General features: G+C 50.6%; 3 protein-coding genes across 5 annotated transcripts; 1 reads left to right on the top strand and 2 right to left on the bottom strand.

Annotated features, from left to right (window-relative positions):
• Positions 1-5096: 5096 nt before the first annotated feature.
• Positions 5097-110622, bottom strand: STK10 (serine/threonine kinase 10). Its single transcript, XM_079145438.1, has 19 exons — positions 110170-110622; positions 93586-93750; positions 72384-72432; positions 66573-66722; positions 48654-48726; positions 47757-47951; positions 47177-47258; positions 40668-40802; positions 38046-38579; positions 36025-36155; positions 32500-32623; positions 31982-32161; positions 21457-21549; positions 18885-19014; positions 17672-17796; positions 16114-16302; positions 15612-15737; positions 12721-12834; positions 5097-5517 (listed from the first exon to the last, which is right to left on the bottom strand). The coding sequence occupies exons 1-19, from the start codon at positions 110323-110325 to the stop codon at positions 5377-5379; spliced, it is 2892 nt and encodes a 963-aa protein (XP_079001564.1). The 5' UTR covers positions 110326-110622; the 3' UTR covers positions 5097-5376.
• A 4062-nt stretch (positions 110623-114684) lies between these two features.
• On the top strand, positions 114685-121863 carry EFCAB9 (EF-hand calcium binding domain 9). The gene is made up of 4 exons (XM_079145440.1): positions 114685-116777; positions 119080-119228; positions 119826-120002; positions 120485-121863. Exons 1-4 carry the CDS (start codon positions 116642-116644, stop codon positions 120668-120670), a joined length of 648 nt encoding a protein of 215 aa, XP_079001566.1. The 5' UTR covers positions 114685-116641; the 3' UTR covers positions 120671-121863.
• Positions 121864-124671: 2808 nt separating this feature from the next.
• Positions 124672-190508, bottom strand: UBTD2 (ubiquitin domain containing 2). 3 transcript variants are annotated; one of them, XM_079145422.1, is made up of 3 exons: positions 190305-190508; positions 146730-146966; positions 124672-126544 (listed from the first exon to the last, which is right to left on the bottom strand). In XM_079145422.1, the coding sequence occupies exons 1-3, from the start codon at positions 190372-190374 to the stop codon at positions 126147-126149; spliced, it is 705 nt and encodes a 234-aa protein (XP_079001548.1). In that variant the 5' UTR covers positions 190375-190508; the 3' UTR covers positions 124672-126146. The 3 variants fall into 3 exon arrangements, with proteins under 3 accessions (XP_079001548.1, XP_079001547.1, XP_079001549.1); XM_079145421.1 differs by lacking the exon at positions 190305-190508 and adding an exon at positions 189576-189918; XM_079145423.1 differs by lacking the exon at positions 190305-190508 and adding an exon at positions 178830-180162.
• Positions 190509-206063: the final 15555 nt, after the last annotated feature.

The following is a 206063-nucleotide window of genomic DNA, read 5'->3' as shown; positions in this document are numbered from 1 at the left end:
CACAGCTTGTTCTGCCCAACCACTGCAGGGGGCAGAAATGGGGAATCCAGAAGGCACATCTAGGGAGTACACGCCAGCTGCGGTTTGTCGGTCGGTGGGTTGGTTTGTGCTGGCAGCGTGGGGTCGACCCCAGGCCTCACGGCCCCTACTGAGCCCAGACCCCAGCCCAGCTGTCCTCCTTCCCCACAAGCTTTGAACTGCATTGGGAAAAGTTTTAAGTCACATGCGAAAGTAAAACTTGGTAACTAGACTTGACCAAATAATTTTGGAAAGGCTGTGAGACTCTGGAGAGCTGTTTATCAGCAAGGCAGGTGCAAGAGACTTTACCTGGCACAGCCGTAGGGAGTCGTGTGAAAGAATATGTTTCCTGACAAGAAAAACCTGAGACGAGCCAAAATACCTCACGGCGCAGTACCGGTTACGTAGCTCAGACGTTCATAGACTGGTGGCTTGTTCAGCCACTTAAAACCATGCTTACCGACGCAGTTAAATGTTCAGAACACAGGGCTGGGGCGTGGCCCAGGGTGCCAAGGTCCTGGGTTCCATGTCCAGCACTGAACAAAAATCATAACATAATGTAAGTGACAAAGTCAGGATATGACGCTGTGTGACCCTCCTCTTACCTGGGTCACTATAAAGATCAGAATCCATCTAATAACTATCCTAATCATCCTCCTCCATCCAGTCTGTGCCCCTCCAGCTAGTTTGCATGGCAGCTAGTCACTGTCCACAATGCAAAGCTGGAGTCCACCTTGTCTTCAGAGTACACTCTTCATCATGTACATCTCTCTTTCTGGCCAAGCCTTTCTCCAGCTTGATTTTTCTCAATTACTCGTCTCACACTCTTATTTTCAAATCCATACTCAGCCCAGACATAGCCTTAGCTCCAGATGTGTGTGGACCAGTGATGTTCCTCCTTGGATGTCTTCAGAGGGTTGCCTTACAGTATTTCGAACTTGACGTATGGAAACCAAACATTTTATTTTTAAGTTCTCACTTTAAAAGTGAACTTCCTAATCCCAGCAGCTCAGGAGGTAGGAGGATTGCAAGTTCAAAGGCAGCCTCAGCAAAAGCAAGGCGCTAAGCAACTCAGTGAGACCCTGAATAAAAATACAGAATAGGGCTGGGGAGGTGGCTCAGTGGTTGAGTGCCCCTGGGTTCAATCCCTGGTACCCCCGCCAAAAAAAAAAAAAATTGACTCTCCAATTCCCCCCTCACAACATCGAATTTTGCCCTTTGCCAATCTTTTCTAACACAGCAAATGATACCTCTACCCACCGAGTCAGCAAAGCCAGAAATTCCAGAATCATTCTTCTGAGTGCCAGCTCATTCTTGACCTCCCCTTGCAGTTGGCTCTTCCTGGTCTCCCCAGTTCCTCACAACCTCACGATACACCAGTCTCTCAGCTTCCCTCTCTGACTGGCCTGTCCTCTGAGTGTACCCCACTGACGTTCCCAACAGAGATCAGATGGGGTCAGCTCGTTCCCTATGTCCCGAGCAGTAAGAAACCTTGTCGCAGCGCTGGGTCAGCAGTTTCCCAGCCTGCTCCCTCTCCGTCTGAATTGGTGAGGCGTTCTGCAAACTCTCAAAGCCTCGTCAACCAGTCAAGGCACCCAGGCAAGTTAATTCCTAATCATAAATTTCCAGGGGTCGTCAGTGCGAGGACTGGTCTTCCACCCCTGGAAGTGGACACTGTTTAACTAGACATTCGTACTGATCAGACCTAGCACACACCCGTGGTGCCAGAGCCAAGACTGAGTCCCTCTAGCACCACACATTTCAACCATTTACCCTAAACTATGTCCCAATCTGTGAATACGTGTTGCTGGGCACACCCTAGCTTGTCCTCCAAGACTCAGTGCCACCTCCTCTGGGAAGTCCTCCCTGGTTCTCCCAGGCAACATCAGCCTGCACCGATGCTCAGCATTTCCAGATTTATTTCTCCACTGGGCAAACTTGTTGAAGATGGTGTCAGTGTCCTTCATTTCAGCATCTCCAGGACTTGGTGGAACCCTCTTAAGAGGGCTCAGTTAACATGCGTGATGACTCATTTCCCAAGTTCCGCCCATCCCCTAATGCATTGTTCTCCAGCCTGTCTCCTGAATTCTTGGAACCTGGGTCACCTTTCCTGCCCTTCCTGGCAGGCATGCTGGTGGCTCACTTGTTTGCATCTCCCCACACAGTAATCAATGCTGTGTCCACAGTGCTGGCAGGAGATCACAGGCCACGTGACATGGTGACCGGCTTGTCCCTGCTGGTCAGAAGCCTTCCAGGCGACAGCCAGCTCAGGGCTGGGGGGAGCAGGGCCCTTTGTTGTTTCATGTGTCACGAATTCCTCTGGTGTTCCATGAGGAACATGAGCCCCTTCTCGGAGTGGTATCTTCAGTGCACAATATAAAGCACACTGATTGCAAATGAAACGGATCAAAATAAACAGGTCATCAAAATGTTGGAAAAATACACGCACACATCTACACTGTTCATATAAATGACACTTGTGATGTACAGGTATATATCTATTAAATGACAAGATCTAATGATATAGGTCTAATGACTGCAACAATTTAAAAGTGATGCTCAGAAACCATCTCTTGAGATGCCCGTAGCCACTGCAATGTGGCAGGGAGGACCTGTGACTTCTGTTGGTGACGCAGCTGCAGGGACTCCCAACACCCCTGGGGTTTGTGGCTCACATCCCAGTGGAAGGGGACGCTTACTCTCAGCCTGAGGAAAAATAACACATCTTTTGCCATCCAAGTACAAAGACACCCTAAATTCAGCCATGGATCCCAGGTGAAGAACCCCTCAATGGTGGTTGAGAGGCATGGCAGACAAATCTCTTCAGAGATGACCATGGTGGCAATGGTCAGCTGTCTGTGTGACCCCTGAGTGGCTTCCCGGCAGCTGGGGGATGGGGTGTAGTGGACACAGCACTGGTAGAAGGTCTAAGTTGGAACCGCACAGGTGTCCCCAGTGTTGTAGATCTGACCTGACCCTTCCCTTGCCCAGGGGTGGTTTCCTCCTCCCCTGGAGGGTGGGAATGGGGATTTTACTCACAGCTCATTGGGACGACTCGATCTGCCAACACAGAAAGTCCCGGAGGTTGACGAAGGCTTGTTGGAAGGCAGTGGTATTGACGTCTACAGAGAACAGGCTGCACACCTTCTGTCTCCACCATGCAAAACCCCAAAGGCCGACCTGCTATCTGGCATGGGTGGCCCCCGTGTGCTTGGAGGATAAACCCTTTCTTGCTGAGCAAAGGCAGGCAAGCGTGCCCTGCTTTGCCCCGTTCCCTCCACTCCAAAAGAACAACCCCAAACACAAATGACCTTATTTGTTATTTTATTAGAAGCATATTTACATTCTCAGAGTTACCTTTGCAGAGAACATTTTATAAATGTTTTATATAAACTTTGGAAACTACATAAAAATAGCTTCTATCCTTCATAAAGAGAAAATATAAGTTAGTCATATTTACTCTGCTAAAAATGGAGATACATTTCCATCTGTCCCTTGCACAGAAAAAGTTAGCACAGGGCATGAGGAATACTGTGTGGGCCTTCTCAGCCATGGCTTTGCACACGGCCCATCTGTGAGGCTGGGAGGCCAGGTCAGCCGTCATTCAAAAAGGCACATGAACGCTCTAGGGCTTGGGCAGCAGTGAGCCGGCCGGCAGCGACTGCCGGAAGGACCAGGACAACATGAATGACGAGGCAGAAAGGAGATGGCAGAAGACATCTGCTGGATCACTAACTGGCATTTCACCTAGCCCTCATTCTCAAGTCGGAGGGAATATTGTAAACAGTGCACCAAACACCCCTGGCTGACCACCGTCTGTGGCCTCTACCAGGACCTGGCTCTCGGCTCTGTGGTCACCCTGCTGCCAGCTCACCTTTCCCCAGCACCCAAACCCCCAGGAGAACAGAGAGAGACAACTGATTCACCTGTCTCCTGTGTGAGACTTGAAAACCAACGCATCCGGGTCAAATACGGACTCAGCCAGCGGATGCTCGCTCACCTGGGAGAAGCCCTGCCTTCCTGGGCGCCGGGAGCTACTGATGGCGCAGTTAAGATCTGGGAACCTGTCCTCTTGTCCTGTTCCATGGCTGCCCCTTCCTTCCCAAGCATCCAGTCACCACTAGTGCTGAGACAACTTCCGGGGGCCGCTTAAGGAACAAAGCCTGGAACCCTCGCCTGAGCAGTAACAGAGGAGAAAGTCCTCTCAGGGTGTCCAGGAAAACAGTACCCAGACTCCACAAGCCATCTGGGTCCCCAACGTCGTGCGGCTCGGGTGTTGGTGGCACCCCGGTGTCTTCCTGAAGAGGCCGGCCTTGGCGCACCTGGCTGGCTGCAGCAGCTAGACAAGGCGGATAGGGTCTGCCTCCTGGAGAAGAGGCACGCTGGCTGGGGCGGTCGCTGTACCCGGCTACGCACGCTGTGCCACGGCTGGGCAGCATCTGGAGGCAGGTCGAGTGACCTGGGGGCCGGGACCCCTGGAGGTTCAGGCCCTTGGCTCTGCTGTGTTCCCGGGGGAGGCATCCTGCCCCCCGCCCCCGGCCTTTTCTCCTAGGAGCAGTCTAAGTGGCTGCCAGGCTTGGCTGAAACACATGGTGGCACTGGACACGGGCCCCGGTGGAGGAAAGAGCCTCTCCTGCAGACGGGGCTGCCGAGTCCTGTGCAGGAGGAGCCTGCGGGACCCCAGGAGGGGCAGGCGGACGGTGCAGCCTGTACCTTCTTGGGCCTCTGGTGCCAGCACATTCCCTACCAACTCTTGGTGGCATGGGCCCAGGCAGCAGGCCCGTTCCACCCACGTGGGCACAAGAGGTCAGGGGCCAGCCGTGGGGCGCTCCGGGAGGGCCGCGAGGTGGCCTGAAATGCCTGAGATCAGTGCCCCCGCCTTCCCCATCCCGCCCCCCACATACACAGAGCTGGGGGGCCAGGGAAGGGGGACACCCGTGCAGCTGGCCACCGGCCTGGCCCTGCTGGGAAAGGAAAAGGGTGTCAGGGTTCCTGTCACTGCAAGGAGTCACTGAAAGCCACCAGGAAGGGCAAGAGGGCTGAGCTCGCTGGCAGAGCTTTGTGCCCACAAAGCAAACAGGAGGGGCCTGGAGGCCACGGCACGCCCACTCCTCCCGGCCACGGCCGATCACTTACAGCTTGGGAAGCAGACCTCCATGAGGACACCAGCAGGCCAGGTGACACACAGCTCCCGGCCCTCCCGGGGCAGGTGGGAGGCCAGGAGCCGGGGCAGACCTGACAGGCACAGGGGGCAAGGGCACGGCTGGCATGGAGCTGGCACAGGAGCAGGAGGGAGGGGGTCCTGAGTTACGCGTCACAGAGGACGGGAGCCCTGCAGGCCGCCGCAGCCCGGGCTCCTTAGGCAGTATCCGCAGCGCCGCAGGCGGGGAGCCTGGAGGCCTGGCGGGGGCTGGCGGGGCTTGCGCCCTCCGCCTCCTCGCCCAGCTTGAAGAACATCTCCTGCTCCCGCCTCTTCTGGTTCAGATCCTCTTCCAGAGCCTGGGGGACAGAAGGGAGGTGGCGGTCAGAGGCACTGGGCTGCAGCGCCCCTGTGGCATGGCCTTCTCTGAAAGCCCCTCCAGGCCCTCAGTGCCTGGTAACTAGGTCGGGCTCCTTCCCCCTCCAGAAGGTTCGTGCCACTCCTCCCTCTGCCCCCAGGCTGTGGGATATGGTTTGGGAAGGGACAGGGGGACCAGATGCACATCTCCTGGCAGAACAGTCAGATGAATCTCAAAAACCTCAAGTTAGAAGATGGAGAGCTGCAGAGCAAGGTGGGCAGAGAGGGCGGCGTCAGGGGGACAGTGTCCGAAGCAGCGCACCCTTCCACAGACGTCCACGGGGCGCTTTCTCACGACACTTTGAGGGTCGGAGTCTAAAGACCTGTGTTAGGAGCCGGGGTCTCTGTGTGGCCGAACCCTCAGCTCTCCCTGGCACCTTGCCTGGACACACTGGACCCGACCGGAAAGACTTGTTAGGGCTTTCTGGTAATCTGCATTCAAGTCACACAGGAAGAGGAGGACAGTGGGAGGAGCACCATGCTGTCGGAGCTCCCAGTTCCTCAGAGGAAACTGGAAGCCCAGATTTTTATGTAAAACCTTCACAAAGGTCGGCCACCTCCAAATAATAAGGTAAGTTACTGCTGCCCAAACGTCACATGTCCCAGGCTGCAGGTATCAGCTGGCGACCTGTGCTCCAGGAATGCTCAGTGAACGGTGACGGATAGTACTCTGGAGCGCAGGGTGGGTCAGTAACTCGCGAGATCCTACAGCCAGGACAGGTCAAGCATCCCTGCTCCAAAAACCCCCAATCCAAAGTCACTCGAGAATTTGCAACTTTTTGGCAGAAATAAAGTTTGCCTTGCTCTGAAAATTCCTTAGTGCCAGATTGGATACCGCAAATGGAAAATTCCACACCTGACCTCACATGATAGATGGGTTACGGTCAAAAGTCTCGTATAAAACTACCCTTCCAGAGTGCGGTAGGGCGCTTGCCTACCATGCAGGAGGTCCTGGGTTCCGTTCTGAGCACTACGAAAAACAAGAACAAAAACAAAAATACCCCCAGATTACTTCTGGGCTCTGTGTGTTAGGTACTCATCAAACATAAATGAACTCTGCGTATCTCGTGTTCAGTCTGGCGTCCTGTCCCCGGCACCTCGTATTATGCACACGTAATATTCCAAAACCTGAAAAAGTCTAAGATACCAAACACTTCTGGCCCTGAGCATCAGACACAGGATCCCCGACGTGTAATGGGGAAGCCAGAATGTCACCCACATTGGCCCGGCTGCAAGGCCTGTGCTCTTGAGCGCTAGTCTGCTCTACCTCCTCTGCACAAGCTCCTGGGCCACGTGGGCCATCTCCTTCCTGTCGTGAGTCACGTGGCAAAGACAGCAGGCTTTGCAGGCCACACGGTCTCTACCACAACTGCCCAACTGCCATTGTGGTGCCAAGACAGGCATGGACAGGGCATAAGTGACTGGCACACCTGTGCTCCAGTAAAACTTCACTTATACAGTTGGTGGGCCCGATGTGGCCCGCAGGCAGCAGCGTGTGAGCACCTGCCTCAGGGAAGCAATACTATCTACATTTTACAACTGAAAAGGCAAGGCCAGGTGTGCGGGCACAAGGCTGTAGCCCCAGCAGCTTGGGAGGCTGAGGCAGGAGGATGCAAGTCAGAGGCCAGCCTCAGCAACTTAGCAAGGCCCTCAGCAACTCGGTGAGACTCCGTCTGGTGTGGAAGTGGCTCAGTGGTTGAGTGGTATGAAAGAAAAGAAAAGGCAAAGTTTTGGGGTGGGGAGGGGAGGCTTGACTTGTCCAAGGCCTCATTCTGAGTTAATAATGATCCAAGCAACATATATTGACCCACACAGGTGTTCTGTACTTAACCGAAGAACGAAATCTGAATTTTTCTAAAAATACTGCACAGTATACAAGCACTTCCTCTGACTCTTACAAGGGAAGGAGATATGGCTGCTGGTTGTGAGGGAGTGTACAAGACCACGTATTCCAGAATGTACCGCGTCACCCTGGGCCGATCCAGCAGCAGTCAAGGGAGCTAACAAGGAGTTCTGCAGAGGCGGCCTCCACAGGCAAAATCCAACGCCACACCCTGACGCACACTTGTGAGGCCCCCCAGAGCCAGGCCCCCCGCAGGATTCCTGGTCTGAGGCAGCCGCTAGGGACGTGCTGTCCATTCTCACTCTCTCAGGACGCGCTGAGAGTGCAGTTGCCCCAGCAAAGTGCGCAGGCGAACGCGGACGTCCCGAGGCCAGGGTCCGCCCTGGTTAGCAGGAACATGACCTAAATGTCCAGCCTCAGACGCCCCAGCAAGCCCGGGCCTACCAGCAGGAAGGCCCATCAGCGGGAAGGGAAGACTTAATTCAAGGACAGGCAAGGCCATTGCACAGCTGAGGTGGACAGCTGCCTCCTGTCAGGCCACAGGTCCAGCAGCGGTAGCGACACGCGACACCTGACGCACCCAGGACATGCCAGCATGGGCTCAGGTGACCCGGCAGCTCCCCCCAGAGTTTAGGAAGGAGGGGGTCCTCTGCCCTACGGTGGGCGGGCGATTTCTTCCTGTGTAAGACTGTACAGAACTGGCATTGCCACTTGGGAGGTCCCTGGTGGCTCATCTTACGTGACAACTTGGCCAGGTCGCGGTCCCAACGGGTGGCCAAACACCAGCCCAGAGGCGCTGGGGAGGCCCATCTCAGTGAGTGACTTAAATATTAGACTTCCAGGAGAGCAGGTTATCTCCCATAACGCGAAGGCTGCATCAGGCCAGCCCAGGCCTGCGGGAAGGCACGGGCTCCCCCGCGGAGCCCAGGGCCCGCCCTTCAGGTCCCAGACTCGCCAGCACCTGCCGTCATGGGAGCCGGTTCTTAAAGCACCATGGCTTGATGCAGGTCCTGACGCACTGACCAGCCAGGACTTCTAGAAAGCACGGCAGAGGAAGAGAAGCAGGAACTTCCACCCCGACAGCACTCTTCCTCAGCCACCATCGTTTCTCACCGTCTCCTCCCTGGCCTTCCCGTGCCTCCAGCTCCTGTGGCCTGGCACCACCGCTGCCACTCGGCTGGGCCTCCCGACCTCCCCGAGGTTCCTCAAACACCCCAGGGCCTTTGCTCCTGCTCCCTCCTGGCTCGAAGTGCTTCCCCCAGGTGTCTCAGAGCCTCTTCCCTCAGAGCTCTGCTCAGGCAAAGGATGGAGATGTCGGTCTCCATCCTCTCTGCGAGGCCTTCCTGCCACAACGTCTGAGGCCACCCATCCTGGCGCCTCCTGCTTCTTCCCCTCTGCAGGCTCGGCTCCCCGAGGCCAGGGCTGCTGTTTCGTTCCCCACAGGATCTCCAGTGCTGGAAACAGTGCGGGGCCCTTAGGTCGGCCCAGGAAGAGTTTGCTGCATGAACACAAGCAGAGGAAGAATGACCAAGCTATGACCGCAGACCGTGGGCAGGGGCATGGCCGGGGGAGTCACCGCACAGTCTCAGCAGGGGCTGCCGGCAAAGGCCTGTGGGTACAGAATTCCTGGCAAAAGGGCAGGGTCTGGCGGCCCAGCAGAGGAGGGAGGCATGCACGGTGCTGGGAGCTATTCGGGTTCTGAAATTTGCTCCGAGTAGGGATGAGACTCAGGCGGTGATGCAAGGGCAGCGGTTCTCAAAGTGTGGTCCACGGACCGCTGGGGAGCCCCTTCACGGGTGGGGACTGTGAGTCAGGTCAGAACTCCCAACGGGAAGGCGTAATTTGCCCTTTTCATGGTTTTCACTTTTGTCCAAATGGGGCAAAAGCAGCAATGGGTAAAACCTCCGGAGCCTGAGGAGGAGGCGACACAACGGGAGCCACCACCAGGCACTCGGGGCCAGCACGGGCGAGGCCCGGCTCCTCCCAACACTGGGGAAAAGAAAAGGCCAACATCACGGAAATCGTGCTGAGGAAGCAACGGGAAATGCCCACCTTCGAGGACGTATTCTTCAGTGTCCCTGTGACAAAAGGGGAAGTAACAGAACAGGTCCCCAGAGGGGACCCGGTAAAGCCGTGTGGGCTGAGGTGGCCCATCTACTCTGCCGTGGACATGATCTTCATCTTAAAAATGACTAACTGTGGATATGTAGCATGCACTTCCTTGAAAAGGAACAGAGTAATCACTTCCAGGAAAAGAACTGTGATCGATCTGAGCAATCGAGCAAAATCCAGAACTCTGGAAACCCGCATCCGCCATCCTGACCTTGGCAGCAACTCAGCACTTAAAGATTATTCCGATGAGGTCAGCCGTGATATTGACGGATGTGACTTTTTTCTGTACCGGGGATTGAACCAGGAGCGCTTAACCACTGAGCCACATCCCCAGCCCTTTTCTGTATTTTATAGTTAATACGGAGCCTCACTCAGTTGCTTAGGGCCTCTCTAAGTTGCTGAGACTAGCTTTGAACTTGCGATGCTCCTGCCTCAGCCTCCTGAGCCACCGGGATTACAGGCGTGTGCCACTGTGTCCAGCTTGGACGTGACTGTTTTACATTGGCCAATGAAGCGTGTCAACACTGAAAGGTCTGCACAACTCTGTCCGCCAATATGTTCAAAATGACCAATGGGTGACGTTGTCAGGCGGCCAGGGCACAGTTCTGGCCACAGTGCAAGACAGACCAGTGGGTTTTAATATAAGAGAGGGTGGAAAGACCCCTGACGGCAGGTTCCACGCCCTGACCACTCTTCAGAGCCCCCTCGGGCTGGCGCTAGTCAGTGGCACAGCACAGGCAAGAGTCAGGCTCCTGGCTGCGTGCCCAGCAACACGCACGCATGCGCACGCACACACACATGCACGTGCACACACATGCAAGAAAGAAAAGACTGGTGTTCTGGTGTTTTATCAAAGACTATACATAATTATCTGAAAAGCTATTGAAACAATCCTCCCTTTCCAAACACGAATCTGCGTGAAGCCAGATTTTCTTCATGAACATTGACCACGATAACGTATCTCCACGTGCTGCGTGCCAGGAAGAGCTGGCCATCTGCTTTCAACCAGAGAGCAAACAGACTTGTTGGATGCACAACAAAGCCAACCTCTCTAATCTAGATGGGAAAATGTGATCATTTTCACCAATACGTATTATTTATGTAAATATGTAGCATTTTATTGTTATTTGTGAGTCATAAATTTTTAAATTCTCAGCTAAAATAGTAAATATCCATAAATATAAGCCCAAAGCTCTCTGGAGTTCTGAACTACTTTAATTTTTTCACTTTTGGTACTGGTGATGGGTACTCAACCACTGAGCCACATCCCCAGCCCTTTATATATTTTATTTTGAGACAGGGTCTTACTAAATTGCTTAGGGCCCTGCTAAGTTGCAGAGGCTGGCTTGGAGCTTGCGATCCTCCTGCCTCAGCCTCCTAAGAAGCTGGGATCCCAGGCGAGTGCCACTGTGCCTGGATAACGTGTGAAGCGTCAACAAGTCCCGGGACCAGAAGGCTCGAGAGCAACTGTTCCCACGGTTGGGTGCCAGAGGGCCACAGAGGCAGGAGGTGGGGTGGCCAGGGCGGCATCGGGGGGCAGTTTGGGTAAACCAGGTGGGAAGCAATGAGGCTCAAGAGCAAGGGACACACAGGGGAGGGCAGAGGGATGGAGCTAAGTGGCTGAAGCGAGGGCGGGGCGGGGAGGAGAGAATGTCACTCAGGCCGGTTGCCGAGCATCCAGGAAGACAGAGGTGGCCTTTACAGGCCTGGAAGGCAGGAGGAAAACGGGTTCCTGGGAGAAGTGATAGTCATGTTTGGGACCTGCCTCCCTGGGGCCAGTGGGAGTCTTGAGTGGGGTTGCTCAGGAGACGGGGTCAACGTGCTGTACAGGCCACCCAGGCAGAAGGCGGAGCATGGGGACCAGGCGCGGAGGGTGCGGATGGAGCGAAGGGAATGAACAAACTCAGGCAGGGAGAAGGTGCAGACCCAGCCGGGGGGAGAACAGAGCCTTGGGGTCAGGTACAGGGGCTGGCTAGCGAGGCATAGAGGGTCCCCCAGCAGAGAGGACAGCAGAGCCGCCTGGGGGGACAGGGCAGGACAGCAAGGGCATGATGGACGGAGTTGGCTGCCACCAGGAGGTCAAGCCAAATAAGTCACGCCCTGGGACGGAGCCAGCAGGATTCAGTTATGGACCTTGCCAGGAGCAGCGGCCGTGGGCTGGGAAACAAGCGGAGGTAAAGAGACTGGGACATGGCTGGCTGCTCAGGGCGGCCGCAGTGCGGGAGGATGGCTTGAGGGACGCCGCCTAGCACGTGGGGCCCGGGACTCTATCCCCAGACACAAAGTCAACAAATGAAAGTGCACAGCCACAGGAGGCCGGGTCTTCTGGATGTCGAGCAGGAGGCAGGATTCCGCGAGCGACTCCTGGGACCCCAGAGCCCGCCATTCTGCCCCTCTGAGTGTGGGAACCTAGGAGACCTCGCCGCTCCTTGCGAGGACAGGGACACCCCACGAGCCTAGGCCCATCATATGGCCCCCATTTTCTTCTAATTTTGTTTTGCTTTGTTTTGGGGCACTAAGGATAGCACCCAGGACCTCGCAGGTGCCAGGTCAGTGCTGGGTCACTGAGCCTGGCAATGGAGGGCCGTGAACAAGGAGTGCGAGCGTCCGGAGAGCAGAGCAGGCCCGGGCATTGGCCAGCAGGCCCACAGGAACCTCAGGCCTGGGGTCTGTCAAGCTGGAGCGATGCCTGCCCAGGGCCAGCGGGTAAGAGCCCACCCAGGGGACCCCTGGGCTACAGCCTTCCCAGGCCCTGAGCAGACGCCACGAGGGTGCCAGCCTTCTGGCCCACGTCCCCATGCAGCAATATGGGCCGTTAGCGACACGGCCGAGGGGGTGGCCCTTGGCCTTAGCAGTGGGGACTGAGTGCACAGCATGACGGTGCAGGCAGGAGCTCTACTGCGAGCTCACCTGCAGCCAGGCCTTGGCTCCCTGTTCCGCACACCCCAGAACTGATCCAGAGTGGCCCGGCTGGTGCGGGTTCCCACCTGGCAGAGGCCCACAGGCTGGGCTCTGCACACACGGCAGGGGTCCTTCAGCCTGTGGGACAGAGCTAAGCGGAGGCGTCTGTCCCCCACTCTGGGGACGCCATACAGCAAGTCTACCAAGAGGAGATGGAAGCTGCCCTTGGCAGATGCCTGTGGCCAGCTGGGCGCAGAGCCCACCTGCACCCTCTGGCCAGGCCTGTTACCTTTTTGCGTGGCCTCAGCTTGTCCCGCCACTCCTTCAGGTGCTGGTTGTGGCTCTCATCCAGGGCCTTCAGCTTCTGGGCTTCATGCTCCACCAAGAGGTGACACTTCTCATTCTGGAACAATCGCCAGGCAGAACAGGTGTGAGCGTCAGAAGGAAGAGGCAGGGAACTGAGGCACACAGTGCTGCAGGCTGGTGGACCCCAGCGCCACTTGCTTATTACTTCTTTTCATTTTTCATCTTGAGGCAGGGTCTTGCTAAGTTGCCCAGCTGGCCTTGAACTTGAGATTCTGCTGCCTCAACATCCTGGGTAGCTGCGATTACAGGCATGTACCCCTGAGCCTGGCCTTATCCAGGATTTGAAGTATCTGCCCGAAAAGTGCCCCACAGCGCCCACTTCCTTCCTGTCCTTGATTATAAACCTCACTTATATGCAACTCAGTAAGAGGAAATGCACACACACCAAGAGGCACCTGGAGGAACATTCCAGAACATTAATGGTAATAGCTCTCATGAGCTGTGCTCTGGAATGTGCGGCAACATTGAAGATTTGTTCTGTGAGCTTTTTCATCCCCTGAGTTTTAAAAAACGGACACTTATTTTAATAAAACAACAAAACTATTAGCCCTAAACATGGTGTATCCCCTAATCCAACCCCATGGAAGCCCAGTAGGAACGTTTGGATACACCTCCTGTCGGGCTCTGTCCCCTGTGTGTGGCTCACCCTGCATGTACGATTCTGAGGCCCCACCCCCTCCATGCTCCACACTGTGATACAAACACCTCTGCAAAGTATTGTGCATGGTATTTTTAATGCCTGGAACGTCTCACAATATGTGTTTATCAAATTTTCTTAAAATTCCCATATTTTGAGCCACTTGGGTGGCGTCTGAATTTCAGTGTTATGAAGAACGCCCTGTTGAACATCTGTGCTACAGACTGAGCTGTGTTCCCCTCAAATTCATGTTGAAGCCCCAGCTCTGAGGTAGTGGGATCTAGAAAGGAGGCCTCTGAGAGGCCACGAGGGTGAGATGGGGTCAGGAAGTGGCCCTAGTGACAGGTGTGCCTCACAGGAAGGGAGACCAGGGAGCTTGCCAGTCAGGTGCTTATGCGCCTCTCCCCTGCCCTCTTCTTCACCCTCCCTCTGTGGCATCTGAGGACACAGTGAGAAAGTCACCTACAGGCCAAGAAGGCCCTCACCAACACCTGACCATGTAGGTACCCCCAGCTTATACTTTCAGTCTTCAGAACTATGAGAAAAACTCCATTTCTTTCTTTCCTTCCTTCCTTTCTTTATAAAAAAGTGTGTGTGTGTGTGTGTGTGTGTGTGTGTGTGTGTGTGTGTGTGTGCGCATGGGACCAGCGCCTTGCTCATGGCAGGTCAACGCTCTACCCTGACCCACACCTCCAGCCCCGATTTCCAGGGTTTAAACCACGATCAGTGGTGCTTTCTTTTTCTTAAGAGCCAGGGCCTCGCCACGTTGCCAGGCTCGGTTGCCAGTGCAGAGGCGGTCACAGGACGAACCACCACCGACGTGCAGTGCAGACCCTGACTGGCCTAGCCCCTGAGGTCCCGAGATGGCGCCTCCTCCTAGCTCAGCTCCCAAGGGCTGGGCGCGCAGGCGCACGCCCCCTCGCCTGGCCATGCAGACAGCGGGCCAGGCGAGTGCTGGCCACTCAGCCCCAGCCCAGCCCTCGCTATGGTACATTTTTCGGCAGACTAAAACAATCTCTGCGTGTAAAAATATACTTACAGAAATTACATAATCATCTTAATTACATCATGAATTGTGATGTAGATATGATTTATGGAAGATTCCTGCATTTCCTCAGGAGAGAGTTCTGGCAAGGGACGAGGGCCGCAGACCTGGCTGAGGCTCTTCCAAACTCCCCTATGCTCCATTTTCTATTTTAATTTTTTTACACTGAGGATTGAACCCCAGAAGCTCTTTAACATGGAGCCCATTTTACTTTTTATTTGGAGATGGGTTCTGAGCTGCTCAGGCCTGGCTGTGCTGCCGAGCCTGGCACGTGCCGCGCCTCAGGCTCCCTCACTCTTTCTGAGCTGAGTTTTCTGCTTTTCAGTTTTTCCAAGGAATCTCTCTCATCAGCAAAAGTGGCGAGTCCCTGTTCGTTCTCTGCAGAATCAGTCTTGCTACGAGGCGCTCATCAAGCAGGGAGAACCCTGTGCCGATCCCACAACCAACTGGGTGGAGAAGCGGAACCCTCGGGGCTCTTCGGGTGGGCTTCAGGCTAACGGTCTGCGGGAGCGTAGGAGCTGGGTGGTTAGAAATAGTCCCAGCAGCCCCCTGGCCCACGGCGCTCAGCACTTTACAGGGTTCCTTCAGTTAGCTCCTAGCGCACCCCATGAGGCAGGGAGGGTAACGGGGTGCAGGAACGTGACTGGCTTCACTAAACCTCACGGATGGCAGTGGCAGAGCCCCTGCTGAGCAGGCTCCAGTGCCTGTGATGCTTCCTCTCCAGAAACTGCCAGATCAGCCCAACAGCCTGAGCCACGTCCTGAGGTCCACGGCTCTCAGGTGCGGCAATGCCTCACTGCACCACAAGGGGGCTAAGAACCGGCTGGTGGCACCAGGAACCGCCAGGGTTCTGGGAACTGGATGTCAGCTCAAGCCATCAGCAGGTTCTGATCAGGAACCTCTTCCTGGCTTGCAGAGGACCCTGAGGCGTGGGGCGAACCGGGGCCAGGAGACCTGAGGAGGCCAGGGACTGCCACAGGAAAAGAAGTCAGTGGATGCGTCCTTCCCGGCAGACACAGGGATGACCGAGAAACGAGCGGCCCGCTCACGGCCAGGCCCTAGCCAGGCCCCCGGCTCCATCTGCTTCACGAAGCCAGAGCCTGGCCATGCGGCAGGGGAAGGGCCGGCCCACCTGCAGCTGCTGCAGCTCGCTCATGTTGCCCTCGCACTGTGCCAGCATGTCCCGCATCTGGTTCTCGTGCTTGTACAGCTGCTGCAGCCGCTCCGACTTCTGCCTCTTCTCCTCCTGCTGCGAGAACTGTGGGGGCAGGGGGGGGGCAGCCTCAGGGCCACAGCACCTCGCTGTGCCCTGACCGAGTGGAGACCCAGCCTCCGCCCTCGGGGGCCCCCAGCTGGTGGGACCTGACACTGCCGCATGACCCACTCCAGGGCAGTGCGCGCGGCACAGGACTGGCGGCTCCTGCTGACAAGAGGAAGGCTCGTGGAAGAAGCCGGAGGCAGGTGGTGGCAGCCCACAGCTGCCTCTGTCCAGCAGGCTGATTCACCAGGGGATGAAGGAAGCTTCCAGGCCATGGCTGTGCCCCATGTGCCCTCCCAAGGCCTGGTGCACACTTATACAATGCCCCAGATGCTTCAGGACCAGGCCCTGCCCGGCCTGGGCGGCTGCAGCCCACCTGCTTGATCTTGTCGCGCTGCTCGGCGGCACTGCCCTGGCCGTTGATGTGCAGGCTCTTCTTGTACATGGCCATGCGTGTCTTGCCCTCACTGCGCTGGATCTTGGGCAGCCGAGCCTTCTCCTGCTGCTGCCGCGCCTTCAGCTGCTCCAGCATGCGCTGGTTGTAGCGCTGCATCTGCTCCCGCTCCTGAGGGGACGCCCGGGGGTGAGGTCAGCCACCAGGCCCACCTGGGAAGCCCAGACCACCTGGCCAGGATGCTCGGCACAGCAGGTCTGGGCCGGCTCACCTCTGTTAATGGCATTTCCGGCGCCGACCCTGCCTGACTTCCAGTTCTTTCACTTTGTGGTGGTGGGAAACTACCTGCATTCGGCAGAAGCTGCACTTTGCATTTTGATCTTTTCTGGCCTGGTGACATGCAGCCTGTCACGCTCAGGATGCTGTGCCACGTCACTTAGCCATAGCTGCCTGGCAGCCATAAGGTCTGAAGGAGAAACGACCCTACCATGTGCTACTGTCAGTAAGCTGGGAGGTCAGGAGGTCAGGTGTGTGAAACGCACGTCCCGCTTGTTTCCGGCTTGCGATGGGCGTGTGGGAAGTAACCGGGGCAGGGGCGGAGCGTCTGCGTTGCTGAGAGCCCTGGATTCCTGCCGTCCAGGTGCCCTCCCAGCTAAGTGACGATGTGCCAGCATCGCTTCATGTTTCAGAGCAAGGCGCAACCCAGAGGGGACAGCGCACCATTACTGATGACACTACACGGACATCATTCATTCACTGAGCAGTACTGGGGCCGGACCCAGGGGTTTCTGCCACGGGGCAACATTCCCAGCCCTTTCATTTCTTATCTGAAGGCAGAGTCTTGCTAAGTTGCCCAGGCTGGCCTTGAAACTCGATCCTCCTGCCTTAGCCTTTGGAGTCGCTGGGATTACAGGCATGTGCCACCACACCACGACTAAATTCATATTTTAAAAGCCTGAATGATAATTTTGAATTTTCTCCTTCCCCTAAAAACCCATTTGCATTTCAAAACTCTGTGTGGGCATTGCCTCCTTCAGGAGGCCTCCGTGGCAGCACGCTGACTTCCCTCTGCCCTCAGGTAAGGAACCGGAATTACCGGCAACTGCGTGCACCCAGACCTTGGTTTATCTGACACTGTCCCGACAATGGGGACTGAACCAAGAAGACAGCACAGACGCAGAAAGCGCTCCGGCCACATAGAGCAGGGGCCCTTGCCAGGGCTGGGGGGCTCAGGGAAGGCTTCCCAGCAGAGGTGGCACTTAAGGCCCTAAAAGTCTCCTGAGGAAATGCGTGGGAGAGAGGAAAAGAGAAAGCGAGGAGAGAGGACGGAAAGGGAAGAGAGGAAGGAGAAGAGAGGGAGCGGCGGGGGCGGCGCCACAGCGGCTGGGGTCAGCGGGAGCTGCAGGGGCCATCTGCACCCCGCGTGGTTTCCTGGTCCTCCAGCCAGGATGGACGGCCCTGGAGGCCTCCCGGGCTCGCACGGCCACACGGCTCCTCGAGGCACAGGAGGCCATCGCAGCCCGGCCTGCGGGAGCCTCACCTTCTCGTGCTTGCGCAGCAGCTGGTGCCGCTGGAGGAAGTACTGATCTTTGAGCTGCTGCTTCACGAGCTGGTGCTTCTCCTGCAGCTGGTGCTCCTCCATCTCCCACAGCGCCGCCTCCCGGTCTGCAGGGGACATGCCGCCCACCCGGTGAGGTGCCAGAGGCCACACGCATTCTCCCCTCCCGCCCCCGCGAGGTCAGCAGACAGTGACCCATCTGGGCCGGGTCCTACGGGAGGCAGCTCCCAGCAGCAGGGCAGAGCAGGAAGGCCAAGGCTGGAAGGCGGCTTCCTCAGTGAGGGTGCGTCTCGCCTGTGCCTTCTCCTGAGTCTCCCTCTGAGCCCTTCCACTGCCATCACAGAAGCAGGGGCGCAGCGCAGAGCACACTCAAACGCGTCCTCAAGGTCACGTCCTCCCTCCACCTAAGGTGGTGTCCCTGGGCAGAGGTGGAAGCTGAGGCCTGGAGAGGCGTCCTTCTGAGTCAGGAGTCAGAGAGGCGAGTGGGCAGGCTGGAACCAGCTGCAGCTGGGATTTGGGATGGAAGAGAGCAGCTCTCGAGGCCTCAGTTTCCACCTCTGCCAAATGGGCTCAACTGTGCATGGAGCGAGGAACGGCCTCGGAGGACGTTTTTAAGTGCAAGCTGCTCTGCGTCTCTGCTTCTGTCAGGGCTCAGGTGGAGACGCCCTGAAGGAGGCACAGGGTCAGAAATGCACCATCACGAGGAAGCAGCCCTCCGGACCGGAGTCCACTCGTCCCTGGCCTCGAGAAGTATGAAAACTTAGTTTCTGCTGCTTATCAGCCTCCGATCCATGGTATTTTGTTAGTGCTGCCCCAAAACACTAGGCCATCAACCTGAGAATGGTAACTCTCCAACCTCTGGTTTCCTCATCTGCAAAAACTGGGGCCATGGCAGGGCCTGGCTCCCAGGGGTACACGGCCTGCAGAGCGTCACTCGACCTGTGACAGCTGGGAGGGGGCTCGGTACCGGCCATGCCACCCGCTTCTGCAGCTCACTGGGGTGCAGCTGTCCTCGTGCTGTGTCCGTCCCCTCCTCTGCCCGCTTCCCTGACTTCCAGAATAGTGTCAAGGAGTCTGAGTGGGAATGGTCCCCTGGCCTCACTCCCGACGTCGGGGGAGGCTGCCTGGCGCCACCGTGAAGGAGACCTATCTTTCGGGATGGACAGACCTGGTGCTGCCCCAGTGCCCTGCCCACCTCGGAGGAGCTCCTGCTTCCGGTTGAGGCACTCCCGCTCCCTGTCGCAGATCTCCCGCCGGTTCTCCGCGGTGAGCCTCTTCATGGCCAGCTCCAGGTCCTCCTTCTGCTTGGCTACGAAGTCCCGGTCCTGTGGGGAGGAGGCGCACAGCCCTTCACCTGGACCAGCTCGGGCCACTCAGTGCCCCCGGTTCAGGGGGAAGAGCGGCAGGACCCGGGAGCACGTTCGGGAAACACGGGAAGGAGTCGAGGAGACTCAGAGGCAGCCACCCACCGCGAGGCGTGGGCTTGCTTTTAGATCTTGGATCAAATCGTTAAAGAAAGAAAGAAAGAAATGGGATCCGGGAAGCCACTGGTAAGGGGAGGCTGAGCGGCCTGGAGAGGGACGTCATTCAGAAGTCGAGGCTGATCGTGTGCACCAGGGATTGGACCCCAGGTCTGACGACCTGTCACCGAGCTACATGCCCATAAGGCACGTGCATGCTGTGGGGGCTGTTTCTGTGACGCCCGAGATGTCTACAGGTCGATACGACATGATGCCTTGGATCTGAGTCAGAATGACCCGGTAGGGTCAGGAAGTGAATGAGCGGACGTGAGTGGACGGTTACTGAGCTCGGGTGATGGGCACGTGGGGCTCGCTGACCATGATAACCATGCCCGTCTGCTTTTGTAACTGTTGTTTCTACCTGACATCACAACCGCACATGTGTGGGGGCAGTGTGTAATCAACCGCACACAGCGCGCGGTGATCGGTGCAGGCTAGTTAGCCTTTCCCTCCTTAAACACGCACCGTTTCTTTGGACTGGGATCCTCTGTGCTTTTTATTTTCCATAATAACAAGTAAGAAAATAAAATTTGGGCTGGGATTGTGGCTCAGTGGTAGAGCCCTTGCCTAGCATGTGTGGGGCACTGGGTTCGATTCTCAGCACCACATACAAACACAAATAAAGTAAAGGTCCATTGACAACTAAAAAAATATTTAAAAAAAAAAAGAAAAGAAAAGAAAATTTAAGTTTGAAAATGTTTAGCTCAGGAGGGTGAGACAGGAAGATGGCAAGTTCAAAGCCAGCTTGGGAAACACAGTGAGATCCTGTTTCAAAAAAAAAAAAAAAAAAAAAACAGAAAGGGCTGTGGAAGTGGCTCAGTGGCAGAGTGGCATGCACAGGCCCCAGGTTCCATCCAGTACTGGAAAACAAATTTAGGAACCAGACGAGAAGGAACTAGAAATCCCTACTAACCCTCAACAGGCTAGCAAGAGTCCATGAAGCGCCTATTCCAGTGCATCCACACCTACTGCTGTGATTGTTCACAGAAGTCATTTAGGAATTAAAGAGACACGCAAGTTCACAGTAGCGGGAGTCACAAGGGCCAAGCAGTCACTGGTGAGAAAATGAAGAAGCACAATGCGCGATCAATTCACCATGGCTACCGCTCAGCCTTAAAAAGGAAGGCCGTCACATGCACGAGCCTCGTGGACAACGAGTCCACTTATGGGAAGTATCAAGGACAATCAAAATCGTGGAGACGGGGCCTGGTGCAGCTCAGTGGGCCAGCGCGTGCTGAGCTGAGCAGGCATGAGGCCGGGCGACCACTCCCCATCACCATGCTCACGCGGACCAGCACAGGGACAGGAAGGTGCAGGGAGGTTCCAGGCAGCGGGGCGGGGACAATGGAGAGTTTGCTGGGACAGGCTTTTCAGTTCCACTTCCCTTAATAGTGAAGATGGTAAATTGTGTTATATCATTTTACCAAAATTTCAAAAGTCACTAAAAAGACCTCTCCATGTTACCATGTACTCTTCTATTAAATGTTTTTTTCGGGGGCGTCCTGGGTTTGAACCCAGGGGTGCTTAACCACTGAGCCATACCCCCAGCCCTTTTTTGTATTTTATTTAGAGTCAGGGTCTCACTGGGCTGTTTAGGGCCTTGCTAAATTGCTGAGGCTGGCTTTGAATTTGTGATCCTCCTGCCTCAGCCTCCCAAGCTGCTGGGATTACAGGCGTGCGCCATGGCAGGCTGCCAGGCGGGAGGGCAGAGCGAAGTGGGCAGGGCCGGGCAGCTCTTGCAGGCAAGGGGAGCCACTGAAGATCTGTCGGGGCGGTGACGTGACCAGCCTGGGAATCTGTGCTCACACCAGCTGGTGTGAGGAAGGAACTACAGGAGAGTGGCAGGAGGTGGTGTCTGTGCGTGTGTGCACACGCGTGTGTGCGTGCACACGTGTGCTGTGCTCAGGAGGCATGGAGGCCGCAGCGCAAGGAGGACTCAGGTCCTGCCTGCCCACCGGAGGGAGGGGCCCTCAGGACAGCAGGGCCAGCTCCAGGAGACGAGGGGCTGGACTCCCAAGGGCCCCAAGCCACCAGGGGGAGATCCTGTGCCCATCAAGGCGCAGTGACACGCCAGCATGGGGCCTAGGACCAGGCGCAGGGGCTGAGGGCTGGGCCAAGGCTCCAGGGTGGGGAGCGGGGAGGGCGGGCTGGCCAGTGCTCAGAAGGAGGCGCCCTGAGGGGTGAGGCCTGGCCGTGGACAGGGGTCTCACGCGGGGACCCTGAGGACTGGCGGGGCCGAGCACTCACGAGAAGCTGCTTCTTCTGCGTGTGTTCCTCCATCTTCTGCTTCATGCTCTCCTTCCGCTGCTGCCGGGGCAGCTTCTCCACCTCGCTCTTGGCCTGCAGGCGGCAGAGTAGCCGGGTCAGGGCGGTCCCTGCGCTGGCTGCAGTGCCAGGCGCTGAGGCTGGGGCCCAGGGTCAGGGAGGCCACAGGCCAGGTGGCTCGCAGGCGCGACCCCCGCTCATCCTGCCACACCCGGCCCTCAGGGGGCACCGGCTGGCCTGGCCTGGCTGCTGCTGGCCCAGCTCCCGCCCGCCCGGAGAGGACAGGCGCTGTTTCTGGCGGCCTGGTCTCCATCCCCGCCTCTTCTGGTAATGCACCCTGTTTCCTCTGGGCAGTTTTTCTCAGGCTTTTTGAAAAACTACTGTCCCCTCAGAAGACCTTTAGATATGTTTCCCTAATTGCGCTGAACATATGAAATAATCTTAAAAGATATGCCATTAGCATCAGAGATGTCTGTCATCAACATCCATATCGAGACCACGAGAAGGCCCTGCGTCTGTGGGTGCTCTCACCCAGCCAGGGACGCAGGCTCCGGGTTCCCCCTGAGCCAAGGCTGGCACCGTGGGCCCACCTGGCCCTAGGCCAGCACAGGGTCCCGGCTGGTGGAACTGCATTTCTGTGCCCCTGGCCTCAGGCCTGGCCCAGAGGTGAGCACGTGGCCCTGCAGGGTCAGGATGCCTCAGGACATTTGCTGGGACAGCGGGAAGAAGTTGCCCTCTACCCTGGGTGCTAAGTGGTGGACGGTGGGCCACCCAGGGTGTCCTGGAGGCCTGCTGGGATGACCGCAGTGCAGGGAGAAAAGGCCTTTCCTCTCAGGTCCCAGACCTGCCTGGTGACCTAATGGGGAGGTGGCTGACCTCATGCTTCCAGCCTCAGGCACTGACCTAGGCCTGCAGAGAAGGTGGCTGAATCCCAAAGAAAAGAATGCAGAACAGGAAGTCCTTAAGGCTTTGTATGGGCCCACACAAGTCTGGTTCAGCCCTGAGCTGGGCACTAGTGAGACAGAAGCAGAGTAGGACAGCAAAGGCTTTGGAAAACTAAAGCAAGATCAGGACCACCACCCACAGCGAGGAGCCTGCAGGTCCATGCCTAACGGGGTGGGCTGCAGCTAAGAGAAGAGACGTTGCGTGTTGTGAGATTTCTATCATTTAATTGAAGCACTGCACTGTAAACACTAAGCAGGTGCTCAAAGAGTTCAAGAAGCACATTAAGACACTCTAGAACAACCACTAAACATATGTGCCCAGATGTGCCCATAAGCCAAATAATTAAAATAGGACACCAAATATTAAAATACACCTGTAATCCCAGCAACTCGGGAGGCTGAGGCAGGAGGATTACAAGATTAAAGCCAGCCTCAGGGAGATCCAAGATGGCAGACTAGATGGAGGCTGCATTCCTTGTCACTCCGTAACTCCGGTATCAAGCAGAGAATATCTGTTTCTTGATTGCTCACTGTCAGGCACCTACCATCCGCCATTTGCCTGCCTCTCGCCTGTCCATCGCCTGCCTTACATCTATCCATCACCCAATGCACGAGGTTCACCTCCCGATTGTCCGACAACAGTCAACAAACTGATCGCCGACCGCCAGTGAAGCGCCAGCTGCCTGCTGCTGCCTGGAAGTTCACTGTCACAGTACCTGCAGGTTTGATTACATGTGGCTGCCGCCATTTTGAGACAACAGCCAGGCCCCCTAGGACCCCTGGCAGGACTGACTGAGCCCCATCTCCAGGATCCCTCAGCCAGACCAATCACTCCCTGCCTCTGGGGCCCTCATATCAACTGACTGCCCCCTGCCGCCAGGACCCCCAGACCAACTGACTGCGCCCTATCACCAGCACCCCAGACCGACTGATTGCACCCGGCCTCCTGGATCCCACAACCACACCAAACACACCCGACCTCCAGGACCCCTGCCTGACCAACCGCACTCCGCCTGAGCTGCAGCTCCCCATTTGCCAACACATTTCGAAGCCAGAGTGGCCATCTTGGATAATCCTGGAAGCCGGAGCTCCGATCTTTAGGTGGGGCAAATCCCATCCTGAGATGCCTGCTGGAGGCTTGAAGCTCATTGTCAGGTACCTCTCATGCATCAGGCTACTGAACGCTGGGAGGTTTCATTACTATGTGACTGTTATACTATAGATTTTCTTTTTTCTCCTTATTGAAAAAATTTAAGTTTTATTTCTTTATTTTTCTTGCTCTCGTTTCCTTTTGTTTACCTGTTCCCTCAGAGTCTCTTTCTCCCTTTTTTTGCATGCTAACATCCAATTTCGTATGATTACACTCTCACCCTATTATCTAGAACCTCTGTATATTCTTTTCTTATCCCATTAACAGCCACATTCTACATCCCTCTGCATCCTCCTTGTCCTCCATTTGAAACTGCAGACCTTATTGCAAATTTGTTTGTTTTACTGAAGATATTTGAACTCATTCTGTTTATTATGACAATTTTGCTATTGTCCTCATAGGGGCTATTTGGTCTAGGATTGCATACTGTCTGAATTGGGCACTGCTAATATTGATCTCCCCTTAAAGAAAGGGTTTTGGAAACATATAGGGCCACTATAAGCCTATAGGGGGAAATCTGTAATACCCCAGATCTGCAGCGCTAGAGGGGAAGATACACAAACAACATGAAAAAACAAAGGAAGAAAATGATCTAAACAAATCTAGATTCTATATTAATAGAATCCAGTGACAGTATGTTAGAAGAAATGTCAGAAAAGGACTTCAGATTATACAGGATTAAGATGATTCATGAAGCAACGGATGAGATAAGAGAGCAAATGCAGGCAATGAATGATGAATGATAATACCAATAAACCAAAAGAGCAACTGCAGGAAGCAAAAGATCATTTCAACAAAGAGATAGATTCTCAAAAAAAAAAAACAAAAGGAAATCCTTGAAAACAAGGAAACAATAAACCAAATAAAAAACTCAATGGAAAGCATCACCAAAAGACTAGACCACTTGGAAGACAGAACCTCTGACAATGAAGACAAAATATTTAATCTTGAAACTAAAGTTGCCCAAACAGAGAAGATGGTAAGAAATCATGAACAGAATCTCCAAGAACTATGGGACATCATGAAAAGACCAATTTAAGAATTATTAGGATTGAGGAATGCACAGAGATACAAACCAAAGGAATGAACAACCTATTCAATGAAATAATATCAGAAAATTTCCCAAACCTGAAGAATGAACTGGAAAATCAAATACAAGAGGCTTACAGAACACCAAATGCACAAAATCACAATAGGTCCACAACAAGGCACATTATAATGAAAATGCCTAACATTCAAAATAAAGATAGGATTTTGAAGGCCTCAAGAGAAAAGCATCAGATTACATATAGGGGGAGACCAATACGGATAGCAGCCGACTTCTCAACCCAGACTCTAAAAGCCAGAAGGGCCTGGAACAACGTGTTTCAAGCTCTGAAAGAACATGGTTGCCAACCAAGAATCCTATACCCAGCAAAACTAACCTTCAGATTTGAAGATGAAATAAAATCCTTCCATGATAAACAAAAGTTAAAAGAATTTACAAATAGAAAGCCTGCACTACAGAATGTTCTCAACAAAATATTCCATGAGGAGGAAATGAAAAACAACAATGTAGGTCAGCAAAGGGAGGAACTACCTTAGAGGAAAACCACTCAAAGGAGAAACCAAGCCAACTTACAAACCAAAAATAAGCCAAATGACTGGGAATACAAATCATATCTCAATAATAACCCTGAACGTTAATGGCCTAAACTCATCAATCAAAAGACATAGACTGGAAGAATGGATTAAAAAGAAAGACCCAACAATATGCTGCCTGCAAGAGACTCAACTCACAGAAAAAGACATCCACAGACTAAAGGTGAAAGGATGGGAAAAAACCGACCATGCACATGGACTCAGTAAAAAAGAGGGGGTTTCCATCCTTTTATCAGATAAAGTAGACTTCAAGCCAAAGTTAGTCAGAAGGGATAAAGAAGGACATTTCTTACTGCTTAAGGGAACCATAAATCAGGAAGACATAACGATAGTAAATATTTATGCCCCAAACAATGGTGCATCCCTGTACATCAAACAAATCCTTCTCAATTTCAGGAATCAAATAGACCACAACACAATAATTCTAGGTGACTTTAATGCACCGCTGTCACCACTAGATAGATCTTCCAAACAAAATCCAACCAAAGAAACCATAGAACTCAATAACACATCAATAACCTAGACTTAATAGACATATATAGAATATTCCATCCATCAAGGAGCGGATATACTTTCTTCTGAGCAGCACATGGAACCTTCTCGAAATAGACCATATGTTATGCCACAAAGCAGCCCTTAGGAAATGCAAAAAAATAGAGATACTGCCTTGTGTTCTATCAGATCATAATGGACTGAGGATAGAAATCAATGACAAAATAAAAAACAGAAATTACTCCAACACTTGGAGACTAAATAATATGCTATTTAATGAAACATGGATAACAAAAAACATCAGGGAGGAGATAAAAATATTCTTAGAGGTCAATGAGAATGATGATACAACATATCAAAATCTCTGGGACACTATGAAAGCAGTACTAAGAGGAAAATTCATTGCATGGAGCACATTCCAGAAAAGAATGAAAAGTCAACAACTAAATGACCTAACATTACAGCTCAAAGCCCTAGAAAAAGAAGAACAGAATTACAGCAAAAGTAGTAGAAAACAGGAAATAATTAAAATCAGAGCTGAAATCAATGAAATTGAAACAAAAGAAACAATTCAAAAAATTGACAAAACAAAAAGTTGGTGCTTTGAAAAAGTAAACAAAATAGACAAACCGTTAGCCACACTAACAAAGAGAAGGAGAGAGAAGACTCAAATTACTAAAATTCGTGATGAAAAAGGAAATATCACGACAGACACCACGAGATACAAAATATAATGAGAAGCTACTTTGAAAATCTGTATTCCAACAAAATAGAAACTACCAAAGACATTGACAAACTTCTAGAGACATATGTTCCTCCCAAACTGAACCAGGAGGACATATACAATTTAAACAGATCAATATCAAGCAATGAAATAGAAGAAGCCATTAAAAATCTACCATCCAAGAAAAACCCAGGACCAGATGGATTCTCAGCCAAATTCCACAAGACCTTCAAAGAAGAACTCATTCCAATACTTCTCAAAGTATTCCAGGAAATAGAAAAGGAGGGTACCCTACCAAACTCATTCTATGAAGCTAATATCACCCTCATACCCAAACCAGGAAAAGACACATCAAGGAAAGAAAATTTTAGACCAATATCCTTGATGAATATAGATGCAAAGATCCTTAACAAAATATTGGCAAACCGTATCCAAAAACATATTAAGAAAATTGTGCACCACGATCAAGTGGGGTTCATCCCTGGAATGCAAGGATGGTTCAACATCCATAAATCAATAAACATAATCCATCATGTCAACAGACTTAAGGATAAGAATCATATGGTTATATCAACTGACGCAGAAAAAGCGTTCGACAAAATACAACACCCCTTCATGCTCAAAACACTAGAAAAAATAGGGATAGTAGGAACATACCCGAACATTGTAAAGGCTATTTATGCTAAGCCCATGGCCAACATCATTCTTTTTTTTTTTTTTTTTCAGTGCTGGGGATCGACCCCAGGGCCTTATGCTTGCAAGGCAAGCACTCTACCAACTGAGCTATCTCCCAGCCCCAACATCATTCTTAATGGAGAAAAACTGAAACCATTCCCTTTAAAAATGGTAACAAGACAGGGATGTCCTCTTTCACCACTTCTATTCAACATTGTCCTTGTATCTCTAGCCAGAGCAAGTAGGCAGACCAAAGAAATTAAAGGGATACGAATAGGAAAAGAGGAACTTAAACTGTCACTATTTGCGATGACATGATTCTATATTTAGAGGATCCAAAAACCTCCTCCAGTAAACTTCTAGACCTCATCAATGAATTCAGCAAAATAGCAGGCTATAAAATCAACACGCATATATCTAAAGCATTTTTATATGCAAGCGACGAAACAGCTGAAAGGGAAATGAGAAAAACAACTCCATTTGCAATAGCCTCAAAAAAAAAAAAAATACTTGGGAATCAATCTAACCAAAGAGGTAAAAGATCTCTACAATGAAAACCACAAAACATTGAAGAAAGAAATTGAGGAAGATCTTAGAAGATGGAAATATCTCCCATGTTCTTGGATAGGCAGAATTAATATGGTCAAAATGGCCATACTACCAAAAGTGCTATACAGATTCAATGCAATTCCAATTAAAATCCCAATGATGTACCTTACAGAAATAGAGCAAGCAATCATGAAATTCATCTGGAAGAATAAGATACCCAGAATAGCTAAAGCAATCCTTAGCAGGAAGAATGAAACAGGGGGTATCGCAACACCAGAACTTCAACTAAATTACAAAGCAATAGTAACAAAAACAGCATGGTATTGGCACCAAAATAGGAAGATCAATGGTACAGAATAGAGAACACGGACACAAACCTAAATAAATACAATTTTCTCATACTAGACAAAGGGGTCAAAAATATGCAATGGAGAAATGACAGCCTGTTCAACAAATGGTGCTGGGAAAACTGGAAATCCATATGCAACACAATGAAACTAAACCCCTATCACTCACCCTGCACAAAACTCAACTCACAATGGATCAATGTCCTTGGAATCAGACCAGAGACCCTGCATTTTATAGAAGAAAAAGTAGGTCCAAATCTTCAACTTGTTGGCTTAGGATCAGACTTCCTTAACAGGACTCCCACAGCACAAGAAATAAAAGCAAGAATCAATAACTGGGATAGATTCAAACTAAAAAGCTTTTTCTCAGCAAAGGAAACTATCAGCAATGCGAAGAGAGAACCTACAGAGTAGGAGAAAATCTTTGCCACTCATACTTCAGATAGAGCACTAATTTCCAGAATATATAAAGAACTCAAAAAACTCTACATGAAGAATACAAATAACCCAGTCAACAAAAGGGCTAAGGATATGAACAGATGCTTCACAGAAGAAGATCTACAAGCAATCAACAAACATATGAAAAAATGTTCACCATCTTTAGTAATAAGAGAAATGCAAATCAAAACTACACTAAGATTCCACCTCACCCCAATTAGAATGGCGATTATCAAGAACACAATCGACAATAGGTGTTGGAGAGGATGTGAGGAAACAGGTACACTCATACATTGCTGGTGGGGATGCAAATTAGTGCAGCCACTCTGGAAAGCAGTGTGGACATTCCTTAGAAAACTTGGAATGGAGCCACCATTTGACCCAGCTATCCCACTCCTCAGCCTATACCCAAAGGACTTAAAATCAGCATACTACAGAGATACAGCCACATCAATGTTCATAGCTGCTCAATTCACAATAGCCAGACTGTGGAACCAACCTAGATGCCCTTCAATTGATGAATGGATAAAGAAACTGTGGTATGTATGTATACAAAGGAATATTACTCAGCCATAAAGAATAATAAAATCATGGCATTTGCAGGCAAATGGATGAAATTGGAGAATATCATGCTAAGTGAGATAAGCCAATCTAAAAAATCCAAAAGACGAATGATCTCACTGATAAGCGGATGATGACACGTAATGGGGGGTGGGAGGGGGGCAAGAATGGAGGAAGGAGGGACTGTGTAGAGGGAAAAGAGGGGTGGGAGGGGTTGGGGGGAGGAAAAAATAACAGAATGAATCAAACATCATTACCCTATGTGAATGTATGATTACACAAATGGTATGCCTTTACTTCATGTACAAACAGAAACAACATATCCCATTTGTTTACAATAAAAATAAATTTAAAAAAAACAAAAGGCAGCCTCAGCCATTTAGCAAGGACTTAAATAACTCAGCAAGACCCTTTCTCAAAATAAAAAATAGGGCTGGGGAGATGGCTCAGTTGGTAGAGTGCTTGCCTTGCAAGCACAAGGCCCTGGGTTTGATCCCCAGCACCACAAAAAAAATAAATAAAATAAAAAATAAAAAAGTCTGGGGATGTAGCTCAGTGGTTAAGTGCTCCTGAGTTCAATCCCTGGTACCACCAAAAAAAAAAAAAAAAAAAGCTTTCCAAAATGTTAGCAAATAGAACCTAATAATATGTTAAAAAGGAAAATAAACAAAGAGGCTTATCCCAAGAATGCAAAGATAGTTCAATATTTGAAAATCAAACAATTCAATTTATAATACCAACATACTAAAAAACAAACATCATACGATCATGTCAACTGATAGATGAAAACTATTCAATAAAAGACAACAATATCCCTTGATGATAAAACCTATTAGCAAAGTTGGAACTTCCTTAACTAGTCAGAGAACATCGACAGAAACGACGGCCAGCCTTGTTCCTAAGGATGAAATGCTGAAAGGTCTCCCCTTACGACCGGCTGGAACAAGGCCGGGTGTCTACTGTACTCTCTGTTCCACACCCTACAGCAAGTCCAGGCCAGCCAGAAAGCAAGAAGAGCACACAGATTGAAAAGGAAGAAATGGGACTGTTTCTGCTTACAGACTGTCTATGGAGAAAATCCCAAGGAGTCTAGGAAAATTTTTTAAAAAGACAGTAGAAGAAGTGAGTCTGGCGAGGTTGCTATTTACATAGCATTTACATTGCATTGGGCGTTATAAATAATCTAGAGATGATCTAGAGTGTATGGGAGGATGTCTGTCGATTCTATGCAAATATGTCATTTTACATGAAGGCCTTCAACATCCTTGAAGCCTGGTACCCAAGGGGGGTCCTGAGCCAGTCCCCAGAGGACGCTGAGCAATGCCTGCATGTCGATGAAGTAACCGAGCCCTGCGCTCGGCTCCACCACGAATTCAAGAGAGCAGCGCCACTGGGCGAGTGAAGCTCAGGCAAAGCAGGTGGCCGGCCGAGGGAGGGACAGAAGACGCACTCACTACACGAGCCACGTCCTCCTGGGAAAGCCAGAAAAGCAAAGTCAGGGCTTCTCTTTCCATGAAAATGTTTTTGAAGAAAAACACCCCTACCTCCAAAAAAAACATTTAAAAACCCGAGTCTGGGGCTGGGGATGCAGCTGGTGGGACGCGCGCCCCCAGCATGCCCAGCGTGGCAAAACCAAACGAACCCACAGGCCAAGCGGAAGCCCCAGGACCAGATCCCCGCGGGCCTGAGTTCAGTGTCAGACTTAAAGCCCAGCTGGGATCCTGTCCTGGAGAAACTCCACCCTGCTCCCGGCTCACGAGCAGGCGCTGGGGCCAGGAGGGGTGGGGCGGGGCCCCACTGCTGCCATCTAGCAGGTGGGTTAACAAGGCACTTGCCTTGGCATAAAACTAAGAAGACAAAAAAACCTCAGTCATCAAGATAAACACCATTAAAACAAATCAAAACTCATGCAAAAAATCATGAATAAAATACCAACATTTTAAACACAGGATCCAGCTCTGCGTGGAAGGCCCAGTCCCTGCGCCTCAACCTGACCCCAGCCCTAACTCCAGCCCTGCCAATCGCTGGCTGTATGGTCATAGCCGATGCTCTGCTCATGAATTCTTCGCATTCATTTTTACCTTAAAATATTGCGTGAGAGCCTTTGTTCTCTTGACTGCTGTTTTTGGGGTGGGGCTGGTGCTGGGGACTGAACCAGGACCTCCAGTGTGCTTAGGCAGCTGAGCCCCCAGCTCCAGTCTTGGGCTGTCTGAGGCCCAATGTCACGTCCAGGAGAGCCCTGCTTGTCTCAGCCAGCCCTGGCCTGCTCTGCGCTTGGCTCCTGCAGGCAGTGGCCTGGGGCCCTGGGAGGCACGGCCTGTGGGTCCCCCAGTGCAGGCTGGGAGCTGCGCTCCAGGGCACCGCGGTGCACTCTGGGAGGCTGCTGGTCCTCTGCTCTCCGCTGAGGACTGAGACTGTATTCCTGTGTGTGTGGTGTGGGGGTCCCACCTGCTTGGCCCCCTTTCCCCAGAGTCTACTGGGGCCCAGATGCGCTCCTGCAGGGCAGGCTGGGAGAGGTGCCTCCCTGCCCTGCCTCAGGACCATGGTCTCCCTGCCGCCTCCCCTCCCGCTTCCGCCTGGAAGAGAAAGAGGAGGAAGGGAGAGTGGTGGGTGCAGGACCCTGAGGGCCCACCTCACCCTCTCGTCCAGTAACAGCTCCAGTCCGAGCTGCCACCTCTTCTGTCCTCGTCCTTCTCAGTCAGGGCTCAGCTAGGGGGACACAGAAGCAGCTGCCCAGGCCACACTGTGCAGGCCTGGCTGTGAGAGGAGGCAACTGGGAGCAGAGCAGAGCCCGGAAGAGCTGAGATGTGCTCCCGAGGGCAGAGCTGGAGCTCAGGCTTGGACACGCTGGCACGCGGGCCTCGCAGGCACGCAAGCTCCCTGCAGCCCCGCTGTGAGGGGAGGCTGAGCAGGGTCGCGATCACTCAGTCGCTCACACAGAGGGGTCCCGACGCTCCTCAGTGGCCTACCCCACCCGCACAGTCACCTCCTTCTTCATCATCTTGAGTTGCTCTTGGAACCTGGCGTAGTCTCGATCCTGCTCCAAGCGGATCCGCTTGGCCTCCTCCCGGCGGCGCAGGGCATGGTCTTGCTCCATCTTCTCCACCTGCTGCTTTTGCTGACGTTCCAGGTTCTCCAGCTCCGTGTCGAAGAACTTCTTCTTGGCCTGGAAGGAGCAAGAATTCAGAGAAACTCAGCAAAGCCACTTTGTACCTGGGAGGGAGACAGGGAGGTGTACTCAGACCTGGGTTTGCATTCTAGATCTACCACCTCTTTGCTGTGTGACCTAGGGCAAGCTGCTTAACCTCTCTGGGTCTCCATTCCCTTATCTCCAACAGAGAGACCTGACCATTGACTTTGCACTGTTGTGGCCTGATGAGGTCGGAAAACCTCAAGAACAGGGCAGCGGTTGTGAATCGCTCCCCACTGCCTCACCAACCCGCCCTGCGCTTCCACCTGAAGGAAACTGGGAGGCGACGCCTTCAGGCCTGACCCCCGGCTCACATTGCTCTCCTGTTCGAAGCGGCGGAGGAGCTGCTCCAGCTGCAGCTCGTGCTTGCTGCTGAGCTGGCTCTGGTTCCGGTGCTCCTCCTTCTGCAGCAGCCGCAGCTCTCGGAGTTCCTGGCGCCTGGCGGAGTGAGGGGGGCGCGGGTTTGGCGTGAGGGGGGCGCCTCACAGCTGGGGACGCCCAGGGCTGAATCGTGGACCAGAGTCCAGCACCGGGCACGAGGAGACTCAGGTCCACCTGTCACGACTGGCGGACAAGTGAGGAGTGACCTCAGTGCGCGCAGAGGGCTGGGGCGGCGCACAAGAGTGACCACCCGAGCTCAGGAGCGTGGCAGGGGCGCGGAGCCGGGCAGACAGGGACGGAAACGGGAGAAACGTGTGGACACGCCACGCAGACACACGTGTCACCGTGTGGACACGCCACGCAGACCTGGGAGAAACAGCCGTGGCATGGACTAGAGGGGCCAGGGACCGGGACGCCGACCCTTCACAGGCTGCTGGCACCCTGAGGGTGATCTGGCAATGCGCCCTGGCGTGGCGGTTCCACTTGGTGGATACAGGCGTTGTAACAGGCCACTCGCGACGCCGTCCCTCTGTATCCGTGACCCCAGGACCCTGCCCCGTGCTGCAATGCACGTGCCAGGCCTCTCGTGGGAGACGGTGCGGTATCTCACACTGTCAGGATGTGTGCTCGCGCCCATGGCCACCGCCTCCTTGGGACCTAACACCCGAGACGATGTGCACGCTGGCGAGCCGGTGCACAGCACTGTTGGGGGATAATGACAAGAAAAAAGAAGTCCACGTGTGTTCAGGAAGGATGCAGCTGTACCCCCTAATTTCGTGGTGGATCCACAGATGCGGAAGCCGCGGGTTCAGAGGGCCAGCTGTTCACCGAGTCAGAAGCGAGTGTCCCTGGCCTAGGTGTTTGAGACAGAGTCACGGTACGTCCACATGACGGCAACCCAGACGACCACCCAACAGGTTCTAGAAACACTTGACTCGGTGGGAAAACGTCTACGAAGGGCACAACCCTCCGCGCAGACCAGCGGTGATCTCCAGGAGCAAGAGCGAGCGGGCCTGTGCCCTGGGAGGGCCACGCCACAGAAGGCTGACCTGGGTGGCGGGACACCTGGCGGAAAGTGCAGGAGGCTTTCCGGTCCTTTTTTTTTTTTGAGCCATGACAGTATTTTACCAATTACGATAAATCGTGACCTGAGCCACACAGCCCACCTTGTAAGTGTGTAGGCGGAGAAGGGATGGAGGGCCAGCCCAGGGCGTGGGCCAGGCACACGCGACAGTACCGTTTACGTAATCAGAAAGGGAAAAGCTCGGCTCCCGACTGCGACTTGTGGGTTCCCGGGTGGTCCCTCGGGGTTGGGTCGGCTAGGCCGTGTCCCCTGCAGTCATTCACAGTCTGCACGTGGCGAGTCCACTGTGCAGCCACGCTTGTCCTGCAGGCCTTGCCCGCGGCTCTGAGGGGCCGCTCACACCCGCTGCCTGGGACAAGGCCGAGCACCGTCTCCGGGCCGGGGTGCCCTCTGGGGCAGTCACAGCATCCCTGCTGGCCTCAGCCCCCCTGTCTGTAAGCAGATTGTCCCCAGCTGGCAGGTTCCCTGAGGGCTGAGCGAGACGATGCCCATTTTGGGCCCACCTGGCCCGCGGCAGAGGCCCAGGGAGTGGCAGCTGCTGCAGTGACGGCGAGGACACCAGCAAGAGCCACCGGGCTCTGGGCAGAGTGAGACGCAGCCCAGCCTCGGGCGGGGCTTGTGCATGAGCACCTGCTTTTCTGGAAACGGAGAAGGTAGGAGGTGATCGTCCGGAGTGTTAAAGACATGGATGTCCTGACTCAAGAGAAAGAGGTCCAAACACGGGGGCACGAGGTGGGCAGCTGGTTCTCGGGACGCCTCCCGCGCCCCTGAGTTCTCAGGGGGCGTGCTGGAGGAGAGGCAGGCAGGGGGCCTGGGAAAAAGCGGTCAGCACAGGAGGTTCCAGGAGAAGGACCTGACCACAAGCCTCAGCCTGGGAGGGTGACAGACATTAGGCTGCCCGGTTCAGAAGCCCGCGAGGGCCTGACTTTCTGAGATGCTCAGGTCCAGGTGCGCAGTGGTGGGGCATGTGTCAGCAGGGGGCGGTGGGAGCCTCCCACATTCCTGCAGCCTGGCCGGGGCCACAGGCCGCTAGGGCCTCCTGACCACAGATGGCAATCGAGAACAGCCTGCTGTCCGTGAGCTGAGCGCCTCCCGCCCACCTCCTCACGGCGTTCCTTCCGCACCTGAGCAGCACACAGCCGCTCCACTCGGGAGGGTGGCAGCCAGGCGGAGGGCAAGGCTTCTCCACGGGGTGAGCCGGTTGGGAACTTCAAGCCAGGAACCCGCACTGCCCAGAGGGGCAGTGACAGGAACCCAGCCCTGAGAGTCCAGGGTCCTCTACCAAGAGCCCCCGGCCGCCAACCCACACAGATAAGGACGTGTGTGTGTGTGTGTATGTGTGAGCACGTGCACGCCAGGCGAGGCCGCGATGAACAGCATCAGCCCAGCCCCAAGACGGGAGAAGTGCCCAGAGCAGCCAGAACGGCCGGCCCGGCACACGCCGGAGAGCTCGGGCTCCGGAAGACATCTAACGCATCTGATGCGCCAGGAATCCTCTCAAACCAAGAGTGACTTCACCCCGCAAAGGCCCAAGCCCGAGTGGATGGATGGATGGATGACAGATGGCTGGCTGGAGAACAAGTGCCCTCACAGGTGGGTGGATGGATGTAAGCGTGGGTAGGGGTGGGCGGGCATATGGGTGGATGATGGAAGGATAAATGGGTTGTTGGGTGACTGGGTCATTGAACGTGTACGATGGGTGGATGGGTGGATAGTTGGATGGAATGGATGGATAGATGGGTGGGCAGACAGATGGGTAGATGGATAGGTGAACAGGTAGATGGATGATGGATGTTGGGTTGAAAAAATGTATGGAAGGTAAATGAATGAATGAATGGATGGATGGATGGACGGATGGGTGGATGAATGGGTGGGTGGTTGGGTAGATGGATGGACGGATGGGTGGTTGGGTGGATGGATGGATGGATGGGTGGATGAACGGGTGGGTGGTGGATAGGTCACTGCATGCATGAATGTGTGAACAGATGAACGGGAAGGATGAATGGGCAGATGGAAGGATGGATGGATGGGTGGCCAGATGGGCAGATAAATGGATGGATAGATGGATGGTTGGGTGGGTGTGTAGATGGTAGATGGGTCAATGGATGGGGAAGTACAGGGTCTCAAGCAAAACCAGTTTCCTTTTGTTGCTTCGTTTTCCCACCCCACACCACAGACAGACAGACAGCCCTCTCACCCAAGGGCCAGGCCCCCCCTTCACTGCAATGGATGGGCAGGTGGACGGGCAGATGAGTGGGTGTGGGTGGGTGGACGACAGCGGGATCCGCGGCCCCGTTCCCGCTGTCGGTGACCTTGTGGGTGGGTGGACAATGGGGATCCGCAGCCCGTTCCTGCTGTGCCCCCCCCAACTTGCCTGAGGAATCTCATCTCCTCGTCCTTCTTCTCGTCGTCGCCGATGATCTTGGAGGTGGTGATGCTCACCTCGACTCCGTCCACCACGAATTTGCGCGTCCGCTTCAGGGTTCTGTTGTGCAGCCTTGAGTCCTGGCCGGGGAACAAGGTGATGCTGTTTCAGAAGGGTCTGTGGCTCACAGGGTGAGGCCACAGCCTCCGCCCCACAGCCTGCGCCCCACAGCCTGTGCCCCAGGAGGATGCGGCCACCTGCTGCCCCTCGGGTCTGGCGCGTCTCAACCTGGTCGCCTGCCTGTCCAAGCACAGCCTTCAGAGACCTGAGGTCCTTTCCTCGTGCCAGCACACACAAAACGCAGGACACGGATCAGGGAGAGCTGACCCTCGCGACCCACCCTGCCCTGAGTCCTGCCCTGACTAAGGTGAGCTCCTCCAGTCCAAGGACAGGAAGACAGCAGTTGCCTCCCAGGATGGTCACAAAGATTCAACGAGACCAGGCAGGGGCACCGGGGCAGTGCCCGCTCACGGCAGCCATTCAGTGTGTGGCATTCTTTTCTGAGTTACGATCACAGACTATCTCCCTGTCCACAATGCCAAGATCACAGGAGACCAGAAGCCAGAGGTGGCTTTCCAAATGGATTTGGCAGCAAAACCTGGCCGGGCCTGAACTCTGGTGGCAGCCCGGCCTGTCAGGAGTGGCTGTGGGACCCTTCCTGGCCTGCACCTCTTGTTGTGACTCGCTCTGCGTCTCACCCTCGAGTGCTGGCAGTGCCCTCTGAGGTGTCTCAGTGGTGCAGTGAACGGCATCCTTGGAAGTGCTCAGTTCAACCCAGACGACAGCGTGGGGGTTGTGCCAGCCTCCTCCTGGCCTTCCCTGCCTCCGGCCTCTCACCGCTTGGCTGGCCTCCGAGGCCCTCCCGGTATAGCCTCACCCAGTCTTTGCAACACAGTGGAAGGCCTTCTGTCCTGGATGGGCAGCACCCTAGAATCATTGCCCCTGACTTTCATTTCTCAACAGTGCTAGCTCCCAGGCTGCAGGACTCCATCCAAGATGGGTGAGAGTAGCCAGGGACAAGGACAGAGGCAGGAGGGAGAGTGGGGGAAGAAGGCAGCCAGCCACACCCTCACGCGACACTGCTCCTGCCCCAGGGGCCCCGTCCCTGCAGTAAGAGGCTCCTGGTCACACCAAGGGGCAGCAGGTGGACTCTTATTAGCTCCCTGATTCACCGTAGCCAACCGAGACTATGCCCAACCCCTGGAGAAGAAGCGGGGAGACCCTGCTGGAGCTGGGTCAGTGGATTAAAGGAAGATTCAGCACTTCCAGGAAGGGGCAGCTAAGTCAAAGCTGCTGTCCATACTTGGGTGAGGACAATTTGTCACCGCCTGCTGTATACTCTGAGGAACTAGCAGGGAGGAGCCGGAAGGCTCCGAATGTGAAGCAGCCGTGAGCAGGGGGCGGTGCTGCCCAGGCCCTGCACGCCGGACACACCCCACACGGTCAAGGCTGCGCCGTCAGCCAGGGGAAGAGGCCACGGTGCGCCTGTTTCTCTCCGTTTCTTTGGTCTGATTCTGGCCCCACCACCAGCCAGGCCCTGCAGCCTTGGAAGAGAGCCGGAGCCCCTGCCCGTTGCTGTCGCTGCCACCGCTGGCAGACCCAGCTGACCCCCAAACAAGAGAATTCCACCTCCGAACACGCGGTCCCTAACCCCACCTTTAACCAAACGGTAAAATCCAAACCCAAACCAGCTGCTTAACATCACCGAGTCCCACGCTGGGCCAGACACTGGGACTGAACCCTGAGAGGGACTAAAATCTTAGAGAATGACCCTCGCCACCCATTTCAGGTGGAAGGCGGGAGGCCGTGGTGGCACCAGGCCCTGGGCTGGATCCTTAGCACCCCGAAAAATAAGCACACACACACGGTAAGTGGAGGCAGCCCCCATATGCCCTCAGGAGCCAAAGCCAGCAGTGGCCCTGGCGCAGCACCCCTGCTCCAAGCCCACGGCACGAGTGACTGGCCATTACCTTAAGGGACAGCGAGCCCGTCTCTCTGTTCAGGGAGAGGTCGGTGGACAGGGAGGTGCTGTAGTCCCCGCTCTCGGAGGTGGACAGGCTGCTGCTATCTGAGGCCCTCTTGGAGGGGCCTGGCGCTGCCTGGGCAGGGGGCTCTAGGCTGCCATTGACCAGCGTCTCCCCCAGCGTCTCCAGGGCACTGCTGTTGGGCCGGCTCTGGCCAGCCTTTTGGGATCTGTTGGCTGCAGGACTCAGGTCCCCAGCCTGGTCCGTGACTTGCTTCTCCTCGGCCACCTGGATTCTGGCATCCATGGACACTGGTCGGGACTTTCGGAGGGGAACAGGCACCGCTAGGCCATTCTCATTCGCAGGGGCCACCTCTGGGGGGCTGGGGGCTCCGTCCACAGAGGGCTGGCTGCAGGGCCCGTTGGCACTGTCCCGAGGCTGGCTGGTTGGCAGCGGGGCAGGTGGTTCCTGAACAGGCTTGTCAGCCCCCAGGCTCAGCCGACTGGCCTCTGAAGACTCCGGAGTGTGGTTCCCCAGGGCCTGGAAGAAAAGAGTCAGGACCGTGCTGCCCGTGTTGGACACGAGTCGGTGGGCGGAAAGGCCAGGCGCCTGCAGGCGGAGAGGCGGGGCAGGAGAGGGGCAGGGACTGCTCTAAGCTGGCTCGCCCTCCCCAGCGCCTCGCCAGTAATCAGAGTCCTACAGTCAGGAGACTCCTGTCCCTCAGCTCAGCTTAATTTAATAGCCTTTGTTCTTCCCAGAGGAGCAACTACCGTGGCCAGCAGGAGTGAGGGCCCAGCAGCTATTCTGCTCCAGAGCTGGGACACCATGAGAAAATGCACATGCACCCCACTCGTGACCTGACCTCTCAACTTCCGGAGACACGCTGGAAACCCCGATTCTTACACGACGTCTCTTAATGTCTAGATGGCAACTGATTCGGTTTTTTAAAATGGCATAAAGTCCAAAGCCTGTCCAGGGGATGGATATGGCCTTCCAGTCATTTGGCTTTTAGAGTTTTTGTGGGTCAGAAAGTACTGGAAATGTTGCTAGAGTGAACAGAACGTTCGTATCTGTGTATTTGTAAAATAAATGTCCAACTTCGGCACGGTGGTGATCACGCCTGTGATCTCAGCAACTCTGGAGGCTGAGGCAGGGGGAGCCCAAGTTCAAGACCAGCCTCAGCAACTTAGTGAGGCTGAAGCAACTTAGTGAGACCCTGTCTCAAAACTAAAATAACACAAAGGGTTGGGGATGTGGCTCAGTGGTTAAGCGCCCCTATGTTCAATCCCTAGTACCAAAAATAAGCACCCATGGTGCTGGAGGGTACTCATGGAGGGCGCTCGCCCATCACGGGAAAGACCTAGGGTCAGTGCCCGGTAGGCAGGCGTGGATGAACAAACAATAAAATGCCCGGCTGGGTGATAGTGAATACCCACGCGGCCACTCTTCAGCTAGGAGGGGACCCTGCCACGCCCTCTTCCTGCTCTTGCACCCTGACACCGTGTCCTGAGCGTGACAGCCAAGAGCTACAGGCGAGCTCTCGTGTTTGTGACCTGGCACTCTTGGTCCCTGCGGCCTCTGGGTTTTGACCTTGGACGGGCAGCTAGGGGAGCAACGACAACCCGCTTCCAATTCAGATCTTCAGCTCGTGCCCCTCACACCCAGCCCAGCCCTGCCCAAAGCCCCGGCTCCTGCTGTCCTCGGGGTGAAGCGCAGCCTCCCGCACACGGAGAACGAAGCCAGACACAACTGCCCTCTGCCCCTCAGCCTCGCTGCCCGCGCCTCCTGCTGGGGCCTGGCCACTGGCTTCTACCCCTGTGCCCGCCGGCCTTGCCCTGTGGGCTCAGCCAGGATCCCCGCAGCCCAGGACTGTTTTCCATCTGTAAAGTGGCCGGTACCCTGGTTCCTGTCAGTCAGGGCTGCGTGACCGGCTATGGTCACCCTGTCCACTCCACTTGCTGTCCCGGGTGAGGCTTCTCTTCTGCTGGAGGGTTCCCACCAGCCTCAGGCCCCTCCCGGGACTGGAGTGACCCCGAGAAAGCCACCACCTCTGTGCCCGGCTCCGTCTGCCAGCGAGCAAGTCCAGCCCCTGCTGTGGGGCCACCTGGACACAGTGGTCCCCCTAGAATGGCCTCTGTGTCAGCCCCACCTGGGGTCACAGAGTGCAGTGCAGGACAGGATCGGGCTGGCTCAAGGTATTTTTTTTAATCAATTTAATCTACTTTAATTTCTATTTAAACTCGACAAGTGCCGAAGTTATAAACGGCTTACAAATGTGCTAAAACCCGGTCCCCTTGACACTCAGGACAGCCATGAAGGGTCCAGGACAGCCACAGCCCCTGTCCCATGCCGTCCCCTCCATCCCAAGTGTGCTTAAGCACGTGAGTGGGGAAAGGCTGGGAAGCAATGAATCCGTTGCCAGCTTTTAAAAACGGAAAGGCTTCGTGTGACAACCTAGATTCCTGGTCTCTCCCCAGGACGTCCGGGAGCTGGCCAGTACCCTGCTGCTTCTGCGGGCTGCTGAGAAGCAGGACGGGCTGTCCCAGCCCCCCTCCTGCAGGAGCCTGCCTGCTGGGACCCATCGCCCTGTCCCTCCGCCCCTCCTGCCCCCCAGGCTTCTGTACTCACAGGGGCGGCGTCCACGGTGTCCTCCTCGTCCCCCTCGTCCCTGCCATCTTCGATCTCCTCCATCACCTCGGCCTTGGCCTCTGCCACCAGCTCCCGCAGAGCCTTGTTACTGGTGACACTGCTGACGAAGGGGTGCTGGGGGGACAAGGCACACCTGGATCAGAACCTTGGGGCTGGGGGAGGGCGGCTGGGAAGGGAGCCCAGGGCAGCTCTGAAGGCCCTGGGGGGAGGGGCGAGCCCCACGGTGCCACCCCAGCTGCCTGGCCCTGAGCAAGGACCTGCATCTCTGGGGGGGACAATGATGCTTGGGTCACAGGGAGGTCTCGAAGACGAAGAGACAGGATGCATGTCACGGAGCCCAGGCCAAAGCAGCTCAAGCAACGTTGGCGGGAGCTTTAATGTTGAGGCGGGGCTTCACTAAGTTGCCTGGCTGGCCTCAAGCTTGGATCCTCCTGCCTCAGCCTCCCGAGCTGCTGGGATGACAGGTGCGTGCCGCCCCCGGCCTGAAGGGTGTGGCACACGGCTTCACAAATATCCCACACGCGTATTTTACTGAGGCATAACTTACAGGAACGCACGCGAACTGCCCACTCAATGGCTCTTCACGGGCATGTCACCACCCCCAGGTAGAGATGCACAATTCCATCATTCCAGAAAGTTCCCCGGCCTCCCCCTGCAGGCAAGCAAGCCCACAACCAACCCTCTCTCCAGAGACCAGTCTGGCCTCCCTTCAACGTCACACACACAGAACTGCCCAGCACGTGACTGCTTCAACGGGCTGGCTGGCTTCCCAGGCCCAACGTCAAGCTGGGACTCTGGCACCTGTCACCTGTTTTGGCGACCGTTCCTTGTGCTGTTTGTGTAGAGGGTGCCTATCTTGAGGAGTGGGGGTGGAAGCCAGAGCCCAGCGGCTCCCGGCCCTCCTGCACAGTGCGCACGGACACATGGGTCTGCTCCTCGTCCAGTTGCTGCGGGACCCGTGGGCTGCTTCCCGCTTCGGGCGACTGAGTCAGGCTGCTATGGACTGTCCTGCCAGTGCCACCCTCAGGGGGTGTGCGTGTTTGGTTTTAAATAAGGAACACACACTCTCAGGGGGAGTGCTGAGTCCCCTCCTGGGCGCCCCCCCAGGGCACCATCTTGAAAGCGTGTGCACAACGCAGGGCGAGGTCGGGACCTTGAGGCTGCGAGGTCTCCGGGAGAGGCCCGCTTCAGGTCCCACCCCAGGTCCCACCTGGCACCAGAGCGCAGCAGGCTGGGAGTCGCCCCACCCGCTCTGCCAGGGTGTCTGGGAAGGGCGGAGGGCGGGGCAGGCGCATCCCTGAGCTGGAAGCTGCCGCCTGGAACGTTCGGGAAGACTCTGGAGAAACGCAGGGTTCTTACAGTCAGCAAGGCTGTGGGCGGAGGAACGGTCACCAGGAGTGCTGGGACAGTTACCGACTGGGGAGTGACCTCCTCACACCTTACACACTTGGGGCCACAGATCGTTCTTATCTTTCTGCTCTGAGCAGATGACAGGCTGGGCCCTCGGCGGGTGCGTGCCAGGCCCTGCGGTCCATCCCAAGCACCACAGAAGTAACTAAATACGTACATAAACGAATGGGTTCACCTGGGGACGGCCACGGGGCAAGGCCCCATTCACCCGGTGCCCCTGACAGTCGTGGGCTTCTTTTAAAGCTCCACGGCTCACACACACGTTCCTAAGCTGGCGACTGGTGCACCAAGCAGTCGGTTTGAGGGTGTGATCGGTTCCTGGCCCTCTCTCGCCATTCACGCTGATTCTCCCAAGGCTCGGGATGTGGCCAAGTGCCAAGCGCCAAAAGAGGCCGAAGTCCTGCCTGAGGGGACACAGAGGCAGGTAACCAGATGACAAGCAGGCCAGGAAGTCTTGGGGGGGGCCTGGAGGGGCCACATAAAGCTGAGACCTGAGGGCCCAGGTCGGGCCAGGGAAAGGTCCCTGGCAGGAATTCCAGGCGGAGAGAGGACCCTGCCACAGGGCTGGGTCTGGGGCATGGAGGAAAGGCCAGGCCAGGCCTTCTGAGAGGGAGCCAGAGGACAGGAGGACGAGCCGAGGAAGGAAGGGGAGCGGGAGCAGCTGCGACCTCTCTCAGAAGCCACTGTCACCTATTGAGGATGTCACTGGCTGCTGCGAAGCCTGTGGCCTCGAAGGCCTGAAGGGGGTGTTAACAAGGGTTTGCTGATCGTGGGTGGCTGGGCAGCTATGGGTGCTGACCACAGACCCAGAGCCCAGGACAAACCCAGCATTCACCATCGTCACCACCGTCCCCATGGTCACCACCGTCACCATTGCCACCAGCAGTGCCATCCGCAAAGAAGCCACCCGAGCCACCCCCGCACAGCCTCTCCCTGGGCCCGGAGCCCCACGCTGCATGACCTCCCAATGTGACCCGAGCAGGACACCACGGGCGCTTCCCTGCGGCAGAGGCGGATGCGGTGGGAGTGGGGCAGACGCAGGCCTCTAGAAAGGCCGGGCTTTCCCGGGGTGCTGCCCACGCTGACCAAGGCAGGAGACTTGCTCTCCTGAGGCAGAACTGTCTGCCTTGCGCAGCCCACGGTCCTTAGGAGGCGGAGGGAAGCAGCGTGGGCGAGGGCTGGACACCGGGCCAGCAGGGCTGGCGGAGGGCAGGCCCTCCCACACTCATCAGGCCTGCAGACGCGCTTTGCAAAGGTGCCCAGGTGGCTGGGCCACACGGCCTCAGCGCTGCTGCCTCCAAGAGCGTGCCCAGAGGAGACGCCTCCCAACCGCGGCCAGCCAAGGCCATCACAGAGACAAAGCCCTGGCCACCCTGCAAGGGAGGGCAGGAACCTTTCCCATGGCCACGTGCTGGTCCAAGTAGGCCAGTCCCCACGCGCAGGTCCCAGCGGAGGCTGGAGCGGAAGGTCCCCTGTGCACCCTAAGGAAGAGGTGCCACCTTCACAGGAGTCTGGAGGTGCCCAGACGGTGGCACCACACGGCTGACCGGCTGGACCTGCCCTCTGGCCGGAAGCTCTCCCGCCATCCACAGACGTCCTTCCAAGAGCTGAGCCTTTCCCCTCTGCTGAGAAACCACCAGCGGGGCTCTCGCTCTCCAGACTGGCCTTAGGAAGCGCCAACAGCGCTCCTGGGTGTTCGGGCCACAGGCTGCTCCCGCCACGCGCTCCGTGTCCCTCTCCACAGCCTGCTTCCCCGCTTCCTCTTTCAGGCCTCCTTTCTCTCTTCCAGCCCCTGGGAAAGGCAGCTTAACAAAGTGGTCAAGAGCACAGACTTTGGAGCCAAGCCACCAGGATCAGATTCCTAGCTCTGGCCAGGCGCCTGTGATCCCAGCAGCTTGGGAGGCTGAGGCAGGAGGCTCTCCAGTTCAAAGCCAGCCCAGCAACTTAGTAAGGCCCTAAGCAACTCAGCCTTTTAAATAAAATATAAAAAAAGGGCTGGGGATGTGGCTCAGTGGTTAAGCACCCTGGGTTCAATTCCTGGTACCAAAAAATAAAGAAAGAATCCTAGCCCTGTTACTTACAAACTGTGTGACCTTGTGCAGGCTGCTTAACCTCTCTGTGCCTCAGTTTTATCATGGATGGAGATGGTGGATGGATGGAGATCTGAACAGCAGCTACTTCACAGGGCTGTTAGGAGCACTGTGTTGGTTAACATCTGCTAAGCACTTAGAATAGTACCTGTTGTGGATAAAGGGTTCTAGAAGAGCTTGCTAAACAAACATGATCAAACTTATTTAGCAAACACTTGTTGAGGGCTCTCCACTGCCAGGCACTGTTCTTGGGTCACATGAGCAAACCGAAGACCGCTTCCCATAGGGAGCTGACCCAAACAGTAAACGAGAAAGTTATATACTATGACTGTGGTGTGTGACAGAAGAAGCAGGGCAGAGAAGGGGGACTAGGAACGGGGGTGTGGTGGGTCTGCATTTAGGGAGGAGTCACTGGGAAGCTGACTTTGGAGCAACGACTTGACAAACAGGTAGGGTCTCAGGGGAGAGCCTTCCAGAGGGGACAAATGGCCAGTGCAAAGGCCCTGAGGCAGGAGCGTGCCTGGTGCATGTGAAGAATGGAAAGATGGCCAGCACGGGTGCAGCAGAGTCAGGGGACCTGGTAGGGAGAGGAGGGCAGGGGAGAGGTGGGTGGGCAGACCATACGGGACACCAGGTCACAGAGGCTGTATCTTAGTGAGATGAGGCGTCAGGGAGCTTCGTACAGGGAAGGGAATGAGCCTTTCTGTTTGTCAGGCAAGACTGACAGGTGGCAGAGACACCAGTGAGAAAGCCACAGTCCAGGTGAAGGACAGGGTGGCCCAGATGTGCTTGCGGGCGGTGGGATGTGGAGGGTGGTGAAGGCGGCAGGGGGCTCCTGACCAGGCGTGGAGCAGGAGGGCACAGGCTAGCAGAGGGTAAGGGCTGGAGGACGGAGCAGTCCCGGGGGACAGAAGGGCAAGACGCTCCTGGACAGGAAAGCTGGATGGGGAACCAGCCGCTGGACAGAGTCTTGGAGGCAGAGCGGTCTGGACGGGTGGCAGCTGGGTGGGACCGTCACCAAGGTGGGAGATGGACAAGGACCCTGGTGCATGACCACATTTACCAGCAGGGACGTCAGGGCAAGTGAGGAGACAGGAGGGAGACCTGGACGCCCAGAGCGGGACGGGACAGCTGATGACCCAACCGAGCAGCTGCAGAACGGGTGGGTGAGCAGCCCCACCCTGGGGGTCCGTCTCAGGAGCCAGCGCCCGCTGCTCTGCCCACTCTGCGGGCAAGCGCCATGCCGTCCCAGACCAGGAAGCGGCCGGACTCAGCCCAGCCGCTGCCGCTGGGGGACAGCTGTGTGAGGGGCCAGGAGCACCTGTCATCCCAGGCACCCAGCAGGCCGGGGCAGGAGGACCCAAGTTCAAGGCCAGCCTGGGCAAGCTGGTGAGACCCTGGTTCAGAATGAAAAATACAAAGGGGCTGGGGAGGTGGCTCAGGGAGAGCACTCTCCTGGCAAAGGTCCCGGGTTCCATCTCCAGGAGGGAGGGAGGAAGGGGAGAGAGGGAGGGAGGAGAGAGGAAGGGAGAAGGGAGGGAGGGATGAAAGGAAATTGGGGTACACGAATGAACCCACGCCTGGCATGGGTCACTCAGCCCAGAGTGGGGCTCAGGGCAGGCTGGGGGCAGGTGCACCCCTGCCAGCAGGCAGACGCGAGGTGCCCCTGGAGGATGCAGGAGTCACTCAGGTCAGGGGGCTGCAGGCAGGTCACTGCCTCATCCTTGGGGTACGGAAGCGGCGACCCTCTAACTGGACAACAGGAATGCGCGGAGGAGGGCGGTGGCGCGTCTTGAGGGCGCTCCTCCCTGCGGCCCCTCCACTAACTTCCCGACGGCATTTTTTTCCAACTACAGAACGGAAATTCCTGGTGCAGGCTGAGGCTCTGGGGAGGTTACGTGGGACCAGGACAGCTGGTCTCTTCCCTGCGGAATGTCCCAGAGGACGGATGCACCGGGGCAAGAGGCTGCCGCTTGCAGGAAGCAATTGGCCCTCGGTGGCTTGGGGACTTTGCATCTGACAGTCACAGTAGCCCCTGGAACTGCAGATGTCTGCCTTCAAGTGAATTATAGAAATTCGAAAGGAGTGGTCGTGACCTTCTGGCGGACAGACCTGCCTCTGGGCTCCTCTTCATTTAGTAAGAAGCCCAACTCCTCAGTGAAGCCAAGCGCCCGGTAGCGCCTGCACACTTCACCCTCAAGGCCGCCCTGTAAGGGAGGCGCTCAGTTACTCCCCAGGGCACAGAGAGGTTAAGCCACTTGCCCGGGTTCCACAGCCAGTCAGGGGTGGAGTGGGGATCTGAATTCAGGGCTTTCCAAACCCAGTTTAAGTAGCACAACCCAGAGGGATGCAAGGTGGACCTGAATGTCAACCCGGAGGCCGGCATCCAGTGGCAGCTGGGAAAGTTGGGATTCAGAGGAGGCCTTTACTGTGGGTGGGATGTCCTACCCCTACGTCGCATAGCCGGATTGGAACCACGGGGCAGTGAGGGGCAGCCCCTGCGGCCCCCAGGCCCGCACCCTCTCTCCTCCATCAGCAGTGCTGGCCTGAGACTGACCGGCAGATCAGAGGAGGGCTTCGAGAACTCTGCTGCGAACAGCCAGGCCGCTCACAGTTCATTCCCAAAGGTCAGGAGACGGTCCACTTCCCCAGCCTCCGTGCACCATCCGCGGGACGCACGCCAAGCCCACGGTCATCCAGCCTGGCTGCCCAGTTCGGCACACAGAACTGAAGGTCCCTTAGAGTCGGCTGCTGACCCCACTACTGCTCACAGGTAAAGCCCGAGTCCTGGCCCACGTGACCCTGCGTGCAGGCCCCACCCCGCCCTTGGGAAGCCCCGCCCAGGAGGCTGGCCGTCTGGGGTGGGTGGCGTGAGTGCGCTGGGGAGCCAGGGTCCAGGTCACGACAACGAACAACTGCCTCTACCCTCGGGGTTCTTCCAAAGGACGAGCAGGGGAGGGGAGCAGCCCCGCGGAAGGCTGCGCTCACCTCCAGCAGCTGCGCGGCGCTGGGCCGGGTCTCGGGGTTCTTATCCAGAGCAGTCTTCAGGAAGTCTCGGAACTCCACGGACCTGCGAGGGCAGGTGGGCGTGAGCTCGGGTCCGGTCACCGCCCCATCCTCCCGGGGAGCTGTGTGCCTCCCAAACAGGCGCCTTCCAGGACAAGGAGGGCCTTCATGGGCTAAACCAGCGGAGGTGACAGCATCCGTGACACTTATCATGGGCATCCCTGTTCCGATGGGAACGTGGGAATCGGAGGGGTTCAGGGGTCTCCTGGAACCACCCAGGGAACACGGCCTTGCTGGATCTGAACCAGCCCGTGGCTGCTGGGTCTTCGCAGGACTCCCAGACCTGGACGGTACTGGCACATTGGGGTCACCAGGTCTGCCTTGACAGGTCTGCGTTCGCATCCAAAGTGCAGGGGAAAGGCAGGAGCTCAGGAAGGCCCAGCCTCCCAGGCCCCGGCCTCTTCCGAATTTGGGGCCCCACAGTGCCAGGACAGTCTGGACGCCCGCCTCCCCAGCAGCGCTGGCCGCGGGCCTCTGCAAACACCGAGGTCCCCGTTCTTACCACTTGGAGGGGGTGAGCAGCGTGGGAGGGTCGGACTTGGCGATCTTGAGCAGCACGCGCATGGGGTTGAGCTCGTGGTGAGGGGGCTCGATCTGCGCCATCTCGATCAGGGTGATGCCCAGGGACCAGATGTCCGCCTTGTAGTCGTAGGGGGTGTCTTTCATGGTCTCGCAGAGCACCACCTCGGGGGCCATCCTGAACCAACCAAGGACAAGAGGGCTGAGAACCGCTTCCGCAGGCGCTCCCGGCAGTCGCAGGCTCAAGGACCACCGCCAGCCCGGGTCAGAGATGGCAGCGCTCCTGAGCCACTGTGGGCGTTACTTGACGTCCCTCTGTCCTGAGCGCGCTCTTCGCCTGCACAGCGCGCCCGCCACGCCTGCCGCAGTTCCCCAAGCCGCCACAAGATGGCAGCAGCTACCCAGAACACAGAGGCCGGGAGGGTGGGGCGCAGGGGAGGGCGGGGCGGAGCGCAGCGGAGGGCGGGGCGGAGCGCAGCAGAAGCACCGGGTGGAGCCCAGGAGGAAGGAGAGGGAAAGGGTGGAGGGCAGAGGCCAGCAGGAGGGCGAGGGCCAGCCTCCAGAGTGACGGAGCGAGTTCTGTTCCGTTCTTTAGGGAATGGCTTTGGAAAAGAGGGAAGCGGTCCTCAGGGGCCAGGGAAGCCCAGGTCTGCAGTGCGGGCTGAGCCCCTCTCGGGTTCCGTTCAGTACGGGCTTCTGCAGCGTCAGTGTGCCCTTCCTGTGACAGGCCAGCGCCTAAGCCACTCCAGGGCCACACTCACCACTAGGAGGTGGAGGCTGGGCTCCCGGCCCTCCGGCTGACTTTAGGTCTCTGTCCCCAAAACCACCCAGAGTCCCCCGTGGGGAGCTGCAGGCGTCCTCCAGGGGCCCAGCGACTCACCAGTAGGGCGTGCCTATGAAGGAATCTCGCTTCTGCAGGGTTTTCAGATTCTTGGCGGACACCCCAAAGTCAGCTGCAAGACGAAAATCTCAGATAAAATATTTGAGGGACCTTCCTCCACCCTTGACTCTGGGGTAGAAGTCTGCGACTTGGGCGAGGTTATGCATCTCAAACTGGCCAGCAATGGTCATTTCTTTATATAGCAAATCAGAGATCATTAAAAAAAAAATAAATGATCTATGCTGCTGTAAAAATGTACTGAGAGGGGCCCTTTTGACCTGCTAATGGGAATGGAGACTGGCGGAGACCTGCAGGAAAGCAGCTGGCAATAAATAACAAGACTCTTTAAAATACCCATACTGTCATACTGTTTTTTTTTTTTTTTTGGGCGGGGGGGACAGTACCACGTATTGAACTCAGGGGCACTCGATCACTGAGTCACATTCCCAGTCCTATTTTGTATTTTATTAGTGTCTAAATTACCCATACTCTTTTTTTTAAAATTTATTTTATGGTTATTGATGGACCTTTATTTTATTCATTTATTCATATGTGGTACTGAGGATGGAACCCAGTTCCTCACACATGCTAGGCAAGCACTCTACCACTGAGCCTCAACCCCAGCCCCAAAATACCCATACTCTTGATCAGAAATTCCAAATGTAGTCAAATCTACTCTGATGGAATAATCCCAATACGAAAAATTACAGTGTTCATCAAAATGCCGTTACAGTGAGAGCAAAACCTAAAACAAACAGAATCCTTAAACTCTGTGTGTGTGTGTGTGTGTGTGTGTGTTGCATATGACGCAAATGCACCACTGAGCGCCCACCCCCACCCCCAGTTTTAATTTTAAAAGTTTTCTGTAAACCTGCCATGGCAGGGTGCCCCTGGGGTCCCAGCTTCTTGGAGGGCTGAGGCCGGCCAGCCTGAGCAACATAGTGAAAACCCATCTCAAACAAATAAAACCCAAAACATATATATATATATATATATATATATATTATATACCCTACCTTTTCCAAAGGCAGACACCTCCCCAAAGCGTTCAGGATGGCATGTCTTTCACACAAACACAGAGCAAAACAGTGGGAAATTAGGAGAGGTGAGAAAGAAGATGGGTAAATAAGAAAAGTGATATAATCCAATAGGATGGAATATTCTGTAGCCACTAAAGTTAGTTTTGAAGTGTTTTTAATGTAGTTATTTGTGTGTGTGTGTGTGTGTGTGTATGCATATGTGCCCGGGGATTGAACCAGGGCGCTTCACCACTGAGCCACATCCCCAGCTCAAATTTTTTTATTTTGAGACAGGGTCTTGCTAAGTTGTTTAAGGTCTTGCTAAACTGCTGAGGCTGGCCTCAAACTTGCAATCCTCCTGCCTTAGCCTCCCAAGTTGCTGGGATTATAGGCGTGCACCACCATGCCCAGCGAATATAAATTTTCTGAGATATTTTACCAATTTATATTTATATTATAAAGTTAAGTTGGGAAAAGAGAAATGCCATCATATGGTCAGAACTGTGCCATGGAAAAAGGGCAGAAATACACATGAATGGACCTGGAGGAAATGCACCAGACTGCTAAACCGGTTGCATGTCAGCGGAGAGACTAAGCGAGGCTCATTCCACGCTGAGCTCCATAACTCCACGTGACGGAAAGTCTGACTTTCAGGATGAACAAAACCTCAACGGGCAGCACGTGCCCTGGTGCACACCTGTGGGCCTGGCACTTGGAGGCTGCAGATGGCTGGGCCCAGGAGTTCCAGGCCACCCGGGCAGCACCAGAGACCCCGGCTCAAAAGTCAATAAACACGCTTTGGCTTCCTTCACGGTGGGGAGCAGACTCCAGGGCAAGAGAAAACGCCCTCCGGGCTCCTGCCCTGGGGAAAGTTCCATCCCGACTGAACAGCAGGGACAGGGGAGTCACACTGGAAGACCATGCGGCCCGCCGCCGTGTGCCCGGAGACAGGCCTGGGAGCCCACGCCTGGCTCTGGAGGCGTGCTGGCTCCCAGTGCAGCCGCAACTACTGCATCCAGAGCTTCCAGGGTGCCCAGCCCGGGGCCTGACCGTGAGGGACGGTGCCAGCTTTGCCCTCTCCCCAAGGTCCATGCCAGGCCCTGGGAGGCAGGAGGGTACAGTGGGGACCTGTGGCAAGCCAGGCCCTTGCCACCAGGCGCTCAAGGGTCAGCAGGGACAGAGAGAAGGAACGGATCGCACACGGTGGACAGTGAGGGGAGGGGGCAATGGACCTGCAGGGTCACCTCGGCACAGGAGGGGGGAGGAGGGAGGAGGGAGGTCGCCGGCCTCAGCAGGTTAAGTCGACACCTGTCGCGTGCCAGACCCTCTCCTGGGTGCAGAGGTTGGCAGGTGGAGGCTGAACGGAGACCGCTGTGGGGAGAGGGCAGGAGGGTGGTCTCAGCCCTGGTCAGTGCTCTCGGTCGGCAGTTGCTCAGTCAGGGGCCAGTCTGGCTAGACAGAGGACATGGGGCACTGTCACCTCCTGGGATGGGACCTGCAGCTACTGGTGAGGTGAAGGCCAGGCCAGGACCCCAGGTGAGAAGCCAGCTGGGCTGCTGGCCAGTGGGAGCCCCCTAGGCCTCCTGGGCAAGAACAGGTGGCCCTGCCCTCCTGTGGGCCAGCCCAGCCTGTGCGAACCCCGCTCCCCTGCAAAGGATCGGGGCCGGCCCCTCGTCCCAGCCCAGGAAACCCCTTGGGAAGGCGGACTGCCTCAGACCCAGGGTGAGGCTCCCAGAAGCTGCCACCCCGCCCACAGGCCCTGCTGATCCCTCCCGAGGAGAGAGAGGAAAACCAGAAACCGCGGACTTTCACAATGACGGCTGGTCCCCAGCTCCCTGGGTGGCTGCCATTTCCCCTTCCGCCCAGGCAGGAGGGCGGGGTGACCCCAGCCCTGAGCCCCCGGGGCTCAGCAGTGCTGTCCTCTGGGCCAAGCAGAGGAGTTTTTAACCCTCTCTGCTGACAAAACGCCTCCCTCTCCTCCTGTGTGAGAACAAACCAGGGAAAGGCCGTGGGGCCAGGGACCGCCCTGTTTAGACTGCACTCCCACGGGAAGGCCCCGGTTTCTGCTCTGCTCAGGGCTGCCGGGGCTGCACATCTGGAGCAGCCTCACACCAGGCTCTGCTGGGTCGCCTTTGCTCCCCGAGGCCCCATCCACGTTTCCATTACCTGCCAACAGCTGCCATCTGAAAATGCTACATGGAAGATTCTAGAAATAAGCAAGTCAGAAGTTCTAAATAACTTTCATTACAGCATAGCATTGTAATTGCGCTATTTCATTGTTAGTGTTTTTAACTCTTACTGAGCCTAATTTATAAACAAAACTTCATCATAAGTGTGTATATATAGGTCGCTATTATCTGCAGTTTCGTGCATGCACTGGGGATACTGGACCGTGTCCCCCATGGATAAGGAGGAAACACTGTATGTTAAAACAACAACTTGGATTTTTTAAGATGTTCAAGATGGTCATGGTGGTTCATGCCTGTGATCCCAGCTACTCAGGAGGCTGAGGCAGGAGGATCATAAATTTGAGGCCAGCCTCAGCAACTTAGCCAGACCCTGTCTTGAAATAAAATAAAAAGGACTGGGGATATAGGTCAGTGGTAGAGCACCCCGGATTCAATCCCCAGTGCCCCAAATACATAAACGGACACATACACATGTACACAGACACACAGACGTATGTGTGCACACGTGTCTCCATGCTGGGTAGCAATCCTATTTCTGGAAACAGGTCTCCGAAAGAGATTTATAACACAGATGGTGCTTACAAAGCATTATCGGAGGAACAACAAATTGGAAACAACTGCAACTGCCGCTGGGGCTGCCAGCAAGCACTGAGATCAACGAACGGTGTTGCCCCAGCCTTGAACTAACGCACAGCCCAAGGAAGGAGGGGGCCGCGTGTGGAGGCGCCAAGGAGGAAGTCCGCCTGTGCCACCCCGTCTCAAACATGCTTATCATGTCACAGAGGACAGGAGGTAGGCCAGCACGCATGTCCTGGACCCAGGGCGCGAGGTTCCAGAACAATCCATGCCTCTTGCGAGTGCACGCCACACACACGCCCTAAAGGGCCTGGAGGCCCGCGTCAGACTCCAGGAGGCCGCCTCCCGGAGCGGGTCTGGGTGGGGGCCCGGCACGGGCCGGGGGCTGTGTCTGTCACTTGACACTTTTATTCTTTTGGTGTTTTTGACGGAGTAGGTCGCTTTTATGATTTTAAAAACAGAAATGCATTTAGTAACTTCTTTTGGTTCTGTGGGCTCTTATTTTCTCTCTTAAGTAAAACCCAGGATGTGGTGAAAGTGGACGTGGCACCCCTCGTGGGGAGCAGGAACGGTGCCACCAACGGGGACGGCCCCAGGAGTGACGGGACCTGCCCGGCGGTCCCCACAGGTCTGCGTCCAAGCCGCCGCCTCAGGCGTGGTGACGGAAGGAGAGGCCGAGAGCAGCACGCCCGGCTCTGCCTCAACCCTCAGAAGGACAGGCGCCCGGGCAGCCAGCGCCAGGCCGCGCAGGTGCGTGCTCCGCGCACGAGGCACAGGGCAGGAGCAGCGAACGCACCAGCGTAAGAGGGGACGTGCGGACGCCGTCAGCTGTCAAATGCAGACGAGGACGTTACGTTAAATGAAAGGAGCCAGGCACAGGAGACAGACCCGCAGACACATGCAGGGCGGGAGCCCGGAGGCCGGAACCAGAGGCTGGCAAGGCGGCAGGTGGGCGGCTGGACGGAGGACGGCCACGGGCAGGTGCGGCCCTCCCGGCAGCAGGTGACTGCGGCTGGCGGGGTCACTGGCATTTTTGAAACAGCTAGTAGAGGGGACCCAGAATGTTCCTCACAGAACCTGTCATCGCCTGCGGCAAGGGACACGCCAGTCACCCCATCCGAAAAGTCATCCGATGGGGTGACTTTTTCAAAAGTGCATGGGCTACACCGTGGCATTTCCAGGTGTCTCCACGTGGCCCATGGTCCCTACGCTTACCACGTGCCCGTTAAAAATAAAAAATACATTTAAAAAAGGCAGAAGAGGGCCTGCAAGACTCAGGGGACCCTGGCCCAGCAGTCCGGCGGGCAACCCCAACACACAGAAATATAAAAGTGAAGAGAAAAACGTCAACCAGAAAACCAGACAGGCTGCGATCGACTTTTTCAAGAGTGCGTGTGAGTCTTACAGACACGGGGAGCCATGGAGAGTCCGCAGCCCCCGGCCCGGCCTCCTGCTCACCACCTGCACACCACTTAGCACGTTCTGGCTGGCCTGTCTGTTTGCAGATCGCTTCTGTTTGCCCCTTCAGGGCACGGAGAATCACTGTCCCCACCTGACAGATGGGCAGCTCCAGTTCTGCAAGATCAAGTAACTTTCAGGACCCCTGCCGGCTCTTCTGCCTCCCGGGTCCCCCTCTCTGCGCACCCAGGAGACTCAGGCAGGTTGATCAGGAGCGACTTCAATGGTCCTCTTTGTGGGTCTTATTATTCCAAACTGTCTGCGGACATCTGTCCATCCACTCGTGTCCGTGTGTGTGATTATTTTTTCTGATTACCAAAACAATACTGCTTGTTAAAAAAATCAAACGTGTACATAGTGAGAAGTCTCCGTAATCTCCATGGAGATAGAACACCTGCAGGTTTGCCATATATAGCTCCAGATTCTTTATTGGTTCTAGGACCACATCCCCTACCAAAATCTGAGGATGCTCAAGTGCCTTGTCTAAATGTGTATCGTTTACACACAACCTAAGCACGGCCCATGTTCTTCAGGTCTTCTCAGGCGACTTGTAATGCTGGTGTGACGTATGTGCTATATAAAGCTATGCCGCACCTTTAGGGACTGATTACCACAAACAAGTCTACACGTGTCCCGTACACCTGTGGCCGTGGCACGGGATTGGACCCAGGGCCCGCACACGTGCCAGGCGAGTGCTCTACCACTGGGTCACACCAGCTCCAATGTGAGGGCTTGCTGGGGTTGCGGGTCAAACCCGAAGCCTCAGCACGTAGAGCACACGTTCCCCCATGGAGCTACACGCCTGACCCTCAAGTAGTTTGGACTCAAGATCAGCTGCATGTGAATTCAGAGTGCAGACTACTTGCTACTTAAAAAATATATAATCAACATTAAACGTACGACCTTCCCGGTTGCTCATTGCCCTTCACAGAGGGCCTTATGCACATCCGCTCTTTGAGATGGGGTCTTGCTACGCCGCCCAGTGGGTTCAAATGGCCCTCCCTCTGGGCACCCCCAGCGGCTGACTACAGGTGGGCACCACCATGCCAGCTCCGTATTACGTTTCCAAGAGACAGCACGTTTTCTACAATTTAAGTTTCAATAGCCAAAAAAGACTCTGCTGAATGACACCAGCATGACTTTAATGAATCCTATACCGGGGCAGAGACACCGACCATTTCTGATTTCTTGGTGTCACAAATATTATTGGGATGAATACCTTTGTGCCTATCTTTATAAATGTGTAAACATCATGTTACCATGAGAATAAATAACCAAAGACGCAGGGTAAAACGCATCACACGTCGCCCCCCACCTGCTGGAGCCGTGGAGTCAGAATGTATGAAATGCATAACATTCTCTCTCCTCTGTCCCCTGACCACAGGGGATCAAGAGCCCAAGGTATCAGGAGCGTCATCCCCAACCAGGCCAATGAAAGCGGAACCCCTGGGGCTGGGGAAGTGGCTCTGGTCCAGTGCTGGCCTCGCACGCTCCAAGCTCTCGGTGTCCAGCAACAGGCTGCGGCCCCCTCCCCGCACACCGCCCCACTGGGCTGATCCACGGCGCAGTCTGGGCAGGGCTCACCTCCAGGTCCGAGAGACCTTCCAGGTGGACACCAAGCAGGGCGGTGCAGGTGCCCCAGGGGGTGGAACGGCCGCGCCCGGGTTTGCTGACAACTGGGTGGCTGGTGTAAATTAGGGCAGTCACGAGCCCCTCCATCGTCACAGTGAACCAGACCACTCCTGCCACCTCGTGAGTGGCAGCCAGGGAAGCTGTACCCGCATGGTAAGGACTGTCCTATCCGTACGCCACCAGCGCCCCGCGGGCAAACACCAGCTGGGCCCCTCATGGTACAGGAGAACGAGCAAGCCCAGGAGGGCTGGGAGCTGCTGGCGTGGGGACGGGGGAGCGAGGCTTCCCGCCCTGGCCCTGGGGTCCCGGGAGCCTCTCTCCTCCAGGTCACAGCAGCCGCTATGCACTGAGCTCGTTAGGAGAGACTTCTGCTAATTATAGGATGATCTGCCCTCCCAGGGTGGATGGAAACAGGAGCAGGAGGGGGAGTGAGAGATCCCAGTGTGATCGCAAACACGTGGCTTTGTCTCTCTAAGCCTCAGTTTCCCTATCTGTAAAACGGGGATCGCACAGTTCCGCTGTAAGACGGGAAGAACTGCTCTAACAGGATAAGGCTTCTGTTTTTATTCTTCGGCTCTTTACCCTAGACACCTGGGGCACTTGACACAGGTCTCCCACCTGCGCCCTCATCTTCAGCTTCCTACCCACCGCCTTCCTGAACTCTCTTCTCCCCACGTCTCACCCACCTGTCTGCCTCACTCCCTGCCCTTCTTTTGGAGCCTGTGTGATTCTCGTGTGATTCTCACTGCTGCACCAGTCTATGGGGACAACGATTTCTTTCCCGGTCAGTCCAAATCCTCTCTTCCTCTGAAAAACCATCTTCCCCACCCCACACTGATCCAGGGGTGCAGGGAGGGGGCACATCCATGCCCACTCTCCAGGCCAGAGAGACTGACTGTAAGCTGAGCTGTCAGAGAACTCCTCTTTACTGATTGGTCCAGGGATCACCACCTTAGCCCAGCTGGCCCCGTCAGAGCAACCCTCCTTACTGAACCTCAACGACTGGTCCAGGGACCAATCAGCTGAGCCAAGATGAACCAATCAGAGCCTTCCCTGGGATTACTGCCACTGAGATCTCCAATGCTGAGTCTTCAGTCATCCTTCAAGTGAGGATGCTGGGAAATATAAAACTAGGTCTTGGCAGAAGTTTCCAGGGGATCAGAGTTGAGGGGGTTTCAGGATGGCGCAGTAGAGGAGATTGCTTTCCTGGCTGCTCTGTGGCGTGAAACCAAGAAAGCAGACAGGCAGCTTCTGAGCAAAATAGAAGTGGGGGAAGGGGGTCTTTACTGGAATTTAACGCTGGATATTTAAAGCAATCAGGGACCCAGGAGGTTGGATATTATAAAATAAGGAAGAAATCCCCAGCACCACAGCCACTGCGGTGCCTGGAGGCACTGCCGGAGTGGTCCCCATGAGCACACCGCGAGCACGGTGGAGGAAAATGGGAATCGGAGGAACCCGCGTTTTTAGGAGGACTGAGGAGTGTTTGGGTACAGAGTGCAAAGGTCAGAGACACTGCCCAACAACTGACAGTCCTGCTGCATGACAGCCTTGACAGGAAAAAGCCACATCTCTCCTGGTGGCACTAGGTGGACAGAGGAAGGAACCATTTTGCAGCTGCTCCGTGGGGGCTGGCAACTGAGGGAGCCAAGTTCTGGCAAACCCAAGTCTGGCCCAAAATGCAGGCCTGGCAAACCCACAATGCATGACACAGACTGTGCTTAAGTGACCAGGAAAAAATCAGATGGGGAGAGGGGTTTACAAGGGACAAGTGGTCAAGGAAACCCCCCAGCTCTGACCCTCCACCTCCAATCCAGCTGGGACAGATGTGTCTGGCCAGGAATTCGCAAGTGGGGGGGTAAGAGAATTGAGTTTGGAGACTGAACCCAAGAGGAGGAAACGGGTGGTCTGCAGGTGACACAGTGGACAAAGAATCGGCTCCAGTGGAACCGAGGGGAGATCTGGGTAATCTTCCAGCATGGATGGGCAACTGCTGACCCTGGAGGTGAGCTGACTTGAAACAGGAAAGGGTCTGGAGCCCACCAAGTCTAAAGCCGGCCTCCAGGAATTCCATCCATGACTAAGGGGTTATCTCTGCCCTGGAGGAACCCTGCCTGAGGGCAGAGCAAGCATTACACTCCAGAAGACCCCACCTGACTGCTGAGATGGAAGCGGAGAATCTTAACTACAACGGAAACAATTCTTTAACTTTTCCTTGAGATGTTTTTCTTTCCTTTTTAATTGTGACCTTTATGGTTCATGAACATTTATATATGTATTTATTTTTTCACATATCTAGCATTTTTGAAACCAGTTATTTTTCATGGATCAGTTTTTGAGGTCTAGGATGTTTGATTAGCATATTTCAGTTTTGTTTTGGATTCTTTTATTTTTTAATTTTAAAAATTTTACTTAAATTTTTTCCCTCACTTATCTGTTTTCCTTCTCTTTCTCTCTTCTGCTAACAATCTCCTCTGTTCTCTCTTTCACTCTTTAAGTTTTTACACTTATCCTCTCTCCTCCCTCATAATCATTATGTCTTTCATCACTTCTGTTCTTTCCCTATCCACCATTTGAAATTATAAACTCTTTTGCAAACTTGCTGTTTTTATTGTAGGCAATAACTGATTATATCATATCATTTCTGTTGTGATAACACTGTAAACGTCATAGTAGGAGCTATTTGGTTTAATGCTGTATATTGTTTGCATTGGTTGTGTTGTTATTTGTCTCCCCCTAAACAGAGAAGTACTGGAAACCTTTAGGGACACAATAAATCTACAGTGTAGAAACTCCACTGCCTCAGATCCATACTGTTAGATGGATAACAAACAACATGAAAAAGCAAGGGAACAAATCACCCCAAACAAACCAAGATGCTTCAATAACAGAATCCATCGACACGACAGAAGAAATGCCGGAGTTTAGAGTATATATAGTTAAACTGATATGTAAGGTAAAGGACAATGTAAGGAGTGACATCAGAGAGAAAATATAGGAAGTGAAATATCACTTCAGTAAAGAGAAAGAGATTCTGAAAAAAAATCCAAGAAGAAATCCTCAAAATGAAGGAATCAATAAACCAAATTAAAAATTCAATGGAGGGCTGGGTTGTAGCTCAGTAATGGAGCACTTGCCTTGCACATGTGAAACCTGGGTTTGATCCTCAGCACCACATAAAAAAATTTTTAAAAAAGAATAAAACAATGGTATTGTATCCATGTACAAGTAAATTAAAAAAAATTCAGTGGGAAGTATCAACAACAGACTAGACCACTTAGAAGCCAGAGTTTCAGGCAATGAAGACAAAATATATAATCTTGAAAATAAAGTTGACCATGGAGAAAAGATGTAAAGGGACCAAGAACAGAACTTCTAAGAAATACTGGATAACTTGAAAAGACCAAATTTAAGACTTACTAGGAGAGATGAAGGTTCAGAGATACAAACTAAAGGAATGTACAATCTTTTTTGCAGGGGAAGGTACCAGGGACTGAACTTAGGGACACTCAACCACTGAGCTACATTCCCAGCCCCATTCTGTATTTTATTTAGAGACAGCATCTCACTAAATTGCTTAGTGCCTTGAGGTTTCTGAGGCTGGCTTTGAATTCCAAATCCTCCTGCCTCAGCCTCCTAAGCCATCAGGCTTACAGGTATGCACCACCATGCCCAGTGGAATGCACAATCTTTTCAATGAAATAATATCAGAAAATTCCCCAAACCTAAAGAATAAAATGAAAAATAAAATTCAGGAGGCTTACAGGACCGCAAATATATGAAATTAAAACAGATCCACACCAAGTCACATTATTATGAAAATGCCTAGCACACAGAATGAGAACAGAATTTTAAAGGTTGCCAGAGAAAAATGACAGGTTACATTTAGAGGGAAACCAATCTGGGTCTCAGCTGATTTCTCAACCCAGACCCTCAGAGCTAGGTGGTCTTGGAATAATATACACCAAACTCTGAAAGAAACCAAGAATACTGTACCCAGAAAAATTAAGCTTCAGAATTAATGATGAAATAAAAACCTTCCATGATAAACAAAAGTTAAAAGAATACACAACTAGAAAGCCTGCACTACAAAACATACTCAATAAAATATTTCATGAAGAAATGAAAAATAAAAGTGAAAACCAACAAAGGGAGGAATTAAACTAGCAGAATAGTCAATCAAAGGAGAAAAAAATTCAAACTATAAATCAGAAATAAATCAAAATGACAGGGAATAAAAATCATTTCTCAATAATAACATTAAATGTAAATGGCCTAAATTCATCAATCAAAAGACGCAGACTTACAGATTGGATTTAAAAACAAGACTCAACAATATGCTGTCTCCAAGAGACTCAACTCATTGGCAAAGATATCCACAGACTGAAGGTGAAAGAATGGGAAAAAAACATATCCCTCATATGGATCTTGTAAACAAGTAGGGATTTCTATCCTCATATCAGATAAAGTTGACGTCAAGCCAAAGTTAATCACAAGGGAAAAAGAAGGACATTTCATACTGCTTAAGGGAATCATACATCAACAAGACAACAATTGTAAATATTTATACTCAAAACAATGGAGCATCTATGTACACCAAAGACACCCTTCTCAATTTCAAGAATCAAAAAGACCACAGCACAATAATACTGGGTCATTTTAACACATGTCTCTCACTACTGGATAGATCCTCCAAACAAAAGTTAAATAAAGAAGCTATAGAGGGCTGGGGGTGTGGCTCAAGAGGTACAGCACTTGCCTAGCATGTGCAAAGCAACTACAACTTTAAAAAAAAAAATTTTTAAAGAAACTATAGAACAAAAAAATATAATTAATAATTTAGACTTGACAGACATATACAAAATATTTCATCCATCTATGACTGAATACACTTTCTTCTCACAAGCACTCAGATCCTTCTCTAAAATTGACCATATCTTAGGTCACAAAGCAACTCTTAGCAAATACAAAAAAAGCAGAGATAATACCTTGCATTCTATTAGATCATAATGGTATAAAATTAGAAATCAATGAGAAAATAAAAAATAGAAACTACTCTAACACCTGGAGATTAAATAATATGCTGTTGAATGACCAATGGATAGCAGAAGAAATCAGGGATGAAATAAAAAAATACTTAGAGGTAAACAGGAATAGCCATACAACATATCAAATCTCCTGGACACTAGGAGAGTGCAGTGCTAAGAGGGAAGTTCCTTGCAGTGAGTTCATTCATTAAAAGGACAGAAAGCTACCAAATAACTAATCTAATATTATATCCTAAAGCCCTAGAAAAAGAACAAACCAATACCAAAAGCAGAAGACAGGAAATAATTAAAATCAGAGCTGAAAACAATGAAATCAAAACAACAATAACAACAAAAAAATTAAAACACCTTTTTCTTAAAAAAATTTTTTAGTTGTTGATGGACTCTTATTTTATTTATCTATTTATATGTGGTGCTGAGCATCGAACCCAGTGCCTCGCACAAGCTAGGCGAGTGTTCTACCACTGAGCCACAGCCTCAATCCTATAACTGAAACATCTTTTAATTTTATCTTTCAATTCTTTAAAAAGACCATGTCCAAGTGTGTTCAATTAATTTGCACACACTTATGGATTTTTGAACTTCCCTTCCACTTTTGATTTCTAATTTTATTCTATCATGTTTACAAAATAATTTTAATATGTTCATATCTAGTAACCATGTTTCATTCTCTACAAGTTGGCCTATCCAGTATAATATTCCCTTTGCTATTCAGATCATTGTGTACGTAAGTCTAATTGGTTTAAAATATTTTTCAGAGTCTTCTGTTTTGAGATTACCATTTTGTATTACTTTATTTTTCTTTATGGGAAGTGGGGACTGGTGTCTCTTAGTATTAAAGTGTTGCTTTCTATTTCTTTATTCAATTCTCTCCATCTTATCTTTTTATATTTTGGAAGCATGCTGTGAGTTGCAAGTGTATCTACTCTGTGGCATCCTAGGAATGTTCCCTTTTATCTTCTTAATTTTTTTATTTGTTCTAATTAGTTACACACAACAGCAGAATGCATTTATGCATTTTGATAAATCATACATAAATGGAGTGTAATCTTTATGTAATACTCTACTTTTCCTCTTTTCAAACTTTTTAAAAATATTTTTCTCAGATACCTTTTGTTTTTAAAATGTTTTGCATACTATAATTTTCCATCCTAGCTTTCTTTTGCTGACTTTTTAAATTTTTTATTTTATTTGCTCTAATTAGTTGTACATGACAGTAGAATGCATTTATACATTTTGAGATCATACATAAATGGAGTGTGATTTCTCATTTTTCTGATTGTACATGTTGCAGGATCACATCGGTCATGTAGTCACACATGTACAGGAGGTAATAATTATTGTCTGTTCACTCTACTGTCATTCCTAACTCTATACCCCTTCTCCTCCCTTCACTCCCTCTGCCTAATATAAAGTAACTATTCTTCCCTCCCCACCCCTTACTGTGAATTAACATCCACATATCAGAGATAAACACTTGGCCTTTGGTTTTTTGCTGACTTTTGTATGTAACATTCTTATATCTTTTTGCTTTCAGTCTACCTGTGTCCTTAGATGTAGAGTTGCCTGCAGATTACACTGTTTTTTTTTTTTTTTTTTAGATTTACTTCTGTTACTCAAGATTTTTGTTTTGATTGGTGTTTTGTAATTTATAATTTATAATCATATAAATTCCTAAAAGAAGCTTCCAGGAGAGGGGTTGGTCTGAGAATTTAACCAATGTGCACAGAAAGGTAGAGTCCAGAGGGACAGTCTTGACAGAGTCTGGTTTCTAGGTTCTAACTGTCCACGAAGCCCAGCCGTATCTGGGTTCCATTCTCCTGCCAACATGGAACCCCAAGTCTTCAGCCATAGGAGACGGTTTTTACCATTTGCCACCAAAAGAGTACATAAGAGGCGATGGCTAAGCTCCTCAGCTCCAGGGTCGATGCCTTGGTGTGAACCCTGGCTGTTCCTCACCCTGGCTGTGTGACATTGACGAGGTTAGCTTACCTCCCTAGGTTCCAAATGTCACTCTAAATGTCATCCGTGGCCTCTGAGGATGAATGAGTCCGTACATGCGGAACCGGGCATGGTGGTGGTGGCGTCTAGTCCCCTTAGCAAGGGCCTCCCTTCTCATGTTACTCACGTGGTCACTCATAAGCAAATGAAAATGTTAATCTGCCTCGACTCATTCAAGAGAGAAAGTCCACGTTCACATGACTTTAATCACAGCATGCCGTTTTGGGTTTTTGTTTTTCTTTTTGGCACTAGGGATTGAACCCAGGGGTGTGTAACCACTGAGCCACGTCCCCAGCCCTTTTTATTTTTAAATTTTGAGGCAGGGTCTCACTACGTTGCTTAGGGTCTTGCTATGTGGCTAAGGCTGGCTTTGAACTTGCGATCCTGCCTCAGCCTCGTGAGTCAGTGGGATTATAGGCGTGAGCCCCTGCACCCGGCCGAGGGCATACTGCTATGACTCCTATGTTAGTATTTTTGTTGATCTCTTACTATACCTGGTTTATAAATCCCAGGTATGTACGTATGGGGCACGTAGGGTTTGGGCTGTCCGGGTCCAGGTATCCAGGGGGTCTGGGCACATACCCCTCCCGGCTCTCCTGTACAAGGAGAGAACCAGGGCCGGGCCCACTGCAGCAGGACAGGGATGCCGGCCTAGGGGGACGGCGGGGAGAGGCAGGTGACCGGCTCTGGCTCTGGCTGGCCCCGGGGAGTTAGGACCCTGAGGGACACAGACCGGACAACCACAGCGCATGCTGGACGAGCCTCTTCACCAGGGAGCGCCTACTGCGTTCCAGGCTGGAGCTGGGCACTAGGACTTTGAGCTGGTCGAGAGCTCGGCCTGCAACCTGAAAGGGCCCCTGCAACCGCCTCCCATGCGCAGACGCAGCGCGTGGGCAGAGGACACGGTTCTGAGATGGACACGCTGTCCGAGAGCAGCGGTTCTGGGATGTCCCTCAGCCCAGGAGGGAAGCCTCATTCGCTGGGTCTCTCGGATGTGCTGGCCCACCAAGTCGTCACAGCGCGTCCACAGCAGTGACCACTACAGCACTCAGAGCTGGAGGAAACCGAGGCCCAGTAAGGCGAGGTGGCCTCCCAAGGCCTCCCAACGCCAAGCGGCAGTTCCAGGAAGACAGAGCTCGGTCGTCCCAGTCCACGCCCCACGCTCTCTGGGTGTCGGGGCCACTGGCCTCCCCTGCCTCTCCCTGCATGAAGGGTCCCCTCTGGCCAACCCAGCAGGGCTCCCACCAGCCAGGAGCCCGAGCTTGCGCTTCGCCTGGCCACTACCACATGACCTGAGAGGAAGTCTGGAATCCAAGCAGAGGTAACTATTCACCCCAAGGAAGGAGCGAAGTGCCCAGTAGGAGAGAGGTGAGCCTGGGAGCCAGCCGCCAGTGATGGACTCTGCAGCTGTACCCACTGTCACACCCTGTGAGGGGGCTCTGCTGCTGTGCCCAGTGTACACACGGAAGAACTGAGACCAGAGAGGCTGAGCGTGTTTCAGCAGAACCTGAGAGGGGCTTGTCTGAGCCTGGCTCCCTGCTCCACGGCTCAGCCACTCTGCAGAGAGGCACAGCACCTGCTGGGGACAGAGCTGCTGACCGTGGCTCACACATATCTAGTTCATAGGGAAGATGGGGGTAGTGGTGGAGGCCCCAGAGGCCAGCAGGCCACACCTGGCCTCCCAGGCCTGCCCTGCTGCCACAGCAGGCTGCATGCTAGCAGGAAGTCCTGGTCAGCAGGACCCAGAGCACGCCCAGGGCCCAGCACAACTGCAAACACCTGGACTCTCCCTGGACTCTCCTTCCTCCTTCGCTGCTTCCTGGCTGTCCCAGCCGTCAGCCAGCTGGTTCTGACTCGCACACTTGGGTTCCCTGGTCTGAGCGGGATTCGGGAGTCTGCTCAGGCGTCAGTGCCTCCAGATTCGGGGTGTCTGGGGCAGTGCGCAGGGCAGTGGCACAGGAAGTAGGACCCCATGGGGGTCTCGGCTGGCGCCTGTGGGCCCGCACCCCCTCCATGGGCTTCCCTGCGCTCGCCGGCCGCCACCCCTGGGCCGGAGCCTGGTGTTCCATGCTCTGCTCCTTCGCTGGGCGAGCTGCAGGCACCTCCTGAATTCGCCAGGGCCCGTGGCGCGACCCGGCCCACTGCCCTCCATCCAGCCCCTCCCCGGCCACTCCACCCACCCTGGCAGCAGGAGGTCCTCTGGCAGCTGGGTGGTGCCAAGGCCCAGACCCTGCCACGTCTCCTGTACAAGGAGCCAGGGCACCGCTTGGCTGGACACAAGCACCCGCAGGGGGCGCACTGACAGGCCATGTGAGCCTGGGCCAGGCCTGCCACCTGGCGTGTGCTTCGTGAGCCCGGAAGGGCAGCGACTGTCCTGTGAAGCTCTTGCAGATCCCCCGGGGCTCCACCTGCACCCTCTCTGCTCCCCTGGCCACCCGCTCAGCCTTGTCTGCCGGCCAACACGCGGCCATCTTCACCCGCCAGCTCCTCTGAGCCCCGACCCACCAGGCAGCGGGCCCCTCTCCCTATACTCTGTCCCCACCCTGTCCTGGCCAGCTCCATCTCGGGGCCAGGTCCCTGCCCCCTGACGTCACAGCCACCGCAGGGGGCATCTCTGATGGACTGCGTGTGCCCACCCTCCTTGCTGCCCCCGGGGCTCCTTAAAGACACGGAGCAACCACTGGAGGAGAACAGGGTGGCTTCTGAGGTGGAGGAGGGCTGAGCGGGTGCAGGGCAGGTGAGCTGTGACCTCAGAGACATGGAGAAAGTGACAGGAAAGGACAGACCAGCTCTGGGCTGTCCCGTCCCCCAGGGCCCACCATTCCGCCCCCAGATGCCTGCCAGCATCTGGGATGGCGACCAGGGCCAGCACGGGGTGGACATCTCTGGATAAGGCTGGAGACTCTCTAGCACTTTCTTTCTTTTCTTTTTTTGGCACCAGGGATTGAACTTGGGCACTTGACCCCTGAGCCACCTCCCCAACCCCGTCTGTGTTTTATTTAGAGACAGGGTCTCACTGAGTTGCTGAGCACCTCGCTGCTGCTGAGGCTGGCTTGGAGCTCGGGGTCCTCCTGCCTCAGCCTCCCCAGCTGCTGGGATCACAGGTGTGGCCGCCGCACCCAGCAAGCATCTTCTTTTAAACCCTCATGTGCTGTGTGGATGTTGCAAAATAAGCAAAAGTCTTCATCAAATGATAAAATTTGTAGCATTACAGACATGTTATTTGGCAAGGCAGAGTCAGGATCAGCAGAGTTCAAAGTACATGTCTCCGGGCTGGACGGCGACAGGTGGCAGTTGTGGATTATACCCATGGGAGGTGGGAAAGGCTCTGGAGGAACGCAGCCCGCACTCCCCAGCCATCGACCAGGTGGCCATTGCGCTGCAGGGGTCATGAGCGCTCCAGAGCCGCCTCAAAGGGCCCAGGAGGGTGGGCCGGATCCACGCAAGCCCCACACCCTTCTGTGTACAAGGCTGGCGCCTCGGGACTCTGGCATCCCTGGGGGTCCCAGAGCCAGTCCCCTGTGGCTATGAGAGCCCGTGCACATGGCTGCCACCCTGCCATCCCCCAGCTTGGACGGGACCCAGGGCCACCTCCCACCCTCTCCCACGCCAGTTCAGTCTGGAAGGGCGAAGGACAGCCCAGAGCGTCCCTCCTTGGCACGGCCGGCATGTCGGGTGGGACACGGCTCTGCTGCGGCTTCTCCTGTGCGCCCAAGACTGCTTGGTAGCAGCCCTGGCCCCCATCCACCTGATGCACCCCCTCGAATTAATCTCCAGACACTGCCCAGGGTGACCAGGGCAAGGGCACCCTGCTGAGAGCCACTAGGTTAGAAGGAGCAGACGGGGTCGGGACCCATCCTGTGGTCCAGGGCTGCAGAGGGAGGGCCTGTCCATATCCTGGAGGCCATGAGGCCCCACCCTCACCAAGCCCACGTTCCCGCCCCGGCCCCGCCCCCGCCCCGGCCCCGCCCCTCGGCCCCGCCCCCGCCGCCTTACCCAGCCGGATGTCTCCCTCGAGGGTCACAAGCACGTTGCCCGCCTTCAGGTCGCGGTGGATGATCCTCTTGCTGTGCAGGAAGCTGAGGGCTTCCAGCATCTGGCGGCAGACCACCTGGATCTGAGGCTCGGTGAGGCCTCGCTCCAGCTCTGGGGACAGAGGAGACGGTCACTCAGCAAGTCTCGCCACGGCAACTGAAGGCCAGGCACACCAGGCACAAGGCCGCCAGTGCACCGAGCCCTGGCTGTGGCCTGGCTGTCGGCATGACTCCCAGTGGCCACTTTGTCCCCGACAATGAGCCCATGGGCAGGCAGGACTGTCGTGCCGCGTCACAGGGAGGACACAGGACTCGGTCACTGGCTCAAGGTCAGGGGCGCGAGGAGACTCAGAGCTGAGATGCAAACGGAGCGTCCGGCTCCAGAGCTCGGGTCCCACAAGCAACCCGACTGAGAGCAGCAGACCCCAGCCTTTCCTGACGTCGCAAGACCAGTAATGATAACAAGAGAGCGCGTCTGGGGCCGGGGCTCGGGGGGCCGAGGAGGCCGAGGCAGGGCGCTGGCGGCCAGCAGGGTCTGCTGCTGCGTCTGGACGTGGCGGGCACCGCGGGAGAGGGCACGTGCGCTCGCCCCCAGGGCCCTCCGGGGCCCCACCTCACGACCTCGTCACTCCCAAGCCACCTCCAGGTGCCAAGAATCTGGGGTTCGTGGGGACACGCCTACGCCACAGCACCAAGCCAGCACCTATTCTGGGTCAGGCTCTGCTCTTGGGACGGGGTTGCAGAGAGGGACACGGGAACAGCCAGCAGTGCCTGGAGCAGAGCAGGTATGGGGACGTGGGGTCGTCCCACGTCCCCATAGGGAATCGGGAGGCTAGAGGAGAGGCGGCCACACTGCGTCCTGAGGGAAGAGTAGCATTTGAGAACAGAGGAGCGGCGGGCATTGCAGGTCAAGGGACAGCAGAAGTGAGGCCTGGAGGCCACAGGCCCTGGTGTGAAAAACTTCACTGGCTGTCGGTGGCATCAGGAGGTGAGGACAGTGAAGGGCTGCAGAGGCCAGTGGGTTCTCACCAAGGGCCTTCTGCATGCAGTCAGACACACACACACACACACACACACACACACACACACTACATGCAACTCGGCTTGGAGACGGCAGGAACCCTTATTTCTCTGAGGTTCGAAGGACAAATGGGCCCACAGGTGGGGAGTAAGAAGAGCACTCCTAGAAAGAAGAGCGGCCTGTGCAAAGGCCCTGGGGCAGCTGGAGGGGAGGGTGGACAGGAAGCAGGTGGCGGCCAGAGTCTGATCTGGCAGGAGCTTGTGGCCTGTGCCTTGGAGGCTGCGTGAAATCTGAAATACAGGAGGCAACCAATGCGAGGCTCTGAGCGGGGCGGACAGGCAACCTGACTTCTGCATGTCTGTAAATTCTCTCCAGCGGCTGAGGGTGGTAGTAGGCGCCTATAACCCCAGCAACTCGGGAGGCTGAGGCAGGAGGATGGCAAGTTCAAGGCCAGCCTGGGCAACTTAGCAAGACCCTCAGCAGCTTAAGACTCTATCTCGAAATAAGAAATAAAAAAGGCTCAGGGGCAGAGAGCCTGCCGAGCGTGTGGGCGGGCGGGTTCAATCCCTGGTAGCTCAGGCACAAAAGGGAAAAGAGGGATTCCCTCCAGAGCAGCGGAGAACCGCGGCTCAGCCAGGGTCCTCGCCGAAGCCAGCAGGCCAAGGTGGAGGCCAGGAGGGATGCCGGGCTCCACGGACAGAGGGAGGGGACAGAGGAGGGGCTAAGTGAGGCAGTGGTGGGGAGAAAGCTCGAGGACGTCCCCACGACCATGGTGACGACTGGCCGCAGACCCCCGTGCTCAGGCCAGTGGCAGGATCCACAGCTGGTCATCTGCTCTGAAGCCGCCCTGGCCAACACTGCCCTGCTGGTCCCTCCTGGTGGCCAGGAATCCATAGAGCTCAGCTCTCCCTGCCAGGTCCCTCAGGAGTGGTCAGAGTAGACACACAGCCAGCTGCCCTGCTCCGGGGGACCACGAGCAGAGGGGGGTCCCTGGCAGGGTCCCCTCTGCGCCCACAAACTGCCCCCTTGTCTTTAAGCTCTGTGACCAGCCAGGGCCAGACCCAGAGCCACACGGGCCAGAGCACACGGCCCAGCCACGCCAGGCGCTGCCTCTCGCCAGCCGCGTGGCCTCTGGGTTCTGGTAAGTCACCCGGCCCTCCCAGCCGGTCTCCCGGCCCATAGCACAGGAGGGCAGTGAGCACCAGGGCACCAGGGACAGCTACCAGGTCCTTGGAGCAGGAAGAAGGTCTGCTGGTTCTGGCGAGTCTGAGGTGCAATGCCTGCAGTGGGCTCCTTACTACCACGTACACCCCCAGCCCTTTTTCCTTTTGTAGTTTGAGATAGGGTCTCACCAAGTTTCTGAGGTACTCGCTAAGTTGTTGAGGCTGGCCTCAAACTTGGGATCCTCCTGCCTCAGCCTCCTGAGTTGCTGGGATGACTGGCTTTGCCACCATTTTTTGAGCCCTTAAAACACAACAGGTACGAGGCTAAGAGTCTAGTGCCTCATTCCATCCAGTCTTCAAGGTAACCAGGGGGCTGGGTGGGGTAGCTTATTCGGTATTACCTGCATATGGTGCATTCGATTTTAGGTGGGTGCACAGCCCTGTGGATCTTGACAAACTCTACATCACACAACCCCATCACGATCCTGATGCGGAACACTTCCCGCACCCCCGGATCTCCCGCTGAATCAACTTCTCCTGCTCCCCGGGCCCTCGGCAGGCCTGGCTCTGTTTGTTGGCCCTCTTCCTGGGCCTTGGTCTAGAACATCATAAAGCTGGACTCAAACACTACAAGGACTTTTGAGTCCAATAAATCTGTAAGAATAGCTTTTAATTGCACAGCCGCGTGACTACCTTCTGCTTACTAAAGGACGAGGTCACAGCACGCAGGCAGTCCAGGTGTCCCTGACTGCACATCCCACCCTGGCCCTTCCCCTCGCCAGGGCTGACAGCCCAACGTGCTCGGCTGGCCCGGTGTGGCCAGCCACGTCCTTTCCAATCTGAACAGTCTCCCATCTCACAAAGAGCCACCCAGTGCCCCCAGCTAGACGCACAGCCTGATGGGCCCTCAGCCCCTGGCCCTGAGCCCAGCCTGCAGCTCTCAGCGCCCAGGCCAGAGGGACCCTGGGCAGGAAGCCCCAGGCGGGTGCTGGTGGCACAAGGCCCTTCACAGCAGAGCCCAGGACGTGGGAGCCCCTCTTCCCACACCTCGTCTCTAGGAATGTTGGGGTGATTCACCTCCAGTGGCTGCCGCCGCCAAGGAGAACCGCCATGCCTGAGCCACCAGGGCTGAGGCAAAGCCAGGGCCAGCCTGCCCGGGGCCCAGCTCAGCGCCTCCGCCATGGCCAGCCCGATGGCTGTACCACACAGGGGACGGGTGGGCAGAGCTGGCTCCCGCTCCCAACTCTCCCCAGGACCAGGACAAAGCGGTCCACCTAAAACCCCTCCCCACCTCCCTCCAGCTGTCAGTCTCATGCCAATGAGATGCAAATGGAGGTGTCACACGGGGCTTCAGTAAATCTCTTTCCAGAGAGTCAGGGGGCAGGTGGCCGGGGGAGACTGCACCCTCTTTCCTCCATCCTGCTGCTTAGGATTCGGACATGATGGCTGGATCTCCCACGACCATCTTGTCACCACGAGCAGAAACCAGCAGGGGAAGTGGGCTGAGTTGGAGGCAGAAGCCGTGTCCTATGTCTACCTAGAAACTCCTAGAAACTCCTAGAAAACTCCTAGAGCAAGCTGTGCCTGAAGCTGGCATTGAGATTCCCAGTTATGTGTACAAATGAACACTTCCTCCCACACCCCACCATTTTCTCCTCTGGACCAGTTTGGATAATTTTGGCTCCTTTTGACCTAGCAAGTCTCAGCTCACACTATCATGTTATTCTGTTGGACTCCCCCCTGAGCCCAGCGCTCCTTGCAGGCTGCGTCTGCTGAGAGGGTATGCCCAGTGGCCGCTCGGCACTGTCCTGTCCTTGTGCCCTCATCTGCCTGCCCAGGGGCTCTGGGCTGGGCAGAGCCTGGTGCCAGTGTGCGGCATGAGGCCCCGGGTCCTGGGTGTCCTCGGAGGGAGCGAGGGACCCTGGTCTCTCTCCACCACAGGGGATGGTCCTGATCTGTCTGCTCCCTCCATGGTGCCCGGCCCCGCCACAAGCCTGACCGTGGACCAGCGTGAGTAGTGGCCACGGGGAACCTGTCCTTCATAAATCGACGGCCTCAGGTACGTGCTGCAGTGACGGACAGTGGCTGAGCGGCCACTGGGTCCAGCACCCAGGCCTGGATCCAGCGCATGCCACCTCCGGATGAGGAAGGACATCCTGCAGTAAGTGCGAGAGGCTCACAAGAGCCGCCCGGCAGGAAAAGTGGCCAAGGCGGGAGGACCTCCCCTCTCCCGAGTCACCTGGGATCCCGGGCCGGCCATGTGCCCTCCGGGCACCGAGCCCCGAGCCCCGGCCACTGCAGGCTCCCTGCCTGGAGGCGGGGAGAGCAGGGGATGCGGGGGTGGGCAGCGGTTGGGAGCGAGGGCCCCCAGGCCCGGTGACCTCACAGCTCTGCTGTGTGACATGGCCAGCTCCTCAACCTCTTGCTGCCGCCGGTCTCGTCCCTCCGATCCCACACCAGGACCTCAGAGGACAACACTGGAGAAAGCCACGCACCACCACGGCACAGTGACCGCTCTCGGGTGGGTGGTCTGAGTGTCCCCGGAGGTAACGCAGGGCAGGCTCAGCCCACAGGTCACGTTCGGGGGTGGGACCTCATGGGGCGGCAGGAGGGGCTCCACCTTCAGAGGGTGCGTTCTTGCGAGAGCGAGTCGTGAGAAGAGCGAGGCCGTCCCCGGGCTTTCTGGCTTCCTGTGCCACACACAATCCCCCACTGTGACCCCAGCCTCCAGAGGGCCCCCACCAGAGCCCAAAACTGTGAGCTCAAGAAACCTCTTTTCTTTATAAAGGACCCGGCCTCGGGCAGTTTTGTTATGCACTGCACACAGGCGATGGTTATGACCAATATTGCTATGGCTGCTGATATCACTCAAGCTGCCAGGGACCTCAAGACCTGGCAAGCATTTACAAATGGGTGGGCACTGCCAGTCGAGCGTGTCCCCCGAGTCTGTCACTGGGAATGTGATCCGAGGCAACAGTGCTGGGGGGGCCTCTGGACGGTGCTGCTCTCACTGTCGTGGGGTGGGTGGGTCATCACAGGGGTGGGCTCCTAATGAGGGTTCAGGGCCCTTCTCTCTTGCTCTCTCACACACGCTTCTTGGCCTTCCACCTGCCACCACAGTGATACCCAAAGAGGCCCTTGCCAGATGCTGCGTCAAGCTCTTGGTCTTCCAGCCTCTAGAGCCCTGAGGAAACAGACCTCTGTTCTTTGTAAGTTATCCAGTCTCGGGCATTCTGTTACAGCAGCAGAACGTGGGCTCAGACGGTGGACCTCCTACTCTCAAGGAACCCCTGTTGGGAGCCTCATTGTCACTCCCGAGAGTGCTGTGTGGGGGGAGAAGGAGGCGTCACACCCGCCTGGCAGCCGAGAGAGCCGGGGAGGGTGCGTGACCGGTGTGGACACGGGGTTTGTGCAGGGGAAGGGCTAGTCTTCCAATGAAGCCCATGATGTTCTCCAAGAAGCCCCAGCTTGTCAAGGGGACGAAGCAGAGAAGCGCATCAGTCTGAGTGACAACCACACAGGAGCCCCAGCAGGACTCGGGTGGACCCTCCTGTCCCTGCAGGCACTGCCCCGGCCCAGGGCCACTTACCTAGCATGATGGCGTCCACGGCTCCCCCAGGGCAGAACTCGATCATGATCTGCGGAAAGCACAGGGCAGGACAACGGTGAGCAGGCGTCTCGCCTCCCAGGGGGCCCAGCCCCGCAGAGCTGAGGCGCACAGCCTCCCCCACCCACCTGCCCCCCACCCTCCCAGGGGGCTCCACTTTCAGAAAAAGAAAACCAAAGCTGCCATGGAAACCCAAAGCTTCAGACGGCTCTTCCAGCCAGACCTGTGCCCCCCGCCCCGCCCCGCTGGAACCCTCCCATCACACCTCTCCTATGTTCCCAGGCAAGGACTCGAGGACGCCTGCCCTGGCCCTCACCTGGCAGCCTGGTCCCCCCGAGCCCAGCAGCTGACCCTCGTCCCTCTCCACCTGTGCAGCCCCAGCCCGCGCCGACCCGGGAAGTCAGAGACAGGCCTCGCGGCTCAGCTCGGATGGAGAAACCAGGGTCTGGAAAGGGACAGGCCTGACTGAGGCCAGGGACTGTAGTGCCAGGCCCCGGAGAGAGCAGTCTCCCAGACCAGGCTGCGCATTCATTCCCCCTATCACACGCCACTGTGCTGGGCAGGGCCCTGGAGGACAGTGGGGCTCCCAGCCTAGAGCAGGGGACAGGGAGGGACAATCCCAGGGACACAGGCCCCTCCCCCCATCCATGCTCAGTCTCCTAAGGTGCTCCAATTCCCGAGGGCAGAGATGCTTCCTCTTCCTTCCACGGGGCACAGCATCACGGACTCCAAGACGCCCCACAGTCACCTCCTGCCCCAGCCCCCAGTCCTGCCGCTCAGCTCAGCCGAGGCAGAGCCTGCCCGGCGGTCGGGAGGCCCACCCTCTAAACCGGAAAGCAACCCTCAGCCGTGACCCGGCTGGACCCAGGCCAGCCCTGCAGCCGGGGAGGGAGGAGTGGCCAGGACTCCCCTCTGGGGGCCTCCAAGAGGAGCAGGGAGTGGCCGGGACTCCAGGGGCCTCCATGGAGGAGCAGGAGTGGCCACAGGACTCTGGGGGGCTGGGCTCTAGCATGTGGCTGGCCTTCCAGAGGCTGCCCGACAGTAAGTACCTGGGCATGGGGAGACCTAGGCCTGGCGGGCTGGGGGCTTGGGCTAGGGACCTGTCCCTCCAGCCCGTCCCCTCAGCCGCAGGAGGCTGAGGCTGCTGCTTTCAAGGGCGGCCGCTGGCTATGCTGGGAGGTCCAGCAGGGGCTTGAGGCAGGGCCAGGGGACGAGGTGCCGGGTTTCAGGAGTAGCAGGCCAGCCCCCGCCTGCCAGCATACCAGGTCTGTGGACTGCTGTGTGCTGGGGCCGAGAGCTGCAGGTGCCCACCAGGGAGGACGCAGTGGCCTCTCAGGGCTGCGAGCCCACTGGTCCTGCCTGGCCTTCCACGACAGGGCTGATCTCAGCTTCCCCGTGACCTCTCTCAACCTGACAGTGACCTGCCACCCTTAACAGAAGCCACCAGATGCAGCGTTGCCAACCCACACATGCGAGCAGAGGCGCCTGGTCCCGGGGTCGCCCACTCCCTTCCCCAGCCAGGCTTCCGAGCCGGGGGTCAGGGAGGAGAAGGGACCTGGGCCCAGCCGGAACCTCTCCCAGCACAGCAGGTCATGCTGCTTGGAGTGATTTCTCAGCCCACGAAACACAGCAGCCGAGAGAGGCAGCCGCAGAAAAGAGCACCACGCAGCACCATGCGGGGACACTAAGTGGCCAGGCACTGCCGGGCAGGACGGATGGGGCCTCACCCTCAGGGGAGCAGAGGCTCCTCTGGGCTTGCTGGGCGCTGGCCACCTGGGGCTGGGACTCCCCTCTGCCCTGGGATCCATCCTGTGCTCAGAGGGGTCCTTTGCCTTCCCGCTGGTTTCCGATTGGCCTTTTGAATCTCCGTGAGCGCTGGCCTCTCTCCTCTTGCCCAGACAGGAACAACGGTCCGCGTGCCGGTCCCCCGACTGCACCCGCTGGAGCTCGTCCCAGACCCAGCTCAGGAGCCTGGGCAGGATCGGGCAAGGTGGCGCCCACACGTCCACAGACCCAGTCCTGGTGTGTGGTGGCACACAGCAGGGACAGACACGCCGTCCTTCTCTGACACAGTCACCAATAGGAATCGGAAGAGACAGGCTCAGCTCCCAGAGCGTCACTGAACGGACAGGGTGACCTCGGATAAGTCAATCCCCCTGAGACTCAGTTTCCTCAACTGCAAAACGCGCTGATCTCTGCCTCCAGGTAAGCGAGAGTCCCACCAGGAAAGCACAGCATGGAGGCCGCGCCTGCAACGCACCCCCGCTGGGTCTCTAGCAAACAAACTCACAGGCACGCTCACACGGAGACCCTGTCTCTCAGGCCAACACGCCTCTCAGAACTATAACCTGTCAACACACCGTCGGCGGCGAGGACAGTCAGTATGAGAAGGGGCCAAACCCAGGCAGTCCTGCATCTTTCAGTGACACTGTCCCTTGCACAACAGCCTTACCCATGGTCCCCAGGCCCCAGCCTTTCCAGGAAAGCTGGCGCTTTCTGAGAACCTGCTTCCCTTTTCTTATTTTTGCCTAGGCTGCTGGGAAGCTCAGGCAAAGTACGCTTCCTCAGCTCTGGTTTGATTCTCAGGCCTTGCAGCACGTGGGTCTTCGACCTTCAACAGTCAGTAGCTAGTGCTATGCCCTCATCAGGGTTTCCACAGAAACACACGGGATTTAATGGGCAGGACAATAATCTCAATATAATAAATGAAGTAGTTGGCCCTCCTTGTCTATGGATTCTGCTGCCATGAATCAACCAATTTCTGATTAAAAAGGAAAAAAAATCTCAGGGAAAAAATGCACCTGTACTAAACACGTAAAGAGCTCTTTCTCGTCCTCAATCCCTGGCGATGCAGCGTAACAACTGCTCACCCAGCGCTGACCTGGTATTAGGTGTTCCAGGTAAGCTAGAGAGGATTTAAGGCACCCGGGAGAGGGGCATAGGTTCTATGCAAATTCGGGGTCGTTTTATATAACGATCTTGAGCATCTGTGGGTCTGGGTATCCGTGGGATCCTGCACCAGTCCCCCCACATGGAGAGGGACTACAACAGTGATAGTAATACCTGCAAATACAATAAGACTCTCAATGCCTCAGGAAGGGACTAAATATGCGTGCTTAGAAAAGAGAACCAAGCATTTGCACTCACAGGAAGACTGCAGGTCTGCACTTTTATATATTTTACACACTTCATTCAATCCATGTGTCTGATTGTGGGGCACAGGGTTTCCTCAGGGCCTGGAGAATGGAGGTTTGTGATCAGTTTAATGCATCAACAAGCATCAACTGCCTGTCCCCCAGGACCCCCACACTGCTAGGCAAAGCACGGCCCACAAAGCAGTATTTATCAATCAGTAAGCACTGTCTGAGCTCCTAGTCTGTGACACACCTGGGTGCTGAGGACCCAGGAGGAACCAGACAGGCCCCTGTCCAAGGCACCAGCAGAGGAGGATGCGGATGGGGTGGTACAGGCACACAGTGACTGCTACCAGTGCCTGCACAAACTGTGAGCAGCCAGCAGCTACCATGGACAGCTTTCTGGAGGAGGAGGCATCCAGGCTGGGTTTTTAAAGGGCAAGGACCTGGAAGGCAGAGCACAGCACAAGGAGAGGAAGGGTAACATGGAAAAACAGACAGTGGGAAGGGTGGAGCATTGCACGGGATTCAAGAATACTCCACAAAATACCAGCAAATCACACGCAGCACTACTAAGTGGGATTTACACCAGGAATCCAAGGATGGCTTAACATTCAAATACCTATCCATGTTCTATACCACATCAACAGTATGAAGGAAAAACAAAACAAAACAAAACATGATCATCCCAGAGCAGAAAAAGCATTTGGCAAAAGCTAACATCATCCTTCATGGTGAAAGACTGAAACATTTCCTCAAGATCAGGAGCAAGAAAAGGAACGTCCTCTCATTGAGAAAAAGACTCAGTGGTAGAGGACTTGCCCAGCACACACAAGACCCTGGGTTCAGCCCCCCACACTGTAAAGACAAAGCACACAGTGAAAGACTGAAAGCTTTTTCTCTAAAATTGGGAGCAAGGTAACAGTAGTCAATCTCACTAGACTAGAACTAGAAGTCCTAGCCAAAGCAAGTAGGCAAGAAAAAGAAATAAAAGGCAACCAAATTAGAAAGAAGCAAAATCATCTGTTTATAGAGAACATGATCTTATACGTAGAAAACCCTAATCTATAAATTCAGTACAATCCCTATCAAATCCTAATGGTATCTTTTATAGAAGTAGAAAAATCCATCCTAAAATTTATATGAAATCTCAAGGGGCCTTCTATGGCCAAATCAATCTTGGAAAACAAGGACAAAGCTGGAAGTGTCACACTTTCTGATTTCAAAATATACCACAAAACTATAGTAATCAACACAGTACGGAAATAAAGACACAGTATGGTGTAAAGACAGATATGTAGACCAACAGAAGAGAATAGCGAGCCCAGAAATCAACCCTCACGTAGTGGTCAGGTGATTTGGGGCAAGAATGCCAAGACCCTTCCAAGGGAAAGGAACGATCTTTTCAACAAACGGGGTTGGGAAAACTGGTGGTCCACAAGAAAAAGAAGCTGGACGACCTTATACCACACACAAATTTCAAAGCAAAGTGGATTCAAAAGTAAGCCCTAAAACTGTCAGACTCAGAGGAAACAGGGACAAGCATCATGACTAGTCTCAGCAATGATTTCATGGACATGACGCCAAAGCACAAGCCACAGAAGCCAAATCAATAAGTGGGATGACATCAAACCCAGAAGCTTCTGTGGAGCAACGTAAACAACAGAGCAAAAAGACAACCTCAGGAATGCGGGCATCTGATTGCGTGCCAGTCTCCAAAATATGTAAGGATCTCCTACAACTCAACAGCAAAATGATAATGGTCATCTCTGTGTTAGTGAGCTTGTCGTCACTGTGACCAAGACACCTCACAGGAACAACTTAGATGGGAAAAGTTTATTTCAAGCTCAGAGTTTTCAGCAGCTCAGTCCCTGGGGGCTGACTCCATGGCTCTGGGCCTGAGGTGAGGCTGACCATCATGGCAGAAGGCGAGGCAGAGAAGGAGAGAAGGTGGGAGGCCAAGGACAAACCACAGAACCCCCAAGGCACGTCCCCCAGGACCTGCTTCCTCCAGCCATGCCCACCTGCCTACAGTGACTCCCCAGCAATCCATTCAAATTATTAACCCATCAAATAGATTAAAATCCACCGATGAGGTCACGGCTCCCAGGATCTGACATTTCACCCCTGAATTAACGTAAGAGGCCCTTTGGGACTCCGCCTATCCAAACCAACACAGTATCTCCATTTTTTAAAAATGGACTAAGAACTTGAGTAGACATTTTCCAAAGAAGACATGCAAATGGCCAACAGGTATATGGGAAGATGCTCAATATCAGCAGCCATCAGGGAAATGCAAGTCAAAACCGCCATGAGACATCACCACCCGCCAGTCGGGATGCCTGTTACTAACAAGACCTAAGACATCAAGCGTTGGTGAGGGAGTGTCCCCAGGGACCCCTTGCACACTGCTGCTAGGAAATGGCACAGCAGCTGTAGAAAGCTGTGAGGGTCCTTAAGTGGAAACTGGAACACAGGGCCCAGCAATCCCACATCTGATTATTTATCCAAGAGAACGGACGTCGGGACCCCAAAGAGAGATCTGCACTCCTGGGTCCACTGAGCACTATTCATAAAGCCAAGCTGTGGGAAGAGCCTACATGTCCCCTGAGAGACAAGTGGACAAAGAAAATGTGGCATCTACATACAGTGAAAAGTCATCCAGCCTTAAGAAGAAGAAAAGTCTGGGCTGGGCTGTGGCTCAGTGGTAGAGCGTTTGCCTAGCATGTCTGAGGCACTGGGTTCCATCCTCGGCACCACGTATAAATAAAATAAAGGTATTGTGTCCATCTACAACTAGATAATATAGATATTAAAAAGAAGAAGAAAATTTTGCAACATGAGACGACATATTGAGGACACTATGTTCAGTGAAATAAGTCAGACACACAAGGACAATTTCTGCAGACTGCCTTTGTGTGAGGTATCTAAAATGTCCAGTTCAAACTGGACCCTCAAAGAGGGTCACCGAGACTGCCAGGGGCTGGGGGAGGGGAGGGGGTGACTCTTCAATGGACGTGACATTTCCGTTGAGCAGGAAGAAGGAGCTGGACATCTGTCGTACAGCATCACACCGGCAGCCAGCAAAAACGTATTGGTGCACTTAAAAATGTGTTAGGAGGGTGGAGTCACGTGAAGTAGCCTCACCACAATAAAGTAAGTACTTCAGAAAGAGGGAAAGGGGTCTGACGAGCTGGGACAGGGCAGCTGGCCAGGGCGAGGGAAGCCCTTGCTGCCAGGTCCTCACACACCTGGCCTCCTCCTCAATGCCAGGAGGACGTTTCCCTGGTGACCGTGGCTCCAACACTCCGGAGGCACCCGGGGGGGGGGGGGGTACTCGACAGCAGTCTGCAGCGCTGGCCTCCTCCTCTGGCCAGAGGCCAAAGGAAACAGGACACTCTGTGGACCAGGCCGCATTCACTCCACTGAGCTGCTGTCAGGCAGCAGAGGGTCGGGGCCACACCGCCTCTGGGGCCAGCTTCCAATGAACAGGTGACTTCATGAGGGACAAAGTCACAGCCTCTGGGAACAAGCAGCAAAAGGCAGTCCCCGTCTGCATGGCTGGCATCGGGTGGCCGGTGCACCATGTGCCAGCACCACGCCCGCAGCAGCTCAGAGGCCAGGCCTTCCCGCCAGCCACCCCTCCGCTGCCCTGGGGCAGCGAGTCCAGGATCAGCCCGCCACTGCTCAGGACTGGCCACACCGAACGCAAAACCCCTTCTCCACCCAATCGTGCCCTCAGACCCAACGCTGCCGCCCAGGGGCCGCGCCCAGCTGCTTCCACCCTCCCAGGTGACGCACAGAGAAGTTAGGGTGCAGGGGTTCACTCCCAGTCTCACTCCAGGCCTTCGGGGTCCCTGGAGGTGGGGTGGTGACCGGGCGAGCTGACCTGGGCCAGCCGGGTCTCCACTCATGACACCTCTCAGGCTCCGCCCCCAGCATGGGTCCACCGGGCCCACACTTGCTAGGCCAGCCTCCATGCTGAGCCTCGCCCCAGCACCCACGGCCTCGGCAGGCGCAACTTGGACTGGGCCTGTGCAGAGCGCTGGGAAGCTCTGACCCAAGGGGATCATCTTGGCAGTAGAATCCATTTCCTGTTATTCTTTTTTTTTTTTTGGCACTAGGGGTTGAGCCAAGGGACGTTCACCACTGAGCTACATCCCCAGGCCTTTTTATTTTTCACTTTCGAGACAGGGTCCCATTAAGTTGTAAGGGCCTCACTAAATTGCTGAGGCCGGCTTCGAACTTGTGATCCTCCTGTTTCAGCCTCCCAAATCCCCCCCCATCACTGGGGTTACCGGTGTGCGCCATCACACCCGGCTCCACTCCCTTGTGAAGAGCTCCCCCAGAATCGCTGTCCAGCATGCCACTCTGCTATCTCACTGGCCAAAACTATCCTCAGGCCGCCCTTAGTTGCCAGAGAAGCTAGGAAATCTTTTTTTGTTGTTTCTTTTTTAAATTAGGCACACTGTCACTCCAAATAACGTTTATGCTGTACACGTTACATAACTGATATTCTCTAGCATTACTTAGGAAGGAAGAAGGGGAATGGATAGCGCAGTCTGAGAGCACCACGCAATCCGTCAGCAAGTTCTATTGTTCCGCCTCCAAGACGCACCGCGCAGCCCGCTGCCCTCCATCTGCAGGTCCAGGACGCAGCCCTCCCGCCACGAGACTGCAGGCAGACTCCCTCTGACCCTGGCGGCCATGCCCACTCCATTCAATCCTGAGCAGATATCTTGTGAATACCCACATCATGCTGGGACGCGGTAGTGCCCCAGTCACGGGGTTGCGTTGTGTGCAGGGACCAGCCGGCGCCAACGAAGCCCACTGCACTGTGCGGTCACAACGCACCCACAGAAGTATGGGAAAATGGCAAACTTCAAAAAAAACAGAATCAGGCCACGGAACTCCTCCGATGAAGCTCGTAACTTCCCATTGCCCGGTGCGCGCGGCTCAGGTGCCTCCCCAGCCGCCGGCCGCCCCGTCCCTCTGGGGCTCCGGATCCTTCTGTGTGCCTGTTTCCTGAGCATCTACTACGTCCTGTGCCCGGTACTCTTGGGGCAAAGGGGCGGCAGTGGGCACACCAGACAGAAACGCCTTGGCTCCCACCATCCACCCTGGCGGAGGGAGACAGCAGGCCAGACACGGAGGCCGCTCGGCTGGGTCCTTGGTGGCAGATGCTGGGCAGGTCCAAGGCTCTCCCGCCCCGGGGCCTCGGTCTCCCTGCGCTCTGAGGTGGGTATTCTAGAAACACCTGTTCCGGGGGGGTTACGGCCAGGGTGGGAGAGGACGAGCGTGTGCCAGGAGCTCAGCGCTGCCCGCGCACTGGGCACGAGCGTGACCAGACCCATCAGCAGGGGCTGGAGGTCCACTCCCACCTCACGCCCAGCACGACAGAGGCTCGGAAAGATGAAGGTCCACGACCGTCAGCAGCAGGGCCAGGACCTGAACAGGGGCCACGTCGGTGCCCTGGGCTCTGTTTATCTCCCTGGCGGTGGAGATGCAGTGAGTGTCCACCCGCCCCACCTCCAGCCTCAGGGAGGAAGCCACACAAAGCTTGAGTCACAGGCGGGGGTGGCGGGAGAAAGGGCCCCTCTGTCTCTGCCCCAGCCCCCGTGGGCCCCGGAGGCAGCGCCACATACCAAGCGAGCTTGCTCACCCAGAGATAAGGAAGCCAGGACGTCCCAGCCCAGATAAGGGCAGGCCTGGACCACACGCGGGTCAGGCATTGACTTTTACAGCCGGCCCTGCCACAGCCCTGGCCACCGAGAGACAATGGGCAGGGCAGGCCTCTCCTGAAGCCACCCCCTGCATTAGCTATACAGCAGGTGCTTAATAAATAAATGTGGACCCAATTCCTGGAACTAAAATTAAATCAGGCACAGCCAGGAGGCCTGATCATGGTCCCAGCTCTGCCACTACCCCTCCCTGGGGCTCTCCTCAGTGTGGGCCTCCTGGCCTCCACGGCCTCCCGCCTGGAGAATGAAGCCTCAGCATCCGCCAGGTGACGTGGTGACGTGCCAAGCTGACATCTCAGTGTTCGAGTGACGGAAGCCACTTTATGATGCAATGTTTGCGGAAGCCCCGTCTTACTTTCCACGTACAGAGCTGGGACTTAGAGGCGTCGTCCGACGGGTGCCGGGACCCCACGGGATGTTCGAGTCCCCAACACAAGTGCACAGGGCCCGCACGTCACCAGGGCACCCTCCCGCACCCCGCGTCCACTGGAGCACTGTGACGCTCTGGGCCTACGAGCTAAGGTCCCCACACAGACTGTGGTGCAGGGGCTGCGCACGCTCGGCACAGGCGCGAGGTGGGACCCGCAGCCAGAGGGCCGCCGCGTGACCGGAGTTGGTCGACGGGCTGAGTGGACACTTCAGAGGCTCAGGAGCCCAGGAATCAGGTGACTCAGAGGACGGTCACCAACACCAGGCAGCAAACAGGGCAGAGCACAGCATCCCTGCCCCACTGCCACACGTGACAGCAGACGATGGCTGCCATTACTGAGCACTTGATGTATACCTGGGACTGCACCAAGCCTTCTTCAAACTTCACTCACAACCAGGAATGCACTGAGGTCCGTCTGTCTGTCTAGTGTGGACAGCCGCTTCTCCCCCGGGGCCTGTCGCTTCTGAGGGAAACACGGTAGGCGCTGCCGTCAGCCCCCTGTCCTCCCTGCCCGGGACACCCTGTCCCCTGGGCCCTGACCCCCATCAGTGCAGGAGACAGATACCTCCAGTTGCTCGACAGAGGCCTGCAGAAGGAAGGCCAAGAGGCGGCCTCCAAAAAGCTCAAGTCAACACAAAACCGCGGCCGCTGGCCTGTCAGCTGCCCGTCCCTGTAGGTAGGTCCAGAACCTCCCACCTCCAGCCTAACAATGCGGCCATTGAGCAGGGCGCCCACACCCACGGGCCTGGTGCCACCCCGCCCCGCCCACCACATTCACAGGGAGCCTGGGGGGGATCTGGCTTCCTGAGGGATGACCTTGGGGCTCCTGGCAGGCAGGGGCATTCCGGACACATGGCAGGAGCCTCGGGCTGCCCGCACATTCCTTGTCTCCTAGCAGTCCCTGGGGTGGGGACGACTTAGCCACCACACCCGTTTCAGCAGGACGCTCCGCTCAGGGGATGCCCTCATCCCAAAGCATCTCTGGAAGGAAGCCAGGCCGCTCAGGGTCAAGGGTGCCCAACTCCTCAGGGACCATCCAGCCCAGCAGCCAGGAGCACCAGCTTCGGGGTCAAAGTCCCCAAGCTCAAGTCTGACTACCCTGCAGGCAATGCCAAGATCGGGGTGGATTCAGACTCTGGTCAGACGGCGCTCCGGTCTGGGAGGACGAGGCGGTCAGTGTCTGCAGAGGTGCTCTGGGGCCAGCTGACCGGCGGCTCTGCCAGGGATGTGCCCCGTCCCTTGGGCAGGGATGTGGTCCTCCAGGAGGGTGCCAGGAGGTCAGGGAAACGGACGGGAGGGGAAGGGCTGCCGCGGGAGCCACTTCCAATCAAAATCTGGGACGGTCTGGCAGCACGAGAGCAGATCCCGAGGGACAGGTGGGATTGCGGCCAAGGGAGGGGCGGCAACGCGGGGCAGCAGGCACTGCAGGTGGAAGCCAAGCCGGTCAGCGCCGGGAGCCAGGAAGACGGCAGGGCGGGCCTGAGCCCAGCCAGGGAGATCCGATGGCAGCCCAGCCTTCCCTGGCCCTTCATCGAGGGACACAAGTTTGAGCAGCCAAAGCACCCGAGCGAGCTGTCGGCGCTTCCAACCTAGGAGGCCGACACACCTGGGCTCCGGCTCGGGCCTGGTGCCAACCAGCAGGATGGCTGGGGGCAAGCAGCCTGAGACCCGGTCTGCTCATCTGTAAAGTGGGGGAAACTACCGGAAGGCAGAGGGACTGCAGATTGCCCGGGCGAGTCCACAGCCTCCAGGGAGGCTGGGTGCCCCACGGCTTCCATCTGAATGAGCGAGCGGCTGAATGGGCAGGGGCTGCCCCGCCTGCGAGGGAGCGGGAGGGCATCCAGCCGCGTGAGGTCACCACTGTGGAATGAGAGGTCAGCCAGGGCGGCCACGAGGAAGGCAGAGGCCAGCCGAGCTCTCAGCACTGGGATCCGCTGCCCGCTGGCCTCAGGGCCCAGGCAGGGGCCTGGGAGGGCAGACCAGAGGCATGTGCCTATCCCCTGGTGTAGATGCCATGCGGGCAGGTGGCCCAGGTGGCTGGCACTGCAGACCCTCCAGCCCAGCCAGACCTGTGGGTTCTCCTGCTGACTCGGAGATGGCGAGGCCAGGCTGCTGTTCCGGGACACCTCTGCTGGGACCTAGCCTGCTCCTGAGCCCCTGGGGAGCCCAGTGCCCAGGGACTGCGCACCTTGCACTGGGGCCCCCTACAGGGTTCACACAGCTCATGGACACCATGCCCCTGCCAGGAACCACCCAAGTTCAAATACCCTTCCTGCACCTGGGGTCCCCGTCTGTAAGCTGGGACGGCCATAAGGTCACAATACACCTGCCTCAAGGGACAGGAGCCATGCACACCTCACAGAGCCTGCAAAGTGTAGCATGTGTGTCTGTCCCAACCGCAGGGCCCCACACCCCGACTGGAGGGAGGGCAGCTTGGCCAGGTCAGGGGGCCCCGGAAGGCCAGGCCCCAGAGCCCAGTCAAAGGGGTCCTGACCCACCACACCAAGAAGGGCTGCCCTGGGCCACGTGGGTGACCAAGCAAAGTCCCCAGATTTAGAATTGCCCATAAAGGGGTCGAACAAAACCAGCAGAGGGGGGAAAGCCCCCGAGGGCCTCCCCAGAGCTCCCGGGTCACAGAGGACACAGGACGCAGTCCTTGCCCGCCCGGCGGGGAGATCCCTTTCCCTCTCCCTCTCCCACTCTCTCCCTCTCCCTCTCCCCCTCTCTCTCCCTCCCTCCCTCCCTCTCTCCCTCTCTCCCTCTCTCCCCCCGCCTCTCTCTCTCTCTCTTTCTCGGTACTGGGGATTGAATCCAGGGGCACTCTAGCACTGAGCCACATCCCCAGTCCTTTTTATTTTTTAGTTTGAAAAACAATCTCACCAACTTGCTTAGGCTGGCCTCAAAATCGCCATCCTCCTGCCTCAGCCTCCCAGGTTGCTGGGATTGCAGACGTGCGACACGGCACCCAGATCCCCTTCTCTTTTTTAATGACTACGGGCTCACAGCTTCCCCTGACGTGAGGATCTCCGTTTGCCATCGGGCCACAGCCAGAAGGGGTTGTGGCTCACCGCCCTCTGGCATGGAGGACACCTTCCACCTGACCCTGAGAGGCTGCGAGATGGGGTCCTCACCCAGGGACCTGCCCCAGGGGAACCGGGCATCATCTAGGGACACGTGGGGTTGGAAGGGGGTACTGGCACCTACGGGCAGAGGCCAGGATGCTGCCAAACCCCCTAGATGCAAGAACTGCCTGCAACCAAGCCCCGTCCCGCCCAGGTCTCCACGGGGCCAAGACCTCAGTATGGACGAGAGTCCAGGGTGGGGCTGCTGTTTCCCGGTTGCCCACGAGGACTCCTGCAGCCATTTCAGCCAAAGAGGCTCCCGCGGCTGGGAAGGCTGGGGAAGGCTGGGAAGGCCGGTGCAGATGGCAGAGGTGAGCGCTGACAAGGGGCGAGCCCGCGGCCTCCTGGTGGGAGAGTGGGTCCAAGATGCAGGCTCTCTGGCCCCACCGTCACCCTGCCAACCCCGAGCCCACCACCTCTTCCCAAGAGGAGCCTAGTGCTCACCCCGTTGGCCCATGGGGCCTGGCCTGGCCCAGTGTCCCTGCGAGAGAGCATCTCTGGCTCGGCCCTAGGTGACTGAGCGTGGGCACCTCCCAGCACCCAGGGGTGGAGGCGGCCCTCCTGGTCTGGGCCCCTCATGCCCACCAGGGCTCCCGTGCTGAGGGAAAGCCCGGGGGGCAGTGGCCAGGCCCAAGGCTTGGCTGGCCAAGGCGTCGGGCTTGGATGCCGCAGAACTAGCTTCTTTTCTTTTCTATTTATGGCAAATGGGTCCTGCTTTCCGTGTAGGGTGGCGATACGGGGGTATCTTTTTAAATAAATGCATTTAATTTAAAGAAAGTGAGTCACACTAAAGAACACGTGAGCTATTGGGGTGTGGGTGGGATGAAGGGGTGAGGGGGAGGCCCTGCCACGGGCTCTGCTGGACGCACTGAGATGCCCAGCTTTGCCAGAGGACAGCGGGTTCCGCCCAGGAGGACTCGGCTGCGGGGCCTTGGAGGACGAGGGCAAGTCCTGGCTGCAGGGGTCAGCGGAGGCTCTGGAGCAGATCCGCTTGCTGCAGAGGACACCCGAGGGCAGAGCAATCTTTGACCTTGGCTTGTGCTGGGTCTCCCGGGCAGGCCAAGGGCAGCCGAGCCCACCGACGGCCCTCCCTCACTCTACCCATGACTTCACCTGCCCTGTCGTTCCCTTCCTTAGTGTGTGAGGGAGACATGAGCACAAGGAAGCCCCGAAGCCTCAGGAAAGATCATCAGGTCCAAGGCCGAGAAGCCAGGAGGCAGGGGGCTGCAGGAAACTGAGGGAGAAGAGGAAATGGAAAGAAAGATTCAGAGGGAGGGGGGAGAGGAGTGATGGCATTGACCAGGCAGCCACTCTGTGCCTGTACCCAGCCTTCAGGTCTCGCTTAAGTCTCCCGATGATGCTACAGGCTAGATTTTGTTGCATTATTCATATCATTTTAGAAATAAAGAAATAGAGACCCACAGATTATCTCACTTGGCATCAGAATCCAGAATTGAACCCAGCTCCTCCACCACCAGGCAAGGAAAAGGAGGAGAGAATCAGAGACTTGTCAGACTGACGGCCAAGGGGGAGGACAGCATGCCCTGCTTAAGACCCCCAGAGGTTTCCAGTACCCACAAGGATAACATGAGCACAGCTCCCACCTCACCCCGCCCTGGCCTGGCCACGGCCTCTTTACCGAGGTCAGTGCTGGTCTAGATCACTTGGGATTTCTCTCTTTTTTCCCCCCCATCCTCTTGCACCATTTGATATTTAAAAGCAGAAGTGAAGAAGCCGCTAGAAGGATTTTGCTAAGATTACACATTCTGGAACAAAATGAGCTAATTTTGTCCAACTGCATGTGGGGTGGCTTGGTGAAGGAACCTCCCCCATCGGGGAAAGTCTGTCCTGGCTGCCAGGGTGCACGTGTGCCCGGGGACACTCAGCCAATGGCCAGGTCCTCATCTCCACGTCCCTGAGCAGACTCGAGGCCCATGCCTGGTTCTGCCAGAGACTCAGAGGGAAAGCTGGCTCCCAGGAGGACATGCAAGGCCCAGGGCTGGAGACCACCACAGAGAAGTCAGCACTGAGGACCGGCCGCCCTCTGGCCGTGAACCTCAGAAGCACGGCCTTCTCCCTCACACGGGGGTGCACTGTCCCTCTGCCTACCGCCTCCCTCCTCCATTCCTCTGGTGGACTCCGTGCCTCCTGCAACATCCAATGCACGCGTCCTTCCTCCGAAGCCCCTCCTGACCAGATGAAGTTCCGCACCACGCCCTTGGGCTTCTGGCCTCAGCTGCTCTTCCCACTTCCTGATCGGCCTCGACGCTTCAATCCTGGCCCCTCGAGTCTGGCCTCTCCCTAAACCTGAGTATCTGTCCTAGAGCAGGGGTGCTCAGACCCAACCAAACCTCAGACTCTCCGCGGAGGCCCCTCAACACGGACTGCAGGTCCCGCCCCAGCGCTTCCGATCCGGTAGGTCCAGGTGGGCCTGACCATCGGCTCGTCTGTCCAGGTCCCAGCAACGTCACGGCGGCTGTCCTGAGGGCGGCACTTTGAGAACCAGTGCCTTAAAAGGTCAAGGGCAAACTGCCCCTGGCGCTTGGGCCTTCCACCCGTGGCCTCCAGAGCCTCTGCCCCGGCCGAGAGGAGCACCCACCCCTCTTCCCGTCCCTGGTTCTAGAGCCGCTTCCCTGACCTCGCGGTGTCTGGACCCAAACCCACGAGACGCGCGCCACACCTTGCAGGGGCTGTCGGGCAGCAAGCGTGAGGACCGCCCAGGCGGGGGTCTGGATGAGCGCGCTCCTGCCGGAGGGACATCAGGGACGCAGATGCTGGGTGTCCCCTGCAGGACCCTGTGCGGCAGCCCATCCGGCAAGGACCCTTCCTCTCTGCCGTTTCCTCAGCCACTTTCTAGCCGAGCAGCCCGGGAGGCAGCCACCTGCCTCTTGATTCCTCACTCTCTCCTGTCACGTGGGAAAGGAGCAGCCACCTGGACAAGTGCCGTGACGGGGGACAGAGGAAGCCAAACTGTCACGGTGAGCCACAGGACCTGCTGTTCCCCAGAGCAGAGCGCTCTGGGGGCTGCACTATGGTTTGAGAGTGTCTCCCAGGGGCTCACTGGATGGAGGCCCAGCCCAGAAGAGTGAGGTCAAGAGGAGGTGGGGACTGGTGAGAGGTCCTCGGGTCCCTGGGGTACGGCTCTCAGAAGGGGCTAACATAGCTCTCCTGACCCCAGTTTCTCTCTGGCTTCCTGTCTTGCAACATGACCTCTCCCTCTGACGCAAGTCCCAGCATACTGTCACCTGCCATGATATCCTCAACTGAAGAGATCCAGTGCTGACACCATGACCTTGAACTAAATAAACCTCTTTTCTTCATAAAGTACCGAGCCTTGGGCATTTCATTATAGTAATGGACAACAGACTAATACAAACTACAACTGTTACTGAAAGCTCAGTCCTTGTCCCTGGTGCCAATTCAATATTGTGGACATGGTTTTGAGAAAAAGGAAAAAGAAGTTTTATAGCTTTGCTAGCAAAGGGGACTCCTGTCCCAGGGGCTGTGATTCTGCCCATCAAGGGGCTTTTAAAGAGGTGATTCAAAGGCTGTATTCCATGTTTTCTCTGTTGGGGTGTAATTCACTTGTTAACTTGGGAGAGAGTTATTTCTGAGATTCTCTGAGCCATCCCAAAGTCTAAAATCCTTTGTTCCTATGGTGGGTGTGGCTCAAAGGCAGATAACTGCCTGGGATGGGGAGGAAAGGTGACCCTGTTTCCCTGCGATTAGGGAGGGGGAGAGACTAGGGAGGAGCAGGGAGAGAGGAAGAGAAGGAAACGTGTCCATCTAAAAATCAGTCTCGGAGGCAGAGCAGCAAGGGTTATGTCCAGAGCGTAAAGTGGACACTCTGCATTTCCCACTGCCAATTTCTACATTCCATCTCTATGGAAAATGCACGACATCTCCAAACTGCTTCCTGCTGAAAGGGGGCAAAGCTGGGGGAAGTGACCCAAAGTCCTTGTTCTCTATCAGGCAGGGCATGGACAGTTAAGGGCACTCAGCATTGGAGCAGTCCAGAGGTCCACAGTGGCAGATGGCAGGTGACTGGACCAGGTATGCGTAGGACAGGGAGCATGCTAAGCTAACAATGAAGACAGCAAAGCATTACTTTTTTGTAAACAATTAGCACAAAAGCAATTAGTATTTCAGTCAGTCTCTGAAAACCATGAGGACAGTAACTCAAAATCGTATCTGAAAAACTGATTTATCAATGCAGGAGGTCAGGAAGATCTGAAGGTCTACGAGATCAGCTCAAATTACCTCAGGACCAACTTGTGACTCTAGCATCCTCTGTGATCATTATTATTAGTCACTCCTGCACGAGAGCCCTTCCTTCAAGCCTCCAGTTTTGCTCACTTTTGGTAGGGTTGACTCACGTGCACGTCTTAAGTTACATAGAGAAGAACCATCGCTTTTCCTTTCAAATGTCCATGTTGGACTGTGCTCAGGCTACACTCTCCTGCCAGGTGTCTAAGACCAAGTTGTTCAAAACTGACCCTTTTCCCAGCTCCTCTGAAGAGTCAGCTGAGATTCCTCAGAGGTCACTCTTGGGGACGTGTGCAAAGCCTCCTGGCTCCTTTAGCTTCCTCTACCAGTGGTGCCACCTGCCAGGATGGGTCAGGGTCCTGCTGACCATATGTGGCTTCTCTTGGAAGCATCAAGGACATTTCCAGCTCCAATGACCCTCCTCTTTGCAGAATGTGCACTGGTTGGCTTTCTCTCCTCTAGGGTCCCCTCCATCTCCCTGATCAGCAGACTGGGTGACTTGCCAGAGCTGCAGGGCCCAGAGAGGGGTCCCCTCATTCTCTGCATCCTGGCTGACCTTAGAGGGCAAAAGTCAAAATGTTGGCTGCTTTTTCCTTGACCCTTTTACTTTTTGGACTTTGGTCTCCAAACTATTGGTTTTAAATATCCAGCAAGCCAGTCCCACCAGTCTTGAAGTAATGGGTTTTAACTTCCTCATCTATAATTTTACACAGTTATCCCTTTCATTCAGTTGGGGTCAGTATTAGTGCTGTAAGTCAGCCTTAGGTCCTGTCTGTCCTGCAGGGGATGGCTTATTATCTCAAATTAACTTTTAGAAGCAGTACCTCTGCAAAGCACTAACTGGCAGCAGTTACAAAGTGTACAAGGAAAATACAAAGTGACATTAACAGAGCAAAAAACATATTCAGTCTGTGTAACAGCTAGGAACCAAGAAAAATGATTTTTGTAATCTTAAACATTTACTTAGTTACATATTATATCCCCTGTTTATTTAGAGATCACAGTAATCTTTATGACAAAAATCCATCTTCTGAACACAACTTTAAATGAGCTGAAGTCTGGCTTGCAACCATTCTAACATAGTAAGGTGGGAGACAGCGCATTATCTCAGGTAAGGGGGGCTCTCCACAACCAACACAACACAAAAACTACACCGGCAACATGAATCAAGGCTAAGAGAGCTTTAACTTTCTTTTTGTGGAAAGAGTGGCAAAATGCTTCCATGTTTTACAGTGTTACCTTTAAACAGATGGGGCTCTCCTGTTACCTTCCAAAAATACATTTAGATTTCCATCCCCGTGTAAAGAGGAACACAAAATTTAATATGTAACTTATTGACAACGAGTAACCTTTATCCAGTTATAAAATATTAAATGACATAAATAAATACCGACCACATTTGTATACATCGGAAGGGGATTACTGCAGCAGACAGTTTTAGCTTGAACACCGACTTGGTAAAGTGCTCTCCTAAACTTTACACACAACTAAGTTTATCTTAAAATTTTAGAATCCAGAGTGTACGGTAATGTTCTCACAGCCCTGCGTGGGTCAGCAGTGCTAGCAAATCAAAGGGTAGCATTCACTCTCACACAGTTAGGGAACCGTGTTACTGAAACCTAGATAAATTATCATTTCATAAACTTTTATATAACCCTGCCACAAGGCTCAGACAGATGTAGTTCTCAAACGTGTAAACATATCTAGTCACATATATTTAGGGTGTCAACTATATGGTTATAATCTAAAATATGGGTTGTTTATTTAACCAGTTAGGAAATAATCATTTAAAAGACTTTAAAACAGGTAAAAAACCTAATTCCTTTAAGACTTATTTCCCTAAGTAATAAAACCTAACAGATAAAAGAAAATCCATCTTAACAGATAACAGTAGCTCAATGCTTCAGACTTTGCTTCATATCAGTACCTTAAAATTTAAATAACTTTGCCTGAGCTCATTACAGTCAGTTTAATCACACACAGACTTTTTGAGCTCTACCTTCCACAGACCTTCCACAACTGGCGTTGATACTCTATCACTTGCTTACATCATGAGTTTTGTCCTCTCATCTTGGACTTTAGCACAAGAATATTACTTTACCAGACAAAATAATTTCTCACCCAGAAACATTTCTTTTCTGGGGGTTGGGGGGTATTAGAGATTGAACTCCGGGCACTGAACCACTGAGCCACATCCCAGCCCTATTTTGTATTTTATTTCGAGACAGGGTCTCCCTGAGTTGCTCAGCACCATTGCTGAAGCTGGCTTTGAACTTGAGATCCTCCTGCCCCAGCCTCTGGGATGACAGGCACGCGCCACCGTGCCTGGCTCAGAAACATTTCTTTCGCCTTATGATTTTCCATACTAAAATATATTTCCATACCTATAACTTTCTTACATCTGTTTTCCAGCTTCAGACTCTTTAATTCGTATTCTGAAACAGTCCTTATGAACGTCATCTGTGCATTTAATTCACACAACAAATTGCACCCCAGGAGCGGAATCAGACAGTCCAGCTCACGGCAGCTGCGCCTCAACCCTTTCTCTCCCGGGGCACCGAGGGGTGGAGCAGGGTTGGCCTGACGTCTCCCTGGTCATTATCACAATGCCAGCGGCTCGGAGGGAGCTCCCCGTCAGCTGTGCCCGAGGCTCCCCGGGCTTCTTACGCCAGGCACTCGGGGTCGGGGGAGCCCTCTCCTGCCCTGTCCCCAGGCTCCCCTGAAGGTGCCTTTGCGGAGGCCGCCTACAAGACCTGGCGGCCTCGGTTTCTGTTGTTCGTTTTCCTTTGCGGGTGCAGCTGCTGACCTGCAGCCTCCCCAGGGTGCTACAGCAGGAGTGGCTTTGCCCCAGTGACGGACAAACGGCCCAACAGGGCGTCCTGTCAGGCGCGGACCAGGCTGGGAAGCAGCTGGGAGGACTTCAGTCCTTAAAGCCTTCCTCTGGGGTCCCGCTCTCCTTGGCACCAGAGGCAGGCCTCTGTGCATCCTCAACTTGGTTTCTGTCGGCTCTGGCCCCTTATGCAGCTGCATCGGTCCTTACAGCCTCTTCCCTGCACTTTACCCCCGACAGACCGACTTCAAGGCAAGACTGAATAATCCAGAAACCATTCCCAGGCCAGATTGTGTCACAGCAAACCGTCCTTCTCTCAGTCAGGCTTATCCTGACAGGTGGCCCGTTCAGCAAGACCTCCTCCCAAGGGCTACTGGTAAGATCAAGGTAGCACCGCCATGTCTTAAGGGGCCAGTAACGGATACAAACAAACAAAAACACAGAGATAGACAAGAGAGAGCCAGGCGGGAACCTTAAAAACGGACAGACCTGCAGGCACACGTGTCTTACACTGATTTTGCCTCTGACAACCAAGTCTAACTGCAAGATCGCGTCATCATTCAGAAAGCTATTCAAAAGCCTTTGTCTCCAATGGAACAGATTCCTCCACTTGGCACCAGAGACTCTGTTCCTAAAACCCAGGCGTTTGGGGCAATAATGAGCCAGTATTCAGCTCCCCATTAAGTGGGAAAAATCATAGAACATCACTCTTCAGGTTCAAACCAATTCCTAAAACTGAAGTAAAGCGCAGTAAAACCCTCTCTACACATAAACCACATCGTGACAGCCTGCACCGGCTAGGACACCCCTTCGTGATGGGCCACCAGCAACAGGTGCTGCTGCGTGCGGCCCAGGCCTGGGCTCCGGCACCGGCAGGACCTGAGGTGCCCAGCCCTGCGGCCCCGGCTCCCTTCTGTGGGTTCTCACACCCGCATCTGGAATTTCTGCCTGAGACTTTCCTGCACGTCGTTTTGTTCTGACGCCGTACTGAACCTGGGGGACACAAAGCCGATGCTTTCCACGTGAATCCTGGCGACACCTGTTTTGGAGAGGCAGACATCCAGGGACGTTGGGGTCTTGTTAACTGAGAGACGCCACGTTCGGGCGGCTCCGGGAGGTGTTCTGCAGGTAGGGTCCCATCACGCAGCGGGGCTCGGGATCGCCCTGCCAGCCGAGGGTGAGGCTGAGCTTGGAAGATGGGGCCAGAGGCTGCCCTGCACCGTGCTCAGCACAGGACGCGGTGCTGCAGTGGGGCTCTGGGCCTCCTTCAGCGCCACGGAGCTACGGCTGTGCTGGAACCGGAGGCGACACTGTCCCTGGGCCAGGCTCCCCGACCGATCTAGAATGGACGGCCGAGAACCCCTGACCCCAGGTGCTCAGGGTGCAGGTGTTTCGGATTTGGGATTTGGGGCTGTTTGCACAGGCTTCACCCGGGGAGCGTTCCTCATCCAAAAACCCCAAACCCAACGCACCCTGGAGCCCGAGCCATGAGGGCAGCACTGGAAGCTCGGAGCACGTCGGGCGCCAGGCCTCCAGGGAGGCCCACTGTGCCGTGCAGCCCCGCCGTGCGCAGGGAGTTCAGGGCCCGACAGGTCCAGGGTTAAGTGGCCTGTAAGCAGCGCTCCGGGCTCCAGGCCGCGCCGGCCGCTGGGTCACCTTACCCACAGCTTCCCGTCGTAGTAGTAGGCGCCCAGGAGCTTCACAATGTAGGGGTGGTCACACGTGGCCAGGATCTCGATCTCCACGATGTAGTCCTCCAGCTCCTCCTCGCTCTTGGTCTCGATGACCTTGGCCGCGGCCAAGGCACCCGTCTCCTTATTCTTGGCCTGCAAAGCGGAGACACAGAAGGTCAGGAAGGCATGCTGGGCAGGAAACAGACCCTGGAAGGCAGCCAGAGGGCCCCGCAGAGTGTGAAAACAGGCCGGATGTGCAGAGCGGGACCAGGCGCGGGACCAGGCGCTGTGGCTCCAACACACAGTGCTGACGGTGGCCCGTGCGGCACGTTGGGTCAGCACGGGAACAGGGCTAACAACAAACGCACAACACCCTTTCTCGGGGAGAATGATCCAAGAACGGGACAGCGCTACCAACAGCAATGCCAAAGATGGTTGAGCTGTTCGGCAAGACACCCACCCTGCTCATCGACCAAAGTGATACTTTTTATACCAAAAGTAGCACACTGTGCCCTGACACATGCTCAGGGGCCTCTGAATATGTGGAAAACTCTGGAAAGACACTGCCTGGCAGCAGGCTGGAGGGGCACAGAGAAGAGGGCTTCACACGGCCAGGCCCTCATCATCTCGCCTGCAGGCGGGAAGATGCAGGTGGAACGTGCCTGACACCCGAGACCCTTCCGTCCGAGGCCCCCAGGCCAGAGAGACTACAGCACCCACTCTATCATCCGGCCCAGCGGGGTCAGGGGCCAGGCCTGGTCCTGCCTTGGTGGCTCCTTCCCCGTCCCCGGCTCCTCCTCACACACATCCTGTGCCCAGCTTTCGATGTCTTGGTGTTCTTCTGTCCCCTCTCGAGGGCTGGCAAAGACCCTTTCACTTCTGCACAGCATCTGAGTCAGGAGGCACGAGGCCCACAGCCCTCCCTCACCTGCAGGAGGAGCCAGGGCTCCGCTCCTTCATGCAGAGCAGAGGAAGGGCCGGGCGAGGGCCGGAGCCCCAGGCAGGCCAGCATGCTGAGCAGGGCACAGGCCCCTCCGTCATCCACCTTTACGCCCCGAGTTTCCTGAAAAGGGACGTTTTCCCCTAAAGGTGGAGGAGGTGAGGGCTACTTCCCAGGAGTGGACCGAACCTGCTTTGCCCGCCGTCCTGAAAGGCAGCGCTGGCCAGGGCCGGGCCTCCTGGGGGGCGCCAGTGTCAACGCAGGACACCAACCACCCGCACCTTGCTGGGATTTCAGAGGCCAGAGGCTGCCAGGGAGGCATCAGGGGAAACGGCGACCAGAACGTGACTTGGACAAAATTAAATATTTTACAAGCCTGGGTGGAGCAACAGCTCGTCGCCCGAGGCCGCAGGAGACACAGGCAGCCAGCGGAGCACGGCGCGTGCCACCCACCCTGGGATGAGCCCCACTTGTCCTCTGTTAGCTCGGTGGTCCGTCTCAGGTGGCAGCGAGGTGGTCTGCACACACGCCTGCCGCTCAGGAGCCCGGGTCCAGGCACTTCTGCAAGGCCTGCCCTGCCGGGCCAGCATGCCCACAGCCCACCAGCCACTAAGGCAGGCGTGAGCCCACACGTCCATTTCCCAGGCTGGCCGACTGAGGCTCGGAAAGGCCTTGGACCCACCAGGAGCGTGGGCTTCGGTGCAGCCTGACTCCGCCTCGTGTCCTCTTCGCTGTGTGGCCAGGAAGTAGCTCTGCCCACTCCCTCCCTTACTCGGCCCCTCTGCAGACCAGGACGGCCGCTCTATTGGAGCATAAGAATCTTCGCCCAGGGGAACCTGCGCGTGGACGCATTGCCCTCCCTCGGCACGGCCAGCCTGCCCTGGTCTCTCCTCCCGGGGCCCGGATCCTGTTCCCAGTTGCTAAGCTGCAGGGCACCCAGGTCCATCCCCACAGCTAGAGGGAGGCGGGCGACTCACCCTGGCCAATGGAACCCTGCACCCCTCTGGCCACAGCGAGTGGCTCCGCAGGGGCCTGTCCCCAAGCAGCCTGAAAGCAACCGCAGAACAACGGCTGAAGAGCTGAGATCCAGAAGCCAACCCGAGCCTGCTGGCCCCAAAGGGAACATGACGTGAAACCAAGTCGGAGGCCCTGAAGCCAGAGAGGGCACTGGAGGACACCGCTGGATCCCCACGATTACGTTCCACATCTGTCCATCACGAGCATAATGGTAAACATGTAGTGGACTCATGGCCAGGTGCGGTGGCGCGTGCCTGTGGTCCCAGCTGCTCCGGAGGCTGAGGCAGGAGGATCACGAGTTCAAAGCCAGCCTCAGCAACAGCAAGGTGCTAAGCAATTCAGTGAGACCCTGTCTCTAAATAAAATACAAATAGGGCTGGGGAGCGAATGCCCCTGAGTTCAATCCCCAGTACCCACCCCTCAAATCAATGCTCAGAGAGGTGAAATCATTTGCCCAAAGTCACACAGCAAGTGAATAACAGGGTAGAAGTTAAATTGGTTTCAAAGTCCTGGTGCCTGACTTCTTTGCCAGAGGTGCCTGTGAACTCGGCAGCGGTCCAGCCCGGGTCTCAGTTCCCCTCTGGGCAGTCAGAGTGGGAACTGAGGCACGCTCTCTCCGTGCTGTGGGATGACCGTGGGGACAGGCTGGTCCTGGGAGCGCAGGGTGCCCTAAGGAGGCAGGAAAGAGGCACAAAGAACAAGCGGCTGTCTGTGGCCTCTGACGTCCATCTCTCCCCCAGCCGGGGTCCAGCCAAGGGTGAGGGGTCCTCTGCCGGCCCCCGCCGCCAGCCAGCAGTGACTAACGCCTCGGCCCACAGCCTTGGGGAGACACAGCGGCCACTGTGTCTTCTGGCCCAGACACCTCATGGGCACAATCCTGCCCCTTGTGCCCGGCTGCCCGGCCTAGAGGAGGTGGGGCAGCCCTGTGCCACCAGAGGGCCCAGCAGCCCACTCAGGGCTGGGGGATTCCTGAGAGCCAGTCACACAGTGGCCGGCAGGGGACAGGCCTGGAGCCTCCCTCTCCCTCCCAGCGGCCTCCACGTTCCTCCTGCCTCCTCCCAGGAAGTAACCCATAGCGTGGAACTCGGGGTCACAGCGAACCTGAGGCCCGCCCCCAACTCCCACGCCCGCTCTGCAGATGGGGAAGCTCGTCCCCAGGAGACGGCAGAGGCCTGCACGGCATGCCTGGGAGCCGCCAGGGACCCCTGCAGATGAGCCCGGGGCCGGGGCAGCAGGACCTGGCCAGCACCCGTTCCCCTCTGGGCTTTGGGAACCGCCTCTCTCACACCCGATCCCAGGGACTCATGAGGGATGGACCCCACCTGGAACCAGCAAGCGGAGTGTCCTCACGGCCCTGGTTCAGGGGGATGTGGGACCCAAGGCAGGCCGACAGTGTCGGACCTGAGTGGGGTTTTTTTTTTGTGTTTTAGTTTTGCATTTTTTGCTGAAGTTTTCAGGAAAATAGCTTTTTCTTTACACTAAAGAAAAAGTTGCTAAAGCGATGGGGTAGAAGGCTGGAGAGGCCTGTAACTCATCCTGTGACGCCTTTAGACAGCCTGCCTGAGAATGAGGCCAAGACCGAGAAGCAAGGTCCAGGAGGGAGGTGGGCAGAGTGCTGATGAGTCTGTGGAGCGCCTAGAGCTAGCTGTTCCTGAAGGCGGCTACCCTTAGATTTCTCAAATATGTGAAAAACAATAAACTCCCTTTGGGACTTCTGTCACTTGCCACCAAAGAGGAAATGAGCTTCCCATCTCTGAGGGTGTTCCAGAAGAGTGCAGACATCGATGGAAGAGTTTCACCATGAAATATACATTAAACACAAGCCACCTTCACTCACAAACCCACGTGACCAACAAAGCCACATTCACTGAGACCTCACAGGGGAGTCAGCTGATAATCCCGGACCTGGGGAATTAGGAGGAACACATGGTGGCGGTGACAAACTCAGGGGTGGTGTGGGGAAGGGCGCCCTCGTAGCCGGCAAGGCCATAGACCACGCCAGTCTTTTACGGGTAACAAATGGCTGGGCGTGGTGGTGCATGCCTGCAATCCCAGCCACTCTGGAGGCTGAGGCAGGAGGATCACAAGTTTGAGGCCAGTATCAGCAACTTAGCAGGACCCTGTCTCAAAATTTAAAACAACAGGGGGGCGCTGGGGACGTGGCTCTGTGGTTAAGCGTCCCTGGGTTCAGTCCCCAGTACCGAGGGGAGGAAGAAAAGAAATGTGTGCTTCCTTTTCTAGAAAGAAGAAAAAGGGAGGGGGGAGTGGGGGCAGAGCCGGCCGGCCCGCGAGGCTCCGAGCAACCTGGGGCGCCGGGGAAGGCTCCCAGCTGACCTGCCAAAGGACCAGCCCGGGCAGCGGGTCAGAGCCGAGGACGGGGCCGGCCAGGCAAAGGTCTCCGCTCCTGGCCGCTGCACTGGACGGCAGTGGGGCTCTGTGCCACACAGGGTTCCGGCCGCTGGAACCGAATGGGGCCTGGTGTGTGGACAGAGTGCAGCTGTGGGGACCTGCCTGGGGACGCGGCCTCCGCGCTGAGGGCCACTGCCCATCTCCCAGTCAGGGTTCCGTGCAGGGCAGCGGCGACACGAGGTCAGGGGGCACTGCCGCCCGCTCTGTGCCGGTCCTCCCCTGGCCTCTTCCTCTCTGCCTCCCCAGCTGCCCGTGGCTGACAAGATGAAGCCCTGCCCACTGTTGGGCACCCCGCTGCCCCGCTGGGGCCTCCGCTCCCGGCACCCTCCTCGCCGACCCCCACCTGGGTGTCCCCTCTGAGCGCTCACCGTCCAGCTGGGGCCTGGCCGGCCCTCAGCAAGGCCACCCTGCCCCGCCGTGCACAGCAGTGTCCACCTGGCCGTGACCCCTCGTCTAGCCTGTGCTCAGGGATCCCAGCCTGAGACCAGCAGGGACGGACAGGGGCGTGGAGAGATGGAGGAGAGGGCAGGAGGCGAGGACGGGACGGACAGGCGGGCCAGATGGGCAGACACAGGGTGGACAGGCGCAGGACACTGAGCAGGCGGCTAGGGGGACAGGAGGGCCGGCGAGGGTGAACCTCGGCGGGAAGGCAGAACAGGAGGCTAGGTGGACAGACGGACAGCGCACGGACAGCGCGTGTGCGGAGGCGGCGAGTGGGTATGGGATTCAGATGACCACAGGCGGGAGGCGGCGGGGCTGGTGGGCCTCGCCCCAGAGCAGCCGCCTGGCCTCCAGCTGGGACGGCCACTCCCGCCCTCCAATGCCATCTCTGGGAGGGGACTCCCACGGGTGCCCGTCCGTCCACCCAGCGCCCATCCCCACAGACCCAGAGGTCACCTTCCCAGAAAGGGTGTGAGGGTGGAAAGGCCGGGACCTCGCCTGGAGGCCCACGCGTGACGCCACGGCCGGGTGCTCGGAGCCTGGACGCTGGGCCTCGCTTCCCAACGGAGCCGGGACCACCTGGGGACGCAAGGAAGTGCGTCGGCTTCAAAGCCTAAGACCTCATTTATCCTCCAACACCCGTGTCCCTCTGGTGGCAGCGCACACTCGGGGAATTTTAAAGCTGTGGGTGGACGACGGTGGACAGGGGACGGATGGACAGTGGGTGGGGGGATGAGCCGGGTCCTGCAGGCGAAGGAGAGGACCGTGATGACCTGGACTTCTGGGCCTCTACTGTCCCCAGCCTTGGAAGATGGCTCCACAGAGCAGCTGCCACCCTGCCGGCCGGGACGCACACCGTTAACCGTCCTGCCGAGCAGAGAGCCACTTCCCAGTCCATAACTGCCAAGTTTCAGCCCGACGACAAACAAGACGGCCAAGTCTCAGAACCAGAGACACTTCAGGATGGCCAAGCACAAAGGCAGAGGGCGGCAGCACTTCCAGGGACTGGCAGGCAACCCCGGGGGACAGGGCCGCAGGCCGTCCTGGCACAGACGGGCAGCACTTGGCCCCAACGTCCATCTGAGCCAGCAAATAAAAGCCAGAACCCCAGGCAGGAGAGTCCCCAGGCCCGAGTGGCCACCCGTCCAACTTGGCCAGGCCCGTGGGAGCCGGCGGCCTCCGCCTTCCAGAAGCGGCGAGGACGCCACCCCAGACAGCGCTGGTGGATGGTGGAGGCGGCGGGAGGGCGGCCAGGGCCCTGCCTCCGGGCCTGCAGGGGTGGCCCTGGCGACGGGACCATCCTGAGCCCTGGGGCTGGGCCAGGAGCAAGGGCGGGAGGGCGGCAGGTCCTCATGGCCGCCTCTGGCTTGTCCCTGGCACACCCGGGGTCCTCTGCCCACCCGCCATCTGGGCAGGCTGGATCTCAGGGGTCAGGTGGCCCGTGTTTCCAGGCAACGGCGCTTTCATGCCGTTTTACTTTCTCTAAAGTAACACCCGGTCACGAAAGAGACCTTAAAAACAGGACGGTGCCCGAGAAGAGCAGAGGCACCCAGCACCGGGCATTCCGCAGATCCGCCTCCTCCGCGGGCGCCGGGACAGTCCGGCAGTGCCAGCCCTGCGCCAGCGTCATCGCGAGCAGCCGGAGACGGCGCCACCGGAAGGTCAGGACCCCCGTCCACCTGGCCAACCCTGGCTCGGCCACACTCCTCCGGTCACACAGGGCTGCACCCCAAGTTCCAAGAGGTGACCCCCAGGTGCTCCAAAGGGCCAGGCGGGCCTGCGTCCCTGCGTCCTGGCCAACAGGACCTCCAGCCAGACACAGAGTGGAGCTGGGTAGCCCCGCCACAGCCTGGCTCCTGGGCTCACAGGGTGACCTTTGCTCCCGCTTGGGAGAGGGACCATCATCCCTGCTTTGCAGAAAAGGAAACCAAGGCTCAGAGCGTGACGTCCCTTGCCCCCGGCCATCAGCCGGGGACCCGTGGGACCCTCAGGACTCTCTGCAGAGACCCGGCAATGCGGAGGCCAGCTCTGCTGAGTGATGGAGCGAGACACCCAGCCTGGAGCCAGGGTTTTGGTCTCAGAGCTGCAGAGAGCAAGGGCCTCAAGGAAGGGGCTTCAGAAAGAGCCCAGAGCCCATGAGACACGTGCAGGCGCAACAGGAGGCACCTGGGGACAGAGGCTGCTCTCCGTGGCCTCTGCTTTGGAGGCTGGGGCTACACCTGGCCCCCACACCGGCCAGCCTGGTTTTCCAGGAAGGAGGATCAAGGCAGAGAGGCACCGGCCTCTGGTCTCCCTCCAGCCTGCTCTTCTGGTGCCCCGGCTCCCGCACCACCTGACCACGGGAGGACAGAGCACACACCAGCCCTGACCCGCCCTGCGAGGCTGGAGGCCTTCCTCGCCCTCCACGGAGCCCACCTGTCTACTTCCTCCACAGAGCGGCCATCAGCTGGCGCTGGGGCCCTAGGAAGCCCCGGGCTGCACCTCCCGGGCAAGGGAGACCGTGGGGGCCTTGGGGAGCCCACCTCTGTCCAGCCAGGAACCCCAACAACCGGCTGAAGCCCACCAGCACCGTCCTGACAGCAGTGGTCATTTCTGCCCCTCCTGAGTGCCCGCAGGGCCCGAGGGCCGCCTCCCGCTCACACTCCACGCAGACTACCAGCTTTACACTTCACAGCTCAGGGTGCTGAGGCCCAGAGGAGGGAAGTGACGTGCCCAAGGTCACACAGCAGTAAGCAGAGCTGGAGGAAGCCCAGGACGAAGGCCAGGGCACATTCACAACCGCCCGCGGGCCTGACCAGAGGAGGGAGGCAGTCCAGTGGGTGTCCACCCTCCACCCAGTCCCCCACCCCGCAGGGAGCAACCCAGCACCTACACCAGCAGGCCTCACTCCAGGTGCCGGGGACACAGGAGCTGGGGACATTCATAATCCCCCCACTGGGAATTCTGAAGTATAAATTAATTGCATACTTTAACTAATTGCTTCGACCACACTCACCCTGCTGTAGAACAGCAGAAGCCACCCCTCTGCAAGGGCGCCCTGTGCCCCATAACCTCTCTCCCCACTCCCTCACCCCGCCTTCGGGGACTTGGTGTCTACCACAGAGGACAGAAAATAATCAAGGAGATTCACAAAAGGATCCCAGTTGGGGACAGGTGCTCGAAGGAAACCACAGCATAGCCAGAGTGGGGCCATCAGGATGAGCAGCCAGGTCACAGGAGAGAGTGGAGCAGTGCAAAGGCCCTGAGGCAGGAGGGCTGTGATTCTTCCTGTTCCTCCTCCCCAGCCAGGCTGGCGGGGAGACTCTAATATCCAGTGCAAGCACCCACTCCCTCCCCTCCCCACTGCCCCAGCCTCAGAGCCTAATTCTGGCTTCGGAACAGCCTGTTGCTAAGTGAAAAACGAGTGGCTGCAGAGGAAGGAAGGAGGAAAACAGCAGAGGGAGCAGAAAGAGGAAGAGAAAGCCCCAGGCGGAAGGTGAGTGGCCCGCTTTCCGCACACGCCCCCTGCAGCACAGGCTGCGGTCCCAGCAGCCCTGGTGCCCCAGGAGCAGCCTGCGTCCCCCACGCCCGCCCCGCCCCCACCACTTCCTCCGTTCACCCCGCCCGCACCCTCGCCACTTCCTCTGTATGCGAGGCCACCAACGCCACCCTGCTGGGCACCCAGGAAGAAGGGTGAAGCTGCTGGGCACCAAGGCCCACAGCCGTGGGACACACCACACAGAGGGACCTGGGCTTCTCTCCTGGCCTCTGACCTGGTTCAAGGCTCAGGCTTACGGAAAAGCTGTGTGGCCCTGAGCAAGTCACCGACCTCTCTGGGCCTCTCTGCTGCTCTGGGTGTGAACTGAGGACGCAAGCCCTGCCCCCTGTGGGACAGGAGGAGGTCCAGGGTGAACCCAAGAGACCTAGGAGTCTATCCCTGGCAGACGGCCACGTGGGAGCTCGGCCATGGGTCCAAGGCTACGGCGTCCCGGGCTCTCCCGCGCCCTGGGCACGGGGCCCACAGGCTGTCACTGCGTCCCGCCCCCATGACCCAGGGCAGTCACACCACCCAGTGCGGTAGGAGGCCCGAGGCGGAGGGCAGGAGGCCCGAGGTGGAGGGCAGGAGGCCCGAGGCGGAGGGCAGGAGGTCCTCGGACCCCACAGCCCGGCCCTGCCGGCCTCCTCCTCCTCCTCCTCCTCCTGCCGCACTCACTCATTCTCAGGCTGGTGGCCTCGGTCCTCCGGGTGTGGCCAGGGTGGCCACGCCTCACTCATGGGCCGCCTGGGCAGGTGTGCAGAGATGGGCACGTCCTGTCCCCCCGGCCACAGCGTCCCCAGTCACAGGGCCCTCTCAGCACCTCACAGGCTGGGGCCCAGGCTCTTAGGCAGAGGGGACCTCACTGAGCTCGAAGCTGCTGGGCACCCGGCTCAGCCTGGCACTCGGCCTCCCACATGGCGCCTGCCAGGCCTGCATGCTGCCCCTCAACGTCCCCGCGGACATGCCAACCCGAGTGACAGCATCGGGAGGACGAGGTCATGAGGTGCCGCACTTCAGGAGGTGAGGTGGCCCCGGGGGGCTGGCTCCTCCCTCCTCGCTGAGGACACAGCGGGTGGCCACGGCTGAGGATGCCGCCCTGAAGAGCCAAGACCCAAGGCCCTGAGGCTCCCATCCAGGGGAATCAGGTCTCCTGCTCAGAGGTCACGTTGAACCTGCAGCCCGAGGGGACGGGTAGCCCCGCCCCTCTGAGCCTGCGCCCCGGCCACACCCACCTCCGACCCACTGACCCTGGGGCCTGGGGGGCCAGGGAGGGGCCGAGCGGCACCCACGGGAGCCCTCCTGAGCACCTGAAAGGGGCGGGCAGCAGAGACCTGGAGAAAAAGCAGGGCCACGTGCTTCAGGCCGCCGCCCACAGACGCTGGGACATGGGGTCCCTCTTCCTATTTCTGCTCTGGTGTGAATGAGGCTAATGGAAGTCGCCCGGGGACCTGCGCGACCTGCACTTCCACCCCTCAGCGCTGGCCCAGCGCTGGCCTGGATTCCGGAGGGTGGTCCTGCAGGAGGGACCGGCTGCTCTGAGACTTCAGAGCACACGGACATTGGGGTTTTTTTTTTGGGGGGGGGGGGGACCAGGGATTGAACTCAGGGGCGCTCGACCACTGAGCCACCTCCCCAGTCCTATTTTGTGTTTTATTTAGAGACAGGGTCTCACTGAGTTGCTTAGGGCCTCGCTAGAGTTGCTGAGGCTGGCTTTGAACTCGTGATCCTCCTGCCTCAGCCTCCTGAGCTGCCGGGGTTACAAGCATGCGCCACCGCGCCTAGTGAAAATTCTTAAAGAATTGTACCTGCACTAAACACGTCCACATTTTTCTGGCCATTATTCCCTAAACAATGTGCATAACCACCATTTACATAGCAGGCTACATTGTCCTAGGTATAGTAAGTAATCGAGATACAACTTAAAGACAAGATGTGCGCAGATCAGAGGCAAATGCTTGCCACTTTGGATAAGCTTCTGGGATTCTGGTGTCCAAGGGGCATCTGTTACCAATACCCTGTGGACAGTGAGGGACGACCTTGCTGAACGAGATCAAGGCCCGTTCATCTGCATGAGGCAGCGATTCTCAACGAGTGGGCAGAAGCCAGGACACTGAGCATAGCCAACGCACGGGCAGCTCCCCCAGTGCAGAATCTCCAGCCCCAACGTCAGTGGTGCCAAGTGGGGGTGGGGAGCCGTGGAGCCGGTTGAGCTGCCAACGCTGAGGACTCTCTGCCTTGCCCTGCTGAGCAGCAGGACCTTTGCTGTGGACACCAAGAGCAACAAACAAGTGTCTTCACATCCTGAGCACTTCCTGGGTGGGGACAGGTGCTACGTGGGGCCCTCCTGGGCTCCTCTCTGCCCTGTGGCCACCTCCATCTCAGAGACAGAGTTAAGCGAAGGCTCTGAGGAGGATCCCGGAGGGGACCCAGACACTGAGCCCCAAATCTCTGCCCTTAACCGCCAGCTTGCGCTGCTGCTTGCTACAGCAGCAGGGCTTCGTCGGAGGGACCACCCGGGCTGCTCTGGGGGCCACGGGGCACAGCCCTGGGACGTCCCCCAGGTCAAGAGATGGAGTCAGGGACGGGGGCTAGCGGTCTAGCTCCCCCACGTCCTGGCCCCCTGTGGACAGGCCAGAAACCTGCCCCAGGCGGCAGGAGTCCCACCAGCCCACCGGACAGGCATCCCCGCCAGGAGGCCCAGGCCACCTTGGTCTTAGGACTGAGTCAGGAACCCACTCACAATAGCACGGTCTTGGGTTTAAAAATACTAGGCCCAGCGGAAGCAAGGTTACTGCCCGGGGCAGAACTCTTTCCGGAGAAGGCGTGGAGGGGAGGAGTCCTCCGCAGCCCTGCAGCCCTGAGGAAGTGGAAGCCTAGGCTTTCCAGCCGCCCTTCAGGGGAGGGCGGGAAGGCCCCAGGCTCCCTGAACTCCCTTAACCCCCACTTCATCTAATCCAGGCAGGGCTGGATGTCACTTCCCTCCCAAGCCAGCAGAGAGGGCACCTGAGGCCTGAGCAGCAGCAGCAAGGCCTCCCGGATTGGCCCTCCCCAAGAGCAAGGGGCAAAGGGGACTTCTATTACCTTGTCACATTTTATGTTTTTAAATCGCCCTCAGACAGGCATGCCCTTTGACCTAGTAATTCCCTTCTGGGAGTCTAGCAGAAAAATAATTTAAAGTACAGGAAGGACTTTGCAAACAAAGCCAGCCATCAGTTTAGAGTCAGCTCTGCTAATTTTGAAAACAGCAACTGGGGAGTGACTTCACCCAGTGTTAGTGGAGTCTGCTCACGCGCCGTCTTCTGTCCACCCAAAATTCCAGGTGAACGCAAAGGTCATGCAAAGGCACATGGGGGAGACATCGCGCTCACTCCGAGGCGCAACCCCATACCGCCACTGCTTCCGAGCCTCAGTCCCTCCTGCACCACGTCCCCAAGCCTGTGGCAGCTGCGGTGCTTATGGCTGTACTGATGTACTTCCCATCTGCTGCTGTTTGGGGTCTGGTCTTTCTCCTTCTGTGATGCACTGACTGGGGTTTTGGGGAGGCGAGCCCCTGAACGCAGAAGGCCTCTGGGTTCGACTGCATGGTTTACATAGCTCTGCGCGTTCCAGAAAGGAGCGTATGACTTAGTAACAAAAGTGCCCAGGGCAGCGCCCTGCACAGACCGAGCACTTAACCCACTCTAACTCACTGATGGATAAAAATGAGTAGATGAGTGACACTCTCCTGCACTCCGAGCTCCTCGGGAGGCTGAGCCAAGAGGACCACCTGGGCCCAGGTTCAAGGCCAGTGGCAGCAGGCTCAGAGGCCCTGGGTTCCACCCCAGCACTGAAAAATAAGTCAGCAGCAGCTGATGGAACCTGGGGTGATTTTTTTTTTTTCTTTTCACTTTTGCTTTTTTTTTGTATCCTCCCAAATTTGTAAAATAACCTTTTAGGCATTTAAAGGCAACAAAAGACCAAAGCCAAAGTGATTTTCAGGAAGCAGAAACATCTCGTGGCCCACTGGCTGACCCTTCAAGCTGCGGCTGCAGCCACCCGGCGCCTGGTCTAACCTCGCCTCTGCGGCTGCCCAGGGCAGCAGGCCCCGCTCCCGCGTGACGCGCTTCCTCCGGCCCACCCCACCTTCAGAAGGAAGAGGCTCTTCGTAGTAAGAATCTGGAAGCCCCACGGTCTTGAGCTTTACCAGGTGCTCTGCTGATGAACCAGAAGTGGGTTTTTGGAAACCAGCTGCCATCGCATAGGAATCGGGTGGGATGACCTTGCCCTTGAGCCATTTCGGATCGGTCCTCCCTTTCTCTGGATAGAGGCTTCTCAGGGAGAAGGAAAGGGCTCCTCGCCTTGGAGGCTGCTCGCGGTCTGGTCCCAGAGTCCTCCCCCGGCAGGGGGTGGGGAACTTGTGGGCTTGACAAGTCCCACAGGCCTTCACCCCCTGGGCTACAGAGAGTCACCTGCTGGGTCTAAGACAGGCTGAACCTCTTCCCCAGGTCATAGCCAACTGCTTTGCCTGGTGTCACGTCAAAATGGAATTCCTGGTCCCAGCCATAAAACCAAAACACGATTTCTGGCTTGTGTGCCACAGCAACTGGGCCAGCGAACCATGAAGTAGGCAAGAGTCGTGGCCCCCAATTAGAGGGTCACTGGCAAAATCGATGCTGACTTCAGTGCCAGCTGTCAGCGCTGCGTGAACCACACACCTCTGCAGTGCGGGCAGCCTGGCGCGGGATCTCTGGTCCAGATGGGTCCTCCTTGGTGGGTAAATAAGCGAAAAGTGTACGCTGAGCCTAGGGCCTCAGGTCTTGGTCCCCGCCCCTCTCTGGGCCCCTGAGTCCCCACCACCGGTGAGATGAGGCTGAGTTAGAGCAGAGAATCACACGCTACACAGTTAGGGAATACAGACAGGGATGGCAGGAACACGGGGTCAATAGTTCTATACGAGGGGCCCACTGTGCTGACCCCACGTGCTTTCCTTTCCAAGAAGCACTTTACCCGCAGCCCTGCCTGGCCTCAGTGGACAGGGTTCGTCACATTCCTCAGCAAGCTACCTGGTAACTGCAGGAGAACTGCAGGCCCAAGATAATGTCCATGGGAGGAAGCCAGGAGACTGCAGTGACCAGATCCTGAAACCCAGGGAGATGAGGACAGTTCCTCCTAACCATGAAATCTTAAGAATGCATGGTGCAGAATCCAAGGAGAGGGGCTGGGTCGTGGCTCAGCGTAGAGCTTGCCTCGCACGTGTGGGGCACGGGGTGACATCCTCAGCACCACGTACAAATAGGTAAAAAAGGCACTGCGTCCATCTAAAACTAAAAAAAATATTAATAATAATAAAAAAAGAATCCAATTAGAACTGGCCAGCATGGGCCCAGGTGAGCTGGAGTTGCCCTGAGAGTGGGGACTTGAAAGTCTGATGTCACCCTGCTGTCAGTCAAAAGTCCAGAGGTGGACCTGGGTGGGACTCTCTGGAAACTTCTCTGGATCCCCAATAAAACGGGAGTGCAGGCGAGGCAGGCTGTCCCTCTCCTCTCTGAGCGGACCCTCGCTCTCCCTTAAGAGAGTCCCTTCCCTTTCCTATCCCTTCAATAAACTCAATCCTGTTACTCTGAGTGACACGTCTGAGACCTCTCGGACTGGATCACAAGAATCAGGGTTTGAGGGGGTCTCTGGTGGCCTCCGTCTCCCAGAAGCCCCAGCTCAGACAAACAAAGCCCTGCTGATCATACCACTGCGCATCACGGGCAGAGAGGGACACGTCCAAGAAGCCGCGTGGGCAGGAGCTTTTGTCACTGCAAGAGCATCAAGCAGTGCGCGCACAAATCCAGGCGGCACAGCCCACCACACGCCTCGCCACTGCTCCTCGGGCCACGGCGGGCAGCCCAACCCAAGGCCAAGTCGTGCTGAAATCAGGCAATGCCAGATGGGGCTCAGAGGTGCAGGGCTTGCTGCATGCATAGGCCCTGGTCTGATTCCCAGAACCACACACACAAAAAAGAGAGAGAGAGAGACTCTCAAGAGACACAGCATTCTGCTGCCACACTATTTTACAATGAACTTTGTTTATGAGCAGGAATGCATCTAAAATGACGATAAACAGTGTCACGTAGTAAAGGCAGAGGCCACCACCAGCACAGTCCCTTATTATCATGTCCCATGCGCGGTGCATCACAGCCTGCGCCCTACCTTTATGCAGGTGGCGGCGCGGGTTTGCGTCACCAGCACCACCACAAACACGCCAGGAATTAGGCCCTATGACTTCACCCGCCGAAGGAATTTCTCAGCCCCACCTGTGTGTATGCGGTCCCACATTAGCCAAGACCTTGCTATGTGGCTCGTGACCACGCGGAACAGGCCAGGTGTATCTCCACCTGGCTTCCCGGGTCTGAATCGTGAGAAGATGGTGGGTTCAGGGGTGGGGAGGGGGCTTTGGAACAGCCAGCTCGCAGCTTTGGGAACTGCAGTCACTGAGTTACAGAGAACCAGGAGGAGGCAAAATAACTTGTTGATCAGACAGGCTCCTTGGTATAAAGCTGCTGCATGGTGCAGAGGGCTCACCAAGGGTCCAGCAGCCCTCGCGGTGGCCAGTGCACATCGGCGGGAGCAGGCTGAGTCTAGGGCCAGCAAAGACACTGGCATGGCCTCAGGGAGACCGCAGGGCTGAGGAGGACCTTCTCCTGGTGCCACCAGGGGGATACAGCGGAAGAGTAAAGCGTGCCCAGGAAAGGGAGTGCTGGCCGGCAACAAAGGGCAGCTGATGAGGACAATCCAAAAGTCACCCTGTCACACTGAGGCCTGCCTCTCCAACCCAGGACCTTTGCTCCAGTGGGGGTTTCCCAGCCCTGTAACAGGAAGTGCAGGCTCAGAGGGGAGATGGTAACAAAGGAAGCACCCACATGGCCTGTCAACCTCAAAACCGCCACCACCCTAGGTCTCCAGAGCAGCGCCTCCCCACACTGATTGCTCAGGGGTCACTGGGAATCCCGTCAAGAAGCAGACTCCAACTCGAGAGTCTGCATTTCTGACAAGCTCCCAGGTGATGCGAATGCAGGTCTTCAAGGACCACACTTGGGTAATGGGCTCCAGGCCAGCTTCACGTCACAGAGAGCAAGCCCTGACCTGGGCTCCTGGAGAGACCCTCTCCATGGTTCAGCTTCCTGAAAGGGCAATCCGAGGGTTGCAGTAGCCTCCAAGCTACTCAAGTCCCACGGAGTGTGATGGCTGGCTGAGAAGGAGGGGCCCTCCTGGAGGTGCACAGCGGCCCAACGAGTGGGAGTCTCCGGAGTTTTCCCAGGGGATGCTGGGCTGGGTGGTGAGCATCTGTAGTCCCAGATGCTTGGGAGGGTGAGGCAGGAGGATGGGAGCAGCAGACCAGCAGTTGCAGACCAGCCTGGCTCAGGGGGGAGGGGTCCACATTCTCCCCAGGTGAAAGGAGACTGGGGAAAGGTGGAGTCAAGCAGGGGTGTCTGGGTCCCCCAACAACCGGAGCACTCAGCACTGGCTCACAATGCAGAACCCAGACAAGGTCTGGTTGCCAACTCGTCTAGATTTAATCAACTTTGCCCCACCCACCCCTCCACAAAAGAGCCCTGCCCGGTCTTCCTCCAGGGGAGAGGTAACTGCCGCCTGGGAGCCTCCCCAACTGTGACTCAGATGCAAAAATAAAATGCGTTCCCCGCAGCTCAGCATGCACAGGACCCGGACCGCCCCCTCTGCCCTGCACCAGCCCATCTTTCCAAGTCCCATCTCCCGTCCTAGGGGCCATAGTTTGCCCTCCCTGTCTCTGGCCCATCTTTAGGTGTGTCCCCAACTCCCAACGCTCCCAGGCGCAACCGAGTTTGTCCCCAGCGCCCCGGCATTCTGCGTGGCCTGGCGTTACAAGTATGCCTCGCATCGTAGTGTTACGGACAGTGCCTAGAGGGGTCCCCTCGGATGCTGAGGTCCCATAAGCGTCCCTTTGTCTCCCCCAGCGGCGCCCAGCACAGTGCCGGACACACAACGCACAGGAAGTGCTCAGAAACTGAGCTGGGGCGGGGGCGCCAACAGTGCCCAGAGGGGGCGCCCGGCGCGCAAGCACTCGGCAGTCAGGATGAGGTTCCCTCACAAACGCCGGGGTCACCGGGCCGGGGTCGGGGTCCCGAAGCGGAGGGCCGTCAGTCCTCTGCGCGCTGCGGGGCCGTGGCGGGGCTGGCGGGGCCGGCGCCCTGCCTTCCGGAGCCGCGCCACGCGCCGGGCCACCCACCTCCGGCGCCCTCACCTTGTAAACCTTGCCGAAGGCGCCGTCGCCCAGCTCGCCCACGATCTCCCACACCTCGTTGGGGTCCAAGTCCCGGCGGACGTGCTCATATTCGCGGGACTTTCTCTTCTCGAAGGTAGACAGGCGCAGGATGCGGCGGAAATTGGCGAAAGCCATGGCTGGGGCGCGCGGGCCGGGGCGAGGTGGCGCGGGCTCGGCTCGGGCTGTGGCTCGGGCGCCGCGAGGAGGAGGGGTTGCAGGACGCCGCGGCGCTGGGGTTCTCCCAGACCCGCCCTTCCCCGCAGCCTGCCGGTCAAGTGCGCCCTGGGCAGCGTCGCGGCGGGAGCACCCGGAACCGCGCAGGCGGCCGCGTCCCCGCCCCGCTCTGTCCCGTCCCCTGGCCGCCTCCCGAGAGCCCGCCCCGCTGCGCCGCGCCCCACGCGCAGCCGGGACCGCGAGCCGCCGGACGCTTCGGGCACCCGGACCCCCGCCCGCCCTCCCTCCCGGCTCCACCTGCCGCTCCCCGGCAGCGCCCCGGGACCCCCTAATTGGCTGCGGGCGCTCCCCGGCTCCGCCCGTCGCCGCAGGGCACTCTGGAAACTGTAGTCCCCTCGCACCGCCCGCGGCGAGCCACCCGCTGGGCTGTGGAGAGCTTGGGGGACCACTAGACGGGTCGGTCCCGGATCCGAGGGGACAGCTGCACCTCGTAGCTCCCAAAATTTTTCTGGGAGCACGAGGGACGGGGAGCGAGTTGTCATTTTTCGAGCGTCCACTGAACGTTGTCATGTCAAGAAGGTGGACCACATCAGTTCAGTGCTACCTGCCCGGCAGGGTAGTTCAGCTACCCTGTCCGGAGGTCCCCACCTTGCGGAGGGGACGCCCGCGGGCGAGGAAGCTTACCGGGGCACACACCGTGGCTGCCAGTCTGCTGCGGGTTCCTCGGCGCCATGCTGCCTCCTAGCGCGCAAATGCTGCGCCCCTGCAGCCGAAGTCCTGTCGGCCGAGGCCGGGGGTTCCCCACTCCTTCCAGCTTCCCGGGGTTCCCCCCAACTCCCGCGCCCCACAAACGCGCCAGGTGCGAGGGCTGGTAGCTCCATTGGGACTTATCACCTCCCGTTTCATGGCGATTGGCTAATGGAGTGCATCGGAAGCAAAAAATGCCTCACGAAGCCAGACTTCTTAGACCCCGTCCTTGATCCTGGCGGGTGGGCTCGCTGCACTGCTGCTAGCTGCTTGTGTCCTGCAGACAGTCGTCTAATTCAAAGGCTCTTACCTGAACTGACCACGTGGGTTCCGGGCGAAGGGTGCTGTGGAGCGCGGTTTATCTGGCAACCCTCCCTTGTGAACAAGTCCAAGTCCCTGCCAATGTCACCTCAGCGGCCCCCACTCCCGGAAAAGTCGTTGTAGAGGTGTTTTCGCCCCTTCTTCATACTTGGAAAATACCCCTTGGGCAACGTAGGAGCAGCAAATGTAGCTTCCTATTTGTAAAGTTAGCCAAAGACGCGGCGGTGCCCTGGACGCTCCGTGCAAAGGTGCTTGGCTCAATGTTGCCCAGCAGTTCAAGACCTTCTCCCCACCACATCGTGCTTAGGACTTTCAAGAGCCTTATCACTAAAAGGAGGAAATGCCACCCGAGACTTTTCCCATGGAGTAGCTCATGAACAAGCCCAAAGGCCAGGCTTTAGTTTCAGACCATAGGAGCACCGGCAGTGAGCCACGCCCCCACTGGGAGATGGGGCCAGGAGAGGCTGGGGTCAGTGTAGGATCAGCCCTGTAGCTCCGGGAAAAATGTGGGGCGTGGGGGTAAAAATGGAAGAGTCCTTCAGAGCTCGGTGAAGAAAGACACCCAAAAGACCACATTCTGTGACTGCATTAATATGAAATGACTAGAGAAGGCCAAGTTCATGCAGACAGAGAGGAGATTGACGGCTGCCTGGAGCTGGGTGTGAAACAGAGTAACTTGTAAGTGGAAAAGAGGGATCTTGTTGGGGTGATCAAATGTTCTAAAACTGGATTATGGTGGCAATTTCACAACTCAGTAAATCTGCCCCAAAACTTCCATTTTTGTAAATGACTGGATTTATGGTATGCAAATTATACCTCAAAATACAAGAAAAAGAGGTTCAACAGAATCAAAAATACTAATAAGTAAGCTGGAGGTCTTCGCTTTGCTAATCTGCCTGGCATTGGAGGACCTTGCCCTGAGCCAGGATCAGGGAAAGAAATAGCTGCACATTTTTTGCACTCTTTTCCTGTTCTGTGCAATAACTGAAGCTGGGAGCTATTTATTGATATTGATTTTCATCTGCATATCTCTAATTACTGAGTTGGAGCATGTCTTCAGAGTGTTTTATTGGAGCATCATAATCATACCTAGTATTTGGGTTCATTTTGACAAAATCGTACATGCAAGGAATTTGATTTCAACCGCTATTTTCACACGTCTTCGCAGTTTTGTTAGATGTTTAGATTTCAGCCTCTTTGGCTTTCTTGTTCACAGCATATTAGATTTCCTGTCTTCCTTTTTGATTCCAGGAGTTGTTTTTAGATGTCATCTTTTCGGGTTCAGATGTTGCAAACGTCTCCTCCCAGCCTTTCGCCCATCTCTTAACTTTAGCCCTGGTGTCTCCTGGGGAACAAAGATAAACTATATTGATGTTCTTCAATCTATTTGTCCTCATCTTTTCTTTCTGGAGCTACATCCCCAGCTTTAACTAAAAATTAACATTTTTTTAAAATTTTTTTAAAAAATCAACCCCACTGCTGCTTAATTTACCTTTAATAAAGTGCACCTATTTAAAGCATGTGGTTTGGCGGGTCTTGACAGGTCTATAGGGACTCCAGGTGTGTGTTCTCTTGTGTCTAGCTTTGCGTGTGTGTGAGAGGCCACATGCCTGGCAAGGCTCTATCGCCGACTCACACCCCAGGCCTCAGCATAATGCTTTGGAGATTCAGCATGGTGTTCAAGGTATAGGTGGTCCGTTCCTTTTCATTGCTAGGTAGTATTCCCTTTTTATGGATATGCCATGATTTGTGAATCCATTCAGCTGTTGTTTCAGTCCTTGGTTATTTTCAGTAAAGTGGCTGTGAACATTTGCATCCAAGTCTGCACAGATACAGGACAGCTGCTCTAAAATATGACACGTTGGCATCTGGAAAACAGCAGAGGCAGGAAAGTCACCCTTGTCTGGCCCTTTGTCCCCAGAAGCAGGCCTTCAATCTTCAGGTGCCCTCCCTCGATCTGAAGGATGGGGAGCTACACACACAGGCCAGGAAGAGTGGAACAGACTTTCCTTGCTGAGTCTCCCAGGGCATCGCCACGTCATGCTGCCGATGGCCTCCAGTCACCTCTCTCCGGGGCAATGCACCCTTCAAATCTAAGAACCACAGGAGCCACCCCTTTCTTTCCTTGGCTTATGAGGACTGCCACATCGCCGGAACGCGCGTCCAGTCCAGTATGCCCGCTTTCTCCTGTTGGTCTGTCCTTTGTTACTGGGTCTCACCTGGCCCGGGAGGGGTGGAGCTCTCTGCTCCTCCGCAGATGGTGTCTTCCTCGTCATGGGCGTGCCGAGGAGCTTGGCTGCCGGCCCGTGTGGTGTCGCTGGCTTCCTGAGAGTTCCCCAGCGAACTACAACCGTGCAGTAGTGTCCTCGGTCTCCGCTCTGCAGGTAAGGCGTGGGCGCCAGGCGCTCGGCGGGCCCCGTCCTTAATCCTAGTGGTTCTAGGGAGTGTGCAGCTGCTTGGGGAAACTCCTTGTGGTTTGGATATGATGTCCCCCAAAGCTCAGGTGTGGGACAGTGCAGGAGGGCTCGGAGGCGCGATGGTGGGCGAGGAGACAGAATCACGCTGGTGGGCTGGCCAGGGTGACTGGGTCAGGTGGGGGGCGCCACGGCTGAGCGCGAGCTCCAAATCAGCTTCCTTCTCCAAAACCGCTCTTGCCAGCTCTTGGGGTCACGGCGATGGCCAAGCTGCCGGAGCCTCCCCCACCCCAGGACTCTCACTCAGACTGTTCCGGGTCTGGCCTCGACGTCCGGTTCCACCACCCGTTGCCTCTGCTGCTTCCTGCTCATGGTGTACTTTTTCCTTATGGGTTTCGCTTCCTTGAAAATTTGTTTTTGGGGTTTCGCTGGGCCCTGGGGTACAGGTTTGCCCTTAGGGCGAGGGTGCAGACCCGGGTGTGCATGGCTTTCCTTGCTCCACCACCACCCAGGGGACCCGCTGCCCTCTGGGCTCCTGCCAGCAGTGGCTCGGGAGGACGCCTGCCCCTCAGCTGCTTTGAATCGGCCTAAACGACCTGTTCCTGACGACTGGGAACCCGAGCCAGGTCTTCTCAGCGCCTCTTCCAACCGAACTTCTGGCTCCTGGCCATCGTTAGCGGAAGCCACCAGCCCTCGGGGGCCAGCGAGCCCTTGAAGTGTGACTCATCTGTACTGAGACGCGGCATAAGTGCAAAACAGGCACAGGCCTTTTATTCATTCATTCATTCACTCATTCATTCATTTATTTATTTGTGGTGCTGGGTATTTGAACCCAGGGTCTTGTGTTTGCAAGGCAAGCACTCTACCAACTGAGCTATATCCCCAGCCTGACACAGGACTTTAATTTCCAAAAACTACTGATTACAAATTGAACTATTCTGGACACACTGGGTTAAATAAAATGTCATTGAAACTATTTTCACTTGTTTTCAATGTGGCAAATAGGATCTCCAGCCCCTTTTTATTTAATTTTGAGACAGAGTCTTGCTCAATTGCCCAGGCTGGACTTGAACTTGCTCTCCCCCTGCCCCAACCTCCCAGGTAGCTGGGGTTATAGGCGTGCACCACCACACTTGCTAAGAAAAACTCCAACTACACGTGACTCTTACGTGTGGCTTACATTATACATTTATTGCAGGAAGTGGACTTAGGCTTTAAAAGTATCAGCACAGAGTTGTGCATACTACTCTTACACGAATTGCCATCTTTTATATCCTTAGTTGTGTTTCTTTTCATTCTGAATTTTAAAAATCTTCTTTGCCCCTCCCTTATCACATCTGCAAGTTTCTCTCTTTTTATTGTTTTTTTCCTAAAAGAGCTTCTCTTCTAGATCTAACTACTAGTTCATCGAGAATACAGGACAGAGAGGAACATGTTAACACACTAGGGATAAATCTGGAAAAATCAGAATGTTCTCACCTACGTGACCATCTGGACTCTTCAAGAAATAAATCATGGGGCTGGGGAGGTAGCTCAGTTGGTAGAGTGCTTGCCTTGGAAGCACAAGGCCCTGGGTTTGATCCCCAACACCCAAAAAAAGAAAGAAAGAAAGAAATCATAAGAGAAAGAAGAAAGTGGGAAAGTAAAAAAAAAGAAGCAGCAGCATTATAATCAATACATAGATCTGTTTGGGTTCCTGACTTGAAATGATCATCTACTAAAACTTGGAATTGGGCTGGGATCATGGCTCATAGTAGAGCACTTGCCTTGCACGTGTGAGGCCCCGGTTTGATCCTCAGCACCACATAAAATGAATAAATAAAATAAAGGTATTGTGTTCATCTACAACTAAAACAAAGTTTTAAAAAAGGTTGGAATAAATGATCAGGACAATTGCACATCCAGTGGATATGTGATGACGTTTAGGAACAATTCGTGTTCACTTCGAGTTCTGATAATGGTCAGCAGTTATGTTAAAAGATGAAGAAGTCCCTCTTTTTGAAATATATGTCCAGATATTTAAAGATGAGCTATTCTTTCTGGGTTTTGCTTCAGAATATCCCACCGTGGGTGGCGAGGAGGAGTGGGCATAAGTGAACAAGTCTGGTCTGGCTGCAGCTGGTGCAGCGGGCACTGCAGACATGGAACCTCCTGACGTTCGGGCTCCATCATAAAGTAGTAAAAGCGGGCTGGGCTGTGGCTCAGTGGCGGAGCACATGCTCAGCCTGGGCGAGGCCCTGGGCTCCCCGTCACCCATGAAGGAAGAAAAGGAACAGGTCCTGGGGGCGAGCCAGCTCCCTCCTGGTCCTCTCCTGGACGGAACCTGCGGCTGAAGTTCCCCGGCTCACCGTCCTGGTCATGCTGATGGTTTCCTGCCTCGGCTCTGCTCCTCTGACTTGCACTCTGGATCAGTCTTCCCTTGGCTTTGGTGACTGCCCTCTGTCCGCTTAGCACTTGGTGTGGTTTCCGTCTCTCCTGTCTGGCAAGCGCCTTTAGGCCGTCACTGCAGCAGGGACCAGCGTGGCGGCGCAGCTCACCTTTCCTGGGTGGCGCATCTGCTGTGCGCCGCCAAGCAGCCCGACTCCCTCTAGGGCGGCTGTTCCAGTGACAGAGGGGTCACGGAAGCAACAAGAGCATGAGCCAGAGGTGGGAGGAAGCAGTGTCCCCTCGTCCCCTGGCCCGCGTCGCTCTGCGGCGGCCGGGGCTGCCCAGAGGCCCTGCCGGTGTTCTAGTTCCGAGGCGGAACTCTCCATTCTGTTTCAGGTTGCCGGAGCCCTCGGCTGAAGGGGACCAAGATGAAGCTGAAACAAGGGTCGTTCCTGTGGTACCTCTATCTGGACAAGATATACTGCCTGCTGTCCCTGCGGAACGTGAAGGCCCTGACCGAGTACTTCTACCTGCTGGACGTGCACCGCAAGAACACCTTGAACGGTCAGTGCCACCTGGCATCTTTCCTCTGGCCGGGTACCTGGCTGGTGGCAGATGCTCAGGGAAATGCACGGGGCCAGAAACTGCCGAGTGAACACTTGCCATCTGCCAGAGGAAGCAGAGAGAACTGGCCAAGCGAGGGCCGACGCGGGTGGCGCTTGGGGGCAGGGGGAGCAGGCGGGGACAGTCCACCCGCTGTGGACGGGGTCCCCCGCCACGCCTCGGTAGTTTGGAAGCATGCTGCCATCCTCTGCAAGTCTGCTTCCTCATCTAGAACAGCAGTGGAGTCCGGGCTGGGGCGCAGCTCAGCCAGAGCACAGCGTCCTGGGTTTGGCCTCCAGCACGCACGTGTGCACACACGCGCGCGCACACACACGTGCGTGCAGGAGCCCCCTCAGAGGGGAACACACGTGGCAGATGCTCAGCACAGTGCCTGACACGGCACAATGACTCAGTGACGCGCTCGTGATCACCGTCAGGGTCATCAGAGGCCGAGACCCCTCTCAGCAGGACTCCGTCCCATCTGTCAGTGGGAGCTTGCGCCACATGATCCGTCCGTCCCTCTGGTGTGCTTGCGAGTGGCCAGCCCTGCCCCAGAGTCCGCAGAGTGAGGCGCCTGATTAAAACACCTCGGGCTCTTTTTAGGACTGAGTGAAAACAAGTGTCCCTGGCCACAGGCGCGTCCCCCACCTAAGATCTTCAAGAGTCCATTTAATCTTAAAAAGCAAATGCCAAGGGGCTCGGGACTCAGTGGGGAGCGTGTGCCCGGCAAGCGCTAGGCTGCGGGCTCGTGGGCAGCCTGGCAGGAAACGAGCCCAAACGCGAGCAGCTCTTCTCACTGCGTGGCGCCGGGGTCACCCCTGACAGTTTCCCGTGTGTGTGTTGCTGGGTCCCCAGGGAAGCCGGCTGTAAAGGACCCCCAGCACACCCCCAGTGTCTGAGGTACGCTTGCGGGGTGGTCTGGGCCCCACAGTAACTAAGTCACACCCGAAGATGCAACACCTGAGGTTGAGCCATGATCACGTGGGCCCCAGGGGACTGGACAGTGGCCTTGTAGTTCCCCTGGGGTGCCGGTGACCAGTCCTTGGAGACCAGTGGCCAGTCAACTGGTTCAAAGCTGCATTTATGAGGTAGCTGTTAGTCCCACATGAAAGCCCTTCTCCAGGAGCAGCCCCCAAACATCACCGTGGGTGGCTCCCTGCTGCTGGGACCTGGTGGGCGTGGGAGAGGAGACCAAAGGCCACAGCAGCCCCCAGACCTTGACCCTGTGTCGTGGGTTCTCTGCTCTCAGCCTCAGTGGGACTCCGGATGACAGAGACGTTCACACACTCCTCGGAACAGGTGTTTTCTGTGATCACAGTCAAGGGGGTTACACGCCGACAGGTGCACCTGAAAATCCCTCGTGGTGACTCTCGACAGCTGCGCGCGCTGTCCGGCAAATGGCCCATTTGTCTCTTCCGTTCTGTCCTCACAGGACCGGCGGGTGGCCTGGCAGGCAGAAGCCCCCTCTTGTATACAGCACAGTGGTTTTTCTGGCAAGCGGGCAAGGCTGTAGGGTCCCATCCACCTGCGTGTGACGCCCGGCTCCGCCACTGACGGGGCCCCTCTGCCACTCAACTGCCACCAGCCGCGTCCCCTGGAAGGGTGCAGAAATGCCGACCAGTCCCGCCCAGGTTTCCTGAGTCAGAATCTGGTTTGACAAGCCCCCCACGTGGCCCGTGTGCCCATCCATGGGGTGGTGCCTCCTTCCCTGTAAGGCTGTGAGGTCACTGAGCTGTGGCATTTTAAATGCCCTACATACCAGGTGGCCAGTAGGGTTTGCTCCCTCCTCATAGCCAAACACCTTTGCTTTATGGAAGCATGAGAATCAGCAGTAGTTTTATAGAAGAGGAATTTTTTTTTTTAAGTTCCTCTCATTTTAATTTTCTCCAAAAAAAGGTTCAGATAAAACGTGAGCATCTCCGAGCATCCCAGGTCCTTAGAGAGAATTAAGCTCTCCCTCCCAGGCAGGAGCACACTGTGCCTATGTGCATGGTCATGCATCTGTGCCGGGGCAGGTCCCTGGGCTGCATGGAGCATGTGGTCCAGCCTGACCACAGTCTCCTTCTCCACTGCCCTGGGCATAGTGCTTTTCCACACAGCTCAAGAGTGAGTCTGGGCCGAGGGATTGCAGCAGGAACATGGCAAAGCCAGACCCCAATGTCACCGTTCTTCCCAGTCAACGAGCACCATGTGGGAGGCTCCTGGTCGTTGGTGTTTTGGAACTGAGCTGGAATAATCCGTCTCCCGGCCTGGCCCTTCACAGATGTGCTGTTCTTCCACTTCCTCCGCCACATCACCGACCTGAGATCGAGACAGATCAAGATGGTGTTTGACGTGCTGGACTGGAACGCCACTGGCGAGATCGGCTTTGAGCAGTTCTACATGTTGGTCTGCATTCTGCTGTCACACCAGGCAAGTTGCCAGCGAGGCTGAGCCTCACCTGGCTGCTGCCTCCACCTGGCCAGAGCTGGCCCTTGGGATTTCTCCTCCTTCCACTACGAACTAGAGGAAGGGAAAAGGGCAGGGTGTCCATTTGGGTTCCTGAACGGCACATTCGTAACCTGGGAGTCTGTGACACGCACAGGCAGCCTCTGCCCACCTGCCACCTCCCTGTACCACGGCCACTGCAGCCTGCCCTTCCTCAAGGGCTCTGGCGATCCTTTTGCCCAGAGTGCTCTGCAGGATGCATGAGGGGACGGGGCTTCCTGAGGCCCTCGTACCATGCCCAGCTCCGTGGGCTTGCACCTGTCTGCTCCTTGAGGAATGGGACCTCGTGTGGCCAGCCTCCCCCCAGCGCGTTCCCTGTGGTCTCCCGAGTGAGGCAGTGGGCTGCCATCGCTATAGGGTGGCCGGCAGGGGGTCTGCGGGGCATGTCTCCTTGAGGGCAGCCCCGAGTTCCGACTCTTGCTTTGGCCCTCTAGGGTCGGGGGTGACGGAACACGCCGGTGTCTTCCCAGTGTGGAAAGCTGCCCCATCTGCTTCCGGTCTTACATATTTCTCTCAAAACAGAACCACCTGGAGGAACAATTCATGTATCGCCATTCCCGGCCCGTGTTTGACCTGCTTGATTTGCACGGGGAGCTGAAGGTTGGGGCCGCCAACTTCTGCATGTACAGATTCCTGTTCAACATTCAAAAGCAAGAGCTCAAGGAACTCTTCCACAACTTCGACATCACGGGCGACCGCGTAAGTGCAGGTGCCCAGCGTGGCGGGGCCGGGGAGCCTGCAGGAGGCGGCCGGGGCTAGGATCCCAAACTGGCATGGCTCCTAGACCGGGGCCGGCCACGTGGACAGGAGGCGCCTGCAAGTTGCGAGAAGGCTGCTGGGCCGCGAGGTGGCAGCTGGGAAGCAGGGTGGAGTGGGGAAGGGCCTGGGGGAGGCGCTAAGAGCGAGACCCTGAGAAGCCTCGGTGGAGACGGTGAGGGTGCAGGGGAGCCCCCGCGGGGAAGCCGAGGTTGAAAAGGCGGGATCCCGGGGCTGCCCAAGCATCTGCCCTGCCCCGTAAGAGTCGGCACAGGCTCTCCCCTGGCCCTAACTATACTCAGACTGCAGTTACATCCTCATCACTGTCCTCATTTCCAAATTTCTAAATATGATAACAAGCCTGTTGTCATGCTAGAGTATCAAACCCTTCCTGAAATGACTTCTTTTTCTGCCCCCAACCGAAGTATCTTAACTACAAGGAATTTAAGCTGTACACGATCTTCTCGACCGACAAGTCTCAGAAGAAAGGCAAGGAGAAAAAGACCCTGAAATCGAAATCCACGCTTGTGAAGAAAGTGTTCCATCGGGTTGGCATGAGCCAAAGGAGTCTCTTGGAGAAAATGCGATCCAGAAGCAGAGAGCACAACTAGAACGAGGTGTTTAATAAATGTGAGCGTGCCAGCGGGCATCCTTGTCCACTCTCTATACCATGGTCCAGAGGCCTCTGCCCCGGCAGCAGCCTGGGCAGGCCAGGATGCCGCATGGAGACCAGGCCGAGCACCCTGTCACCCATCCTTCTGTTGACGTGTGTCCTCCCGTCAGCTCTGCTTACTGGGGCTCCGTGTGTCCAGAGTGGCCAACACTTCCTGGAGCCACGTGGCAGGAAGGTGAAGCCTCCCTGCTACCCGTCACCAGGAGCCCAATACTCAGACCTCTACTCGTCTCCCATTCCTCAGTTTAAGACCCCCTGGAAGCCAGACTGCCGCTGGCCAGGCGTGACGTGCCCACCACATCACAGGTCAGCTTTAAGGAGATGGAGGCTGTCTTGTTCTTTCCTTTCCTTTTGAGACAGAGTCTCAGCATGTTATGCAGGCTGGTCTCAAACCCCTGGACTCACGTGATCCTCCTGCCCCAGCCTCCCTAGTGCCGTGACTACAGGCGAGTGCCGCTGCCCCAATAGGGCCATGTTCTCAGCCTGAATTACTCTCTGATGAGTTAGGTGCTTAAGCAACTGAACCTAATTAACTAGAGTAAAATAATTATGACATGCCCTTGCAGACTTTTAATTCTTGTGTAATTAATGCTTTGAATAATTTAAAAGTATTTTTGGCATGAGACTTGTGACCCCTCCCTGCCTGCCTGTGTCATGATTTTAGTAATGACAACTGCCTATGACATGCTTGCTATGGGGTCAGCAGTGATTTACATGACTTTATCACCTTTTTCCGTTTTTTGTGGTACTAGGGATTGAACGCCCCCCACCTCCCCCAGGGTGCTCTACCACAAAGCTACATCCCTGCACTTTTAAAATTCTGAGACAGGGGCTTGCTAAATTGCCTACACTGGCCTCCAACTTGTGATCCTTCTGCCTTAGCCTCCCAGATAGCTGGGATTACAGCACCGTGCCTGGCTTCATTTAACCTTTAAACCCTGTCAGTTAGTTGTTGCTAATGAGGAAACTGAGGCCTAGAGAGATTAGAACCTTACCCAAGAACATGTGGCTCATAATGGCAGAGCCAGGGATCAAATTCAAGGTCATCTAAGCATGCCTGTGCGGACCACCAGGGATCTCAGTAACTCACTGCCTCTGTAGCAGATTGTTTCATTTAAAGCTGGCAATTCACTGGCTTCATGTTAATCATCTCTGAGGAACAAATCTTGGGAGTGAAGAAATGGATGTCATTTACTACGGAACAAGGATTCTTAGGGGTACATTAGGCAATACTGACCATAAGGCCAGGTGAAGCAGCTCCATCACAGAAAGCCAATCTGATCACACCGTGTCCTGGGCAACAGCAAGAATGCTGCTCACTGACGACTGTCCCTCGTAAGTCAGACCCCTAGCGGTAACCATGTTCGTTCTGCGAATCCTGTGTTCTCGATTAGACATGGGACTTTGGTCACATGCCTATGATCATGCTCCATGTCATTGCCAGCAAAAAGAACTGTGTCTTTCCCACAAAGGCGCCATAAAAACTGAACAGGACTAGCAAAAACAAGCCACTTCACCTGGCATCCGTTTTCCACATGGGGACAAGACTGTGTCTCCTGGAGTTGTAAACACCCCAAAGACGCACCACCTCTCAGGAGCATCCTTCCCGTCCTGACTTGTGCTGTCTGTGATCACCTCGGAGGGAGAACTGAATCCTCTGGCAAACACACACAGACACCGCCTGCCAGGAGAGGGAGCCCAGGCCGGCCCTGTTCCAGCCTCGCCCCCACGCCTCCCACGGGCTCCACCTCTCCTGTGGCCTCCGAGGCTCTGCCAGCAGACAGGCCTAGGAGCCAGGGGTGGTTCTGGGGGAAGAAATTGCACTGAGGTCTTCAGAGAGTTTCTCGGAATTCCACCTTCCAGGGGTCCTGGGCGTAAAAAGGTACCTGTGGGCTGTGTGTTTTCAGACACGGACACTAAAGCAACCAAAATACTAAATCCTGTTTCAGAAAGGGGCAGAAAGAATGGGCCACAGGTAGGAAGCCTCACACCACGACAAGCTTTCCCTTCTTACCTGGAAATGGGGTGGCTACAAAAGGTATCATGAATTGTCTCAGACTTTTAAAATTTTCCTTTTAGAAGCATCTCCATGAACTGGATGGTTAAAGAATGGTATCAGTACTAATGGGTCCAAACTGAAATTCGGTGTAAAAACGAAATGCACCAGTAAAGTGATACTCCTTTGTGACTAGGAGTACAAAGAAAAGACCTATCAATATCCACTTTAGGGTACTTTTTCACTCATTTATATTATGGGACTTAAAAGATTTTTTAGATGTGCATACAGACCTGGGAGTATAGCTCGGAGGTAGAGAGTACCTCAGTATGTGCAAGGCCCCAGGTTCAATCCCCAGCATTGCAAAGAAATAAAGTGCTTGTAGATTGTCTGAGTTAATGAATTGAGTGTAGATTAAGTTTGAGTTGATAAACTGAGTTTCCACAGTCGCACTGGAATTTCTGTCACACATTCCGGGGTGTGATCCATGGTGGGGACAGGAACAGAGTCCTGATGGACGTTGGCACAGCTATGGTTTCAGCCCAGGGCCATAGACAGGTTCCTCCCTGATCTGTATCAGAATTCAGTACTGAATTCTGAAGGGAGCTAAGTAGCAGAGTTGCCCTCCACGGCTCAGGCCCCATATCTGAGAAAGGCCAGAGCCACCGCATTGACACTTGCGAAGATGGGACCTTGCCACCTGAGCAGCCCCCGCTTCATCCCTTTAGAGGGCGGCAGGCTGAAGGGCTCTGTCACAAGGCACCCAACAGAAACCCCAGGAGCCGAGCAGGGTGCCAGCGGCTCTCCTCTTCCTCACAGCTGGAGGCGCACACAGCAGGCTGCTAGTCTGTCCCACGGGAGAGCAGGTGGGAAGCGTCTGCGCCGGAGAGTGGGCTTCCCCGTCAAAGCAGGCTGTCCCCGCCTCTCCCTTCACAACCCCAGAGACTTAGGCTCAGGGTGGGAGAAACAGGAGTGAAGGGAGTCTTTCCACCCCAGTGTGTTTGGATTTCCGTTCCACAGGTAAATTACCTATTCTGAAAACCATTTAAAAACTTGAACGTGGGCTGGGTTGCGGCCCAGTGGTAGAGCTTGCCCAGCATGTGTGAGGCACTGGGTTCCATCCTCAGCACTGCATAAAAATAAGTCACATAAAAGTACTGTGTCCATCCACAACTAACAATATTGTCAAAAAATTTGAATGAAACGAAACCTGCCACTTTGATCCAAAAATGGATAATAAATGAGCTTAGTGCTTCAGAAAAACTGAACTGAGTTGGTCTGCAGCCTGCTTCTTAGAAGAGAGAGAAGACAACCCACGAGACATCAGTGCAGAAGGGAAGCGCATCTCCAGCGACCTCCCAGGATTCGGCACGGGCAGCCTGAGTTTGGTGGTGATGATCCCATTCGCTATTGGACTGAGGAAGGAGGAAAAGCTTCACACACTCATTAGAACGAGGCAGATTCCCTTACAGAGTAACAGATAAAATCCCAGAATAAAGGCAAAGACAAAGAGAAAAATTTAACTTTTTTTTTTTTTTAAAAAAGCACAAAAACCCTACATACTAAAATTATACACGTCAAGTATTGGTCCAATCTTACATCAATCTATTGACAATTTAACAGCACCATGGTTTTCCTTACCTAGGTTAAACATGCCCAGAAAATCGTAATTCAAAGTATATGTTCCTTTAAAATAAAAGAAAATAAACTCTTAGAATCTTCAACAACCAAGACCTTTTACCAACCATAGATTATTGATGACATCACCACATTTCCTTAAGAAAAAGCAGTCCAGACACAGAGCTGCTGGTATGCAGTGTGGCTTGCCAACAACAGAAACGTCCGGGTGAGGGCAGTGCGCTGAACACCCCCTACCTCCAGCTGGGGTGCGGCTCCTCCTCTGGAACCGACGCGACCCTCTTCTCTGGGTGCCCAGGCAGTCATCAGCCAGCAAATCAGACGCAGCCATGATCTTCAAAATGATGAAGACGCTAGGGAAGCAGCTAAAGCGCTCAGAAACAGGACAAGGTGCAGTCATGGACGGACTTCGTCAGGCAGAGGAGATTTAATACCATTTTCAACAACGCACCCAGACTCATTAGCAGCTTCACTGTCATTGTGACTGGCAAGGTGCTCAGGCCCACGTGGCTGTGGAGGTGCCTGCGCCACTCCCCGGAACAGCCCCGCAGCCGCGCTCCCTTCCTCCTCGCAGCTGCCCAAGGTCGCGGCCTGCTCTCTCGGAGCCAGCTTTCCAGGGGCGGCTTCACTCAGCCACAGCACAGAAGACGCAGGCCTTCACCGCAGACGTCCCAGTCCCCAACTGGCTCTGCGGATGGTTCTTAACTCGCCTCTTTGTGAACAAGGATGAGAGAACCGTCATCCACTGTGGCTGAGTGTAAGGGTGACCCAGGGAGCGCGGCTGCGTCACTGCTGATGTGAAAGTGACACCGGCAAACCTTTCACACTTGCAGATTCTCAGTGAAATTTTCTCTGCAAGACTGAAAACAGGCGCGGTTCTCCCAGCACAGCAGAGTGGGCTTCCTCACGCCCGCCACACCGGAAGAAGAGCGCGCACTGCAGTACCTCAGATGGGAACAGCCATGGGCGCCTGCTCCCCCGGGACCGTGTGCCTGGGGCAGGGTAGGCTATGCAAAGGTGCAGACAGAGCAGGAGGAAGGGAGGTACGTACGGGAGTGACCCTCGGCCCCACACGGAAACAGCTGTCTGCGGAGGTGTTTCAACACCTGCGCGGCAACCAAGGATCAGGTGGGCATCAGAGCAGGACTGCAGGACTCACTACTGCCTAGTGTTCAGAAGGGCGCCAGCCACTGAACGTGCTGAAGGCACCGGAACGTAGTGTGTGTGTCAATGAGGAGCTCAGCGTGTGGGTGGGGACAGCGACACGGCGGCACACCTGGCCAGCCTTACTCCTGTGTGGCTACAGATGAAATGAGCTGGCAAAAGCCAGAACAGAAGGGAATCTCCAACACTGCTCCTTTCAGATTCTAGTAAACAACCCATAACTTATTGGTGGCATCTGCAAATTATATCATCTGACAGATGTTTAAAAATTCTGTCTTCAAAGGTGCTTGGTGCTGTTCTTCGAGATTACAATGTTCCACTTACAGTCCAACTCATTTAAACTCGGCCATTAAGTAGTTGTTGAGTGTTTTAAAATAAATGGTTATCTATTTCTTAACTGCCTCTCAAATTAGAAATTGTAATTACATGAGTCTCAAAGGCTGGCTCTTTGTGTTTTATTATTTTTGTTGGTCTCCATCACAGATGGAATTTTTCACTGGTAATTCCTCAGAACTAAATTCATTCATAGGGAATTCAGAGCAGTGAAAGTAAATTTCACGCCACAGAGTCGAAAATGACAATGACAATAAAAAGGGGAGGAGGGCGCCGGGCTCACTCAGTTCTCGACCGGCGTCGGGTTGTGCACAGGCTGGCTCACGATCACCTGCACGACGTAGTCCTTCGGGATCTTCAGCTCCTCCAACTTCATTTTGTCAGTGAGAGGTCTGCCCGAGAAGAACCACCGCTGACTTCCGGGCTCCACCCCCTCTGCTGCGTGCAAGCGTCTCTTCATGTGGAACACGGTGTCTGTGCTGCGCACCACCAGCTTGAGGTCTTTGCCTGTGGAGAGGCGCAGCCGGAGCTGAGCCTCGTATCCAGAATTGGGTGGTGGCTCGGGAATATCCAGAGTCTCTATGTCGCTCTTCTCCTCTATCATGTTGATGGGTGGTGCCAAGCAATACACCGGAAGCTGGTACCTGTTCCCCAGTTCATCGTAGCACTCGGTAAGCGCACCTTCAGGAGAGAAGATACGGACACGAGTTTAATGAGCGTATTCCTGTTTGTCTTAAAAAACGCTCACACTTCTCTTGCTACCATGCCACTGTGGAGAAGGGCATCAAATAATGCCAGCCACTGTCCGCTGACCCATCAGTGGCAACCAGCCCCAGGTGCACTTTGAGTGTGTCTGATTTCACATCAACCAGGACCCAGCTGCTTCTCTTTGCAGTCACCTAATACCCAGCTCACAACTGCAGGCAGGGAAATGGGTGTGCACAATTCAAGCTTACTATCGTTAGCGCTTAGAACAAACTGAAGGGAAATTTAAATTGCATTGTTATATCTTTTTAAGAAATGAATTTGTTACCTTAAATAAACAAACAAGAAAAAAAGAGAGCAAGCCCAATTCCCAGCTTTCCTGAGCAGTATCTCACTGCCTGGACCCGGCCACTGACACGCGTGCTCGGTCAGAAGCCCTTGTTTTGAGCAATGAACCAGAGGTGACAGCTGCACAGGTGTGGTGCTCATGGCTCACAGGTGGGTCTTTTCAGCACAATGACCACAGAAATGACCGAGATGTTTTATTTAACCACTCAGTTAGTCTATCACAGGGAAGCTACCAACTACAAAAGATGAACTGGACCGGTGTGACACTCACAATGCGCTACCTCAAGGGTGGGAACAAAGCACTTACGGGTTAAAAAAAAAAAAAATAGTATTAATGGCCAGGTGTGGTGGTGTGAGCCTGCAATCCCAGCAGCTCAGAAGATTGAGGCAGGGGGATCACAGGTTCAAAGCCAGCCTTGGCAACTAAGCAAGGCCCTAAGCAACTCAGCAAAACCTCGTCTCTACAAAAATTAAAAAAAAAAGGACTGGGGATGTGACTCTGGGTTGAGTGCCCTGGGTTCGATTCTGGCCCCCTCCTCCAAAATAAATAAAAGTATTAATGGCACATTTCTTTATAAAGCATAAACTGAATTATAATTACCAGGACTTCCCTGGGGAGCTTGAAAGTATAACTCGATAAACATTTTAAGTTTATATATAACATGTCCTTTCCTCAAACTGTAATATTAATGCCATTTATTAATTTTCATTCAAAGATAAAAAAACACCATAGTAAAAATATGTAAACACAGTAGTGACTACAGGGAGCCAGACACTGAGAAATGGTTATCAGTGAACAAATGAGTCCCTGTCATAGTGACAAGGTAAAGTATCCACAAAAGTGACCTCATGTGGTCACCAATCACCATGGATTGATCTGGTCTGCCTTCTAAATTACCTGAGACAGAGTGACAGTTTAGTCAGAAAGCAGACCACACATGAATCGCTCTCCTCTCTGTTCAGACACTGCTCAGCCCGAATCCCCGTAAGCACACACTGCAGCACCCAGGGGGTGCCACCAGCTATGCCACGGAAGCTGGTCACTATTCCAGAGAGCCTAGTCCTGAGGCTAGTCCAGGGTGGCTGATGGGCCGGCCACTGTGAGAACAGGGAAAATGCGCTGCAGACTCTCCTGTCAGGAAACACCTTCAGTCACCTGTCGGTCAGTACGTCAGCCCTGCAGGTACAAGCAGCACATTTCCATACCTGCCCTGTTATTTAAAACATTCTCTTGGATACCACAGCAAATCACTCTCTTTGGAATCAAGAGACCAAGAAGAAATTTCCAGCCTTTTTATTAATGAACTGTGCAACCTTGAAGAGCAACATTCTTTAACCTGAAATTCCTTCTTCTGTTTTATTAAAATATATATATTTTTAGTTGTCAATGGATCTCTTAATTTTATTTACTTACATGTGGTGCTGAGTATCGAACCTAGTGCCTCACGCATGCCAGGCAAGCGCTCTACCACTGAGCCCCAGCCCCAGCCCCAGCCCCAGAAATTCCTTTTCCAATCAGCAAATGAAGCAGGAGAAAGTTGATATCCACAGAAGTTTCTTGGCTTACACAAGCTTCACTACCCTCCTAAACCACACCTGATAAGATAAAGCAGAACTGCAAACGAAGGCAGTCAGACTGCAGGCAGGACTGAAAAGCAGCCCACACCTCTAGAGAGGCTTTCTGTAGTGCTGAAACAAACACGCCCCAACAGCCAGCTCAGCACCGCTGGATTGAACCCTCACTCCACCACCACGGGGAAGGGGCGTCTTCTTTGGGCTGGTGTTTCAGGGTTCACTCTCATGTCAAGTGAGTAAGAGGAAAACCCGAGGAAGGGTTCCCGCTAGACGCGTATCCTCAGCTCAAACGCAGGCAGTGCTCAGATCCCAACACTGCACGGGAACTGTCCAAACGCTATGTAGCTTAGAAGCACCTGTATTTAACTTTTTTTTTTTTTGGAGAAGGTAACTTGTTTTTCATTTAATTTGAAGTTTTCTGATATACTAACTTTCCCTTTTTTCTGTCTATAAATTATAATCTGTGTTCTAAATATGCTCTGGGTTTTTTCCCTCTAGTTTTAGATTAAACTAAAAATCAGAGTTCTGGTTTCCAGTGTGGCATGTAAGAAACTTTTAAGTCCAAGTTTCCATCCTAAAAAGGAAAAAGCTAAAGAAATTGAAGTACCAACTCTTCCTAGATCTCAGAGAGGGATAAGATGACAGGGCAAATCACTGTCACCAAGACTGGCCGGCCAGCGAGGAGAATACAGAAAATCACAATTTACTGAAGCAAAAACCCAGGAGCTGAGAGCTCTGGGGGACTGGACAGAGGAAGAAAACCTGCACAGTGACTGGCAAGTGACTGCAAACTGGAGGCCCAGGATGGACAAATCTGAGGGGAAAACTGCAAGGGGACCACGCGTTGGGGTGGGGGAAACACCTTGTGAATCTTACCTCCTGGAGTTCAACCAGCTCCTCACAGCAAGTATCAGAGAGAAGTCCCCTGCACTCTGGCAGGGAGAGCCTTGCCATCTTGAAACACCAGAGCACTCTGCCCTCAGAAGCTAACCAGAGCCTGACCTGCTGGGGTTATACCAGAGTGCAACTGACCTGTGGGAAAGGAAATGCCCAATGCCTGCCCCACTGACCATCCTGCCCTTCCTAAGGTGGGGACCATGATGAGAAGGTCTGAGGAAGTCCACAACATGAGGTTTGGACTCACAAAGACTGACGTCTAACCAAGCTTCCACCCCCACCTTACTCCAGGGTTATTTATAGTAGATTCTTTTGCCAAAAAACCACGTCCACCTTTCAACAAAGATCAACAAGATATACTAAAAAGCAACAAACAGTTTGAAGAGAGAGAGCAAACATCCAAATCAGGGACTCAGATATAACAGGAATGTCAGAATAATCGGACACGGGACTTTAAAACAGTTTTGATGAACATGCGATGTCTAATGCCAGCCAGGAGGGGCAATGCATCCAGAGAGATGGAGTCTAAGGAGCACCCACAGGGCTGGAGACCACCTCGATGGGCCCGCTAGTGGACTGGACTTGCACAAGAAGGATTTGCAGAGTTGAAGGAGGTACCCCAGTGGAAACTTAAAATGGCAGAGCAAAGAGAGGAACAAAGACTGGGCGGGGGGACCCCACCCACACCGAATATCCAAGAACTGGGGGACAGTTACACAAGTTATAACTCATATACAATGGGATACCAGGAGAAGAAAAAAACAGAGGAGATATTTCAAACAATTACGATGGAGAATTTCCCCAAATCATCCTCAGACACTGAAGCACAGATCCAGGAAGCTCAGAGAACATCGAACAACATAAATGTCAAAAAGCTACACTTAGAAATTTATCGTTTTCTATAGAAAACTACAGAAAATCAAAGATAAACTCCTGCAGAAGCCAGATGTGGAAAACAAACCTTACCCATAGAAAAGAAAGAAAAGCAGACAGAAAGATAGAGGGGGAAAAATTACATCTGACTTTCAGAAACCATGCATGCAAGAAATGAATGGACTGAAATTTAAAGCATTGAGAGAAAATAACTACCACCCTAGAATTCTGTATCCTGTGAAATGAACCTTCAAAAACAAAGAAAAGGTTCTCTAGGAATCCTAAACAAAAACTGAGAAAATGTTTCCAGTAGATCTGCTTTTTAAGAAACGTTAAAGGAAGTTCTTAGAATAAATGATCAAGGTCAAAAACTCAGATCCATATAAAGAAAGGAAGAACACTGGAGAAGGAACAAGTGAAGGCAAAGTAAGAACTTTTATTTTTCTTATTTATAATTGACCTAGCATAAAAATGCGTTCAAAGCAACAGTGTATACAATCATGTATGCTTATTTATGTATTTATATATAAATTTATATACCTGAAATTAATGAAATCAAGGATACCAGGGATATAAGGAATTAAGATTATTTTATTGTAAGGCACCTACACTACCTGTAGAGCAATATAGTGTTATACGAAAGTGGACTTGGCTAGCTGTAGATGTATATTTGCAAATTCTTGAACAACCACTAAAAATGTAAAAGGAGTATACCTGATATGCTAAGAAAGGAGAGATGATGGAATTACCAAATACTCAACTGAAATCAAAAAAGGGAGAAAAGAAATGGAAGACAAAAATGGGAATAAGAATAAGGACAACCAACAGTAACAGACATAGGAGATATTAACCCAACCACTGACATTAAACCCCAGTGACACAAATATACCAAATAAATAGAAAGGATCGAAGGGAAAAGCAGGAGAAAAATGTACCATGCTAACATTAGTCAAAAGCAAGTGGGAGTAGCTCTATTCATTTCAGGTGGCATAGACTTCAAAGTAAGGGAGTTCTTCAAGATATGGTAATAATCCTTAAAAAAAGAGCATCACAATATGCGAGGCAAAAACTGGTAATACTGCAAGGAAAAGAGATGAGCCTCTACTGTCACTGGAGTCTTTATGAGTCCCCTCCTCAATGAGAAACAGACATATCGACTAGGCAGAAAACCAGACAAACAACACCGCCACTAATCAATTGGGTATAATGGACACATAAACTATTTCATCCAACAGCAAAATATATATTCTTCAAGCTCACATGGAACAATCACCAATCGTTTAAGTTATAAAACATCTCTTAACAAACTTAAAGGAGCAGAAAGCAGACAAAACTGGCTCTCAGACCATAAACTAGAAATCAATATTCATGGATATTAAGCAATACGTTTCTAAATAACACACAAAGGAGAAATCTCAAGAGAAATTAATAAAATATTTTGAATTAAATGAAAGCACAACTTAGGGAAATTTATAACACGTTAGAAAAGAAAAAAAGGTCTAGCTGGACACAGTAGTACATCCCTGTAATCTCAGTGACTGGGAGACTGAGGCAGGAGGATTGCAAGTTTAAGGCTGGCCCTAAGCAACTTAGTGAGAACCTGCCTCTAAATTAAAAAAAAAAGGGGGGGGGGGGGGGGGGGGAGCGGGGTGCTGGGGGTGCTTAATGTTAGTTAAGCACTCCTGGCATCAATCCCTGGGGAAAAAAAAAAAAAAGTCTAAAACCAATCTCCTAAGCTCCCACCTTAGGAACTATAAGAGAGCAAACTGAATCTAAAGTTAAGGGGCTGGGACTGTGGCTCAGTGGCAGTGGTAGAGGACTTGCCTCATGTGTTTGAGGCACTGGGTTCAATCCTCAGCACCGCATTAAAAAAAAAAAAAATGAGTAAATAAAGATCTGTCCATCTACAACTTAGAAAAAAAAATTTTTTTAAATAAATAAATTTAAAGTTAAGCAGGAGAAAAAAGAAATAATTGAATAGAAATCAATGAAATTGAAAATCAGAAATCAATGGAGAAAAATCAACAAAACCATAAGCTGATTACATGAAAACATCAATAATTGGTAAGCCTCTCACCAGGTTAACCAAGAAATGAGAGGACACAAAATACTAATAATAGAAATGATGAGGGGGGGCTCAGTTGGTAGAGTGCTTGCCTTGCAAGCACAAGGCCCTGGGTTTGATCCCCAACACCGCAAAAAAAAAAAAAAAAGAAATGATGAGGGGACATAACTAAGATGTATGGACATTAAAAGGATAATAAAGAATACTTTGAACAACCCTATACAAATTTGATAATTTAAGTGAAATGAACCAATTCCTTGTGCTAAAATGCACAAGGACAATCTCAACAGGCTTATATTTAATTCAATCAATAATTAACAGCCTTCCAAAGCAGAAAGCACCAGTTTCAGGTGGATTCACTGGCAAATTCTACTGAACATTTAAGGAAAATATTCTCTATAATCCCTTTCAGAAGACAGAATAAGAAATATTTCCTAACTCATTCCATGAGGCCAGCATTATCTTAATACCCAAAGCAGAGAAAAACATTACAAGAAAATCACAGAATAATATCTCTTATGAATACAGATGAAAATCCTCAACAACAACCACAACCACAACAACAAACCCAGCAGATCAAATACCACACTATAAAAAGAATCATACACCAATACTGACCAGAATTCATCCCAGGTATTCAAGATGGGTTCAACATTCCAAACCCAAGTAACACAGCTCATAACAGTGGCCTGTTACAGCTTGGATCTGGCATGTCCCCTAAGCCCAGTGGAAGTGGAGTCTTGGTCCCCAACTGAAGTGCTCCTGGGAGGTGGTGACCCTTGAGGACATGAGGCCCAGCTGGTGGAAGTGGCAACTGGGGGTGCCCTGGATGGGTACAGACTCCCCAGCCCCTTCTCCTCCTACCTCCTGCAGCAGCGAGGTGAGTGCTTTGCCCTCCACACAACCACAGCCATGGGGTCAGTGACTGTGGACCGAGACCTCTGAAATCGTGAGCCAAAAGAAAACTTTCCAACCGTAAGCTGCATTTCTCAGGTGTTCTGTCACGGTCATGGAAGGCCAACACACACACCAAACAACAAAAACTACACGATCACATCGATCACACCATCACACCGACAGATGCAGCCACACCCGACAAGACCCAACACCTATGCATGACAAAAAACTCAGTAAAAGGAACAGAGGGGAATTTCCTCAACCTGATGAAGACCTTGAAAAACCCTAGTTATCACACTTAAAAGCAAGAAATTCAGAGCTTTCCCATTAAGAATGGGAGTAAGGCAAGGACACCCCCTCTCACTGCTATTTTAAACACACACTGGAGATCCTAGTTAATGCAATAAGAAAAGGAAATAAAAGATATGAGACTGAGGAGGAAGGAGTAAAATGGTGTTTGCAGATGATCTGATCATTATGTAGAGAACCTGAGACATCAGAACTGCTCCCAGCACTAGTAAGAGACCCCATCAAAGTTGCAGGATGCAAGGTCCACAAGCAAAGGTCAGCTGCTCCATTACATACCAGCAACGAACACGTGGAGTCTAGAATCAGAAACAAACCATTTACATTAGTGTAACCCAGATGAAACATTTACGTATGAATCTAACAAAATAGCTAGAAGAAAATGACAGAATTTGGATGAAACAAATCAAAGAATCAATAAGTTGAGAGCCCATGTTCATGGAGAGGAAGACAACACCATCAAAATGTCGGCTCTTCCCAACTTGGTCTAAACATTCAAAGGAACCCTACTGGAAATCCCAGCAAGCTATTGTACGAATACTGACAAATTGTCCCTAAAGTTAACATGGAGATGTAAAAGATCCCGAATAATCCATACAACATTGAAGGTGAAAAGTGAAGGTGGAAGATACACACTGCCTGACTTTAAGATTTATTATAAACCTATAGTCTTCAAGACAGGATGGTATTGATTAAAGTAGATCAATAGAACAAACAGCTCAGAAACAGACAAACAAACAGCTCACATGAATACAAGTAAACTAGGTTATTTTTTGGAGGTGTGGGTATTGGGGATTGGACTGAGGAGCATTTTACTGGGGAGTAATTCCCTAAACATTTTATTTTTAAATGTTTGCTAAGTTGCTAAGTCTGGTCTTGAACTTGTGATCCTTCTGCCTCAGCCTCCCAGATTGCTGGGATTACAGGTGTGCACCATCATGGTCTTGATAAAGAAATACAGTAGAGAAAAGACAGTATTTTCAACAAATGGTAAAGGAGCAAATAACCATCTACATGCCCCCCCCCAAAAAAATCTCTAAATACAGACTTAACACCCTTTACAAAAAAATAACCCGAATTGGATCACAGACCTAAATGTAAAATACAAAACTAAAACTCTTACAAGATAACACAGGAGAAAATTTAGAAGATGTTGGGTTTGGCAGTGATCTATTAGGACATCAAATGCACAATCCATGATAGAAATCATAAACTGGTATTCACTGAAACTAAAAATTTCTACTCTGCAAAAGACATTGTCCAAAAATAAATACATAAATAAAGTAATTGAAAAATATAAGCCATAGACTGGGAGAAATATTTGCAAAAGACCTATATGGCACAGGACCGTCATTCTGTAAAATAGAAAACTCTCAAAATGAAACAGTAAGAAAACAATTTGATTTTAAAAAATGAACTGAAAACTTTAATAGACCCTTCATAAGATATACAAATGGAAAATAAGCTTATGATAAAGATGCTCCACACCACACGTCATCAGGGAAACACAAATTTGAACAAGGAGATGCCACTACACACCTCCTAGAATGGCCAAACCCAGGACACTGACCACAGTAAATGCTGATGAGGGTGCAGAGCAGTTAAGAACTGCCCCTGATGGTGGGAATGCAGGACAGAACTGCCACTTTTTGAAAACTAAACCTACTTACTAAATGACCTGGCCATTATGAAACACACCACACACAAAAACCTCCATGGGTGTTTATAGAAGCTTTATTCGTAACTGCCAAAATTCAGAAGCAAGCAAGCTTCCTCGGCAGGTGAGTGAATAAACAGTGGCACAGTACATCCAGACAACAGAACTTCACTCAGCACTAAAAGGAAAATGAGCTACCACACCATGAAAGACACAGGGGCAACTCAGTGCCCAATATTGATTGCAGGAAGTCAGTTTGTACACTATTAAATCTAATTCCAAGTATCTGATGTTCTGGAAATGGCAAAACTATAGCGATAATAAAAAGATCGACAACTGCTAGGGGATAGGGTGGAGGGAGGAATGAACAGGTCAAAGAGAGGATTCTTAGAGCAGCAAAACGACTCCGTAGGGTGCTACTAATGGCGGACAGAAGTCATTATCAATCCAACCAAACCCATGGAGTGTGCGACGTAAGAGTGACCCCTGATGGAAACTATGGACTCTGGATTCTAATGATGTACCTCAATGCAGAGTCATCAGTTGCAACAAATACTCCATTCTGGTTGCAGAGGCTGGAGGTTATGCATGTGTAGGGTTGGAGATACAAAGGAAATCTTCAGCCCTTCTGTGTAATTTGGCTATGAATCTAAAACCACTCTAAAAAAAAAAAAGCTTTATTTAAAAAAATAACACAAATAAATAGATCATTCAAATAAGGTTTAATTTCATCTTAAGGGTAGTTTTATGGGTTACCCTCTTTCCAAATTAAGTATCTGGGATCATAAAGCACCAGTAAAAATAACATTTGTTTACATTATAGCCCACAGGTGAATATCACCTCAGAATTCCCTATCAGAGCAGGCTGATCCATTTTTGGCCAGATTCTTGAACAACACACTCCCAATCCTCCACCACTTAACAGCCCCCAACCTCTTCACCAGAGGCAAAACCGCTCTGGCTAGTAGTGATTTCCAACGCACGACCTCTTTAGGACCTAATAAGGATCAGTAGAAAGTAACCCTCATTTCCCAGAGTTGCTGCACAGACATTTATGGAACACACAGGGCAAGTCACTGGCACCTACAAAAGGTGGTGAGATGGTCAACACTGTCCCCAACCCACAGAAGCCTCTAATCAAGGCAAAAAGACACAACATACCCACCACAGGTTAAGTACTAATTGATAATTCTAAAAAAATCAAACATGGATGCTGAAATATCACAGAACGGAGAGTGGCCGGAGTCAGTAAAGTCAGCAAGGAGAAATTCTACGTTTTGGGCATGACTCAAAGACACTCAAGAAACAAGAACGACACAGAAGTAAGGAACTACAAGGTAAGTAGGGCATGGATACCAAGTGGTCAAACCTGGCTGAAGTTGAACATGGACTCGGTGATGAGAAATCACTAAATAGGAAGTAAGAGAGAAAACCTGAGAGCGCGAGGGCCCAGAGTTCAGACTCACTGCTGCAGGAACTACTGAGGGCGGGAGCCGGAGCCCGGTGGTGGAGCACTTGCCGGCGCTCGTGCCACACTGGGCTTGATCCTGAGCAACCATACAAATAAATACAAGAAAGGGATTGGGTCCATCTACAACTAAAAATATTTAAAAAAAGAAAGAAGGAACTATTGGAGGTGGGGCACAGGTGCAAGAGACACTCCCTCGACCAACACCCAGTGCCTACTATATCTGAAGATGTGCTGGGGCCTCGGATGAAGCCTACAGGTCACTTCACCACCCACGAGGGGGACTGGCTGAGTGGAGGCAGAGGGGCCTGCCACCCTGATCACCTGACTGTGCTCATGTAGAGAAACTGACCTGAGAAAAATCAGTGGTAACTCGCAGGACCCAATTATATGTTAGATTTGATGGAAAGCAAAACAGAAAAAATCACCGAGGAAATTCGAGAGAAAGAAAAATGGAAGATTTAGGGGTATAAGATTGTCTGCTTTGGTTTTATTTACTTCAGGTTCAGTTAAACACTTCAGTTGAATTACTGGTAGGTAAGTGAAGAAGAACGGGGAAGGAGTAAAAGTTCAGAGAGCAGTAATCCTCAATGCACAAGTTTAAACATAGGAGCAAACACTTAAGAGTGCTTCTTAGCTCTAACTCTGCTGAGGTAAGTTTATCACACCCATTTTATAGGAGAGAAAACTGAAAAAGAAGGAACTTTTGTCCAGGTTCCCATAGCTAGTTAAGTGACACAGTGAAATAATGAGATTTCTGAAGAGGTGAACTTAGTGTTAACATAAAGAGAAGTTCAACCTGGGCATGGTGGTGCACGCCTATAATCCCAGCGGCTTGGGAGGCTGAGGCAGAAGGATGGTGAGTTCAAAGCCAGTCTCAGCAACTTAGGGAGGCCCTAAGCAACTCAGTAAGACCTGTCTCTAAATAAAATACAAAACAGAGCTGGGGATGTGGCTCAGTGATTGAGTGGCCCTCAGTACGGGCCCCCCTACACCCCCAAAAAAAGATAAGTTCAGAGCTTGGTTTGCAGGCTAGTGATAAGGTTAATGAGAAAAAAGAAAAGAACCTAGAGGAAAATATAGACAAAGTACAAACGGGAGGAAAACCGGAAGTGGATCACAAGGCTGGAGGAACCCACAGTGCAAAATGCAGTGCAGCACCTGGCCCACACCTGCCAGCGAGGTCAGCGACGGCTCACAGGAAGTCAAAGACCAGGACCCTAACATTAGTTCAAAAGAAATGGTGGCGAGAAGTTTCAGTGGCACGGGCATGCCACGCATGGTGACAACGTGGACACGATGCTGCCATCATCTCAAGGTAGAGAGGTTTGGTGAAAGAAACCCCATGTTCTTAAAGGCAAAACAGAAGAAACTACTCTAAAAGTGGATTATGGGGGATTTTTTACCTTTCCAAAACTGCTTTTAGCCATGCCTGCATTTGCAATTAACGAAGGTTGTAATCAGCACCCTCTGGCCACTGAAGGCACAGCTCCTTCAGCGATTCTCCACTGGCCAGGTTCCAGTCAGGCTCGCCGCGTTCCTCACCTCTTGTCCTCTGTGGAATGACAGTCCCCCGACCCCCTTCGGGTGCTGGGATTTCACCCAGGCCTCATGCATGCCAGGCACATGTTCTACCACTGAGCCACACCCCGCCCTCCGACCCTGGCTCTTTTGTTTTTTCTTTCTTTTTTTTTTTTCTCATAAACCCATCACAGGACTTGAGTCCTGGCAGAGACAGATGGCCATCAGGATGACTCGCTGCCAGGGCACCATCTCCCCTGGCCAGGAAGCCCTGGAGGCTCCCCATGGTGGGCAGAACGCTGCCAAGTCTCCACCTTCCGTTCTGATTTCATACTTCATTTTTTGAAGATGTTTTTATTTATCTTTCATGCAGATGATTGGCTCAGATGCTCTATTTCCTTTGTTCAACTGTTTTCTGTGGCTGCTTTTAATTAGGCTTCAAAATATTTTGCTAGATAATAATAAAGATAAAACTAAATTAAATGCCAAATAAAAATAGCTTGAAGAAATGCAATCAAATCTAATGCTGTACTTTCTCAAGGGACCCTTCAGGCTGAAAAGAAAGATGTATTTTTAAGAGTTTTTAAGATTAAGAGGCCTTACTGCTTATTCCTCTATGCCCTCCTGTTAGAGTGTGGCCCAGTGTTAAAAGTGTTACTGCTTAATGACTGGGGGTGTGGCTCAGAGGTAGAGAACTTGCCTAGCGTGTATGGGGGGTTCAAGTCACAGCCTCTCTCTCCCTGTCTCCCTTCCTGCCTCCCTCGCCTCCCCCAACACACAATTTCTACTTGAGACATGAAAAGGTGTGCAAAAGTTAAGAATCAGTGTCTGCCCAAGGATGCGTTATCTCAGTTATGGTGACGGTTTCTTGGTATATACGTGTCCGAGTTGATTAAACTGCATATTTTAAATAAGAGCTGCTTAGCATACGCAATATACCTCAAAAAAGCTTAAAAAATTAAATACTTAGCGCACACAGGCAATGTGATGGGGACAACTGCCCTTCTCAAATGAGTCGGGTGGGGGCGGGGTGGTCCTCCAAGATCTCCTCGAAAGCCAGCGGGAAAGGACAACTTCACTCCCGACGTGCCATTTCAGACTGACCCAGGTTTGCACTTTTCTACAATAATCGAAACTCTGATGACAAAGGAAGGGAGGTTTCAGCACCTCAGTGAGGGGATGAGCTAAGGATGAGAACATTTAGAAGACAGAAAAAGAAAAGGAAGAAAGAAGTGGCAGCGGCTCAGGCTGAGCACACTTCTGCCTGCTGGGGTAAAGAGACTGGGCGGAGCGCGAGAGCTCAGGGAAGGAGCTGTGCCTTTGGAGCTGACGGTACCAACTCAGAATCTGGAGCCCAGCTGGGCTGTGCCAAGTTCCCCTCCTCAAGGATTACAGTAGCCACTGTACAAGGCTACAGTCAGGGGTAAATAAAACACATGTAAAGCTGCACAGTACATGTAATAAAGCCACAGAAAACACTCAAAAAGTGTTGGTTCTCTTCTCACACAAGTTTTAAATCTCAGAATCAGACTTTCGGGGAGAACTCGCCCACATCAGTGTCACCAACAATCGAGGCTTGAGTTCACTGCTTCATACTTCATGAACCACAATAACATCAAGGAACACCAAAATGATGCTTCAGGGCTGGGGAGGTAGCCCGGTGGCCCAGCATGCACAAGGCTCAGAGTTTGACCCCCAGCACTGCAAAACCAGGAAACTATCCTTCACCTCAACATCAGGAGCTCTCTTTCAGGACTGTAGGGATGCTGGCAAATTACAGGTCCTCTCAAGCAACAGAATCTTGGGAATTACATCAAGTTGTCTGTAGTTAGGTTTTTGGAGAAGCAAAAGACTTAACTATTTCCTAGCACCAATATGGTCAGCAAGATGATGGTACTAGGTGGCATGATGGTGTGCACCAATAATTCCAGCAACTTGGGAGGCTGAGGCAAGAGGATTTCAAGTCCAAGGCCAGGCTCAGCAACTTAGCTGAGACCCTATCTTGGAGGAACCAAGCCTAATATCTCATCTAGAATGCAGACACTTATTCAAACTGCTCAAGTCATAGTAGTCAAGCCATGATTAAACACCTGTGCCAAATTCTGCCACATTCCTATGGGGGACACTTAATCTCAGTTTCAGGGTTTCATCTCTTTTTAAGTGGGGCAGAGAGGCAGTGCAGAAGACCCTGCTCAAGGTGGTCTACTATTCGAAGCTGACCTGGCTCTATGGGAATAGTGGCTGGTGGAGCACACTCCTTGGGACCACGTCAGGAATCTTGCTTCCCTGCCCCCACCCCCAGAATGTCAGAGAAAGGAGATCTTCAGACACGAGCCTACTGACTCAGGGACAGACGCACACCTCCATTATTTTCAGACTTTATTGCTCTAATTGAAGAAACAGGATGACAGCAGCAGAGGAGTAGATACATTTAAATTTTATAACTCTAAACCATTTTTGTCTGAAGAGAGAGGAAAATGATATAACATTTATGATTAATCAGTCATCAGATCCTTTATTAAGGCCCTATTTCATTTCCAAACATTACAACAGGCTGGCAAAAATCTCCCATCTCCAGCATAAGTATGATATCCTCATTTCATTCCTTTCTCATGCTGGTGAATTAGTTTATTGATTAAGTGTGTTAAATGACAAATTCTTTTTCTCCCCTGGAACTAGGGATTGAACTCAAGAGTCCTCACACAAGCTAGGCAAGTACCCCAGGCCTTTTGGTTTTATTTTGAAGAAAAAAGTCTCAGTAAATCACCCAGGCTGGCCTTGAACTTGCGATCCTCAGACTCCCAAGTAGCTGGGGTTATAGGGATGTGCCACCATGCCCAGCTAAGTGACAGATTCTTTTAGAGATCTTTAAAGCAACCATAGTTCTTGATCTGCTTCTTAATGGGCCTCAGACATTAAGACTAAGAGAAACAGAAAGGCCTACACATAACTAGAAGTATGCCATCTGAAAAGTGTCCTACCCACGTCACCAGGGCCTGGAACACCAGGCGTGGGGGGAACACTGAGGATGGCTCGTGCAAGACCACACACAACACAGGGATGGAACAACATGCGAGGGAGGCATGTTAAGCTGCTTAAAGTACTCTCAGATCTGAGTTCCGATCTAAGTCCCCAGTCAGGCCTGGGGATACATATGCTCATGATTCTAGACACTCAGAAGGCAGGGGCAGGAGAACCACAGATTCCAGGTTAGTCCAGGCAACTTGAGATCCTGTCTCAAAATAAAAAAATTAAGTGCTGGGTATACAGCTTAGAGGTAAAGCACCCCAGGGGTCAATACACAGTACAAAAACAAACAATTACATGCCTTATGCCTTGGAAAAGTGGGACAACCTCTCTGCTTCAGTTTTTCAACCGTGTAAAATGGGGATTGTTATGGCTGATAATTTCAGACATGAGAATTAAATAATATTTATTTTAAAATGAGTTATATTTTATTAGTCTTGTTTCTCATGTGTTAAATATAAATAAATAAAAATTTTAAAATGAAATGCTTGTTAAGTCCCTTAGTTTAAAAAAAAATCCATTATACATAATTTAATCTGCTTCCATTTAATAGATGTGGAGATAAGGAAGACTAGGGAAAACAAAAACCAAAACACAAATTCTCCTTTCCCACACATATAACCACCTCTGTGAGGAGACAGGTAAAAACTCAAAACCTTCAAGAATTCCCTTTTTCTATCTCTAAGCATGAAAAAGGACAAAACAAATAGATCTTCAAAGCCAAATGGAAGAACTGCAATGTTTAGCTACAAAAAGTACAATGTTGAGCAAACAGTCTTAAATTTGTTTCCAAACAGAAAAGTGAGTTTGAGCCAGAGTGGACTGCCGCTCCCACCTACTCCACAAAGCAGAGGGGAGCTTCTACACCTGACCAACCTGAGACACAGCATGCTAGAAAAAATACCCTTACTCTGAATGTAAGATGCTAAAGAAACAATCATCTTTCTAGAAGAGTAGAAAGCATGGAATGGAGTAGGCAATTTTTTAAGTCCTTGTGTGCCTTCTATATAATAATTATAAAAACCACTAAGTGTGGGGCTGAGGTTGTGGCTCAGTGGTAGAGTGCTCGCCTAGCACATGTGAGGTACTGGGTTCGATCCTTAGCACCACATAAAAATAAGTAAAAAGTATTGTGTTCACCTACAATTGAAAAATTAAAAAGAAAAAAACCACTAAGTGTTTATAAGATACTGTATCTGAATAATCTTTTTAATATTTAAAATAGTCATTATTACCAAACTCTGAAAAATGAAAATAATAAGCACCTGTTGTTTTCTTAAACCACATTTATGCTAATTTGGGGAAATAACCTGGTTTCACAGGTAAAATACTATATCAAGAATGTTTTAAAGACTTCTAGGTAATGGAAAAATAGTGATCAATGAAAAAGGAGAAACCAACTCTTTAAGAAATGTTGGACAATCAGTAAAAATATGCTGTGTAAATTATGAAAAAAAAAAAAAAAAAAAAAAGCTCTTAGAAGACAAGGAGGCGGGAGGAAAGAAGAGCAGGGACCACCATCACCTGGGGAGCTTCTTACACAGTGCCAGGTCTATACCAGCCTCCATCAAGTCAGCTTCCAAAGTGAACGTATGTGGCTATGCAGGAAATGCCCAGCTGCTCAGCAACCCTTCCTTACTGTCATTTGACAGTAGATAAAACTAACCACTGATACTGACAGAAGAAGTTACTTTAAAAGTGTAGATGATTTTGTTCTTAGACAAGGCAGGAATATAAATGAACATGGCCCTGCGGACTAGAATCAAACATGGACATAACTACCAAGGGAACCACATTAAGGGGAGGGAAAAATAGGGGGAAAAGAGGAAGAAACATGACTCAAGAAAGTTTTTTTTCCTGCTTCCTTGAAAAATAACTCAGAAAAGAAGGTCTTAAAAAAAAAAAAAAAAAGCCATCAATACTAATATTTATGTACATGACACTGATATATTCTAAAGTGGCTAAATGAAGAAGCACAGTCCTTGCTTATTGTGAGCACACACTGAAATAAGACAACCACACAACATAACAAGACACAACAATGACAAACACTTTCATGTATTTTCAAGAACTTCTTAAGTCCTGTTGGGAAGATAAAAGTATGAATAAACTGGGACAAGAGAAAGACCATGGGGAAGACAAAAGGGATAAGGAAGAAGAAGAAAGAGGACGATGAAGAGGAGGAAGAGGAGGGTGAAGAGGAAGAAGAAGTAAAAGAAGATAAGGGGAAGGGATAGGGGGAGAGAGAGGGGAAGAGAGAGGGGGAGAGATCTGATTGAACAGAGTTTAGAAGAGTTGCCCCAGGATCTGTACAGATGGTCAATCTGCAATCTGCTCAACACTCTCGACACAGGAAACAATGAGAGAAGCAGGATGGAGGTGACCAGCTACAGGGGTACTGACCCAAGTCCTCACTGCTTTCCTGTCCAGATAATAAACCTATTAGTACTTTTGCTACTGAATCCACCCAGTTTCAATATTCCATTAGAGAAATGCTGAAGGATAGATTACCCTAAAAGCCAAAGAAAGATGTTACAAGTAGATAATGCAATTCAAAAATAGACCAAAATCTAAAATTCAAGATTTTGGTGCACAGGCTGGGTACATTATCGCACACCTTTAATCCCAGCAGCTTGGGAGGCTGAAGCAGGGGGATCATGAGTTCCAAGTCAGCCTCAGCAATTTAGCAAGGCCCTAAGCAACTCAGTGAGACCCCGTCTCTAAATAAAATACAAAAAAGGGCTGAGGATGTGGCTCCTCAGTGTTTAAGCACCCCTGGGTTCAACTCCTGGTACCAAAAAAAAAAAAAAAAAGAAAAAAAGATGTTGGTGCAGGGAATTTACTCATTAAACATCAGAGTTCAGGAAATAAGTCATTAGTGCCACTGGTTATTAAGTTATTTTTTATTTTGGTGGGGGAGCAGTATCAGTGATTGAACCCAAGGCCTTACACACACCAGGCAAGTGCTCTACCTCTAAGTCACATGCTCAGCCCTTTGTACTTTATTTTGAGGCAGGAGCTTGCTAAGTTGTCCAGGCTGGTCTTGAACTTGCAAACTTCCTGCTTCAACCCCCAAGTAGCTGGGAATACTGCCGCTACTTCGCTCCTAAGTGCTGTTTGGAAACCCAGCACTGTGGTGATTTACAGGCGTCACTGTCACACTGAAGCAACATCACCACACCACGAAGTAGACAGCTGCTTTCCAGCTATTACGCAGGAGGGAAATAAGGCATACAGAAAAGAAGTCATCTGTCCAAAGTACACAGCTGTAACTGAGTTCAAGCAGAAGTGATATCACCAGATGTGATATCAAAACCTGAGCTAGACAATAATCAAATCTGTGCAATCACTTAAAATATGAAGTATCTGGGGGACCTGAGGGGTAACAACAAGGTGCCCAAAGTAAAAGTTTAAAAGTATAATAACACAGAACAGAATCTTAGCAACACCTCCGAGTGGGTACAGGTAAAAGCATATAATGCTCGTTTATAAACTGATGATGAGTTGAAGAGTATAAAGAATGTAATTAAAAGGTCCACCGAAGAAATGTTATTTTTTTAAAGATTTTTTTTTTTAAGTTGCAGATAAACACACAATATTTTTATTTCATTTATTTTTTCGTGGTGCTGAGGACTGAACCCAGCGACTCACACATGCTCCAACACTGAGCCACAATCCCAGCCCCCCAAAGAAACATTATTGATAAGCTTAAGCGATGAATATAGGAATTCAATCAAGATAATTCATGACAATAGTATCAATACCCAGAAAGTTATCACAGAGCTTTAAAAGAGGAAAGCTCAGACATCAGCTTGAGTCTTTCATGCTTGCACAGAAAATATTCTATAAGCAAAAAGAGAGAATAGAGACTCATCCAACATTCTCAAATTTCCAAGAATACTTTTCCTGTATCTTTGGGTGGCTGGGCTGCCAGCAACATTATCTTTCTTGGCAGTTCCCATAGACAAGGCAAAACCAGGGGCTTGAGTCTCTAGATATCCGAGCCCACATCCAATATGACATGCATGGGACCTGCCTTACAGGAAACAGAGCTACTTTGCTTTCAGGAACCTTTAAACAAGGCCATGAAACACACCAAGTCAGAGATCCTCGCAGGTAACATAAGTATAAAGTCATGTATTTCAAGTTCCAAGGTTCTGGACCTCAGGCTTCTAAACGAAGACAGCCACATACACGTGACTCTTCTTCCCCCAACCTGCCGGCCTACACAAACAAGCACTCTGCCTGGAAAACACAGGATGTCAGCACCAAAAAGAGAACGACGATGAAACTGTCTGTGGCCTTTATATTACATAAGGGGAGAAGCTGAAGACAATAATCACAGAACCAAAAAAGGGAAACAGAGTCAGATGATGTCCACCACCTCTAATCCCCAATCACAGAAGAGGTAAAGATTTACAGACTCTCCAGGAAAAGAAGAACTGAAGAGTCAGACTCAAATGGCATTCTATTACAAACTCTGCAAATAAAAGGAGGGATCATTCTTATGGTAAGTATTAGGAACTAACAAGCTTTCATAACAAAGAACAGACAGTTATAAGAAAGGAAGTTTCCTGGAAGCACGATTAATTAGCAAATTAATGGAGATTTGGAAAGCTGGCAAGGACAGTAAGTTAAACACCGTTAATCTGACACAGAGTCAGAGGCCGTAAAGCAGATGATTAAATAATGAACAGCACCAGTCCTCTAAAAGTGCAGATACATGGGCACAAACACTGAAGGTGTAATAATAAACAGAAAGCGAGGCAAGCTGGTAATCTACCAAGTGGGTCTCAAGAGACAACTTAGAAAAAAGTTAACTTGAAAAACTAGAGAGAGAAAGAAAGTACTAATAAAAAATCAAAAGAACAAAGAATACAAAACTGACATCAACATCCAAGACAACTTCACACTTTTTTAATGTATTCTAATCAAGGAGACCAAACAAGAGCATGGGCTTGGGCCTGGCATGCACATACCCCTGGAAACACTTAAAGCTGTCCTTAAGAGTCACATTCCGAAGCAAAGGAGGAAAGTTTCCAATAATGACCAACGTTACAATCATAGGTAATCGGTAAGAAAATGTGAGACCCACTCCAAAGTTTAAATCTGCTCATTATGCTAAAAGCGGGGGCAAGGAGAAAGTGCAAGGACAACGGGGTCTCTGGTGAGTCTCTCCACCTTCTAAAACCTGATCCAGACTCGGCCGAGCAGAAGGAGGCAGTAAAGCAGAGGCTTTACTGAGGGATGGCGAGGGCAGGGTGGGAGAGAAGGGGTCAGGAAAATTAGGTCTCACATAAACCAGAAAACACCGATTATCAGGTGTTCTCTTTTCTGAGATAAGGAAATATTTAAACAACATAAAAATGTACAAAGTAAGTATCCAGCTGAAAGAATGGAATGCTATTCCTTGCTACATTAAAAAAAAAAAAAAAAAAGTTAGAATAATGCATAACAAGGAAAACAAAAGCTTCCCCCTACTGGGAGCGAGCTGCTTCGTCCCGTCCTTCAGGAGCACCAGGCCTACCGTGTGGTAAGGTGATGTTTGCACCATCAATGATTGCTTGTGCCAGTTCATGATCGTTGCTCTCAAAAGCATGTGCGGCAGCCTTCAAGGCATCCCAAATCTCTTTCCGGCCTTCAAAAGCTGGTGCAGTGTCCCAAAATTCATCCCTCTTGCTGCGCAGTTGTCCATCTGTCATAGGATAATCGCTTTTCCATTTTGGTTTCTCCTTTTTCAAAGGCTGGTTACGACCAAGAGCAACTGAAAGAAAAATAAAAAATTGACATCACAACCAAATCAGGGGCTGGTGGTATAGCTCAATGGCAGGGGTTGAATCTCCAACACTGCTAAAAACCCAAAACCAATCAACCACACAAACAAAATTACAAAAGATACTGTTTTTCTACAAGAAAAGTGACCTGGTCATTCCTCTTCTGAATTCTTTCACCAAAAATCATAGTTAGGAATTTGCCTACTAGCTAATTTCTGTGCTCTGAAATTCCCCTAATTCATTTTAAAAGAAAACAGCAAATGGAAACAAGAGATAGCTCCACACAAAACTTGCAGTGATAAGTTAGAAGGCTTCCTCCACTTGGTGTGCCCTTCTTGAAGGATGATAAAAAGCATTACAAGTGGAACGAATGGACCACTCTAATGAGAGGACTGGTAATGAAGCTTTCTCTGTATGCGCTAAGGCAGGGAAATATGGGAACTTTCTGTACCTTTTAATTCTGCTGTGAATTTAACCCTCCTCTAAAAAAATAAAAGCTGGACATGGTGGTGCATGCCTATAATTGCAGCTAATCTAATCAGAAGGCAGAGGCAGGAAAAATCAAACATTCCATGCCAGTCTCAGCAACTTGGAGAGACCCTGTCTCAAAATATAAAATAAAAAGGGTTGAGAATGTGGCTCACTGGTTAAGCACTCCTGGGTTTAATCCCTGATGTAAAACAACAACAACAAAACAGGTTAGTCGGTTCATTAAAAAAAAAAATAATCCTGCCTAGATAATAAGCATTTCATTGACTATAATGACGGGCTATGAAAGACTCAAGGGATGTCATAACAGGGATACAAGATATGTAGGGAAAACTGAATGGCAAGTGGCTTGTATTTCAGAACCTTTAGCTATATAAAATCAGGAAGAAGGAACTGAGAAAATCCAAAGAGGCAAAAGACTATTTTTCAGTGTCCAAAGAAATGGCCTGACCAGCAGACCCAAGAAACAACTGATCAGAGGAACACTTCGCTAGCATTCTCCTCTCTGGACTCCAAAGAAGCGACTTTCTACTAAACTCAAGGAAGAGCTAATCTAGAAGGGGGGGCAGAGGTAGCATCAACGCTTCCCTTTTTTGGGTGCAACTGTGAGTACAAAGGTGGGGTCCAACCACAGGGGCACAGGGGTCACCAGGGGAGTCTGGACAGGCGCATCCGCTCCCTTGGCGTGAGCACCACGGGGCACTTCTCACCCGGCGTGTGACCCATGCCCTGCTTTCCAGAGCCCCTACGTTTCCACAGGCTCCTCTCACCTGGGGCTCTGCAGGCTTATACACTGCCAGCAGTAAACAGCTGATAGATGGGAAAGATGTGAGGAGAGAACTGAAGCCTGGTGAAAAGGCAGTGCTGGGGAAGAGTGGGTGGGAAGTAACTGACAGGGTGGGAAGGAGAGAGAGATGTGTCAAAATTCAATGTTCTACATTTAATTGTAGGAAGAACACCAATTTTAAAGAAATTACTCTCAAAATGGTTCTAAAGCATCCATGAAAGGAAGCACTCCCCCACTGGCCCAGGCCACCCCAAGGCATACGTAACAGAACATAAAAGGACTCCGGCTCCCAAACAGTCTCTCCACCCTACCCAGGTGCTATGCCCAGACAACAGGACCAACTAACAGGGCAGAGTGTTTGGTTTGATGCCTGGATTACACCAAGCCCTCCTCATCCAATCTGGTCACTTCATCTCCAGGCAGAACACCATGTCAGGCTTCCTTTGTCACTTTGCCTCAGGGAGGCAGACCACCCCAACTGTTTCCAGCATTGACTCCCAATACCTTCTGGCCCTCTAACTTGTCTTAGTGCAATGAAAACAGGTGAGCTGTGAAGGGCTGTGGGGAGAGCCGGAACAGCACCCACAGAGCAGCAGAGCTGGAAACACTCTGTGCCTCCCTATTCAATCACAAGTGTGTGCTGAGTGACTACCACAGTGACTGTGGGGTTGTTCAAATGTGAAACCACAAGTTATATTAATGACTGTCCCCTGCATTTCCAAATAACACTGACAAGGCAGACAGAGCAGAACTCTCTCCAAGAGGTGCCAAACACATCCAATAATTATCTCTCACCCACAATCCACCAAGGTGAAATGCAAAGGTAAAATTTCTTGTCTACTACATTATCCTTTGGATGAGTTACAAACAGTTCATGGACAACACTATTAGTTGTGCAGCAGGAAGTAGGAGAGAGGGCCCAGGAAGCAGGTACTCAGCCAGCTATCTATCTGAACAAAGTTTCAGGTCCACCTGAGCAGTCTGGAGAACTACCTGCCCTCATGCATCACAGGTACCACAGGCACAACTTAGAATTTTTGTTGTTTTTGAAAGAATCTCAACGCAAAGGCAAACAACGACAACTCTACATCAAAGTACCTAAAATTCAAACAACTTAAAGAGGTCCCAAGCTGGGCACAGTTGCATGTGCCTGAAATCCATCAAGAGGCCTCATCTAGAGAAACCCAACAGAAAATGACCTCATGAGAAAGGCGGAAAACACGTCAGAAGAAGTAGAAGCACTTCCCTTCCAGATGGGAAGGAACTTTATTCCACCTCCCTGTCTGCACTGGGCTTAAGAAGTCCATGAGAAGAACAGATGGTTCACTGATGCTACTCAGGACGGTCACCACTCCAAGTGCACATGCACATCTACACGCACCCAAAGCTCCCCACTCATTCTGCAAAAGAAAGACAACAAGTCCTTACAGAATCAGCGGAGTTCATTTTACTTCTGTCAAGGGTCCGGTATCATAAACATAAGGACTACCTGCCTATAGAAGGTCGGTCATTAAAATGCTTACATCTTTGCAGTACAGGTTATTCTAGTGAAACACTAGTGGAGACTCTTCACTACATGGCTAAAAGCTCCACGTCTGTGTGAGTGAGTGGTCTGCCTGCATGGGACTTGGGGTTGACACACAACAGAGGAGTTTCACACTGTACTAAATAAGTTACTAAGATAAGTATGTTTGCTGCGTACTATACTTCTGTTAAATAATAACTGGAAAAATATGCACTGAATTTCTTCTAAAAACTGGAACAAGACAGGGATGCCCTCTTTCACCACTTCTATTCAACATACTCCTGGAAACTCTAGCCAAAGCAACTGGAATTAAAGGAATATGAATAAGAAAAGAAGAATTCAACTATCACTACTTGCCAACAACATGATTCTATATTTGGAAGATCCAAAAAACTCCACTAGAAAACTTACAGAATTCATAGAAGCAGGATACAAAAATTAGCACCCATAAATCAATTGCATTCCTATACATCAGTAATGAATCTTACTGAAAGAGAAATTAGGAAAACTATCCCATTCACAATAGCCCCCTCCCCAAAATTTTTTTTAAATATTTGGGAATCAATCTAACAAGAGAGGTGAAAGACCTCTCCATTGAAAATTATAGAATGCTAAAGAAAAAAAATGAAGACCTTAGAAGATGGAAAGATATCCCACATTCTTAGATAGGCAGAGTTAATATTGTCAAAATGGCCATACTACCAGAAGTGTTATACAGATTTAAAGCAATTCCTATTAAGGTTCCAATGACATTCTTCATAAAAATAGAAAAAGCAGTCATGAAATTCATTTGGGAAAATAAAGAGGCCCAGAATAGCCAAAGCAATCCTCAGCAAGAAAAGTGAAGCAGGAGGCATCGCAATACTAGACCTTAAATTATACTACCGAGCTAGAGAAAACAAAAACGGCATGGTATTGGCACCAAAACAGACGTGTAGATCAATGGTACAGAACAGAAGACACAGAGGCGAACCCACAAAAATACAGCTATCTCATACTAGACAAAGGTGCCATAAATATACATTGGAGAAAAGATAGTCTCTTCAACAAATGGTGCTGGGAAAACCAGAAATCCTTATGTAAGAAAAAGAAAATAGATCCCTATAACTTTCCCTACACAAGACTCAAAGTGGATCAAGGACCTAGGCATTAGACCAGAGACCCTATGTCTTCTAGAAGAAAAAGGAGGCCCAAATCTCTATCATGTCGGCTTAGGAATCGAGTTCCTCAACAAGACTCCTGAAGCTCCAGAATTAAAATCAAGAACCAATAAATGGGATGTCATCAAACTAAAAAGTTTCTTCACAGCAAAGGAAACAATCAAGAACATGAAGAGCGAGCCTGTCAAATGGGAAAAAGTCTTTGCCACCTGTACCTCAGATAGACTGCTAATCTCCAAGATACACAAATAACTCAAGAAACTTAACACTAAAAAAAATAATAATAATATTCCAATCAATAAATGGGCGAAGGAACATCACAGACACTTCACAGAATAAGAAATACCATCAGTCAACAAATACATGAAAAAATGTTCAACATCACTAGCAAGTAGAGAAATGCAAGTCAAAACTACACTGAGAGGGGCTGGGGCAAAGCCTTGCACATGCGCACATGTGGGGCACTGGATTCAACCCTCAGCACCACATAAAAAAATAAACAAAGATACTGTGTCCAGCTGCAACTAAAAAACATTTTAAAACAAAACTACATTGAGATTTCATCTACTTCCAGTCAGCATGGCAATTATCAAGAATACAGGTAACAATAGTTGTTGGCAAGGATGTGGGGAAAAGGCACACTCACACATTGCTGGTAGGACTGCAAATTGGTGCAGACACTCTGGAAAGCAGTGTGGGGATTCCTCAGAAAACCTGGAATGGACCCACCATTTGACCCAGCTATCCCACTCCTTGGGATATATCCAAAGGACTTAAAATCAGCATACAACAGTGACACAGCCACATCAATGTTATAGCAGCTCAATTCACGATAGCTAAACTATGGAAGCAGCGTGGGTGCCCTTCAACAGATGAAGGGATGAAGAAAATGTGATATAGACACACAATGGAATATTACTCAAACATTAGTAAGAATGAAATTATGGCAATTTGCAGGTAAATGGATGGAACTGGAGACCATCATGCTAAGTGAAATAAGCCAAACCCCCCAAAACAAAGGCTGAATGTTCTCTCTAATATGCAGATGCCAACTCACAACGGGCAGGTATGGGGGAGGGGGAGGGGAAAGGGAAGGTTCACCAGACTGGACAGGGCAGAGTGGAGGGAACGGAAGGGGGAAGGGAATAGAAAAGACAGTAGAATGAAATGGACATCACTTTCCTATGAACACACGACCAGCGTAACTCCCCATCATGTACAGCCTCAAGAATGGGAAGTCATACTCCATGGCATACATGTGATATGTCAAATACATCCCGCTGTCATGTTCAACTGAAAAGAATACATTTTAAAATGTGCATTTAGCAAATGTATTTAAACTATTCTCTCATTAAAAAATGAAGACTGAATAAGTTAATATTTGTAAAGCACAGAATAATAAGTGGTAGATGATAACCACAAGTGTTCGTTGAGTACCTAAACAAGGGTTTGTTGAGTAACTAAAAATAAACTGGCAGATACTGTTGAAATAAAAAAATCTTTTAACACGTTTGTAAAAATACACAAGCTAAGTATTTTTTTCTTTTCATACTTTCTGACAGAACCTGACATTCTAAGAATTTAGCACAAAGTCCCTTCCTTATTTAAAAAAGAACAATTCTATGACTGCCATTCACTTCCTGTGCATCTGAGAGCACTTTGTCAAGGAATCTGCTCACCAAATCCCATACTTTGATTTTAAAGAAAGGCAACATTCTTCCTTTATTCCTCAAATTGCTTTTAAGTTGTAGGAAATCAACTGAATTTGGTTTTCTTCCATGGTTAACACATGAGAAACAAAAGACTGATAAAGCAATCTAATTTTTTTAAAAAAGCACACGATCTTATTCCAGAAAATACCCTCTTTTCTCTACCACGCCACCTTCACTACTTCTCAGAAACCTGCCTGAAACCACCTTCTTCTCAGGGTCCTCTTGGTCACACTCCTCTACTGTCTTCCCTTGTAAACCTGTAACACTTCTTCCACTCTGACAAATAGATTTTACATGGAAGAGCCAAGTAAGGCTTGCTTTTCAGATCTAAATAGCACATAACCTTAAGTATTTTTGCTAAATAATTGAAAGCATTTCACCAAAAGCTCATGTGGACATTTACTTATTTATTTAGGGCACCAGGGATTGAACTCAGGGGCACTCTACAACTGAGTCACATCCCCGGCCCTATTTTTTATTTTACTTAGGGACAGGGTCTCACCGAGTTGCTTAGCATCTTGATTTTGCCAAGGCTGGCTTTGAACTCCTGATCCTCCTGCCTCAGCCTTCCGAGTCGCTGGGATTACAGGTGTGTGCCACCGTGCCCAGTTATCATTTTGACATTTTGATAAGAAAAAATGATCTTCAAGATAGAGTGGGATTGTAACTGTTTTCTTCCTTTTGGTTCCTCTTTGAGAAACCGTGATTTAATTTTGGGTCTCGTTCAAAGGGAGAGGAGGGCTGGCGGTGCACAGATACAGCAACAACGTGAGGTTGGGACTCGGGCCACAACAGCTGGAAGGGGAAGCACCAGAGACCAAAGTACCACAGCTGGAGGGGGAACTGGAACATATGCAGAGACCATGACGAAGGACAAATTTGTTTCAAACAATTCTGAAGACTAAAGCAGGGAGGAAGAGAACATGGGTAAAGCGCCGCCCCGAGACTGGAGCGTGAAGACCACGAACATGAGGGGAGCTTCCCACCCCTCAGAGTTAACGGGATTTACCACCCTGGAAGGAGACACTCCGTCTTCGTGCACAAACAATGTGCTCTAAGATACACACACACACATACATTCCCTTAACCAGAAGCAATTAACTGCTAAAATAAAACAGGGATGTGGGGATTAAAATGTCATCACCGAGTTTTCTCTGCCATTAGAGTTTTTAAGGGTAGAAGAGAACTTAGTCTGCAACTGACCTTATTTGTAAGAGAAAGGCAAGCAAACCCGACTTTTTCTGCTCTGTAAGAGGTAAAACCCACGAGTCTGAGAAGACACCACTGGCTAGTTGTAGAGAAGCAACACACCCACGGTGGCAGTGTCTCATGAAGCCACTTATCCAGTAACCCGAGTCCTAGCAAAGCCATTTTCAGGATTCTATCATCAAGACACGCTTCTACAAATATGAAACAGAAAAGGTTATTTCCTACACCCTCACTTTTCCTTAGAAATAGCTAAATGTACTATGGTACATTCACCCAATGAAGAACAACACAACTATAAAGTCATTTCCAGATAGACAGCAAGTAGAGCAGGACAGGCACAGCGGGACCTTTTGTTTAAGAAACTAGGATAAATAAGGACACAGGCACTTGATTATTTAAAAACACAAAACCAGACACCTATACACTGGAAAGAAAACACAGAAACTAATGAAACGTGGTAGTCTACAGGAGTTATGGAGTAGAAGGGACAGAGAGATAAAAGTAAGACTTTTGAGTATATATATATATATTTTTTTTTTTTTCAGATTTGACTTTTGAAAAATGATCTTGCATATTCAAAACACAAAAGCAAACCAAAAAAGGGCAAGGGGGAAGCAAACCCTAAAATGGAGCATAGAAATAAATCAAATAAACAAATCTACCTGTACAAGTGGATAATGTAACACAAAGTAATTATTTCAAGTTCATTTTGAACATAATACTCTGACTTTAGCACAATCAATTCTAAAGGAAAAAAACCCTACAGAATTATCTTAAACTTCACTCAGTAAGCTAAAATACTAAGAATTCACCTAGAATACAAATGATAATTCTGAAATATTTTTTTTTTTATAATAAAAGCAAATAACGAATTATGTTACTAGGAAGCAAGATTTTTTTATGAAAGAGAAAAATATATAAACTGAAGAGGGACAATTCTTGTCAATCCTGAATTGAAAACCTCAGTATGAACTCATGACATAATGCAGCTCTTTGACTGAAAGGGCTAGAAGACAACCCAGTAACAATGAGCACACCAAGTGCACAGAACTCAGTTCTAAATACCACTCCAACTGAAGGAACCAGGCAGGACTGCATGGAGAAATGCCTAGTTCCAAACACGGGCCAGAGAAATCAAAAGCGAGCCTGGGACACCTCAGCTATACGAGAGAGCAAGAAAGCACTCAAATACAATTCACGAATCCTTACTAATTATACGAAAAAAGGGGATAATGCGGCTGGAGGTGCAGCTCAGTGGCAGAACACTTGCCAAGCATGTGTGTGGCCTTGGGCTCGATCCCCAGCACCAGGAAAAGGGTGAGGGATAAAGGGAGATGAAAAGGGAAGACTCTTACCCAGGAATAAAAGCATAAAAAAGGAAGAAAACGAGATTATTTTGAGAAATTACTCTTTTACTATCCTGTAACTGATTCAGATAAGGATCATCAGATTTGCTAAAGCCATGGAAAACAGTATTCAAAATGTTGAGATCACCCAAATATTCTGAATTGCCACAAAGAAATCGCACTGTTGATATCAAGGTAATGACATTCATTACCATAACCGAGTGGCCAAACAGCGTCCTCATGATTTGCAATATGAAACATACACAACATATGAAGCATTCCTACCCAAAATGTTTAACTTGCATCTAATAAAAAGTTTCTAAACCTAACTTACCACTTACAGGCAACACAAAGAATAAAGGAACAAGTTAAATTCTTCAGACACTGTCATATCCTCTGGAGAACAAAATTATTCCCAGCTGAAAACCATGGGGCCTATATCTAAATGAGGCAAAACACAAACCTCAACTGGAATTTGGTGTAAAGAAATTACAAAAGATAGTTGGGGACCACTGGATAAACCTCAATAAACAGATGACATTAACAAAAAACTTTTTAATTTGATTAGGTTTCCTAATGGTATTAGTGATAAGAGACAGTCTTATTCATAAAGCAGAAGCATGCTGGTGTTTTAAGGAGTCCATAGCACAACCTTCAAATGGTTTAGCCAAAGAGGCAGTGTGCATGTCTACATACATAAAAACACACACACACGCACACATCCGAGGGGAAATGGTGAGCACAGCACAATGTCAGTGACTACTGAATTTACATGGGAAGAATATCAATGTTTAATGTGCTATTTTCATGTCTGAATATTCACATTAAAAATATGGAGGGAAAAAACCAAACTCCTGTAAAGCAGTTAAGACAGGAATATAATATTTAAAGTACTTCAGTTCTGAACTGTTATCACTTACCATATTATGTTTATAAGATTGAAGTTACCCATTTGTAAGAACTGGCATATGTTAAAGCCTTAATACCCACTGTATGACACATGGCAGTAAGGTGTCAGGAGGTAATCAGATGACAGGAGCACTGCCCTCGTGAATGGGATCAGTGCCCTCATGAGACAAGACACAGCCAGGAGCAGCTGCATGCACACAAGACAAAGGCCCTTGACAGGACCATATCGGCTGTCAACTTGGCAGTGAATATCCCTGTTTTCAGAACTGTGAGAAACAAATTCCTGTCGTGTAAGGAATACCCAGTATACGCTTTTCTGTTACAGCAGCCTGAGCTGACTAAAGCAGACAGAGGCACCAGGAAGTAGGGTACTATGGTATCAAATGGCTACAAACGTGGAAAGGACAGCACAATGAGTAGAAGCTGCCGGCTTCTAGTCAGCTGTCTCTATGATGAAATACTTGAGATTATCAAATTATAAGTGGAAAAGGTTTATTTTGGCTCATTTTGGAGGTTTCAGCCCATAACCAATAGGCCCAACTACTGTGGACTTGTGGCAAGGCAGCACATTACACCAGGGGTATGTGATGGAGCAAACCCACGTATATCCTGAGCCAGAACAGAGAGAACAAGAAGGTGGCTGAGCTCCCACAATTGCCCTTCGAAGGTGCACCCCAAAGACCTAAAGGTCTCCCAGGTAGCACCACCCTTTAAAGACTCAGCTACCTCCCAATAGCACCACCTTGGGATCAAGTGTGTATAACAGCTTGGTTCCTCCTGACTGATTAATATACAAGAGGAAAGAAAGACAAAATTGTTAAGCAAAAAGGAATCAGAACCTAACAATCTGGAAAATTTGGAATCTCCCCATGTTGTGTGTGGGGGGCTTTTGGAGAGACCACCATACATGCAGCAGATGGACTCTGACAAGGAGATCAGGGTAGGAGTGAACATGGATCTTACCAGCCCTCTGCAGGCGTATTCCCAGTCTGAACTAAAGGGCATGGAAAAATGTCAAAAAGAAGGTTGTCAGACTTCACAGATTTAACCAGATGAGAACATCTAACTATTCAGCTGAGAATACGCATTCTTCTTCAAGACAAGGTAAGACTGCTCTGAAGGTGAACCAGAGGTCATCATGGCTGCTTGGTTTCAAAATGGGAAGCCATCAGCTCACCCTCCAACAGGCCAGAAGAGCCTCTGTCCAGGGGCTGGGACTGCAGAGCACTTGCCCAGCACGTGCAAGGCACCACATAAAAATAAACAAAATAAAGACATGCAGTCCATCTACAACTACATTTTTTTTAAAGCGCCTCTATCCAGTTTCTCCTTATGAACAGATCTCAGGCCCAGGCCTGACCCTCCTACAGAGTCTCGTGTTCACGGAGCACAGAAGCTGACCAGGCACATTAGCATCAGAACCCGACAGATGAAGGGGAAACCCTCCATGGGCTAGTGCTTACCCAGAACAAAAGCACATAAACCAGCAACAATATTTTAAAAGAACACCAATTTCATTTAATAAACTGATTCTTATCACTCTCCTCCCAGCTCTCAGTGTGAAAACGTCCCAGCACATCTGGCACAGGCCGGAATGTCCTAAGTCCACAAGTATCCATCTCCCTCAGTGCTAACAGCCAAACTTGTGACAAAACATACAAAACGACTAACTGGGGGCTCTGGAAAAATTAAAAATGGGAGGAAGACGGGGAGGAGCCTGAACATGAAGAAGATCTCTTACTGAGGTGAGCTTCATGGGGACGGAGCTTCTCTTTCCCCTCATATTAGACCTGAGGGCAGCTCCACTACAGAAATACACAACGAAACGCACCGAAAAAACGTGAGAAAGGGCCTCATTTTTGGTCAGAGTAACAGAAAAAGGATCTCTCAAAAGCCAGAACTGAAGAAAATCCCTCTTCTGTGTTATTTTTTTAGTCTACTGGCAATAGTAAAGGTGGGGCGGTCACAAAAATCCAGTGGTTTGAAAACTTGTTCTCCAAGACAAAGCAACCAGAGAAAGGTACTGCACTATAAAGGAAGTGGGGGCTCTTTTTTATCGCTTCATTTTTATCACTTTTTATCACTTCATCATCATGTTGTCCCAAAGACAGTCCCAGTCACATGGAACTAGTGGCAGTGCTGGCATCAAGAACTCTAAGAGGAATCTGTTTTGGTCACCATAAAGCAGAAAAAATGGGCTCTTGGGAATAGAGATCACAGAGGGGAATTAAAAAGTGGGAACAGCTGAAGAAAAGAATACCCTAAAATCCTCTGTTTTAACCAACTCAACTCCCAGTTCACCTCTGACCTGCACATTCACAGGGACAGGGACTCCGACATGAAGCATCCCTCCAGCCACACAGTTACTAGAGGAGTGCTGGCCTTGAACCTAACACAGGCTTTGAACAGGGCACCGACACCACTGCAAACAACCGGAAGACAGAGCATGCGGCCTGAGCCCACCGGGCTGACAGCATGCTCAAGCAAAACAAACTGGTAATCGTCAGCAGACTGCGCAAGAGTCCAGATTCTCTCATGATGTTCAAGATGTCTAGGAAACAGTCCAAAACTACTCAACATACAGAGAACCAAAAATACATGACCAATTTTCAAGGGAAAAAATGATAAATGAACGGAAAACCTTGAGAAATCCAGACATTATTACAATCATGTTTCAGGACATTTAAAAAACACAAACTCTTAAAACAAATGAAAAGAAGTTCTTAGCAGAGAAATGGGAACTGGAATCAAGAACCAAATACAAATTTTAGAAATAAAAGATACAGTATCTAAAAGTTAAAAACTGAATGGATTATCTAAACAGCTAAACAGAGATGGCAGAGAAAAGTTACTAAACTTGAGAGTTTACCAGAAATCATCCAATCTGAAGAATTTTAAGAAATGAGCAGAGCCTCAGGGACCACATTTAAAAATCAATATAAAAATAATATTAAAAAGACCAACATTTGTAACATTAGAGTCTCAGAAAAATGAGACTGGTACCAGAAAAATATGCTAAGATATAATAGCGGAAAACTTCCTAATTCATTCATAGACTCAAGAAGCTCAATGAAACACAAAAGGGAAAAATGGGAGGAAAATCACATCTATACATAAAAATGAAGAAACAACTCTCAAAAGCAGAAAAGCAAAACATTACATATAGAAAAATAATGATTCAAATATCAAAATTTCCTTTTAGAAATGACAGAGGTCAGAAGAAGGTAAAACAACACTGTGAAGGAGATGAAATAAAAAGCAGTCAACTCAGAATTCTATGTTCAACAAAAATCTCTCTCAGGTAGGACAAGATAATGACACAAATGATGGAACCAGCTGGGCACAGTGGTACACATTTGTAATCCCAGTGATGTGGGAGGATCACAAGTTGGAGGCCAGCCTCAGAAACTAAACAAAACTCTGTTTCAAAACAAAAAGGGCTGGAGATGGGGCTTAGTAAGGTCAGGTGCCCCTATGTTCAATCCCTGGTACAAAAAAAAAAAAAAAAAAAAAAAAAGATGGAACCAAAGAGAATTTTATTGCCAGAAATCCTGCAAAAAGAACCAAAAAAACTGATACAGGAAGTTCTGAAGACTTAAGGAAAATAATACTACCTGAACTGGGAACTTCAGGAATGAAGGAGTAGCAAAAGCTAATTACAAGGCAAAATAAAGCACGAATCTTCTCCTCTTAAATTCCTTAAATTATGTGTGACTAGAAAATGCAAAAAAACAAAAACAAAAACAAAAACAAAACAAAAAAAAACCCCAAAACACTGTTTAGGCTGTAATTTGGATGTAGTTATGTCCCCAAAGGTCCAAGTGTTGGAAGTTTGCCCCAGTGTGATATGGAGTTACGGGGACTTTTCAGAGGTGGGGCCTGGCAGGAAGTGGTTAGGTCACTGGGGGGGTGCTCCTCTCAGAAGGAATTAATGCAGTTCTCATGGGATTACAGTGAGTTCCTGAGAGAGAGACTATCATAAAGGGAAAAGACTCCCCCGCTGGGAGCCGCCTGGTTTCCGGTCTTGCCTTGTGATCTCTTCCCCGTGCACATGCTCCCACCATTATGCCAACTGCTATGACCTGACACAGCCACGGGTCCATCACTGCATCTGGTATCATGCTTCTGAGACTTTCAGCCTTCAAAACTACAAACTACGTTGTTTATAAATTACCCAGCCTTGGATATTTTGTCATAGCAACAGAAAATGTACTCATTAGTAGACAATGCAGGATAGGATTTTTAATGCATATAAATGAAATGCAAATGACAACTATAACACAAAGAAGAAAAAGGGACCTACATATTTATAAGGCTTCTAACATTTTATTGAGGCAGCCTGTGAAAACTAAAGTACTACACTGTAATCACCAAAGTAAACACTAAAATACAGAAAAGTAGCAAAATATCTAACCAGCAAATTAAAAGGTGTATTAAAAACATTCAAACAATCCAAATGATGGCAGAAAATACAGAACAAGGAAAAAAAACAGAGGGAACGAGCATAAATTTTTTTTTAAATCAGGATTAAATCCAACTATCTATCTTATTATATTAAATGTAAATGGCCTAAATAAACCAGTTTAAAAAATAGACTGTGAAATGACACGTTTACAAATACTTACTTGTATCCCATTACAAGCAACTCCTGTTAATATACTGACACAGTTGAAAGTGAAAAGATGGGACAAAGTTCTGTGCAAACACAAGCAAAAAGACAACTTAAACTGGTATATGTGAAGTAGATTTCAGAACAAAGAACAGCTCTGGAGAGAAATGATGATAAAAGAAGCAACTCAACAAGATATAATAATCATCAGTATGCACCTAAAAGAAATGCTTATACATGCATGAAGGAAAAGTTGGTAGAACTAAAAAAGAAATAAAACATCCCACAATTACTCTTGGATACCTGAGTATTTCTCTATCAGTAACAGAATAAGCAAACAGAAAATCAGCAAGAATAGAAGAGACCTGAATGTTATTAACCCACTTGACCTAACTGGCACTGCTAGGACATTCCATGTAACAAGATGATACACGATGTTCTCATCAAAGAAACAGAGTGTTATACACAACACACCACATACTGAGCCTAAGAGACCCTGAAAGAATAGAAATCATACAAGTATATTCTATGATGACAACAGAATTGAATTAGAAATTGACAACAAAAAGATAACTGGCAAATCTCCAAATAACTAGAAATTAATTTCTAATCTAAATAAATCATGGGTCAAAGGGAAATTAGGAAATACTTGGAATGAAAACAAATACATACACCAAAATTTTAGGGATGCTGCTAGAAAACACTGCTTGGAATAAAATGATGCTTATATCACAAAAGTCTCAAAACAATAAAAAAGCTGGGTACAGTGGGACATGCCTGAAAGACCAGCAACCTGAGGCTGGGGTAGAAGGATCGCAAGTTTGAGGTCAGCCTCCATAACTTAGCAAGACCCTCCCCCCCCCACACACACACAAAAACAAAAAGAGCTGAGGAAACACCTCAGGGGAGAGTGACCCTGGGGTCAATCCCCCATACAAGGGAAAAAAAGAAACAAGAACCAAAACCAGAATAATAGAGCTTAGCTCGTGGAACCAGCTCAGAGGTAGAGTGCTTGCCTCAAATGCACAGACTCTGGGTTCAGTCCACAGCACCACCAAGTACAAGAGTCAACAACAAACTCAACTCAAAGTGAGCTTTAAAATGAAAACAATAACAAGCAGAATCAAAAAGTGTGTGTGCGGGAGAACAGAAAAACAACAGAGAAAAATCCTAAAACCAAAAGGCAATTCTTTGAAAATGTTTTTTAAATATGGATAAGCTTCTAGCTAAACTGAACAGTAAGAAAAGGCAAATTACCAATACCAGGAATACTAGGAATGAAAGAGGTATATCACTACAGACCTGCAGAAATTAAATGATATTAAGAAAGTATTCATTAGAAAAGGACAGCCTGACTATTTACTAAAGATGTATTTATATTTATAAACTTCCTAACAAAGAAAACTCCAGGTGAGAATGGCTTAACTGCTAAATTCTCTACTGATAGTATTAAACATAATGATAGTTATGTATTATAGGTAAATATTTATAGACGTGAATAATTACACCTGTATTGATGTACATTTATCTCTATATAAGAAATTATACTAATTCCTCACAATCACTTTCAGAAAACAAAAGAAAAAGCAAAGTGCCAACTCTAATTTAGGAGGCCAGTATTGCACTGACAACACAATAAGACAAATATATTACAAGAAAACTACAGCAGGGCATGGTGGCGCATGCCTGTTATCCCAGCAGCTTGGGAGGTTAAGGCAGGAGGATTGTGAGTTCAAAGCCAGGCTCACCAACTTAGTGATATCTCTAAGTAAAATATAAAAAAGGGGGCTGGGAATCTAGCTCAATGGTAGAGCACCAGCCTAGCATGTGTGAGGCACTGGGTTCAATCCTCAGCACTGCATACAAATAAATAAAGGTATTATGTTCATTTACAACTAAAAAAAATAAAAAAAAAAAATATATATATACATATAAAAGGGCTTGGGATGTGGCTCAGTGGTTAAACACCCCTGGGTTCAATCCTCAGTACCAAAAAAAAAAAAAAAAAACTACAGACCATATGTCTCATAAACAGAGATACAAAGATGAAATAAAGACCTTGTCAGTCATACCAAAACAGAAAGAACTCATCACCTGCAGACCTGCGCCACAGGAATCACTAAGCCCTTCAGGCATAAGGAAAACAACAGATGGACATCTGAAGCGACACAAAGGAATGCAGAGTATAAGGAATGGTTAACAACATGTGTAAATAAAAAAGCCATTTAAAATTATTATCTAAATTTCCTGAAAGCATAACTGAGTGACATCATCAGGAAAAACAAAGGACTTCCTGAAACCCTCTCCTTCATAAATGCGATCAGAACGCTGGCAAAAGCTGTCGAAATAACCTTCTTCGGTGCTCTTGGGAATTAATAAAAGGCCTGCAGTGCACAGAGCGCTTGTGGTTCTTATTCAAGAGAAACAGCTGAGTCCTGGTAAACAGAGTGAGAGCTGTGGTGCTTTAACATGTCCTGGACTCGGCTCCTCTCACCTGCTCCAGGGGCACCTGCGAACAGCAGTCAGCGATCACAGGAGGGGACAGGACAGGGCTGGAGCTCCTTCCTTCAAAGCCCCATTTTCAGAGAACTGCCATCATCTAGCCTATTTGGAAGTTCTACCGAAGAGTGCCTCTCATAGAGCTTATCTTTGTTTGACACTTTTACTGAGACCTCTCCCAGTGTAAACAGACTTTTCCCTGGGGACAGTGTCAAAAATAATCAGCACTTGTTTAACACTGTACCTGTGTGAAGCAGTACAATATTTAAGTCAAAGAAGCAGTTGGTCAAAGATGGGAATATGATGCCCAGAAAAATCTAACACACTCCTGGGCCGCTAAAAGCCAGACATACGGAAAGGATACCCTCCTTTCCACCCTCCACGTGGATAGCCACACGTGGACATCCTCGTGTGGCTATCCACGACTACGCAGGCGTTCAGGAAAGACTGAGAAGGTTATGAGTGCTCATTCTGACTAACGATGATGCTAAGAAAGCAAGAACTGAAGGCCAATGTAGAGTTGTAACTGCCTGAATTTTTGAAAGAGTGTCCCAATACCGAGAGCCACTGAGCAAATGGGAGATTTACTGGTTTCCAGGCTTCTAAGGAAATCTCTGTCCAATCATCGGCTGAACACCAGGCTAACCACGCACAGGTTTCAGTGGCCACACCCCAGAGTTGGCAGAATCAGCTCAGGGAAATAAGTAAACAGAAAACAGCAGCAGCAGCAGCAAACCCTAAGGGAACAGGGAGAATCTGGTTTTCAGAGCTGACAATAAACTATCTTACATACCCAGTTTTCAACCAAAAGCTGACACAAACAAAGAAAGGAGGTAGTATGGCTCACATATAGAGGAAAAAAGAATAAAAACCATCATTGAGGATGCCCAGACACTGGGCTTACCATACGGCTGTGTGTGTGTGTGTGTGTGTGTGTGTGTGTGTGTGTGTGTGTGTGTGTATTTTCCCCCGCCGCCCTTTGTGGTGCTGGGGACTGAACCCAGGGCCTTGTGCTTGCAGGGCAAGCACTGTACCAACTGAGCTATATCCCCAGCCCTTTAAATATATTTAAAGAACTAAAGGAAACCATGTGTAAAGAAGTAAAAGAATGAGACCCAAAAGTCTTAATAAAGGAACAGAAACTACTTTCTTAATTATAGAGTTGAAAAGTACAACAAATGAAATGAGAAGTGCACTAAGAGGCTCAACAGCAGATAAGGACAGGTAGAACAGCGAGCGGCCTGAAGACGGGTACTGGGGTCTAAGTAGGGTCTGTCCCCTTCTGAGTCATGCTGCAGTCTGACTGCCACTGTGGCAGTGCTGGTGGGAGGCGGAAGCTTTACCAAGTGAGCAGGCGATCAAGAAGGAAGAACACCTCTCTCGTAGGAGGGAGTTCTTTACTCTAGCAGAACTGGACTAGTTACCTCCCTGCCTTTTTCATCTTCCATTGTTATGATACCCTCCTTGGATGACCCCACCATGCTCTTGGACTTCCCAGCCTCCTGAACCCTGAGCCAAAATAAACTCCATTTTGTAAATTACTCAGGCTCAGATATTCTGTTACAGCAACAAAAATGGACTAGATCAAGGTCAACTGAACCAGTTCAGTGTGAGGAACAGTATGGGAAAAAGACCTGAGAAAATGAGCATCTCGATGGTGAGAAGCCATCAAGCACGCCACTCCACATGATGGGCGTTCTATAAAAAGAAAGAGGAGCACAGACAGAGAGCAGGGGCAGAAATGATGATGCCCAAAAGCTCCTCAGTCCTTATGAAAAACAAGCCACACACGCGAAGCTCCACAAACGCAGAGAGCTCCCCCAAACACATCAAGATCAAACCACCAAAAGAGGATCTTGAAAGCAACACAAAGCAAATTATCATAGAAGCCACCTTTAAAAAGATCGACAGCTGATTCCCCATGAGAAGTCCTGGAAGGCAGAAGGCAGTGGCATGTCACAATAACAGGAAGGGACTACTAACCGAGACTTCTATCTACAGACGTTCCTGACCTACAGGGGGTTGTGTTTCAACAGACCCAGCATGAGCTAGAACCTGTGACAATGCACTCAATACCTGATCAACTCATCAGAAGGGTGAGAACTCAGGCAGATCATCCCAAGCCCAGATGCTTGAATGACAATGGGGCTACATCCTCATAGACTTATTGTGAAGTCAAAAAATTTTAGGTCAAACCATTTAAGTTATGAACCATCTGAAAAGCAACAAGCATCCTTTGAAAATTGGGGAGAATTTAAAATATTTCCAAATAAACAAAACCTGAGAACTTGCTGTTAGCAGAACAGCCCTACCAAAATACACTCAGGGAGAACCTCAGGTTGAAATAAAAGCATATTAGTAGACAGAAGCTCAAACACATATGGACAAATAAAGAACACCAGCAATGGTAACCACATAACATAAAAGACAGCAAGCACATATGTACTTTTCTTTTAACTTTATGCTCCTTCCTATTATATTTCAAAGAAAACTGGATAAAGGAATAATTATAAATTTGTGTTTATAGGCATAGTGTATAAAGACATCATTTGTATGATAATAACAGCACTAAGGAGGTGGAAGTAGAAAGGAGGTGGAAGTAGAAAGGAGCTACACAGCAAAAGAGCTTCTATATGCTGTTGAAATTAAGTTGGTTTCAGTAAGAACTCTAAAGTAAGACGTTAAGTATAATCCCAAGGACAACCACCTAGAGATTCAAACAAACTAACAAGAATGACAAGGGAATTAAAGGCATAGTAGAAAATATGTTTAATATTAAAAAGTACTAATGAAGGAACAGGGAACAGAAATAGTACATACAGCAAAAACAGTCACATGGCAGGCGTAAATCATCCCTTATTAGTGAAGACATAGAATGCAAGCATTAATACTCCCCAGTGTAGATGCTGGAAGGCTAAACAAAACCCATAAGCTAACTATGTATCATGAGGATGCATACTTCAGATTCAAAAACACAAGTACATTTTTTAAAGCACAAGAATGAAAAAAATAAATAATGTAAGCAGTAACCAAAGGACAGATGAAGTAACTATTTATAACAGACAAAACAGACTTAAGGACAAAAGTTTTTACTGAAGACAAAAAGAGCATTTGGGATAAAAGGACAATTCATAGGAGGACCGAAGAAACACATGCACATCCCAAAACAACCCAAAATATAGTAAGGAAAAGCTAACAGACTTGAAGAAACAGGTCCACGGTAAGGCTTCAGTCTCCCCGTCAATAATGGATAGAACCTGCAGACAGACCATCAGTGAAGACAGAGAACCAGAACAACATGATAAAGAGGACCCGAGAGGCACACACAGCATGACTCCAGCACAACGGCAGAACGTACCTTCTGCTAGATCACATGCTGAGATTCTCCAGGGTGGATTCCATGTTGAACCCAAAGCAAATTTCAAAAAACTTTAAGTATATGAACAAAGTGAGAAATCAATAACAGAAGGAAAACTGAAAAATTCATCCAAGTCTAGAAACAACTTTTTTTCTTTTTTTTCTTTGTAATGTTTTTAGTTGTAGGTGGACAAGATATCCTTATTTATATTGTATGTGGTGCTGAGAATCGAACCCAGTGCCTCACACATGCTAGGTGAGCACTCTACCACTGAGCCACAATCCCAGCCCCTTTCTTTCTCTCTTTCTCTCTCTCTCTCTTTCTTCCCCTGCCCCACCCGCGGTGCTGGGGACAGAACCCAGGGCCTCGTGCTTGCAAGGCAAGTACTCTACCAACCAAGCTATATCCCCAGCCCAACATACTCTTATATGATTGTATTAATCTGGCTTTTGTTAATATAACAATACCTGAGGAAATAAACTTTATAAAGAGGTTTTACATAGCTCCTTTCTGAAGCTTCAAAGGCACAGCTCAGCTCTGGCAAGGATCTCACAGCCAACCCTGTTAGAACCAGCAGGAAAGCAAGTGAGAGGAAAGACCTCATTACAAAACTGAAAGCTAGAAAGCAATTCCAGGCTCAGATTGTGGCTGTTTTTGTTTTGGGGGGCTTTCTGGTGGTGCCAAGGGCTGAAGCATGCCAGGCAAGCACTCTACCACTGAGCTGCATTCCCAGCCCCTAGGCTCAAGGACTGTATAACTCAGTCTTGAGAAAATGTGCTCAGGAAATCTGTATTCCCATTGGAGGGTCAGGTATCCAATGACCTCCTACTACGCCCATCTCAGCACTGCCACATTAGGGACCATACTTCCAACACACGAGCCCTTGGCATGGGCACTCAAACCACATCCAAACCATAGCAACAACCAATAAGTCAAATAAGAAGTTACAGGAAAAATGATAAAATAAGTTTGAGATGTATGGAAGCAAAGACAGTAACAATAAAAACACAAAAACAATAGTGAACAGATTCTACTCCACGAATGAAACAAAAAATCATAAATTCACAACAAAGAAATAAGGGAGACAAGAGAACTCTTTCTTACATTAAAATGCCAATTAACTGTAGAAGAAATGATGGAACTGGAGACTCACCATTTGGCTACTACCATAACTACTGTTTTGGGCGAGAATAATCGGCAAGAAAGTAAGATATTTACATAGATTTGAATCTTTCTATGAGATACTTAACAATTTACACATGGAAGAACAGTAACTTTACAGTGAAGAGACATGGCAGGAACCTGATCTACTCAAAGCTGACACCACCAGTCAGGAAAGTGACATGGCACCTCCTGGCACTCGGCAGCGAGGACACACCGCCTTTTCACAGTTCTGCGGCATTTCTGTGCTGCAGCATCAAAAGTTCAAGCTGAGAGTGCTCTGCAAACCAACTGACCTGTGTTTCTTAAAATGCCAAGGTTATGGAAAGACAAAAAGTCTCAGGAGCTGCTCTTGATTAAAGAGGACTAAAGATGGGACAACCAAGCACAGGCATGATCCTGGTAATTTTCCTCGAGGACTACTGGAGACAGGGCTGAAATCGGAATCAGGTCTGTAAATACGAGTACTCTATCAACACTGCCTTGCTGATTCTGAGAACAGTATTGTGTTGTGTGAGTGTCCTTGTTCTTAGGAAACACACATTACAGTATTTGAGTATAAATATTTAATACTTGTTAGGAACTTTATCAAATGGTCTGACAAAATATGTATTTATACACATGAAAGTATATATACAAAATGATAAAGCAATGTGATAAAATGTTAATATTTGAGAGAAATCTGGGTGAAGAATATATGGAGTATTTTTGTACTATTTTTGCAATTTTTCCTGGAAGTCTAACTTTTTAAATATTTTTATTTTTAAAAAGTTCTTTTACCTTTTTGCATACATTTAACATAAATTTCTACATACATATCGTAATGAGTTTTGACATATACTTGCGTGACACTATACCAAATGGAGAGAATCACACATATCACCTCCAGTGTTCTTTTATGCCCTTTCAAAAGCTGACAGATAAAATAGTATGTACTTAGCATGTATATGATGCTTTGAAGGCAACGTATGGAATGACTACACTTGGCTCATTAACAATACATCCTCCCTGATTACTCTGTGGTGAGAACACCTCAGACCCACTGCTGGCATTTTCCAGAAATACAACCTATCAGATGCCATGTTAGACAACAGAGCTCTTGAACTCCTTCTTCCTGACTGCAACCCCTTGACCCTGCAACTCATTCCTCCTGACTGCAATATCCCCACTCGGCATATAACCACCACCATCCCACTCTGCTTTTCTGAGCTTGGTATTTTTAAGACTCTGAACACAAGTGAGATCACATGATACTTGTCTTTCTGTGTCTGGCTTACCTCACCTAACTAATGTCCTGTAGGCTCATCCATATTGTCACAAATGACCAAGTTCCTTCTTTTGTGTGGCTAAGTAATATCCCATGTGTATAGATACTGAATTTTCTCTACTCATTCATCCACTGAAAGGGGTGATTCCATATCTTGGCTACTGTGAAGAAAGGTGACCTACTGATGTCATTTCCTTTGAACATATACCTAGAAGGACTCCTGGATTATACAGCAGCTAGGAATATTTTTGAGAAACCTCTGTGCTGTTTTCTATGATGGTATATGCTAAAGTACACTCCTGCCATCAGTGGGCAAGGGATTCCTTTTCCCTATATCCTTGGCCAATACTTATTATTTTGTCCCTTTGAAAACAGCCTTTCTAACAGGTGTGATATATTATCTCACTGTGGTTACTTGAATTTCTCTGATTAGTGATGTAGAGCATTTTGCATTTAACTGTCAGCAATTTGTGTTTTTGGGGAAAAAATGTCTGTTCAGCTCCTTTGCCCACTTCTTAACCAGGTTACTTTTTTGTTACTGGAGTTGTTCTTTACACATTTGGGGTATTAGCCCCTTATCAGACTTGCACTTTGCCAACATTCTCTCCATTCCTGCAGGCTGTCTCTTGACCGTATCGGTTGCTTCCTTGGCTGCACAGAAGTGTTTTAGCTTGGTGCAATCCCATTCAGCTATTCTTGCTTTTGTTATCTGTGCTTCTGAGGTCATGTCATTGCTAATGTCTTGTAGCATTTCCCATTTTCTAGTAATTTTGTAGTTTGGGGTCCTGAGTTGATTTTGTAAGTGATAGAAGATAAAGGTCTAATTTCATATTAAACGTATGGATATAGGTTTCCTGACACTATTTATTGTACAGAACATTCTTTATTTTTGGTACTGGGGTTTGAACCAAGGGGTGCTCTATCACTGAGCTACATCTCCAGACCATTTTTATTTTGCAACAGGGTCTTGCCAAGTTGCCCAGGCTGGCCTTGAACTTGGGACTCTCCTACCTCAGTCTCCCAGAAAGCTGGGATTATAGGACCGTACCACCATACACAGCTTCCACTGTGTATTCTTGACATCTTTGTTCAAAGTCAGTTGGCTATAAATGCATGGATTTATTTCAGGGCTCTCTTTTCTGCTCCACTGGTGGTTTTTTAAGCCAGTACCATGCTGTTTTGATTCCTACAGCTTTACAGTATACTTTGAGGTCAAATAGTGCAATTTCTCTAGCTTTGTTCTTTTTGTTCAATATTGCTTTGGCAATTCCGGGTCTTTTGCCACTCCATGATTTTTAGAATTTTTTTGTTTCTGTGAAAAACCATTATTAGCATTTTGATAGGGACTTCAGTGAATCTGTAGATCACTCTGGATAAAAGTAATTCTTCCAATCCATAAGTACATGATCTTTTCCTTTGTGTCGTCTTCAATTTTCTCCCATCAATGTTTTTTATTTTCAGTGAGATGTTTCGCCTCCTTAATCAAATTTATCCTAAGTACTTTTTTGTAGTTATTATGAATGGAACTGACATCTTGATTTGTTTTTCAATAGTTGGTTAATGTGTAGAAATCATACCGATTTTTGTATGTTTATTTTGTGTCCTGTAAGTTTACTGAAATTGCTTATTAGATTTTTTTTTTTGAGGGGGGGGATGAGTCCTTAATATTAATATGTAAGAATGTGTCAAAGACACCTTGCCTTTTTTTTTTTTTCTTTTTTTTTTCTTTTCTTTCAGTGCTGGTGATCAAACCCAGAGCTTGCTGCATGCCAGACAAGTGCTTTACCACTGAGTAACATCCCCAGCCCAACAGGGACAATTTAACTTCTTCCTTCCAAATTTGGATGCCTTTTCTTTCTCTTGCCAAATGCTCTGGGTAGGACGTCTAATACTATGTTGAAGAGAAGTGATGCAAGTAGGCACCATTTTTCTGTTCTGGATCTTGGATTGTAGGGTGAGCTTTCAACTTTCCCCAGTTGACTGTGTCAGCTATGAGTTTCTAATGTGGCCTATCACTGCTGAAATATATTCCTTCTATATGTAATTTTTTTTTTTTTTTTTTGGCAGTGCTGGTGATTGAACCCAGGGCCTTGTGCTTGCAAGGCAAGCACTCTACCAACGAGCTATCTCCCCAGCCCTTGTAATTTTATTTTTTAATCACGAAACGAGGCTGAATTTTGTCAAATGCTTTTTTATACATCTATTATAACGATCACACAGGCTTTGTCCTTCATTCTGTTAATGTGGAGCAGCATTTTATTACGTCATACCATCCTTGTATTACCAGGCTGAATCCTACCTGGTCATGGTGAACAATCTTTTTAGTTGCTGTGGAACTCAGATTGTTAGTATTCTACTGAGGATTTCTGCACATTTATCAGGGATACTGGTCTGTAGTTTTCTTTCTTGGTGGTGTCCTTGTCTGGCTTTGGTATCAGGGTAATGATGGCCTAAAATGAGCTGAGAAGTATTCTACACTCTTCAATTCTCTTTTAAGAGTTGGGAAAAACTGGTACTTGGTCTTCAGTGTTTAATAAAATTCTACAGTGAAGTCACCAGGTTCTTGGCTTTTCTTCAATGACAGACATTTTATTACCAATTCAATCTCCTTCCTTCATTATTGATCTGCTCAGACTTTCTATTTATTCATTATTCAGTCTTGGTAGATTGTACCTGTCAAGAAATTTACCTACTTCTAGATTATCCAACTGGTTGGTACATAATCATGCATAATAGTCACATATGATCCTTTGTATTTTTGTGATATCAGTTATATCTCCCTTTCGATTTCTGGTTTTGAGTCCTCTAATTAAAGGTGTATTGATTTTAGTCTTTCAAAATCTAATTCTTTTTTGTTTGTTTAGTCTTTATTTCTGCTCTGACCTTTTTTTCCTTTCTACTACAAACTTTAGACTTAGTTTGTTCCTAGTTTTCTAGTTCCTTGAGTTGCAAAGCTAGGTTGAGCTCTTTCTTCTGTTTTTGTTTGTTTTTAATTTGTTAGATGCAGATGGACAGCATGCCTTTATTGTATCTGTTTATTTTTATGTGGTGCTAAGGATTGAACCCAGTGCCTCACACGTGCCAGGCAAGCGCTCTGCCACTGAGCTACAGCCCCAGCACCCTTTCTTCTATTTTGACATCGGTAGATATTACTGTAAATGTCAGCCTTAGGACTGCATTTGCTGTATCCCATACATTTTAGTTTGTTGTGTTTTCATTTTTATTTGTTTCAAGAAATTTTTAAATGTTCTTTTTCACTGACCCACTGTCAGGAATATGCCATTTAACTTTCATATATTTGTGAATTCACCAAAGTTCCTTCTGTTATTAAACTTCCTGTTTTATCCACTGTGTCAGAAAAAATATTTCAATCTTAAATCTGTTAAGACTTGATTTGTGGGTTAACACATGGTCCATGCTGGAGAATGTCTATGTTCCATTGAGAATGTGTATTTTGCAACTGTTGGTTCTATTGGGTCAAGAGTATAGTTTTTAAGTCCAATGTTTCCTGATTATCTGTCCAGATGAACTGTCCATTTGCTGAAAGTGGACGGTCAAAGTCCCCTATTACCGAATTGCAGATAATCTCTCCCTTCAGATCTACTGATATTTGATTTATTTAGGTGTTCCAATGTTGAGTGCGTATATATTTGCAAAATCCTCTTGCTGAATTGACCTGTCATTATATAATGACTGGGTCTCTCCACAATCTTTTACTTAGTCTACTTCATCTGAAGTAGGACAGCTACTACTCTCCTTTTGTGGTTTCCATTAGGATGAAACATCTTTTCCATACCGTCACCGTCAGTCTGTGTCCCTACCAGTGAAGTGCGTCTCTTGAAGGCAGCATGCAATTGAGTCCTGTTCCTTTAATCCACTTCATCGCTCTGTCCTTTGGACGATACATTTGCATTCGAGTATTGATAGATACAGACTTAACACTGTCATTTCAATATTTTATGCTTCGTGCAGATCCTGTTTCTTCTTTCTTCTCTTGCCGTCTTTGTGGTTAAGTGGTTTTCTCTAGTGATCGGCTCTGATTCCTTGCTTTATATTTTTTATGTATCTGCTTTGAGATTTTGCTTTCTAGGCTTATGAAACACACAGTTATAAGAGGTCATTCTAAACTGATAAAAATTTTGGTCACGAAAAACCTCCACGCTTTTACTCGCCCCCAATATCCTGAAGTGTGAGTTTTGCTGGGGATGGAAGCCATGGCCTCAGCGCATGCTAGGCAAGGGTTCTATCACTGAGCTACATCCCAGTCCCATGTTGAATATCTGACGCCATAATTTACATCTTCTATTCATATCACCTAAAAATTATTGCAGCCATTATTTTGTCTTTTAATTTTCATAAGACATAAGGGATTTATACATTGCCATTACAGTATTATTCTGAATTTGACCATGATCTTAGTTTCACCAGTGAGTTTTATACTTTCAGATGTTTTCTTGTTAAGTCATTAATGTTCTTTCAATTCAGTTTATTAAGAACTCCCCCTAGCATTTCTTGTTAGACAAATGGATGAAGACAAACTCTCAGCTTTTGTCTGGAAAAGCCCTTCTGAAGGACAGCTTCAGCTTGCTGGGTAGTATTCTTTGGCAGATTTTTTGGTTTTTTTTTCCCTTTCCCTTTGCACTAGAGTATACCACCTAGCTCCCACCTGGCCAGCAAGACCTCCCCTGGGAAGTCTGCTGTTAGCCACCCTGGAACTCCCTTATGTTATTTGTCTTTTCTCTTGCTGCTTTTAGGACCCTCTGGGTTTGGACAATTTGCTTACAACATGTTTTGGAAAATCTTGTTTGTATTGAATCTGACTTCAGATGTCTGATCTTCCTGAATCTGGGTATCTACACCTTTCCCCAGGCTTACAAAGTTTTCTTTTACTATTTCTCTCCCACTCATTTATCTTTCTTGAAATTCTGTGACTCAAACATACACTTTTCATGTTGCCCCATAAATCCTATGAGCTTTCTTCATTCCTTTTCCTTTTATCATTCCCCCAGCCTGGCTATGTATTTTCAAATAGTCTGTCTTCAAGTTCAATTATTTCTCCTCCTTGGATTCTACTACTGATATTCTCTGTCACTTTTTTTTACTTCATTTGTTACATTTTCCAGTTCCAGGATCTTAGTATTTTAATTATTACATTTCTCGCTCTGGTCATTTATTGTTTTCCTCATTTCACTGAATTTGTCCTCCAGATCTTCTTAAAAAGTTTGCAGAGCTTCCTGAAAACAGTTACTCCAAACCCTTAGGTAGTTCAAACATTTCCATTTCTTCGGGGTCCATGTGGGCACACTTCCCTCTTTAGTCATGTCACGTTTCCCTGGTCATTCTTGACTTTGTTATCACGTACTGATATCAGTGGTAGAGGCCTGATGTTATTAGGGTCCAGGGCAGAGTCCTGTGCTTACTTCCCTGTCTTCCTCCCAAGTGGATGGTATCTCTTCCTCCAAACTATGCTGTCTGGGTTCAGAGGAAGGGAGATGCAGGTAGTAGAACACTGTACCTTGAAAGTCTTCCTGTGCGACAACTATGATCTCTTACCTGGTTTCCTTAGTCCTTGGTTAATTATTTTCCTACATGGACACTGGTTTAAACTCGTGTTTCTGTGTGGGGACAACTGCTAGAGAGCCTTGTCCACTATCTTGCTCTGCCCTCTGAAGTCTAACATAATTCTGTGAAGTTAACCCAAATCTCGCTTAATCCTAAAGACCCAGGACCTGTGAGAGTGCTGACTGCAACTACGTAGAAACAGACTCTCTGAGGCTTTCCTTTATCAATTCAAAACTCTTGAGGAATGAACAGGAAAACCTCTGTAAGTATTTAGAATATCCTAAGGGAATGTTTCCACTGTTCCACTTGTTACATCATGGGCAAAGCAGGTAGGAGCCTGCCACAAAATGTTGATTTTCTCAGAAAAACAGCCAACAGAGAATGCTTACTGTACAGAGTGCTATTACTGTCCCAGTGAATCTCTACAATAATTTTAATCTCCATTTTAAAATGAGCAAACTCAAAAACTTTCATTATTATTGAGCTATGATTTACTTTGGAAACAAAGAGGTTAACGTACTTGGGTGGGGTAGAGAAGAACATAAAGAGAGATGACAATATGTACTTTATAGAATTATTACAAATATTTAGTGGAGTAGATTTTCTTAAATAATTGGAATAGTTCCTGGTATATATAAAGTCCAGTATTCTTTTTTTTTTTTTTTTTTTGCGGGGCGGGGGGTAGCCAGGGATTGAACCCAGAGGCACTTATCCACTGAGTCGTATCCCCACCCCATTTCACTTTTCTATTGAGACAGCATCTAAGTCACTTAGGCTGACTTTGAACTTGCAATCCTCCTGCCTCAGCTTCCTGAGCCACTGGGATTATAGGCATGTGCCACCACGCTCAGCTAATATTTTTTAAAATCAAATAATTTTCAAAGACCATACAGCTAAATTGCACACACAGTAGGGATTCAAAGTCAGACCAAATGACTCTGACTTATTATTAACCGGTAGTACTATTATGCCCCACGGCTATAAGAATTGCTTGAAAAAATGTTCACCATGGACCTGAACTTTCACCTATTCTCCTGAAGTGAACCTACATTATCAGTCCATCTGTAAGGTCTAAAGATTTTCACAAGGTTTCAAAGATGTGAACCAGTGCTTAGTATGGCATGGTGAGTTGGCAATGATTAAACAAACTTTCCCAGGCAGCAGACAGCAACTGCCAAAAGCATGTTGATGATGCCTACCCTAAGCCCACTGCCAAAGGAAATCTAATTTTCCTAAGGAAGAAATCAGCAATCCATACATTTCTTGAATCTTCGAAAATTTCCTGTACTTGAGGAATCCTAATGTTCACTAAGAATCTAACAAAAATGAGGAAAATATACTTTACTTGATGTACTCACTTACCCATCCTCCTTTAGTGGGTTTCTAGGTGCAGGCTCTTGCTCTGAAGAATGGTTAAGAATAAAAAAAAGGTTCAACAGAACCAGAGAACATACTGATATTTTGGCTGGTCCAAGATTTTGCCACAAAATACATAAGGCAGAGCTGGAACTCTAATGTCAAATTCTCTTTCTATAAAGTTATAATGAAAATTATATTTGATGCAAACATTCAAAGCAACAACAACAACAAAAAATTGTAGAAACTTGAGTCATTAGATTCATAGGTAAAGAGGGAGAATGTCACAATCTGCTTAAACTGCATCTACAGCTATCACCATTACGAAGTCCTAAAATTTATTTTTAGCTTAATTAACTAACTACACTATTTAGAAAGAAGTATTGTCAATAAAACTATATTCTTGCAAACTGCCTGCAAAAAGCTTTAAGAAACGTGCCCATCATAGTTGGATATCCCCTTTGCTCCAGCTTTCCTCAGATTAAGTCTTGGAATATGAACCTCCCACATCACTGTGATGTCAATATCAACTCTCTTAATTCCTAACTTTTAAAACAGTTAGAGGAGCTGGGGCTGTGGCTCAGGGCTTGCCTGGGCATGTGTGAAGCACTGGAACCATCCTCAGCACTGCATAAAAAATAAATAATATGAAGATACTATGTCCCTCTACAACTAAAAAAAGTATTTTTAAAAAACAGATACAAAGGTCAATTTTAGAAAATAGTCAACCCTTCCCAAAACAAAAAGCTGGCAACAATATTCCTATTACAATCCCAAAGTTGGAACATGAGGAGAGTCAAACCTTAGAAGCTGCAGCTCCACTGACCTCAATAGGCACTCTGTGTCTCTTTGAAGGTCTCAGCCCATTTTTGTTCTTCCTCTCACACACATGCTGTGTGCACACACCCACACACTGCAAGTCTCAGAGGATGAGCATCAAATTCCTTTGTTAGGTGGTAGGACAAATGTGGATTACTTTTTCTTAAATATACTTTTTGACATTTTTCTCTTTTTCCCATAAGGAGTCCAAAAGCTCTAAAAATAATGATAAAGGATTAGTCCTAAATAAGTCCTCATACGAAAGAGGGAAGAAAAAGGAACTGTGGAATAAAAGCTTTAAGTATTTTGTTACCAGAAGGCAAAAATGATCACACAAGTGCAGCAATCTGAACTCCTGACCAGTTATTGATCTAATGTAGCAATGTCAGATAAATTTTTGGAGCTAGCAAGAGTATCACTAATCATTATTTTCCTATTCATTACATTTCAGTATTTTCCCTGAGATTTTGCTACAAAAATAACCTGCAAATAAATACATTTTACACTTTCTACTTATTATGAAATCAGAACTATTCCTCAAGAAAATCGAATTTTGTTCTTTGTTCTAATTTTCTTTCATCTCCTTCAATGTGTTATCTGCACGTCTTTCCTCTCTCCTAGATAAATATTGATAACCCCTAACCTGACACTCAGCGTTCATCCTTGCCAGAAGCAGAAAACCCACCTCCACCTAGAAGTGGAAGTTGTGTCCCTTCATAGGACAACTAAGGATCATGTGTTAGAGAAAAAGTTCTTTCAGTCATTTGCCTGCCTTATGCAGGTTACGTCCTAAGTCCTTGTCAGTACATTTAGCATTGGTATATAGAAAACAAAAAAACACACACACATAACAACCTGTTTTCCACCCCAACAACATCTACATGATCCCATGTTGAACGTCTTCTTCTGGTTTCAAAGACCATTACGTTTAATTTCGTTCAATAACAGATAAGCAATTTTTCCCATTCTGAGCGCCTGGTACAGCTTAAGAGTCTTATTCAATGTCTGTTTCTCATGTCCCTTTTCACTATATCCTACTTGTTTTATGCAGTGGCACACCTTAACTTTTCATTTCAAAACTGTGATAATTTAAAGGGTGTATAAACCACTGAGTCATTCAGGAAGTCATCTATCTGTGCACTATGCAACCATCACAAACACAGGGTAAGGAAAATCAGGTTCACAGTAGAGTTTGTTCAAAAGGCCTGTGTATTAATTTTTGACAACATAACAATAATCAAACACCCAAATGTTTTCTAATCAACATCAAGCTGTGTAACTCCAGGGTAACTAACTGTCCAAAGAGGAAACTGATTGGTGACTGTTGGGGGGGGGGGAAGCACAATCTAAGACAGAACTCTACATTAGGATCTCTGGGGGTCCCTGACTCTCCCACTTTCAAGTGCAACAGTCTAGGAAGCAAGAATGTCCTGTTCCTTCTATGAGCTACAAACCAGGAGGCAGCCCCAAGGGTGCACGCACCAGCAGGATGAATGCAGAGCGAGTCTCATCAAGTCCCCTCCAGCCCATCCCTTGGGACAACCACCACCGTAAGAGAGAGATCCACTTTCCACTGCTCTGCTATCACGACACTGCCTGCACACTAGACCAGGCTGTCCTTTCTTCTACCTTTAGGGCCTCAAGGAGACTTGTTTCCCCACGCAGTTCAACTGCTAAGTTCAAGGTGAGCCTGATACACTGAGTTTGAAACCAAAAGCCTTGTGTCTGGGACAGGAGGCAGGGGTAACTTCTTGTTTGGTTCGGTTAGATAATTAAGGCCTTAGCTCCAAATTTCCATCTGGTGAAACACAACATGATTTATTAACCAGGACTAAAGACAAATGCCTCCCTCATTTTTCAGCCTGGCGTTTCCACTTTGGAAGATGAGCACACGAGTCCTGAAGACCCACATTCTACGAACTCGGCTCACTGTTCATGTGACCAAGGCACACAAACCACCTGCTGCTGCACGGAAAGTGGGCCCACGCGGAACCCCCGTGAAGGGAGTGCAGAAGGCCCCGGAGGGCAGGGCTTGCAGTGTGGGCTGCTGCTTTTATTCTTATTCAGATCAAAACTTCTCCGCACCTCAGTTTTCTCCTCTGTAAAATGTCCACGGTAGTCTTAATCTTCCTCAAAGTCAAAGGGTCCTTTAAGAAAACAGCATGTGAAGATTCTTTAAAAATCAAAGTATTTCAAACAATGCATCATTAACAACCTTGGTTCTTCTCATATATTTAATTACATCATGAACCTTAAATTGAAAGTCATCATTTTACTGACTTCTGTAACTTCCTACTTGTTCAACAAATATTTATGTGTGCCCATTATAAAGCACTCTGCTGGGATATTTATATTCAAGTCCATCGAGTTACTAAGTATATTCAATGTTATGCAAATAAGAGTCAGGAAGGAAAAGCTTAATAAGGAAAAATAGAACAAAATTTTGAAGTATATCCTTGTTACTAAATACCTCATAATACAACATGTGTTATAAAGTTAATGCATTATAATTTAAGGTTATATTTGCTTTCATAATGAATTTCCCCCAAAACATAATCCTCTAAATAATTATTCTATGAAGGAATATGGTTCACGATGAGAAGATAAAAGATGCAATAGTTCTGCCCCTGGAAGTAAAATTAGTCTTAATAAAGTATTCCAAATGACCAGTTCAAGCAGATAACCTATCCCCTGATTCTTGTCCTCCTCTGGGATCCCCCAAAATATCTACTAAAAACAAAACAAAACAAATAAAATTCAGACAATTCTTAAAAGATGTGTTCATTACTCCTATTTATAGTCAGTATAAGTTGCATATGAAATCTGAATTTCTACTTCACTCAATATCTGCACAGAATCAGCCCAAAGGCAACCTAACCAAAATTCACTGGGCTAGTTGGGTGATAAATATGCATAACTTTCTGTTCTTATCTCAAGTGCTAGGTTTGCTAAGAATGACAGAACAAAACAGTATACGACCAAACACAAAACAAGAAGGGAAACCTAAACAAGATAATTAGATCATTGCCTCCTTTCATCAAATGGACAAATAAAATCTATCCGAGAGTTAATTATTTTGAGAATAGTCTCTAAAACATAATGAGCTTCTGCACAACTAAAGAACCAATTAATAAAAAAAATTTCAAAAATCAAATGAAATAAAGCCAAGTAGTAAACTTTTCATTCTCCAAATGATCACAACTATCCATTTATTATTTCACTTTATTTATTTATTCAGTCAGCAACTATTTATTGTAGCTGTACTCGGAATTGTGCCAGATACCAGAAATATAATAAAGAACAAATCAGATAAAGTTCCTGATCTCTCAGAGTGTAGAATAGTCACTGCAGAAAGGCAGGAAATAAACAAGTAATTTCTAAAACCAATTAAAAAAAATAATACATTAAGGGGGCACGCTATTTTTAAGAACAGCAAAAGAAAAAAAAAAAAAAAAAAAAAAAAAAAATGGCACACATCATTTAGATTCTAAGCAAAGGGAACAGGGCCACAGCCCTGAAATGAGAAAAAGCTCTGCCTTACTCTCCTGGTGCAACAACCTTCACCGAAATCCCTTGTTTCATTCTCAGTCTAATCCGTTCTTCACAAGCGATGGTCAGTTTTAACAAATATAGCAGACACCAGACCTCACCTACCAGGTCCACCTCAGCAGTCCATCTGAGTTCCTCTTTTACATGCCACAGACAAACCTGTCAAAACACCTCACCCACCAGGCGCTTTCCTCATACTTCCCCCTGAACTTCCAAAGGTTAAACATAACGTTAGTATGCCTCAATTATGCGCAAAGAGCTAAGTGATTTATACCCAAGAGTGGAAGCAGAGACGTGAAGCCAGGTGGGAGGCAGGGAGAGCAGGCTGACAGTGCCAAGCTGCATTTCCAACTTCAAATGGGCTGAGAGGTAAGGCTCACATAAATAATGAAGCTACTTCACTTAGAGTACATCATGAACCTGAGCTGCCCTGGAAGAGAAGATCATCTGAGGGCTTTCTCCTCATCCTTTCAATGGCTGGCAAAGAGGAACTGGGGTGAAGAGCAGACTTCCAGACTCCAGAGCCACACCACAGTGCATGGTACACCCAGTCTCCATTTCACTCACCTCTGCCATCTTTAAAGTTTTATCATTCCCTTGTTGGCTCTTAAGTAGTTTTCTTAGCATTAAAATTAATTTGGGTAACATTTTGCATCTCCAAGTTGTGTGAATGTCTTAATATAGTACTATAATTTTGTGAAACTGCAAATAAATAACAAAAGGCCCAACAAAGTTTACTATCCTCAGAGTACAGAAAAACTGAAATTAAGCATAAAAGATTTTTTCCTAGGATTTTATTGCATGATTCTAAAAACCAGCTACAAAGAAGCCTGCTTCAGAGTTGCACAGACATGATTCAGATTACTTTTTAAGATATACTTTTGCTATTTTTAAGAACTGTAATATAAAAGTTCCACAAATTGTTAAATTTCCAACATAAAGACTATCAGGAGACATGTTAGCTTACACTGCTGGGTCAAAATGATCATGAAGATACTGAAATGAAGTTTCTCTTGTCATCTGCAAGCATAACAGGAGACTTCAGGAACTTTCTGCAAACATGTTACTGGCTGGGAAAACAGTTCTGCATGGTGCTATTTGTTATAGCCACAGAAACCTGTACAAGTGAGTGTACTAACACAGTGCATAATGGCAGAGTTCCATTAAATGCCACGGCAAGCTCAGAGGCATCTGCTCAATGCATGCTCTCCACATCACGAAGCTCATGAACAACGCTCAGAGAAGACAGCGTAAGTCATGATACTGTGGGATGCCATTTTCACACTTTAACTCTGGAGTACATCTGATAGTGTTGGTCATTCAAACAAAAAAAGAAGTCATACAGAACTTTATGAGACTAAATAAATTCTTTTTTTCTTTTTTTGTGAACCAGGACTTTACTTGGTGAAACCAAAATAAAATAAAAGGAAATCAAATGCTGAGACTGGTATGAGATACCTCAATGTAGCAAATGGGAGATACCCCCAAACAGCTAAAAAGGTTGAGTCCACTGATCACATGCTACAAAATCAAGAAGTTGGGAAATCAAGTGATTTCAAGGTCACAGAAAAGAGAGGTAGAGGTAGGTGTAACTAGCGCTCAAGGGTTCTGACTCTCAGATCTCTTCATGATGCTATACAGTCCTATTTAACAAAGCTCCTGTTCTAGAGTCAAGTAAGGAAATATTTGTTTTGCTCCAACATTATTATATAGTCAAGATCTGCTCCACATAAATGTTAACTGAGCCTTAAAGCATTGAGAGAACTGAAGTCTCTGTCTGGGGCGGTTTATATCTAAAGTAATATACAAAAATAACCATGATACTAGACTGTTTTAAAAAATAGAAGCAGAAGGAGGGAAGTTTTATCAAAATAGTACAATGGAAGTTCAGATCATAACGATTATTTCTGGGTAGAAAAATGAGAAATTTTCAGGCTTGGTCAGTAATGAAAGATTATCAACATCATCCCAATGTTGGCAGATAGCAGGAAAAAAGGAACAGACATTCACTATAGCCAGGAAAACAGTTAAATAATCACCTGTCAGAATTAAATCTACCAAATTTTCAGCTTAATGAAAAATACAAAGTCTGAAGCACACATTAAATGAAACCACAGAGCACACTCAGACAAATGCAGACTGAAAGACTCTATGAGACTTCAAAACATCAATGTCATAGGAAAGAAGTTTTTCTAGATTTAAAAAGATCTGCAATGTGTAAACACTGACAAAATCTAATTTTGAAAACAAAGCTATAGATTCTAAAAGTTTTACTGCAAACAGCAAAAACACAGCTTTAAAACACCCAATGTATACCCAGCAATATTTAACCTCAGCTCAATATATGGATATATTTTAAAAAAACAATCTTGATTCTTGCTGACTTCAAGTCAAAGTAGCTGATGCAAAAATACATGCTGACTGTTCTTGGCCACAAACACGCATCTTAAGTACATACGCATTAGTAAAGTCTCCACCTACGGTCCTTGAACTACCAGTGATCATGAGGAGCTTGCTGGTAGCCTAGTTCTGCCTGATAAGCTGAAGGCTGGGAGGGATGGTGAGGGCAGAGGGAAGAATCAGATGCAGCTGTCCACCAAAGGAAGATAAACCACGCAGGTGGTCCGCAGTAAGGAAAACGAGAACCATTTGGTTCAGCAATCCATCATCACACACAATTAGTTTGATCATGATGCTTAACCTAAATCAACCTAATTCTGTTTTCTTGAAACAAGATCATTTTTGACCCAAAGCCACAAAAAAAAATTAATAAATAAATAACCAATTTGGTAACAGAAGCAAAAATTTGTTTTTACTGGTTATTAACACTCAATAATTTTTTTCATTAGAAGACTCATCATTGTATAAAGTAATACTAGCCAAGTGCTGCAAAATTTCTGCATTTACAGATTAAAAAAAAATTGAGTTTAAAGTCCATCTATTAAAACCTGTCCAAAAGACAGGTGTTTGAACTAGGACTATAAAAGGTCAGAGAAATGATGTTCCTATTATTTCTAAGAGATTACTACTTCTGTCAATAGTACATAACGCTAATTCCTGATTCTTAGAGATTAGGAAACAGCCTAATTTAATATTCACAGCAAAAACCTTTCTTTAAAATGCCTTCCAACAAAAAATCCAAAATCATCTTGACTGGGACTTAACCTTTTATTGGTAGAAAACTGAAAGGGGGACTAGCCCAAAGGACATTAAAGGGTTAAGCAGCAGACACAAAGGTCCCTGACAGCCTTTAACGCAAACTCCAAGGCGCAATCTCTTCCCAAAGAAGACCTGGCTTCCCCACATCCAATTCTTTCAAGACACATATCTAGTTCCACCTCTGCAGGCCTGCCCACCCGGAGTATCACTGTGTTCCCACCTACACCTTCTCACGGCCGTCTTCCTTCAGTCTTCTGCCCCCAACTCCACTCCCAGTAAAGCTGGCTACCCTCTGCTTTACATCAAGGAAATGCTTCCTACTTCAGGTATAAATCTCTTTCCAAAGTGATACAAAATTTTATGCATCCCTTTCATAAAGTCCTTGAGTTCACCAACCAAGAAACTTTGTGGAGGATTTTTACCTCCACTGTTACACTAAGGATAAAAGGAGAAAACGAAATCTTTGGTCTGCATGCTAAATTGATTCATTCTTATAGGCACAATAGAAAGAAGAGAAGCATAAACAATTTTGATGAGACAACCTAGTAAGATGATGTGTAGGCTACTGAAAATATACAAGGAAGAGCTGGGCATGATATTCTTCATAAAGAAAGTCCTATAAACAATGTGTTCTGAATCACACCAACCTCTGAAGGACTACTGTTATGTTATGGGGTCTATCTTGTTTTCGGATGTCTTTGGCTAGAATTTCTGCAAACATAAATGAGAAACCACTGAACCAAATTATTTCCTTAAGTTATAAGAATCATCTGATCAAAACAATCAAATTACCAGTTTCATAAGCAGACATACCTGTTCTCCAATAAGTCAACAAAATGTAGTACAACAGGTACCTACTACATGTCGGGTCCTGATTAAGGTGATTGCTCTCATTTCTCAAACTTCTGTGAAGGTCTCACAACTCAGTTCTCGTATTTGCTGCCTCTCCCCCTTGCTGCTAGCAGCCGTTCACTGTGAGGTCTCAAGCAGCCTCCCTTGGCCAATTCCAAGGTCCACACTGGTGAGCCTGCACTGCTTTCTCTTTCTGTCAAGTCATCAATATTCCTGGTCGCCAAGGTTCACAAACATGGTATTATTTTCTCTTTCTCTTCTATATCCCTACATCCAATAAATCACCAACCACACCACTTTCCCTGTGGGTTCTCTTTCTATTGGCGTCCCATTTCAAGCAATCCTACACCAGTACTTCTCAAACCTTTTTTATGGTGGAGGAGTGTGTGTGTGACAGGGATTGAACCCAGGGGTGCTAAACCACTGAGCCACATCCCCACCCCTTTTTAATTTTCATTTTGAAACAGGGTCTCAGTAAGTTGCTTAGGGCCCGGAAAAATTGCTGAGGCTGGCTTTGAACTTGTGATATTCCTGCCTCAGCCTCCCAAATCACTGGGATTACAGGTATGAGCCACCACTACCGGCTAGTGATTGCCTAGGAACCACCTGAGAATCTTGTTAAAATGCAGATTCTTGTTGAGGAGATCTGGGGTGGAGCCTGAGGTCGTGCATTTCTAACATGCTCCCAGGTGAAAAGGCTGCTGGAGCAGCAAAGTGCTAGAATGTAAACCCTTCGGGGGACAGACTACCCTCCCGGGCGCCATATTCCCTGCAGGGTGACAGGTTCCATGAGTACTCAGTGAACGAATACACAGCAGTCAGGACACAGAGCCAGAGAACTCCAGGAGTCCATGTCCAGTCTCTCCCACCACTGTGACTAACCCAGCCACCTGACGAGCTACCACCCGAAGCATGTGCTATTTACAACATTTTCAAGACTCAGCTCCTAACTATTCTTCCATCTGGTACGTTCTCTGTACCAGTCTAGAAAGAGCATGTCTTTAAACCAGCTTATCCCGACCACTTTCACACAGCTTCCTCGCCAACCCCACGCCACTGAGAGCACTTTACCCTAAGGTGCCGTCTATTCAGACGGACCTTTAGCTGCTTCATGTGTGCACACTGTGCTTTCTTAAAGGATCTTGAATGCTGAAGAGAATGGATTATGATTCCTCTCTTTTGATCAGTACAACACTGAGCATTCTGTGGGTATTCAAAGCTTGACGATTATAAATTGATTCCCCAGAAAACACAGCCAACATCTCTAGATTAAAAAGTTGAAGTGCTTTATGTATTACCTTCATCACTGTACAAAACCACTTTATTACTAATTAACCTTTCTGCAGATGAGGAAGAAGAAATAAACTTAGAAGTTTTCTGTTCACAGCTGAGAAAGCAAAGGTTAGTTGTTAAGATGTGTGAATTACTGATTATAGATCTATTCTCTACCCATCAGAGAAGGATTAAAATAAACATATTAATATAATGTATATGTAAAACAAACTAAAAGCATAGGCAACAAAAGATAACAAACTGACTCTAGTAAAATTACAAACTTTGTATACAAGGACACCATCAAGAGGGCAGAAAGACAATCCACAAAATGGTACAAAATATTTGCAAATCATGTATCTGATAAAGATTTAATATATTAAGAATTCCTACAACTAAACAAAAATCCAAACACCCCATTAAAAATGGACAGGGCTAGGGTTGTGGCTCAGTGGTAAAGCACTTGCTTAGCATGTGTCAGGCCCTGGGGTCGATCCTCAGCAACGCATATAAATAAATGAATAAAATAAAGGTCCTTCAACAACTAAAAAATATACATATAAAAATTTTTAAATAAATAAATGAAAATGGGCAAAGAACTTGAATAGACATTTTTCTGAAAATAAGTGGCTACCAAAGACATGATAAGATGCTTAACACCAGTACTTATTAAAGAAATGCAAATCAAACCAAAACACTACTTCACAACCACTAGTGTTGCTATGATTTTAAAAATGGAAAATAACAAATGTTGGTGAAGATGTGGAGAAATAGAACCCTTATACATTACTGTGGGAAACAGTCTGGTAGGCCCTCAAAAAGAGAAACACAGAACTACTGTATGACCCAACAATTTCACTCCTAGGTATGTAGGCAAAAGAACAAAACAGACTCAAAACATAACCAAACACCAAAGTTCATATCTGCATTATTCATATGAAAATGTAGAAGCAACCCAATGCATGCCAATAGATGAATGGGTAAACAAAATGTGGTACGTACATCCGATGGAACATTATTCAATCATGAAAAGGATTAAGCCAGATGCAATGGCACACATTTGTAATCCCAGCAACTACAGGGGCCAAGGCAGGAGGACCCAAGTTCCAGGTCAGCCTCAGCAACTTAGCAAGACCCTGTCTCAAAACAAAAATTTTTAAAAAGGGCTAGGGATGGAGCTCAGTGGTAGAGCACCCCTGGGTTCAATTCCTAGTACTGCAAAAAGATAATAAATGAATAAATATAAAATAAATAAAATTAAAAAAAATAAAAACTGATACATGCTACTACAGGATGAACCTGGGAGATCTCCATCACGATAAAGCTGAAATAAACCACAAACAAAAGGACAAATACTATGAGATTCCAATTAATATAAAACATCTAGAGTTGGAAAAACCCGTAGCATCAGAAAGTAGAAAGGAGAGGGAACAGAGAGAGATTGCTTAATGGATTTGATTTGTTTGGAGTGGTAAAAATTTTTGGAAGTGGATAGTGGTAATGGCTGTATAATACTAGAAAATGATACCACTGAATCGTAATCTTAAAATGTTTAGAATGGCAAATTTTATGTTCTACCATAATTTTTAAAATACTATAAAAGGACAAGGAAGGATGGTAGAAAAATAAGGATATAGCACTCTTTACTACAGCCCTGGGTTTAAGTTCTGACTGCCACGAATAAGCCATATGATTTTGAGCAAGTTACTGAATTTCTCTGGGTTTCGATCGCTCCATCTATAAAACAGAGATAATACCCACCTCACAAGTTGTTGAGAACTCAATGAAAGAACTTCTCAATCCCTTAGCACAAGACTTGTTATATAATAAATACCAGATAAATGGTAGATGTTATTATTCAAAAACCATTGTTACTCATCGAGTAGGTGTCTGCTATAAATGGATATCTAAAAGAACTTCATGATGTTCCCAAGACATTCTGGAATAAAGACTATAGTGAAGAGTGTCCAGCATCAGGTTATCCTCCTGGAAACCTGGACACTGTAGACCACAGGGCTGGCTCTCTTGGGAGGCCACTGAAATGTACAGAATGACACCTACACAAAGGGACCTTACTGTACACAGTGCCACCTTCAAAAAAAGGTACATGAAGAAAATAAGCTTGTTGGCCATCTTCGACTAATTCTACTGGCTTTTTTTCCTTGCACACTTACTTTAGAAGAAAGATCATAAGGGACTTAATTCCTTAGCAAAATGCCACGGGTGCCGCTTTGCCTAGAGGTCCTACGTGCAACCCCGGCACTGCGATGCCATCATAATAGAGCAGAGTAAGTTGTCTAAAAATGTCAAAATGATGGGAAATTCTAGGGGCATGAAAGCTCAAGAACCCTGCTAAATAATCTTGTATAACTTCTACGACACCTGCCTTAATTAAAATTAGATATTTTTTAAAAACAGTCTAACAATGCAGATTTGAATTCTAGGCAAGGTATGCTAGAGAAAGACACGACAAATGATTCCAAATAGATAACACAAATCTTAAGCCATTTCCATATCCTAAGATTGCTTGCAAAAAGTTACAAAATTCCTTCCGAGAAGTAATCCACCTAAGGAGGTTTTTATTGATACACACAATCTACACATGTAAGAGACTTGGATTCAAAAGGAAAATGAAAGTACCTCAAATGGCCAAAAAGATAAAATTTTAAGCTATTTTTAAATAAGGCTGGTTGTATTTGAAAAGGCTCAAGGCATCCTAAACTGGTGATGTTTGCACAACACTGGGAATGTAATTAAACCTGTCATGAAAAGCGCCTGAAGAATACTCCATATTGATATTTCTCACAACCCAACATATCCAAATTAAAAGTATTAACCACCACTGTAGGTTTACAAAGCTAAGATCTGGGAGTGCTATTGGCCATCTCATACTGTTACAATGTGTGCATGTGTGAACAAATATTTAACAACAAATTCCATCAATATGAACAACTGTAATGCACCAATAAAAAAATGTGGAAAAAAAGCACAAAGATCTGTGTCAACACCCTCAGGAAAGTCTTTCCCTTCCCAACAACAACAAACCTACTTAAAAACAAGAATTCTTTTAACATGTTGACCTGAAACACACACCTGAACTCCCTTCATTAAACCACAATCAGTTCTCAACTATCATAACAAATAATGGAGAATAAAAGCCTCCACAAATAAATTCTAGAAAGAATCCTTTTATCCCCCAGACCCTAGCAATCCTAGCACAGTTACATCAGGGCCATGCCCTTTCACCAGAAGAAAATAAAGAAGCCTGGCAATCGGTACTCCTTTTCCTAAACTTTTCTTTGAAAGGCATAGAGCAGAGTTTATGGTCCAGAGAACCTAGTCCTCAAAGAAACTGATACGACAGCTTTGCAACCGGATGCTACCGGTAATAAATTACCCAAAGCTAGGATGTCCTGCTTTTAAAAGTTCATACTAATAATGCCTGGCTGGTCATTAAGTCACACCACCATAAAGCTTAAATAAGTTGGTTCAAGTTTATTACAGTGAAAAGTATTTCTTATAATTCTAACGTGTAAAAAAATTAAAACACTATAAGTACTTCAGCACCATTAATAATCGCCTCGTTTAGAGGAAGAATCATTTTAAACACCAATTTGACCTTAACCTAAGACTGTTTTAAATCATGCCCTTTTTATCTGCCTGCTTTGTTGTCACTGAGAATTTCAATGTGCCACCAATTATGCTGTGACATGAAATCCACTACAAAGTAGCATTTTCAGACTAGTTTTTCAAGACCACCTTTACTCCTGAGCTCTCCAATCACTTGCCCACGATTTCGTCACACAGGACACCCGCGGATTTTCATGAAGTGGCACGGCTAAACATTATGTAAGCCAGGAAACCCATCAGCCAAAAGTTAGGGACATATGGTTCGAGGGCAGCGCTTTCGCACCGGGGCAGGCGACTTGTCTAAATGTCAGCATGTGGAGTAAAGTGGCGAACCCTCCCATCCCCGAGCAATTCAGGGCAGGAACTTACAAACATGCACCCACTTGGAAGCAGCTAAAACCAGGACCACATCAAACCAGCACCGTCCTCTGCTGTTCCTAGAAGCTGGAACGGTCTGAGCTCTGCACATTCTGTATGGGGACTGGGCCCGTTTAAGGTCACCTGGGGGGACTTGCATTGCGCTCTGCTACGTTACAACCGCTGGCCAGACTCGAACCCCTCTCTCCGCGGTGCTGGGCGCCGGGGCAGAAGCGCCTTCCGTGTTGGCAAACTTCTCCGGCAGCCACCCTGGGCGGCGGGTCCCACCCGCGCGCTCAGCGCGGCGCCCTCCACGTAGACGGGCGGCTCCGGGCCACCCGGACAGCGGGCGGCCGGCCCCGCACGCGGCGGCCAAGAGCCACGTCGGACTCGGCGGCCGCGCCGCCCTCCCGACGCTCGGGCGCGCCCGGCCGGGCCCCGCAAACTCCAGGTTTAAATGGCCCGAGGGAACCCGCGGGCGGCGGTCGTCGGAAACTCGGGAGAGCGAGCCGGCCGCCCGCCCCCGAGCCCGCGCCGCGCCCGAGCGCCGCGCCCGCCGGCCGCCCGCTCCCCCGCTTCCCCCGCGCGCGGCGGGCAGGGCGGCCGGAAGCGGGGCGCGGGATGACGCGGGGCGGGCATGACAAAGGGGCGCGGGCCGGGCGCGCGGCCGCGGGGGTCGGGACAGGTGGCCGGGCCCGGCGGGAACAATGGGGCCGCGGCCGCCCCCTGGCGCTCACCTACCTCCGGTGCCCTCCGAGTTCTCGTTGAGGCTGCCCGAGGAGTCGTGCTGGGCGCCCACGCACCCGCCCATGGGGCCCCCGGCCTCGTCCGCCACCGCCGCGCTCGTCCGGCCCGCCGCCGCTCGGCCTCCTCGGGCGCCGCCGCCGCGCTCCGGACAGGCGCGCCGCCCGCTCGCGCCGGCCCAGCCTCCGCCCCCTGGCCGCCCCACCCACCGCCTTGGCTCGGCCCCTTCCTCCGCGCCCGCCTCAGCCCCCGGGCCGCCAGCCCGGCAGGCCCGGCCCGCGCGCCGCGCTCGCCTCCGCCTCGGCCCCGCCGGGCCGGGCTTGGCCCATGCCGGGCGGGCCGCCGCGCCCGCCTCGCCCTGCCTCACAGCCGCGCACAGCCGCGTCCGGGCGAGCCCCGCGCCGCCGCCGCCGCCCGTCCGCCAGGCCCCATCGGCCCCCGCCCGCGGCGCCGCCCTCCGCACCCGCGCGGCCCTGGCTCGGCCCGGCCCGCCCGGAACCGCCGGGAGGGCGGGGCCGCGGGACGCCGCGCTCTGATTGGCTGCGGCGGGCGCGAGCGGCGGGGGCGGGGCGCGAGCGGAGTCGCGGGTCTGCGGCGGAGCGGGCGGGGGCCGCGCGGGGAAGAAAGGAGGGAGTCGCGCGGGCGGGCGGAGCGGGGCGAGGGGCGAGTCGAGTTTCGGGCCCGCTGGCGGCCGTCTGCCTTCCTGGGGCGCGGGCGGGCGGCTGGGCCCGGATAGCGGGTCCGGCGCGGGTGCTGGAGGGGGCGGCCCCGCTCCTCCGGAGTTGGAGCGCGGCTCCCGGGCTGGTACCGCGCCTCGGGGCTTGCCTGGCTGCGCCCGCCCCGGGCCCCGAAAACCCGGGGGCGTCACTCCGGTTGCTCCCCGGTCTCAGACCACGGGGCGAGGCGGCCGTGCGGCCGAGAGGAGCGCTGAGCGGGGCTCGCACCCACGGTCCGTGTCACCTCGCGGGACGGAAAATTCAGACAGCACTACTTCTCGGGGTCCCGCCTGCCGGCGTCTTAAGTCGTCTTTCGAACAACGTGAGGTGTAAATCAGTGAAAATCCTGCCTTCTCTGAACTTGGTTCGTTGACCGCGCCCAGCATTCTTGGCAGTGACCGCCCTCATCTGAGCCAAATTGTTAATGGTCCCTTTAGCATTGTGCGTCTCACTATGACGCCTTGAAATTTTCATCATCCTGCTTAGGCCTTTCTGAAGCTTATTTTTGCCGAAGAACTGTTTTAACTATCTGCTCCACTTTTATACCAGACTTTCTTTTTTTAACATCCTGGGTCAGCTTTTGCTTAGCGTTAAAAAAAAAAAATAAAAAAGAAATTTAAAAGTGAAATACCTAAGAAAGAGATGCTCTGCAGTTTGGGATTTGCATTTAAATGTATTCTCATACACTGCTGGTGGGAGTGTAAAGTGGTTCAGTCTCTGCAAAGCAATTCAACAGTACGGATCAAGAACCTTAAAAATGTTCATACCCTTTGACTCCGGATTACTACACATCTGGAAATCTAGGTCTCACCAACAGTTCAAATTTCAGAGACTTAGGTTCTTTGTGTTCATTTCACAATCAGACAAAAATGAAGGTTAAACAGTAAACAAAACCCTGAACTCATGTGAAAACAAATGTCTTATGAGAAATAGAAGTCTGCGGTATTGAACTTACACTGAAGAATTCGCTTTGTCCTCAGCTGTGGTCCCGAACTTTCAAAAAGAGCTTATTACGATCAATATTCTTATGAGTGTTCAGAGGTGGCTGAGATCAGGAGCTGTGTAACAAAGCCCATCTGATCTTTCTCATGTTGGCAGACAGACATTGCTTCATTTCCCGGAGAGAAGCTTGTATGCTGAATATTTGCAAAGAAATTGCTTTGTCCTGAATTTCGCTCTAGAAATTGCAGAAACCAAGACTTCTACAATGTCTATTAAACAGATGGTAGGCACCCAAATGAGGAGGGCTTTCTGCTGAGCCGTGAGGAGCTGGCACTAACAAGAGACAGCAATCTCCCAGAAAGAATCTCAGCAATGGTTATTCTCCACCCGCCTTCATCTCAGAGCAGAGACATACTTTACCAGGAGCAGAGACACATAGCAGTAAGGGACCCAGCTCTGCTATTAACTTCCTGGGTTGGAATCTGGTTTCCAACTTGTACTAGCCAAGTGACCTTAAATTTCTACAGCGCTCAGTTTCTTTGCTTATAAAAGCGGACCAATAAGATGCTGGAAGCTTCATGGGGACTCTACCTCATCTCTTCATACCTAGTACCTAAACTTCCTGCACAGCCCAGCCTATTTAATACCTTCCATAGGAATAGTGCATGCGGGTGTGTCTGGGTGCCTATGTGTTTGTGTACATGTGCTTTAAAAAAAAACTTTCTCCCAGTACGGGGGTTAAACACAGGGCACCCTGCCACTGAGCTACATCCTCAGCCCTTTTTAAATTTTTATTTTAGGACAGGGTCTCACAAAGTTGCCCAGCCAACTTAAACTTAAAATTCCTCGAATGGGATCCTCCTGCCTCAGCCTCCCAGGCATGCACTACCACACCCAGCAAAAAATTTTTAAATAATATCTTTGTGAATATATTATTCATATACCATGAATTCCATCAATTTAAATTGTGCAATCCATTGCTTTAGTATTTTCACAGTCCACCAATGTTAGAATATTTTTATCACCCCAAAAAGAAACCCCATGCTATCAGCAGTCACTCCCCAATTTCTTCCCATCTCCCCAGCCAGCCCTTGACAGACCACAGATCTACTTTCTGTCCCTATAGATTTGTCTTTTCTGGATCAGATGAATGCAATCAAAAAATAGGTAGCATTTTGTGACCGGTTTCTTTCACGTAGCACGTTTTTAAGGTTCATTATGGTATAACACGTAACAGAGTTCACTCCTTTTTTTAACTTACTTACTTCTAGGTGGTGCTGAGGATGGAACCCAGTGCCTCACACGGGCTAGGCAGGTGCTCCACCACTGAGCCACAAGCCCAGCCCACGTTCACTCCTTCTGTGGCTAAATATTCCGTTGTATCTCTTTATATTGGATTGTAAGGGTTCTTAATGTATTCTAGATACAAGCCCCTTAGCAGATATGTGAGTTGTAAATATTTTCTCCCACTGTAGATTGTCTTTTAACTTTCTCAATAGTGTCTTTTGAAGCCCATTTTAATGAAATCCACTTTACCTAATTTTTCTTTGGCTGCTCGGGCTTTGGGGCTCCATTATAAAGACATCGTCTAAACCACAGTCCTGAAGATTTGTACCTGTGTTTTCCTCTGAGTTTTGTAGTTTGGACTGTTGCATTTAGGTCTTTGATCCACTGTGAGGTTTTTTCATTTTCAAATTGTAGTAAAACACATATAAAATGACTTAATTTTTGTATGTGGGATGGAGTAGGAGTCCAGCTTCATTCTTCTGCACGTGGTTTCCAGTGTCCCAGCATCTCTTTTTGAAAAGTCTGCTTTTCCTCCACCAAATTGTCTTGGCACTCTCGAAAATAAGTTGATCATAAATGTTAGTTTATTTCTGAACTCTCATTTTATCTCACTGATCTTTATGTCCTGACTATGTAAATGCCACACAGTCTTGTTACTTCTACGATAAGTTTTGAAGCTGGGGAGTGTGAGTCCTTTGTTTTGACCTAGGGTCTGGCTATGCCACCCAGGCTGGCCTCGAACTCCTGGCTCGGAAGTCCTGCCTCAGTTGTGCACCCCATGTGCAGATTACTCTCCACTTTAAAGGTTGTTTTGGCTCTTCTGGGCTCCTCAATTTCCGTTTGAATTTTAGAATCAGCTTGTCCTTTTCTGCAGAAAGAGTTGCTGGGGTCTCGATGGGAAACGCATTGAGTTCCAGAGTGTTTCCATCTTAAGCCTTCCAGGTCAGGGGTGTGGGCTTTTCCCACATCCTTGGGTCTTAAATTCATGATTTTGTAGTTTTCAGTGCACAAGACTTAGCATTTCCTGTGTTAAATTTATTCATAAGTTTCATTCTTTCCATGCTGTTGTCGATGGGACTATCTTCCTTCTCAGATCGTTCAGCATGAGTGATGATCTACATGGATGCTGTAGCCTGCCACTCTGCTGAATTCCTTTAGTTCCAACAGTCTCTGCCTCACCTGTGCGGGGCTCCTACGTGGTGAGGTGTTGGAATTGTTATGTCCCCCAGGCCGCCTTTACTCAGCTAGTTCTTCATGGAGAATTGGCAAAGGGGATAGGGAGGAAGGTGAAGGAACGGAAGGAAGAAAAAAGGGAAGGAAGAATGTGGCCCAGTGGTCATCAGAGTGAGTGTGGACGCTTGTTAATATCAGAGTTTTCCTGGAGATTCTAAATCGGTGGGTCTGGAGCGGATCCCAGGAATTGGCATGTTTCAGTCACACATCAGGCACTCCCTGATGGAACTCGGTTCCAGAAGTTCAGTCCCCGCCCTCCATACACGTCTTATCCTCTGCCTCAATCTGCCCAGTTTCATAAGCACCAGGAGTTGTGGGTCACTTCTGAATTGTCCTCACCTCCCACAGCCCGGCAGTGACCAACTTCCCTTTACTCTCTCCAGGAAGTTTATGCTGTGCAATTCACACCTGTTCTCTCCCGGTGGCTGCTGCAGCCCCGGCCAGCCGGAGTAGGCTTCCTGCACCTCTCCTGCCTCCTCCCAAGACAAGTGCCGTCTTAGCACCAGCGAGACTTAAAGTAACTCTTACTACGACGTTGCACACCCAGCACACGATTTTATAATTTCGATGTTCGTGTACATCTTTGAAACCATCAAGTTAATGAATCAATATTATCAATGAAGATAATGAAGTCAAGATGAGGAACGGCTGTCACCCTGTTTTCATAAGTTGTAACCCTCCCCTCTCCAGTGCTCTCCAGGTGCCTGTCTCCAGGGAACCACGACTGTCACCTACAAAATGATCAGACTGTGTGTACTTTTTTGGTTCCTCTCATTCAAATAATTGAGATTCATCCATTTAGGTTACTGAGTAGTTTTCTATTTTATTAATAAACCAGTTTTCCTAATTATTTGTCATTGGACATGATTTCCTTTCTCCTGGACAAATGCCTCGTAATCTAGTAACGGAATGGATAGTTCACAGGTAGGTGTTTGGTCGTTACCGTTATCATCATTGTTATTATTTTGCAGTCTGGGCATTGCACCCCATGTATATGCCCTACCACTGGACTTCAGCCTGAGCACGCCCCTTTTTTCTGTTGTTGAGAGTCTAAGTTGCCCAGACTGACTTCAAACTTGAGGTCCTTCTGCCTCCCAAGTTGCTGGGAATGACAGGCACGTGACACTGCGTGTGGTGGCGTTTTTGTTTTTGTTTTTTTTAAGCTGCCCAACTTTCCCAGAGGGGTCTTACTTTCCATTCCTACCAGTAGTTCATGGAAACTATATTTCTTCAACTTCACCAGTACTCAGTGTGGATCAGGCTGGGTGTTTTTGGTTTTTAGGGGTTTAAAAATTTTTTTTTAGTTGCAGATGGACACAATACCTTTCATTTATTTTTATGGGATCGAACCCAGTGCCTCCCACGTGCTAGGCAAGCTCTACCACTGAGCCACAACCCAGTCCAGGTTGGGTTTTCTGGTGGTGCTGGGACTCAAGCCCAGGACCTCACACATGTCAGGCAAGCACCTACCACGGAGCTGTGTCCCCATCCCTGGCTCAGGTTTTAATGGTAGTGATCTAATGGCAGTGGAGTGGGCCTTCAATTGTAGTTGTGTTCATTTCCCTAATGACTGTTGATATTGATCATCTTTCTATTTCCTTATTTGCCTTTCATATACTTGTTTGGATTATACGTGTAGACTTAAAAAATTTTTTTTAGTCGTAGATGGACACATACCTTTCATCTTATTTACTTATTTTTATGCGGTGCTGAGGATTGAACCCAGTGCCTCACGTGTGCGAGGGGAGCACTCTACCACTGAGCCACAGCCACAGCCCGTATGTGTAGATCTTTTGCTCATTTTAAAATTCAGTTGTTTGTTTTACTATTACTGAGAAATTATTTTTCAAAATCAGGAATAGATTGGAATTGTTGAACAATGCTTACTCTACATCTATTGAAATGGGGACACAGTTTATCCTTTAAATTTTGTTATGTTGAGCTACACCTATTGATGTGCCAGTGTTAAACCAATCTCAAATCTATATTGCATAAACCCAACTTGATCATGTTGGCTTCAGTTTGCCAGAAATTTTTGGTCTTATTTTTTGCTTCTCTGTTTACAAGGGATATTTGTCTACCCTTTCTTCTTTAAAAGCCTTTGTCTAGTCTTGGCATCAGGTATCATTTTGACTATGTGGAAGAGAAATGGAAACTTAAAGAGCAGAGTGCGGCAGACAAGAAGCAGCAGCCCCTGCTCCTGCCTGGGACAGGGCTGACCAAGGAGACCCTGGACCTCACTGGCGAGAACATGGCTGTGGCCTGGTGGGGGCAGAGAAGTCCCTGGCCTGCCACTCTAGTGGAGGCTGCAGTTGCTGGAACCGGCCTCTCCAGCACCTGCTGGGGCTCTGCCCTGGGCTATTTTCTGGAAGTCGTTTGCCAGGGCCCTGCTGGGAACCCCCCTGAAGCTGCTGGTGACTGGGTGGTGTGTGTGTGTTGCAGGAGCCGCCACTGAGGCCGAGCAGCCATATCTGCTGCAACAAGGCCATGCTGGAGAAGCTATCCTGCCAGACAGTAGACGCTGGAGCAGCTGCGCACATCACAGGCACCGGGTACTGGAGAGCCACCCACGCCAGAGGCCTGGGGCCTGTGCACAGGGGACTTCTGCAGGTTCTCTCCAGTGCCCTCTGCTGTCCAGGCTCAACAGTGTGCCCGTGGGCCAAGGAGCCCTCGAAAGGCCGGTGCCCAGTTTCACAAAGCAGGCAATGAAGAGTGGATTTGAATCCAGGGGCAATACTTGATAACTTGTGTTTTTTTTTTTTTTTTACCTGAAAATGTTAAAACCTCATACTTCACAACTGACTGGTACAAGAAATTACAGAAATCACAGCATTGCTATGTATTGGAATTTATAGAATATATGTAAAGCACATATCCCAAGGAAATTTATGTCCTAGGAAACTTCGAGCCCTAAAACCTATATCAAGAAAAATTAAACAAGGAATTCCGTTAACATTAATTAAATTCTCAAACTAGAGAACAAAAGAAATAATAAAGATAAAAGAAGTAATAAAGTAGAGAACTGAAAAACAGCAAATCAAAATAAATCAAAATTCTGGGGGCTGGGGTTGTGGCTCAGTATTGGAGCGCTTGCCTGGCATGTGTGAGGCACTGGGTTCGATTCTCAGCACCACATATATATAAGTAAGTGAATAAAATAAAGGTCCATCAACATCTAAAAAATCTTTTTTTAAAATTATGATTCTTCCAATAAATTTAGAAAATAGAACACTAGCTAATTTTGTTTTAAAAGTACACAGGGAAGAGAAGGGACAATATGAGTGCCCAGGAGGAAGTGGCCGTTACTAGAGAGGAACCAGGAAGCCCAGGCCTCATGGCACACACGCCTGGTCTCAGGCCTCCTGGGCTGCCGTGACAAAATGCCATAGACAGGGTAGCTTATGAACATCAGAACTGAACCTCTCACAGTTCCGGATCTGCAGTTGGGTCAGGGCCCACTTTCTGGTTCATAGATGGTTCCAGTAGCTACATCCTCACTCACGGAAGGGACGAGACCCGTCTCCGAGGGCACCAGCCGTACTCATGACATCTTGCCTGGCAGGAGCTGGTCACCTCTCCCAAAGGCCCACCTCCTGGGCGTGTCACTCCGGGTTCAGGATTTCAACATACAGCGGGTGGGGGTGGGGGCACACACCCAGACCACAGCACACCTGCATGCAGAAAAGAAGTCTGACGACCAAAACTGACCTCACTGGAGATAAAAAGGCGAACCAATTCCAAAGAAGAAATAGGGAGCTGTGTCAAGGGTATCCCACATCAGAAACCAAGCTCGGCCGGTCTCACAAGAGAATTTATCAAAATTTTGGAAAAAAAAAAAAAAAGTTCTATTGCTACACAGATTGTTCCAGAATAGAGAAAATAAAGATGCATTTACAGATTCTGTGAAGCGGGTTGCCCTTGATACCTCAAATTGATGAAGGTAGTACATAAAAGAAGACAAAATAATAAAAGATCAATATCATAAATATCAATAAAATCTTAAATAAAAAAAATAGCAGATTAAAAAACCACATTAAGTAAATGATAAGCCATGACCAAGTCATGGAGTTTATAGTAGGAATGCAAGAATGGGCCAATGCTGGGAAATCTATTAATATAATTTAACATATTTATTCATCAAGGAAGAAAAATCATGATTATCCCCATATATGCTACAAAAGCTTTGATAAAAATAAACACCCCCAAATAAATAAACAAAAACTCTTTAAAAAAATTTTTTTAGTTGTCGATGGACCTTTATTTATTTATAAATGGTGCTGAGAATCCAACCCGGTGCCTCACGCATACTAAGCAAGCGCTTCACCCCTGAGCTACAGCCCCAGTCCCACAAAAACTCTTAAGGAAATATGAATGGATGGACATTCCCTTAACTTGATAAAAATAAATATACCTTAGTCTAGAACCAGTGTCTTACCTATGAGGCAAGGAATTCCACTAACTCCATTACCATTTAGCATCGTCCTAGAAGTATAAACTAACACAATTAGGCAAGAAAAATTAAGCTAGGCATAAGAATTGGAAAATGCATAACTATTTCTATTTGCCTGAGAAAATCCTACAGATTCAATGATAATACTGACTTAGATAGCAAAAGAAATCAGCACTGGTCAGCATACAAAATTAGCATGCGAAATTTAATAGCTTCCATACAAACAGAATTAGAAGGTAATATGGGAAAAATCATTTATAATAATAATAAGGAAAATAAAATATTTAGGGTAACTTTAACAAGAAACGTGCAAAAACTCTATGAGGAAAACTTTAAAACTCTTCTGAAAGAGGCAGAAGTAGACGTGAATGAAGGGAGAAGTATCTGTGTTCTTTAATGGTTGACTCAGCTTTCTCCCCAAATTAATTTATAAATTTAACCTAGTCTAAATATGAATACCAACACACGTTTTAAAAATGAACTGAACAAGTTGGTACTAAACTTCATGGGAAAAGATGGAGATGTTCCCCCACCCTGGGGTGGATTCCAGAGCCCTGAGCGTGCAGATCAAGTACTCTACCACTGGGTTACCTCCCAGCCCCAAAACGGAATTTTTAATAGATAATGTTGGCACAACTGGAAGGCCATTTGGAAAAATGATAAAATTAGATTCACTCCTAACCCCACGCACAAGGATAATTTTCAAACGGATCAGGATTTTAAATAGCAAACATGAATCAGGATGATCAAGGACAAGATGAAAACATGGTCAACTTCTATAACCTGAGGCAGGGAAAAGCTCCCAAGCTATGCCTCGGGGTCCAGACGAGGGCAATAAAAATGGATCCATTTGGTTCCATGAAAATGAAAGCTTATAACCAAAACACCAGAAGTAAAACCAGAAGATGAATGGCCAGCAGGAGGAGATCAGTGACAGTTTGCATCATGGATAAAAGTTATCCATCCCTAGTTCCTCCAAAAGAAACACAAAAAACAATCTGGGGAAACAGGTATGGTTGCACCTGCCTGTAATCCCAGCAACTCAGGAGGCTGAGACAGGAGGCTGGTAAGTTTGAGGCCAGCCTCAGCAACTTAGCAAGGCCCTGTCTCAAAAATAAAAAAGGATTGGGGGTGCATCTCAGTTCAGTAGGCTTAATCTCCAGTAACAGGAAAAAAAAAAAAAAAAAAAAAATCTGAGGTGGGGGGAAATTTTTAAAAGAATCCTATTGAACATGTGGCAAAAGACACAACTAGACAACTCACATGTAATACAACCAAATAACCCTTAAACATATGATTGGTGTTCAATAGCTTTAATAAAACAAATACAAGTCAGAGCCATGCTGAGACCTGAGTGCCAAGAAAGACACTTTTATAAAAAAAAAATTTGTAGTTGTAGATGGTCAGAATGCCTTTAATTTTATTTGTTTATTTTTACCTGGTGCCAAGGATCAAACCCAGTGCCTCACACATGCCAGGCAAGTGCTCTGCCACTAAGCTACAGACCCAGCCCCAAAAGAAATGTTTTTTTTAATTTTTCATTTTATTTTTTTTTATGGCATCTGGATTTCCCATAAAGGACCAAGATAGGTCTATGGGGGGAATGACAGTGTTTTCAACCAGTGATGGGGACAATTCGATTCCCCATGCAGAGAAAGGCAGTGGGGTTGGTCCCTGTCCCACCTCATCCAAAAAAACCAGCTCAGGGTGAATACAGACCTGTAAGAGCAAGCTAGAACTACAGGACACTTGGAAGAAAACAGGGCCAAATCTTTACAACCTGGGCTAGGAAATGATTTCTTAGATGCAGCACATAACACCCCAACCCAGGGATGTGAGTCCAGCCCTAGGACCACAAAAAGAAAGAAGAGAAAAGAAGAGAAGAGAAGAGAAGAGAAGAGAAGAGAAGAGAAGAGAAGAGAAGAGAAAGAAGAGAAGGAAAGAAAGAAAGAAGAAGGAGGAGGAGGAGGAGGAGGAGGAAGGAAGGAAGGAAGGAAGGAAGGAAGGAAGGAAGGAAGGAAGGAAGGAAGGAAGGAACTTGGTAAAGTAGACCTTGACACCATCAAAATTACAAATGTTTATGCTGAAAATGAAACACAAAGTCAAAAGACAACCGAATGCAGAGAACATCCCATAAATCCTCCACAGTGAGAGTTTGTGTCCAGAACGTGGGGAGGGTTTGCATAACTAAGAACAAGAGCACCCACTGAACGTGTCTTTCTTACTCGTCCTGAGTAGTCGGGACGTGTCGGTAGGATGCATTCATGCTTTCTGACAGATCTCACATAGAGTGTGGGCTCTCGATTTTCTGGCTGTCCGTGTTGCAGGGCCACATGGTCCTGCAGTCCCACGAACCTGAGGTGGTGATGTCTGTTCACCTGCTCTCCTTCCTACCCCATCCCCTCACCCCCCTACCTAATGTAAGTGACTCTATCCTTCCCTACCCACCCCTTATGGTGAATTAGCCTCCGCACGTCAGAGAGAGCGTTCTGCCTTAGGTTTTGGGCTTGACTTGTTTCGCTTGGCATGATTTCTCCAGCTCCATCCATTTCCCTGGGTCTGCTGTGCAGGGGGAGGTGGTGGGAAGGACAGGAGGCGGCTCCCCAGGCAGGAAGGCTCCTGCTGGCCGGCTAAGGAACTCACTCCTCCATGAGTGAGTAAACCTCCAGAGTAGTTCGCAGGTTCAGACCTGAAGCCCCCCCAAGAAAGACTCTCTCTTCCCGGCTCCGAACTTGGATTCCTACATTTCTCTGCAAGTCGCCTCAGAGTGCCTCTGCTGCCAGACCTTCTGCTCCTCCCCACTTATGGATTAGCTTCTGTAATCTGCTACCCTTGGGACCTTAGTGAAACTTCCGGAGAGGTCGGCAGTGACCTGCCTGTGGACAAACCCAGGTGTTTCTTGGTGCCTATTTTCCTGGATTTCTCTGGGCATTTGAAGGTCTGGCCCACCCTTTCCTTTGAGGATATTCCCCGTCCCCTGCCTTCTGTGTGCTCCTGATTCTGTTCTGTATCTCAGATCATCCATTCTTAGTCTTCTTCTCTGCATTTTTCTTCCTCTGTCCTCTTAAAAGAAAAACTTCCAGCAGTTGTTCTTTTTCTGTTTTGTTTTTAAAAATTCAAAACCTTGATGATTCATTCTGTCGGCAGAGTCGTGTGCAAACAAGCACTCTCGTGTTATCAGTGTGAATGCAAAATGGTATGGACACTGGAAAGAGAGCTGTTGCTGTTTGTACTATAACTAAATTCCCAAGTCAGGCAAACTTTATAAAGAGAAAAGGTTTATTTAGCTCACAGTTCTACGGGTTCAAGGGCTTGGGTCTCAGGTTGGCTTTCTTGCTGGCAGAGTCTTGAGGAGGCACAGACCATCACATGGCAAGAGACAGGGGTCATTCCTGTGTCTTTGTTTGTCTTCTGGCCTCTCTCCCTCTCTTTATGAAGTCATCAGTTTTCAGGCACCACCTGAGTGTCCTTATCCAATCCTAATGACCTCACAAAGGCCCCACCTCTAAACGCATAGATTAAATTTCTACCCTATTAATACGTAGTGGGGATCACATTTCAGCATGAGTTCAGGGGACAAATCAAACTGAAACCACGGCAGGGGTTCCTGGCAGAGCCTTCGAAAACCAGGGCATGCCCCAAGCCTTCAGCTCAGCACCCACTTAATGATCTGCCCGGAGACTGGCCTCCAACAGCAGAAACACAGACGTAGATGACGCTCCCTGTCGCGCTCTTCACAGTTGCAAGATACTGGAAGGGACCTCGGCGTCTGGACAGAGAAGCAGGTCAAGAGAAGCACGGTGACTGAACACAGTCCCCGCAGCTGCAAGGAGAACAGAACGGCATTGTGAGCCAGCAGGGGCTGAGCGAGGAGCAGGGTGCCTGGCCGGAGGGTGGAAACCGGGACACACGGGGACGGTCGCGCGGCCTGCTGGGCCTGGGCAGCAGGAAAGAGCGGGAACGCAAGCGACCTCCTCCGAGGACTTTTGTGTGCGGCTTTCTCCTGGGAACACACTGACGTCCTATGGATCCAGAACAGGCCAAGCCAGGTGGCGCGTCAGGGCTCAGGGGGCTGACGCAGGAGGGTGGCGAGTTCAAAGCCAGCCCAGCGAGGCCCTAAGCAACTCAGAGAGACCCTGTCTCTAACCAACAAAAAAGGGCTGGGGACGGGGCTCCGCGGTTAAGCGCCCCTGAGTTCAATCCCTGGAACAAGAACAAAAACCCCCACAGACTGAATTGACAAGAAGGAGGAGCCCCAGACACCCGAGGCCCAAAGCGAACGGGCGCAAGCATTTCCAACGACGGAGGCACAATGCTAGTCTGAGTGACCGCTGAGCACACTCTGTGTGCGTCCTCGGGCGTGCTGGGCGCTGGGCTGGAGGGACAAGCAGCAAACAAACCTGGATCCTCTTGGCCTGGACCTTCTGTTTTTTGCCGCTGGAGCTGGAACCCGGGGCCTCTCGTGGGCAGGCGTGAACGCCACCGCCCAGCTGCGTGACTCTTGGCTGTGAGGCCAGGTCTCGCCAGGTGCCAGGCTGCCGCCTACGTGCCGTCCTCCTGCCTGAGCCTCTGGGGTCACTGGGGTCACAGGCTGCACCACCACGCCTGGCCAGACTGGATTTGGTCCTGAAGCGAGTGAGACATTCGGAAGGCGCGTCGGGCATGCTGCGGAAGGGAGCCGCACACACCCGGGACGGCTGTGTCCAGGCCACGGGCAGCGGGGGCAGCGGGGGCCAGGGTGACACCATGACCCTCAGACGCGCACGAGATCGTGCATGCGTGTGCGTTATATTCACACACGTGCGTGGAGCCTCGCTGGGATTTATGTTGACACGCGTGTTTTCACGGACACGTGTGCGTGTGAGGACGTGCCTTAGTGGGAAACAGGGATGCCCGCTTGGCACCTGGCGCTTGGGCTGATACCACCCACGACGAGGAGCCGGACTCCTCCCAGACAGCAGCGTGCAGGGCCGGAGAAGGCAGGGCTCACGGTGGGCCTGGCACGCCCTGCCGCGCCGTGAAACCAGGAAGGGCTGGAGCATGGGCTCGGGCGCAAGTCACGCGGACTCAGGAGCCAGCAGGAGGGGGCTCCATCGGCCAAACTGGGACCATCGGCACGGAGTGATCAGGGACAATGACGAACCACAAATGAGTGGAAACGACAGGAACCCACAGGTCCACAGGTGGATAGTATGCGTCCAGAGGGCTCCGCTGACCGGGCGCACAGGGAGGCCCTGGGTTGGAACATCATCGCGTCTCCACCCTGTGGGAAGATGGGGTCAGACCGAAACCCTCAGGGGTGCCGACTGTGTGAGAGACTCCCAGGCGGAGCGAGTTACGTCGTCCTAAAATGGCTCCCGCAGATCACTCGTCACGAGAGAAAAAATAGTAACTGTACCAAAGAAAAAAGTGGACACTATGTCTACCAAATGGTCCAAGTTAACACAGAGCCTCTTAGCGGGTCCCGGGCGGGCAGGATGCCGTGTTGGGACTGGTGAGACGCCGTGTGACCACGCAGGAGCCTGGGCTGGCCAACCCTGATGGGGGACCTTCAGCAACAAGGAGCTGGAAGTGTCTGTATTTATAAAAATACCGTCATCGTTAAGATCAAAGAGCAGAAACTGCCCCAGGCGACAGGAGATGAAAGAGAAATGACCCCACGGTGGATGTCGGCAGGACACCTGATAAAAACAGAATGTCAGTGGTAGAGAAATAAATGGCACCAAGGGGACATTTCCCAAAGCTAAGGACTGCTCTGTGGCTTTGAAAGAGGATGTCCTCGCGCCCAGGCACAGCAGGCTGGCGTGCTTCGGGGTAACCGGCCTGGTTCACGTGACTCACCCCGAGTGTTTCCTTCGCAGTGACTACGGAGGACAGCAAACGGGGCCGACGGGACAGGGAGATCCAGATAGATCATCACGTTCGCAATTATTTCCAGAATGTGTGTCCTGAGTGTCTCTAGGTCCCCGGGCGACTGACATCAGTTGGGGTTGACGGGTGTGGCCCCAGGCCCAGGGTGCAGTCCAGGCTGCCTTGGTGTCTCTTAGCTCCTCGGTCCAGTGGACCAGATGGACATGTTCTCTGCACAGGTGAGGCGCAGGCACCAGGCGGCACAGCCAGCCGCATCCGACAACATCGGTTGGCCAGGGCAAGTGACCTGGCCAAGCCCCAAGTCAAGGGATGGGGAAGAGCCTCCATCCTCGGTGGGAGGAAGGGCGGAGCCCCAGGCAAAGGCTGCGGACAGAGTGGGAACGGGACCAGGGCTGCTCACCCTCCCAACGGTGGCCCACACAGACACAAAAGGCTTGTACATCAGAGCAGGAAGCCACGTAGGCGCAGCCAACCGGCCCCTGCTGCCTGCGGACGGAGGCACTTCCCCTCCCTGAGGAGCCGGGCAAGGAGGCTTTCCAGGTTCAAGTATCCGTTCATCTTTCACCAAGGGAGCAAGCGCGGGGCCACAGGGCGCAGGGTGTCAATGCACAGGATGGCGGGCCACACTGCTCCTTACCGCTCGGGGCCGGAACCACACAGGCCTGGTCACTGCAGCCAGAGTCGCCCTCCTGACGTGGTGGCTGGGACATTTCAAAAGACCCAACGACAGTTCAGAAAGTTGCCGGTTAAGAAAATAATCGGAACGGACGGTGTTGGATCCCCCAGGAGACGCTGTGTTGCCTCGTGGCCTTTCTCTCTGGTCTGCAAGGGGCAGGCAGGCTTGTCTCTGGATAAGCGGAAGCAAACCTGAAAACCAGAGTATTCTGCCGGGACTCCACGCAGAACCTGCACTGTGGTCGGACAGAGGGCCTGCTGCAGCCGCGGGATGGAGCGTAGATTTTAGCGGGTGTCCTGTGTGCCTGCCCACTCGGTAGTGGTGCCCTGAGGCCCCTGGGAAGACCTATTTCTTCCGGCCCATGAATCTTAGTTGCATGGGGCTTGCAGAACCCTCCCTCCCTCTCCAGGGCAGGCCTGAGACCCAGACTCGAGCTCACTCAAACCCACTGCTTTAGTCTGGGTGTGTGGCCCGAGGAGGCCAGTAAGAGACAGACCTAGGACTTCTTTTTTTAAACAACAATTTAAAAGAAAGAGTCTCCTCTCTCCTCTGCTCCTGAATTTGGGAGGAAGTAAACTAGG

The sequence above is a fragment of the Sciurus vulgaris genome, assembly GCF_902686455.1.
Source record: "Sciurus vulgaris genome assembly, chromosome: 6".
Lineage (NCBI taxonomy): Eukaryota > Metazoa > Chordata > Mammalia > Rodentia > Sciuridae > Sciurus > Sciurus vulgaris.
Note: the sequence above shows the minus strand (reverse complement) of the source record. Positions and strands in the feature narration are given on the sequence as shown.

What these genes read in the sequence shown, in the direction of transcription:
- EFCAB9 (XM_079145440.1), top strand. Translation starts at nt 116,642, where the DNA reads ATGAAGCTGAAACAAGGGTCGTTCCTGTGGTACCTCTATCTGGACAAG. An exon ending in CCGCAAGAACACCTTGAACG is followed by an intron (nt 116,778 to 119,079) that starts GTCAGTGCCACC and finishes GGCCCTTCACAG; the next exon opens with ATGTGCTGTTCTTCCACTTC. An exon ending in TCGACATCACGGGCGACCGC is followed by an intron (nt 120,003 to 120,484) that starts GTAAGTGCAGGT and finishes CCCCAACCGAAG; the next exon opens with TATCTTAACTACAAGGAATT.
- UBTD2 (XM_079145421.1), bottom strand. Translation starts at nt 189,723, where the DNA reads ATGCAAGTCCCCCCAGGTGACCTTAAACGGGCCCAGTCCCCATACAGA. An exon ending in TTCCAAGTGGGTGCATGTTT is followed by an intron (nt 146,967 to 189,575) that starts GTAAGTTCCTGC and finishes TTTTTCTTTCAG; the next exon opens with TTGCTCTTGGTCGTAACCAG. An exon ending in AAACATCACCTTACCACACG is followed by an intron (nt 126,545 to 146,729) that starts GTAGGCCTGGTG and finishes TCTCTCCTGAAG; the next exon opens with GTGCGCTTACCGAGTGCTAC.
- STK10 (XM_079145438.1), bottom strand. Translation starts at nt 110,325, where the DNA reads ATGGCTTTCGCCAATTTCCGCCGCATCCTGCGCCTGTCTACCTTCGAG. An exon ending in CGAGGGAGACATCCGGCTGG is followed by an intron (nt 48,727 to 66,572) that starts GTAAGGCGGCGG and finishes TTCGTCTTGCAG; the next exon opens with CTGACTTTGGGGTGTCCGCC. An exon ending in GCGCCGCGCAGCTGCTGGAG is followed by an intron (nt 40,803 to 47,176) that starts GTGAGCGCAGCC and finishes TTGTCCCCCCAG; the next exon opens with CACCCCTTCGTCAGCAGTGT.